Source organism: Chiroxiphia lanceolata, chromosome Z (assembly GCF_009829145.1).
Source record: "Chiroxiphia lanceolata isolate bChiLan1 chromosome Z, bChiLan1.pri, whole genome shotgun sequence".
NCBI lineage: Eukaryota > Metazoa > Chordata > Aves > Passeriformes > Pipridae > Chiroxiphia > Chiroxiphia lanceolata.
In genome coordinates, this window is record NC_045671.1 from 171998 (window position 1) to 451815 (window position 279818).

The window sequence follows — 279818 nt, forward strand, 5'->3', positions numbered from 1 at the left end:
TTTTCCCCCTCATGTTTCCCACCATTTTTCTTTCAATTTAAGTCTCTCAAATGATGGAAAAAGGGGAATTTTACCTGAGTTTAAACCCTGGAATGGAGCTGAGGGCACAGGGATGGGAGTGGGATGCCCTGGAAGAGGAGACTGAGGGGAGAGCTCACTGCACTTCCATCTTCCTGGGCAGGGGCAGAGGAGGGGCAGGGACTGAGCTCTGCTCTGGGGGGACCAGGAACAGCAGCCAGGGAATGGCCAGAGCTGTGTCAGGGCAGGGTCAGGTTGGATCTCAGCAAAAGGTTCTTCCCCCAGAGGGTGGTTGGGCACTGACCAGGCTCCCCAGGGAGCACGAAGGCTGCCAGAGCTCAGGGAGTGTTTGGATGATCCTCTGGGGCACAGGGTGTGACTGCTGGGGATAGGCCTGTGCAGGGCTGAGGGTTAGACTGGATGGTCCCTGTGGGTCCCTCCCAGCTCAGCATGTTCTGAGACTCTGTGGTGAGAGACAGGAAGATTAAATCAAAAAGAGAAAGTAAAAGGGCCTTCCCTTGTCCCCATGCGCTGCCCAACCCGCTCAGGTGCTGCTGCCCCCTCCTGTGCTGCTCCCTGGCACAGGGTTGTCCCTCGGCAGTGCTCCCTCTCTGGGTGCACCAAGGGGCTGCCCCGGCCCGTGTGAGATGCTCTCGCTGTGGTGAGAGCCACTGGGGTCACCCCTGGCAGCTCCCCGTGGAAGGTGTGCCCGGGTGGCCCCGAAAGCAGCCCCCAACAGGGCCTGACTGGCCACATCTGCTGGACTCGGGGATCAACCACATTTGGCATATTAATTAGGACTATTTGTTACAAATGGAGTAATTTAACAGAGTAGCTGGTCCTCACTGGATCTGTTGGGCCAAGGTATGGCTCCGGGTAGGTAAATCTGGCATTCAGCCTTCAGCTATCGGGTGCGGGATGGTTCCCCAGAAGGAGACCCCAGCATTTTATGGTGACCTTTTCCATCTGAGGCTCATCCATTCCCAAATCCCTCGGTTCCCAGTGCTGCTGGATCGGCAGGGTGTCAGGCTGGGCAGCATGGGTGCCTTTCCATACCTCCTCTTTATTAATGGGAGTCATATGGCTAAATCCCAGCGTGCCGAGCCACGCGATTCCCACCGCAACTCCATCTGGTCCTGAGGACTCCAGTACACCGTGTGTCGGAAGGTACCGAGCGGCTTAATTAGAATATTAAATTGATTTACAGTTCCTAAATAATGGGTATCATTAAGCCAACTCTGCTCAAAAAGGGGTTGACACAGGGACCCTGCGAGGGATAACATATGGAGCCAAATCCTCCGCAGTCAGCAAAGAGGCGCAGCGGCAGCTTCCAGTCGGACATCCAAGATGGATGGATGCGGGAGAGCAGAGCGACCCAAGGTGAAGGGCATCTTCCAGAGCGCTCTGCCGCAGGTGCTCCTGCTGGAGCACTTTGTAAGGACAAGGGAAGGGCTGGATGCAGAGTGCGGGGTCCAGACCCCCTCACAGAATCATGGAATGGTTTTGGTTGTAAGGGACATTAAGGACCATCTCTTTCCACCTCCTGCCATGGGCAGGGACATGTCCCACTAGCCCAGGTTATTCCAATCTGGCCTTGGACACTTCCAGGGATCCAAGGGCAGCCACAGCTTCTCTGGGCAACCTGTGCCAGGGCCTCCCCACTCTCACAACCAAGAATTCCTTCCCCATATCCCATCTAACCCTGCCCTCTGGCAGTGGGAAGCCATTCCCTATGTCCTGTTCCCTTGTCCCCAGTCCCTCTCCAGCTCTCCTGGAGCCCCTTCAGGCCCTGGAGGGAGCTCCCAGCTCTCCCCGGAGCCTTCTCTTCTCCAGTGAACCCCCCCAGCTCTCCCAGCCTGGCTCCAGAGCAGAGGGGCTCCAGCCCTCGAAGCATCTCTGTGGCCTCCTCTCCAGCAGGACTCAGGGTCCTTTTGCCCTGGAACCCCCATTTTAATCCAAAATTTTAAAGTGAAACCTCTTTCCTTGCATGTTGCATCCCTTAAAACTGAGTGCTTCCACTGAAAAAAAAACCCAGAAAAAGTGAATTTTCAACTACAATTCAAGGATGTCTGAGGGCAGAGAGGGGGGTTAGGGCAGCATTTTCTTTGTGTGTATATAAAAACCATTCCAGATGGTGCCTTAGAGGAATTTACACCCAGACCAGCTGCAGGCGAGTTGGTCTGGACTTGTTTCGGCTGCGGAATAGACGCAAAAACTTGTTGCAGGAAAGAAACCCCCAAATTAAGGGGTTTATGACAAAAAGTTATTATCGGCTAAATTGTGAACGTGCTGCCTGGCTGGAAAAAAGTATTAAAACATATTTACACTTGAAAAGGAGTAATTAGTGTAGTTCAATCAATGTGCCAGGCCAAGACTGAGGGATGAGTGCAAATACATAGAGACAAGAGAGATTTATTATTAAATTAAAATCACTTAATTACTGCAAATGTTAAATATGCAGTTTTCTGGCATTTAAATGATATTTTTCACCCAAATTGAAATGAATTGTCCACTCTGAATTCCCCCTCCTCTGGCAGCGTGTAAATGTCAGTCCTAAATTAAAGTTAACTGGGATCGGTGTCTGCTCTACCTTTCAAAAAAAAGATTTAATTAGAATCAATAAACCACTTTTTATTGAAGTTTCCAGCGTGTTCTGTTATTCCAAACACACAAAGAGCCGCGAACCCGAAACCTTCAAAGATGTTAACAGGTTGGGGTCAAAGGGGAGCACCTGGATGAGGAACCCCTGGAATGCTGGCACCCAGTGCCGGGGCCCGGCCGCTCCCCCGGGAGCGGGGCCAGAGCCTGGGCGGGATGAAATCCATACCCCGCGCTGATTTAGCCCAGATGAGCGTCGCATCCCTGCTCCTTTTTTCTTGCTGGGTGTTTTTGGATGGGCTCCATTCAAGCTGTGAGGTAAAAACGCTGCCTTTCGCCTTTCAATTAACCCCCTATTTTTAACTCAAATCCACCCTCCTGACTCCTCCGAGTGTTGGAACCAAAAGAACTCAAAACGCATCTGCCCTTGCTGCAATGATGAGCAGCCCTCCAGTCCCTAAATATAGAAATTATCAGGGCTTGGATTAAACAGCATCCCCCTACCTCCTCCTTGGAAGTGTTCGAGGTCAGGTGGGATGGGGCTTGGAGGGACCTGGGATAGTGGAAGGTGTCCCTGCCCACTGGGATGGTCTTTAGGCCCCTCCCAACCCACCCCGTCCCAGGATCTGATGATTCCAGGACATTGAGACTCGGCAGTTGTTCATATTGCCAGTTTAATTTATTTTTTTTTTAAAAAACCCCTCTCTGAGCCACACGACTCCCGTGCTCATAATCAGCGCTGCGTGGAAGTGATTATATTAGAGGCCTTTTTCCAGTGCGTGCACTCGGATCAAGATGTAATATGCATTTCATATCCCCTGACTCCCTGTCCTAAAATAGAGACAAAACACTCTGTAATGTCAGATTGCTTTGAATTAGTTTTAATTTGATTAGAAATATCCCACAAGGCTCCCCGAGTACACAGAGATTATGGATAATTAATGCCGTGATCAATTAGATCTGAATTGTTCGTCCATCAAGAAGCAATAACATGGGCTCTGATTTTCAAAGAGTTTTTCCCTTAATCCTCTTGTTCTCGGGCGCTTTATGAGGAGATACAAAAGCTCCTAAATTAGGACAACACGATATTGTACATTCGGAAAAAAATCCCTCTGCGTATTATTTGTAAGTCTGGGAGGGGGATTCTCATCCAGCCCAGCCCAGGGGAGCTGAGCTGGTCCCAAATTCCTTCCAAAAGGAGGTGCATCCCCTCACAACCCCACGGAAACAGCTCCTCCACTCATAATTAATTGTCTGGCTCCATCCCCATGTGATTCCTGGGTATTTGTCAAGGAGTAAAACTCAATTAAGTTCCTGTGTTTGAGACATACTTTTTTTGAGTTTCAATAAATTTAAGTTGAAAATTCATAAATTAATAAGATTTGGCAATGTTTGGTGCTTAGATTCCAGGACAGCTTTGCCTGGTGCCACGTGAGGTCTCTGCTCTGCCACCCTATTGATGCCGGGCTGGATCCGCACTGGAGTTGTCCCCAGTCCCAACACCAGCCCCGTCCAACCCGGCCTTGGACACTTCCAGGGATCCAGGGGCAGCCACAGCTTCTCTGGGCAACCTGTGCCAGGGCCTCCCCACCCTCCCAGCCAGGAATTCCCTCCCAATGTCCCATCTAACCCTGCCCTCTGGCAGTGGGAAGCCATTCCCGTGTCCTGTCCCTCCCGGCCCTGAGACAATACCAGAATTCCTGGGCTGCCCCACAGCTGCTCAGGGACAGAGCTGGTGCCTCTTCTTGGAGCCAGAGGAATGGGAATGCCCAGTAGTGGCCAAGGCTCCCAAGGCACCACAGCTTGGCACAGGGAGCCAGCGGGTACCTGGACTCATACAATGTCCTGATTGGGAATGAATCCACAAGGATTCAAAGCTGGCCCCGCACAGGACAAGCCCAAAATCCCGCCGTGTCCCTCTAGGCCACTCAGATAACCTGGGAGATGATTTATAAACAGGAAAAGAGGATCAATTTGAACCCGTCTTCCTGTGATTAATTCCACCAGCTGCTCTCGCAGGGAATCATTGCGCCTTTCGCCGGGATTAATTGCACAAAATTCCCATTTCCAGGCACGCGCCTCCGAGGAGGACCGGGAGCGGGGTTAGGAGCTGGCCGAGCACCCCCGGCCGGGAGGGCCCGGCAGCACTGCCGGTGGCTGCAGCGGGGCAGGAGCGCTCCATCCCGGCCGCCCGGCCCCGCTCCCGCCGCGATTCCAGCCCCCGACCCCGCGAGCTGTGAGGAGAAGGCGCCGGCGCTTCCCAGGGCGAGGGGCAGGAGCGGCGCTAGGAACGCTCGGCAAGGTGGGAATTGTCTGCCAGTGTATTACATGAGAAAGCCCTGAATAATTCATGGAGATTTATTATTCCATGAGTAATCCCGGCCCGAGCCAAAAGCAGGCGGCTGAAGCCCCGAGGAATGTTTTCCTCCGAACTGCTACACATGTCAGTCTGGGAGCCCAGGGATGAATATTTTAAGGACAACAACCTCTTTTTCCCGTTTTCCCGGACTGTGCCACCGGAGGTTCCATCCAGGACTAGCCCAGACTGCTCACCTACACTTTGGGAAGCAGGAAAACACTGTGACACTTGCTCCCAGCTGGAGAAAAGTGTACCAATGTGTTCAAAATTCCTCAGGAAATGGGATTTCCCCTCCTCTTCCTATTTTTGGATTCTCTGATCTGGTTTTCCAAATTGCCTCTCAGATGTTTTGTATTTTCTGAGCTGATCCATATCATTCACCCCAGATTATTGATCCCAGGATGAGGAGAATTCAGTGTGTCAGCACTGGCTGTGGGAATGCTTCTCTCCATCCCTGGATTTGCAAACCCAGTGCTATATTTTTGGGAGAGTCTGGGCTTTTGGGAAGAGCAAATGAGACTGAGATCATGTGGAATCAATTGTGGAGTCTCAAATAAAGCTGTAAATTGGGGTTTCAAATCATTTTGCAATAAGGCAAAGTAGTTTGTTCTTGGGGGGATAAAATGTTGGGATTGGTAATTGCAAATTTCCTTAATGATTAATAAACAGGATGAAAGTAATTAATATTTCAGCGTGATATGTATCCCATTCTCACATAATAAGTGGAAATATGTTCGTTACCATAATAGAAACATAATGAAAACATCAGAAAATAATCAATTTCTTTTAAATTTATAATGAAAACTCTAAATGCACTTTTTGGTTCCAAAACCCTTTTCTGTGTAATTTCTCCTGGGCCAAGTGGGATTTTTTTCTTTTGACAAAATTGGGGGTTTCCAGCAGTGTTTTCCCATGAGGAAATGTTTCAGTGAACACATTCCCATGGTGATCTGGGATTGGGTAATGAGGTGTCAGGGAGTGCCCTGCACTGAAAATCATGGAATTAGGGAATGATTTGGTTGGAGGAGACTTTAAAGAACAACCAGTCCCACCCCTGCCATGGGTAGGGACACCTCCCACTAGCCCAGGTTGTTCCAACCTGGCCTTGGACACTTCCAGGGATCCAGGGGCAGCCACAACTTCTCTGGGCAACCTGTGCCAGGGCCTCCCCACCCTCCCAGCCAGGAATTCCTTCCCAGTATCCCATCTGCCCCTCCCTCTGGCAGTGGGAAGCCATTCCCTGTGTCCTGTCCCTCCAGGCCCTTCTCCAGCTCTCTGGAGCTGTAACAGGAGGTGGTGGATCCCCACCCCTGGAGGTGTCCAAGGAATGACTGGACGTGGCACTCACCGCGCGGGGCTGGGATCAGTCACAGCTTGGACTCCACGGATCCTGGAGGGCTTTTCCAGCCTCACTGATCCTGGGATTCTGTCATTCCGTGACGAAGAGGTTCCTCTAATTGCTTGGAATGAGTTCTGGTCAAAGCCACATGTGGGCAACGTCTGTGTGGGAGGAGGAGGCTGAGCCCCCTCTCAGTTCTCTGGTAATTCCCCGGGAGGGGGAAAAGAGGCCCTTGCAGGCACACCCGGAGCCACTTTTCATTATTTTGTGTCACTCGTTCCTCATTTGTTGCTCTGCATATTGTGCCATTATAACAGGAAATTACATTTGCATCTTGTGTGGCACAAGCATGTTGTGAATATCATAAAAACACATATGGTCATAAAGGGTTGGGAAAAAAAGGCGATAAAACTGACATTTAGGAAACAGCTTTGGAAAAGAGAAAACATGTTCGGGGAGCTTTTGTGCAGCTCTTCCCTGTGAAAAATTCTGGGCTCTCACTTTAGAAGCTTTTTCGGCAAACTTCTTAATTTTTTGACAAACTTCCTAATTTTTTTCGGTGCAAACTTCTTAATTCTTTTTTAAACACTTCCCAGCCCTTTTATAAATGTCTTCTTTTTTTTTTTTTTGCAAACTTCCTACTTTTTTTTAACAAGTTTCTTGATTTTTTTTGTATAAACTTCTTAATTTATGTATTAACCTATTAGTTTCAACCTTTAGAAACTTTCCTTTGTGTTTTGAGCTTGAACATCCTAAAATCTGGTGGAAGAAGCTCCCGAGCCCACCCAGCCTTCCTGTTTTCCACGTGCTTTCCTGTTGTGTGACTGATTTTGGTGGAAGCACATAAATTTGATGGCAGTTCTAAGTGCAGCTCTTAAGTTTTGAATAATTTTGGATAATGGATTAAGCAATAATATTTCGGGGAGCTTAGAAATGGGGTTTCAGCCACTTGGACATTGGGATGTTCGTGGTGGAGGCTGGGTTTGATGTGACTATCCCTGAATTCCACTGGATCTTGGCTGTGGAGTTGGAGGAGGACAACTTGACATCCCCATCCCTTTATACTGGAATTCTGGACTAGCAGAAGTCCGTGTGCATCATAAAATATTAACTTTAAATAAGCAGAAATAAATAACCAGGGCAAGATTTTCATTACAGGTCAGAGATCCTGGATGAAAAGCAGCAAGCAGATAAAAGTTCTCAATAAAACTGTCCCCTCCAAATACATTCCCTCTGTTTTTATCTCTCCCATTCCACTCCCTGACTCAAGTCAGGGTTAACAGCTCGCTGTCAGGGTCGTGTGTGCCCACGTGATCATTCTGGAGTTGCCAGGGAATGGTTCTGCACATCCAGGTACATCAGCATCCTCTCGGTGCTGCCCTTGGTCCAAGGGAATGTCTGGAGCAACATTCCCACCAGCCACTGCCGTGTGCTCCCAGCAGGGAAGTCATTCCAATTTTCCAGGGCTGTAAACTGCAAGCCTTTTATCTGGAGCCTCTAACACGGTCTGTGACAAGCAGATCCGACGTGAGCATGCTATGCCATAAATCCTCCGAATGTTCCTTTACACAGAAATTACAGGGCTGATTCATGATCCAAAGGCGGATTTTCGGCTCTTGCCAAGTCGCCATCGCTCCCTTCTGCTTGGAATGATCAGGAGAAGTGTCTACCAAGCAAAGGAGCTCTGCATCACAGCAGGAGGAGGAGGAAGTCTTACTAGCTGCACCAAATCTCCTGGTTTTCCAGAGGATTTCACTCCCATGCAGCTGTGGACTGTCTGGCAACTGCTGTGTGAGGACATCCAAGGAAGCCTGGATTTACATCCTGCTCAATGCAAAGGGGTTTCCATAGGGGTTGTGCAATTGGGTAGTGGGCACCTGTCCATCCCGTGTCACCTCCCTGCAGGCCCCTCCCTGTCCCCACTGTGTTTCCATGCAGGGATTCTCGCTGTGTTCCCGGGTTTGGCTCATGAGGGCACATGGTGTTATCCAGCCTAGAGAGGAGAAGGCTCCAGGGAGACCTCAGAGCCCCTTCCAGCCTAAAGGGGCTCCAGGAGAGCTGGAGAGGTACCTGGGACAAGGGACGGAGGGGCAGGACACAGGGAATGGCTTCCCACAGTCATCCAGCTCCATTTGGGGCAGCCATTCCCAGCCAGTGGACTTTACCCAGCTCTGCCGTGTTCAGCCGCTGGCCATGGGAAGAGCAGCGGCCGCCGCAGCCGAGGAAGAGCCGGCAGGGCCGCGGCCCCCTCCGCCCTCACACTTCCACAGGGCCCTCAGGAGGAGGGCGGGGCTCCCGCGCCTTCCCGCCATTTGCGCCGGAGCCACTTCCGGTTCACGGCCGGTCCCTCACGTACTGTCCCTCAGGGCCCGGCCCGTCACGGCCTGTCCCTCACAGCCTGTCCCTCACGGCCGCTCCTTCACAGCCAGTCCCTCACGGCCGGTCCCTCACGGCCCGCTTCATTTCTGGCTCGAGGTGAATCCCGCCGTTACCCCCACTTCTGCCTTCCCTGTCCCCCGGAACGCCGGGATGCGGGATGCTGTTCCCCCCCGCACTTCCCTGGCCCCCCGCCGAGCATCTGGGCTGGCGCGGCGCTGGTGGCGTAGCTGGGGAGAGGCACGGAAAAGAGGGGGAGCTTCGGGGATGCGGAGCCAGGCGCTGCCTCACAAAGTTGTGACTTGCAGAAGCGCAAGGTAATAGAAGGGAGAATTCCCCCTCCCTCTCCTGCCAGCTGCCGGTTTGTCGGCTGCTCCCATCCCGGTGTAATTCTTCCCCCTAGTTTTCAGTCATGGAATAGGTGCCGTTAAAGCAGGAGCTGCTGCAGAGCCTCGGAGGCAGCCCCTGGCCCCGGCTGGGCTGGTTTTGGGGTGCAGACGAGCTGGCGGAGGAGCCGGGGGAGCGGAGGGAGGCTGGAGGAGGCGGCGGGGCTGCCCGGCGTGCCCAGATGTCCTCGGCAGTACGTGCCCCCATCCACTGCTCCGTGACTCATTCCTTCGCTGCTGAATGCAGGCAATTGTCACATCTCCACGGAGCCAGTAAAATCAGGGAACACGCACCGAGCGGCTCCTCTCCGGGCGGTACAAGTCCTCCATCCCGCGGCCCTTCCCCAGGGCCTCGTCGGCTGAGGCAGCGGGAGGAAGAGAAGGAGTTCGGAGCTCCGGGGAACAGCTCAGGGGTCATTTCGTCCCTCAGGAGACAGAAAAGGCTTGCAAAGTGTGAATGGGGTGTGGGGCACAACTGAACCCCTTCCAGCCCCCCGCAGCAAGAGCAGTGTCAGGATTTACACCCCAGAGCGGTGCCACGCAGAGCCACTGGGATCCAGCACAGTCGGCTGGGCCTCCCCCTGCCAGCAGCCTCCACCACCGCCCCATTCCCACTGTTCGCTCCGATTCCTGCTTCCACGCTCTGTTTTCACACGGATGGGAACGTTCCATCCCTTCTGACTTTACACAGGTGTCATATTTGTTGCCGAGCACCCATAATTTTGGGAGGAGTGTTTGCACTGCAAATGGAAACCTGTCATTTCTCTACATCTCCCTTCCCCAGCTCATTCCATCAGCTAATTCCATCAGCCATTGCAGCTGGAGGTTTCACGTCTCCTCTGTTAAGTCAGGACAATGCTGCTCGGATTAAAACTGAAACGTGCATCAAAAATCCCATAACCACCTACAATTTCCCCCTTTCTCCCTAAAATCTCAGCAGGAGCCATCAAAAGGAGGTGAATGGTACAGAAAGTGGAATATTAAGCCTTTTCCCGTGCTGTGGCACCGTGGACACAAGCAGGACAAACAGAGCCTTCCCTGCTGCACAGCCACATCCATTTTTAAAAATGGGCCTTCTGTGCTTTCTTTTTTCAGCTCCATCTCCCCAAACCAAGGGAAAGATGTTCTCAGTTAGCGGGATTAAAAAGCAAAGTGTGGCACAAGTATCCTGGCAGCCTCGGCAGCGCTTCCCTAAAACTGTCTGCCACGGGCACAGCTGAAATGAAGTTGGATTTAATGGCAGAACAACACCAGAAAATGGAGCTGGGGAAAAAAAATACCAACCCAAACCCATCATTTTTGGAATGGATTGAATGAGAAAGGTCCCCACGGCCACATGGAGAGGCAGATGCAGATGAGGATGGAAGCTCTGCCTTCCAATGCTGGGAGAGGCAGGATGACCACGGGCAGGAGGAGGATGGAGATATCCCACTCCAAAGCTGTCGCTTGGCTGTTTGCACGCTCGGTAAGTTCCTCATAAGCAAAAGTCTCTCGATTGCTGTTCCAGCACTGGAAATTGGAATCAGGGAAAGAGAAATGGGATGAAAATGAGATGAGGGCAAAAAAAGAGAAATGATGCTTTGGAAGCCTGTTCAAGTCTATAATGTCCTGTGGTGTTTGTACTGAGAGAATAAATCCATGCTCTGTTCCAGGCTTGGGATAGCGGGGAGGGAAATATCCCCCTTTCCCTGGGCATGGAATCATTAAGGTTGGAAAAGCCCTCCAAGATTTCTCCCTGGCAAGGGCTGTCAGTCACTAGAAGGGGCTGCCCAGGGAGGTGGTGGAGTCCCTACCCCTGGAGGTGTCCAAGGAAGGATGTGACACTCAGTGCTCTGGGCTGGGGGACAAGGTGGCACTGGGCACAGGGTGGACTCCGTGGGCTGGGAGGGCTTTTCCAACCTGAATTATTCTGGGATTCTGGGATCCCCGTGTCCAGCCCTCAAGTGAGGAATGAGAGCCGTGCTCAGGCAGTTTGTGTGATCCTCGTGGAAGCCTCGAGCGCTTCCACTGCAGGCCCGTGGGTTCCTGTTGTGCATCTCTTTGTTTTGCTCTTCTCCAGAGCAATGTTGTTTTTATCCGATGTCTCAGGAACTTCTCCTGGCCATCTGCGCCGCCCCGCTCTCCCAGTTATCCGCCAGAGCCCTTTGGGTTGTTTTAGGCATGGCAGGAATCTCCTGCAGCAGCCACACGCTGACACCAGCTTGGCTTTCTGTTCCCCGGGAAAAGGCGGTGGGAGCAGCGCTCCCTGGGCCGGCCGGGGCTCGGGGAGGGGACGGAAGCGGAGGGAGCGGGGGCTCCATCCCAGCCCCGTGCTAACAATGCTCTTTCAGAGGCTCATAATGAACCCTTTGAGAACATGGAGTTATTTGGAAAAGTCCCGAACTGTGAGAAATATGCGCATGTTGCGGCTGAGTCACCAGTTGGCACGGGCCGCCCCGGCACACAGTTCTGGTTTTTAAGTGTACTTTTCTTCCTCGGATCCAGAGACAAGGGGCCATTATCAACTTTAATTTAATCTACGCCCCAGAATAGCTGCACCCGGCCCAGTCCTGCTGGAAAACTCTTCCAGGAGGATATCGGTCTTGATTTTGAGACTCGAAGCTTCCAGTGCCTGCATTCTCATCCCTCTTGGAAATTTGTCCCCAAACCTGCTTATCTCGAGCTTGAAATTATTTGGCTGCAACTTCCCCCCCAGATCTCAGTGCCTCCCTGCCTGCCGGATTAAGGGATCCATTCCAATCTCTCCTTTGGCAGGTGTGTGAAAGCCTCTGGTGTCTCACACCTTTTCCTGTTCTTTTGTTAAATTAGCAGGTTTTTCCAGAGCTGCTCTGGGCTTGTCCACTGTAGGAGACACTAACTAGTCCTTGAACATTTCCTTGGATACACGGTGTCCCCACTCAGGATCTGTCCAACCAGGATGTGTCCATCTGGACCAGATAGGAGGGGAAAAGGCTCTGCTCAGAGCACCTTCAGGCACTGGGTGATCCAGGCATCCTGCACCCCATGTTTTCTGGGTGGCCTGAGGCACCCCCCACCCCTAATCCACAGCTCCCTCCATCCTGTGTTATCCCACAGCGGCCCAAGCAAGGACACGATCCCAAACTGAACTGAAAAGTTCCTTTTTGCATTTTCCTTTCCTGTATGGAAATCTGGGAGCCACCAGCGTGGCAAACATGCCCCTGCCCTCTCGCTCAGCCTCGGAGGCTGGGCACGGAGCAGCAAATCCCACACTTCCCACAAGTGCCCAAACTTTGGCTGTGGAGGAGCCCCGGGCCGGGCGTGGGGAGCGCGTGACCTGCCAGTGCATTGTTGTGGAAGTGCTGATGGGATCAGGCACAGATGGGCGACACAGAGCTGTCAGAACCAGCCTGGATTTGAAAATGTTATAATTGGGATGGTAAACAAGTTCACAAGGACCCTATTGAGGCAAGGGATTGCCATGGTAACAGACCAGAAAAGTCTGGGAATGAGGAAGGATCGATAAGTGGGGGCAGTGGAGGGAACGGTGCTCCTGCCTTGCCGGTCCCTTCCCGGTGCTGGGAGCAAGGGAATGTGGGCTCCAGCCTTGCGCCGCTCTCCGGAGGGACACCGTTGATCCAAGCACTGAGCTTTCCTGGGCTGAACCCACTGGGATTTCATCCCAGCTTGGGAGCAGCCTGCTCAGTGTATTGGAAGTCCTCTGCTCCTGGACCAACCACTGGAATATCCCATTTTTGCAGCAAGGTCCTTTTCCAGCAGCCACTTGGCTCCATTTTCCCAATCTGAGCAGGACTTGAGCTCCCTGGCTTGCATCCCTGGGATGCACCAGGGCAGGAGTCTCACCCCACCCAATTCCTGGGAAGTGGTCACAGCTCCAACCCTGCCAGGGCTCAGGGAGCGTTTGGACAATGCTCTGAGGCACATGGGGGGATCTTGGGGTGTCCTGTGCAGGGTCAGGAATTGGAGTCACGATCCAGGTGTGTCCTTTCCAACTCAGGATATTCTGTGATCTTTCCACCAGGGAACAGCATGGAGAGCAATCCCCACCACGCTGCTCCAGCCTTTCCCACAGTTTTAGGGTGAGAAGTTGGAGGCAGAGAAGCAAGAATCTAAAAAATTCTGTAACAAAACTACCCTTAGCAACTTATTTACTCCAAAACAGTATTTTTTTAAAGCCCTATTTTATTAATCAGTTATTTGTCTTTATTAGGACAACACTTCACATTCCGAGACGGGTGCAGCAATTTTCCTCACTGTAATAAACCAATAAAATTAGTTTATAGGCAAAAAGAAATGTTAAGGGCCTGGTGGCACTGCAACCCCCTGAACAAATCTTTTTTAAGTGGCATTTACCCTGCAACTCTTGTGCCCGGGTAAACGGGCACAAGAAAGAGTTTATCTTCAAATAATCAGGACTTGAACTTGGCATCAGTCTGTTGATTTGGGGTGGGCTGGGTCTGCCTTCCTTTCATGGCTAAATGAGGGAAAAAATAGGATTTTGCTCCCTGGGGTTACTTTGGAGAACAAAGGTTTGGTTGGGAAACAAATCCTGCATTAGGAAAAGGCCTCCAAGACTATTAGGTGCAGCCTGTGACCAATCCCCACTTGGAACTCTTTTCCATTATCTAACATTCCCAACTGAAAAAAGGTTTTTGGAAGTGCTTGGAGCCTTAAGGAAGTGCCCAGATGCTGTGCTCATTTGGTGGCACCGAGGAAGGGAGGGCCTGGCTCCCGGGCTGCCCTGCCCGGGCTGGAACAGCCCCAGAGCTCATCAGCGCTCCCAGATTCCTCACCCTCTGGGATGAGATGTCTCCCGGGACTCACTCAGCTTATTGGGAAGAGGTCCTTGAAATACATCTGCATTCATGCTGGAATCAGTGGATTTGAAGTTGGAAGGGCTGGACTTTCCAAGAGTGGAGAGTGAACACATGTTCAGCAAAGGACCCAGATTTTTCCATCCCTCTCCGAGCTGCACAGCAGCTCTATCCATCATTTTTCCAGTTGCTGCATTCCGTTCCAATCCCAACAAACTGCTGGGAAAGATCTTTGATAATAACTAGCCACCAAGACCTGGGAGACTTCATTTATTACGGCATAATACCCACGTTCCCCAGCTCGTGCTGGACCATATGGAGCACTCTCTGCTGGGTTTGGCGGAGTTACTGGGGTGAAACAGGGATGGATTTTGTTCCTCATCCTCTTCAATTATGCCATAGATTGGATCATGCAGCAAACTCCAGCAGATCATCTGGGCATAGCAATCAGCCCCGAGGAGCACATCACTGAGCTCATCTGTGCCAATAAACACAGCGCTCAGTGTGGAGACTCCAGCGGGAGCTGATCCCGGGAGCAAATCAATAGGGCTTAGCACTCACCGAAAGCTAAAAATGGGAACACACACCTCAGTCTGTCACTTGCAGGCAGGAAAAGGCAGAGGGAAGAATTTTTTCCAAGGTCAGTTTCTTTGGATATTCCACTAACCATCACTAACCTGGGAAATCAGGAAGCCTGGTCCTGCCTGGTGCCCAGAATTCCTGTGGAGGTGGTTCTCTTCAAGCCCAGCATCACCCAGTACTCTGCAGTGACCGGGATGGAACCATAATGGTCCCAGTGCCCAGATGCTGTGGCCACATTTCCTTGGAATCTGGAACGGTTTGGGATGGAAGGGACCTTAAAGCTCATCCAGTGCCACCCCTGCCATGGGCAGGGACACCTTCCACTAGCCCAGGTTATTCCAACCTGGCCTTGGATGCTTCCAGGGGTGGGGACTCCCCAACCTCTCTGGGCACCCTACACCCAAACTTCTGTGCCTGCGTTTAGCTGTCCCCCAAAATCTCCCTGATAAATAGACCATAATTTAACAGAAGTCCCCTTTTTGGTGCATAAGGACTAATAGAACATGACATTTATTATTCAAAAGAGGTGGCAAACGAATCAAGACGTTGATTCAATGTGAACAGGCAGAATGTGATCCCTGCTCCTGCCTCTGCGAGCCATAAATAATAGAACGGTTCCCATTCCCATTCCATTATCGCTAATAATGAGTTATGGGTAAAGCCACCACGTCCCTCGCAAAAAGCAAGATATAGCTCTGCTTATGGTTGATTATTAGAGGCTAAAATAAAGAGATTGATGCCCAAAAAAAAGTCTAATTAGCATTAGTCTATTGGAGAGGAAGCTGAGCATGCTGCTCTAGCACTGCCAAATGAAATTAAGGCCCAATTATTGATAAATGAAGAGTGGTTTGTGCTGGAGCCTGGCCTGGAGTCGAGGAAATACATCTGTCATTTGGCCTGCACAGGAGTCATTCATGTGTGACACGGCATCCTGTGCATTTATCATGCATCTGTAGATTTTTGGTTTAATTCACTTAGCTGTCTAACGAGATTCGGGGCCGGTGCCTCGCACCGCGGCAGGATTTGGGCTGACAGATGCGGCTGGGGGCTGAGATGGTGTGTGACACCACGAGCCATCCTGCGTGTTAATTATTAGTGAAACCACGGTGCCCCTCCGCTAATGGGCTGGTTTATCTGCCTCCGTGGCTTTTCCAGCCAGCAATTACCCGGTGGCTGTGAGGCAGGTGGGACACAGGCCGGATCAAGGGACCATTGTTGCTCGGTGCCCTCGCTGCCGCTGTACCATTTCCATAAAAATTGGTGGCAGAGGTGTTTGAAGGAACCCCGCACCTCCCCACTCTCTCACACCCACAGACTCCAGGAATGAGATAAACGGGGTCAGAACTGCCCGCTCTTCGTACAGCTCAAAGTGGTGCAATAGTTTATTAGGCCCATTGTCAAAGGCAAATGGAAAGCACACGTCTGTGGGCATGATAAAGCTGCAGCAGCACTGTTGTGGTGCCAGCGCAGCGCAGGGCCGGGAGGCAGATTTATCCTGTCTCACTACAGTTGGATTGGAAGTTCGTGGGGTTCCGTCATCATCTTGAGGGGAGAACTGAAAATAAATGTCACCTCCAGGCGCCGAGACAAGGGAGAGTTTGTCGGGAGTTCTGAGGCAACGTGAGGCCAGGGGTGGCAGAAACCTCCTGAAGTGAAAAAGAGGGGGTTTAGGTTGGACATTGGGAAGAGATTCCTGGCTGAGAGGCCCTGGCACAGGTTTCCCAGAGAAGCTGTGGCTACCCCACCCCTGGAAGTGTCCAAGGCCAGGTTGGAATAACCTGGGCTATGGAAGGTGTCCCTGCCCATGGCAGGGGGTGGAACAGGATGATCCTCAAAATCCCTTCCAACACAAAGCACTCTGTGATTCCACAGGGATTCAAACCCCCCTGGCCAGAGCTCTTGGCTTCAGAGGTACCAAAATACCTGCCGAGGATCTGGGGCTTGGTGTTATGTCCCCGGCACTGTGACACATGGGATCACGCCTCGGGAAGTGCCTTTTCTCAGCAGGCACCTGATAACATGGCTGGGAAGTGGGTTGGAGCTGTCACAGGTGTCAGAGCTTCGCCGCTTCCAAAGGACCCCGTGAGAGCTCCACCGTGTCTTTTAATACCCAAACGTTTTTGGAAATCTGCCCCAGTTTTAAGTAGGGCAGGAAAAGTCTCATCATCCGAAAGAGCTGCAAATCATTTCTCTAGACAAGGAGTCAGCTTCCCAAAGGCACTGCCTGATTCCTGCTCCTCAGGCCCATTGAAAGGAGGCTGTGCTGTGGATCCCAGCTTTCCCCAGGGGTTGTCCCTGCTCACCACTGACCACCACCAGGCTCCACTCCGGCACCGGCCGTGGCTGCCGTGGAGAAACCTGGGCGTAGGGAGGTGCCAGTACACAGGTTGCCCAGAGAGGTGGTGGAAACCCCATCCCTGGAAGTGTCTGAGGCCAGGCTGGACAGGGCTTGGAGCAACCTGGGCTAGTAGAACGTGTCCCTGCCCTGAATGAGATGATCCTTAAAATCCCTTCCAATCCAAACCATTCACAAGGTGTCCATCAGTATTAGAGACACTGAAAACCCCAAATAATCTAAACCAAATCCTTTCTGGAAGGTGTTTCTCCTTGTGACATTCCTCCAGGTCCCTCCAAAGTGGAGGAATTGTCCCTGGCTGCTGTTCCATGGATATTTCTCCCACTGAGCAGCTCCGGGCCTCCAATGTGAGCTGCATTTCAAATATTAAAAACAACAATGCGGTGTAATTCCCCTTACTCACCCTGACTCGATTTGGGGCCGCCGCTGTAAGCCGGCTGCCATATGGAGATATGCTGGCCCCTTGTGCTGGGTGGGGGCACGCCGGGAGAACTGCTGCTTGGCCACTCCTGTGGCCACGGGGACCAGGCCCCAGCTCGCCCCTTCCCGCTGCCTCCAACAGCCTGGGACAGTTTTACTGGTGTTATGGATTTTTATCAGTTTTTGTATGTTTTATTGGTTTCATCCTCTCTGCCTCCTCAGGGCACCCCTGGCCATCTCCTCTGAGGTGCCATCCACTCAGAGGTGCAGGGTCTGTTCCCACCCCCAGACCCCGGTGTGATCCCAGCCCTGGTCCCTCGCTGTGTCCCACGGTGGCGCAGGGAAGGAGCAGGATCTGTCCCGGCCCTGTGGATGCACCTGGCTCACCTTGTCTGTGCCCAGCTCACCTTGTCTGTGCCCGGCTCACCTTGTGTGTGCCCGGCTCACCTTGTGTGTGCCCAGCTCACCTTGTGTGTGCCCAGCTCACCTTGTCTGTGCTCAGCTCACCTTGTGTGTGCCCAGCTCACCTTGTGTGTGCCCAGCTCACCTTGTCTGTGCCCACCCGCGCTGTGACCCCACCGCTCGCTCACAAAAGCGAGTTTTTGCTGCCAAGCACAGTTTTGTGTTTACAAAAGAACATGCAAAGCAGTGCTAAGTAGAGAATGACTTTTTCCCCCTCACAAGGAGCCAGATTTCCCTGCGCTCCCGGAATGCACAGCTCCATCCCCGCAGTGTCCCTCGTGCCCGGGGGGACTCGGCACCACCTTGAATGGGGCTGGAGCAACCTGGGCTGGGGAGGGTGTCCCTGCCCCTGGCAGAGCGTGGAACTGAATGGGCTCTGAGCTCCCTTCCCACCCAAACCATTCCAGCATTCCCTGGTTCTCTGAAAACGCAGCTCCGTGCGTTGTGGAGAGGTTGCCACAGTCTCTTTCAAAGGGACCTAAGGCACAACATGGAATAAAAAGAGGAAATTGTCTTTTTCTTTCGGAAAAAAAAAGGCACTTCAATAAAGTTCTTGCTGAAAAAAAAACAGAGCACGAGGAAAATAGGCTCAAACAAGCTGAGCTACAGGGACTCAACAATAGCTGCAGGGCTGAGACCTTGGAAAGAAGCTTGTGCTCGGGGAAGGGTTTTACAGGGAGTTTTAAACCACTTTCAAATGTCAAGTTGGGTTTTTTGACGTGGTTACGTTTGCCCCATAAAAATAAAGTGATCTGAAGACCCTTTGGGGGCCCTGGAACAGCTCCCGCTCTTGCTATGGAGACTGTGCTTCACATGTTGGTTTAAGCTGCTTATTGCCTTTTATGACACTCTGGTTATTAGGTTAAATCAGCAGCACTTGCATTCAGAAGCTCTATTGATCACATGCAGTACATAGATGGGTGGGAGCTCTTCTGTGAGGAGAATAAATGACCTCCGTGTTTCCCCCGTCAAACCCAGGGGTTATCAGGGGACCCTGAATGGGAACTGCCCAAAATCCAGCCTTTATTTTGGCAGGAGCGGCGCTCGGTAGCGGTGAGGTGTAGTGACCCAGTAATCTGCTCTTTGCCACAGAGCTGCAAAGGGGAATATTTGCACCTTGTCAACTAAAAAGGGCTTTTAAATACACTGAATCCTCTGCCTTCCCTTTGTGCCTCTGCCACTAGGCCGAGCCCCGGCATCCCTTGGAGATGGGCAACCCAGGCTGCTGGAAGGTGTCCCTGCCCGGGGCAGGGGGCTGGGGCTGGAGGGTCTGTTGGATCCTGTCCAGCCCAACCATTGCAGGGCTCTCTGGGCTCCCCATCCCCTCCGCAGGGCCAGGGGGAGGCTGGAGCTGCGGCTGCCGAGGGACACTCTGCACGAGGATTGCTAAACCGCCGCGCGCTGTAATGTGTTATGACATAGATCAGCTGTTGTTTTCCAGTCTCAAAGGAAACCTTGTGGAATCTCATTCCTTTGACTGTATTAAATTAGCTGCAAATGTTGTCCTTTAAACACAAACTCAAGGCCCTTTCGCTGGAAAATTGAACGTGGATGGCGAGGCCAGTGAAATCTCTTTAAAGCTATTGTTTCTTTGGAGATGTGGTTTACCTTTAGTGTTATAACAAAGTAAATTAATAAATGAAGGGGTAGGAGAATTGTTACTATAGCAATCCCCATGGAAACATCAAAAATGCCACAAACACTCATCCTCAGCCTCCAGCTCCTGGGAGAGCACGACTCAAGGTAGAACACGGGGACGGCTCCTCTGAATTCAGCCAAATCTGTTCTCTTGAAACTGTGCTCAGGGACAGGTAGTGCTCTCTAATAAAGGGGAATCACAGGAGCAGTTCCGTTGGAAAAGCCCTCCCAGCCCATGGAGCCCACCCTGTACCTGATGCCCACCTTGTCCCCCAGCCCAGAGCACTGAGTGCCACGGCCAGGCCTTCCTGGGACACCTCCAGGGCTGGGCACTCTACCACCTCCCGGGCAGTTCCAGTGCCTGACAGCCCTTTCCATTCAATGTTGTGGGTATTCACAGATCCCCAAAAATAAAGGACTCTTTTCCTACCAGACCTAGCGAGCACGTTGCTTTGGGAAGTGTCTGTGTTGCCCCCGGCTCTGCCCCCCGTGGGGACCCTCCCCAGGGTTTCCCAAGCCTCCTGTTGGGAAACAGCTCCACAGACAGTGGCACAAGGCCTTGCACGGGTGTTGGCACCGAGTTTGCATTTTTCCTCCATCTCCTCATGTCTCTGCAACATGAGAAGGCTCTGGAGCCGCTCAGCTCTTACCATGGTCACCCTTCCAAAGAGGGAGGAGGGAGCAGGACCAGCGGCCACGGTTTGACTGAAAGAAAAAGGCACCTGTTAAAAGAGTTACTGGGGGTTAAATCCTGACATTTTCCTCCCAAATTGATCTTGCTTTAGAACTTCCCAGTGAATTGAATGCCATCAGCCTGAGAGAGGTGGAACGATGGTCCCACACCTCTGGTCATCCTGCTGTGGCTTCCGAAGAGGGACACATGGAATTCTTGGCTGTGAGGGGGATGAGGGGATGGCACAGGCTGCCCAGAGAAGCTGTGGCTGCCCCATCCCGGGAAGTGTCCAAGACCAAGTTGGAGCAACCTGGTCTATGGAAGGTGTCCCTGCCCATGGCAAGGGGTAGAATGAGATGAGCTTTCAGGCCCCTTCCAACCCTGGAACTGAAGTGCTCAAGGAGCAAAGGCAGGAGCGAGGTCAGGGCTGGAAAACAGCCACGTTCCGTGCTCAGCATCCGTCCGGGGATGAGTTTGGCTCCTAATCAGGGCTGACAATTAGGCCGTACAGTTAATATTTTTACAGCTGTTTTATTAATAACACATACAGAGCATCCAGCCAGGATTTGTTGGAGACACCTCAGGAAAACGAATGATGTAAATAACAGATGGATGCGGAATAGTCTCACAAACAGGCATCAAGATATTCCCATCTTGTTTAGAAGGAATTTAAACAGACAGATTGGAGATAAACAGGCAAACTGAGAAGAGGAGAGGGTGGGAATGGGGCTGGATAAACCTCCAGGGTGCCTGGGGAGTCCCTCAAGTCCTCAGGATCGTGCCATCCATACGGATGCGGATGTGCCCACCTGGAGCAGCCAGTGGGAGCACAGAGGAGACCTTCCCATGTGTCTCCCACCCCAGCCAGCCTGGGTTAACCCTTGCAGGATCTCACTCCCAGCTCTCCAGCCTGGAAATGGTTAATTAGGACAATTTCAACACCCCTGAAATGGTTTTGCCTTTAAATCTTAACTCTGCTATTCCATGGTTTCGCTTCTCTGAATGTCTCGGGATTTTGGGGCAGAGCAATATGAAGGGAGAAGGGGGATGTGACCCGGGAAAGGACTGGTTAGTGCATTTTTGGGGCAAACAGCTGCCAACTGTGTGCACAGCGTGAGCTGATAAACATCCCCCGTGGGTGACACACTAATGCTTTGTGTATGGAGGGTAAACCAAAATCATCTGGCGCCAGTAGCCGGTGAATCATAGAGATTTGCACTTGGATTTGTACCTTGGGATTTTCTCTGGAGCTTGGAGAGCTCGGAGACCCGGTGGTTAACAGCTGGAACTGGAAGTCCAAGTTCTGGGGTGTGTAATGGGAGGAGGGCACGGGGATGGACAGAGGGGTCTGGCCTGGAGCAGAGAAGGGCCTGGGGAGACCCGAGAGCCCCTTCCAGGGCCTAAAGGGGCTCTGGGCGAGCAGCCTGTTCCTGGCACAGGCACAGTGAGAGCTGCTCTGGGGACTCACTGCCTTTCTGCACAGCACTGGGGCACGTGGGATATCGGGAAAACTCCTGCATGGAGAGGGTTGGCCAGGCCTGGCATCCCTGGTCATCCCGGGAGGGATTGAAAACCGTGTGGATGTGGCACTTGGGGATGTGGGGCAGTGAAGGCCTTGGCACCTCTGGGGGGCTCAAGGGCTATTCCAACCCCAGTGATTCCATGGTTCTGTGATTCGAAAGGATTCTATGATTATATCCTGACAATGTAACTGAATTTTTATAACTTTAGGCCACAGGCATGGAAACTCCTGGGAGCCCCTTCCCGGGTCCAACAGGCAGGGATGGAGCCGCACACTGGAGCTCCCACCAGCAGCCTCTCCGCTGGATAACGGGATAATCAGGCATTTCAGTGGAGATAGTTAAAGGATAAAGAGTAGAGGCAGGAAGTCTATGGAGCTTGGTTTGCAGAGCTCTACAGTACAGACGCCTTAACACATAAATTTAACAATTATTATTGTGTTGCCCTTTTCCAAGAAAGGGTAAAGGAGATTTGTAGGAGCACTTAACACATGTAAATCCCCACCTCCTTAAAGCAAAGCACTGTGCTAAATGGGACCGTAAATATCAGGAGTATTCTGTCCTTTTGGAAATCATACCTTTCTTCCCCCTCCTTTCAATGCAATTAAATTGTGCCTTATTATAACACAGCTCTTGGGAGCCAGGCATTTAAAAAACTCCAAACAGGTGTTTACGGAGACAGACAACAATCTTCCTTGGGTTAGACGGAAGTGGAAGGCGAAGGCAAGAGGCAGTTTGTGGAAAACAGGGCCTGAATCACAACTTGCTGTTGCTTTGCCAAAAATAAGATCAAATCTCCACCCGCCGCATCTCCTGCCCACGAGCTGGAGCTGAAACATTCACCTGGGGCTTCTCCTGAGTCCCTCAAAGAGCTGTGGCAGCAGAATCACTGAGGTTGGAAAAGGCCTCGGGGATCGTGTAGTGACCCCGCCCCACCTTGTCCCCAGCCCAGAGCACTGAGTGCCATGTCCAGACATTCCTTGGACACCTCCAGGGATAGGAACAATTCCAGTGCCTGGCCACCCCTTCCAGTCTCTCCATCCCAGAGCACCCGCAGTGGGGGCTGCTTCCTGAGGGAGACGCTGACCCTTCCCGGGGCCGGAGAGCTCCCTGCAGAGCCCTGTGATCCCACAGTGCCCCCCCAGCCCACAGGCCACAGGAGGATTCCAGGTGGGCCGTTTGCAGAGCTCCTGGCAGAACCTCTCCAGCGCGTTTCTGACGCTGGAAAGGTGCCTCGTGTGTAAGTTATATGTTATGATTAGCACACAAAGCCCCAGCTGTAAACTAACGAGGTTGGACGGTCCTTAAATCCCGACTGCTGGAGTTCAGGCCGCCGGGCTGGCCCGCTCCGCTCTGGTTCCTGCCGTAACTCCGCGCTGTCGCGGCGCTGCCAGTGGAGCTGCACTTCTCCCGGGACGGCGGCAGCGGCAAAGGGAAGAACGAGGATCACGTTTGGCACATTTAATCAGATAATTATTTCTTAAGGAACGAGCAGGAATGTTAAATGCATTTCTCCACTTTTTTCCATCTGTCGGGGCTGACGTGCAAGACTGGAGCTGTGCTAAGGAGGCCGCTCTCCCGAGCCGCCGCCTGATTAATATTTCAGGATTATTCGGGCCCCGCTCTCGGCGCGGTGTCTGTTTGCAGGACATCTGGCTGCAACATGTGCCTCGTTAAGTTACACCTGTACCGCCGAGGTCAGCCTGGCAGGGAGGGGGAGAGGGCCGGGAGAAGGGGTTGTTAACGGTGCCAGGTGCGGGCACAGGCCGGTGAGCCCGCCTGGGGTGGGGTGTCAGGAAGCAGGGCTGGTGTTAATCACCCAAAACCACTCCTGCACCGAGTGGGGGTCTCACTGCGTCAGCCAGCGGCTCAAAGAACCCTCTGCACGGCACCCTGGAATGCCTCCCTGTGTGTGTGTGTGCTCACACACGCTGTGTGACCCAGCCTGGGTGCTGGGGAGGGTTCAAAGCCAGCTCAAATCGGTTTTATTCTGGATGAAAACCTCGCTGGGTTTTCCTTGGCCACACTGAATCGATCCATCTCGCAATGGAGCAAAGAGCAGGGGCTGGTGCTGGGGCCTCCGCGGCCCTCAGGACCAACCAGGAGAGGCCGTGTCCTCTCTGGGAGGGACTTTCTCACAGCCAGCCAGGAGAAAAGTCCAGGAAAAAGGTCACTGGTGGTAGCAGGCAGCGTGTGCCAGAGCCAACCCAGACTGGGAGTGCAGCTCTGCTGTAAGGACAGACCTCAGGAGAGAAGCAGAGCTCCTGGACACGGGAAAAACCATCCCAGATGTTCACCTAAAGGGGAGGTTTTCAGGGACATCGGGATACCTGCTCTCCTGGACCCCACTGAGCCGAAGGGAGCTGTTTTCTCCAGCTGGGAATGGCAGCACAGGGATTTGTTGTTTCACTTCTTTGTTTGTTTAAGAAAACCCCTTCTGGAAAATCAGTTTCCTTGTTCATTTTCCCCTTTCTCCCCCTGTTCAGAGGCAGAATTAACAAATAGTTCATAAGGCATTTTCTGCCCTCCAGAGACAGGAGCTGTGGGATGGCCATGTGTTGGGAAGTTGTGGATGCCTAAAGGTTTGTTCCACTGAACAGGGGAACAGGGAAGGAGGGTTTGGACTGGAATCCCCCTTGGATTTAAGAAGCACCAGCGCCAGCAGCTTTTTGGGGGCTCCAGTTTTCCAGCAACTCGGTTTGTGCCACCCCATTTCTTTCCGCCTTTCCCAGAGGGTGGGTGATGGATTTCCCAGGGCCTTGCTCCTCCCAGACCTGGCTTCCAGGAGGTCAGGCCCAACCACACGGATAAGCTTCCGAAAAGACTGGTTTTCCAAAAGTTTTTAAGTCTGCTTTTCCACCAGCCAGAGGAACAAGTACAACCCACCGGATTTGGAAGAGGGGACGTCTCCTGTTTAATTTTACCGTTGCCATAGTGATTGATTAAATAAAATAAAATAAAAAAACCCCTCAACTTGTAAATTCCAAATCCTAATTGTACTGACAACAATCTAAATGTGGCTGGAACAGTGAGTCACACTCCAGATTATGTGTCTCAAATAGGTTTTAATTTCAATCTAACAAGGCAATTATTGTACAGTATGTTAATTCCGTATCATTTGATTAACACAAACGTGCTGCTGGAGCTTTAGCACCTCTGGTATTTAGTGAGATCTATATCTGTGGCAGAGATAAACCCCTCTGCCTCGCTTGGTGCTCATAATTAACATGTAATATGCAGATGTGTCAGTGCACCCTCCCAGAGCCCAAAACGGAGATCCCAGGGTTCAGCCCCGGGGAAACCACTGCCAGGGAAACCAGGGAAATACCCACCCCAAAAATGTTGATGTCAAAGGAAAGGAAACCCAGCTATTCCTGAGAGTCCTCCAGCATCCCAGGCTCCTGATGGATGCTGGCTCTTCCCGGTGCTGGGAGTGCCGCAGCCTCCCGGACAGCCTGTTCCTCTCTCCGTGCTCACTGTGACCGCCCCGGCACTTCCTTTCCTGCCGGGAGACTGCTCTGGAAACTCAGAAAGATGGGAATTCACAGCGAAAATATATCGTTTAATCCTGTAGTGCAGAGAGGCCTGTGCGGCCTTGGGTTATTCATTTTCACGTGTAATCCCATAAAAGCTTCTGTTCCTTAATCTTGGAGGCTGCCAAGGAATTCGAGGGCTCCTTCCAGCAGTGAGGTCAGCGCCCGGAGCCTCGATAACGAGTCGGTGGGGACTCGGCCCTGGGACGCTTCCCAACCTGGCCCTGCTCCTTCCTGCCCGAGATCCCAGAGTGTCCCCGGCCCAGCTGCAGAGCCCCAGAGCCCAGGGTGAGCTGTGAGGCTCCCTCTGCCCCTGGGAACTGCTGGACGAGAAGGAAAAGCACAGGAGGAGACCGGGAGCCGTGGTGGAGCCGAGGCATCGTCCCCATGGCCATTTGGGACAGAACCCCAGAGGAAAAGTGGGCCCATTCCCCCCGAAAAGCTCCGAGATCAGGGTGATTCCATGGCAAACAGTGTCTGGATGAGTGGAGCAGCACCAGGACACGGGACCAGGCCTCATTTCCCCCTGTGGAGCAATACAACAATTTAGTGTAGGCAGGAGCTCCTTTTAAACCACCAACTGCTTTCAAGTCATTTTGGATGGATATTTAGCTCTGAACAAATGGCATTTCCTTGTAAATCCATATTCCCAAGCCTGTGTACAAATACAGTTGAGCACCAAATCCCTTTGAGGTTTTGCCGCCAACACACGTTTCAAAACTGAGGCACTTTGGGGTTTGACACTGGAAAAAGGGGAAAAACAGCTAAAAAACCTGAGTTCTGATGGTTTGCAGCACCAGTGCTGGTGCTAAAGTTGTTTTCCTATGAATATAGATTACATTTTTTTACATGGCAAATAAACAAATGCATAAAGATGCGTTATTTTGTAAGCATAAAAAAAAACCTGCTGCAAGTATAGTGGTTTTAATTTGTTTTTATGATTACTTGTAATTAATTAGCATCAAAAGGAGATTATCAACACAGCTAAAAATTGAAATTGTACCAGCTAGCACAGGAGTGATTTCGCTTGTTTATCTTCGTATTAAGGTGGAAAAAAAGAAATTATCCTGTTTTTTATTTTATTTTGTAACTCTACTTAGATTGAAGTGTCAAAAACTAGTGGCAACACAGCCTAAAAATGAACAAAAATGCCTCAAAAGAGAAATAATATCGATAATTAGGAGCTGTGCAGAGCCCACAGCACGCACATAAATATTTGGGGCGGTTTGACTGATTGTTAAAGTTTCCAAAAGGCTTTTTAGAAACCATGTTTACACTTTATGGAGCAATTTATGAGGTCATAGGGATGTTCTCCCGGGGAAGCTGCTGTTCCTCATGTGAAGCCAAAGCAAGGACAAGTTTTGGGAGACATTATGGAAGGAGCCCAGGGATCCACGAGGGAAAACTCCAAGGTGCCAATTGTCTGACTTTGTGGGAGGGTTGGAGGAGGTTCTGCTCCACAGACAGGCTTTAATTAAATCAGAACAACCCCAAAGCAGATGATGCCTCCCAAACCTTCTCAGGGATTTCCTGCCCTTCCACCACCTTCTACCCTCCTGTTCCACCACTCCAGGGCCCTCTGGCACTTGGATGCTCTTTGGCATCCTGGTGTTTCAGGGAAAGGAGGTCCTGCACCAAAGGCCTGCTGGAATCCCTCCTGGGAGTCTCCAAAGCACCCCCAGCACATGAGCCCCGTTTCAGGAGCACAACAGGAGCACCAGGGCTCCCAGTGGGAGAGCTTTTGGCCTTCCACACCCAGCAAACCCTTGGGAAGGAGCAGCTTCTCCTGGAGGCACATCCGTAACTCTGTGAGTGCATCTCCCACACTTCTCACCCTGGAAAACTCCTGGCAGCCACCAGGGCTGCCAACCCTCTTCCCAAGGAGAACGATCCCCCAGAAGCTGCTTTTAAACGCCACTTTTTCCTGTAAATGCCAAATCCGGCACTGCCTCATTAGTTATTAATGAAGCAACATATTTGTTCAAAATTGATGATTGTTGATCTGCTCCCATCGTTGTATGAAATATTAACGCAGCGTTTGTACTTGCAACCATTTTGCAGACATTAGGCTGTGGATTTGCATATTCATGAGTGCTCATAAATGTTTAAGGAGACAGCCCAGAAAGCATGTGAGCTGTCAGCCAGCCAGTAAAAAGGCATATTTACTGGCTTAATAAGGACTGCAGTTTATAGGACAAAACCCAAGAAAACAAATGCAGTGGCTCTTGGGTTCCCCGGCACAACCAGCTCCAGAAGCTTTTCCTGCTCTTGGTGTCCCGGAGCTGAGGGACAGCTCAAAGCTGGCTGTGGGACTGGCCACGGGGCAGCTCCTGGTGCAGCTGGGACACCCTGTTCTCCTGCAGCATTCCAGGGGCTGCCTGGCCTTGTCACTGGGATATCTGTCCCTCCATCCCTTGTCCCCAGTCCCTCTCCAGTTCTCCTGGAGCCCCTTTAGGCCCTGGAAGGGGCTCTCAGGTCTCCCTGGATTGTTCCCTTCTCCCAGGGAACACCCCCAGCTCTCCTAGCCTGTTGCTCCAGGTTAGTCCCAAACACCTTCTTTGGAAGCTCTTTGTATTTACACAGTGGTGACACAGGTGCTGATGCTCCAGAGGGCTCAGATCCCACACCCATGGAACTGAGGGAGGGGGGGAAGGAAGAGCAGGGCTCCCATGGTAGGGCTGGGGGCTCCTGCCTCAGGAAATGAGTGCAGATTTTGGAAACTGAGGCAGCTTTGCTGCCCTGATTAGAGCTCTGAAGGTACTACCACAGGCAGGAGAAATGGTCTGTATTTACCACAGCTATACAGATAATGAAATGCTACATTAATGTTATTAAATAATATTTTCCTGCCTGTTAACTGTGTCTAAAGCAGGACAGTGATTCACTGGCAAGACAATAAAACTTCCTTTTCTGCTTACTGGGATTTTTCCCCTCTGCAGAGCATAAATCACATTTTGTGTGGAGCGCATCCTTGCTCTGAGCGCCCCGTGCTGCAATGGCACAGCCAAGCCAGTTATTTTAATCTCTGCTACTTTATAATAAATGCTTTTTATTGATTTTTGTTGTGCACCGCCACGAATTGAATAAACTATGTGCACAAGCAGCCGAGAGGGAAAGGCTGAAGGAGAAAATGTGATCAGCATGTTTCAAAGTTAAAGGTGGAAACACATGGTTGGCACTTTCCTTGGTCAGCAGCTCCCCGGGAGCACCAGCAAAGGGAGCGAACGTGCTGTACGTGTGATTCTTTCCTCTTACGGTCCCAGATCTGGGAGGATTCTGCAGGAAGGATGAATGTGATACACAGAATCATCAAATCCCAGATGGATTGGGTTGGAAGGGATCTTAAAGCTCACCTCGTGCCACCCCCCAGGGGCAGGAACACCTTCCACTAGCCCAGGTCACACATTGCAGGGATATTATTTGAAATCTAATTTAAAAAAAAAAAAAAAGAAAAGGAAACATTTTCCTTGAAAACCAGAGGATGAGGTTGTGCTTTGCCATTTGCTGCTGGGAAGGAGCTCAGGACTGTCCTGTGAGCTGGGGCCCTGTCCCATGGAAGGGGGCGAGGCAGTGGGTGCCGTGGGCAGCGACCCTCGCAGGGGAGCTTTGGGGGCCCTGCTGTGGGGTCTTCACTCCCTGTCTCAGCCAGCTCCTGGCAAACCGGGATTGTCCAGCTGGACAGTGCCCTGCAGGGGTAAATGCACCGCCACAGCCGGCAGGGGCTGCTCGGGGGCCCTGTGGGAGCCGGCGCTGCCCATCATCCCTTACCCACCCCAGCCTGCTGCCCAGGCGCCTCTGCCCTCGTGCAGAGCTGCCATCCCGCTGCCTGACGCTTGGCCAAGGCGTCCGGGACACAGCAATAACCATCTCCTTGGCCACGTGGCCTTTGCCAGCCCCTACCTGCCCCGGGTCCGGCACAGAGCCCCGGCAGCCCCGCGACGCCGGTCCTTGTTTCACGGAGCCCCGGCCCTGCCGGTGAGCCCCGGAATGGTTTGTCGCGGGGCCGCCGGAGTTCCCAGCACTTCCCTGCGCTCCGCAGGCTCGTTTCTTGGGGGTGTTATAACTCGGAGCTGCTCCATTAGGTAGCAAACAAAGTACAGCTGGATCCGGCAGGCTCAGCTTGAGGCTGGGCTTTCACACAACCTGCTGGATCGGGAAGAATGCCGTGCCCTTGTCACACGGCTCCGACTGGCGCCTGGAAAGACAGGAATCCATCGATTCCTGCATAATATGGACTCACGCTGCCTTTGCACAACAGCAGGTTTCACACCCCAAAATAACCTGGCAAAAAACCCACAGCAGTTTTCCTGCTGGTTTAGCCGGGAAATGTGTTACTACTCCAGGTAATGTGGTGCTTATTACACAATTACCTCAAGTGCTTGACAATGCATTAATTGCTGCTTGATTCAAACATTTCCCGGGGAGGAACCAAACTCTGTCATTGTGACAAATTACGAGTCAATAACCGGGTTCTGAGGGAGAGAAGAAGCTGGAGATCCCTTTGTTGAGGGGACCAGACCGTGGCTAAGTGAGACCCTGAGCGGCAGTTTTGGGATGCACGAGCCCAAATTCCAGGGGTGGAGACGAACACAAGGTAGAGCTGATCCTCCTTAGCACTCAGAATGTTCATCACGGGCTCACAGAGTCATTTAGGTTGAAAAGCACCTCCACAAGGTCATCTCCAGCCCAGGAGATTCTGTGATTCCATGATTTGATGGCATTATTTCAGTATTATTTACAAAATATGTATTGATATGATTAGAGTTAATTATTCCATAGTCACAAACTGCATCCGGAGCTTCAGCTCCAAGTCTTCCTCTGGCAGAGCTCTGGGAAAGCGCCACCTCTGCTGCTTTTGTAACCCCCATTCAGGCTGACTCAGGACCTTGGGCACAGCCATCAAAGCATTCACTTGTGAAACCCAACTGGAACAGATACAGTTTTCCCGGGAGAAAAATCCCCCCGGTAAAACAACAGGGCAGGGAAAACTGCAGACCTCCAGCCCTCCTCCTGCAGCGTTTCATCCCTTTTCCTCGCTGCTCCCAGCCCCGGGCCCTGCCCAGCCCTGAAGCTGCCCATGGCGGGGCAGGGGTGGTACTGGGACACCCCCGGGGTGACACCCCAGGAGTGACACCCCAGGAGTGACACCCCAGGAGTGACACCCCCGGCCGGAGCCATGGCCGCTCCGGGGTCAGCTGCCGACGTTCCGTTGGGCTCCGGAGGGAGAGCATTTTGCCCGAGGTGGCTGCAGATGTTCAGGGAGATGCCCCAAGGCCCTGCAGATCACTGTGGCTTCACTTCCCACCTTCAGCTCTTCCTTCTACCTCGCTGCCCTGCAGGCAGTGCCGGGCAATCCTGGTGGGCGGGTGGCCCCTGGCTGCTGGGCAGGGATACAAGGGCGGCTCTGGCATGGGTTGAAAAGCACCTCCACAAGGTGGACAAGGAGGGATACACCTGTCCCTCCTCTCTCCTCTTGTCCCGCTCTGTCCCTCAGTGTCCAAGTGTCCAGAATCCTGGAATCATGATTTCCCCATTCTGGAAGTTCCCCGACAGCCGCAGCCTCATCCCTCCGGCTTTAATCCCACGCTGTCAGCCGGTGCCTGGGTCTGCATCCTGCCCTTCAGGGAGGAATATATTTGGGATAAAACCCTTTGCACCGAAATGTGAACCAGCAGGTTGCAAAGTAATTCCCAGCACTGGTGTTTCAGTGCCACGCCGGTAAAATGGCTGGTGGGGAAACAGCTCCGAGGGGATGGAGCCTGGAATTCCCAGGGCTCGTACACACGGAAAGGAACTGTCAGAGGGAGCGGCTCCCGAGGAATCCTCCCCATCCAGACTTTCTCTAATAAGCAGGAGGCATTAATCAGGAGTTGAGGTCTGCAAATATTTGCCTGTTTCCATAGCGATGGGGGAGCCCACACACACAATAATACCTTTTCCCACATGCGTTATCATCGCTTCCTAATAATATAATCACAAAGCCACTGCTCAGGCGGGGCCAGGGGGAGAATAAACACCATTAATTAACAGACTTATAAACTAGAGGAGGAGGAGGAGGTGGCAAATGAGGAATCGAGTGTAAAATGCGTGTTGGAGCAGAAGACGGTGGTTTGGGCCTGTCTCGTTTTGCAAGGAAACTTCACAAACTCTTAATTATCTCCCAAATACTCCCTGTCTTCTTCCAAAAATAAAACTTCTGACAACTGTTCAAACCACGCCACGCTCTCACCCACCAAACACACATTTCTGTAAAAATATAAAGCCATGGCTGGGAAGTGTCAGAGTAATTTATTTGAAGGAGAAAAAGTGAGACTTTTGGCATCGCTCACGAAATCAGACGCCGAGTTGTCTCCCAAAGAGGACACGGATTGTCTGGAGCTGCAGGGAATGTGGCACATGACAGGAGAGTGACACTTGGCCAGGCTCTGAATGAGTGATGTCACTGCACAGCGCGCACAGAGCCGCAATTGTCTGCGGGGATCGCTCCCGGCGTTTCCAAAGCCCTGCCACCAAGGTGGGAAGTGCAGCCTGCCCAAGGGCTTTCACGGGAATGGAGCATCCAAAGCCAAAGGGATTTCTGGAATCCAACCTGGCTTTGCTCATTCCTTACTTCTGAATCCAAAGTTCTTAACAGAGACGTGGACTTTGGTCTGTAAAGCAGCAAAGTTTTAGGGCTGGCTTTGGTTTCTGAGGACCAGCAGCACCCACAGGAGTCAGCTCTGAGTTTCCAGGGTGAGAGGAGTGTCCCTGTCCCAGAATGCCCATGGCAGCTGGATAGCTGGATAACTGGATAACTGGATAGCTGGATAATTAGATGACTGGATGGCTGGATAGCTGGGTAACTGGATAACTGGATGGCTGGGTAACTGGATAACTGGATGGCTGGGTAACTGGATGGCTGGATAGCTGGGTAACTGGATAGCTGGATGGCTGGATAGCTGGATAATTGGATGACTGGATATCTGGATAACTGGATATCTGAATAACTGGATGGCTGGATAGCTGGGTAACTGGATAATTGGATGGCTGGATAGCTGGGTAACTGGATAGCTGGGTAACTGGATAACTGGATGGCTGGATAGCTGGATAACTGGATAGCTGGATAGCTGGATAGTTAGATAACTGGATAGCTGGATAACTGGATAGCTGGATAGCTGGATAGTTGGGAGCAGCCATCCCTGCTTTCTAACACAGTCCCATGCCCAGAAGGATGGTGCAGGAGAGGGGCTGCACCACTCCCCAGTGCTGCTGCCATCTGAGGAATGTAGATTTGGTTGATGACAACCTCATTATGGCCCATAATTGCGACGCCATCTCCTCGTAAACACTGGGTTAAAAACTCCTGGAAGATGCTCGTTCCCCTCATTATTAATTAGCACGTGTCCACTCCGCCAGATCCGCAGCCCAAACTTCATTTGTTATGTGCAGCCAAATGCATGAGTAGCTTTTGAGTAATTATTTTCCAACATCATCTAATACCTCTCTGCACATCAATTAAAAATCCTCTTAACAAGGAACTGCATTTTGTTGGAGATCAAATGCCTCGTCCAAAGCTGTATCAATCATGTAGAGCTAATTAGTGGGTCTGCTTTATATCATTTGTTTTACTTTATTATTCTATTATACACTTCCTAATGAAACCAATTGAACAATTTTGAAATCTTTGTTCAATTAATTGAAGGCTTAGAGGCCAGATACTGGGGTTTTTTGCTTTAAAAAGCACGGATGAAAAAGGAAGTAAAAATCCCTATGTGTTTTATATCTATTTATTTTATGTGGTAGAGGGTTTAGCACTATTTTTATATCACTTGCAAGTAACTCATGGCTCAGCAGACCCTGGGAGCCCTTTGGTCAGTCAGGTGATGTCAAAGGGCTGAAAGGATGGGAGAAAGATCTACGGGAGCTGATCCTGAGTGCACATTCCCTACACTATTGCCAGTGGGCACTGACGTTTTCTGAGGCAGTCACACTTTTCAAACAGGAAAGGATGGTCAGGGTGAGTGTCTGCTGTGGGAACAGTGGATGAGATGGGAAGTGAGGCCCCAAGGAGTTGCTGTCCCCTCGCTCCTCGAGCAACGCTCTGCTGGTGTCACTGCTTGGGAGCAGCACGGGCTCCTCATCCGGGTTTTTAGGAGGAAGACTAGCCAAGCCTGGCTTAGCCAAGCCTGGAGGAGCCCAGCTGTCTCCTGGAGGACCAGCAGCTGCTCAGGGAGCTGAGCAGTGCTAGAAACTTCCAAGGCACAGCACAGCTCTGTTCTCCAGGCACCGGGAGCGGGGAGACCCTGTCCAAGGGCAGAGCTGTTCTGATGGACAAGCAGTGGCTGAGCATCCCAGAACCATGGCTCAGCTTGGAGCAGAGCTGTGCTGTGAGGAAGGGGAGAAATGGGAAAGGTGGAAGGTCGATGAATGATGATCCCAGAAGGGCAGTGGCCCCTGGGTGGTGCCCGTGGCAGCAGGATGTGGACGTGCCTGTCCCCTGTGCCAGCCCTGCTGAGGCACCTCCAGTGCTGGGGGCACTTTGGGGCCCCTCAGGCGAGAGAGACCTTGACCCAAATGATCCCAGGATCCTCCAAGTGTAGCAGTGGTTCCTCCTTTTACCCCTTTCCACACTAATTTTCCACTGTCCAAACGGCCCAACTCGCCCGGTATCTCTAGGAGGACACATCATATGTGGCAAAGCATATCTTAATTAATGTACAATCAGAGTAGTTCATGCTGGTAAAGTAGAACTAATTTTCTCCAGCCAGGCTGTCTGAGCGGCCCCTCTGCAGCAAAGTGAATGCTTTTTAGCTAAATAAAACTGACAAATCAGCAGATGCTTAGGGGCTTGCAGCAAATGGACTGTGTTTCCTTTTTCATATGGATAAGGAGGGTAAAAATAAGAATGACTTTCACATGCCGTCAGATTGCGCCGGAGAAATCAAGGGATATTATAGAAGCATTGGAGCAGAGGGAATTCAGATTTAGACCTCTAGAAATCTGGGTTTGGAGCTGAGTTTCTACTTCTTGTTAATATGAAAAAATACTGCTTACATTTGCTACAGGCTGGATTTAAAGGCACAGGTCTGTCACAAAGGCTGCTCTGACACCCGGGAGCAGGAGCCACCTGTGCTTCCACCCCTCTGGGATACACAGGTATCCCGTGGGATGTCTCCCCCGTCCCCAGTAGTGCTGGGACAGGCTGGACGTGTGCTGAGCTCGGGGAGGGATGGATGGTAGGATCCCAGAGCTGACTCCGGGCTCCAGACTCGCTGTGAATCACAGAATCATGGAATGGGTTGGGCTGGAAGGGACCTTAAATCTCCTCCAGTCCAACCATTTTCTGGGCAGGGACACCTTCCACAGCCCAGGCTGCTCCAAGGCTTGGTCTCTGAACATAAAGAGACCCCCAGAGGAGCGGCAGAAAATGACTGGGAATATTTCTGGATTCCCAGTGAATAATCAGGGAATTTAGTCTCTGTTTTACTGTGCGAGCAGGTCCCACTGAGCTCCATCTGTAGCAGATGCGGTGGAACTGCCCCCAGGGGCATCCTGCTCTCCCTGGACACTGGTGGTCACACCTCTGATGTCCAGTGCCCAGGTGGGAAGGGCCTCTGGAGTGGGGACATTTGGGAGCCATTAAGATTCCTCGCTCCTTCACGGCTTGTTTCCCGTTTCTCCGTCCGAGGGGAGTGGGGGACACATCCTTTTCGGATTATCCCGGCATCCTGTTTGGGAAGTTTGTGCCAGAAAGAGCAGCTCCATTTCACATCCAGCCACGAAGCAAAACCAGACACACACAGACCCCGGGACCTCTTGGTGTCACAGGAGAGCTGCTGCTCCCTTGGCTTTGGGGCCTCGGCCGTTTCGGAGCTTAGGAAGAGTCACAGGGAAAAAATTCCCTATAATTAGTGGAGTGCTAAACTGATGTGAGTGGGAGGAAAAGCAGGGAACAGCGGTTAAGAGCGGTTTGGAATTCTGCAGAGTTTAATTATCTTTGGGGGTGATGGAAACAGCCCTCGTGAGGGTGTAAATCCCTCTCACACCTGGATTTGAGCCGGAGCAGCACCAGCTCCCAGACTGCCTCTCATGGAAAACAAGGGCAGAGCAGGAAGGTCGTGGAGACCCGGGCAGCCTGGGCTGGGGAAGGGTCTCTGCTGGGGCAGGCGCTGGAAGGACGTGGCCATCCCACACCCCACACTCCTGTCCAGCTGTAGCCTGGCCTCGGGAGCACTGGAGCCTTCCTGGAGTTATGTTTTCCCTGGGAATGCTGTGGCAGTTAAATTTCCTCTGCTGGGGAGCCACCAAAGCCTTTGGGAATCTTGGGTGGTGCAGCTGGAGCTCCTGTCCCTCAACTGAGTTCCTTCCTCTTTGTGTGAGGGTGTCTGCGAAGCAGCGCCGTGCAGACACTGCACTTGGAGCTTTGCACTTCCCCTAAGGATTGGAGCTGGATCCATCTCTTACAGCAGGGATTGGGTTGGCACCCAAGACTTCAGTTTCCCAAGGGAAAAATGCAGCACATTTTCATTTAAACAAGCAATGCTCCAGTTTATTAACACGAGGACAAGCCCTGGGCTGCGGGTGCTGAGCAGAGTCTCAATTCCCTGCCTGGATCTCTGCACCTGAGCAGGGACAGACTTTAAAAAGAAGCCTGAAAAATAGATCTAACACACCCAGAGCCATGAATCGAAGCTCACCTGTGTCCTGAGGGCTCTTACTCAGCCCGCAGAGCATCGGAGCCACATTTCCAGTCCCAAAATAGGGCTTAAGTAGGACAGGAGTGTTGGTAACCTTGTGCTGGCCACAGCGCGGGCATGTTTTCAGCTCAAGTGAACATTGAATTCTTGCTGAAATCCTCTTGGCACCGAGCCTGGCTCAGGGCTTGGTGAGGGGACACTGGGTACAACATCCAGGAGCCGGAGTGTGCCCTGGATGAACCACACGGAGCACACGAGCTCCATCCCAGGTGAGAGATCCAGGCACGTCTCAGGGCATGGCTAGAAAAAAGGCTCTCTATTTTCTCATGTTCCCTCTCTGAAAATTTAATGTATTGCAAAGCAAATGCACCCCTGTCCTCATTTTTTTTTTTAGGGGCACCAGCTTGTGATGTCCTGACAATCAATCCAGACAAACACGGAGCGACGGTTCCCCTCCCGCCCCGCTCCTGGTCCGCACAGCCCGGGATCTTCTCCTGCCCCTCAGCTGGAGCACGAGAGAACAGCCATCTGGAAATTAATTTGGAACAAAGTGTAAGGAGAGAATATTTTTGTGATCTAATCCTTTCGGTGCCATTATTTAATTTGTGCGCACAAAGCGAGGAGCGCGGGGACAGATGCGCGGGAGCTCGAGAGGCAGGAGGACATTGTTCTGCTCTCCTCCTCTAAAGAGCCAATTATTCTCCTCTAAGTCCTTTAGTTTTGGGGGCTGACGGAGTAGTTTAAGGGATAAAAGTATTAGCCTTTCATCTGGAGGATTCAAGTGCCAGTCCTCCAGGCAGACCAAAGCAAAATGAAGTGGGTTGGCTTATTTTCCCTCCTTAATGCATTATTATATAATGGCATTATTAAACATTAGTGAATAGAGAATTTAAATTTGCAGCATTGACAGCTGATTAATTTTTTTTTTAAGCAAAAAAATTTCACTCATCATCAGAAATATAAATTAAATCTTTGAGAACTGTGCAAGGAAAAGCACAATAGTTGCTGTTTTCTATGAGTCTAATGTTCCTTTCTGTAATTCTGTATCAGGGGGGAGTTTTCTTTTGGCTGCTGAATAAAATACAGGTTTGGGGCTTTGCAATAAGGTAATTGGAGGTGTCCTGACCTGTGAGTCCATCACAGCAGGTGCCAAGGAGCTCCTGAACACCTGGAAACACCAGTTTTCCACAGTAGTGCCCAGCACCAAGCCCCAGCCTCTGGTACATCCATACTTATCCACACTCTTCCATACTCATCCACACTTATCTACACTGCCAGGTGATGGGCAGCCTCAGGAATAACAAAGAAGAAAGAGTACAGAGATCCAAACAGCAGCAAAATTGTGGGAATGTGCTTTGTGAAGTGGTAATGTCCCAAAGCACAGTGTTTGCTGGAGGGAGTGTCTGACCACATCCCTGCTCAACATGAGAATGGCTTTCAGTCACTTTAACCCTCAGAACAAACATCGAGTTATTTCCCACTAATGCCACTGATGTCAGTACATTTGCTTACATTAAATGGAACTGTTTCTACAATGGCTTCATTTAACTGACTCATTCTAAATTCCCACCTTCTACTCATCCCTCCTAACTTTCCCACAGGACCTGGTGGAGAAGGTCTCACCATCGAGTCACAGAAAGGTTTGGGTTAGAAAAGGCTTGAGAACTGTCATCAAATATAAAGCTTCCCTTCAGCTCCCGAGTAACAGATTTATTAAGCAGTGCCCTTGGTTTTCCTGCAGCTCCTGGTCCGCGTTCCCCGCCGGAGGGACCGTCAGCAGCTCCCGCGGCAGCGGCGTCGTTGTGCTGACTACACACAGTGTAATGATTTCCATCCATCTCGGGAGCCCGGGCAGCGTTCCTGGCACACCACACCTGTGCCTGGGACGGGGACTGCAGTAATTGCCGCGTCCTTCCCGCTCCCTCCCAGCCGGCAGGACGGCCCTAATCAAGATGCATGGCCCGCTGGCATCCAGCTGCTCCCGCATCCCTGCTCCGGCCCACGCACCTTAACCCCTCCTGCTGCGCTTCCAGCCCGAACCAGCGGCACAACTCCCTCGGGAGCGAGGGCAGGGAATTGTGTTGTTTGTTACTGTTGCTGGATCGGGAATGTGTTACACTCCCCCCACCGGGAGTGAGGCACGTGGGGCTTTAACCAGTTGTAGTTCCCTCATTCCTGGATCAGGGATGGGCTCAGGCCAGAGAGCCACAGAATCCCAGAGTGGTTTGGGCTGGACAGGATTTTAAGGATCAGCTCATTCCCACCCTCTGCCATGGGCAGGGGTACCTTCCACAGGATCGAGTTGCTCCAAGGCCCGTGCAGCCTGGCCTGGAACACTTCCAGAGATGTCCCTGCCCACGGCAGGGCGATGGAAGAGATGATGTGTAAAGGGCCCTTCCAACCCAGACCATTCTGGGATTCACTTGGATTCTTTGGAAATGCTCCCACAGGGAAAAATTCCCTGAGGCAGAAACAAGGGATGGTAATTCAAGACATCCAGAACTCAGCAGGATCCTTCTCAGAAACTAATTTGACCCCAAACCCCTAATTTTTGATCGAATTGGACCCTCCTGTGCCTCCCCGGGAGACCCTAAGTGCTCCCAGCCACCATCCAGGGAAATACAATATCCCACAGAAATTGTACTTCTGGGAGAAAAATAGAGAGACTCCTGCAGCACCTTCCAGCTCTTTACATGGACTCGGGAATCCGAGGGATTAGGGGTGGTTTAGCCCTATAAGCCCAGCACAGGCTGCTACAAACAGCACTTCAAACTCCTAATTTCCCAAAATCTCCATATTACCCGGTCAAGATCTTTAAGCAACCAGCAGATTTCCCCAGATTGTTGCCCAGAGCTGTTAATCCCACGTTTCATCCTCTCCTGGGGGTTTTGCAGAGGCTGAGAAATGTAATCCTAATTTAATCCTGACTCTGGAAAGCAGTGGGGAAGGTGGAGGGGCAGATCTGGAGTGGGAAGATCCCCACGGGTGAGGGGGCACAGCCGTGGGGTTCAGTGTGAAAGGCTCCCCAGAAACCCCCTTTGTATTCCCAAGGTATTCCCAGGGACCCCACAGCCCTGCCAGGGGGAAAGGCCACAGGAGATCTGAGAGACACTGAGGGATTTACCCCCAGGGCACCCCATGGGGAGGTGGGATGAGAGATGCCAGGGAAGCTGGAGGGTGAGTGGACAGCCTGGGTGTCCCTGAGGACAGTCTTTGAGGCAACACAAGTCGTTCAGTCACCGATCTGAGCTGATGCCAATGTAAATATTATCAGGTCCCCACGGGCCTGACATACCCTGAATATTCCAAGAACTTTTATTCTCCTTGTGACCCACCACATCTGTCCTTTGCACTGAAAATTCGTCCTTTCTGGGAGTGGGAAGAATGGATCAGGATGGAGAAAGTAATCCATCACTTTGCTGATCCTGGTGTGCCCCTCCCAGCTCAGGATATTCTGTGATCCTGTGACCTTCCCTCATTCATGTGGAGAAAAATTCCTCGGCAGCAGTTGCGTCCATGCAAATTGCACTGAAAAATTCCTCAGCAGCAGTTGTGTCCATGCAAATTCCACTGAAAAATTCCTCAGCAGCAGTTGTGTCCATGCAAATTCCACTGAAAAATTCCTCAGCAGCAGTTGTGTCCATGCAAATTGCACTGCTGGTTGCTGCTCTCTGCACGGAGTAACCCCAGTGCTCCACATTCCCCTCCATGCCCTCCCTCCGGAGCCAGCCCAGCTCCTGCCTGTCCCTGGCTGCCTCTGGTTCCACTGGGAGCAGGGATCCCAAATCCCAGCTCCTGCTGTCCCTGTCCAGCTGCAGCAGCCAGGACAATGCACTGCAAAGCCTTTGTCCTGTTGATTTTCTATTGAAAGGGGGAAAAAGCTTATTTAGGCTGCAAGTTCCGAATGTTTGACTATTGCTGCTGCTCATTTCAGCTGCTTCAGGTGTTGATAATGGGATAAGAGTGATCAGCTGTTGATGAGGTGTTTCTGGGTTTGTGGGGTGTTTTTTAGCCAAGAAAAAGCAGTAAGTGGGAATGTGACATCCCAAAAAGCAAGTGGAGAGAGGAACCCAAAGGCCTGAGCCTCCAACCCACTTACTAGAACCAGGATTTACTGTGACTTTGTGCAGTGGGGGATTAGTGGAATGAATCACCTTACTTCCCCTTAAGATTTGCCTGGGCCTGTGATTTGTGCCTGCTAAGCCGGTATAATGATGAACAATCCTTTTTATTAATGTGGCTAAAAATAGCAAGTGCAGCAAGACCTTACATAAACCAGGGGTAACACGTGCCAACTCCTGCCCAAATCCCCGGCGAGCTGTCTCGGTCTGGGAGATGTTGGCATCACACAAGTTGACTATTTTGAGAAAAGAGGGAAACACAGGATAAAGCTACTCTGGTGCTGCACTTGAAGCACAAGGTCATGACTTCCCTTGGCATGTTTTTCCCACAAGATAACGTGCTGGGTTTGGGGCTGTGTGGGTGGAGGAGCAGCACATGCACGTGGGCACTGATAGACCCCCACAAACACAACCCCAAAAACACAGCCCCCAAAAATACACCCCCACAAATTCACACAAGTACATCCCCACAAATACAACCCCAACCCCCCCCCCCACAAATTCACACAAATACATCCCACAAATACAACCCCAAAAACACCCCCCCCAAATACACACACACAAATACACACACAAATATACACACTCACAAATACCCCCACACAAATGCACCCCCAAATACCCCCCATAAATACACACACACACAAACACTCCTGTCAGGAGGAGAGGTGGGGATACCCCACATCCCACCACCAGAACTCCACTCCCCTCTTTTACTCCGGTATTGTGATTTCATCCCAGTTTTACTCCTCAACCTCTGAGTCTCCCTCTTCCCCTCTCATCCAGTGATGACAACTCCCAACACTCCAGTGGCTGCTTCCTCCCCTTTTTCCATGAGTTTTAAGGGGACATGAGCCACCCTGGAGCCCCATTTGCATGTGGCCTTGGAGTTCACCTCTCTGAAACACCAAGTTGTCCCCTTCCACACGAGAGGCCCCCTCCCTCACCAGCTCTGCCCGGAATAGAACAGGTGGATAAACACAGGAGGGGCTTGTGCCATTCCTAAGAGAAACAGTGCAGATTAACAGCACGGAGAACTCCCAGCAGCAGGGAAATCCTTCCTGGGAGAGCTGTGGGAGCTGCTGGTGAGCTCTGCCCGCCTGCCCTGGCTCCGGCCACTCCAGACTCACAGCCCCTGCCCTGCCTGCCCTGGCTCTGCCCACTCCAAACCCACAGCCCCTGCCCTGGCTCCGGCCACTCCAAACCCACAGCCCCTGCCCCGGCCGTGCCCGCCCTCGCTGTGCCGGAGCCCAAATTAGCAGCAATCAGGAGACAGAGAGCGGGAGCCTCCTCCAAGCTGTCAAGTGCGTTTTGCTGGATGATTAATTGGCAGAGCCGTGGCCAAGCCCCGGGTCCTGCTAAAGGCCAGGCCCCTTGAACTGCACCTGCTGCGCTGATTGCGGAGGATGGATGGGTGGGTGGGTGGGTGGGGTGGATGGATGGATGGGGGGATGGATGGATGGGTGGATGGATGGATGGATGGGTGGATGGGGGGATGGATGGATGGATGGGTGGATGGCTCCACCCGTGCTCCTCTCCTGGCCCTCACTGCAGCTGCTGAGCCGCTCTGAGATCACAGTTAGCTCGGCCAGGAACTTGAGCTGCTCCTCTGATCTCCGGAGGCTGAGCTGGATGTGACTCTGCCTCAGCCTGGCTCGTGGAAGCCATATTTTGGGGTCTGCAGGCAAGCTGTGAGAGTTGGACGTGGTTCTGTGTTCCTGGTGTTCGTTCGCCTGCCAGGCCTCTCGCAGCCCCTGTGAGGGGCCTGGGACAGCAGAGAGTGGGATCTGTCCTCTCGGGGCCCTGCCAGGGGCTGAGTGCAGCAGAGAGGGGGGAAACCAAAATAAATTGGATTTTTGCCTATTGGATGCAGCAGGAGCAGAGAAGGAAATGAAACTTTCATTTTGCTGTTTAATTTTTAGACAGAGACCACGGTTAGAGGGGCAAACCCACTGGCAGGAAATTCCAGGATATTTGGTGTTACAGGGAGTGATTCAGCAATGGGGAAAAATGTGGAGAAATGTCACACAGAGCTCCCCAAGGAAAGGCAGCAGTTCCAGAACTGGCCAAGAGACACTCACAGAAACGTTCTGCATGTGCAAACTGAGTTCAGAGCTGATGTTCAGTGGGAGGTGTCCCTGCACATGGCAGGCGTTGGGATGAGATGGGCTTTAAGGTCCCTTCCAGCCCAAAGCATCCCATGAGTCCAGCATTCCAAGTCCCAGCTGCCACAAAGCCAGGGGTGACTCCTTTGGTCACAGTTCCCTGTCTCCCACCTGTGAGCAGGGAAGAGGGAAGGCTCATCCACTGCACTCCCAGGAAATGTTTTGCAGCCTTTCCCTGCTCCCAGGAGGCTCAGACAGTCCTGATTCCCCCGAGAACCCTTGGATTCTCCCGGCACACACGGGAGCTGGGACTTTAAGAGCTGTTCCTAATATTGTGAGTCTTGCAATCAAGTTGGAAGGGTTGGAAACACTTGTGCTCTATAAATAGCTGCTCTGTGGAGCCATATGCAGCTCCTGTGTTTGAAACCTCGGGAGACACGGAGAAGGCAGTCCTGGGAAGTGTGAGCTGCTCATTAGTGTGGGAGCTGAGGGGAATCAGAATTCCTTGTGCATTCCCCACCCAGCCGCTCTGCTCCCACCTGGAGGCTCCTCCCCTGCTGTGGGGACACCAGGTACCTGCGGCAGCTTCCAGTGGGAAAAGCAGTGGGAAAACACAACCCTTTCTCCCTGCTTTGTGTATTTAATGAGAAGAAAACACTCCAAAATGCCTTGCAAAGCCAGAAGGCAAAGGTGGGCCCCTCTGACCATCCCAGGTATAAATTGGCCTTTGTCCTTATTTGTCCTTAACAGGGATTTTCTTTCAAAGTGGGGAGTGTTCTGCCTCAGAAAAGAGTGATGGAATTGAATAACATGGATGAGCACAGGGCATGTTGGCTCCCCAGGGTCAGAGCATCTCTGACTGTCTCTGGAGCTGCAGCAGAAAGAGCTGGGCCCAGAGGACATCGGCCCTCTGTGGACAAGGAGAAAATACGATCCAAAGGTTGCTTAGTGCTGCTGTTCTGGTTAGGACGTGGGTGGAATCACAGAATCATAAACTCACGGGATGGAGCAGCCACAGCTTCTCTGGGAAACCTGTGCCAGGGCCTCACCACCTTCCCAGCCAGGAATTCCTTCCCAACATCCCGTCTGGCAGTGGGAAGCCATTCCCTGTGTCCTGTCACTCCCAGGCCCTTGTCCCAACTCCCTCCCCAGTGCTCCTGGAGCTGCTTTGGGCCCTGGAAGGGGCTCTGAGTCCCCCTGGAGCCTCCTCCTCTGCAGCTGAACCCCCCCAGCTCCCCCAGCCTGTGTGTCTGGGTAACATCATTCCTGCAGACATCTCCAAACCTCTTCCCTTTGGAAGCTGCTTGGAGCTCCTTGGGGAGAGCTGCCCTGGGAGCTGTGTGAGAGCCCAGCTCACCCCGTGGAGCAGAACGTGCTCCGGGATGACCTAGAAATGCCTCCTGCTGGTGAGGAGCACGTCCTCGTGTGTGCCCTCGGTTACATCTCACTGGTGCAGCGAGCAGAGAATCCCAGAATGGAGAAGTTGGGCCTTTAAAAGCCAATTTCTGCGTGCGTTTAACCATAAAAGCAACATCTGCTCTGCTAAATGCAGGTGTTTTATATCCCTGTCATTAATTGGAGGGGACATTATGTCAGCCTACATCAACAGGGAAAGTTGGGGAAAGTGCCACTTATCTCTGGTGCTGTCATTAATCAGCTCCTTTCATCGGGGTGCCCCCGCTGCCGCCGTCTGGGGCTCTGACAGACCCTCTTGGTGCTTTCCTTCTCTTTTTTGGGCACTCTGGGATTACAGGTGTGGAATTCTGACACACACAATGGTCACCGAGGGGGGGGGGGCTCACCAGGCAAACCCCCCTCAGTTTGTGGAATACGGATTGTGGGATCCAGCCAGGAACTCCACAGGAGCAATCTGGGACATGGAGACCATGGAACGGTTTGGGTTGGAAGGGATTTTAGAGATCATCTCAGTCCAGCCCTCTGCCATGGGCAGGGATACCTGCCATAGCCCAGGTTATTCCAGCCTGGCCTTGGACACCCCAGGGATGGGGCAGCCACAGCTTCTCTGGGCAGCCCGTGCCCCCCTGGAAGAGGCTGTGCCTTGGCACCTCGTGGGGTGCCCAGGGAACCCCTCATTTCCCTGGACATTGGAGCAGGAGGAGGAGGAGCAGCCGTGCCCAGGGAGAGTCCCCCCTGCACCGGGGCCAACCCCAACAGGCCCCGGGCAAACAGCCCTGAGCTGATGGGAACTGTGAGTCAAACAAATTGAGTGTGACAGAAAAAAAGTGACGTCTTCAATGGATTTGCTTCCCGAGAATTACACCAAGTCAAGTATCTTATTAAGTTCAAGAGAATTACATTTTCCATGCTCCAGCGAGAGACAGGGGCCCTTTAGAAAATAATAATGAACCGCTCTTTTCCCCGCCTTCATTTACATACCTTTGATAAATTACTGTAACCAGATTAGGGAGATAAAATAACTAGTCTATTAATTACAATGATTATTATTTAATAGAAAATGGGATTGTGGGCACTGCGGATGGGAAAAGGGAAGCTTAGCAATGCATTATATGGATGTGGTGGTTTATCTTTAAGAGTAAGATAAGTGTCCAGCTCTTTCTGCAATCTAAAGAATATGTTCATTACCTGGGCAAGATTTATAAGTATAATTGAGTGTAAGTATAGCGTAAATCAGTCTGTGGACAGTGTAAGTCAGTGTAAGTGTAAGTGTAGTGTAAGTCAGTGTGTGTACAGTGTAAGTACAGTGTAAGTGTTAAGTATAGTGTAAGGCAGTGTAAATACAGTGTAAGTCAGTGTGTGTACAGTGTAAGTATAGTAAGTCAGTGTAAGTACAGGGTAAGGTGTCCCAGGAAGGCCTGGCCGTGGCACTCAGTGCTCTGGGCTGGGGGACAAGATGGGCCTCGGGCACAGGGTGGACTCCATGACCTGGGGGTCTTTTCCAACCTCAGTGATCCTGGAATTCCATGATCCTGTGATTCTGTGCTCTCCCATCCATGGGCTGCACGTCCCTTCTTCCCCCCCTCCTGTTGTTCCACCAGCAGCAGGACGGGCTTGTTTAAAAGAACTTCTCCCAAATAAGATTTGCCTGGAGCAGAAGGAAAACAATAAAACAGGGAGCAGGAGGTAGCAGTATGTTCTGCGGGGTGCCTGGGCCCCTGGGGCCAAGGAGGGACTCAGGGATGGATGTGGGCACGGGGAGGGATGTGGGGAGGGATGTGGGCACGGGGAGGGATGTGGGGAGGGATGTGGGCACGGGGAGGGGTCGCTGCCGCAGCCGCGGCTCAGGGAGCGTCTCCCGCTCTCGGGCAGAGCCTTTACCTGCCACTGGAAAAGGGAATGAAAGATAAATGGCAACATCTGCGCCCGCACATGCGGTGGTGGCAGGGGAGGCTAAATGCTAAGTAGAGCACGAGACGTGTCTGGCAGAGGCACCTATGCATAAAATGAGCCTCCCCGCGGTGCCCGGGAGCCGTGTCCATCCCCGGCCTCCCGCAGCGCCCGCCCGCTCCCCCGGGAGCCTCCCGGGCCTCCCCACCCCGCGGCCGGCCCGGGTCCCGCTCTCCTGCCCCCCTGCCTGCTGCCAGGGAGCTGTTGTCACCTCTCCCGGAGCGGGGCTCGTGTCTCACATCTCCCGTTCACACTCCCGGCATCCATCATCCTCCGCAGCCCCGCGGCCGGAGCTTCTCCCGGCATCTGTCGGGTCACTGGTGATGTCTCGGCTTTCTTTTTTCTCTTTTTTGGGCAGAACGTGCCCCACGCTGGGAGCGGGGCCTCTGATTTATGACCCCCCGCCGCCCTCGGTGTCTCTCTCTCCAGCAGGTCGGGAAGTTGCTCCCCCAGCCCTTGGGTGAGCTGACGCGGGTGTTCTCAGCTTATCTGTCACATCTGCTTTCGCTCACACATCTGGCAGCAGCAGACAGCCATTCCATCCATTTTCCCAAGTGCTCCTGCCTTGCCTGCCGCCGGAGGAAGGGGGAGGTCAGGCAGGAGCAGCTCCCTGACAGCCCCCGAAGGCTCAGTGCAGCCGCCTCACAACATTCATCAGAACTGCCACTAATTAACCCTCTGGCCGCTCTGCCCTGCAGCCCGTGCTGGGACCGGGAGCACAGCGCCGGGCTGCTGGGATAACCATAGCTGGATGGCTGCTGGGATAACCACAGCTGGATGGCTGCTGGGATAACCACAGCTGGATGGCTGCTGGATCAGTGCTGCCCCCAACACGGGGCTGGTCCTCACAGGAATGCCGAGCTCCCAGCCTGGACACCTTGAGCAGCCCCAGCTCTCCCATTCCAAGCACTGGGGAATGAACACAAGCACCTGTCAACTCTGGTTACCTGGTATTTCCCGCCAGAGACTGGATTCCCTATTAAAGGGAATTCCCTACATCAGGTAATGGAATCACAATTAAATGCTCTGTAGATTATTAAAATACTCTCGTGGCAATGGGGGGAAATAAAGGGTAACCCCAGACAGCCCCATCACAGAATGAGCTCATGAGCAGAGTTTTGCTTTGGCTTGTCATTAATTGGAATAACTCCTCTCTCCAGCACTCACCTGCTCTCCCTCTGCCTGGCTGGAGCTGGGCACACTCCAGCTGGGCGCTTGCTTCCATCCTCATCCAGGAAGAGGCTGCAGAAAGGAAAGGATAGTGGCAGGACGGGGCTCCTGATTCTTTTCAGCCTGGAAAAATAAAATTACATTTTATTATTTATTTAAAACCGCAGAAATAATATCTATGGACTGAATGAGCTCGGAGTCTGAATTTTCCCTTCCTTACTCATCCCTACATATGTGGAGAGACAGGCAGGATAAACTGGAAAACCATGTGAGAAAGAGCAGAGTAGTCCCTAAGCCCAGCAAGGTTTAATAAGGATGAAGTTAATGCACTTAATAGGTTCTGCAATAGCTGAGCTGAACCCCTGTAATGCGCCATCCCTGCTTATGGATCAACCCGGGAGCCCTGACCCTCTTTCCCACTAAATACATTTCACACACAACTTCCAACCCCAGAAATTCCTTCAAGGAATTGCTGATCAGCGCGACGCCACCAGAAATCAAGAGTAGTGGTGGTTAATAATAAACCAGGCAGCGTGGAAAGAACAGATTGCCTCGGAATTACTGTTTTCCCTGAGATTTGGGGGCTGGGGGGCTGGTTTGGGTTCGTCGCTGTTGTTTTTAGCTGATGGATCCCAGCTGGGACTATAAATTGGTGTGTGTGGAGCTATTTTCCTGCCTGGCTGTGCATCCTTGGGGATGCTTTAGCAGATAACAGCGTTGCTCACAGTCACAGAGTCACACACACAGGAAGTCCTGGCAAAAAGCTTTGTCCGTGTCCTGCTCCCGTGTTAAGGAGAGGTTTTCCACTGGAAAAGTGACACCGGGATGAGCTCTGCTGGCTCCCCACAATCAGGTTAGAGCAGCTGCATGGGAACCACATCTTTTGCTACCCACAGGGACCCCCCTCCCTGGCTGGGCCCTTTTCCATGGATGTCTCCCAAGCACAGGACATGACCAGGGCATGGAGGCACCACCTCGGGAATTATGTCACCAAGAAAACCTCCTAATGGCAGAATCCCAGACTGGTTTGGGTGGGAAGAGACCTTAAACCTCCCACTGTCCCAGGCTGCTCCAACCTGGCCCTGGGCACTTCCAGGGGTGGGGAATCCATCACCAAATTCCAACTGCCCAGGGGTGACGGGACTCCTGCAGAGCTCCCAGCAGCCCAGGGCCAGCACCAGCAACAGGAATTCGAGAACTCCAAAAATAGGGATGCAAACTGAGGGCATCCAGGATTTCCTGAGGGTTCAATAAGATAGTTCATCATATAAATCAAATATAAAGACAGAATTGCCAGTTCCAGCATTTCCTTGTGGGCAGTAACAGGGTTACTCTCAGGGGGATGTGATGTAAGAACATCCAGGGACCTCTGGGTTTAAAACAAACAGGAAAAGGGTGGAAATACAGAGGGACAGTGCTGGGAGAGGAGTGTGTGTGTGTGTTAGTTTATACCCCACTTTAACTAACAAGCCATGATCTTCTCCAGAACAGTAGATAAAACAGCAAATGAAATATGGGGCAATAATTGTGACACGGAGGCGAAGTCGCTGCGTTTAATATATTCCTCTTTGTGAGCAGATAGGCCATAACATGACAATAATGAAATATAAATGACCGACATAAAAAAAAAGATAAAATCAGGTAATTACCGAAGCGTCAGTTCTTTACAAAATAATTGGTAATGACCTTTGATAAAGAAATCACTTCTGTGATATTGCTGACAGCACCGTTTCCAGCTCCGGGAGCACACAGCAGCTGGTTCGGGACCGGGGAAGGGGCTGCTGGGATGAGCTGGCACTGGGGCATGGGGCATTGGCCACCCCACGCCTGTTTGTGGGGTGAGTGCAGTGGGACCCGAACCCAGCAGGTGCCGGGGATGAGGCTCAGCTCCCTGTGGAGCCTGTGCCAGGGGAGGCTTGGGTTCACTAGGAAAAGGCTCTTCCTGGGCACTGACCAGGCTCCCAGGCTGGCCCCGAGTCCTCCATCCCCACTGCTGGGGCTCAGCCCTGCCTCCACAGCACCATGCCAAGGGGTGGGATGGCACTGGCACATCCCTGCCCTCCCGGATGATCCCTGGCAGCAGGAGCTCCTGCGGGACCCCCGCTCGCTCCGGGTAGGCTGGAGCACGAGCTCAGATGGAAATGACTTGTGATTGCTCCCAATCTGGCTGAGGCTGCAAACAACAGGCTGCAAATGTCTCAGGCACGCTCCCCCTGTGGATGCTCCCCCCGGAAAAACTTGGGAGAAGTGCAGGCGTGGGGAGGAGATGGCAGGAGCATCCCAAAGGAGCTGCCCGGCACGCAGGAGAGACAGGGCCCTGCTGCAGGCAGCCCCCAGCTGCAGAGCTTCTCCCCAGGCCTCATTCCTTCCTGATCGTCTCCATGGGAAAACAAGGGAATAGCTGGAGTGCTCAAGAGGATCCAGAATAGCTCCATCTCAGGAGGAACAAACCATGGAGAGCCCACGTTCCTGTGGCACAGCGAGGGCAGGGGTGAGGCTCAGGGGCCGGGTGATGGGGATCCCTCGGAGGAGCAGCGTGGGGATCACACCCCTCACACAGGGGGAGAGCCACATGAGTATCAGAAAAATCAGGCTCCAACGGGGATATTTCAGATTTCCCCAGACTAGGAAATGAACCAAAACGACATTACGAAAAGTTTATGCCCAACCTGTGTCCTCTGCCCTGTGCCTCCTCACAGGGATGCCCAGGAGGGCCAGGCTGGGTGGTGAGGCTACGCTTCCCACCGGGAATCCCAGCAGAGCCGGTTCAGGAGATGGAATTGTGCCACAAGGCTGAGGAACAGCTGCCGAGCGAAGCAGCATGACAAGATCAGCACATTTCCTGGAACAGGGAGGGGGAGCACAAAGAACCCTCCGAATATCCCGGCCTCTGCCGGAGCCGCGTTCCCAGCACCGCATCGTGCGGCTCGACGTGACAAACCTTGCAGCACTCCCACTCCCCTTCCCTTCCCCCAGCCCCAAGGAGGAAGAAAGGATCTTCACACTTTCCCTAATACCAGCTGGTTCATTTATATTGCAGAAGTTTCCCAAGACAGTAAGTGACAGTGATATCCCAAACACGGGCTGAACCCGCCGCGCTCCTGCCACGCTGGGAAGCGGAACGTTGGCACAGAAGCACCACAGCGGCCCCAGATCCCTGCAGGAACCCTGGAAAACCCACCTGGGCCCCCCCAACCAGAGGCCACAAGACCCCTGTGGAAGCAGAAGGAGATGAGCTTTAAGGTCCTCTCCACCCCAAACCACTCCACGATTCTCCAGTTTTGGCACCGTAATTACCCCGGAATTCCCTATCCACAGAGAGGGGCTTTGCCACCTCCGGAGTTTGGGTGGGACCTGCAGCACCCGTGAGCAGCAGAGCGGTGACACCTTGCTGGCACAACAGGACTCCTGGTCCCTCTGTCTCTCCTCTGCCATTTCCATTCCCACATGGATTGCCAGCCTCTGACACCCACAGATAACCAAAACCAGGGGCTGTTTGAGGAAAATTCAGTCTTGGATTCCATGAACAAACAAGCTCCAAGTGCAAAAAGGTGCCCAGACCCATGGGAGGGACCTCAGGAGAGGATGGACACTTTAGTGGAAAAAAATCCTGCTGCTAAAAAGATGTGGGGAAAAAATTTCTCTTTCTTTCTTGGAGGGAAGCACCAACCTGCCTTTGGCCCCCTGCAACTCCTCGGCAGGGAAGCTCCCTACAGAGGATCCCTATGGAGCAGTGCCTGCTTTGTGTCACAGTCTGTGCCTTCCAGAACCAGGCAGGAAAAAGCTCCAGGAAAGTCAGGCTTGCAGATGTTTGTGCTCTTCATTTGGTACTCAGAGCTGCTCCCAGCTCTCCACTTCTCCAGGTGAAAGAGAGGGAGCTCAGCTGCTCCAGCAGCTTTTCCTGCACTGATCCGTGGTTATTAATTTCCAAGCTTTACACACAGAGCCATCCCAGAATGTGGCAATTTCCTGGCTAATCTGGAATTGGGTGCAGGTTTGGAGCTGCTGCAGCTGGAGCAGAGTCTGAGCACCAAGCTGGGGCTCTGTGGAGCAGCAGCTCCGGCTTTGCTGGCACCGGGAAGCGCATCCCGGGGACATCGGCACCGGGACCTGTCAGGGAGGGTCTGGAGTGTCATCAGCTGCCTCCATCACCATTCCAATTGTTTTCCCTGCCCCTTGGAAGCCCAGCTGGTTACCACGATGTGCTAATTGCTTTTGTGCAAGTGCTGTCAGGGCTGGGACTGGACTTCCCAGTGCCAGACACGGCGTGCGGGCACGTTCCTGAGGTGGGAGTCAGTCCGGATCTGTTGGCACACTGGATGCACAGATCCAGGGCTGCCACTGGACTCTGGGAATGGCTTTGGAGTGGGTGTTGGGTGCGACCTTACCAGGTGTCGTGCCAAGGGTGCCCACATCCCATGGTCCGGATACTGGCCCCATTCCCGGGGAATCCCTTCTGGGCAGCAGCACCTCTGGCTCTTGATCCAGGGAAAGGAGAAGATCTGAGTCCTGCATCACCAGAAAACAAAGGAAAACGGGCAAATTAGAGATGCACAAAAACTGTTGTTGGAAAAAACACTTTCTTTAAATACCTTTTTTTTGGTGCAATTTTCAGGATTACGTGGGGGTTTTTAGAGATTTAGGAACATTCCAGCCTTGCACTTCTGCAAACACCCCTGGAAAAACAATCCATCTCCAGAGGGATTAAATGCCCAAACATCACTGCCCATTTTCCCATCCAAAGAATTAATTTTTAATTCTTTTCAGACTTTAAATTTAATTTTTAATTCTTTTCCAACTAAATGCATATTTTTAAGTCTAAAATGCCTTGCTCCAATTCCTACTCGAGCTCTGTCTGGAAATCAGGAAGCTCATGACTTTGTGATCCTCCACTCTGAGTGCCTAAAACAGGGAAGGGGAGGAAGGATGGCTCCCATTTCCTTGTTAAAGCGGGGGGAAAAAAGGGAAAACCAGGTGCTTAAAAATTTCCAAGGCGCAAAGCAAATGACAAAACACAGGAGCGTTTCGTTGTTGGAGTTTGGAATAAAAGGCAGATAATTAGGAAATTGGGAGTCTATTAATTTCCCAAATTTACTCAGGCACGAAGCACTGAGCTATGGTGATATTTGCTTACCTCGTCATTATGCAAAAATATATTAGCTAATTATTTTGACTAATGCAATTAAGATATGCATATTTAGCATAAACTCCACAATAGAAACGTTCCAGTCAGCAGTTGCTGGGTTGCACTCATGGGCAGCGGAGAGGGAAAAGGGAAAAGGCTCTGTGTGGCTCCGATGGCAGACGGGAATATCACTCCTGCCCTGCCGGGCGGTGGGTCTGGCACAGGGATTGACTCTCCAGCACAGCGAGGTGGCACCGTGGGCACGGGTGTCACCTGTGGAGACAAGGCACTCCAGGGTATCAGCTTCCTTGCACAGAGTCCCAGGATGGTTTGGGTTGGAAGGGATTTTGAGGATCATCCCATTCCACCCCCTGCCATGGGCAGGGACACCTCCCACTATCCCAGGTTATTCCAACCTGCCTTGGACACTTCCAGGGATCCAGGGGCAGCCATAGCTTCTCTGGGCAGCCTGTGCCAGGGCCTCACCACACTCAAAGCCAAGAATTTCTTCCCAATAACCCATCTAACCCTGCCCTCTGGCAGTGGGAAGCCATTCCCTGTGTCCTGTCCCTCCATCCCTTGTCCTAAATCCCTCTCCAGCTCTCCCTCTGTGCCTGCTTCCCTTCCCTCTTCCAGCTCTGCCAACCTTGGGAGGGAGCCAAGAGCAATCCAGGGATTTTTCAGTACCCAGTGGTCCAGATGTGATGGGTGGGACTGGGGAGTGGGTGTCACGGGCCGTCCCTGAGCCCCGTCCCGAGTGCTGCGGGCAGGAAGGAGGGCTGGGAATGCCGGGAGAGCGCCCACTGGAAGCCGGGGATGTTTGGGTGCGTCCCCGCGCCGCAGCTCCAGCTCCGGCGGGCACTGGCTGTGCTTCCAGCGGGGCTTGGCGGCTCCCGGGGAGCCATGTGGGCTGTCAAATGGCTTCTGCTGTATTTTGTTGCCCTTTCAAATATTTCTCCGAGAGTGGGATGTACCATCTGGTGGCCAATCTGGCTGTGTCTGGAACAGTGCGGCACCAGCGCGGCGCCCATGGGTGCTCAGCACCAGCCAGCACCCACCACAGCACCCAGCCAGCACCCACTCAGCACCCACAGCACCCACTCAGCACCCACCACAGCACCCAGCCAGCACCCACTCAGCACCCACTCAGCACTCACCACAGTGCCCAGCCAGCACCCACTCAGCACTCACTCAGCACGCACCTCCAGCACCCAGACAGCACCCACACCCAGCCCCCTGCAGCACTCACCCAGCCCCCTGCAGCCCCTGCAGCAGCGGGCCCAGCGGCGTTGGCAGCAGGTCAGTCCCAGCAGATGCCCTCCTCTCCAGTCTCCATGCTGGGGAACAGGATGGTTCTGTGCTCTGATCCCCTGCAGCAGCTCCAGCTCAGGGCTCCAGGACACTCCGGTCTGGCAGGTCCGTGGGCAGCTGTGGAGGCTGAGAGAGGGCAGTGGTTGGAATGGCTGACCTTTGAAGGCCCCTTCGGACCCAAAGTATTCCATGGATGCGGATGCCACATCCCTGGAAGTGCCCAAGGCCAGTTGGGTGGGGCCCTGAGCACCTGCACTGGGGGATGGCATCCCTGCCCAAGGCAGGGCAGTGGAACTGGGTGATCTTTAGGTCCCTTCCAACCCAAACCATTCCGTGATTCTATGATTCTACACCCGCAGGACAGCAAGTCCTTCCACTGCAAACCTGGAGGCCTCCCAGTGTTCCCTCCATCCTCACCCTGCACAGGAAACACAGAGTGAGGATTTCCCCGAGCAAAGAACAATTCTGGAGCCACATCATCAAGTTTTAAAGCCCTTTCTCTGCCCCTTTATTGGTTTCTTTTAACATCTTGCACATTCAGAGTTCCTGCTGACTCCACACTCTGCTCCCTGTTCCCAGCACGCTCCGAGAGGAGCTGCCAGACAGGTTGGAGAGGGCGGATTAGACGCTGCTGACGGTACCGAGAAATCCTCATTTATACCTTGCCATGGCAAGAACAGGATGGTCTCAGGGAAATCACTCCAATAATTCCTTGGGGATTGCTCTGAGCTTTGTTATCCAAAGCAAAAGGCCACCTTAGGTGCAATTTTGTGCCTTGGGAATAGCCAATACTGGGACTGTCTTTGCCAGGCAGAGTTTATGGAAATAGGGAATGGACTTGCAGGTGGGATTCCCTGCACGGCAGCTCCACAACTTGAGGCAGAAATACTGGATCTAGGAATAGGAATTGTCTGATGGCTGCAGGGTTTGGCCCTGCTGGGTTAGATTTTCATCTTATCTGGATTTGGGGAATTTCTGTGACATAAAATTTTAAAAAGAAAGGGGGAGTTGGAAATATCCAGGTGTGCTCCAGGGAACGTGCTGGGAGGGCTCCTGGGTGCCAGTGATCCCAGAACATCCCAGGCAGGGTCGCTGCTCCCAAGGAAGGCAGTGACCGTGTCCCACCCTCTGGCAATTTCTCTTTATTCCTCGTCATTTTATAAATGCTTAACGTGCAATTTGTCTTTATTCCTTATTATTTCCTATATGATTAATACGTGTGAGCAGAGCAGCTTTGGGGGCCGGATTATTCCGGCAATCACTGGAAAGCAAATCCCATTAGGTTCCCCCGAGTTGTGCCACACATCTGACAGGGCTATCTGGCAGCACATCTCCCTCCTAGGAGGGATCTCTGCTCCCCTGGAAGCTGGAGCGAAACTTAATCGGGAATTACACCCTCTAAATACCCACGGAGGAGAGAGTGGACTTTTCAAACCAGGCTGGCGTCCCAAAGCCCTTAATCTTCTTAGGTAGTGAGGGAAAGCCGTGGAGATGAGGGGGTAGCTCACCAAGGGGGAACGAGGCTGGAGGAAAACTCCGGCTCTTTCCCTGCTTATCCCATTCTCCACTTAATTCCTCTTCCCAAGGATTTTTTAGCCCCCCATTCTCCATTGACAGCCTGCTGGAAAGAGCAAAGCAGCTCCCAGCAGCCGGCAGAGGAGGCCCTTCCTTTCCTTTTTCGCATTTAATTAATTCCACGAGGACAGGAGGCAGCCCTGGGAGTGTCAGTGCAGGGCAGCAGGTGGATCATGAGGCAGAGCAGGAATGTGGTGGGAGATCCCACGGGAGATCCCAGCAGTGCTCTGGGTTAAGGAGTGAGTGGCACTTCCCACAGGGCCTGGCAGGTCTGAGCCCGTGGATGAGGAGCAGCGTGTGGAGATGCCCCCGGAGCCCTGGGTACCTCATCCTCCCCTGCACAGTCTCTCCTGGATGCTGATAATTCCACCGTGGATGGATTTAGCAGGAAAACTGCAGAACAGCTACATCTGCTTGGCAGCTGTGGCAGCCTGGGATAGGCACAGAAATCCCACCTTCCACCTTGATTTTCAGTCAGAGGAGCTGGAATCAACATAAAAATCCCAGTGGGATAAATCTGAAGGGGGTATGGAACAGCTTGGGTTGGAAGGGACCATAAAGATCACCCGATTCCAGCCCCTGCCATGGGCAGGGACACCCTCCACTAGCCCAGGTTGCTCCAAGTGCCATCCAGCCTGGCCTTGCACACTTCCAGGGATGGGGAATCCACAACCTCTCTGGGCAATGACTATGGAGGGTGAGGAAAAATGTTAAAAGCTGGGAAAAAAAGGAAAAGAAAACTCCAGCTGTGCCTTGCTGGGAAAACTAGAAAGGACACAGCTTCAAGTACTGATTATTTTTATTTAGGAAAACATTATCCAAGGGCCCCTTTCCAAGGAAAGCAATCTGGGTTGTGTCTGGGCTGAGCACACAATGTCATCCCGCTGCAAAAAAAGCAAACATGGTACCAGGATGTCTAAACAGGAATGTCATGTGGGACACACATGAAGTAATGCCTCGCTCCAGGATGGGCTCAGCTGGAGAACTGTCCCTGGCCTGGCTACAGCCCTTGGAGAAGCTGTGCAGCCACTGGAGCCGGGCCAGGGAGAGCAGCAAGAACCATCCAAGGGTGAAAAATAAGGACCTGAGAGGGGAGATGGAGCCAGTTGGGCTTGTTCAGCCTGGGAAAGGTGGGAGAAGGAAATGTGCTCTCCAGCAGAGGCAGAGGGAGGCGGTGGATGCTCCCAGTGCCCACTACACACAGGGGAGGTCGTGGCCAGCTGAGCACACCCAAACTGGGCATACTGCAAATGAACCCAGAGGATTTATTACCCAACCAAAGAAGAAATGCTGTTCCCTGAGTTTTCCCCTCGTTGTATCCCCATGGCAGAGCGAGGGAGGCCGGAGAGCACTGTGGGATGAGCCCAGCGTGGAGTTGCCCGATCCCTCCTCCCTGCACTGCCAGGAATGAGCAGGAATGCACCGTGTCCCGGCTCCCTGCGGAAGGTTGGATCCCAGGACAGCTGCCCCGGGGAGGAGGGAGCTGGTGCCCTTGCCTGGCTGGACCAGCACTGGAGCTGGCACAGCAGAGCCACCGTAAGCACTTCCAGCCCAGCTGGGAGGAGGTCGGGCAGGCGGGATACCTGCCCAGCCGGGGGCTCTCCATGGAGCTCCAAGGAGCGGGAAAGGCCAGGACGAGGCAGTGGGAATCAAAGCACTTGTGAGCACTCACAAAGGAGAGAGGGGAGCTGCTCATGGTCACTGTAAAGCTGGGAAATTACTCCCACCATCAACAGCCTTAATCCTAAGGAAGCCAACTCCAGGGTCACACGGGGGGGAGTTTGACGCTCCGAGTGCTCCCGGAACACCTGGAGGGACAAAGGAATGAACAGGAAGGATGCAGAGAGGAGTTTGGGGTTTGGGAGACCCGCTTTCACAAGGGTTTCCATTGCAATTTTGCCTAATTAGTCTCCAATAATTAATGCTGTGAGTGCAACAGAGATGGAATCAGACAAAATGCCGGTGAGGAAACCCCATGGAAGCCATCCGTCTTTGGGTAGTAATGATTATGTTCTTTTTTATTATTAAAGATCCCATTAGAAAGAATTTATGATTTTTCCCCTTTGTGAGAGAAATAATCAACATTCCGTTGGCTGCTCCCGGTTTTGGTGCCGAGCAGCCGCGGATCCGTAATTAGCCACAGTTAAAAAGAAATTTTGCCTGATTGGCTTTTGGGGAACATTATTTCCAAATTACAGCCCCGCCGATTTATTTCCAGGGAAAATACACTCCCAATAAATAACTCAAATACAGTTGGTCTGAAAAAACATTTGGATCCAGAAGAAAACACGCAGGGAAGGGAAATGACAGCGCTGAGGGTGAGGGAGGGCTGTGCCAGGGGCTGGGTGCAGATTCTATCCGCGTTTCCATTCGGGATGTGACCGGGATGAGCCGCTGTGTGTTTGTTCACATAAGTGATCCCACAAGAGTTTGGGCCGCTTTTGAGAGCCCCAAAAGCCACCAGGAGGGACACGAGCAAGGTGTGCTCTTGGCCACCTGGCAGGAGGTGTTCCACCTGGGAATGCCGTGGATCACACCATGGAACAGGGACACCTGTCCTGACCGGCAGGACCTGCCCCCTCCTGCACAGAGCTGCTGCTGAGGCTCAGCCACACACCCCGAAAGCACAGCACTGAAACTCCTGCTGAGGAAAGGAATGAGACAGGGGGATGAGGTAGGGAATGAGCCGGGGACGATGAGGAAGGGAATGAGATGGGGGATGATGAGGAAAGCCTGGGAACAGGTCCGTGAGCAAGCTCTGGAATTTAACAGAACACAAGCGGAGCCACAGCCAGGGAAACCTCAGGCCAACTCAGCAATGGGCTCCTGTGTTCTGGACCAGCTCCAAGCTGGGAGAGGACATGGATGGCTCCCACTGCTCCCAGGCATGGAGGAAAGTCACATCAAGGGACTCTCCATGGATCACAAAAAAAGCAGTGGCTCCAAACTCCCATCCTGTCAGCACTGGGAAACAGGAAAGAGGAACAACGTGGTGATAACAGTGACCTCTCCCAGAGCCAGACCTGCGTTCCCAGGGTGGGGAGGGGATGTTCCAGCAGAAGCAAAGCCAGTGTCTCCCAGGCATTCCCATATCCACCACTGCCCCGGGCCTGCCCTGAGCGGGCAGAGCTGCACCATTCCCCATGGAATGAGGTGGGCTTTGAGGTCCCTTCCCTCAACCCCCAGCATTCCACGGTTGCAAGGCCAGCAGCAGTGAGCAGCACAGCTCTGTGAGCTCCACGGCTCCTCCACCTGCCTGTTTGCCAAGACACAGCGCTGGCATTCCCGAGCCTGTTGTTGATCCGGTTCTGTCCGGATATAAATAGGATATTTTCCTGTGACTGTGCCGTTCCAGCTCAAGGTGCAGCTTCATCCCTTCCATGGGTACCATCTCCACAGCTGCACTTGGAAGTGCCTTTAATGGGCAGCCATTACAGGAGAAGCCATTTGGAGATCATTCCCATGCTGGGAAATTTTGTTTCCGGAGCCATCGAATGCAAATTTCGGTCTTTGCTTGTTGGGAGTTGATAAATTCCAACGGCGCCCGCCTCGAGTGAAAACATCCGAGAGTTTAATGCCGCCGGATTCGCCGTGGATCTTAAAGACAATGGCTGCACAAGTGCCATTTAATGTGGGAATTCAGCCTTTCATTCCCAGCCCTCGGCTGCGGAGCGACGCAATTGGCTCCGCTCCGCATCCGGGAAGGATGGAGCGGGGAGCTGTTCCCTCGGAATCAAATGGAACTGGTGATTTGCATGCACCTTTGGAGTCAAAATCAAACGTTTGCCCTGGCTCGGCCCTGGCTTAATTAAACTGATGAGAAGGCGCGATAGGCTTTTGGTCTGAGGCAGAAAGGATGCACAGAGCTGGAATTTGGAACAAACATAAAAAAACCTGCGCAAGGCATGGCTGGAAGTGATAAGAAATGCCAAGACTATGCATTACATGGGATCACGGGATGAAAATAGAAAATATCCTTAAAAAAATCCCGGCGTGCTGTGCAAGTGTTGTCGGAAGGGCTGGATTGGATTACAGGCTTTATGGATAATGTCCTGCAGCAGCACGGCCGGGGGCTGGCACCCGGGCCCAGGGGATGTCGTGGGGCTGAGCAGCCAGAGGCAGACAAGGGAACGGGAATTTTCCCTTGGATATGGGCCGGAGGAACCGGCGGGTTCCTGTTGGCAGAGACACGTTTGTGTGCGCAGATTCATTTCTGTAATGGAAGGTTTAATGTATTTTAAATGAGTTTAAATGTAAGTTCTAGAAAACAACTGCTCATTTCTGGTGAGCATCATCAGTTCAGGGAGCCCAGGGTTCTCTCCCTGTTATTCCTGTTGCTCCTGTCTCCATGCAGGGTGGCATTTGGGAATTTTGGGCACCAATACTTCGAGATCTTGGTAAACTGGCTTTTGTGACCTTAAAGCACAAACTTTCCTTTTGCCTTTCAAACCATCAAGTCCAGAAATGAGGAATATGGGCGTGTCCTCCTACCCCAGGTTGGCCAGAACCCCATTCCAGTGTGTGAACTGAGGGATGAAGAACTGAATCCCACTTCCCAGTCACCACCTGCACCCCTGCCTGCTTCACCCAGCCCATCCAGACTTGCTTTCCTCCTCTTGCTCAGGTTGCAGGTACCCAAAAGCAGGGAAGGGGTGCAGTGTTTTAAGAACACATTTTCCCCACCAAAAAAAAAAAAAAAAAAGAGGTTCTTTTTAAAAAAAAATGTAATTTCAGAAGGCTGTTAAAAAGAGCTGATTGAAATAGATTTTGTTTTCACAAGACCGATCGCCGGTGGAGCAGCTGAGCTATTTATAGCCCAGAGCTTTGCACTTTTAAGTTGCTTGTTTGATACCAGTAAAATAAAGAACAAAGGAGGAACACGTCTGACCTGGTTTAACCCTCCCAAACCTGGTCTCTGCTTTGCCCTGGTCACTTGGGCTGCTTCTGGGGCCATGGGAAAGCTCCTCCAGGATTTTCACCCCACCTGGACATAAACCCTGAGGTGTCTCGATGCTGATGTTTAAAGGGTCATTTTTATAACCACCATCAAAATTCAGTGTCAGCTGCACACAGCAGCTCCAAGGATAAAATTCCATCCCATATTATTTTCCTCTTAGGAAGAGCCCCACACTGGGTCTCCACCAGCCCACCCCCTTTCCTACAGCACCACAAGAGTCAAATTTATTTTAATTTTAAATACTTTGATGTCTGGGGACTTGGCTCTTGTACAGTCCTGAACTTCCAGCAGGAGGGAACAGTTTCCAGGACTTTTAACTTGCCTTGGTTTCCCACTGTTCTCTGGGATTTGCATTCATCTCAAGGGGGAGCTATTCATTTCCAAGTGGGATTTTCTCCCGCTCTTGGGCTCGCTGCTATTCCAGGAGTCACGCGAGGCTCTGCTCCTGCAAACCAACCCCTGCATCTGGTTTGGGAAGGACTGGTGGGAATGGGAATGGAGGGGCCAGGCAGCACAACTCCAGCTGATTTGGGAAGGGGAGAGGAGGAAGGAGGTCCCTGGAGACTCGTTTTCCCATCCCCTGTAATATCCCAGGGTGTCACCTTGGAACCAAGCCAGGCCACAGGAGGGCTTCTCCCATCCCAGTTTTGATCCAGGAGCCACCAGGGTGGGGCTTAAATCCAAGCATCAGCTAACGAGGTTAAACCCATGTGAGCACAAAGCCCAGCTCAGCCTAAACCCTGTGAGCACAAAGCCCAGCTCAGCCTAAACCCTGTGAGCACAAAGCCCAGCTCAGCTCCTGTCACAGCGTGCCCAGGCACTGGGAGACACGTGGAACTGGGGGTGAGAGGAGATGTCCTGTCCCCGGGGCAGCTCCAGCCAGGATGGGAGGGAAACCGTGTGATCCCCTCGGATCCCAGACCAGCACGAAGCCCCTCCCGAGCCCCCTGGATGCGGCACATCCATGAGATGTGCGCGGCCATCCCGCCTCGTGTGGCTCTCCTGGCTTTTAGGGCTGTCAGTGTCCTGTCCCTGAGGGACAGGGCCTCGGGTACCCTGGGGTGCCCAGCACAGCTTCTTGCCAGGGGTCAGATGGAGCCAGGGATGCACAAACATCCCAGGGCTGAGGAAGGCGCCGGCTGCAGCCTCCAGGCTACTCCCGGTCTGCGCCAATCCCGGGATTTAATGCGCTTTCCGAGGAGACGCGGCCCCCCCCTCGCGCTGTTCTGGTTTGGTGCCCAGAACATCTGGTCACCCTATAGCCTTTTTTTAATCCAATCGCTCCCCTCCCTCGGCACACTCTCGACCGTAGGCGGCTGAGCGGGCACCGGGAGCCAGCGGGGCCCCCTCCCCGGCTCGGGGGCTGCCGGGGGCATCCCAAATTCCGCCTCTGCCTGCACGGGGCACGGTCCTTCCCGGCTCAGACACGGGATTCGGCTCCAGCCCAAGGAAAGGCAGTTCGTAGGGTGTTTTTGGGGCCACATGGCACTGAGGTTTCGGTGCCCGGGGCAGCATCCCTGCATCCCGCTGGGCCTGGATGGGCACCGGGAACGGCCCCGGCAGGGGCTGGAATGGCCCCCCCCACCGCAGGTGCAGCCCCTGCACAGCCCCAACACCGCTCCCAGCCAGGGTACCCACAGGCCTGACGGGCTCAGGGGGACACCCCGAGGGAGCAGCACCCCAGGATCACCCCAAGGAACCACCATGGCCACCGTGACCCCGCCAAGGGGGAGCGAGGCACCAAAAACCAGCCGAAATCAGAATGTTTAAAACCCCACACCGAGTCAGCCTGGTCCCCCTTCCCTCAGCCACGACATAAGTGTTCCAAGATGCTCACCCAAGGATTACACACCAGTGTGGGCCCTCAGCCTGGCACAGAACAGCACAGGCTCTGCTTTTTGGGAGTGATATTTGAAATCCTACCCCCCAAGGAAAGCGTCAGGCAATAACATCCTGTTTTCCACGGAGAGCGTTCCCCGGGCCCAGCAGTGGGAAAAGGCTCCTTATTCCTTAGCAAAGCATGTAATGCAAAGCCTGAGCACTAAACCCTCCTGCTTCACACCGCACACGGACTGGGAAGCAAATATTTCTCCAACAACATCACCACATGGAAAGTGTTTGGTTAATCTCCAGCCTTCCCACAATATTGTTTTGGGAAAAAACAATCCAACCTGGTGGATCAGCATCGAGCTGGGAGGGAGAGCAGCCACTGCTGGCAGCTTAGCTGGTGCTTTTCAATGGAAAAGGGGAGATTTAGGGGGGATATTGGGAAGAAATTTTCCCTGTGAGGGTGGGGCAGCCCTGGCACAAGTTTCCCAGAGAAGCTGTGGCTGTCCCTGGATCCCTGGAAGTGTCCAAGGCCAGGCTGGAATAACCTGGGATAGTGGAAGGTGTCCCTGCCCATGGCAGGGGGTTGGAATGAGATGGACTTTAAAGTCCCTTCCAGTACAAACCGTTCTGTGATTCAGAGTGTGATTCCATGAAGAATTCCCCACAAGATGGCACTGCTCCATCTGCTTTTCCCAGCGCAGAGGGCTGGGATCCCACACGGCTGGAGAGACACAGCCACAGGATCCTGGGAGAATCACAGAATGCTTTCTGTGGGAAGGGACTTCAAGGATCATCTGGTTCTACTCCCTGCCATGGGCACAGACAGCTTCCACAGCCCAGGTTATTCCAACCTGGCCTTGGACACTTCCAGGGATCCAGGGGCAGCCACAGCTTCTCTGGGCAACCTGTGCCAGGGCCTCCCCACCCTCACAGCCAGGAATTCCTTCCCAGTATCCCATCTATCCCTGCCCTCTGGCAGTGGGAAGCCATTCCCGTGTCCTGTCCCTCCATTCCTTGTCCCAAGTCCCTCTCCAGCTCTCCTGGAGCCCCTTTAGGCCCTGGAAGGGGTCCCAAAGCCTCACCTGGGAGCTGCCACCCTCCCACCCCAGGTGCTCCGGGAACATCATCCCTCCGAGGCTGGAATGGAAAATCTGACAGATGGCTTAAAGAAACCCAAAAAAGCAATTATCAAAGGGGATGATTTTGGAACATTTCCTTTGAAATCCAAGTTTGTTTAGCATTTTTAGCAGCTGAAATAATTCTCCGAGCATCTGACGGGAGCTCCGAGTGCTTCCTTCCCTCCTCCCGGCACCAAACCTTGCTCTCCCAGGCTGGCGCTGGCACAGCGAGGCCCCTGCTCCACTGCCACTGGCAGTTTTCATTGGATAAAGGTTTTCCAGTCTTCCCACATGACCCAAACACAGATGAGGGGCAACTTCCCTGTTACACCTTCTATACACAATAAAATATTCACTAATAAATAATAACAGGGAGGAACTTTTCCCTAAATTCAGGTGCCATGGAGACAACAGCGCCAAAATCCAACACGAGATCCCAGTTCCTGTGGATTTCCTGCCTGTACCTGGTGCCCACCTTCCCCAAGGAATCCACCTGAGCCCCACACCTCAGGTGCTGCCCATGGGATGAATCTGGATGCGGCATCAGCAGCTCAGGGGATGGACCTCTCCCACAGGAGTTGCCAATGCAGGCAAAGGACACTCCAATTTCCCGTGTTAAAAACCTCTGGAGACACTACACATCCAATGGGATGAGTCTCAGAAAAGAGGATAACAAGGCCCTGAAGGAGATTAAAGTTCGCTCCTCGTGGTGCGAATCCGGAGGAGGAACCGGCTCTAATCCCGCTCCAGAGGGAGATCCAAGGCCTGTCAGTCTCCTAAGCCGTGTTCATTTGGGCTCAGCTGGGAACCCTCCGGCTCTGCAGCTCCTTCCCAGTGCCATCCAGGGGGACAGAGAGGGCTCCGTGCCAGGAGGACACTGCCAGGGCTGGAGCATCCCTTGGGAAGGAGCTGCTGCCTCTCTGGAGCACCAGGACCCGGAGTGCTCAGGGCTCCTGCCACTGCCTCAAACAGCAATCCCGGGGGTGTCCAGGGAATTCCCACCTACACAAGGGGCAGAAAGAGAGGGAGGAAAAAAGAGCTTTGAACCACAGCCCCATCCCTGGGTGGTTGATGCAAAAGATTATCTTCCCATGGAAAAAGGAAGGATAACTGAACCCTCCAGCTAAATAGGGGGAAAGAAGAAGAGGCATTTTGGGTTTTCAGTGGGGTTATATCCAGGTTGGAGCATTTTTATTACTATTACTATTATTATTATTATTATTATTATTATTATTATTATTATTATTTTTAGCATAGACCCAAGTTAGAAAAACCCCAAATGTCCTGGAGTGGATCTAAGCCCTGTGGAAATTAAAGCAGAATCCGATGGGATCACAAACTCTCAGCTTTTGGGGAGTCTTTTGGGAACCAGCCAGGTTTGGTGAGGAATGTGCAGTGTGTTCCAAGGTTTGCTCCAGGAGGAGCAGAGGTGCTGCCAGTGGCTTTGGAATCCACAATCTGTGTCCATCCCACACTGACCCAAAGGAGGGAATCACACCCGGAGCTCCCACTCCAGCACATGCGAGAGGAATTCAGCTCCAAGCATGAGAAAAACAGTTTCCCTGAGCTCCTGGTGGATCCCTGGGCAGATCCCAGGGCGGGTGGTGGGGCAGGACACGGGGGATCCCACAGGAAGCTGCTCCCTGGCTTTCAGGGAAACCTGGAGCAAGTGCTTTCAGGGGAAAAGGGAGGAAACAGGATTGAGCAATAACTGAAATGCAGCCCCAGGGAGCTGGGGCCAGGTTTCATTCCCAGCTCCATAAAGGAAAGGGCTGGTTTTCCCAGGGGGATGTTGTGAGGGGATTTGGAAGGGTGGGGGGGTCAGTGCTGTGATGAGCAGAAATATCACAGGAAGGGGGAGCCCATAAAAGCCAAAAGTCCCAATTTTTCCCTGGTTTCAAGTGGAAGGGCAGCAAGGCCATCCACCTGCTTTAAGGGTCTGCCTAAATCCCCAGGGATTCCCAAACCAGTGCCCAGACCAGGATCCACGTCAGCACCTGGGATCCAGCACCATCCCTAGAAAAACTTAATACAGTCTTGGAGCAACTTCCCAGGTGTGAGACTTGGTTTTTTATTTTATCAGGACTCTGATGGAGGTAAATCCATGATTTCCTAGGACTGAGCCATAAAATAAAGCTGATTTAATCAAGGAGACTCAATCAGGAATGCCCAGTGGCAAGGGGGGGGCGAGTTTAGGAGGACACTAAATCTTTATGGATTTTGGGGGATGACCAAATCAGGCAGAGATATGACAGAAATTCCACAATTTCCACTGGTTTTCCACCCACCCAAACTCCTGAGGCGCAGCGAGGGTCCCCCAGATAACCCTCGATATCCCAGTGGCTCCAATGCCTTCCGGAAATGCTCCCAGCCGGGCTGGAAAAGCAGCAGTTCCCTCATGTGAGAGGAAGCACCAGGCTGGAAATGGGGGCTCCCGGCGAGAGGCTGGAAGGTGGTGCCAGGTGTGTGGGACACGGCGCCGGGACACGCCGGGAAGGAGCCGCCGGATGGGCGCCGGCAGCGAGCGGGGCTGAGTGAGCCGGGGAGCCGGAGCGAGGGTAATGTAATTACACAGCACGGGCAGGCCAAGCAGCACTAATCCCAAACGGATACCTGCAGGGAGCACGAGCGGGAACAGCTGTCGGACAACACGGCAGGAGCCACACGCACGCCCGGCTCCGCAGGCTCCGGATCGCCGTGCGCCGTCCCGGAACATGGGATGCACCAGGAGAACAACACCCATCCGTCATGTAAACCGGGATGCTCCAGGAGAACAACACCCATCCATCATGTAAACCGGGATGCTCCAGGAGAACAACACCCATCCATCATGTAAACCGGGATGCTCCAGGAGAACAACACCCATCCGTTGCACAGACCATGCTGCCAACTCGGCCAGTGCTGGGACAGCCTGCAGAGGTGCCACGCTGGAGAGGACTCCTCCGTGATTCCCTGAACTCCCCCATATTCCCAGTTCAGCTCCCGGGCTCGGGGGGCACAAACGCCTCGTGCCCAGGGAGTGCTGTTGGTGTTTGGGGTGTGTCCTTTGGGTATTTGGGAGTCACTAAATAAGACAGAACCACGGAGCAGTGTCTCTGCCCTTGGATGGCTCCGGGAACCTCCGGCTCTGTGACCAGGATGGATCCATCTGAGAGTGGATCCAGCACCGCCAGAGCACATCTGACTACAGAACCCATAAGATCTTTGGTTCATGTTGCTGAGTTTTAGTAACCTGGGTTTTATGTACACCTGATTCCCAAGGCTGTTCCACTCATCCCCACATTTCAGGGAATGACCAGGGTGACTCCAGGGATGTCTCAGCACACACACTGGCTGAGGGGCTGTCCCGTGGCCCAGGGTGGGGTGTTTGCTCTCACTGCCAGGAGGGAAACAAGAAAAGCACAATATTTCCATGTATCCACCCACATATTTGTAGAAATCAGCCCCCAAAGACACAGGGCCCCTGAGACTGAATCCAGGCGCCACATCCAGCTTTGCCAAAGGCACTGGGATTTTTGCACCAGGAGGGCCATGGCTATAGGTCAGGACCCATCAGAGGGGGCAGAAATCTGAGAGGAGATGGGTTTTTGGGAGGGATCCGAGGGGTTCAGCTGAGCTCCACATGGAGCCACAGCACCATAAACAACTCTGGCGGAATTCTTTGGAAACTATTGGCCCATGTACATGCTGCCATGTGTGTCCTGCTTTCAAGAATTAATGTCTTTTCCTCCTGAGCTACCTACTGCTGTTTATTAATGACATTCTGGTCATCATTCCTGAGGGCAGGAAGGCAGAGCTAAATCTGGCTCCATCTTCATGGCAATGATTCCCACTCTCCGGCCCCAATTTCCACTCAGGCTGCACCAAACAGGGGTGAAAATAAAGAGAAAGAGTGTTTACTGCTGATAAGGAAACATGGCAGGCTCTGTTTTCATGGAATCATGGAATGCCAGCATGGTTTGGGTCAGAAGGGACCTTAAAGCCCATCCAGTGCCACCCCCTGCCACGGGCAGGGACACCTTCCACTATCCCGGGTTGCTCCAACCTGGCCTTGGACACTTCCAGGGCTGGGGCAGCCTGTGCCCGGAGCAGATCCCATCAGATCCAGGGCTGGGCACCCTCTGGAAACAGGAACCACACTTTGACTTTCCCCAAGGGGCCCCAGCGTGACTCCCCAGCCCAAACACTGCGGCTCCAGCAACGATTCCCACTAAAGGAACGCCGGCACTGCTGGATAATGTGTGGAGGGTAAAGGAGGCATTTAGAGGTTGGAAAACTAATTGGTTTAGGAATCAAATTTGAAAAATGCAGCATCTTCCCAGAGCAGTGGGAGTACAAAGCCTCGGATCTTAATGAGCTGCCTCCGAAGGAGGCGGATGTGTCATATTCCTCCGCACGAGTTTGCATTAGGAAGCTGCTGGGATGGGAATAGTCATTACCTGCTTCCCACAAAAACATTGGCTCCTCCCGAGCGCGGCGGCGCGATTACCCGAGGATGGGGCCGGAGCAGCCGCCGGGGTGTGCAGGTGCACGGCGGAATTTCTGCGGAGCTGCAGCGGCTCCGAGGAGCGGCCCACGATGGATATTAAAGGAGTCTGGGACACTCCGAGTCCTGATGGCTCAGATCACAATCCTAATGAGCTAGTTTATACCTCTGCAAACATCTTTTCCTCATAATTCCTCTGGAATTGTGAGTGCAGCAGCTTCGAGGGGAGTGAAGGTGTGGAAGTGACATCCGCTGGCCAGGACACCCTGGATCAGCGGCCGTCCAATCCCTCGGGAAGGGAGCCGGGACAGCCATTTTAGTGCCAAACGATGAAACAACAAGCATGGGCTCCTGCTCTTCCAAATCCATAGGCCAAACTGGATGGAAATGAGGAAAACCCCAGCTGGATGTTGTGTGTGTCCGTGCCCCTGTCCCAGTAAATCCTGGGAACCCCCTTCCCAACCTTCGCTCCCCCAGCTCGCACCACACTGGGCTTTACAGACGTTTCCCCTTCTTGTTATTTAAGATTAAAAGCCCTTTCATGGCAAATCACATCCATTTCCCCAAGTACAATTCCAGGACTTTTTCCCACCTTATGTCCCCGGTGTTCCCAGAGCCATTAACGAACTTGTTGACTTGCATTAGTGCCGGTGTTGGTTTGTCTGAAGCCAGACTTGGCAGCTGCCTTCTTAAAACCAGCAGCAGGAAAAGATCCCCACTTCGGCCTGGATGCTTTGGTAATAATGTTGTTTTCATGCCTCTGTTTATTTTTGTCTCCAGTTTGCTTTTATAAATGTGGAAAACCACAGAGAAATGGGACTTCTGGGCTCCTTCAGCCAGGGGAATCCTTCAGGCTCTGTGTGGCACCATGAGAGCTATTTATAAACCATAATAACCAGGGAATTGATAGGGAATGTTTCCAAAGGAGACACTGCTCTTTACATGAATGTGGAGCTGGGAATCCAGAAAAACTGCCTGCAAATAACAGGAAAACTCTCTGGAAACATGGAAAGAGTGGTGTTGCCACCCCTGGACAGGAGACCGATGCCCCAGGGCTGTCAGTGTTCCAGAGGCACATGGAAAATGTCCTTAACAACACACTTTAGCTCCTGGCCAGCCCTGAAGGGGTCGGGCAGTCGGGCTGGATGGTTGCTGTAGGTCCCTTCCAGCTGAAATATTCCACTCCATCCCATTCCCTCTGGCAGCCGTGGCCACAAAAGGCCAGGCAGCTCCTGCCAGGTGGTTTGGAGCATTTCAGGAGCCGCTCCTTCCCTTCCCTCCCCGGTCAGGGAGACGGGAGCTCCAATTCCCAAGCAGGGCAAAGCCAGGACTCGTGTCCCTGGCGGCCTGGCAGATGCAGAGCTTGGAAAAGCACTTGGAAAGGTCAGGAGAATACATTAAACCTGTCTCCTGGCCACCTCAGCAGATGCTGGTGGGTCTTTGTGCCTGGGAACCTCGGGCAAAACGGCCCCTGCAGCCCCTGGGCTCATGCCATGTGCCTGTGGAGCGGGGCCGGGCGGGACAGCGGCACCTTCCCCAGGAACAGGGAAAACCAGGCATCCTGCTGGCTGGATGTCAGGGACAGAGGTGGGAACCACAGAGATGGGAGTCGGTGCTGAGGGTGGATTACTGGAGAGCACCCAGACACGGCACTGCCTGGGCGGTTTATCGGGGTAAAACTCCAGTTTGGGAGTTTGAATCCCACCCTTTGGATTTATTTTTTAACTATTGGTATCTTGGGGTTTGAGCCTCAGTGGTTCAGCCCCAGAGTCCCGCTGGTCATTCCCAGCACGGAGCAGATCCCGTGCTCGGGGGGCACCATGTCCTGCCCCTCCCCGTGCTGGGATTCCCAAAAAGCACCAGCAGCCTGAGGAGGGGGCAGAGGCCCTTCCTGGGACACCCCAATCCTGCCCTGTGGGGGAGCTGAGGGTGGCAGTGGTGGAGGGAGCCCCTCACACCACTGCCGGTGCCGGGAATGGGAGGGGGGCAGAAGGGCAGCTCTGGAAACGGAAAATATTCCTTTAATTAAGAAATAAAAGCTCCCCATCCTGCTCCCAGCTCTGAGTGCACAGCCCCGCTGGATTCACGGAGAGGCGAGGGAGAGCAGGATGTGGCCAGTGGCTGGAAGAGATAAGCCATATGTCTGCACGCTCGGGAATGTGGAACAGGGATAATTACGTGACATTCCCGCCGATAACAAACCTCCCCCGTGACGGGCGGCGGCGGCAGCTTTTCACAGGGTTGGTGTTTGCAGGGAAACACGGGCGTGAAAACGGAGAGTACGGGGAGCTGTTGTTCCAGACGGAGCATGGAGGTGCAGCTCCTCGGCCCTGGGGAGCTGGGAACTGGGCGGGCCGGGGGTTCTGAGGGTGTTTCCAGAGCCATGGAATGGTTTGGGCCGGAAGGGAGCGCAGGGATCGTTCCAGGCACTATCCGCCGGCACAGGCTGCTCTGAGCACGTGCTGAGCACAACGTGAACACCCACCCGGGGTCGGGTTGGAGCCAAACAGCGGGAAAAAGGCTCCCGGGACCATCCTCCCCCCCATGTCCAGGCCCTCCCGGGGCGTGGGGCCATCCCCACGTGCCCTTAGCTCTGCCCAGCTCCACGTGTTTACATTCCTTCTGCTTAATATCTCTGTAATCTTCCCTGGCATCATCCACTCGGAATTCTTCTCCTCCCACTTCACACTTTGGAGGAGCCTTCTGGTCCCGCAGCAGATGCATTGTGAAGCCTCTCCTTCCCCGGCGCCTGCATATGCTTCATTAAAAGTGTTTGTTTCCTTGAGCAGCTCCAAGTTGGGATGTGACAAAAAAAAAAAAAAACACCACGATCCCAACTTTTTTGGACTTTGCCTGGCAGCCCCCGGGCCCGGGCTCCAGGCTCCCGGGGTGCCCGTGTCACCCGCTCGCTCCGTGCCAGCGTCTCCCTGTCCTGCCGGGAGCGGCTCCGACGTGCTCCCACACCCAAAGATAGAAATTGGGCTTTTTTATCCCCTGCACATGAAAGAACATGGTGGGAGGTGCCAACTGGGAGCAGCAGAAATCGGGATGGATTTCACTGCCGTTGCCTAGTGATGGGAATGCGGCAGGCTGGCAATTCCCAGCCTCCCCGGCACGGGAAAGGGTGGTCCGAGGGGACAGGGCACACGTGGGACCCCAGAGCCCGGGGGTCACCCTCAGGGTGAGCTGAGGCAGGGCCAGGTAGGGATCCCAGCTCTCCTCAGGGGTGCCCTCAGCGCTCCCGGGGGCTCCGCGGGTTCCTGCAGGGATACGCTGGGAAAACATTCCCCCTAAACATTCCCGCCAGGGGCTGTCGGGAAACCCTGCCCGGCTCTGGTGAGACTCTGCTCCAGACCTCCTGCACAGAGTCAGAATTCCTGCCTGGATTAACAGCCCCGTGCACAGGTTTTTATGGAATGGCTCTGGACACAGCTGCCATTCATAAAATACCCCAGCCTGGACTTTTATTCCTCTTGGAAAAGGGATTTGGTTACAATTCCTACAAATGTGGGGATGTTAAAAACAACAGAGTCCTGCAAGCCCTGACACATGTGGGATGTTAACTTCCATAAAGCATGTAAGAGTATCCCAGATTGTGGAATTCCACATCCTTTATAACAGCAGGATTACCCCACATTTCAGGATGCTTCCCACTGGGAAGCAATGCCTTTGTCCTGTCTTTGTCATGGACAGGGATGCTGAGGGAGAGGTGTCCTGTCCTGGGTGCCTTTGGGTAGCAATTCACTTTTCCCATTTAGAACTGGAATTGCACCTGGGAAAACTCTGCCCTTCTCCCAGCCCCTGCAAAACCGGTGGGGAGAGCCCTGGCTGGCTGGTGGGAGCTCTGGGCTGAAGAGGGGGCTGCACCCACCATCCCACCCTTCCCAGGCTGCCGGCCCTTCCTTCCATCCACCCCATCCCACCTTGGCTTCCCGACAGCGGGAAGCGAGGCAGGAGCTCCATCCCTGGCATTCCATCACCGTGGCTCTGGCGGGGAGGAACAGATGCTGCTCCTGCTCCCGCTGTCCTGGAACCTGCTGAACAATTTGGGGGTGATGGATGAGACGCTCCGAGATGATTCCCAGCCATGCTGTGGGTGGTCCCGGGAAAGAGCCCCCCACCCTTCCCACAGGGAGAGCTCCGGAGGGCACCCACCGTGGTCCCAGCCCAGCTCTGGAGCCCGTGGCTGCTCCGGGCTGGGAAGAGCCTGGTCTGCCTCGAGCTCTGGGAGACACTGAGCCCATCCAGCAGCATGTCCAGCGGGATCTGCAGCTGCTCCAGAGGGGTCTGCCCTGCCCCTTCCCAGCCCCAGGCCAGCTGGAAATGACCCTTTTTGATAAGATTCACTCAACAGTTCAAAAAATCCCCAAACATTTGTCCTTATTTCACTTACAACAGTATGAGCCAGTGCAATTCTCAAGCTGAAATCTAATTAATTGCAGTTATTTGTCCTGAAGTTGATGGATTTACTCCTATCCCTAAGCACAGGATGGAATCCTGTCAAGGTTGTGCAACCCTTTTCCCTGTCACTGGTTTTCCAGTGCCCAGTTTTCCCCGTGCCTGGGGCAGCCACAGGTGGTTTTGGCAGCGAAGCATCACCTGCCTGTGGCTTCCAAAGCTCAAAACTCCAAGGAAAAGGCAGGAGCCGCAGTTTGACACTCGCCAACTGCTCGGATCCTCCCTGTCACTGGAAGTCGCCGTGCCCCCGACTGTTCCCGAGCTCCACATCCCATTTTTCTGCTGTCTGGAATGAAAAATGCCGGCACACGGTTCCTTCCCCCGGCAGGTACCGCTGTCGAACATGTTGCCTTTCCGACATGACACAGAGCCTAAAAACTCACAGAGAGACTAATTACTGCAGAAAATTCCAGCAGAGCCCCTTTCCTGGAGCTGGATCTGACAGCCCCCAGCCCGGCCCCCTGCCCGGGAGAGCTGTCACTGTGTCCTGCTCTGGGATCCAATGGGAATCCTGTGGATCCCACTGGGATGGGGGCTCACAAACACGAGGATTCAGCCCCCCGGGGCCGCCTGTGAGACAGATCCAGCAGCAGCCAACCACCCAAACCAAGCCTAAAATACTTATAATTAAAACCTGCCACACCTTTCTGCTTCCCATCCTTCCCAGGAATAATGTTGACAAATACAGACATATAAGAATAATAAACTCTTGTATAAAACCCCAACTAAATTAATGCCACAATAGCTACAAATAAACCTCTGACTGGAAGATCTGATATAAAAGCAAAGTGCCAGGAGATAATTGATCTGGAGGCTGAGGAATTAGCCCCCATTTACCTAGATGAGGTATAATAAATGTAATGTAGATCAGTCACATCCGTGTAGCTCTAATTTCCTCGAAATCGGGAAATAATGCCACATGAATTCCTTTAAAAAGCCATTTTGCCCAGGAAAATTGAACTGGGAGAGTGTATTGTTTCTGTGAAATATTGAGCTGTGCAATAGAGCCACTGTGTGCTCTGAGCAGAGCTGGGGGGGACCCATCTTCCCTCCCCTCGGAGCTGCCGTGGAGGGGTGTGAAAGCTTCCATTTCCCACGGCCAGAAACAGGGGGAATTCCACCAAAACACCCCCAACGTCTGTCTCCCTCTTTATCCTTCCACACTAAAATGGGATAAGCAGAGAAGCCACCCCGAATGCCCTGTTCCTTTTGGGATGAGCTGCTTGGGGACCCGATCCTGTCTGTTAATAAAACACCGGTGTTAAAAGCCACTGATAATTCCCAGGAATTGCTTCTGTGGGATCAAATCCCAGCACACTGCCTGGCAGTGGAACCACCTGAGGGACTGTGTCGCTGGGGTTTCTCCACCTTTCCTGGCTCAAGGAGCAGCTCCAAGGCTAAACCAGGCTTTTCCCATCATCAGTTTGGCACGGAAGGAATCAGAGCCCGGGATGTGTGGAAAGCCAGGCTGGACAACCACAGGGCTGGGATTATTGCTTAGATTTGGGTTAATGTTTGGTGACCGAAATGTCATTTTTGCAGGACAAAAGGTGTTTTGGTGCCTGATCCACGATCAGAGGATGATCCCATGCCTGTGCTTCCCTCGAAACCTCCATCCCCACACAGGACTTTGCGCATACGGAGATATAAACCAGGAAAAATGAAAGAGAAACACTTTTAAAAAGGGAGAAAAAAAATTAATATTTCCTAGAAGTTCATTTAAGGGGAAAAAAAGGCATTTTCCCAGGGAATGGTGTGTTTGTGGTGTGTTTCTGCGCCTGAGCCCGTGCAGGGAGAAAAATACACATTTGAAAGGGGAGGAAAACTGCCAGAGCCATTTTTATTGTCTGGTTTTTGGCAAGATGCTGCAAGTTGGAGACTTCCCCCAGTGTTAATAACACAGTGTTAGTGACACACGGCTGCTTTCCCGCAGTTCAACCTCCATGACTCGGGGAATTTGGGACATTCAGGTCTGGTGGGGGAGAATTTGGGAAAACAAAAGCCTTCAGAAAAATCCAAACACTGAAAATATTCATGCCATGGAAAGTCCCAAATATTTCAGTTTCAAAGCATTGATGTGACCTGATGGAACTGAAGCATTTTGGCCATTAAATGTTATTTTAGATAGGGAAAAATGCAATCCTGAAATTAAGTGGAAAAGCACTTTTTTTCCAGTTTGTTTGTGAATCCGTTCAGAATTCTTTCACTGAAAATTTTAGGGGGGAAAAAAGTGTGAAATGCTCTGGAAGTTCTGTGTCTGCTGTCAAGCATTTGGAATTCAGGGAATAACTCAGATTTGGGGGGACACAAGGAGGGAGCCCAAATCTGGCCGGCCTGTGTGCTCAGGAAAGCCCTGGAAGGTGATCTTTAGTGCCTGGAGAAATTGGGAAGCTCCACAAATCCCTGCTCCTCAATTTTCAACTGGATTTTTCAACTGGAGGCTTTTCCACATGGGACACACCAAGGGAAAAACAACACTTGGAGTTAGAACTGAGGTACTCCCGGAGACAAATGTGATTAATGGGATAACGGTGGAGATTTCAGGCAGTTCCTGCCATTTCCCACTCTCCAGGGGCTGGTTCTGCTCCCATCCAACACCAGCTGCAGATTCCTCAGCACCATTAGTATCCAATCCAGGAATATGACATTTGAAACCCTCTGTAATTATGGAATGAGTCGCATTAATTTAATCTTAAATAGCCTTGTTTCTTGATTGAGGGAATTTTGGTGGAGCAAGTTGTGTACAGGCTCACCTTTCCCTAAATATATTCCCTACATGTATTCCCTAAATATATTCCCTAAATATATATGCACTCACACAGCGCTCCCAAGAACATCCTCAAGTTAATCATGTCCTAATTAATCAATGATCAAGTCTTATTAAAGGGGGTCACAGAGCTCCTGATTCCCCCCTGCATTCCCATCCAAGCTGCTGCAGGACACACGTGAGGAATTAAGGGACAAATTCCTTAATCTGTACAAAGGGAAGGATTAAAATTAATCAATTAAAATCCAGATTACAGCTAAATTATATGTGAGGGAAAAAAACCAGGAAAAACCACGTTTCTTTGGGAAACCTGCCCCAGTGCCCCACAGACAGGTTCTCCTGGATTTAACACAGTTTTCAAGCGACTGAGATATACTTTTCCCGTTCTCCTACCGTTTTCCAGCCGGGAACAGCGAGGGCGTTGCGGTCGCACTTCCCAGCTCCAGGCGAAGCTCCAGGACGGGGGGTTTTGGGATCTCCCACCCCAGAGGTTCGCGACGAGGCTCCGTGACCCGTGGGGGGGGGTGACACACGGGTGTCCCCGAGCGCATTCCCGGCCATTCCCAGCTATTCCCGGCCCTTCCCGGCCCTTCCCGCGCGGCTCCGCAGCGCCACCTCCCGGCCGTGCCCGAGACTTGCAGGGGCGGGAAAATCGGGCGGGAAAACGGGGCGGGAAAGCGCCATTGCCGCGGCCGCGCTGAGGGCAGGGGCTGTGAGGGACCCCCCGACCCGCCGCCACACACCACGGGCAGCTCCGGCCTGAGGCGAACCCAGCCCGAAATGAACCGAAACCCACCGAACGAACACAAAACCCCCAAATAAACCACAGACCCCTCCAAGTTTGGTGGTCAGGGTGACCCAGAGGCAGGAGGGCAGCTGACCCCGGGCAGGCGACAAGCCCGCCCGGAAACATCCAGGAAATCCAGGAGCACGGCGGCAGCAGGGCAGGGATGCACTGTAAGTAATAAACATTACACATTTCATTCATTTATAACACCAGAATCACTGAACCTGGCACGTAACTCAGGCAGGAGCGAGGGAGGCAAATAGGCGTCCCCAAGAATGCAAAGGGGATGAGTGCACAAAGTCAGGAACGGGAAGTTATTCGTATTAAAAATGGTTTATTTCTATTTACAATTCCACGTCTTACATCCCTCGAAACAAAAGAGTGAGGAATTAGGAGAGGAGTCAAGCTGTCATCACATGCCATTGACTAACACAGCTCCACGAGGATCCTGGAATATGCAGTGAGAGTGGGAACAAACCAGTGCCTCTCAGAAAATTAGGTTTTATAGAGAATTCCCAGTTTTCTTTGGAAAAAGAAATATCTCTGTTTTAACAGGAAATTCACTTGGGATGAACATCCAAATGTGCCAAGGCAGAAGAGAACCACCCCACTGTGCCCAAGGAACAGCAATTAGGCCAGGATTTAAGTTTTAATGGGATTTGTGTAATTAAAAATGCAGTAAATTTAACTGAACAAAGAGATTAATTATGGCAATTAAACACTTAGTAAGTTTTCCTGGGAATTCAGAGAATTCTATGGATATGGTGCTGATCGATGCCTGATTTATTAACATTAGTTTGGTAAGTTTTCTTGGAAGTATGCCCTAAGTAATAAAAAAATTCCAATTAAGATGGAAAATTAATATTTGTAATAAATATTTCCTTATTGAGATCCAGAGAGAGGGAAAACATCCAATAAAATAAATCAGGAACAACATCTAAATCCCAGCCTGCCTGGGAAACAAGGGCAGGAATTTCTAATTTAAAAACCCACTTTTGGAAGACTCAGGAATTCCTTGGAAGCCAAGATTTTAAATCTGCTTCCTCTGCTCTGATTTGGTAGGGAAATGGGAATTAAACAGGTGAAGTTCCTCCTATCCAAGAATTATCTCTATTTAGTGGCAATAATGATCCAGAGTAACTCAGGTTTCTCTTGTATTTGACATCAGAAACTCTGAGCACACATTTTCTGTGGAGCTTTTCAGTGGAGTCAGGAAGTTTCAATGGAATAAAAGAGCCACAACTGTTGGAATTACAAAATTCAACTCAGCAAAAATCAGGAATTTTACTTACAAATCCATGGAGGAGGAGGAGGACACCAGAAACACACTCCAGCTCAAAGCAATGATTTATTGGAAATGGCAGTAAATCAAACTGACAGTCTCTGGTTATGGTCAAGCAATTATCCAGGAGTCAGAGAGAAAAGGGGGAATCTTGGACTGGGATAAGGCCTTCCAGTGGCTTTGCTTCCTAGTGGCTCTCTCCTTTTTTGCCAACTACCTGGAAGAGGGGAAAAAAACAGGAATAATGTTTCACAGCTCCTGGGCAGGACTCTTTTGGTTCCGGTAAATCCAAGTGCAACTCAATTCCCAGCGAGGGAACCCAGGAGCGTTACGGGAGCACCTGGAGGGATGGGAATCCCTTCCCGGGGTTAGGAGGGATGGGAAACACACACAAACCCTTCTGTTTAGTGTTGAACACAGCAAGGCTATTTTGGGAGGAGTTAGGAGACGGGAACTGCCAGAGAACACTCCAAAATCCAGGTCACACGTCAAGCATTACACCTTAACACACTCCATAAAAAAGTCAAGTGGGAAAAAAACCCCTGGATGCTCAGTTTGAGGTTGCTCCTTTCCTTGGCATCCTTTCCATGGGCTTCCCCAGAAATACTGACCTTATAATGCAGCTCAAACCCGTACAATAATCCAGGAATTCACAGATATTCCAAAAAAAGCCCAAACCCCCTCAGTCCTGAATCCATGGACCCACTGGAAGCATTTTTCCTGCTCCTTCCCTTTTTTAATTCCTTGTCAAACTGCAACAGGGAGGAATTCTCTCCCACTTTCACCTCAAGGAATCCCTAATCAGGAGCATTTCCAACTGGAAATTCAACCTAATGCTCAAAGGCAGGAAAATTCCAACCTGGCAATGTGGGGGAAGAAGAACAAAATCAGATAATTAATCCAGTTAAAAAAATACAGTTAAACTTGTCACAGAGCAAAATTTATCCCCGCTGTGCTTCCAAACTGTGTCCACACACAGATTAGGCAAAGAAATCAGGAAAAGAAAAAGGAAAACCAGAGTTAAAAGATTAGGGATTAGGTGTTAGGAAGTATGGAATACCAAAAAAAAGTTGGATACCAGTCAGAGGCAGAGAGGGACAAGTGGCCCATGTGAATTATCTGGAAAACCCAGCACATGGATATGGATATTTTGGCATCTCAGCTCAAACCTCACCTGTTTTCTGCCCATCCCACCCCACAATCCCACAGGAAATGTTTATTAAACCCCCAGGTAGGTGGGTTTGATTCCATTTTCCTTCCTTTCCATTAAGATATTACAAAGGAGTCTTGGCAGAGCATCTCCACCAGCCCCACAAAATTCAGCTGGGAAAGGACTCTTTGGTGTGACCTTAAAATGGCACGTTCAGGGTAAAAACGGGGCAAGTGAAGTGTTTAAGGAATGATTTGGAGCAGGGAGAGGAGGGAGAAGCTGAGCTGGTGAGTCGGGAGTGCAGAAGGTGCTGGGACTGTGGGAAGGGCAGGAGCTGAGCAGAGGGAGGGAGGGAAGGAGTGCGAGGCCACACCGATCCCATCATTACTTTTTAATTTCTTCTGCCCTTTTAGTTCTTTGGGAATGGGGAGTTAAGCTGGAAAACAAACAGAAGGAGCGTTACAAGAACCAAAGCAGCAGCAAAAGGTGTAAAAACGTTCAGTGCAAACAGGCAGGTCTGAGGAGAACCAAGGAATTTACTCCAGAGGGGGCAAAACATATCCCCCACCCTGTCAGGATTTATCTGTGGCTCTTCCCACTACTCTCCATGGGCTTAAACAGCAATTTTTTCCTTGGTGTCCCTCTTTTCCACCACTCTGAAGACTTCCCTCCTCCTCAAATTCTACCTTCGGGAAGGAAAATAGGAATGTTACAGGTAGTGTTGATGAGGATCCGACTGGGACACATCAGCCAGTTCCTCATCCAGCCCTGCTCCTCTATTTGAGAGCACTTCGCTCCCATCCTGACCTGCCCAGCACAACTCCAGGAGTACTGTGTCCACAGACATTGTCTCCTTTCAAATTTCAAAAGCCACAGAAACCAAAAAATATGAGAAGATCACCAAGATTTGTAGTTTGAGAAGAACAGGGAAGGTCTGCAATCTGAATTAAGTTAATTTTAGTCCATTAGAACAACTTTTTAATGACTTTGAGCCGCAGTGAAAGGCAGCAAAGCCTGTTAAACCTATTTATTAACTTATTACCTGCAAAGAAATTCAGTTTTATGTTAAGGTCAAATTTTGGTGTTATAAATTAAGTAGGTGCCACGTTGCTGTTAGTGCTTTAACCTTCTGAGATGAAAGGTTATTTGTAACATCAGTTGTGGTGCTCTCAGTGTTACTGGTCACCTCCCCAGGAGTTTGCAACAGCATTTTACAAAGGCTGCTAATTTTTAAAGCAGTTGATTTTAAAATAAGACTCTTTACGTTAAAAGGTTCAAAAAAGGGAGTCCCAAAACCAAGATATAAGTCTCAGCTGTTAAAAAATAACATTGCTGTCAGTGTTTAGAACTTGCCAGCCCCTCAAATTTTCACCTATACATTCTTACAAAGTTGGTGACCAAAACCTTGTAAAAAGTGGGTTTAGGAACAGGACTCACTCGTTTGAAGTCGTTCATGTTCGTGGCTTGCACTGGAGTGCCAATAAATGTGAAATATGTGATTCGTGTTGTCTCTTCATCACCATGATTGGACTGGACAAACAACTGAACAGGAAAGAAAGCCAAAAACAAATGGAGTTAAACTCTCCATCTCTCACTTAATACATAAAACATGAGGTGCTCGAGAAAATTAACCAAATCAACACTTTTGTCCCAATTATAAAGATCTCTAACACTCAGAGGAGCTCCTGTCCTCCTAATTTAAGTAATTATATATAGAATGCTGGTGTCTTCCTGGTAGTTTGTTAAACCCCCACCCAGCTGGGATTTTCCCAGCTTCCACTTCCCCCCTCCCGAGGCCACAATGAGGAAGCCAAAGCAGATTCTAAGAAGTCCCAGCTCAGCATCCACTGGAATGTTTGTGCAGCCCCGAGTTACCCGGGGGGTTTCCCCTCCAGGTGCCCTCAGGGCAGGGCACTCACAGTGACACTGTTGACGTTCTGGAATTTGACGTAGCGGAGCTGGATGATCCCATCCTCCCTGATGTCCTCGGGGCCCAGCTCCAGGGCCTGGGTGGGCTCGCTGCGCTCCGCCTCCTCGAAATCCATCGACCGCGGCAGGTTGATGAAGATCTTGATGTATTTTGGCCCTTGCCCTGGGTTAAAAGAGAGGGGTGGGATTCCATTTGGGTGTTACATCCCAAAATCACATCTAATTATGAATTTTACGTGTTTTCATGATGTAAACTATAAACTATCAAAAAGGTTCATCTCTCAGTTGCTCTCACCTCGGATTAAATCCAAGAGTCTCTCTGCAGTGCATCAAATATTAATACTTTTATTTGTGTATCAAACATTAAGAAACACTTATATTTGTGTATATAACTATAGTAATTATACTTGCACATAAAAGTATTACAATTCCTTATATCTGCACCCCATCCAACACCCAGACCCTTCACTCACCGTTGTCTGGCCCCTGAAGTTTCATAGAGTAAAGCTTGACAGGCTGACTAAAAGCTACAGTGATAAGTAGCTGTGGAGGGAAACAGAACAAAAACTCCAGTATTAAACACTGTTTTCTTCACTTAAAAACCAACTTAGCACACGAAAGAGGGATAAGGGAGCTTTGGAGTAAAACTCTGTGGTTACCTCCCACATTCCCTTTAAATATCAGCGAACACTTTTCTGACTGGAACTTTTTCGCTTTGTATCCTGATTCTTCTGCATCCCCCTGCAGCAACCCCAGGATAACCCTGGACCCTGTGCCCCTGTGTGCCCCCCGTGCCTGTGTGTGCCCCCCGTGCTGCACCTGCTCGTCGCAGTCGGACTCCAGGTAGGAGGGGTCCTTGCGCAGGCAGTTCTCGAAGCCGTGCTCGTCGCTCTCGTTGAGACACTCACACCCAGCCTTGTTGATGAAGGGCAGCAGATCCATCTGGGAACAGAGGCAAGAGCACACTGAGAGCGGGACGAGGCTCCACGGGCTCGGGGAAGTCACACACGGCGCAGGGGTTGGTGACAGGAGGTGTGACAAACACAAAACACGGGTATCACACTGCTCAGGTGGGATTTATCCCTTAAATCCTGCATCCCTGGAACCACCTGCCATCCCGAGAACCAGAAACTTGGCACAGGGAGAACTTCCAAATATATTTTTGCTAAACAAGACCACAAGTCACACACAAACATCAGCCTGGAGTTAGAATCGATTTAATTAAAAACCACCCCAAATCAGTCCTATGTTCCCAGCTCTCCAAGCTCCAAGCCATTTAAAAGGGGGTGTTACTGATTAATTATCAATAATTTGATTATCAATAAACTATTAAGATATCAGTAATTAATTGTTGATTAATTATCAGTCAGCAGGAAGGGATTCCTGTGTGCCACTCAGGGCAGGCACATCACCTTTTCCAGCTGTTCCTGTGCCATCTTTTTTATTTTATATATTTTATACCCTTGTCATCTTTGTTCTTCTTTGACGGGCAACAAGAAACCTAAAGTGAACACTTTTACTACCGTGCCCTTTGGCAAACATTAGAAAAATAAAATATGACACATTTTTACACTTTTAAAGAAACGTTTGGAGGAAGACAGGTTGGGATGGGTGAGAAAAGCAGGAAAAACCTTTCATGCTTATTAAATGTGCGCTTGTCAATATTTAATTTTTTTTCCGGAAAAGGAAGCCCAGATAAGTGGTTTTCTGAGGCAGCTTTGCCTAAAATCCTATTATTTGACTTGGAGTGTGTTTAAAAAACGAAGATTTTTTTTGGTCTCCAGGCATTCCAACAAAACCCCCAGGAGATACACACGTATCCTTTGGGGATGTCTGTGTCCTCGCTGTTCCCAGGGTCGTTCTCCAGGTGCTGTTTGATTTTGTCCTCCAAACCCACAGCATCTGCTCCCTGATATTGGTCGATCCGCACTTTGTTCCGGAAGAACAGGAACGTGGGGGTTGCTGAGATGTTGTTGGTGGCAGCTGTGCCCTGGGAGGCAGAAACCAGTCCCCATTCATTGTCTGAATGACCCTTAAGTCAATCACCACTGGTCCCACTCCTAATATTGATTTATCGCGTTTTTGCTTTTTCCCCCTCAATAATTACACCAATATTCGGCTGGAAAGACTCCTTTTAACTCCCACTGGTGCTAGATTCTATATTTAAAGTATTATCTTAATAATACAGGCAGCAGGAACTGATAACCTCTCTGTACACTGCTCAAATGAAGGGCAGCAGAGTGGGCACTGCAAGAAAACTTTGCTAAATAGGGGGTTTGTTCTCCTGATTTGGGAGAATTTCATATTAGGGTTATTTGCGATGCCCCAAACATGGCAACAGCCAAAGGACACCCCTTTTAGCATCAAGCCTGAAGGGTTTGCCTTCAAATTCCCCATTCTCTGCTCTTTGTCTTCCAACCGAAAGTGGTTTTTTTTCATACTAACCTGGCATTGATGCACATCCACTTCCAAAAACGTTGCCTGGGGGTATTTGTTACTCAGGGCATTGAAGGCTGGAGCTATCCTTAAGCAAGGGCCACATCTGTGAAAACAACACTTCCACTTAATTCCACTTTTATTTTCTTTTTTAAATGCCTGCCCCAAACGGAATCAGCACATTCCTGCTCTTCCCAATATCCTGGTGCAAAAATAACCTCCCTACCTGGCTGCCAGCTGCTGATACAATTAAGGATGAGGAGTTAATTCCCAGCTTCCATGTCACGTGAGTGGCTTCACCTATTAATTAAACTAACTCATATCTGCAACTTAACTGCAGCATTTTTAACTGCTCAATGAAGTGATATAAAGGAGGGCAAAAGCAGAAAAAACCCCACTGTTAATAGAAAAATCGTATCGTTACTCCGCATCACATCCCATGGAAAAACAGCACTTACATATGACTTAAATATTTAATGGTGATAATGTATCAAAGCTTCAGGGATCATAAAATTCTTACAACAATAAACCTCATTTACACCTGTAACCGGCTATCCCCATATTAATTTACGGGAATAACTGGTTATTAACATTGTTATTAACATGGCCCTGTTTTCTGCTGATTTAACTACATCACCTTGGCTGAAAATATGTCATTTTTAATTATTCTGTGCCAGCAAAAGTGTGGGAAGTGTCCAACTGCAACTATTCCTGCAAAGGGATATTCTCACTGGGAAAGAAGAAATTAAAATCAACACCCCCCCAAAAAAAAAGTAGAAAATTAGCTAAAAAAAACCCCCAGAATTCAGCAGCAGCAACTGGACAATAACGAGGTGCGCTCTGAAGCCCCAAACCCCCCGAGATTATCACCATTCACAGATTAACGAGAATAATTCAATCGCTGAGGTTTCTTTGGTCACGAATTCATCCAGATCTCACCGCGGTTGTACCTCAAAGCCCTGCCGAGGAGGGGGAGAATCTCTGCCTTTCCTGGGCAAACAGCGCGAGGACAGAGCGAACTTTGGCGAGGGCAGAAGATGTTTTTAGAAGTTTGGGATGTTTCATTGCTGTCCGTGCCCCGCTTACAGCAGCTCCCTGGGGTTTTAAAGCAGCGCAGCGCCCGATCCCCTCCCGGATCCGAGGGCTGGCGGGGTAAGGGCTCGGCGGGAAAGGGGGGTTTAATCCCAGGAATAGGAAAGCGGTGCTGATGCTGTGCCTACATCCGTGTGGTACAGAGTGCCGGCAAGGGCCCAAACGGGCCGGCCCCGCGCCGGGTAACGGCAATAACCCACACAAACACGGGCACAGCGGAGCGCGGCGGGAGCGCGGGGCCGCCCTCACTCACCCCCTCATGGTGAACTTCACCACGGCCAGGCGGGAGCCGGCGGCGCTCAGCTCGGGCTGGAACTCGGTGTCGTTGGCGATCACCTTCACGCCCGCCATGGCGGCGGCCCCGGTGGCGGTGCGGCCCCGGTGGCGGCGCCGGGTGCGATGTGCAGCGTCACGGCGGGCAGGGCGCCCGGCATGCACCGCTGGCGCTGGGCTGGCACGGCCACGGCCACGGGCGCAGGCGCGGCCGCTCCGCGCCGCTCCGCCCGGCCGCCGCCCGCCGCCGCCATCTTGGGGCGTGCCGGGGCGGCAGCGCCGCCATCTTGGGGCAGGGCAGAGAGGGGCGGGCGATGCCGCCGGCCGCCATTTTGGGTAGGGGCGGCGCCGCCATCTTGGGGCAGGGCAGAGAGGGCGGGCGATGCTGCCGGCCGCCATTTTGGGTAGGGGCGGTGCCGCCATCTTGGGGCAGGGCAGAGAGGGCGGGCGATACCACCGGCCGCCATTCCCCGCTCCTTGGAAGTGCTGAGGGCGGCCCGGCGGTTCCCATGGTGACCCGGCTGCCGTCAGGCGCGGCGGCCGCGCTTTGCGGCGATGCGTCCCGGCTCCGGGACAAGGAGCAGGGAGCTGGTGAGAGCGGGATAGCGGGATAGAACGGGGCGGGCACAGCGGGAGCGGCCGGGCGAGCCCCCGGCGGGGATGCTTCGGGGGCCGCCGGGGGCACTGCGGTACCGGGCAGTGCCGGGACACGGGGATACCGGGAACGGCACGCGTGGGAGCCCGGGGACAGGGATACACGGATATCCAGCTATCCATGTGCCCGGGGACAGGGAGACACGGATATCCAGCTATCCAGGTGCCCGGGGATACAGAGACTCAGGTATCCAGGTGCCCAGGGAGCCGGGCAATGCAGGACCCAGGTACTCGGATGCCCAGCCTGAGTGCCCGGGGAACTGGGTGTCCAAGTGCCCAGGGACACAGTTCTCCAGGTATCCGAGTGCCCAGTTATCCAGGGGTACAGTTCTCCAGGTGCCCATGGCCCCAGGTACCCAGGTATCCAGGGGTACAGTTCTCCAGGTGCCCATGGCCCCAGGTATCCAGGTATCCAGGGGTACAGTTCTCCAGGTGCCCATGGCCCCAGGTATCCAGGTATCCAGGGGTACAGGTATCCAGGTGCCCAGTTATCCAGGGGTACAGTTCTCCAGGTGCCCATGGCCCCAGGTATCCAGGGACACAGGTATCCAGGTGCCCAGTTATCCAGGGCTGCAGTTCTCCAGGTGCCCAGGATTGGAGTCCAGATTTCAGCAAGTTTCACCCCAAAACAAGCCCCAGGTTCTTAATGGATGGGGGTCTCTGCCCCTGTTAACGGATCATGACCTAAGGAGAGGCTGCTTGTAGGGAATTAATGCTCTCTGGAGACTGAAATTCCTTTCAGTTCCAGTTTGTTGTGCCCTCGCAGCCTCACTGGTTTTGTTTCCCTTTCCTGTGCCAGCCCTGTTGGCAGCCAGGGGTGGGATTTGGGGTTATCCAGCTGCTCAGGATAACTGTCCTTCCTGACAGTTTGAAACAGGAAAAGCCTCTGTGGGTTTGATGTGTCATCACGTGAAGCACCAGGAAAACCTTGGAGCAGCTTCCAAGGGGTCAATTAACTGCAGTTTGGAGTCCAAGATTATTATTATCTCGTCCTCTGCCTTGCTTTGGAACCTCCTGCATATCCAGGGAAATGTTTTAATTGTCTTCCCCCTGTTAGTCCTTTTTCTCTGTGCCCAAGTAATAAATAGAAAGTGTAATTTGTAATTAAATTCAGAATAATCAGATTTTTATAAAATGCATAAAGAGCCCATTCATAGCTGGTTTATACTATTCAATGCTATTTTGCAGTATTTCGGAAGCAGATTATTTTTGTGTACATCCGTATCCTAATGTTAATTCCTTATTTAATGGCAATAAAAGTGTTTGGGAAGAGCAGGTCTTAGCTGTTGCCCTGCTCTGGTGTGACAAAGGTGGATTTATGTTTTACCTCTTCCTCCCATAGATTTATTCTGTTTGGGGGATTTTCTGGCTGTAAAAATCATTATTATGGGTTTCAACATAAACAGCTTGGCTTGATAAAGGTGTTTAGGTGAGTCTTGCATTCAGTATTTAATATCTTGCACTTAAAAAATCAGTTTAATGGGTTTACTCAAATAGGAACTGATCCCAGACTATTAAAATCGGGGAAAAAAACTGCCTCTGAGGACAGAGAGCCTGTGGGCTGAGGTGAGATTGCTGGGAGTGTTGGGATGAGCAACGCAGGGAACGGGGAGCTCAGATCAGTCCTTGGGCTGGAATTGAACTTGGGAGATCAGCTGGCCTGGCCCCAGAGAGCACCATTGAAATCAGAATAATGACCTGGCCTGTGCCCACTGCCAGTTATTCACCCGACAAAATTCCAAAGCACATGTTGGTTCTCTTTCAAGAACTTAAAATATCTATAAAAGAAATAAATCACCATTTCCTTTTTCTTTTTCCCTTTCAGGTGGTGGAATTGCCTCTCTGTCCGTGTGCTGAGCTCCGGCTGCAGGGACTGTCAGGCATTGTTGGCTGTGAGTTCGTGGGGTTCTCCCTGGGTAGTTTATAGGGTAGAGATTGAACATACTTAGATCTAAATGAGGTGATCAGATGTGGAGAGGTAGGGAAAGTTTGGGGGTTAAACTCTGGGGCAATCTGTAGCAGAGAGCATGAAAATGTTGTGTTAAAACAGAGGTAATCAGGAGTGGGCTGGAAGGGAAAGTTGTGGGAGTGAGACAGGAGAGAGTTTCCATGGCAGAGCCACCCTGGGGACATTCCCTGCAGTTCAGGGAAGCTCTGCTTGCAGCACCTCCAAGTCCTGTGTGCTCAGCACCTCTTCCCGTGGGTTTGGATGCCCTTGGAAAGAGATTTCAGGATATGCCAGTGAATTCAGTGAGTTGTGCCAGCCAGAGAGCTTTTGGCTGCCCTAAACGGAGCTTTTAAGCCTCAGCCCCCCAGGGTTTGTTGTGGGGGTGAGATAGGAGAGAGTTTCCATGGCAGAGAACGACTATTTGGAGGGGAAACTGAGGGAATCAGCAGTGGACAGGGAGGGAAAAATGTGCGGTAAACTCTGGGGCAGTGTGTAGCAGAGAGAAGGAAGATTTTGGGTTCAAGTGAGGCAGTCAGGAGTGGGCAGGTAAGGAAAGTTCTGGGGGTAAAACTTGAGAAAACCTCCAGGGTAGAAAACGAGCCTTTGGAGGTAAAAAAGAGGTTCCTGAGTGGTGTGCAGGTGGAGAAAACTGTGGGGGTTAAATGTGAGGTGATCTGTGGGGGAGAGAAGGAAGATCTTGTGTTAAAAACGAGGTGAGCAGTTGTGGGCTGGAAGGGCAGGTTTTGGGGCTTCAAAAGGAGGTTGATTCTCTGCGGGGAGGGAATGAAGTGAAGGAAATAAAATAAAGGAAAAGAAAAAATAAAACTAAAAGAAATAAAAAGAAATAAAATGAAGTGAAATAAAATGAAAATAAAATAAAAAGAAAGAAAATAAAATGACAGTAAAATAAAATGAAACTTAAAAAAAGAAATGAAAGGAAAATTAAAAGAAAGAAAATAAAATGAAATAAAATGAAATTAAAGAAAGAAGTGAAGTAAAAGGAAAATAAAATAAAATAATAAAAATGCAATAAAATAAACAAAAATAAGAAGAAAAAATAAAATGAAAATGAAAATAAAATTAATAAAAAGAAATAAAATAAAATAAAAAGAAAAAATAAAATGAAAATAAAATAAAAAGAAAGAAAAAATAAAATAAAATTAAGTTAAAAGAAAGAAACGAAATAAAAGGAAAATAAAATTAAATAATTTCAAAATGAACTCAAATAAACGAAAAAAAATAAAATAAAAAGAAATAAAATAGAATAAAATAAAATAAAAAGAAAGAAAATAAGGTGTTTTCTTTGAGGTAAATTGAGGTCAACTGAGGTGATGAGTGGTGGAGAGGTCTGGAAAACGTGGGGTGTTAAAGTCGGGGTGATGTGGTGGGCAGAGAAGGAGTGTTTGGAGGTGGGTTGAGGTTGTGAGCAGTGGGCAGGAGGGGCTAATTTTGGGGTGTCCCTGGAGCGGGTGCTTTGCCCCGCGGGTGCAGCGAGTCCTCGCCCCGTGGGCGCTTTGTGAGGCAGGTGCCGGGTTTGGGGCTGTGTGTCAGGGAGGGCAGGGGGGCTGCGGATGGGGCGCGGGGGGCGCGGGGGGTCCTTTGCGGCGCCGGCGGTGTCGGGGCTGCAGTACCGGCCGTGTCCGCCAGGCGGAGACTGCGGGGCACAAGCCGAGGGTGCCCCGGGCACGGGCCAGAGCCGGGCAGGGCCGGGAGGGTTTGGGAGTCCCGGCGGGGAGAGGAACGAGGGCTCGGGGCACGTTGGAACCCCCGCCGACCGTCCCCGCAGCGCTGCCCTCGGCCGGGAGCGTCCGATCCCGCCGGGAATGCGGGAGCGGGGAACGGGCGGGGCATTCCCACCGGGAATGAGCGGGACCGGGATGAGCGACAGCGGGAGGGGCGGGGCGGGGACCGTGAGAGGAGTGTGGGGCGGTGACCGAGGTGACGGACATTCGGGGGGGACGGGGCCATAGAAGGGGTGTGGGGTGGGGCTGTGTCCATAAAAGGGGTGTGGGGTGGGGCTGTGTCCATAGAAGGGGTGTGGGGTGGGGCTGTGTCCATAAAAGGGGTGTGGGGTGGGGCTGTGTCCATAAAGGGAGTTGGCAAGGAGGGGCAATGCCCATAAAAAGAGCTTGTGGGGCGGGGCGATGCCCATAAAAAGAACCTTTGGGGCGGGGCTACTCCCATATAAGGTTGTGTAGGGTGGGTTATGTCCATAAAAGGGGTGTGTGGGGCTGGGCGATGCCCATGTAGGGTTGTGTAGGGCGGGTTATGTCCATAAAAGGATCCTGTGGGGCGGGGCGATGCCCATGTAGGGTTGTGTAGGGCGGGTTATGTCCATAAAAGGATCCTGTGGGGCGGGGCGGTGCCCATCCAAGGGGTGCCGGGGCGGGACGAGATCCATACTGGGCTGTCCGGGTCCCTTCCCCGCGGGGTCGCAGCCGAGGCTGGCGGGGAGGGCCCGGCCCGTGCGGGGGGCGATGGGCGATGGGGTTCGTTCCCGGGGCTCGGGGGGCAGCGGGAGCGGCGCTGCGGGGCGGGACGGGCGGGAGGGGCCGGGGGACGGCGGGGAAGCCGCGGCGAGGGTGACAAAGGGCCGGGGCAGCCCCAGGTGTGGCCGGTGAGGATGACGAGGGGCCGGCCCTGCCGGGGGGCTTCCTGGGAGCACTTTTTGTTGGGAGCTTCTGCAGGGGAGCCGTGGATCCCGGGGAGTCTCTCCAGCCAGGAATTTCCCCTGATATTTTAGCTCCTAAAACCAGTGAGTTTTATTTCCTCTGGGCACAAAACCTGATGGTATTTGTTAAACTCACTTGCTAAGTTATGCATGGCTTGATGAACCCTTGCCTCTTTCCCTTTTCCTGGAGGGATGATCGGTCCTGCCTTGGAAGCAAGAGAACGTCCTGGTGTCTGGGAATATTTTGGGCATAAAATTGGAGGTAAACTGTAGGGGACAGAGTGTGTATTTGGAGTGTAATAGCTCAGCGAGTCAGTAGGGGAGCGATTCAAGTCATAAACAGGAAATCAATATTTTGGGGCTGCCTTTCTGAGAGGGAATAACAATTGTTTTCCGTGGGAAGGCAAGCACGTGGCCCCCATGATTTAAGGTGTAGATGGCAGCCTGCCCAGGGGAGGTAAAGGACAGCAAGACTTTGTGTCCTGACCCTTGATGGACAAATTGGTGGAAAGGTGAAGCTTTCACTCAGCATCTGGGTGAGCTGATGAGTCGTTTTTTTGTGAGGGGCTCCAGCCACATCCCTGGGGGGAAGGGAGGGATGGATGGGCTGGATGGAGCCACAGGCACGTGCTCGTGGGAACACACTTGTCCAGGGCACTGGGATCCGGGTCGGGCTCCAGTTCCCCTGGTGTCCAGGGATGCAGGGTCTGAGGGGTTGGATCTCCCTGGGGCTTTGCAGGAGTGAGAAGAAACGTGGTGCCAGAGCTGTGTCCCAGCGGGCTGTGTTTGCCTCTGAGGACAGAGAGCCTGTGGGCTGAGGTGAGATTGCTGGGAGTGTTGGGATGAGCAATGCAGGGAACGGGGAGCTCAGATCAGTCCTTGGGCTGGAATTGAACTTGGGAGATCAGCTGGTCTGGCCCCAGAGAGCACCACTGAAATCAGAATAATGACCTGGCCTGTGCCCACTGCCAGTTATTCACCCGACAGAATTCCAAAGCGCATGTTGGTTCTCTTTCAAGAACTTAAAATATCTATAAAAGAAATAAATCACCATTTCCTTTTTCTTTTTCCCTTTTAGGTGGTGGAATTGCCTCTCTGTCCGTGTGCTGAGCTCTGGCTGCAGGGACTGTCAGGCGTTGTTGGTTGTGAGTTCGTGGGGTTCTCCCTGGGTAGTTTATAGGGTAGAGATTGAACATACTTAGATCTAAATGAGGTGATCAGATGTGGAGAGGTAGGGAAAGTTTGGGGATTAAACTCTGGGGCAATCTGTAGCAGAGAGCATGAAAATGTTGTGTTAAAACAGAGGTAATCAGGAGTGGGCTGGAAGGGAAAGTTGTGGGGGTGAGACAGGAGAGAGTTTCCATGGCAGAGCCACCCTGGGGACATTCCCTGCAGTTCAGGGAAGCTCTGCTTGCAGCACCTCCAAGTCCTGTGTGCTCAGCACCTCTTCCCGTGGCAGAGAACGACTATTTGGAGGGGAAACTGAGGGAATCAGCAGTGGACAGGGAGGGAAAAATGTGCGGTAAACTCTGGGGCAGTGTGTAGCAGAGAGAAGGAAGATTTTGGGTTCAAGTGAGGCAGTCAGGAGTGGGCAGGTAAGGAAAGTTCTGGGGGTAAAACTTGAGAAAACCTCCAGGGTAGAAAACGAGCCTTTGGAGGTAAAAACGAGTTCCTGAGTGGTGTGCAGGTGGAGAAAACTGTGGGGGTTAAATGTGAGGTGATCTGTGGGGGGAGAGAAGGAAGATCTTGTGTTAAAAACGAGGTGAGCAGTTGTGGGCTGGAAGGACAGGTTTTGGGGCTTCAAAAGGAGGTTGATTCTCTGCAGGGAGGGAATGAAGCCCTTGAGGTAACCTGAGGTGATGAGTGGTGGAGGGGTCTGGAAAATGTGGGGTGTTAAAGTCGGGGTGATGTGGTGGGCAGAGAAGGAATGTTTGGAGGTGGGTTGAGGTTGTGAGCAGTGGGCAGGAGGGGTTAATTTTGGGGTGTCCCTGGAGCGGGTGCTTTGCCCCGCGGGTGCAGCGAGTCCTCGCCCCGTGGGCGCTTTGTGAGGCAGGTGCCGGGTTTGGGGCTGTGTGTCAGGGAGGGCAGGGGGGCTGCGGATGGGGCGCGGGGGGCGCGGGGGGTCCTTTGCGGCGCCGGCGGTGTCGGGGCTGCAGTACCGGCCGTGTCCGCCAGGCGGAGACTGCGGGGCACAAGCCGAGGGTGCCCCGGGCACGGGCCAGAGCCGGGCAGGGCCGGGAGGGTTTGGGAGTCCCGGCGGGGAAAGGACGGAGGCACAGACCGGTCTCACTGAGTTCCTTGGTGCTGCATTAATGCTTTTGGCTCCTTTTCTGTCCAGTTGTGCCCTCGCTGGGGCTCAGCTCTGTTCAGTGCCCAGCGGCTGGTGGAGTGTGGCGAGTTGTGCTTCCTGCCGGGCGGGAGCTGCCTTGGGGAGCTGCTCTGTACCCAGGGCTGTGCCGAGCCCGGGAGCTTGGACAGGTAAGGGCAGGGCCCATCCTGCCAGTGAGGATGGGTTTGGCTGTGGGAGGATGGAATGGATTGTGTGCCTGTTAACTCCAAGGAGAGCCAAAAGCTGGAAGGGACCCCAAGCAGGTTTGGTGCCATGAGAGCAGCTTCCAAAGCCCTTGAGTGTTGGAGAAATGTCCAGGAGAAGTGGTTCCTTTCTTGCAGGGAGGCAGTTTGCAAGGCCAGGGGGGGTTGCTGTGCTCTCCAGCAAAAATACTCCCCTTGGGATGTCCAGGATGAGGAAATCTTGGCCACGTGTTTGCTGGAGAAAAGGTGTGTGGGTGCCTGTGTGTGCCACCTGTGTGTGCAGGAAGGGGGTTCTGGTGGCACTGGAGGTGCCAGGGAGCCAAAAAGGGCACAGTTGTGTGAAAAAGGCCAAAGCTCTGTTGACCTCTGTCGACACCTGCACCAAAGGAGATGCAAATTTCCCCCCCTTGGTCGCAGGCTGCCCAAAGCTCCCAGGAAAGGAAGCTTTAGATTCCTCCCCAGCTTTGTGCTCAAGGTTTCCTTGCTCCTCTCTCAGCAGGATGTCAAGTGCCACCGTGTACCTGAGGTGCCCCTTTCTCCTGCTGGGAGAGCAGGAGGTGGATGGAAAGGATCCCCAGGCATCTGCAGGCACGAGGGACTCGTCCAACTGGGATTTGCCTCCAGCCCATGGTAAGATGGACTTTCAGGGTCCCACGGGCCACGGGCCAGCTCTCCTGCTGGAGTTTTTGGGTGCTGGATTGGAACCCAAAGTCAGGTCTGTTCTGGAGTGTGTTACACGTCTGCAAAGCTCCTTCCCTCTGTTTCTTTTCTGTTCTGGAAAGCACAGTCTGGGGGTCCCGGGCCCTTCCTATGAAATGGTGCCACGGAAATCATTTTGTACTGAGAGGGGAAAGGAGCTGTCTGTGGGAGGTCAGATGTCCACGATAAAAGCTCGATGTTTTTTCAGTCAGTGAACTCTTAAAATCTCTTAGTGTGTGGGAATGCCTGGCTTCTAAAACTCACCAGCTGAGTCTGAGAGGTTTCTTTGCAGAGCTGATTTCAGGCAGCAGAATTGGCCCCCAGGAGGGACTCTGTGCCTGCTCTCCCGTGGCTCCAAGGGATCTCTGGGCCTTCACGCCGGCACCGAGATTTTCTCGGGAAGGGCCTCAGATTCCCGGACCGCTCTGGGACACAGGCAAGATCCCCCTGCCTTTAGAAATGAGGCCTTCTTGTGGCTTCCTGCCCGTCCACGTTGGTGGGTTCCAAAGAAGGCCTCTTGAAATCCCTTTTGGGCTGTGCATTGAAGCCTTGGCACCAAATTGGGCCCCCTGGAGGGACAGTGCTGTTGGTGCCCCCCGGGCTGGGGCACCCCGAGGACTCCAGCGCGCACCGAAAGGATTATTCGGGGAGATCCTCGGGGTGCCCGGCCCTGGGGAGCTCAAAGCAAGGTCCCTGCAATGGATTCAGGCATTGCTGAGAGTATCCCAGGGGTACCTGTCCCTGCTAGACATGGAGCTCTCTAATGGGCTGTAATTGGGTGATAAAAGTGGTGCTCCAAGTGCCAAAGAAGGGTGGGATTGGGATTAAGAAAGGAGCAGTGATGGTACAATTGGCTGTTTTCTCTTGAATATAACTGTGAGAGCTGCAGGAGTGCAAGGTGTGTGTTCCAGTCCCCAGCATTTGGTTTGCACGTGTCCTGGTCAGACACAGGTCCAACTTCCTCAGTCCTTAACACAGTAGAGGGAGAATTAAGGGCTGGCACTGTTAAGGTGATTGGTGTGACAGGGGTCAAACTGGGAAAACATTGGGTGGTTCCTCAGTTTGTCTATTTGCCAAACTCACCCAAACCTCTGCTAGGAAGAGATGGAGTAGAAAAGTTGAGGCAGAAATGAAATGGAAAACTGGGGATATTGACACTGTAATTGCTGAAAGGAAATGTGTCCAAGCAGCAGCTCTTGTTGTGCAGGGAATAACTCCTGTCAGCAGCAAGGTCCCGACTGAAGTGGCAGCTGCAGTTGTTCCTGTGGTGTGGGCCAGTGGAATTGCAGGAGAGTGGAAGAGGGCAGAACCTGTAGGTGTTACCCCTACTGTGGGATCTGTCTGGATTCTCTATGGAATGTGATCTGTGTGTAAGAGCTTCCCGTGGCTGTCTGTGCAGGTGGGGCAGTGCCCGAGTGTCCCGTGGGATCCCGAGGTTGGAAAAGCCCTCTGAGCCCCCGGGGTGCGAGTGCTACCCCAGCCCTGCCCAGGCCAGCCCAGCCCATGTCCCCAAGGGCCACAGGAGGAGCATCCCCTGAGGGACAGGCCTGGGGTGAGGGCTGTGGGCACTGCCAGTGTCCTTGCTCCTGGAGCGGGGCTGGGGGTTCCCAGAGAGGCTCCAAGAGCCCTTCCCTTGTCCCTGGCCTTGGCAGGAAGGATGGCTGGTGTGAGAGCACAGTGTGCAGGGCCAGCAACCCAAAGCCACCCTGGGGACATTTCCCTGCAGTTCAGGGAAGCTCTGCTTGCAGCACCTCCAAGTCCTGCGTGCTCAGCACCTCTTCCCGTGGGTTTGGATGCCCTTGGAAAGAGATTTCAGGATATGCCAGTGAATTCAGTGAGTTGTGCCAGCCAGAGAGCTTTTGGCTGCCCTAAATGGAGCTTTTACGCCTCAGCCCCCCAGGGTTTGCAGGGTTTGACCAGGACAGAGTGAGCCAGGGTGGATTCTCCTGGTCAGCCGGGCCAGCACTGTCCGTTGTGAGTTCTCCTCTCTCAGAGGAGGAACCCCCACTTTGCTGTCCCTCGTAGGGCTGAGTGAGGCTGTGGGTTGCACTGCAGAGCATCTGCAGGCTCCTGGTGCTTGGGGCCGTGGTGTTTGGGGTGCAGGAAACATCCCTGACTGTCTGACCCGGGGCTGGATGTGCCTTTGCAGGAGTAACTCGGGCTGGGAATCCCACCCACCCAGCGCTGCTGTTGACGGAGACCCAGGGCCAGCCAGTTCCTGCAGCTCGAGGAAGAGAAGAAAGGAGTTCAGAAGGAAGGACAGGTAACACACCTTGACTGAAGGAATCCTTTTCTGCCCAGAGCTGTTACTGGGAGGGGAAAAGCCTTTGCCTGCATGTGAACTGAGCTGTCAAACAGCCCAGAGAGGTTTGGTTTCCCAGTGGAAGGTAAACCTGGGGCTCAGTCCTTGTCTGGTGGCAGCTCTGCTCTGTGCAGCTGCAGCACCAGCTTGGCCACGAGATGTCTGCCCTGAACAGCCACAAAATGCAGCCTGAGACAAACCTTCCCAAGCTGGAAAGAAAAGTCCCAGAGGGTGGTGGCAAGGGCTTTCTGCCAGGCGTGGGCACTGCTGAGGCTGGAATGATTTCAGTGTGTTTGTTATCACTCTGCTTGCCAGCCCGGAGCAGAGTCAGTGTTCCCTGAATTGGATGTGGAGTGTGGAGGTGTCTGTTGGAGAGGAGAGAAATGTCCCTGCTGGGTGGTGTGTCCTTGGTGGGCAGAGAGCTCTGCCCTTGGCACTGTGAGTCTGTGGATATGGACTCCATGCAGGGGTGGCAGTGGCTCAGGGCAGAGGGAGCAGGGTCTGACAGACGGTGGCACTGGATGTTTGGTTGTGGTTGGGAAGGAGCAGCTTGAGGTCCCCAGGGTTGTCTGTGCTGGGGGTGGGTTTGGGTCCTGTGGGAGCAGAGGTGTCATGGATGAGAAGTTCCCTGAGAATGGAGCCCCGGGGCTGCTGCCCCTGAGGAGCAGGGTAAGGGCTGTGTGTGCCCAGGGGCCCTGGCTGAAGGCTGCAGGTGCTGGGAGTGTGTGCTGGGCAGAGGCAGCCAAGGTGTGTGCGGCTGTTCCCTGCCCTCCACCCTCGGCCCCGCCGGGCGCCTGCCCAGCGCTCCAGGGGTGGCCAAGGGGGAGCTCCCGGAACCTGCCCGTGCCCACGGCCCCACAGTGCCAGGCCTGGCCTAAAGCCGGCTTTGTTGGGCAGAGCCGGGCCAGCGGGACCCCCTTGGAACCGCCCCGCAGCCTCCCCTGGGCTGGAGGCACCCGCAGGAATTGTCCCAGGGCTGGAGCTGCGGGCTCGGCTGCCCCGGGGCTGCCGTGTGGGCTGGGGGGGAGCGGGAGGGGCTGTGGGGAGGGATTACTGCTGAGCCACAGTTCTGGCTCTGGGGCACTCAGGAGGTGAGACCTTGCTCGTTTCCTCTTGTGTCCCCTAAATCTCTATCCCATGTGTTGGATTGGGTTTGTTTAGTAAACGAAATGGCTTTTTTTTTAAGTAAAGGAAAATGTTGCTGAGACAGGTGTAGAAGTGGATACTCCCAGCTGGGAAGAGTCCCCTTATGGTATTTTGGCCCCTGAGTGGTCGTGTCATGGTTGATGTGAGGACTGGACTCCTGTTTGAAGGAGGCAGAAGCCCTTGATGTAGTGCAATGTTTCCAAAAGGCTTCAGGAGAGAAAGGAAAGGAGGTGTGTTGTCCTTGCAGCCCTTCCCAGCTCCAGTCACAAGCTCCAGCTGTGCCTCTGTGTGTCTGGGAGCGTTTGCTGGGACTGTGCTTCCAGTGCATCGTCCCTGGGAAGATCCTGTTGTTCCAGAGCACTGGGCACAGTTTGGGGCTTGTTCAACTTCAGAGCTGGATTGGAGCAGTCCCTGAAAAGAATGAGGAGAGTGGAGTTTTGTCCCAGTGGTGCTTGGGCTTGACTGGACTTGACAGTCTGGGCTTTGTGTTTGAGGTTGTCCTGTGTTTGCTCTGCAGATAATGTGCCCTTACCAGTTCAGCCCAGCAGATCCCAAGGGCTCTGACAGGAATATTTGTTCTTTCCTTCCCTTTGGGAGAACTTCATCTCCAAACTGCTACGAGCAATTCCTCCCTTTCTCTTGGAGCAAACCAAGTGTCAGAGTGAGTTTGCCAAGGAGCCCAGAAGTGTCCTTGGGGCAGAGAGTGCTGCCAGCTGCGTGTGCCTGTCCCCAGCCTGGCACTGCCCACAGGGACACACTGGGCACTGACCATTAGAGGGGACAAAACCACTGCCTGCCACAGGGTTTGTCCTGTGCCAGTCAGGCCTTGGGCAGGAATTGGACTGGGGAACTCAGTCAGCTGCTCTTCCCCCACAAAGCATCATCCCCCTGGGCATTAATGATGTGCCCTGTGCCCAGCGCTCACTGTTCACCCAGCTGAAACCAACGCAAGGCTTGCTTTGCTTGGAACAACTTCAAATAACTGTAAAACAGAATAAATCACCTCTTCTTTTTTGCCTTTTAGATGCTGGAATTGCCTCTCTGGGTGTGTGCTGAGCTCTGGCTGCAGGGGACTGTCAGGCCTTGGTGGCTGTGAGTTCCTGTTCTTCTCCCTGGGAAACTGGAAATGGTTATGAATTAGATTGCAGAAATGTTTTCTGAAACCTGCCCCCTTCTTTCTGCCTTTTGCTGACTGATCTTCTCTTTCTGCCTTTGAATGTGCAGCCTCCTTGCAGCTCCCATCTAAGACAACCTGGGGTGACTCAGTGGGGACAGAGGAGATGTTTTTATCTGCAAACTTGGGGTAATTTCTAGGGGATCCAGCAACTGTTTCTTTAGGAAATGTGTTTAACCACATTGGCCCAAGTTGTGTTTGCACCAGCTGGGGCCAGAGGTGCAAGGCAATCCAAAGCAAACCCTGCTCAGCCCCTAAATCCCAGGGTAAGTTCTCCAAGCTGCTCCTTGAGGGACTAAAGACCCATTAAAATGGAACCAAGAGCACTAATAAGGTTCCTGGGAATCCCAGTATTGCTGTCCTGGAATTTTTAACAGCTTTTTATGACAATAATGGCTTTCTTCCTTTGGACGAGTCCCTTGGTAGGATTTGGGGTTTCTTTGGATTTTGTATCCCTCCCAGTGGCTGAGGGAAGAGCTGAGGGGTTTTGTCGGGAAGAGAATGCCCAGTTTTGGGGTAACAAAGATCAAATCAATTCTGTAGAGGAAGGAGAAAAGTGGGGGTGAAACTGGATGTTATTTGTAGTGGAGAGAATGAGCACCGAGAGGTGAACTGGGGCAGTCAGCAGTGGGCATGCAGGGAAAGTTCTGAGAGTAAACTTGCAATAGTCTCTAGGGTAGAGATTGAACATACTTAGATCTAAATGAGGTGATCAGATGTGGAGAGGTAGGGAAATTTTGGAGGATAAATGTGGGACAACCTGTAGCAGAGAGCATGAAAATGTTGTGTTAAAACAGAGGTAATCAGGAGTGGGCTGGAAGGGAAAGTTGTGGGAGTGAGACAGGAGAGAGTTTCCATGGCAGAGCCACCCTGGGGACATTCCCTGCAGTTCAGGGAAGCTCTGCTTGCAGCACCTCCAAGTCCTGTGTGCTCAGCACCTCTTCCCGTGGGTTTGGATGCCCTTGGAAAGAGATTTCAGGATATGCCAGTGAATTCAGTGAGTTGTGCCAGCCAGAGAGCTTTTGGCTGCCCTAAACGGAGCTTTTAAGCCTCAGCCCCCCAGGGTTTGTTGTGGAGGTGAGACAGGAGAGAGTTTCCATGGCAGAGAACGACTATTTGGAGGGGAAACTGAGGGAATCAGCAGTGGACAGGGAGGGAAAAATGTGGGGTAAACTCTGGGGCAGTGTGTAGCAGAGAGAAGGAAGATTTTGGGTTCAAGTGAGGCAGTCAGGAGTGGGCAGGTAAGGAAAGTTCTGGGGGTAAAACTTGAGAAAACCTCCAGGGTAGAAAACGAGCCTTTGGAGGTTAAAAAGAGGTTCCTGAGTGGTGTGCAGGTGGAGAAAACTGTGGGGGTTAAATGTGAGGTGATCTGTGGGGGGAGAGAATGAAGATCTTGTGTTAAAAACGAGGTGAGCAGTTGTGGGCTGGAAGGGCAGGTTTTGGGGCTTCAAAAGGAGGTTGATTCTCTGCGGGGAGGGAATGAAGTGAAGGAAATAAAATAAAGGAAAAGAAAAAATAAACCAAAAAGAAATAAAAAGAAATGAAATGAAATAAAATGAAAATGAAAATAAAATAAAATAAAATGAAAGAAAATAAAATGAAAATAAAATAAAATGAAATTTAAAAAAAGAAATGAAATAAAAGGAAAGTAAAACTAAATAAAATAATAAAAAATGAAAGAAAATAAAAATAAAAAGAAAGAAAATAAAATGAAAATGAAATGAAATGAAATTAAAGTGAAATAAAAGGAAAATAAAATAAAATAATAAAAAATGCAATAAAATAAACAAAAATAAGAAGAAAAAATAAAATGAAAATGAAAATAGAATGAATAAAAAGAACTAAAATAAAATAAAAAGAAAGAAAATAAAAGGAAAATAAAATTAAATAAAATAATAAATAATGCAATAAAATAAACAAAAAAAAGAAAGGAAATAAAATGAAAAGGAAGTAAAAAGAACTAAAATAAAATAAAATAAAATGAAAATAAAATACAATAAAATAAAAAGAAAGAAAAAATGAAAATAAAATTAAATTAAATTAAAAGAAAGAAATGAAATAAAAGGAAAATAAAATTAAATAATTTCAAAAATGAAATAAAATAAAATGAAATAAAATAAAAAGAAATAAAATAAAATAGAATAAAGTAAAATAAAAAGAAAGAAAATAAGGTGTTTTCTTTGAGGTAAATTGAGGCAAAGTGAGGTGATGAGTGGTGGAGAGGTCTGGAAAATGTGGGGTGTTAAAGTCGGGGTGATGTGGTGGGCAGAGAAGGAGTGTTTGGAGGTGGGTTGAGGTTGTGAGCAGTGGGCAGGAGGGGCTAATTTTGGGGTGTCCCTGGAGCGGGTGCTTTGCCCCGCGGGTGCAGCGAGTCCTCGCCCCGTGGGCGCTTTGTGAGGCAGGTGCCGGGTTTGGGGCTGTGTGTCAGGGAGGGCAGGGGGGCTGCGGATGGGGCGCGGGGGGCGCGGGGGGTCCTTTGCGGCGCCGGCGGTGTCGGGCTGCAGTACCGGCCGTGTCCGCCAGGCGGAGACTGCGGGGCACAAGCCGAGGGTGCCCCGGGCACGGGCCAGAGCCGGGCAGGGCCGGGAGGGTTTGGGAGTCCCGGCGGGGAGAGGAACGAGGGCTCGGGGCACGGTGCTGGGAGTGTTGGGATGAGCGATCCGGGGAACGGGGAGCTCGGATCAGTCCTTGGGCAGGAATTGAACTCGGGAGATCAGCTGGTCTGGCCCCAGAGAGCCCCAGTGAAATCGGGATTAGTGACATGCCCTGTGCCCAACACTCATTGTGTACCCAACAAAATTCCAAACAAGTCTTTGTTCTGTTTCAAGAACTTAAAATAACTTTAAAACCAATAAATCATCATTTCCTTCTTTTTTCTCCCTTTCAGGTGGTGGAATTGCCTCTCTGTCCATGTGCTGAGCTCCAGCTGCAGGGACTGTCAGACATTGTTGGCTGTGAGTTCGTGGGGTTCTCCCTGGGAAACTGGAAATAATTAGCAGTCAGGTTGCAGCAATGTTTTCTGAAGCCTTTGCCTTTTCTGTGCCTTTGGCTGACAGCTCTCCTCTGTGTGCCTTTGCAGCTGTTGCCTGGTGTCATTTCCCTGCCTGAGCTGGCTGTGGGTTGGTGTGGGACGCGAGGCCGGAGAGAGCGAGCGGAGGAGCCTCGGGCTGGAGAGGGGCAGGAGAAAGGCCCTGTGGGCAAAGGGACGTCCCTGTGTGCCCAGGGCCCTGCAGGGGACAGGATGGACACTCTGGGGTCACTCTGAGGGGTGAGTGGAGAGCCTGGGGGCAGCATGTGAGTTCACCTCCGGGGAAGAAAGAGGGCATGTTTGTGAGGGAAGAGCTGAGGTCACGTGTTTAACCACATTGGCCAAAGTTGTGTTTGCACAAATTGGGGCCAGAAGTGAAGGTCAATCCAAAGGAAGCCCTGCTCAACCTCCAAATCCCAGGGTAAGTTCTACAGGCTGCTAATTGAGGGGCTAAAACTACACATAAATGGAACCAAGAGCACTAATAAGGTCCCTGGGAATCCCATTACATTGTCGTCATAGAGTTTTTAACAGATTTTGAAGTTTTTTATGACAGCAATATGTTTCTTCCTATGGATTTTTTCCCTCTGCAGGATTTGGGGTTTGTTTAGGTTTTGAATCCCTCCCAGTGGCCCTGACACTGCTCAGGAGCTGGCAGGACAACCAGAGTCAGAGCCCCTGGCAGGCGCAGGGGGTTTTCCCTGCCAGTGGATCCAGCCTGGCCAGGTGGGATCCGCTTTGGCTCCCGGCTTCTGCCAGAGACAGAATGTGTTCCGTTGATTGGAATGAGAATCCAGGAGCTTCATGTCCTGGAGGTTCCCTGGGCAGCTGATCCACTCTGCCCCGTGTCCTGCTCTCAGTTCCTGCCCAGCCAGAGCCAACTGCGCCGAGGGCACGAGCACTCCCAGCCTGGATAGGGAATGGGGGACTGGCTTGTGTAGAATTCACCTGAAAAGTAAGTAAAAAGGATGATGGGAATATCTGGGTCCTCATGGAACCTGCTGGAAGTAGAGAAGCACAGCCCCAGATCTCCAACTCTGAGTGGAGTTGTGGAATCTAAACCAGCAGGAACGGATACCCCAAAGTGAACACTGAGAGAACAGGACCACGTAAGGGTCGCTGTCACTGTGGAAAGGCAGAAGGCAGGTGTTGGCCCAGGAGAAGGCGGGGGCCGGACGCGCTCCCGGCCCGGGGCGAGGCAGCCCCTGAGCACGGGCGAGGACGTCTCTGCGGGCGGGAAGGCGCTGCCCCTTCGGAGCCTCGGGAGCGGCCCCGGGGAGTTCTTTTCCCCGAGGAAAGGGATGCACATCCCTGCCCTCGGGGCACCCCGGGTCTGACCCGCCTGTTCAAGCTGTCCCTGGGCTCTGCAGTTCTGGTTGGGTCCCCGAAAAACTGTGAATTGCATCCACCCCAACTTTCTCCAAGGCTACCCTTTTGTTTTCAGGCATCTCCGAGGGCTCTTGCTTTAGGGCCACTGAGGGAAGATTGCCCCGGCTTCAACAGTGCTGCTGGCTGCCGGCCTCCGGCTGGAAGGGCAGGGATTTGGGGTGGGCGGGACACACGTGGGGGGCACGTGGCAGCTCTAGGAGGTGGGCCCTGGGAATGGCTGCCCGTGCTGGTCCACAAACACAAGGTGCCTGCATTCCCAAGTGCCAGCAGCGTCAGCATAAAAGAGGAGATTCATTTTCCGGGAATTACATCGCTGGCCCTCAGAAGGGGTTTGGGGTGTTTTGGGCAGCATCAGCGCGGGGCTCAGTTCTGAACTGGGGCAAACCCTGTCCACGCTGCGGGTGCCGTCCTGGGCCCAGGCCAGAGGGGCTGCGGTTGCCAGCTGCTCCCCGTGTCCGTGCCGAGCCAGCGTCCCAGGGGCACAACAGGCGGCGCCGACACTTCCGAGGGAAGAGTTTTCTCTCTGTGGGAAGCCGGGATTTCGAGGAGCGAGAGACGTTCCTTTCCAGCGTGGTTCACCTCCCGCCCTCCCCGAGCACGGCGCGTGCGACTGCAAGGAAGGATTCATTTCTGCCCGTCCCCAGCCGGTCCCAGCCCAGCGGGCCGTGCTCCCTGCGGCCCGTTGGGGCAGAGGAGGGAGAGCTGCGGAGATTTATTAAGAGGGGATTTCCTGACAGTATTTGTCTGCAGTCTTGCCCTCCTTTGACTCACCTGGCAGCGTCCGGTAGCTGTTTGCATCATAGGCAGGACCTGCCTCCTCTGGAAATAAAGATTAAATATTTTAAGTGGGTTTTTAAAACCAGAGGGGTTGCCAGTGGAGGGTGCGAGTTGCAGAGACGTGGGGGGGGAGAAGAAGGAGAGCATCAGGTGTCGGATGAGCTGCACCTTCCTGAGTGCGGGGAAAAAGTGGCTGTTGGAAATTGCCGAAGTTGCGAAGGCGGGAGGGGAACGCGGAAAGCAGAGCCGGGAGCGGGCTGTGCCTGAGCCGCGGCACGGTCAGTGCCAGCTCCGGGGCCGGCTGCGCTGCCGGGGCTGCCCGAGCGCGGCCACGGGGACAGACGGACGGCTGCGCTCCGGCTCCCCGACCGCGGGGCTCGGCCCCTCCTGCCCGCCGATCGCCGGGGCAGCGGGACCGACGGACCCTGCCCGGGGCAGCGGGACCGACCGACGGACCGATCCCGCCCGGGGCAGCGGGACCGACCGACGGACCGATCCCGCCCGGGGCAGCGGGACCGACCGATCCTGCCCGGGGCAGCGGGACCGACCGACGGACCGATCCCACCCGGGGCACCGGGACTGACGGACCCGGCCCAGGGGGTGACGTGTCCGCCAGGGGGCGCCGCGGGCGCAAGGGGGGGCCCGGCCCCGCCCTCGGGGGAGGAGCGAGGCGGGGAGCGGGGCCTCGAGGGGCGGGGCCGGTGCAGGTGCGCGAGGCCGCAGCGCGCGTGCGCGGGGCACAGGTGCGCGAGGCCGCAGGGCGCGTGCGCGGGGCACAGGTGCGCGAGGCCGCAGGGCGCGTGCGCGGGGCACAGGTGCGCGAGGCCGCAGGGCGCGTGCGCGGGGCACAGGTGCGCGAGGCCGCAGGGCGCGTGCGCGGGGCACAGGTGCGCGAGGCGGGGCCGAGGTGATTTAAGGCCCCGTGAGGAGCCGCCGGCGCCATTTTGCAGGTGTTCGGCGGAGGAGGCGGCAGCGGCCGCGCCGGGCTCCCCCGGCGGGACCCGGGGATGGCCGAGGCCACCCACCCCTACCCCTCTCCACCTCTCCTTCCCCCCCTCCTTCCCCCGTACCTCCCTCTTCCCTCCTCCTCTTTTCCCCCGAGCCGCTCTCCCCCCACCCCCGCTCCGCGCCCCCTCCGCTCCCCGGCTCCCCTCAGCCCTCCTTCCTCCCTCTCCTCCCACCACCCTGCCCGCTCCCCCTGCCCCGGCTCCCTCTCCGCCCTCTCCCTTCTCTCCTGCACACCCCGATCCCCTCCGGACCCCTCCTCCTTTCCCTCCCCCGGCCTCCCTCTGCCCTCGCCTCGCCCCGCTCCGCACCCCGAACCCCGGAACCCGCTCCGTGCCCGTCCCCCCGCCCCAGCCTTCCTTCCTCCCCTCCTGCCTCCCCGGCCCTTGCCCGCTGCCCAACCCGAACCCCCCTCTCTTCCCTCTCTATTGCCCCTCTCTTCCCTCTCAATTCCTCCTCTCAGTTTCCCTCTATTCCCTCTCAGTTCCCCCTCGATTTCCCATCTTCTCCCTCTCACTTCTCCCTCTATTCCCTCTCAGTTCTTCTTCTATTCCCTCTCAATTCTCCCTCGATTTCCCATCTTTTCCTGCTCACTTCTCCTTCTATTCCCTCTGAGTTCTCTCTCGATTTCCCGTCTTTTCTCTCTCAGTTCTCCTATTCCCTGTCAGTTCCCCCTCGATTTCCCATCTTTCCCCTCTCACTTTTCCCTCTATTCCCTCTCAGTTCTCCTTCTGTTCCCTCTCAGTTCTCAGTCTATTCCCTGTCAGTTCCCCCTCGATTTCCCATTTTTTCCCTCTCATTTCGCCATCTATTCCCTCTCAGTTCTCCTTCTATTCCCTGTCAATTCCCCATCTATTTCCCATCTTTTCCCTCTCAGTTCTCCTTCTATTCCCTCTCAATTCCCCCTCGATTTCCCATGTTTTCCCTCTCACTTCTCCCTCTATTCCCTCTCAGTTCTCTCTCGATTTCCCATCTTTTCCCTCTCACTTCTCCCTCTATTCCATCTCAGTTTCCCTCTATTCCCTCTCAATTCCCCCTCTATTTCCCATCTTTTCCCTCTCAATTCCCCCTCTATTTCCCATCTTTTCCCTCTCAATTCCCCCTCGATTTCCCATCTTCTCCCTCTCACTTCTCCCTCTATTCCCTTTCAATTCCCCCTCGATTCCCCCTGTTTTCCCTCTCAGTTCCCCCAATTCCCTCTCAATTCCCCCTCGATTTCCCATCTTTTCCCTCTCAGATCTCCCTCTATTCCCTCTCAGTTCCCCCTCTATTTCCCATCTTTTCCCTCTCAATTCCCCCTCTATTTCCCATCTTTTCCCTCTCAGTTCCCCCTCTGTTTCCCATCCCAGTGTCCCTCGATGTCCCCTCTGTCCCCCCTGTCCCCCGTTCCGTGTCCCCGCAGCCGCGGGCTTGGGGGCGCCGGTTTTAATAAAGCCGCGCAGGCCGGAGCCGGCGCCCCCCCTGGATCCCCCCCACGGGGCCGGGCCCGCTCGGCGGGTCCCCCCCTGCAGTTGCCAAGCACCGCCCGACACCGCCGGGGCTCCGGCCCGTCCCGACATCACACTTGGGGCTCCGCGGGCGGGGGCGGGGGGGCAAAGGCGGCGGCTTCGCTCTCGGCAATGGACGGCAAGAGAGGGCCATGGATTGCCGGGAGCGAAGCCGGGGCCGTTTGGGGCGGGGGGAGGCGGGGGGGCAGGGGATGGGCTGGGGGCCCCCTCCGGAGGAGGGGGTCGGGGAGGGGGGGGAGGAGGGCGGGGGGACCCCCCTCCGGAGGAGAGGGGTCCCGGGGTGGGAGGGGAGGAGGGCGGGGGGTGGGGGGACCCCCCTCCAGAGGAGGGGGTCCCGGGGTGGGAGGGGACGAGGGGGGAGTTCCCCCCTCTTCCTCTCCCGCCTCTGGATCCCCTTCTCCAGGGGGGCGGTCGGGGGGACCCCCCTCCAGGGGAGGGGATCCCGGGGTGGGGGGGGACGAGGGGGGAGTTCCCCCCTCTTCCTCTCCCACCTCTGGACTCTCTTCTCCCGGGGGGCGGTCGGGGGACCCCCCTCCAGAGGAGCGAGGTCCCGGGGTGGGAGGGGAGGAGGGGGGAGTTCCCCCCTCCGACCCGTCCCACCTCGGGACTCCCTCCTCCGGGGGGCGGTCGGGGGCGGGGCCCCCTCCGGAGGAGGGGGTCCCGGGGGGGGGGGTTGGGGAGGGCCCCCCCCGGAGGGGGGGGTCCGGGGAGGGGGGGGGGTGGAGGGGAGGGGGGGCAATCCCCCCCTCCTCTCTTCCTCCTCCCCTCTCCCCGGGCCCCTCCCTCCAGGGCGGGCTCCCCCCGACCCCCCTTCCCGGGACCCCCTCCTCCGGACAGGGGCCCCGCGGGGGGGGGGGGGGGGTCAGAAGGGGGAGTGCGCTGCTTTGTGTTCTCATCACGCCGCAGAGTGACGTGACCCCTCTTGCTGCCCCCCCCCCCCCCCCCCCCTTCCCCCCCGGCGGGGCCCCTGTCCGGAGCAGGGGGTCCCGGGAAGGGGGGTCAGGGGGAGCCCGCCCCGGAGGGAGGGGCCCGGGGAGAGGGGAGGAGGAGGAGAGGAAGGGGGGGATTGCCCCCCCTCCCCTCCACCCCCCCCCCCCCCCCCCCCCGGACCCCCCCCTCCGGGGGGGGCCCTCCCCAATCCCCCCCCCCCGGGACCCCCTCCTCCGGAGGGGGCCCCGCCCCCGACCGCCCCCCGGAGGAGGGAGTCCCGTGGTGGGACGGGTCGGAGGGGGGAACTCCCCCCTCCTCCCCTCCCACCCCCGGGACCCCGCTCCTCTGGAGGGGGGTCCCCCGACCGACCCCCGGAGAAGAGAGTCCAGAGGTGGGAGGGAAAGAGGGGGGAACTGCCCCCACCTCCCCTCCCACCCCGGGACCCCCTCCCCTGGAGGGTGGTCCCCCCGACCGCCCCCCGGAGAAGGGGGTCCCGGGCTGACAGGGATCGGAGGGGGGAACTGCCCCCTCCGTCCCTCCCACCCCGGGATCCCCGCCCCTGGAGGGGGGTCCCCCCGACCGCCCCCCTGGAGAAGGGGATCCAGAGGTGGGAGAGGAAGAGGGGGGAACTCCCCCCTCGTCCCCTCCCACCCCGGGACCCCCTCTTCTGGAGGGGGGTCCCCCCACCCCCCGCCCTCCTCCCCTCCCACCCCGGGACCCCTCTCCTCCGGAGGGGGGTCCCCCCGCCCTCCTCCCCCCCCTCCCCGACCCCCTCCTCCGGAGGGGGCCCCCAGCCCATCCCCTGCCCCCCCGCCTCCCCCCGCCCCAAACGGCCCCGGCTTCGCTCCCGGCAATCCATGGCCCTCTCTTGCCGTCCATTGCCGAGAGCGAAGCCGCCGCCTTTGCCCCCCCGCCCCCGCCCGCGGAGCCCCAAGTGTGATGTCGGGACGGGCCGGAGCCCCGGCGGTGTCGGGCGGTGCTTGGCAACTGCAGGGGGGGACCCGCCGAGCGGGCCCGGCCCCGTGGGGGGGATCCAGGGGGGGCGCCGGCTCCGGCCTGCGCGGCTTTATTAAAACCGGCGCCCCCAAGCCCGCGGCTGCGGGGACACGGAACGGGGGACAGGGGGACGGGGCGGGACAGGGGGGACATCGAGGGACACTGGGATGGGAAATCGAGGGGGAACTGAGAGGGAAAAGATGGGAAATAGAGGGGGAATTGACAGGGAATAGAAGAAGAACTGAGAGGGAATAGAGGGAGAAGTGAGAGGGAAAAGGTTGGAAATAGAGAGGGAATTGAGAGGGAATAGAAGGAGAACTGAGAGGGAATAGAAGGAGAACTCAAAGGAATAGAGAGTGAATTGAGAGAGAAAGATGGGAAATCGAGGGGCAATTGAGAGGGAATAGAAGGAGAACTGAGAGGGAATAGAGGGAGATCTGAGAGGGAAAAGATGGGAAATCGAGGGGGAATTGAGAGGGAATAGAAGGAGAACTGAGAGGGAAAAGATGGGAAATAGAGGGGGAATTGAGAGGGAATAGAAGGAGAACTGAGAGGGAATAGATGGAGAAGTGAGAGGGAAAAGATGGGAAATCGAGGGAATTGAGAGGGAACAGAAGGAGAACTGAGAGGGAATAGAGGGAGAAGTGAGAGGGGAAAGATGGGAAATCGAGGGGGAACTGACAGGGAATAGGAGAACTGAGAGAGAAAAGATGGGAAATCGAGAGAGAATTGAGAGGAAACAGAAGGAGAAGTGAGCAGGAAAAGATGGGAAATCGAGGGGGAACTGACAGGGAATAGGAGAACTGAGAGAGAAAAGACGGGAAATCGAGAGAGAACTCAGAGGGAATAGAAGGAGAAGTGAGCAGGAAAAGATGGGAAATCGAGGGAGAATTGAGAGGGAATAGAAGAAGAACTGAGAGGGAATAGAGGGAGAAGTGAGAGGGAGAAGATGGGAAATCGAGGGGGAACTGAGAGGGAATAGAGGGAAACTGAGAGGAGGAATTGAGAGGGAAGAGAGGGGCAATAGAGAGGGAAGAGAGGGGGGTTCGGGTTGGGCAGCGGGCAAGGGCCGGGGAGGCAGGAGGGGAGGAAGGAAGGCTGGGGCGGGGGGACGGGCACGGAGCGGGTTCCGGGGTTCGGGGTGCGGAGCGGGGCGAGGCGAGGGCAGAGGGAGGCCGGGGGAGGGAAGGGAGGAGGGGTCCGGAGGGGATCGGGGTGTGCAGGAGAGAAGGGAGAGGGCGGAGAGGGAGCCGGGGCAGGGGGAGCGGGCAGGGTGGTGGGAGGAGAGGGAGGAAGGAGGGCTGAGGGGAGCCGGGGAGCGGAGGGGGCGCGGAGCGGGGGTGGGGGGAGAGCGGCTCGGGGGAAAAGAGGAGGAGGGAAGAGGGAGGTACGGGGGAAGGAGGGGGGGACGGAGAGGGGGAGAGGGGTCGGGGTGGGTGGCCTCGGCCATCCCCGGGTCCCGCCGGGGGAGCCCGGCGCGGCCGCTGCCGCCTCCTCCGCCGAACACCTGCAAAATGGCGCCGGCGGCTCCTCACGGGGCCTTAAATCACCTCGGCCCCGCCTCGCGCACCTGTGCCCCGCGCACGCGCCCTGCGGCCTCGCGCACCTGTGCCCCGCGCACGCGCCCTGCGGCCTCGCGCACCTGTGCCCCGCGCACGCGCCCTGCGGCCTCGCGCACCTGTGCCCCGCGCACGCGCCCTGCGGCCTCGCGCACCTGTGCCCCGCGCACGCGCCCTGCGGCCTCGCGCACCTGTGCCCCGCGCACGCGCGCTGCGGCCTCGCGCACCTGCACCGGCCCCGCCCCTCGAGGCCCCGCTCCCCGCCTCGCTCCTCCCCCGAGGGCGGGGCCGGGCCCCCCCTTGCGCCCGCGGCGCCCCCTGGCGGACACGTCACCCCCTGGGCCGGGTCCGTCAGTTCCGGTGCCCCGGGTGGGATCGGTCCGTCGGTCGGTCCCGCTGCCCCGGGCAGGATCGGTCGGTCCCGCTGCCCCGGGCGGGATCGGTCCGTCGGTCGGTCCCGCTGCCCCGGGCAGGATCGGTCGGTCCCGCTGCCCCGGGCGGGATCGGTCCGTCGGTCGGTCCCGCTGCCCCGGGCAGGGTCCGTCGGTCCCGCTGCCCCGGCGATCGGCGGGCAGGAGGGGCCGAGCCCCGCGGTCGGGGAGCCGGAGCGCAGCCGTCCGTCTGTCCCCGTGGCCGCGCTCGGGCAGCCCCGGCAGCGCAGCCGGCCCCGGAGCTGGCACTGACCGTGCCGCGGCTCAGGCACAGCCCGCTCCCGGCTCTGCTTTCCGCGTTCCCCTCCCGCCTTCGCAACTTCGGCAATTTCCAACAGCCACTTTTTCCCCGCACTCAGGAAGGTGCAGCTCATCCGACACCTGATGCTCTCCTTCTTCTCCCCCCCCACGTCTCTGCAACTCGCACCCTCCACTGGCAACCCCTCTGGTTTTAAAAACCCACTTAAAATATTTAATCTTTATTTCCAGAGGAGGCAGGTCCTGCCTATGATGCAAACAGCTACCGGACGCTGCCAGGTGAGTCAAAGGAGGGCAAGACTGCAGACAAATACTGTCAGGAAATCCCCTCTTAATAAATCTCCGCAGCTCTCCCTCCTCTGCCCCAACGGGCCGCAGGGAGCACGGCCCGCTGGGCTGGGACCGGCTGGGGACGGGCAGAAATGAATCCTTCCTTGCAGTCGCACGCGCCGTGCTCGGGGAGGGCGGGAGGTGAACCACGCTGGAAAGGAACGTCTCTCGCTCCTCGAAATCCCGGCTTCCCACAGAGAGAAAACTCTTCCCTCGGAAGTGTCGGCGCCGCCTGTTGTGCCCCTGGGACGCTGGCTCGGCACGGACACGGGGAGCAGCTGGCAACCGCAGCCCCTCTGGCCTGGGCCCAGGACGGCACCCGCAGCGTGGACAGGGTTTGCCCCAGTTCAGAACTGAGCCCCGCGCTGATGCTGCCCAAAACACCCCAAACCCCTTCTGAGGGCCAGCGATGTAATTCCCGGAAAATGAATCTCCTCTTTTATGCTGACGCTGCTGGCACTTGGGAATGCAGGCACCTTGTGTTTGTGGACCAGCACGGGCAGCCATTCCCAGGGCCCACCTCCTAGAGCTGCCACGTGCCCCCCACGTGTGTCCCGCCCACCCCAAATCCCTGCCCTTCCAGCCGGAGGCCGGCAGCCAGCAGCACTGTTGAAGCCGGGGCAATCTTCCCTCAGTGGCCCTAAAGCAAGAGCCCTCGGAGATGCCTGAAAACAAAAGGGTAGCCTTGGAGAAAGTTGGGGTGGATGCAATTCACAGTTTTTCGGGGACCCAACCAGAACTGCAGAGCCCAGGGACAGCTTGAACAGGCGGGTCAGACCCGGGGTGCCCCGAGGGCAGGGATGTGCATCCCTTTCCTCGGGGAAAAGAACTCCCCGGGGCCGCTCCCGAGGCTCCGAAGGGGCAGCGCCTTCCCGCCCGCAGAGACGTCCTCGCCCGTGCTCAGGGGCTGCCTCGCCCCGGGCCGGGAGCGCGTCCGGCCCCCGCCTTCTCCTGGGCCAACACCTGCCTTCTGCCTTTCCACAGTGACAGCGACCCTTACGTGGTCCTGTTCTCTCAGTGTTCACTTTGGGGTATCCGTTCCTGCTGGTTTAGATTCCACAACTCCACTCAGAGTTGGAGATCTGGGGCTGTGCTTCTCTACTTCCAGCAGGTTCCATGAGGACCCAGATATTCCCATCATCCTTTTTACTTACTTTTCAGGTGAATTCTACACAAGCCAGTCCCCCATTCCCTATCCAGGCTGGGAGTGCTCGTGCCCTCGGCGCAGTTGGCTCTGGCTGGGCAGGAACTGAGAGCAGGACACGGGGCAGAGTGGATCAGCTGCCCAGGGAACCTCCAGGACATGAAGCTCCTGGATTCTCATTCCAATCAACGGAACACATTCTGTCTCTGGCAGAAGCCGGGAGCCAAAGCGGATCCCACCTGGCCAGGCTGGATCCACTGGCAGGGAAAACCCCCTGCGCCTGCCAGGGGCTCTGACTCTGGTTGTCCTGCCAGCTCCTGAGCAGTGTCAGGGCCACTGGGAGGGATTCAAAACCTAAACAAACCCCAAATCCTGCAGAGGGAAAAAATCCATAGGAAGAAACATATTGCTGTCATAAAAAACTTCAAAATCTGTTAAAAACTCTATGACGACAATGTAATGGGATTCCCAGGGACCTTATTAGTGCTCTTGGTTCCATTTATGTGTAGTTTTAGCCCCTCAATTAGCAGCCTGTAGAACTTACCCTGGGATTTGGAGGTTGAGCAGGGCTTCCTTTGGATTGACCTTCACTTCTGGCCCCAATTTGTGCAAACACAACTTTGGCCAATGTGGTTAAACACGTGACCTCAGCTCTTCCCTCACAAACATGCCCTCTTTCTTCCCCGGAGGTGAACTCACATGCTGCCCCCAGGCTCTCCACTCACCCCTCAGAGTGACCCCAGAGTGTCCATCCTGTCCCCTGCAGGGCCCTGGGCACACAGGGACGTCCCTTTGCCCACAGGGCCTTTCTCCTGCCCCTCTCCAGCCCGAGGCTCCTCCGCTCGCTCTCTCCGGCCTCGCGTCCCACACCAACCCACAGCCAGCTCAGGCAGGGAAATGACACCAGGCAACAGCTGCAAAGGCACACAGAGGAGAGCTGTCAGCCAAAGGCACAGAAAAGGCAAAGGCTTCAGAAAACATTGCTGCAACCTGACTGCTAATTATTTCCAGTTTCCCAGGGAGAACCCCACGAACTCACAGCCAACAATGTCTGACAGTCCCTGCAGCTGGAGCTCAGCACATGGACAGAGAGGCAATTCCACCACCTGAAAGGGAGAAAAAAGAAGGAAATGATGATTTATTGGTTTTAAAGTTATTTTAAGTTCTTGAAACAGAACAAAGACTTGTTTGGAATTTTGTTGGGTACACAATGAGTGTTGGGCACAGGGCATGTCACTAATCCCGATTTCACTGGGGCTCTCTGGGGCCAGACCAGCTGATCTCCCGAGTTCAATTCCTGCCCAAGGACTGATCCGAGCTCCCCGTTCCCCGGATCGCTCATCCCAACACTCCCAGCACCGTGCCCCGAGCCCTCGTTCCTCTCCCCGCCGGGACTCCCAAACCCTCCCGGCCCTGCCCGGCTCTGGCCCGTGCCCGGGGCACCCTCGGCTTGTGCCCCGCAGTCTCCGCCTGGCGGACACGGCCGGTACTGCAGCCCCGACACCGCCGGCGCCGCAAAGGACCCCCCGCGCCCCCCGCGCCCCATCCGCAGCCCCCCTGCCCTCCCTGACACACAGCCCCAAACCCGGCACCTGCCTCACAAAGCGCCCACGGGGCGAGGACTCGCTGCACCCGCGGGGCAAAGCACCCGCTCCAGGGACACCCCAAAATTAGCCCCTCCTGCCCACTGCTCACAACCTCAACCCACCTCCAAACACTCCTTCTCTGCCCACCACATCACCCCGACTTTAACACCCCACATTTTCCAGACCCCTCCACCACTCATCACCTCAGGTTACCTCAAGGGCTTCATTCCCTCCCTGCAGAGAATCAACCTCCTTTTGAAGCCCCAAAACCTGCCCTTCCAGCCCACAACTGCTCACCTCGTTTTTAACACAAGATCTTCCTTCTCTCCCCCACAGATCACCTCACATTTAACCCCCACAGTTTTCTCCACCTGCACACCACTCAGGAACTTTTTTACCTCCAAAGGCTCGTTTTCTACCCTGGAGGTTTTCTCAAGTTTTACCCCCAGAACTTTCCTTACCTGCCCACTCCTGACTGCCTCACTTGAACCCAAAATCTTCCTTCTCTCTGCTACACACTGCCCCAGAGTTTACCGCACATTTTTCCCTCCCTGTCCACTGCTGATTCCCTCAGTTTCCCCTCCAAATAGTCATTCTCTGCCATGGAAACTCTCTCCTGTCTCACCCCCACAACCTTCCCTTCCAGCCCACTCCTGATTACCTCTGTTTTAACACAACATTTTCATTCTCTCTGCTACAGGTTGCCCCAGAGTTTAACCCCCAAACTTTCCCTACCTCTCCACATCTGATCACCTCATTTAGATCTAAGTATGTTCAATCTCTACCCTATAAACTACCCAGGGAGAACCCCACGAGCTCACAGCCAACAATGCCTGACAGTCCCTGCAGCCGGAGCTCAGCACACGGACAGAGAGGCAATTCCACCACCTAAAAGGGAAAAAGAAGGAGGAAATGGTGATTTATTGGTTTTAAAGTTATTTTATGATCTTAGAACAAAGACTTGTTTGGAATTTTGTTGGTACACAATAAGTGTTGGGCACAGGGCACGTCACTATTCCAGATTTCAGTGGTGCTCTCTGGCGCCAGACCAGCTGATCTCCCAAGTTCAATTCCAGCCCAAGGACTGATCTGAGCTCCCCGTTCCCTGCATTGCTCATCCCAACACTCCCAGCAATCTCACCTCAGCCCACAGGCTCTCTGTCCTCAGAGGCAAACACAGCCCGCTGGGACACAGCTCTGGCACCACGTTTCTTCTCACTCCTGCAAAGCCCCAGGGAGATCCAACCCCTCAGACCCTGCATCCCTGGACACCAGAGGAACTGGAGCCCGACCCGGATCCCAGTGCCCTGGACAAGTGTGTTCCCACGAGCACGTGCCTGTGGCTCCATCCAGCCCATCCATCCCTCCCTTCCCCCCAGGGATGTGGTTGGAGCCCCTCACAAAAAAACGACTCATCAGCTCACCCAGATGCTGAGTGAAAGCTTCACCTTTCCACCAATTTGTCCATCAAGGGTCAGGACACAAAGTCTTGCTGTCCTTTACCTCCCCTGGGCAGGCTGCCATCTATACCTTAAATCATGGGGGCCACGTGCTTGCCTTCCCACGGAAAACAATTGTTATTCCCTCTCAGAAAGGCAGCCCCAAAATATTGATTTCCTGTTTATGACTTGAATCGCTCCCCTACTGACTCGCTGAGCTATTACACTCCAAATACACACTCTGTCCCCTACAGTTTACCTCCAATTTTATGCCCAAAATATTCCCAGACACCAGGACGTTCTCTTGCTTCCAAGGCAGGACCGATCATCCCTCTAGGAAAAGGGAAAGAGGCAAGGGTTCATCAAGCCATGCATAACTTAGCAAGTGAGTTTAACAAATACCATCAGGTTTTGTGCCCAGAGGAGATAAAACTCACTGGTTTTAGGAGCTAAAATATCAGGGGAAATTCCTGGCTGGAGAGACTCCCCGGGATCCACGGCTCCCCTGCAGAAGCTCCCAACAAAAAGTGCTCCCAGGAAGCCCCCCGGCAGGGCCGGCCCCTCGTCATCCTCACCGGCCACACCTGGGGCTGCCCCGGCCCTTTGTCACCCTCGCCGCGGCTTCCCCGCCGTCCCCCGGCCCCTCCCGCCCGTCCCGCCCCGCAGCGCCGCTCCCGCTGCCCCCCGAGCCCCGGGAACGAACCCCATCGCCCATCGCCCCCCGCACGGGCCGGGCCCTCCCCGCCAGCCTCGGCTGCGACCCCGCGGGGAAGGGACCCGGACAGCCCAGTATGGATCTCGTCCCGCCCCGGCACCCCTTGGACGGGCACCGCCCCGCCCCACAGGATCCTTTTATGGACATAACCCGCCCTACACAACCCTACATGGGCATCGCCCCGCCCCACAGGATCCTTTTATGGACATAACCCGCCCTACACAACCCTACATGGGCATCGCCCCGCCCCACAGGATCCTTTTATGGACATAACCCGCCCTACACAACCCTACATGGCAATCGCCCCGCCTCATTACTCCTTTTATGGACATAACCCGCCCTACACAACCCTACATGGGCACCGCCCCGCCCCACAGGATCCTTTTATGGACATAACCCGCCCTACAAAACCCTACATGGGCATCGCCCCGCCCCACAGGATCCTTTTATGGACATAACCCGCCCCACACAACCCTACATGGGCATCGCCCCGCCCCACGCGCCCCTTTTATAGACATAACCCCGCCCCACACAACCCTATATGGGCATCTCCCCGCCCCACAAGCTCTTTTTATGGGCAGTGCCCCGCCTTGCCAACTCCCTTTATGGACACAGCCCCACCCCACACCCCTTTTATGGACACAGCCCCACCCCACACCCCTTCTATGGCCCCGTCCCCCCCGAATGTCCGTCACCTCGGTCACCGCCCCACACTCCTCTCACGGTCCCCGCCCCGCCCCTCCCGCTGTCGCTCATCCCGGTCCCGCTCATTCCCGGTGGGAATGCCCCGCCCGTTCCCCGCTCCCGCATTCCCGGCGGGATCGGACGCTCCCGGCCGAGGGCAGCGCTGCGGGGACGGTCGGCGGGGGTTCGAACGTGCCCCGAGCCCTCGTTCCTCTCCCCGCCGGGACTCCCAAACCCTCCCGGCCCTGCCCGGCTCTGGCCCGTGCCCGGGGCACCCTCGGCTTGTGCCCCGCAGTCTCCGCCTGGCGGACACGGCCGGTACTGCAGCCCCGACACCGCCGGCGCCGCAAAGGACCCCCCGCGCCCCCCGCGCCCCATCCGCAGCCCCCCTGCCCTCCCTGACACACAGCCCCAAACCCGGCACCTGCCTCACAAAGCGCCCACGGGGCGAGGACTCGCTGCACCCGCGGGGCAAAGCACCCGCTCCAGGGACACCCCAAAATTAACCCCTCCTGCCCACTGCTCACAACCTCAACCCACCTCCAAACACTCCTTCTCTGCCCACCACATGACCTCGACTTTAACACCCCACATTTTCCAGACCTCTCCACCACTCATCACCTCACTTTGCCTCAATTTACCTCAGGTTACCTCGAAGAAAACACCTTATTTTCTTTCTTTTTATTTTATTTTATTCTATTTTATTTCTTTTTATTTTATTTCATTTTATTTTATTTCATTTTTTTCTTTTCGTTTATTTGAGTTCATTTTTGAAATTATTTAATTTTATTTTCCTTTTATTTAGTTTCTTTCTTTTAATTTAATTTAATTTTATTTTTTTTTCTTTTTATTTTATTTTATTTTCATTTAATTTTATTTTAGTTCTTTTTACTTCATTTTCATTTTATTTTCTTTCTTTTTATTTTTGTTTATTTTATTGCATTATTTATTATTTTATTTAATTTTATTTTCCTTTTATTTAATTTCTTTTTTTAAATTTCATATTTTATTTTCTTTTTTTTAATTTTATTTTCATTTTATTTCACTTCATTTTATTTCTTTTTATTTATTTTCATTTTATTTTTTCTTTTCCTTTATTTTATTTCCTTTGCTTCATTCTCTCCCCGCAGAGAATCAACCTCCTTTTGAAGCCTACAAACCTGTCCTTCCAGCCCACAACTGCTCACCTCGTTTTTAACACAAGATCTTCCTTCTCTCCCCCACAGACCACCTCACATTTAACCCCCCCAGTTTTCTCCACCTGCACACCACTCAGGAACCTCTTTTTAACCTCCAAAGGCTCGTTTTCTACCCTGGAGGTTTTCTCAAGTTTTACCCCCAGAACTTTCCTTACCTGCCCACTCCTGACTGCCTCACTTGAACCCAAAATCTTCCTTCTCTCTGCTACACACTGCCCCAGAGTTTACCCCACATTTTTCCCTCTCTGTCCACTGCTGATTCCCTTAGTTTCCCCTCCAAACAGTCATTCTCTGTCATGGAAACTCTCTCCTATCTCACCCCCACAACCTTCCCTTCCAGCCCACTCCTGATTACCTCTGTTTTAACACAACATTTTCATGCTCTCTGCTACAGGTTACCCCAGACTTTACCCTGAAATTTTCCCTACCTTTCCACATCTGATCACCTTGATACCTAAATATGTTCAGTCTCTACCCTATAAACTATTGCAAGCTTACCCTCAGAACTTGCTCGGGCCTCCCCCAGCTCTCCATTTCTCTTCTCCAGAGTGCAGCTGGACTCCTGGGGAGTCATTCCAGCCTGGCTGGTGCCGGGCTCCTTGTGCTCCATCAGGCAGCTCTTCAGGCCAAGGAGCTGCTCTGGATTTGTGCAAATAACTGGAGCTAAAAAAGGAAAGTTAACCGTGTATTCCAGGCTGGCAGGAATTAAAGGAGATTATGCTGGCCGTAACATTCTGGCCGGGAATTTAATGCAACAACATCAGGAAGATGAGATACTCACTGCGGCGATGTGCACATGCATCATCCAGCCACGAGAGGGCAGTGAGAGACCGCGGTAGAAATTACTCAAAGTTCCCAGGACCTCGCTCCGCTGCGGAACAAATAAATAGAAGGGTTTGCTCCTGCTCGTGCTGGGAGGAGAAATGAGTCCAAAACCAAGACACTTTTACAGCAGAGATGGGAAAGATTACTAAGATAAGCAACACTGCCCTTTGTTTTGCTTGTCACTGCAATCATAATAGATGTATAATATACTGCACGTGTATCCTGTGTAACATGTACTAAATATGTCAAACACTTAGAATAAATATATGCAATACATTATAATAAACTTATAATTCATGTTATTTTTAAAATATTATCAATTCAAGTTATCCTATCACATGTAATGACTGCATTGAAAAGATAATAATTTCCTTACAATTACTAAAGGAAAACATCACTGTGCAGGTGGGTAACCACTGGAACAGAAGCCCAGAGGGGTTGTGGGATCTCCATCCTTGGAGATGCTCAAAACTGGAAGGCCCCGGGCCATGGGACAAGGCTGTGACACACTGCTGTGACTGGCTGCTTTGCACAGGGGTTACACAGAGTCCTACAGAGCTCCTGGCCCAAGGATGTGACTCTGACTTTTGACCTCTGGTAGCACTGCAGCCACACAATAAACTATAATTAGTTAATAATAAACTGCATGTGCCAAGCAGACTACAGGCTGCTTAAGTCTTCTGACATGCACGTTTCTCTGACACATCTCGGGTATCTTGTGACATGAGTTGCAAAGGAAAGGAGGGAGAAGAGAGACAACTAAAGATCAAGGATCAGATGTTAACTCCTGCCCCTTCAGTTGCTGGTACCAAGACAGTCTGTAACTGTGCATGCCCCACAAATCATAGACACGCTTCGTGCCACTGTGCTCCATAAGCAAATTATCAGTGTAGTCAAATGCAGGTGGTTCCTGCTTGACAACATTTAGAACTCTCTAGTTCCTGCAAATAAAGGTCTGGCCGTAGGTAGGCAAGTCTCCAGTTAGACTTTGCAAGAGTGTGGAGTACAGGAGGAGACCCTGTGTTAGCAGTACTAACCAAGCAATGAGGTCAGTATAGGATAATGGGGAAAACTGAACTCTGCTACAACTAAATGTCATGTTGATAAATGCAACTTCACCGTTTTTTATAAACAAAATTAAACAATTTGCTTCACAGTAGCTAATGCGCCGTTAATTCAAACCCCACAGAATAACTCACTGGACACAGTTAATAGTCAGCAGACCACATAGGCCAGGCTTTGAAAGCATTTAATATTCACTGAAGTGCTGCTTGTATCCAATTATAACTCACTACTTGCCATCTTAATAATTTAAATCTGTCCACTCTTTAGAGAGAAAAAAATGCACTAATCAAAGACATGAATGCACCTTTTGCTTTTGACAGCATTAAATTAAAACTAAATGGTAGATCTTGAATGAGTTACTCTGCAAGAATAAAGGCATTAATGAGGTAATTTCATTATAGAGGCTCATCCAAGCCTATGTGAAAACAAGGGAAGTAAATGGAGAGGAAAGCCGCTGAGGAAATTAGGGTTCCTTCCACACTAATTAATGTTTTGGGGCATTTAGTACAGGCACCAAATTAACTGCTCCAAAGAACTCCATTAGAAAAAAAAATACATTGTTGCCCTGCCATGTAATTAGAAGACAGTACAAGCAGAACACTTAATGAGTATAAAGCCAGCCTTTAACTTATTCTGCCCAGCTTCTGAAAACATGCCATTGTGGAGGCCTAAGTTTAAGGAAGCACTAGGCGTACAATATAGGATTGTTTAGGTCCTTCTGTTCGGTGAGCTGTAAACAGGTAGCCCTGAATGAGAGACTCTGAGACTCCTGGGAGGCCCGGCTTCCCAGAAAAAAAAAAAAAAAAAAAAAAGAAGAAGAAGAAAAAAAGAAGGGGGAAAAAAAAAGGGGTCTTAAACGCATCCAGAAAGAAGAAAAAAAAGGTGAATAGGCCCGGCAGAGCCAGCACAGTGAATGTTCACCGCTGTCTTAAGCGATTACATGATGTTGTGCCACCCCCTCTCATTGAGTTATCTTTACACTGCTTTTGTCTCCTATAATTGAAGCTGATGAGGTGCTAATTGGTTGCTTTTTTAAAAAAGCACTACTTAAGCAGTGGCAAACAGAGTAAGACAGCGTGAGTGGAGTTAATGAGGGCTTAGAAAAAAAAAACCAACAAAACCCAACAAATAAAAACCCCACCAAGACCAACCAACCTACCTGAAAAACCCCAAACCAAAACAAGTCCCATAAGAATGCGTGCACAAACACATACATGCCTTCGTGTTGGTATAAAAGCAGCCGAGAAGGGAAATGACTGAATTTAGTAACTGGCTGTAAGGATTTCAGTTCGGTGAGAGAAGGGGCAATACCAGGAATAAATTAACGCCCAGCACTTCGCCTGGCATCCTTGGCACCTCAGGATGTGCCAGTGCACACCAGTACCTGGAGGGATGACTTACAGACTCCTGCCATGCCACACGGTTGCGCTGGATGGGCATCACCAGCACCCACTGCAGGCTGCACCCTGCCAAACTAAAGCCCTGCAGATTAGACTAGGCTCGACAGTTTTCTAGTCCGAAGTAATTTAATACCTTTGCTTTTAAACTGAGGCAGAAGCAGGTTAGAAATCCCCCGGAGCCCTGTGTCGTGTGTAACAGTTCCTACCCGAAGTCAGATCGCTGCTTTAGCAGGAGAAAGGCTGCTGCCCCGGGGCGAGCTGCCCTGTGGCAGGAGATGCCTGTTCTGTGGCAGCAGATGCCTGTCCTGTGGCAGCAGATGCCTGTCCTGTGGCAGCAGATGCCTGTTCTGTGGCAGCAGATGCCTGTCCTGTGGCAGCAGATGCCTGTTCTGTGGCAGCAGATGCCTGTCCTGTGGCAGCAGATGCCTGTTCTGTGGCAGCAGATGCCTGTTCTGTGGCAGGAGATGCCTGTTCTGTGGCAGCAGATGCCTGTTCTGTGGCAGGAGATGCCTGTTCTGTGGCAGGAGATGCCTGTTCTGTGGCAGCAGATGCCTGTTCTGTGGCAGGAGATGCCTGTTCTGTGGCAGGAGATGCCTGTTCTGTGGCAGGAGATGCCTGTTCTGTGGCAGCAGATGCCTGTTCTGTGGCAGATGCCTGTCCTGTGGCAGGAGATGCCTGTTCTGTGGCAGCAGATGCCTGTTCTGTGGCAGGAGATGCCTGTTCTGTGGCAGCAGATGCCTGCCCTGTGGCAGCAGATGCCTGCCCTGTGCTCATGTCCCACACGTTCACGGTTTTGGAAGCACACTGGTTTGAACAGCGCGGCCCTGAGCGCTTTCCCACCGCTGCCTGGAATTCACCTTCCCCACCGTAACACGCAGCCTTGATTCCCGGGAAAGCAGGAACAGCTACTCAGGGGGACACTCCTGAATCAGCCTATTGTTAACAAATGGGCTTGCATTAAAAAATAGATCTCTAAAGCGTTACCTTTAAAAATGTTTAAATGCTCGGTCTGTTGACAATTTTGTGTTTTGAAAATATTCTTAATATACTCAATTTGGGTGCGTAATTAATAGCTTTGACAACATTTTTAATAACAACACGGATATGGAAATATCCTGAATGTTTCGAACCCCAGGAAGAAAAGCGTGGGTTTACTTTTTTTATTTTGCTATCTTATTCAAAGTACTGTCATCAGAGTACACAGCGTTAAACCTGTTGCTGCTACAGCTGGACCCAGAGCTCCCAGCTTCGCCATACCCAAGTGCAGTTCCTAAAAAAGGTTTTGCATAACGTCAAATACTCTGCATTTCACACGCATTCCGTAGGTGGGCTGATACCGGCTCCCCCATTGCTAGACCCATTCTGAAGTTCTCCACTACGGAAAGTGTTAGAGCCCTAAAGGAGAGTACCAAAAGTACCTGCTCTGTTGCTGATGTCACCTCGCAAGACACAGAAATAATCCTGCAAGCTTTCTGAAAGTGATGCTGCAAATACCTAAACACAGTCTCCTGCCGTTTCTGAATTTGTTTATGTATAGTCTAGGCAGACATGTAGACACAGAATGCTTTTTCGGCAGCCGTAAGCCTCTGTTTTCACAAGTAAGAGATATACCTTTGGGGCTCCAGGAAGAGGCTGGCCAAGCAGTACCACCAAGCAATTCTCTAAATCTTTCAAAATGCCTCAGCTAAGCAGTTTCCTATCGGACAAAAAGAGGAAAGTGGAGCTCAAACTCCTGCAGTCAGCTCAAAACACAGTGTACTTATCACTGCAACTCCTATGATCTATTTATGTAGAAGAGCAATAAAGTACCAGGGCTCCCCATTTCTTCTGATTTTTTTGTTTGTTTGTTTGTTTTGGGGGGGTTTTGTGGTTTTTTGTTGTTTTGGTTTGGTTTGGTTTGGTGGTTTGGTTTGTTTGTGGTTTTTGGCTTTTGTTTTGTTTTCCGTTCTTTTTTTTTTTTTGCCTGTGTATAACCACAGTTAGAAAAACCAGCTAGTTTATAAACAGCCAGTTCCTTGGGTATGTGCTTATGCCTGGTAATTTGTAGCTCTATTCACATTCTAAATGGGATTCTTTTCACTTTAATGCATGGTCACTTGTTTTTGTTTTGGTTGTCATGAAAACGAGGGATTTCTTGCTGGCTGGCAGAAAGAAACCTCCTAGTGAACAAAGTTACAACTAATTCCTCCAAACGTGTTCCCAGAGCCATCCATCTGTGACATGGGCAACGGAGTTCCTTGCTTTGAGGAGTCCAAAAAGATGCAAAGCTGAAAAAAACTTGGACCCCTCAAGGCTAATTGAGCAAGTATCTTTTTTTTTTCTTTTGCCATTCGTGCATTTGAAAATGTTCCTGTGTTTTCCACGGCAGGTACGATGGTGCCTGCAGAGACCTGTGCTCTTGTCCCTGTGGCCTGCTGTGTCCTCCCAGAACGCTTGCAGGAGGGAGTCCCTCGGTTTCCTTTGTGTCCCATGGCATTAACAGTTTCTGGTTTACCGCAGACCGGTGTGACATGAGTCGGGAAAATGCACGCTGTGCATGCCAAGATGTAATCCTTAAACGTGTTCTACCCCCTTTTCACTTCCTGCTCCCGTTTCTTTTTTGCCTTGCCGTTGTTGAGAAAGGTACTTCCCAGCCCCTCTCCCTTCCTAATGACCATGGCCAATTGTGCAGTGATTTAAATAGGAATGACCTTCATTTTCTGAAGGTGATGGTGATCCTGTTCTTAAGGAACAGAAGCAGGAGGGCTGGGATCCTTCCTCAGTTCCCAGTCTTGGTGAGTGATGGCTTCAATGCCTGGTTGCTGCTCCATCAGCTGCAGTTTGGGGGCATATGCAGCACATGAATGCAGCCCTACCAAGCTGAGGAGTGCGAAAGGTGGGAACCACTTACCCGGCCCACGGGATAGCAGATCTCATCAGATGCTGCTAATGAGAGGACCAAAGGTGCCTTAAATCACTTGCTCCTATCGACAGGTTTGGATCTGGAAATCCCACCTTCTCCTGCAGAGGTGGTGAGTAGTTTAATGGTTGCAAAGTACACGGAGTAGCTGTCATGTGCCAAAGGCAAAATCACATCTGTAATTAGTGTTGCACATTGTTAGAGCAGAAGCATCTTTTGGGTCTGCTGGGAGTTGTTCCTGAATGCATTTTCAGGCCATCTCACCTGTGAGCCTGAGTGAGTGGCTCCTACCATCAGTGGATGATAAATGTCATCTTTGATTCCAGAAGGAATTTGGCACCTATCCCTGCATGAGAGGTAGCAGATGGCAGCGTATCCTCTGTGGTGCAGCAACTTGTGTGGAAAGTGGGAAGCACCAAAGCCACTCAACCACCACTACTGGCACCAATAATGTCCTCAGAGAAAGCAGGCAGCAGAAGAGAGACTGGTAAGCAAAACTTCCATGCCTTTTTCCCTGTCCTGCTTCCTGCTGCTTTGTCTCATAGAGTCTGAAAATGGCTCTTCCTCAATATCGATCACTCTGGAAATGTTAGTTCAGCAAAAAATGACTCGAGGCATTGTTTAATAGGTAAGCCCTTTTAGAAACTTCATGTGAAGAGAAAAAGCACAAGGGGTGACAGCAAAGGACTCTAGCATATACCAGGTGATCTTTGAAAGAGAAAACCCACTGTTTCCAAAGGAAATAACCTTAAAAATAACACAGAAGGCTCTGAAAATTCACAAAGGTTGGAAAGAATTCTTCCGAGGGAAGAGTGGGCAGGTTTTTACTCCTGTGCCTTCAGCCCCCTCCCCTGTTGAGGCTGCTCAGGACAGAGGCTACATGCAGTGTGCTGTGGTGGATGAATTGGGTTACCTGAAACTGAGGAGAGAACAAGAGTTCCCTTGTAATGGCAGTAAAGTGCACAAAGCACGGGCCACCTGATTTTTCTGGCTCCATCTGCTGTTCATACCTGTTGGCTATTCCCACTGGAATACACGTACCTGCCCCATATGATGAAGAGCTCCCACATGCACTGCTGCCTTTTCCAAAGCTGTAACTCTGTGCAGCATCAGGCAGAGCACCCCTATGGTTTGTGTGACTGGAAACTACTGGGGGTACCAGTAGTGAGGAATGCCCTTGCCAGCCCAGGGACCTGATCCTCTGGGGAACTGCATGCATCAACAGTCACTGGCACTTCAGAAAAAGCAACTGGTATCTCAGGGAAAGGAGGGAAGTGGCTCCTGTGATGCATGATCCCTTGTGAGATGATTCTTGTCTCAGAGAGTAAAAGAGCAATGTTGGGAAATGCACAGCACCTCTTTTTTTAATGCTGAAAGACCTAAGAAATCTCTCCACCCTTCAGGTAATACTGGATGCTAAAAATAAGCATTGTCTGAACCCACACTGGAATAGTTGCCATGCAGGCTGAAACTGGGCCTGTAGTTCTTGGTGTGACTGAAGCTCGATGAGAGCCGTGTAGCCAAGGACAGTGGGAACTGGCTGCAAGGAAGATGTCAGCTCTGAACGTGAGCAGGAGAAACACAGCCTGAACCCAGGCAGGCTCAGCTAAGGATGTACAAGTGTGTCTGGCCAAGGAGAGGTGGGAATGGGCTCTGGAATCCTGCCACAGGGACTCAGGCAGCAATCCAGAGCAGCAATGGGCAAGGCTGGGGCAGCCCTGTGGGCTGTGCTCTGTGGATGCTGGTGCTGGGAGCCCCGACATCCCATGGCCTGGGAGCTGGTCAGTCAGCTGACCAGGATCGTGTGGGTCTGCCCGTGGGTGTGTCTGTTTTCCCAGGAGTTCTACACATTCCTTCCTTGTATTTCAGAGTGCTATTCTCAATAAAACTAAATTGAAGGGGACTTTTATCCGACTAGTTATTCCTCTGGGTACCAGGATCACTGGGAACTTCTTCCTGCTTGCACACCAACACTAAAGCAGAAAGGTGTGCAGTGCCTGTGCTTGCACTGAAAATGATCTGGAAGGTTCTCTGTTCATTGACTGATGCTTTAGGGATCGTTCCCTATATTGTCCTCCCCATTGAGACTGGGACTTGTATCGCATTAAAGAAACAATGAAGAACCTGGAAACACGTGCAGCTGTTGAGGGAAGGCCTATTGTCAGCAGAGAAATATATTTACCAGAGAAAGCAAATAAATAAATGGAGGGAGGGGAGGTAAAACAAGTGAGAGAACAGAAGTGTAGCAGAGGCAAGGCTCAAAGTCTGGGGAAGACATCTGACGGTGAAAGGGACTTGTCATGTAGTCAGAAGAGAGGCAGCAGTGAAAAAATGGGGCAGTTCAAGCTGTGCTGTGTGAGGATCACATGAGCAGCTCACCCAGAGGCTGCACTCAAGAAGCCAAAGTTCAAAGGTAGGGATGCTTCCATGTTTTTCATGGTTCACTTCCGGGTCATTTGATTGAAAAGATCCTAAATTTGACAATTCCTAATGTTCAAAGAGGTTTAGATGTTTTTAAATCCACTCAGCTCATCCCTGCTCGAAATAAACATGAATGGGTCAATTGTTCCTTTTGATAAAATTCAACTAAAAAACAGCCATTCAGTGCCACAGAAGGCCATGTTGTCTCACACTGAAGAGGACAGTGAGGATGTTCAATTCTTAAAACGCTTGATAAAATCAGGGAAGAGCTGTCTGAATGTTGTCACTGCAGCCCTAGAGCTGAGTAAAGCATAAAAGGAGGTAAGTAGGAGACAGAGAATATCTCAAGTTGTAAGGGACACATATGGATCATTGAGTCTCCCTGCTCCTCAAAGGACTATTCTAACTAAACTATATGGCTAAGAGTGTCATCCAGATGCTCCTTGAACTCCGGCAGGCTTGGAGCTGTGACCACTTCCCTGCAGAGCTTGGTTCAGTGACCTACTAGCCTTCCAGTGAAGAATCTTTTACTAACATCCCATCTGAACTTCCCCTGGTGCAGCTTCATTCCATCTCCTCATGTCCTGTCTCTGGTCATGAGAGAGAAGAGACATTTATGAAAAATGAAACTATCAAAATAGTAATTGCTACCATGAGGCTTCCACAGGCCATATTTGGATTATGTCATTTGATTCTCCCAAGCATGTTAAGTTCTCAGCAGTTCATTTAGTGGATTTAGCTACACAATTTATGCATCCATTTGAAATCTAGCCTCTTGTACTAAGGGAGCTGTAGAAAGCACAATGCCCTTTATTAACTGATGACCACTCATTATTTCTAAGATTTTAGTCTTGATCCAGGAATAAGTAGCAAGTTGTTTCTCCCAAAAAATATTTATCTGTGATGGCATCCATGAATCAGTGTCAGAGAGAGATGTGTTTATCTCATATTCCTGTCATTTGTTTAACTACCCTGCTATTTATCTGGGGAATGGAGCACATATGAACATAATGTTGTCTGCACAGTGAAAAGCATTTACTTCCTTTACTGTGGAATGTCACTTAAGAAAAGTGAAAAAACCAAGGTAGCTGGAATCATTTAAGAAGTCAAGAGCTTGCTGAATACCAAGCAATAGCTGTATGGAAGCTACAAAGCTTCAGCATAACCAGCTGGTGCATTTCCCACCACTTAATTTGTGGAGTGTCTGAATTAATCCCAGGGTTTATTTGTTACCCTCAGTAACATTTTGGCTGGTACATCTGCCAGACCAAATGCTGAATAAAACCAGGTTCAGCTAAATCAGGTTAAGCTAAATGCTTTCTCTATGTCTAAATTTTCCAGTGGTGTTGGGATTCTGAGACTGCATAAACACACCAGTATGACTTAGAGCAGATAACTACCAAAATTCCTTTAAAGATTAAGTTCTGTTAAGTCAGGCAGGGTATTTCCATTTGTTCTATACCAAGATAAATTCATATCACAGAACTCAGCAGGTGTCTGCACTGCAGTAACACACCCCAGCCTAGAGGGAGGCCATGGGATGTGTTCTGCAGCAGAACAGCCTCGCTGTGCTGTTTGAAGCAGGACACTTCACTCTCAAAACTTTGCTGTTAGCCAGACTGGGGAAACCACAGACCCAGCATGACTGTTGGATTTTCCAAGCTCCAGATAAACTTTTTAGTTACTTTAGGCTTTTAGTCATTTTTGATTCTTTGCACTGAACTAACCAGAAAAATTCTGCTCTTTGTCCCTCTCTGTACAGCATTTTCACAGGCAGACAAATCACTGCTCCCAACACTACTCAAGTCCTTTAACCGTAGTGCTAAAACCACCTGGGGATTTAAACACTATTTAGATTTCTGTAGGCTGGGAGTGGGAAATATGAAGAATAAAGCAGAGCAATGGCTGTCATGGGAAGCAGGTGGGAAGGAAAGAAGAAATTGTCTGAGATGATCTGACCTGCCCAGTACCACACCAACACAGCAGCACAGGAGCTGCTCCTCAAAACTCCTGTGGAGAGATGCTATGGCCTTGTGGCACTTTCTCCAGGCACTTTCTTCCAGGTACTCAGTACTTGGAACAAAAGCAAAAGATCGCTAATATGTTGCATAAATTCTCTTTGTCACTGTTTAAAGCCCTTTTCTTTTTTTTTTTCCCCAGCTACCTGTGGGCACAGAAGGTAATTTCCCTTCCTGGGGCTGTGGGGGTTGGTTTGTTTGTTTGCTTAGTTTGTTGTTTTAGGTTGGTGTCTTTGTTTGTTGCTTGGTTTTCAGTTTTGTGATGGGCTTAATTTTCACATTTGATTGGCTGTGTTGTGCTTTCCTTAATCTGATCTCTGCCAATGGAGGAAGCCTGCCTTTCCTGTCAGGTTGTTCCACATCTCTCCTCATTCCATTTTAGTCACACTTCTCTGTGAGCAAGAGTACACCTAACACTCATTGCAGACTCCTTTGGTCCAGCTGCTGTCTCAATCTGTCCCAGACAGCTGTCAGCTCACCTCCAGCACAGTCTGATTTCATATTCAAAGTCCTACAGTGCATTTTTGAGAGAGCAGACCATTTAAAGTTCCTCAGTGCAAGCAGGTAGTCTAACACAAAATCACCTGCTTTTATGCCAAGGCTGCACATAAGGAAAACAGACATAAGGTGGCATCTAAAATGGTCCTAATTTATATATCCACAAGGGACACCTACTTCCAAAAAGCACAGCACCAAGTTAGAGGTGCCTGTATTCCTGAGGCAAGAATGACCCAACTGCTACAGAATATTCTGTGACACCAATGTCATCTGACTGTGACAAAAAGCAGAGAATGCTTGTTTGTCTTAAAGAAAGCTTTGAAAAATGCCTGTGCAATTCTTTCTCTCACAGAACACAAAGGATAGCTAAGGTACAAGTGAACTGAGAAAGCATTAGATATCTAATGGGTCTTTCCTACTCTTTGTACTCTATAATATTCTGTTCTGCTGCCTTATAGCACAGTAATCTGATTCCCAAACGTTCCTTACATCATACAAAAAAAATAATAATGTAAGATTCCGGTTTTTTAAATATTACCATGTTTTAATAAATCCATCTCTGTTTGCTGCAGATGAGCTCCTTGGACATTTTATGCACGTCCATGGTATTTGTGTGTTTGCCCTGTCAAATCTCCCATGAGATTAGCTCCCAGAGCCTAAAGCCCTAGGAGAGGGTGTGTTACATCCTGAGCTCCTGGAAGCCTCATATCTTGCTTTTCTGTGTGCTAAATCCACCCGGCCGATTTCAGTCTGACATTGCTACACAGGTAGTGACCTCGGGCAGGACTAACTCAGACAGAAGCCAACGCCCAGCACAAGGGTGCGTGTGTTAGCGCCGGCAGCTTACGCAAACATTGACAGCTTCTCACTGGGGAGCCGTGAAAGCCCTGAATGATGACTAAAGTATTTTTGGTTTGTCAGGCGTCATTGTTTTGGACTTCTCATGACCTCACTTAGCAGAACGGTCCCACTGCCTGTAACCTTTGTCTCCAGTATTTTCAGTGATAACTAGCTCTGTAGGCATTTGTTTTCTATCATCAAATCATTAAATGGTAATGCAATTGTTAGTTTCATTTCCCCAGCTCTAATACATTTTGCAGCCAGTAACCATTCCCAGTTCATTAACTGACTGACCTCAGCATTAACACCCCCTCTGCTAGGGTTGCCTTGGAAACAAAGCTTCCTGTGCGTAATCCAAGCTTATCTAGCTCTTTATCCTACATGTGACCCTTAATTACTTGCTAAATTAGAATGGTTTTCTGAAAATCACAAGAGGAGGTTAATATGTTCTTCCAGAGCTGGTCAAGCTAAGATGACACTAAATTCACAGGGAATTCAAATTACATGATCCCTGAAGGCGTCTCTTTCAGAAGGAAGATGAACTTTCCCAATGGGAGGCAGTGTGCCGTGATAATGCTCCTGTCACTCACTTTCCTTGCCCTGCTTGTCCAGCTACAGCTTAATCCAGTATGAACAATGCAGTAAGTAAATATCAGGTTGATTAATTATGGTGCAAGATTCAGTAACCACTTGTCTTCTGTAATTAACATTGTAATTGAAATTAAGTAATACACTTCATACAGAGATTTCTGGACTAGGAGGAGGAACAAGGGAGAATCCTCAAGGCTGCAACAGGGAAATTTAAAAAATAAAAACTGGGGTCAGAATATTAATTGTCTCTTTAAAACTGTGGTACATTTTAAGAAATTCTTTAGTCCAAGAAATAAGGTTTTTTAAAGGTTGGACTTGATGATCTTGGAGGTCTTTTCCAACCTTAATGATTCTATTACTCTAAAAAGAAAAATTATTACTTCCAGATGTCTTGGACTAGAGATGAAAGGGGGTTGGTTTGTTGAAATGTTGCTCACAATGTCTCAAAATACACCTTCCCTTCATCGATTTGATAAATACAAATCATGAGAAAAGATGATGCTCTGTAGGATACACTTTGGAGAAGGGTCAGTTCAGAAACGTGAGCCAGACCCTCACATTCACTGAGGAAACCTCATGACTATCACAAGAAATTAGACCAGAAATATTAGAAGGGTGCTGAAAAGACAGAGAGAAATGGTGATCATGGTGCCTGGTGGCCAGAGAGGGGCCTGACACAGATTCCCCAGAGGAAGTCAACAATGATCTTTATCTCTCAGTCTAGTGATGTGTCCTCTACTCTTCCTTTGTGTACCTAGGCAAGAGGAGAAGAGCAGCAGAGAGAGAATACTTTGCCATCTAAAAGAATGCTAAGCTACTGGATTGTAGTAGCTGTGATTTGTTTCTCTCACCCAACAGGAGAACAAAGGTATCTGAATGAGAGAAGTCTTCTAAAAACACTGATTTTGTTGTACCACTAGACTGACATTGTTAGTTACATGGAATAAAGCTGATCAGTCTGAAAACAAATTCTAGAGATCCCAAACACTTGAGATTTGTCTCTAGCTGCTCCCGAGCTACCTCACCTTTGTCCCTGGTTAGATGCTTGTCAGGTCCCTAGAAGTTATCACAGAGGGATGACAGAGATCTTGACAGCAGGCATTGCAACCAACATGGGCTTTAAGGAAGACTTTTGGTGCAGTAGGCACTGCTGGGGGGCTTCCTAGAACAGCTACATGGTTACACAGATGCTCACATGTATGGGTCAAACTTCCTGGCATTAATCAAGCCTCCTTGGCACCAAGGGGCATGAGAGCTAAACAGTCCAAGTGGAAGGTCCACAAAGGGAAGAGCTGAAGAAAACATCATTCGCTGATTTTTAAATCAAATATTTTGAAGTTTGATATCCCTAGACTTTCTGCCACTTAGTCAAAGTATGTTTAAAATATATATTTATACGTGTGCAAGTTCACATGTGCATAAACATATGCACAAACAGTTTGATTACTTCACTTTCTTCTTCAGCTGGGGGAAATGAGTAGCTGAACTGGGATAGTTATTGCAGTGTACAGGAACCATTCAGTACAGGGTGATAATACAAACTAAGTGGAGTTTTCCAGTAATTAAGAAAGAAGCATATGGTGATCTGGGAAATCCTGTTCCTTCACTATGGCCTGCTGTCAAGTATTCTGGAGCTTTGCATGCTCTGTGACAATCATGAAACAACTATGAAGTATTACATCAAACAAAGGGGAGATACACAGCCAAAATGATGTGTGCAAAAGTTGTTCTGTGCAACTGCCTGATGTTCTATTTTACACACTAATAAGTTGAGACAATGTAATACAACCTCATAAAGTTATGCAGTTTAACATCTGTTCTCTTAAACTGTGCATTGCTTCTATGCTAGTGCCTCTAAGTGGCAGAATTTCAGACCTGCTTTCGTGTGTGGGTAAGAGGGTAAGAGAGGTGTTTGTTTCAAGGTGAGTGCTTCTGGTTTTCTAGACTCTTTCAGTGTGGTTCTGTTGTTTCATTGGCATACATTCCAGGATTACTGCCAAACTTATGAAGCAGACAGGATAGGGCCTCATGCTGTTCTGTTTGGATCTTTGACGCATACAGCGCTTTATCCTCCTGAATAACTGCAGCACGCTGAATTGCTCCAGGGTTCCAGAATTTTACCTCAGAAATTACTTTCTAGGTCTTTAAAGAACAGAAAAACAGCTGAGGTTTCTGCGTCTAGATAGCTGCCAAAAGGAGACAGAATTACACCCCAATTCCCTTAACATCTCTCACATATGTCCCCTAAAAAACCAAAACAGATTCATGAATTAGGAATATTTTAGAATATTGCTGGATGGAACGCACTATGCAAAACAAAACATCAAGTACTTCTTTCTGTATAGAAATAAATGTTAACTTATCAAGAGTACTCAATAAACTTATATGCAAAAGTTCTTCTAAAATTTATCTCAGATATACTTTGCTTGCATGTCTCATCTGGTCAATATATTTGCTTACTCCTCTGTGTAGCCGAAAAAGAGAATATACTTTTCACAGTGACTATGTACAGTTTTACTTTCATCAATGCTGAAGATGTGTGCCATTTTAAAAAAAGAACTTAATCTCTCCTGAATGCCTCTAAGATCATCCTCTTCTTTAGCAGGCTCTGAACCTACTTACTGAGTCTTAAATTGCTCATACTCACAGATTAAGTAAGAGGAAAAAAAGGGATGTCAGAATCAAATGGGTAGGAAAAAGTAGAACAAAACACAAGGCTGTAAAGAAACTGAAAAAAAACCATTACTGTTTTCTGCGACGAGGCTGAAAGTCAGGGTGCTAAATGAAAATGGAAAGAATGAAAAAGGAAGTTCTAACTGCTGGTTCGGTCATCAGTTTAACCGGGGAACACTCTGCTCAAGTGGCCTCCCCCCGCCCCGCTGCAGTGAGACCTGCCCCCGCTCTGTGATGCTGCACACTGCGGGCACATCCCACAGCTTCTCACCTGCGGGCACATCCCACAGCTTCTCACCTGCGTGCAACATCTGTGTTTCTCACCTTTACGAGCCTGACCCTCTCCGGGCACTGTTGGGATCCCTCCCCACGAGTCACCACCGCCAGCTGGCACGGTCGAGGCGTACCTGGGGTTTGCTTTGCTCACGCGAGAAAGTGTTGTTTTTCCTGTGGGATTTCCCGACTGCTCTGAAAATGGACTGAAAAAGAGCCCGTGTAAGTGGCGTCTTTACTAAGAAAGTAATATTGAGGGGAAGGAAGAGCTTATTTAACCTTCGGACACTCTGCACACTGCTGATCCCTGCGGGAGGCCGCAGTGCAGGAGGCCGCAGGACGGCAGCAGGGCTCGGCGGGGCCGCAGCTGCCCGCGGGGCACGCGCCGGGCCCGCACGGCCCCTCACAGCGCGCGGCCCGAGGGGCCGGGACGGGGCCGCCCCCCCGGCAGCTCCCCCGCACCCGGGGCTGCTCGAAACCGCCGGCAGGCCGGCTGCCCCGCCGCCGGGAGGGACAGGGACCGGGACCGGGACACGGACAGGGACCGCGACGGGAACACTGCCGTGCCCTGGGAGCGCGAGCGGGAGGAGCCCAGCCCTGGCCCGGCCCTCAGCGACGCCCTCACTCCGCCCCCTCACACCGAACCCCTCTCACCGAACCCCTCACTCCACCCCCTCACACCGAACTCCTCACACCGAACTCCTCTCACCGAACCCCTCTCTCCGCCCCCTCACACCGAACTCCTCACACCGAACCCCTCACTCCGCCTCCTCTCTCCGCCCCCTCACACCGAACTCCGCCGCTCGGCCCCGCCCCTCGGTCCCGCGCGCCGGCCCCGCCCCCTGGGCCGTGGGCTGTGGCGAGGCCCCGCCCCGCCTCGTGCCCGCCCCCGCGTTCGGCCAATCAGGCGGCGCCCCGCTGGCCGTGCCCGGCGTCCCGTACGGTCAAGATGGCGGCGCGGCTCCCCCTGCTCGCCATCCTTCTGTTCCTGCTCGCCCTCGCCCGCCCGGCGCTCGCCGCCGCGCAGGAGGCGGAGGGCGCGGCGGCTGCGCCGCATCGCCGCTTTGAGTACAAGTACAGCTTCAAGGGGCCGCACCTGGTGCAGGCGGACGGGACGGTGCCGTTCTGGGTGCACACGGGCAGTAAGTGGCGGGCGGGGGGCGGCGGGGCCGGGCCGGTCGCGCTCCTGCGGCGGAGGCGGCGGCGGCCGCCCGGGGGAACGTGCGAAGGTGGCCGGGGCCGGCGGGCCGAGCTCCGGCCGTGCCCCCGGGCCCCGCGTGGCACCAGCGGCGCAGAGCGGGCGCGGCGGCGGCGGCGAAGTGCCCGCGGGCCCCCCGGCACCTGCGCCCTTGTGCGGCGGTGGCCCCGGCCGTGGGGAGGGGACTCCCAGCAGTGATGATGTGTCACTGCCGCCGCGCTGCACCGCGGACAGGCCGCCCGCGCCTCGGCACGGCCAGAAATAGTGCGGAGTTTCATCATGTAAGAGCTGGAAATGAAAATTCTGCTTTCGCAAATACGACTTAATTGAACAACGTTTATACCCGCTATGTGTTCTCTGCAGTACAGGTTAAGGGTTCATTTGTACTCAGAAAGGTTTTTCTCCTTAGTGGCCCCCTCATGTAGAAGGTATTGACATTTACAGCACAGAAGGTTCTGCCTTCCTATAGTTTCTCTGCGGTAACTTCTGCTGTGCTTTTCAGTTTTTTGATTTGACTTTAATTTTGGGTTCCCCTGGCCCCCAAGTGGCTGAGTACTCGCCTAAAAAGTTGTTTTGAAAACTGTTCTCTAGTTGAGGAGACCAGAAAATTTTCTGAGTTTGGAATATTTGTTTATTGTCTAGTTAAGCACTTGCAATATTTTCTATTTTGTACATAAAGTGTTTGTTCCTTTCCTTTCTAGATGCCATACCGAGTGCAGATCAGATTCGTATAACAACATCTTTGAAAAGCCAAAAAGGGTCAGTGTGGACGAAAAACAAGTCAATATTTGAATATTGGGAAGTCGAAGTGACCTTTCGAGTTACAGGAAGAGGCCGCATTGGAGCTGATGGGCTGGTATGAACACCCTGATCCCCCGGAGAGAAACAGCCGTGCTTTAAAAGGGAATCTTCACTTACGACTCTTCTTGCTTTCCTGATAGGCAGTCTGGTTTACAGAAGAGCAAGGCTTGGAAGGTCCTGTTTTTGGGGCAGCTGATAAATGGAACGGTGTTGGAATTTTCTTTGATTCTTTTGACAATGATGGAAAGGTTAGTTGGAAGTAAACTCTCCTAGTAAAGACTATAAACTAATTTCTGGTCTGTTTCATACATGTAATGTTGTGGAAAAAATAGGATGTTATTTTCCTACTCTTCCTGCCTTTCACTTCAAAGGGATAAAATAAAATAGACAAGTTTCCCTTACAGAAGTTTTGCTAGACTTTTTCACACTTGCTTTTTAAGCTTGCAAGTTGAAGCATAACGCATCATGAATCTCCACTGAACATTGGTGCATGTGTCAGGTTTGGAGGGAAGATACCATGTACAAATGTATAATCCGAAATTTGGAATGTCTGTGCACAGTTTGATGTTGATACATCTGGAGGTGTGTGCTTTGGAAGAGGGGTATTGTACCAAAATACGACACTGCGGGAACACCAGTTTCTGTGTCTGTCTCCAGAGATGCTCTTTTTCTGGAACAGCAGCAAAAATTCTATAGCAGATGGGAGTGACAGTTGTTGTTTTCAATTCCCAGTGTTCCAGCCCAGAATGATCCTGGGAAACTTTAATAATACATAGTGGGCCTGCTTTGCATTTTTTGCTTTCCCTGCAGACTTTGGCTTGCTTTTAGACATTTTAGATATATTTTAGTAGGTGTATGTGCCTTTTTTCCCCCCCTACAGATGGCTTTTGATACACAGCAAACTTTATCGTATATAAAAAATTGAAAGACTGAAGGTGATGTTTATATTTCTGATCTTCAAAGACAAGACATAGAATCAGAGTATTGTTCAACTTGCTACGAATTTTTAGATCCTTTTTCCTCTTCCCTTTTTTTTTTCCTGACTTCTGGCATAAACATGGACACTGGCATGGTTTAGTTGGCTGAGGATGCCATCTGCCACAAGTTTCCCATGGACAGCACTGCTTGCCAGAACTCTGATAGCACTGGGACTCTGACCACGACAAGTTCAGTCAGTGTGGTGTAAAACCCTTTGTCTAAAGTGATGATGTGTCACTTCTAATGGAAATAGAAGTCTTGGTCATGCCTGTAATGGTCTGACATGTCTTAAGTACTGGAGTGTCTAAGACTTTTTTAAATTACAGTCTCTGACTTTCTACAGTCCCAGTATGGAGAAATTCTTCTGCAGTTTTTTTGCCATTATCATTTAGTTCATTTTCATCCTCTAGCAATTCAAATAACTGGGGATGTGTTCAACAGCCTTTGTTTAGTCTCTGACAGAAAGCTCCTAAGGTTTTTCTAATGACTGTGTCAAGGTCAGTAGGATGTCAACATAGTGTCTGTTTGGCTACATAACACTGGGAAAAACATCCAAAGTTGGATGTACTAAGTCATCTGTTACTTTCAAAGACTGTGTCTTCACTACATTTGAATTTCTCCAAACTGTGGCTTCTGTGTTTCTGCATTTGCCCAGTTATGGTAGTTGGTAGTATACCCAGGAACTTAACTTGTAGGTATTTTTCCCACCTCTAACTGTGCAAAGAACATGTCAAGTCTCTTGCAAAGCATGCAGCTTGCTAGTGTAATTTAGAAATTCCAAAAGAATAAAATATTTGAGGTGTAATGACTTAAGGTGCTCTATCACAGAAAGGCTGTCAATGATGTTACTTATATTTCACTTCAAATTAAACTATTCCATTTGTTTGCCATTTCTTTTTCTAGAAAAACAACCCTGGAGTGATTGTTGTAGGCAACAATGGAAAGCTTCTGTATGACCATCAGAAGTAAGTTTATTTTCAGTGTTATTGATGAATGCTTGCTTTTGAATGATGAAATTTTGCATGAAAGCCTTTGAGAAACAAGGCTTTGTTCATAGGAAACCTTGTTGTTTTCTTTATATTTGAGGTTTTCTATTTATTAAAATACTGCTTTGGCAGTAACAGCACAGAAATTGGCAACTGATGGATATTTAAATGGCCTATGTCCTTTGGGATGGGTGAACTCAGATAGAGGTGCAGACTTTTTACCTCTTCATTGCTCATAGGTATCTTCCACACACAGCCTATAACTGACAGAAGTGACTGACTGAAAGCTAATTGCCTGTTGCTAAAACTAATTGGATTAATTTTGATTTCTGATTGTTTGTTGTGAACAACACAACTGACACCTTTTTGGATTCTCTGAGGAGAGAGGTGTCTAGCTTAGTTGGTGCTGTCTGGTCTACAGCTTGTTTCCACCTCTGTTCCCAGATGCAGGAATGTGTCTCAGGAGCACAGAGGTTTCCCCATTCCTGCACTCCATCTGTACTGTCCTGTGCAAAGCATCTGGTACTGCAGACTGCAGACGCAGAAAAGCTCAGTGCAGCTACGGGGACAGGCTTTGACAAACTTGCATACTGAAACACTGTCCTGATGTTGCTGAGCGATAGGTTGATGCTTTCTTGTCTTAGCTGGTAAATCCTAAGGTGTGGTTGTTTCTGTGTGCAGTGACGGTGCCACACAAGCCTTGGCCTCCTGTCTGAGGGACTTCAGGAACAAGCCCTACCCCGTGCGAGTGAAGATCGCCTACTACAAAAAAACCCTGACTGTGAGTGCTCTGAGACAGGGGAACTGCTCGTGTTCCTCAGCTTCCTCAGTGTGAGATTGCTGAACAGTGTGAAAACCCAAAGGCCCCCGTGTTAATTGCAGCATTTATCCCTTTAGGTGTCAGTGAACAATGGCTTTACTCCGGACAAAGACGACTACGAACTGTGTGCAAAAGTGGAAAACATGGAGCTGCCATCACAAGGCTATTTTGGAATATCTGCAGCAACGGGGGGACTCGCAGGTAGTAAATGTTTAAAATGGGGACAAATGGTGTGGGGACCTGCAGGGCTTGCAAGAGAAGTTGGGGTTTTTTTCTACTGCTAGTGTTGATCCATTATACCAATTCTTGACCACAATGATGTAATTAATCCTCTCCCATTCCCAAATTACTGATATGCTTAGGCCTTTTCCTGGCTACAGCAGAAGAATTTTCAGTTTGTCCTGACAGACAGTCTCATTGTACAGTCACTGTACAGTCTCATTCCCCACTGCACAGACTCTTGGGAGGACTTTGGGAGGGTGCTGTTCCTTGAAGATCCTTTGCAGGTGGAAAGTTGACTTGGGAAGTAGTGGGATTTGTAACATATTTTTGTTTTGTTTGTTGAATACAGATGATCACGATGTCCTGTCATTTCTGACCTTCCAGTTGACTGAGCCTGGGAAGGAAGTAGTAAGCATTTTTATGCATAATTAATAAAGTATTGTATATGTTTTATGTGCAGCACCAGATTATGGCATTCCCTCTGAAGTCACACTTGGCATCCCTGTTTTGGCATCCCTGTTTTGGGATTTTGGCATGCAGCTGTGACATCATCTGTTTTAGAAAAATGAAACTGGTACTGTTATGTTTTGGTAGTATTGTAATTAATGTTTTTAAGACCAGAATTCTGGAAACATCAACGAAGCAACAAAAATCCTGATGTTAAATCAAAACATGAAATAACTTGTTTGGAAAGTGGGCAAATATCTGTTCTTGCTTTCAACTTGCCCTACCTCTAGAACGGTTCTGTTCTGCTAAACAGCATCTGTGCTTGTAAAACTTGATTACATTTTAATAGTAGAAAGTAGGTGTCTGTTGGGGAAAAGCTGTGGGTCTCCATGGGAATGTGTGGTTTCTCACTTCAGCTTAATGTGCTCCAGTGCTTGTGTTACATGTTCACATCTGAAATCTGAACAGCCTTGCTGGAGAGTAAGTTACACAGGAGTGGTGGAGAACATGACAAAAAAACTCACCCGTGCCCCCTTCCCCCGATAATGTTTTAAAGCCAACACCAGATGCAGAAATTCCTCAAAAAGATAAAGAGAAGTATCAAGAAGAGTTTGAACACTTTCAACAAGAATTGGATAAAAAGAAGGAAGAATTTCAAAAGGAACATCCTGATGTGCAAGGACAGCCAGGCAAGTTACCTGAGCCATTTTTCAGTTGTCAAGGGAAATGTTCGTTTTCCAGGATGATCAGAACTAGGGCCTGATACTCTGACTGATCTTACTAAACTCCCACTGTCGTTAATTACATTATTTGAGACTCTTTGGTTATTTCTTTGTCAAGTGTTTCCTGAAATAGAAAGTTCTTTTGGTCATGCCTGGATTGAAAGCAAAACAAATGACTGGAAACATGGTGGGAATTACGAGGATCTGCATGTAACAACAGAAGGGAGAGAAGGTCATGCATCCCTCTGTAAAGTGGTGATTAAGCAAGCATGACCTTTTTTTTTTTTTTTTTGTTATTTGAAATGGCATCTTTTGGTCTGTTTCTGCACATTCATAGAAAACTTTTTTTTCCCATCTGTTAAAGATGGGTTAGTGAATATGTTGGAACGTGTGCTTACATGGAAAAGCTTTTTAATGCTTGCCTAATGCTGGGCAAACAAGAATCTGATTATTTGAAAGTATATTGGAAGCCATTTCTTACTTCTGTGGATTGTATTAGCTGTATATGAATGCATATATACCAGCAATGTATATATATGCATGTTTAGCCATCTAAACCTGAAATTTCAGGTTGTCATTTTTATTGCACAGTGATAAGTTATCCTTGGATGGGTGTTCAGATCCCATCTGGGTGTCCTTTGCCATGTCAGTGGTGAAAAACAGACACCAAATACATCAAATGATGGGGGAAGGTATATCCACTGGGATACATTAAGGGAGCAAGGAAAATGAGGAATGCATGTTTGTAAGAACCACCTGTGCTTTTCTCTCATCAGCGGATGATGTTTTCGAAACTGTGAGCGATCGTGAATTGAGGCAAATCTTTGAGGGGCAGAATCGAATTCATCTGGAGATCAAACAGCTTAATAGGCAGTTGGACATGATTCTGGATGAGCAGAGGAGATACGTCTCTGCAGTCACAGATGAGATTGCTAAGAGAGGAGCTGGTTTGCCAGGTCAACAAGGACAGGTAAATAAAACCCCTGGTGGTTCCCAGCCCAGCCTCATTTTGGCAGTGTGACTGATTTGCTTTTTCTAAGATATGTTGATCTTTTTCCTCCCCCTGCCCCACACCAGGTTTCCCAGCAAGAGATTGAGACAGTTGTGAAAACTCAGGAAGAGGTCATTAGACAAGTAAATGAAATAAGGTAAATGCCTTCTAAACATTAAGGGTGTGTTTTGAATTTTGTATGATTTTCCACCTTTTAAATCCTGTTTATTATTTCAGTGGGAGAATATTGACAAACTTGAAGTTTCTGTGTCAGTTCCTTAGTGGTGACTCTCTGCATACATTTAATTTCTATAATAAAGTAAGTTTGTGTCCCTAAGATGGCTAAACCCCTAATTTGCCTTTTTTTAATCACGAGATTCCACTTCAACAGGTAAGTCAGTTCCCTTTAAACACAATGAAGAAAAGCTTTATCTTGCAGGTGCTATACTGCTGGAATGGATTTGAGAAAATGCCTGTGTTTGATGGGCATGCCGGTGTACTTCTTTTAAGATGTTTTACTGTCGCTGTCTTAATCAGGAATGGCTTTAAGCCGGTTTAGCCCTTCATTTATGGTAGCTACAACATTCCCTACCTTGTGTTTAAAAACAGAAGGAAAAAAAGGAGAAAAACAAGTTGTGGCTTTTTCTCCTGTATTAGTTCAAGGGCAGCTCTTGTGATTTATCTAAGTAGGTCAGTTTTTTGTAGAATGAAGATTAGAGTACTTCCATTTTTGCACTTGTTCTTCCACGAAAGCTTTTATGTTAATATTCTTGACAAATCTTTATACCTTGCAAGCAAATTAGATTTTCTTGTTAACGTTGGCAGTCTGCCCTTTTAGTGACTACTTATCAGATAAGAGTTTGCGTAACATCATCTTAATATTTTCCTTAGATTAAAGAAATGCTTTATTTCTGGATAGAAATGAACAGCCCGTTGTTGCTTGGACTTACAGTCCAAGTAATTTTCTTGTCAAGATTTGTGGATTTCTGAACCATCTGATTACAGAAGAATTTTGCACGTTCATACCATGGAAACTATCAGCATGGTATTGTTAATGCAGAACTAAATATAAACCCTTAGGGAAGTTATTTGGCTCTTACCAAAGAGTGGCTCAGTCTGGGGGAAGGTGGGTGTGCCAGTTTAATTACACAGAGATGGTGCTACCAGGAGGGAGAAGAACAAAGGGAGTGTTCCACTTGTGTCCTAGCACTGAAAATAGTGGGGCAAGCTAAACAGTGTGAGGGACGTGGAGAAACAGAAGTACCATCAGCATTTATTAGGCAGTGGGCACGATGGTGGTCGCATGGGTTTGCATGGGTTATTTAAGAAAAAAATCTTCCAGTGAGAAACTCAGTTCTAAAATATATTATTAGAACATTATTTGAAAGTACAGGTAAACAATAATCAGTTTACTTACTGTTTTCACAATGAATAAGACCTATTTCAAACACAGTAGTACAGTTCTGTGTAACACTACAAATGTGATGATCATACCTTGTTTCCAGTTTCCTCAATGAACACTGTTCCAGCCAGTGGGGGAGCTTTTTTTATTTCCTAATGTGAGACAGTTGAAGGCCAGGTTGGACGGGGCTTAGAGCAACCTGGGCTAGTGGAAGGTGTCCCTGCCCATGGCAGGGGGTGGAATGAGATGATCTTTAAAGTTCCCTCCCAAAACAAATCATTCTGAGATACTGTGAAAAATTGCTGAGCACTGTACAAAGAGTGAGGAGTGCACTGGGAAGGCACTGAAGGAAGCTCTCATCTGAACGAAATGTCAAGTTTTAAGTAAATTAAAAAGAAATCCAAAGACATACATTTTGATTGTCTATTCTGTTAATAATGAAGAGATTAACAATCACATGATAAATATTTTAGCTGTAGAATAATCCTCTTTGCAACTCGAAAGAAACAGCACAGTAGGGGAAAATTATATAAACATATTGATTAGAGATTACGTTTTTTTCTCTCATTGACTAGTTTACCTAAAACAAAATTAGTTATGGAACCTCAACTTTTCATGGATTTAATTTTGTTTGTTGTAGAAGCAAAATGAATTCCCATGAAGACAATATTAAGTATTATGACAATGCATATGGGAAATGAGTTTCTCATATAAATGATAATCATGAAACAAGGATGTATCTAAATCTTTTCTTATCCCTAAAGCCTCTTCGTTATTTTTATTTCTTACATGACTGCTTTTATTTATTTATTTCTCAAACAGCTTTTGGTTTCCTTCAAAGATTGCATTAAACTCTGCTTATCCTAAAGCCTCAGCAAGAGCCTCAGATGAAACTCTTGTTTCAGACAGTCAGGCAAAGCAGATGTGTAGCAACAGAACATTTGCCAGCCCTTGTTCTCAGCGTGACTCTGGGAGATGGTGCACTGTGCAAATGGAAACTGGCTGTGGAATTCACTAAAATCAGAGTTTGATTAAGGGATTATTTCTTGACAGGTATTCTTGAAAGCTAGAAAAAATGCTTTCTGCCTTTTGGGGCAACTATGTGTTACAAACTACTTTTACTGAACTGATGGGAGTCCAGAACAACTGCTGTTTGTAGGAAAGCTATTCTGTGTTGAAAGATGTTTTCTTGTTTGTTTTGTGTCAGAAATTCCGTGGCTGATACTCTGAGATCCATCAGTGGAGCTCAACACCCCGGCTCTGCAGGAGTCTATGAGACAACTCAGCACTTCAATGACATCAAAGAACACCTTCATCTAGTGAAGAGGGACATTGAGCATTTAGCACAACGAAATATGGTAATTTCTGTGCTGCTAGTGCAAAGCATGACTGTAATACTTCTTTCTTTGGCTGTTAGTGAAAAGCAGGATGAGCCAGCATGCAATTTACGGAGCAATTAATCCTTCATTAAGCTGCCTCGCTAAAACTGCAGTGCCTTGACCTAACTGCATGATCTGTGTCTTGATGAGAAGTTTTGCACAAAGAGCATGATTTTTAGTCTAATTTCCTGTGGAAACAAGGTCAAGCAATTAGGTTTTCTGGGTGCTTTTTTTTTTGTGTTTGTCCCCCTACTTAACAGCTCTCCACAGAGGAGATTCTGTATTGCTTCTGCACAGAAGGGAGAGCTTTAATCAGGGCAAACTTGGGCAGGTTCTGCTTAAAGTTTTAAGTGTGAAAGATGACTGTGCTCATCACCTTAGGCTAGCCTACGTAGCAATTAAGTTGAATTAGTTTATGATCCCATAGAAGGTTCTTGATTAATTTACCAAATTTATGGGGGTTTTCTTCTCTTATTCTTTCCCCTATAACCCTCATACATCAGTTTATCTGAGAAACATAAAGGTGAAAAGGGAAAGTTAGATGAGTAAGATTTTGATTTTTCAGAGTAATGTCATTTCTGTCCTTTTTCTGCTTGTGTTCTCATTTTTAGATCACGTCGCAAAGACCTTGTTTTTTTTCTTACATGTAAGTCTTTTGATGGTATGTCTTGTTTGCTCTTTTCTCAGATATTGTCTTTCTTGTTTTGCAGCCATCCAGTGACAAACTGAAGTGCCCAGAGTTGCCACCATTTCCCTCGTGCTTATCTACAATGCATTTCATCATATTCATGGCAGTGCAAACAGTGTTATTCATTGGCTATGTCATGTATAGGTGAGTGTGTTTGTACTTCAGGACAGCAGGGCAAAGGATTTTAGAGCTTGTGACTGACCAAGTCACAAGCTAAACTAATTAGGATGGTTCTTCTGTTCTCTTCCTCCTCCTCGTGAAGCCATAATGTTGAAATGAAATTTGCATTGATGGAAGGGATAATCTACCATTGCTTGGGAGTCCTCCCTCCTGCTTCTCACACACTCATCAGAATGAGGAGTAGGGGCCAGAATAGCTGTGCTGCCCTGCAGAGAACAAATGCTGTTTTCTACCCCTGGGGAAGGATGAGCAGTATTGCTATCAGAGCAGTGCTGTATCAGAGCAGTGCTGCTGACAGCACCAGCCTTTGTGATGTGTCTGCTGCTCTGCAGAGTGCAGAGGGGGTGTTCCTGATATGTGTAATGTTTGCCCATCAGCTGGAGCGATGGATTCCAGGACAAACGAGGGGCTGGGCCCCTCCAGTTCTTTGGGATGCCCTTGTGATTCCAGCAGCTGTGTGTGGTTGATCCTCAGTGTCTCTATCCACTAAGAAAATAAATATGTTCTGTGCCAGAGAAAAAAGGAAATCCTATTTCAAGTAAATTCTTTCCCTGCTTAATTGCATGTGTTTCCTTTTCTGAGATGATCTGTAGGCCAGTCAGATACCGAGAAGCTTTTAAAAAATGCTAAAAGGTTTTTAAAAATTAGTTTGTATGTTCTTTCACAGTTTCTGGCTTCTGTCCAGAACGTGGAGGGTTTTTTTCCTTCTGCGCCTGATGCAAAATTGAAACAATAGTGATGCTACCATTGTCTTTGTAAATAGAAAACATGATATCCTGGTTTTGGGATATGACTTATATTTGATTTCCTTAAGTCTCTGTTGATAAGGAATGGAATCTTTTAATCCTCAAATAAATGAAAATTTAAACCATTTAGCTAGTTTTATGCTATAAGTACTTGAATTCTTTTCTGCATTTTTTTCAGGAGCCAACAAGAAGCAGCAGCCAAAAAGTTCTTTTGATGACCTGTTCCTTTTGTGTGTACATAAGAGCAGTATGTATGCACAGAAAATTCTACACTTCTGTAAATGAGGGAAATTCTAGTGTTCGATACACGTCAATATTGTAAATTATTGAATTTTGTTAAACAAAATGAGTTCTTATTTAAATGGTTGATGCTAAAGCTAAAAACAGACTGTGGAGCAGTAGAGCAAATGCTGGATGGGGGAAGACTGCAGACCCTGTGTAGGTCTGTGTTTTCAGCCAACTTTCTCATAAATACTGAAAGGCAAATGCCCAATTCCTCTGCTTTTGTTAAGATTCCAGAGGAGGGAATTGAAGGTTTGGTGATTGTTCACAGTGTGATTTGCAGATGGATGATTCATGCAGACAATTTGCTACTAAGTGTTCTGACATACCAGTTAAAAAAAAAAAAAAGGGGGGAAAAAGAAGACAACCCCCCCTGTTCTTCTGTAATTTTTTTGGCAAGTAAAAATTTATTATAAGCATTTTATTTGTTTACCACTTGGATTTAAAACTATAAGAATATTTTTGTTAATTCTAACTCTTTATGAAATACAGATTTAAACACTTTTTAATATGTGAACACAAAGACTCTGACTGTTGATATAAAAAAACAAATTATACAGAACAAGCAAAGAAAGCCTTATGTTCTTATTTTGGCTTTTGGTTTTAGGCAGTGAGAGAAAATGTGATAAAGTAGTTTCTTCAAGTATACTGTGGGTCTGATTTCTTTTTTTTGTAGTTTCAAGTCTGTCTGTAATTTTGTTTGGAGATTTGCGGAACTTTTCCAGCAAAGATTATTGCTTTATACCTCTTCAAATCTGATTTTATTAAGGATATGTTTAGTGTATGAGTATGTCTTTACTTTTATAAAGCTGTCTTTTGTCTTTCATGTATCAAATACAAATGCTTTGATTTAAATCTGGACATGGCAAGTGTTCTAAAGTACAGGTATTAGGTGTTAAACCATTTCTTCACAAGGTGTTGCTTCAGACATGTTTGTTAATCCAGGACCTATTGTAGAACCAGTATTTTGTGTCAATTCCTGCTTTAATATCAAAAGCATAAGACTGAACATGTGGTTTAGATACTGCTTATCAAATGAACATTTGCTTCGGGAAAGGAAAAAGCAGAGAGCCAAATGTAGGAATGTGAAATTAAATCATTTTGCCTTGTTTACATATCTGTGGTAACTTTGTCCTTGAGTTTTGTGTGTAGAGTTAGAATAGGTATTTTTGTGGATTTTAAAAATTCTATAAAATACACAAATGCATCAGAATATTTCACTTTTAACTATTAATTTGTTTGTCTGAATCTGCAAAAATTATCTGTTCTCTAACATACTACTACTGCATTTCTATAATCTGCTTACTCCCTTGGAGTGCAACACATGCTGCCAAGTTCACTGTAATGAAGAACACTTCAGTATTGTGCCTGTCAGTTTGGAGGGATGATATATCTATGCAATATATTTTGCTACTTAAAATACAGAGTCCAGAAAACAATCCTACCTACACACCAGTTAACACATCTGCAGTATGTAGTATTCTGTAAGTGGGGTAGCTTTAGAGATTCATTTCGAAATTGGAGAAGATTTTACTATACTAATTGGAGAAACTACTGCCTCAGGCTAGTCTTGTGGGATAGATGGGTAAGTCAAAGAAGAAAACCTTTCAGAGAAACCAGAATAACACATCAGAATTTGTCTGTTCAGTTCTTTCAACACCAGCAGATATTTACAGGTGCCTTGAGTCTAAGCTAAGCTATTACAACCCTGACTCTTCTAACTAAATCTATTTTCTTAACTTTTTCTGAAACTGTACAGTGTTGTTCCTTTCAATCACAGGCCTTCTCCCACCAGTGCAACATCCCAGCAGAGCTGCTCCTCTCACAGCAGGCTTTGCAAGGCCCTTGGACAGAAGGGCTGGCCAGTGTGTTTTGTAAGTGGGTGCGTGTGTGTGGGGCAATGAGGAGCAGCTCTGATGTATCCACTGGGAAAAGCCTGTATTTTTGTTACTGTGAATTTATCCAACCATAACTCTGTTTTAAAGCTGGAGCAGCCCATCCTTCTGTTTCTTCTGTCAGACAGAAGAGAAGGCTGGGCATGTCTAGGGGAAACTTGAAGCCTACAGTTGTACCTTCAGTAGGAGGCTCAGCTCATGTGTTTGTGCTGCTGCTGGATCGGACACGTCTCCCACGGGCAGCTGGGAAACTTCTGCTTTAGGGAGCAAGTGGTCCAGAGCAGAACACCAGAAAACTGATAACTTTGCTTCATGCTTCATTTCACAGTTGCCTCTCCTTGGGACTCCCATAGTTGCCTCAGCACTCACTGGATCTAAAGAAAGCTCCCAGTTGCCCAGCTCCAATTTCGTCCTGCCTGTTCTCGAAGTGAAAGCAACAAATTTGGACTTTAGGAATATTTGTCAGTCAAGCTGGCTACCAGAAGTTTCTTTCAACACTGGTAGTGTGGTTCTTTTCTTATCAAGTAAGATTTCACAACTAGGAGGAGAAGACAACTTGGAATCCAGTTTGACAGTATGAGGGAGAACAAGTCTAATAATTATAATTGAATTGTGGATGATAAGTAGCAAATATTTGGCAGTGACAAGAGAATCTGATTGTCCTGGTCAGGGTATATTAACTACATGGTCACATCTGAATCTTTCAAAAGTGAAATGCACAATACGGTTTGTAAATCACCTGTTTTACAGTTTGTAGTTTACCTGCTATGGTTTGTAACTTGCTATTTGAAGAAAATTTGACATTTCTCAATGGATCAATTACTGTAACAGAAGAATTGTCTACTGGTTTGTTTTTTTTATTTTAAATTCAAACGGCTGACATTTTCATATATTTGTTTCTGACTAATGTAAATTGACACTTGGAGTTCAGATATAACCTTATTTGAATAAAGATGCATATTTTTAGTAAGCCTTTTTCTTTTAATTTGGTGCATGTCCACGAAATCCAAGCAAGTGCCTTTGAAGCATTCCTTACCCTCTGTTCAGAGCCTGACTGCTCAGAGATCTGGGGTCAGTCCTGCCTCACACTAGTGGCATTCCAAGGCTGAATTCCCTCTCTGTCATTTTTCCCCCAGCCAGGAGCAATTTTTTAATAAGTGGAGGAGAGGAATCTTGAATTGAATCTGCCCAGGTTAGGGAAGGTTCTTTTCAGTGAGCACCAACAGCACAGAGTTTAAGAGGTAACACTCCCCATCCCCTTGGAGAAGACTGAGCCCTAACCCTGAAGTGTTTGCAGAGTGCCCAGCACAGCACCCTGCTGCTCCCTGTTCCTGGGGGGAGGATTTTCAATAAAGGTGAACCAGCCACTGCCAGGGGACTCAACAGGCATTTGGCACTAAGTAATGGTGCTGTGGGACAGCATTTGAACATTTAGTCGTGCCTGGGACAGCATTTGAACATTTAGTCGTGCCTGTCACAGCACAGGGAAAATGCTAACTATATTTATCTCAAACTTCTCTCAGAGTGTGCTCACTTTGTAATCATGTGTCAAAAGTTTATTCTGCCCACAAAGTCTTGCAACTTATGCATAATTCTGAAAGGGCACAGTTACTATAAAATTGCATTTTGCTTTAAGAAAAATGCTTTCGAGGTATTTGTAGTATATCAAAGTAGTTTCATTGTTATTTGGAATTCATGCTTCTGAGTAATACTCAATTTCAAAAAGAAACTTCAAGTTTCTTGTTTAATCACTAATAATCCAGCATTAGAGAACATCCTGCCTTTTTCCTTTTTTTTTTTTTTAATAGTAATAGGTCTGCTTTAATTAGAAAGGCTGTAATATAGATTAAAGCATTAAGCAAACTGGAATCCTCCCATCTCTCAGTTCTCAGTGAAATTATGAGAGTGCATTGAGAACCATTTAGATAATCAAAATTACAGAATGTTTCATTAAGGCATGTGCAATCAGTCATAGTAGGATGTTCAAAACCCCAAATCGTGACCTTTTGTGACCTAGCAGGTGATTTTCTTTCCCCAAATAGTCTGTGACCTAGGGAGCAGATCCTGCAAAGCTTCACATGAATAGACCTGCCCAGTCTAATAATGGGAAGAAAAGTTTGGAAGCTGAGGACCTACAGAAAGAACCCCAAGCAAAAGGCATCTGGGCTGTATTACAGCACACAGAATCATCAGATAAACTGCTCCTGTACCCACAGTGCTGATCCACGTGGAGACAGCCTGGGGAAGAGCTGACAGAAACCCAAGGGAAACAAAATTAGGAAGATCTGATCTGCTTTTTTGGGGGATGACATTCTTGGAAAAAAAGGCATCGTAGCAGTCATGCCCCATTCATCTGTGAGACAAACCAACACACGAAAAGTGGATGAAGAAAAACCACTCAATGTACTTTCTGTCCACTGGGATAAAATTTTAATGGATAAAAAGCATCAGGTTTTTTGCTTAATGAAGAATCTCAGTTTTCAAATCCCATTTATTGTGTAAATACAAAAGCATTTCCACTCAGTAGCCTGAATTTTATGATCTTACTATGGCCTTTTAGTCAAGTGGGTCTGTAATTCAGAGGTGGTGTGTTCCAGGGAATGTTTTGGTCTCTGTGAAAGTGAGAGAGAGCTTCAAGACTGAAGACATCAAAATGCTATTGCACACTATCATTGATTTTTGTGTGTGTGTGTGTGTGTGTGTACAATTAGCTTATGGTATTAATATAAAAAGTAGGTAGCTGCATCTAATGATTTTTTTGGAGTAATCTGAACCATCTGCCTCTAGATATTAAGGAGTTCACTCTTTAATCCAGATTATGGCTGACAAACTGGTTTTGGCATTCACGTTTCACTAGCACTGTGCCCTTGAAGAGCTGATGTGGCTGTAGAAACTCTCTTGCTTACAACTGTTGGTTTTAAAAGCATTTTTGGTTTGGCTTTCTCATAGTTGTTTGCTTATAGCTCTTTTTTTTTTTTGAGAAGATGGCCTTTCTAATGAAAAGTATGTTGAGCAACCAGGTAAAGAATTTGGGACTTGGAGGTGGAGGGGAAGAAAGCAAAGAAGAAAGCACTCCTTCTGACCCAGCAGCAGCTGCAGGAATGACCAGAGAGGAGTATGAGGAATATCAAAAGCAAATGGTTGAGGAGAAGTGAGTACCTGTTCCCTTATTATCAGTATGGGGCTGATTCTTGGTAACTTTGTGCAGATAAAAATAACCCAAGAAAAAGGCAAACGTTCAGCTCTTCACTCTTTTTTAAAGCAGATGAATCTTTGCTAAAAGGACTTTCCAAAATAAAAGTTCACCTACTGGAAATGAAAAAATATTATTTCCCCCTCCCTGCCCCCCCGTCCCCATCCTGCAACTGCCTCCCTGTGCTTCCCTGCTATCTCCACAGCTTGATGTGCTGAACTCATTTCAAGTTAGTGTTACTTTATCTCTACAAATTTTCCAAGCTCTTTGTAGTGCAGGATTTAATTCTAAAATGCACTTGATTTCTTCTCCTAGAACTCCATGTGGAGTACACTTTCAATACATAATATTTCTTTGTCTACATTTATTATGGCAGACATGAAAAAGTACTGAGTGCTATGTTAAATGGATTATATTTATCTAGAGCAGAGTTTTAATATGGTTATGTCTTCTAAAACCTGCTAAATAAAGCAGAATTAATTAAATCTCAGTTTTGTCTGTAAATGCAATCTTTACCATTTGTGTGGTATTTAAAAATGAAAACAGAAGTAAAATGAGGACTTGGCTTGTAGGAGTTCAAATCATGCATAATTATAAATAAAACGATTGACTTTTAAAGCTCAAATGCATCTGTTCCTCTAATGGTCAATTACATAATGGTTGTGTAAATCCCCCTTGTAAGATGATTATAGGTGACAGGTTAATGACTGACGGAATTCGAGGTATCCAGGTCTGTATTTAGCATCAGACATTTCCATCGTGGAACCCTGAACAGGTGTCATTTGGCTTGGAATAAAACACAGAATGTTTGAGTATGCCTTCTGTCGAGGGATATTTAAACAAGAAACAACCACCTACTGGCAGGAAGATGCTTTATGGAAACTGAGAAGCAACACAGGATTCCTGGGATAGGGAAATGCCTGGAATAAGCATTATTTCTATAATATTTTCCAGTGGTGTGTGTGTCCTTTACATGCTGAACTGTACTGAGGAATTGGGGCAGGAGAACTCCTGACAGTACGTTAGGAACTGGAATAGGAACATTTGAAACATTTTAAAGAGCCCAAATCCCCTCAGGACAGTGCCCACTGGTGTGGTTCTGTGCCAGAGATCTCTGGCATGGGCAGGGGATGTTTCTGTTTCAGGGCTCGCTGGGTTTTGCAGTGTTCAGCTGTGCAGGAGTGCAGATCAGAGAAGTGCCTTGCTGAAGTTATACTCAGGCAGATTGTTGAACCCATAACCAAACTGGCTTTGGGTTCTTCTCATATTTTAGGTTTGGGGAGGGGTGGGTTTTTTTGTTTGGGGGGGTTATTTTATTTTTAGAGATAGAGAAATCCAAAAACTCATTTTGGAAGCAGGGGAAGAGTAATATTTCATCTTGCAAGTAGCTTTTATGTGACAAAGTACCTATACTGAAACAAGACCAATTTTGCAATAGAATTTCCATGAAAATGCTACTGGGGGGAAAAGAATTAAAGGGAGAGGTGGAAAGGTGAATGTTATCAAAAGTTACTAAAAATCTTCAAGGAGACAATATTTTGCAAATAAATACATAATTAATCTAACAAAAAATTGTGCAGACCAGTTCTTAAATCCAGTGAAAACATTTTATAAAATCACGAATGAAGTAAGTCCTCTTCCATACAGGGAAGCTTTTGAATTCATTGCCATAGGAAATTATTGCCATTGTGAAACAGTGAGTGGACAAAGAAAAGACCAGGGAAATTCCCAGGTGACAGAGGCCACCCAGGGCTGTTACAGCCAAGGATGTAGAGCCAGTGGCCATCTCCAGGACTCTGCACCACTGACTCTGGGAGCTGGGCAGTTTTGATGCAGGATGCTTATACTCCTCCTAAATCCTTTCTCTACACGTCCACTCCTGTTTCCTGTTGGAGAAGGGACTCCAGGATGGCTGAACTTTTGTTCTGACCCAGAAAGACTCCCCTGCCCTTCTGTGTGGTGTCATACTAAGAGTGTCATGTTTGTAGAGCATGAGCACTGGCAGGCAGCCACGGCTCTGAGTGCCCCAGTGGAATTACCAAGGAATAAGGGCAATTTTTATGTTCTGCTCATTGGAATTTTTCGTTCTTATAGTCAGCAATAACAGGTAGTACAGGTACAAACTCCAGACAAAGAGTATTAGCTCGTCCTTCCTTATTCACAGGACTCAAGGGAACTGTTCTGAGGACAAGCTTGGAGCACTGCAAGTCTGACCCCTTTGCATCACTTTACTGGCATTGCTCCTCCTGTGCCTTTGGACAAGTTACATAACTTTGGGGAATAACTCCTGTGTGCAGCTTTTTGCAGCCAAGCACCTTGTTCAGTGTAACAGACTGTATTTTATTAGCATCCTGAAGGAACATTTTTTCTGGTTTCCAGGATGGAAAGAGATGCAGCATTTGCACAGAAAAAAGCAGAGCGAGCCTGTCTGAGGGTTCACCTGAGAGAGAAGTACAGACTCCCTAAGGTAAGCCTGGAGCTCGTGAGCTCAGCTCCCTCAGTGGCCAGCTTGAAACCACGCTCACTGCCCATGCATTACCCTGAAAATGGCAGAACTGCTGCATTCCTGGGATCCCCACTGCAGCCCAGGGCAGAAGTGGAGAAGGCCAGAACCATGGATTTCCCTAGGGAGTGCTTCATTTAGACCTTTTTTCTATCAGATGAATCTAATAGAAAGGTTCTTGTAATCCCTCTCCATCCCTTCAGATCTGAAACAGGTGACTAGGCAAGTGGAGGATCTGGTCTGACCTCTCCTCACCATTAGTATATGCTCTTAACTTGGCAGCATTCAAGAGCTGAAAAAAACCCCTATAAACACATAAGCAAAGCCCCTGAAAACTCCTGTACAAGGTCTACATTTGAGTTCTGCTAAACTTCTACATTTGAGTTCTGCTAAACTTCTGAAGGTTCACTTGTACTTTCTCCCAAGAAGCGCAAAAGCAAACTGCCCACTCCTTTTTCTTTAGTGCTCCTGTTTGCCAAATGTTCCCAGGAAAAGCAAAATACAGAAAGCAACAGAGAACTATGGAGGTTTGTTAAAAGCAGGCAGCAGCTGCAATGGCTTCTGGATCGTGGCAGAAGCCACAGACAGCATTTAGATTGCTAGCTCTTTCCTGACATAAAAACACTTGGATACAAACAAGGATCACTCTCTACTAAAGAATCCATCTCATGTAAATTTTACTGCTAAAAAATTTGGTGCTTAACCCAAGCAAGTCATTTAGGGACTCTGTCATCAACAGAAAGAGACCAGCACTTCTAGCCTCACCTATCCCAACTTTCAAATCAGCATTTCAGGTGGAGCTGGGCCACCTCCCAGTGTCATCTGCCTCTTGTAGAGGGAGGCCAGGTGACAGCTAAAATCAGGTAAAACGTATTCCACCCTTAAGAGCCCATTTCTTCCAATGCTGTAGCTGGAAAACATCCTGAGGGTGAGTTTAATTACAGAAAGATTAATTATGCAAAAAAAAAATTAAGTACAAGATTTTAAGTGGTTGATTGGATTGCAGGCCTAAATCTCTAAACACCAGTATTTTAATTAGCAGCTGAGTAGTAAAATATCATTAGGCTTTGTTGTCCTTTTGGAGGCATATGCTGGGATGGCTATTGGACAGCACTTACCTGTCGCCTCGCCACAGTTTTCAAATCCAAGAGGGGCCTGTTTGGAAAGCTTTGGGATCCTGAAGTGCTCAGCTCTCAACTGAACATCAGCAGAGCTGAGTGTGATTTTGAAAGGCTCCCACCTGTGGTGCTTTCTTCAGCTGAGATGGTGTTGAGGTGTCCACAGACCCCCTGGGCTGACCCCCTGCTAAACCCAGAGCACGCAGTGGTGATCTGCCCCAGCTCCAGCAGGATCTTGGCTTTGCTAGGAACTGAGTGCTCCTTGGGGACAAATTCCAGTAATAACACCAGAAGACTTGCCTCCAAGGTAGAAGAGTAGCTCTAAGCCAGCAAATAATATTGCAGGATGTGCTGGTTTTGCATTTGTTTCTGCCCATATAGCATTTCTTGGTTTTTATCAGCCCTTATGAAAACGTACATTATATCAGGAAGAAAATGAAATTATTACATGGACGCTATATGCCCCTGGAAAAAAATTCAACTATGTGATACAACATTCTGGCAGCACAATGCTCTCAGACTTATGATAATGCATTAGTTATTTTGAAAACTGAAAGTCATTTCAGATAGCCTAGTATGGGCTAGAAACCCTGAATATTACCAGTATCGATCATTAGCACACATTGGAAATGAATGCATGAAATTCAGGACTAAGCAGGGCCCCCTTTGCAGTGTAAAATCTAAAGCTTCATGCTATCTGGGCCAGATTTATAAGAGAAAGTAGACCCTTAATGAACCTAATCCTATTAACAGAGTTGTCAACTTAGATTTGTCATCACAAAGATGTTTTTAGCCATGAGACATTTGATCTGTGGGCAACTTTTTCATCTTTGGAGTATTCAACGCGTGACATTCATAACAAACCACATTTTTTAAAAAATTATAGAAATACAGAAATTAATATTTTTATTTAAAACCCAAGCAAGCAAACAAACAAACAAACCCACCAAACTCTCTCGTGCACTTACTGCCTTTTTCCTGCACTGGGGTTCGACCCAGAGCCACGAGCTGCTGGTGAGCTGTGGACAAACGCAGTCCCAACGCCGATGGCAGGAGGCAGCAGTCCCCTCACACCATCTCTGCTCCAGATTGTCCCTGTGTGGGGATGGCACAAGAGAGTGTTTGTGAGGGATAAGGCTGCTGGTTCCACCTGTGGCTTCCTATACCTACTTGTCTCATTTCCTTATACATGCAATGTTACAAAATAAAGTCGGTATTGTTGAACTGGCATTTGCACCTTAATTTGGACAGAGGACTTGAAAACCAAATTGTAATAAAGCAGCTATTTAGACTGTTTTCCCCTCACACCTACCTGTGTATCATGTATATGTGAAGAACTCTGCATCTATAACAAGACAAAATCTGAGACTAACTACATCAGATGCATAATCAGGGTCAAAAAATATTACCATGCACTAGGACTCTATCGCCTATGCTGTTGAACTGTCAGAATAATGTCTGACCCAGTTTTGGCCTGGGCACTCTCCCAAGCAGTTCCCAGGGCCAGTTTGGGAGTTAGGACAGGCATTCCCACTCGGCAGTTAGATGGGACCACCCTGTTTGGGAGGGTGAGAGAGTTCAATAGCATCTCAGGGGGTTTTCCAGTCCAGCTGGCCTTGGGGCAAGACACCAGTGCCAGGCACATTTAATTTCCTAGAACAGATATTGCACCTCTGTTCTCAAAGATCCTATAAGGGTGGCTGAACACCTGCAGAGACCTGGAGCCTGTGAAGATTAAAGGCATCAGGAGAGACACCATCCAGTCCAGTGCAGTTTGCTGGGCCCCCCAGGGCTTGTCTGGATGGGCTCACTAGAGCCCATGGCCCCAGCTCTCTGCCCAGGAGCTCCCCCTGTTTTGGGTGCTCTCTGTGTATTCTGATGCAGGGCAGTGTCTCTATCACTGTCAGAGCCATGTCTGGCCTTGGGAAAATCTCTCCCTATGAGAAAGCAAGCTTTAACTTTTTTTCATAAGACTCGAAACCCCCCCCCAAAGATAAAATCAGAAACTTAATCCTACGTGTCCATTTCAAATCAAAGGAAACAATAATCAAATCTGTCCAATTTTAGAAGAAAGACCATACACGTATTAATGTGCTTCTTTGCTTCTTGTTGAGTAACCCCACTCTGCTGAAGCTCATTCTAGGACTGCTCAAGGACAAGCTCAGTGCCAAGTGGGTAGAGGCAGGTGACTCGGGCAGAACTGTACTGCTTTAGACCATATCTGAGTATGTTCTTCTTTGGTCAGGGAACACCTTGAACCTCCAAGCTGCTGTGCGTCACATCTCAGACTTAAGTAGGACAGTGGGCTTTGGTGCAAAAACATGCCAGACAACTGTTCACATTGCCAAAGATGTGAAATCACTACAGTAATGTGCAGTGATGATGTCTTAAATTATAAATAGTTCTAAAGAAAAGAACATGTGTGATTGTCTGCTTAGGGGCACTTCTCAGTAATTAGAACTGTATCTTTTTTATCATCCTCTGCTGCTACTTGGGAGGATTTCCAAAGGGCTAACTCTTCTCATAGCCAGCACTTGCTGATTAAAAGCTTAACACATTTTTTCCTGCTACACAATCAATAAAGGAAAACTCTGCTGATTGGGATATTGTTTCTTGCTCCCACAGATCTGACAGCAGCAACCCTTATCCAAAGGGGTGAAGAGATGGCCTCACCCATTTTAGCCACATAGGAGTTAACAATCCTGATAGAGCTCTCCATAATTTCATAGGAGATGTGGGGAGAAATCAGGTTACAGGGAAGTACAGTTATTGCAAACATAAAGCTGGACAAACACATAACAGTAAATAGTGTCTGTGCAGTCGATCACCCCCGTCTGCTTGTCCTGGCTGAGGCCTGAACTGACACATTGCTCATGTACGTCCTTCCATTCATTCTTGCACTCATTCATGCAAACCCCAGACCCCTCACTCTCAAAAACACCTCCTGCTGATAGCATTGCTGCTTATTCATATCAGGCCTTTGCTGCTGTCATGCTTCATTTTGGAGATGTAATGAGGCATTAATGCTTATCTTTGATGTGTGAACTGTGTCAAAATATCCTGTTTTTCTGAGCACTGGATCCATCAGAATCCACCACAAAATGTGAACAAAATCACCATTGTCTGAAAAATTGCCATAGCCCCACTGATGGAGCGTTTCAGGGGGCAGGCAGGAAGCAAGTGTGTGTAGTGCTTACTGCATCTCAGCCCTTTTAATTGCTTAACAAGTTCCTTCTCCTGTCTCCTTTTGCTTTCTCAGACTCACACCCAACCTCCATCCTCTCTTTTGTTGTCCAAGTCCTCCTATTACCCCACTTACCAGCACTGCAACACTGCTTTGATTATGTGCCAGGCAGCCCCTGCCCTTCATCACAACTCAGAGAGGCCAACCAAAGACCTAGACAGAGTTTAGACATGGTTCGGGAAGATGAGGACCCTTTTACCTTTAATTACCTTTAATTCTTTCCTAAGTTTCATGCATCTTTCCTCTGGAAGGCTTCAGTTTAGTGCTGATACCTAAAACTCCCCACCACCCCCAGGGAAATGGTAGCCACCCAGTTTTTCTAGAGCCATTGCTTTGCTGACCAGAAGCTGCCAGGCCCAGCACAGCAGCTGCCAGGCTCAGCAGTTACTGCAGCAGGATTTGGGTGGACACAACTAAGTTGGAATGGAATTCCTGCAGGATCAGCAGGTTACCACGGCCAACACATATGTCAAAGATTTCTAAAATGGCAAGTGACACTGAGGGCTTCAGTTTTTACTGTGCTGAAGCCCTTCAAAAAAATACAGTAGACATGGTCTGAAAAATCTTAGGACTTGCATGGAGGCTGATTGAGCCCCTGAATTCACAAGTTGCACCCAAACACTTTGACTGAAAAATCTGTGCTATCTATTTTGGTTCTCCCTAAAAAAACAAACAAATGAACAAAAAAGAGACTCATCCGTAGATCCTGGGAGAGCAGAAATACTCTCATGTGCTGTTTTTATTTTCTGCTTTTTGTATCAGAGTGAATTGGATGAGAATCAAATACAGATGGCTGGAGATGACGTGGGTTTGCCAGAAGACCTGCAGAAGATGGTGGCACAAGATCAGGAGGAGGAAGAGGACAAGGACTCCATCCTGGGACAGCTGCAGAACATCCAGAACATGGACATGGATCAGATCAAAGAAAAGGCACAAGCCACCTTTACTGAAATGAAGCAGGCGGCCGAGCAGAAATGTTCTGTCATGTAGAAGAGCCACCACCACCCACGGGCTGTGACTTCAGTCTTGTCTCACCAGGACTGCAGAGTGAGGGCAGGCAGAGGGATGCACATAGCTCTAGAGCATAAATATAGAAAAGAGACAAGAGAGAGACTTAAAACCCTGAGGGGAGGGGGAAAAGTTACGTGTTGTGACTGCCTAGGACAAAGTTAGAAGTGATCCTAATTTTTAACATAACATTTTTCCCCATGGAAAAAATGGCTCAAAAGAAGTTAATATTGGGGAAAAAATGTGCCTTTTTCCATGCTATTAAATGCGTATTTTTTAGCAAAATTGTAATTCTGATACATCACATATAGGTAATCACTCATTTAATAGTGCTTTCAGAAATAAAAGCATATATTTCTTATAACAACACGTCTGTTTCAAACATTTTGAAACAAACACAGTATTCAAATACTGCTGCAAAAACTTGAAAGATTTTTTTTTTTTTACCATCTCTGCACTAAATGTAGGGAAATGCAAAAAGTGAAGCGTGTAACTCAATAGCTTGGGACAAAAGTGTTGTCACATGTAACACTGAGTGGGGACTTGTAGGAAACCAAGGCTTGGGAGCTGTCAGTGAGCCCTGCTCTGTAGCAGTGCAGGCTCCTCCAGCCTGCTTTCATTCCCAGTCTCTCAGTCTTCCAAGGTCGAGGGACAGCAGTGACTCTGCTTGGCTGCTCCGTGTGCCAAATTCTGGGGCCTGAGGTACCAGCACCAAACTTGCACAGGTTCAAACGAGCTCACCACGTTGATTCTGGGAGTCACCTCCATCAAAGGCTGAACACAAATCCAGCCCACGGTAGGGCACCTAAACCCTGAGGAAAAGCTTGGCTTTCACTTGTGCTAAATCTGACTGAGGCTGTCGGACAGGCAGGACACTGCTCCTGAGGGGCTCGGGTATTCTATGAAAGGAAGGACTTTGTAACCTCTCCAAGAGCTAGCCTGTGAAATAAATTTGGAAATGAATATATGTAGCACCTTCCTACAGGTTTATAAGTCTCTTTCTGTCTCTCTCTGTCTCCACCTAACCAAGTAAAAATATTAATTTTAAATTAACAAATGCAGTAAGTATGGTTTGTGTCCTTCCTTTCTCTTTCCCTTCCTGCCTGCCTTCCTTCCTTCCTTCCTTCCTTCCTTTCTTCCTTCCTTCCTTCCTTCCTTCTTTCACTCCCTTTTCTCTTTGTCTTTTCTCTCTTTCTTTTTACCCCTTTGTCCACACTTGGGCAGGAGGAAAAATTCTCCCTTTTGGCCAAGTCACCTCTGCAGTGAGGCAGAGAGGAGGGTGAGGGAGAGAGGTTCACCTCCTGCTCCAGCAGGTGCTGGGTGCCAGGATGGCCAGGGAGGGCCACTCTACCACCTTCTGCTGCAGCACTGGCACAGACAGCATGACATGGGAAAAGGCCAGAGAAAATCAGCTACTTTTAAAAAGCTCATTATCATCGATGGTTACAATGGTATCACCTCCATGTCTGCAAAAGGACAGAGAGGGCACTGTGCAGCTTTATGTGTTCATCACACATGGACTGTGTTTTATTAATCTAGGCAAATATATTTCTTTGTATGTCTTTTACCTATTTGCTACTAGAATCCTTTCTAGCATTTCAAGCTGATCATCATTTTTTTCCCTGATGTTACTGGTGAGCACACAGGCACTTTCTAAAAACACTCCTCCCAAACATATGTTGAACTGCTCTTGGTTGGTAGTTCCTAGTTTCCCTGAATGCAGCCAGTTTGCGAACACCAAAAGGAGGATGAGATTCCCTCCTACAAACAGAGCAAGATATAAACCGAACTGGTGCCTCTATTTCGCTTGCCAGTGAGCAAATTTCTCTCATGTGACCGTGTGAGGCCACTTCTGCCACCTTCCCCGTCCGGCAGCTCCTTGGCCGGATGCCTCATCCCGCAGCGGCACAGAGCCTCAGCCCGCACAGCCCCGGGCTCGGCCCTGCCCTGCCGCTGCGTCCCGCACAGCCCCGGGCTCGGCCCTGCCCTGCTGCTGTGCCCCGCACAGCCCCGGCCCTCCAGGAGCCACCGCCCGCGGCACCCGGCAGCGACATTGGGGCTGCCGGCGTAGGGAAAGGGAGGGGTGACAGGTATTCCCTCCGCACTGGTACAAATCTGGCTGCTGTGTCCGCGTGGTTCTGCTCCTTTACAGGCTGAATTGTCTTATCTATAAGACATCAAGCCTGAGGCTTTCAACTTTTCAATTAAAATGTGCCTGGGGCATCCTGAAAATTTTACTGAAGGCATCTGGTGGTTTAAGGGATCTAATTAAATTCGTCAGCAGATATAGGATCAGCACTTTCATGGTTTAAAGGGTCAGAGAAGAAAGTACAGTCAGAATCACCAAACAAGCGATTAATGGGATTCCAAAAAAATGTCAGGGCTGGCAGAGGCAAGCAGGAGTGAGAAGGTGGCTGGGGGCTGTGTGGGATGGGAGCCCTGTGCAGCCCCAGTGAAGTGCTGCTGTCAGGGGAGTGGGCTGCCCTAGGCACCACTGTTAGACCACAGACTCACACCCCCTCAGTCTGCAGTGGCAGAGCGGGGCTGCTTCGCAGAAGGTACCACTTTCTGATCCCACACTCAGATGGCACTTCCTTGGGGTGCTGGGGCCAGGGCTTGCACCTGCCCTGGGGTGGCATAGGGCTGGGCACTGGAGCAGTGGGGCACACTGGGTACAGTGGGGCCTGGCTCCAGAGGCAGGGGATGACCCATCACCGTTGGCCCAGATCTCCCTGAGAACCCTCGTGCAGGGTGTTATGATGGCCAGGGCAGAGCAGCAAATCTGCCCTCAGCAGGAGCCTGATCCTCACCCTGCCGGAGGCAGCTGCCTGCTCCCTGCCAGCACCTGCAGGGCTCATCCCTCAGCACCAGCTCTCCCTGTCCTCAGACAAAAGAGCAGGCTGGGGAGGCGCGGGGGCAGGAGGTGGCAGGGCCACACTGGGAACACGGCACTGGGCACGCAGCTCTCCAGGTGTTTATCCCTGGGGACAGGTCCCAGGGGAGCCTGGAGCAGGGTGTGCAGGCAGGCAGGCTGCACACTCACTCTGCTCCAGCTGGCAAGAAAAGGGAAAGAAGGTCTTCCTCCAATGTCTTTCTCCAACGTCCTTCTCCAATGTCTCGCACTAAACCTTTCTCCTAAGGCTGCTGGAGCCTTAAGGCACAGCCACTGCATGTGTGTGCATGTGCACATGTGTGTGTTTGGGCATGTGCTTGTGTCCCTACGCGTGCACAAACGCACGTGTACATGTGAGCACACACCTATGCACGTGTGAGCGTGGACATGGACATGTCTGTGTGTCTGTGTGTGTGCTGGACAGAAGAGGAGCAGATTAAATTGTTAGGTCACATGGGAGCTACTGCTGGATGGACCCTACCTGGGATTTGGGTTCTTATAGTTAATAGGATCGCTGGAGCTCAAGGCCGTCATCCCATCAAGATAAATGTCTCTAGTGCCCACTTTTAAGCAATCTGAATTCAATTAGGCTAATTGGAAAACAAGTAAAGAAGGATTGCATTAATATAGCCTTATAGCATGAACCTCCACTCCCTCCCTCTGGAGGGATGGCTAAGCATGGCGAGCCTGAGTGTGGGAGCCCTCGCACCCAGCCCATGGTGCTCCCACCAGAAAAGGCTGCCCACTCCCAGAGCAGCTACAGCCTATTCCATACCCACAGCAAAGCCTTTTTTTCCAGTTTTGAACAATCTGTTGGATTATACAGAGCACGCAAACTGCAGGAGGACTTCTGGATGAGTATTTCTCCCTTTACCTTGCTTCCCCCCTGTTGATTTGCTGTCTGACCCTGGAAGCCCCATTTATCTTTCAGGGATGTGTCCCTGCTGCACACCTCTGGTCTAGAGAGTGATGTCCCACTGGCAGTGTGACTTCAGCTTCAAATATCTGCCCTGTCGAGGCAGTAATTATTTCAGCTTGATATAAGGAAAAGGCAGGAGCAAAGGAAGAATCTGTGGCATGTTATGGTGCTGATTTCATTGTGTGAAGCCACGTCCCATACATATGTCTCAACAGCACCAACAGGATGAAAACTGTTCCCATTTAGTCTTTATATGCATGTGCAGGAAGGAGGTACAGCAGACAGCTGCACTTTAGAGACTGTCCATCTTGAGAACTTTTGCTAGTTTCCAAGCATAATTGCAGCAGTAATTGTAATAATATATTGCCAAAAAATAAAAAAGCTGATGGAATGGGGAGTATACCTTGGAAAGGCAAGTAACAAATCCTGTCCCTTTCAGCCTCTAACGAATACTCAAATTTGATTCTGATTGCCCCTGTAAACATCCAAAAGTATACTTGCAAAGCTGTGAGGTACCATAGATAAGTTTCTGAGGCTTCATACTAACATGACACAGGTCCCAGGGGACTCTGTGGCAGCAAGGGATTCAACTGACAGCCAGGACGTTATACCCAAAGGGAAATGTTCAGTTACCTTTCTTCATCATTCTAAATTCTGTTACCAGAGAACCATTAGACTTCCTCCCTCCCCGCAGCACTGTGATGCCTCACATGCCTGCCTGTGCCTCAAGTGTGGCAAGAGAGAAAAGAGATTTGGAGCTGGGAGAGTCAGAGCTCTCTCTGCTCTGCTACAGGGTTATGGGGGTTTTTTCAGGCGTTTTTTTCAAATTGGGACCAAGGGAGTTGCTTCCTCTTTCAACAGCTCCACTCCCCTGCAAGAAGGATGCTCCTGTGACAAATGTAGCTTCGTATGGAAAATACAGCTGTAGTTACTGCTGAGGAAACGGGATCCTTCTCTGTTAGAGAGGAAGATCTCTTGTGTCCCGTGTGGGACTCACACACCCTGCTTCAAGGGCGGAAGGTTCTTTTGCTGAACATTCACACTGTGATTAACAGCAAAAAAATTGAGCCTTGCCCCTGTAACTGCCGATTTTGACAGACACCCTAACAGCAGCATCTGTGCCAGAATCCAGTGCCCTTCATGGCACTGACTAGAGGGTTTTGCACCTTCATCTCACCTTGCTATCCTTCTTCTACAAGCAAAAATTATTCCCAAATTTGCCCAGGGCTTCTGGAAGGACGGGCATGTTTTGTGCCGGTTGTGACTGCTGTAAAACCCCAGCTCCAAATTAGAAGAAATTAGGGACATTGCACAGTTCATTCATCTTCACTAATAGAGTTCTTGGGAAATACACATGTAGATTACGGGAACACAATGGCCCCTGACTGATTGCTTTGAGTACCCTCCAATGCCCCTACAATGGTATTGACTTGCTTTTTATATTGTGCACAAAAGCCACACTAACCTTTTCTTGTCTCTTCTGTTGGCCTCTTCCCTCTTTGAAAACGGATGGCTGAGTTCTTTCGGCCCCAAACCACTCCCCCACTCCCAAGCAGTCAGTGAAGGCAAACCTCACCTGGAGCTAGAAAAAGCCATGCCCTTCTAAAAGTAATTAACTTTGGGACACAAGACCATAAACCTGCAAAACGTGTCGGCACTGGCAGAAGCAACCACTGCCAATCTTTGAAGTGATTCCTCTGGAAAAACCTACACAAAATGCAGCCTGTTTTGGTAGGAGAGGAAGCAAAAATGAGGATTTATTGAGTGAGGTCATGCCTTTTATTAGACTAGCAAATATATCTGGAGAAAGCAGCACCAACAATGGTGGTTTTCATTCACACACACTCTCCTCAGGCTTCAAATGGAAGCATCTTCAAAGCTAAGTGGAGGCTGAAAACCACTCTGGATGTGACTGTGTTTGTCACTTAAACCACCTGGGACAAAAGACATCTGGTGCCTCAGAGGAACTGGGAAGTGCTAGCGTAAAAAGCGATAAAGTGACGGAAAAAGAAAAGCAGCAAAAACATTGATGCGGGAGACGTGACGCCGTTGCCGGGTTAGTGCTGCGTCCACGTCTTCCACCAAGCCAAGTACCAAGTGATGTGCGGGATCTGGCTCTCTGCCTCACCTCCACAAACATTTGTACATCCCCCATGAAACCATGCCCCGGCCGCTCCCCCCCCGCCTCCCTCGCGTCGTGGAGGACAGGGTCACAGAATCGGTTCTTCTCACAGGCTCTGTTCTATACCAGCGTCTTGGAAAATTTCCTCACAAATATCGCCTACCACATGCCCCGGGCTTGTGAAGTCTTAAAGGCCGAGTCCACCTCCTTCAGGTGTCTCCTGCGTCCCTCTTGCCCACAAGCACCCAGTCTGTAAAGCGCCTTTGGAGGCAGCCGGGCGCAGAGCGAGCGTCCCGCAGGGCACCAGCGCAGCGCCGTTTACCCCAGTGCCCCTGACCCAGCCCGGTGCAGCGGATCCTCCCGCGGGGCAGCTTTCGGGCCCAAACCGATGCACGTCAAATCCGTCCGGGAGGGATGTGTGCTGGAGCCGTCGGGCAAGAGAAACGCTCCGAGAGGCGCCGCACAACGCGGAGCCGCGCCGGGCACCGGCTGCCCCCCGGCCCGGGAGCCCCGGGCTCCCGCCCTTCCCCGGCCACTCCGCTGAGCCCCTTTTACCGGGCCCGGCCGCCGCGCCCCCGGCAGCGGCTCCCGCGACTCCCGCCGTCCCGGGTCGGTCCCGGCGCGCCCGGCGCGCCGCTCGTCGCCCGTCCCACCGCGGTTTCCGAGAGCGCTGCCCCTGTCCCGCGGCTCCGGCTGCGGGGCTCGGCGGGGAGCCCTGTCCGGGCCAGCCACCGGCTGCGGCGGGGGCCGGCCCGCCCCTCCTCGAGGGCCCCGGATGGCATCGCCCGGCGCCGTCCGGGGCCGGGGCCGGGGCCGGCGGGGCGGGGCGGGGCGGCCGGCGGGGGCCGGGGGATGCCCTGCCTCCCCCTCCACGCCGGAGGGGCGCGGGGGCCTCGCCTTCCTTCTCTCCCACCGCCCCCCGGCACTCCTCCCCCGCCCAAGGAGGCCAGCCCGCCCGGCGGCGCCGTGCCAGAGCTGCCCGCGCCGCCCCGGGGCCGGGCGGGACCGCAGCGCCGCGCCGGGGCCCCGGGCCGGCCGCCTCATGCACCCGCCCGGCGCCCCGCTCGCCATGGCCGAGGGCGCCTTCTCGCTGTCCGCCCCGGCGGCGCGGAGCCCCGGGGGGAACCCGTCGAGGCTGCACAGCATCGAGGCCATCCTGGGGTTCACCAAGGAGGACGGGTTGCTGGGCGCCTTCCCGCCCGACGGCACCGCCAAGGAGGCGGACCGGCGGGGGCCCCGGCACTGCCTTCCCAAGATGCCCGGAGAGCCGCCGCCGGCCGAGCCCCAGGGCCGCGCCGAGCGCTTCCAAGGTGAGCGCGGTGGGGCAAGGCTGGGCGCCGGGGGCGGGCGGGAGGGCGAGCGCCGCTCCTCCGCGCCCTCGGGCGGGCCCCGCGGGCAGATCCCGCCGGTGACCCGTCTGTCTCCCCCTCGTAGAGCCGTACTGCCCCGGCAGCGCCAGCCCCGAGCTGCCCGCCGGCAGCAGCGGCGAGGGGAAGCCGTCGGACGAGGAGCAGCCCAAGAAAAAACACCGGCGGAACCGCACCACCTTCACCACGTACCAGCTCCACGAGTTGGAGCGCGCCTTCGAGAAGTCCCACTACCCCGACGTGTATAGCCGAGAGGAGCTGGCCATGAAGGTCAACCTACCCGAGGTCCGCGTCCAGGTAACGCCCGGCCCGGCCCCCGCGACGGCCCGGCCCTGCCGGCCCCCGGCATCGGGCAGCCACACATGGCACGGCCTGGCGCGGTTCGACGCGTTCGCGGCGGCCGGAGCAGCACCGATCGGGCGCTCGGGCCCGTGAGCGCAGCACGACCCCGACCCCGGCCCCCTCGCTCCGGGCGGTGCGCGGTTGAGCGGCCCCGCAGGGCCCCGCCGGAGCGCCGGGCGCGGCAGCCGCACGGCCCCGGTCCGGCCCGGCCGGCGGGACAGCGCGGGTCTCGGGGCCGGTTTGCGCCCGGCAGCTGCTTCGTCAGTGCCGCTGCCCTTTGAGTGGCGCGTCCCAGCCCGGGGCCGCCGAAGCCCCTATGCTACGGGGTGGCGGCGGGTGGACAGGCGGGCCAGCTCTGCCGCGGGGCTGTTTTCCACAGAGTGCGAGGCACGGGGAAACGCCCGAAGCCCCCAAACCCTTCTGCCCTGGCTCGGCACGGTGCAGCACATCGCCTGCTGCGTGCTTCCCTCGCTCTGTTTCAAGTGCATCGCCGCACCCAGGGGCGAGCCTCTGCCCGGGGCCCGACTGATACGGTTGTGCTTGCAGGTGTGGTTTCAGAACAGACGGGCCAAGTGGAGGCGGCAGGAGAAGTTGGAGGTGACCTCCATGAAACTGCAGGACTCGCCAATCCTCTCCTTCAACCGGTCGCCACAGGCAACACCCATGGGTCCTCTCAGCAGCAACCTCCCCCTGGAGACGTGGCTCAGCCCGCCGGTGCCCAGCAGCACGGCCCTGCAGACCCTGCCTGGCTTCGTGGCCTCACCGCAGAGCCTGCCCGGCAGCTACACACCACCGCCCTTCCTGAACTCTCCGGCAGTGACCCACGCGCTGCAGCCCCTGGGGGCCATGGGGCCGCCGCCGCCTTACCAGTGTGGGGCCACCTTTGTGGACAAGTTCCCCTTGGACGAGGCAGACCCGCGCAATACGAGCATTGCCGCCCTGCGGCTGAAGGCCAAGGAGCACATCCAGTCCATCGGCAAGCCCTGGCAGACAATCTGAACTCCCTCTCAGCACCTGGGAGAAACCCATGGGGAAGGCCCGTCCCAGGATGATTGAGGGACACCCTTGCCCTGCCTCGGCTGCCCCGGATGGCTGGGCACAGAAGGGCTGTCCCTTGCACCAGCCTTTCCCCCACGCCTTGACTTGCTTTGTATTTTGTGGTCCCTTTAATTCCCTTTTCCACATGCCCTGAAGAGTTAGGGGCCCAATCATAGCTTAGGAAAAACAATCTCTTTTGTTCTGTCTCCTTGGTTGGATCCTTTAGTCACAATAAAAGCTGCAGTAGGGCAAAGAGCTGTGTAAGGTGCCTGGGAGCCCAGGTATCCTGCCATACCTGGGGAGGGGTTTCTGCTTTTGCACCATTAAATGGCAACATCTGCATGGAGGCTGCATCGTGTTTCTGCACTCAAACGGGCTGCTCGGGCTGGACCCTCCGCTGCCTGTGATGCGTGGAGGGGTGGGAGATGCCTGGCTGTGGACTCTTCTCCCTCCTCCTCCAGCAGCAGGAGCTGGCTGTGGCCCTGGAGTCTGCAGCCCCACAACAGGGAGTGTGGCCAGATGAGGGTCCCCCCAGGGCACAGAGGCGCCAGGGCCCTGGCAGTCCGTGGGCCAGGCACAGCACTCCCACAGCTGCTCTTGCAGGGCAGCCCTAGGTTCAGGTGGGCTTTGCCTGCCCCCTGCCCAGGCAGACCGGGGGCAGTGCCAGTCCCCAGCCTTTGCTGCCTCTGCAGAGGAGGGGAATGGCAGGGGTCCCGGTTCCCTGCAGCCCAGCTGCTGCGGCGGGAGACAGACGGTCACTTCCTGGGCACTGGACACCCGGCTGGGGCCTGGCGGGTGCATTCTGCCTGGTCTGGCTGCCCAGCACAGCCCCCGGAGGCTGGCACAGCTCTAGGCCGTGCCTGCTCCCCTGCCCACCCAGTGCCCATCGCCCGCCTGCCGAAACTAAAACTGCGGCATCTTTATTTTTCATTATCTCCGTTACTGCCTGTAATGGGGCTGAGAAGCTGTAATGAAACACCCCTTCTCCTCCACTGGGCATGGGGTGCTCTACACACTCGGGAGGTTGTGGCAATTAACGTTTCTCATTAGGGAAGAGAGAAAGATGCACAAGTGCCCTCATTGTGTTCTGGGGATGATTCAATGCAGACTTGGGAGACCTCTCCTTTCACCATTTCCCACTCGTTGTGGCCAGACAAAGGCTGGCGTCTAATTATATTTTCACAATCTGTGCGTATCTTTTAAGAGTCCTGTCAGAAACAAGTATGTCAACTTTGTTCAGCTTCACTTCGGAGAGCTTTTTAACCTTAGACAGCAGTTTCTAAACATCCCTTCACAGCCTTCTCCACAGCAGCCCCCATCTATTGTCTGGAGAGCTTCTTTTAAAGATAATAATAGGAATCCTTCTGTTTCCAAACGCCTTTTCCTCTCTCCCCAGCCTCCCTGCAGATCCAACCTACCTCTCTGGACCAGAGCACACACAGTGCCCAGGCCCCCTGGCCTGCCATCCCTGAGCCATGCTGGTTCAGGGCATGCAGGGAGGCCCCGTGAATGTCCCCCCTGAATTCAGGGGAACGAAGCCCTGCTGGGGCAGACCCTCCTGCTGGGCTCTGGACTTGGCAGTGCTACTGTGTGTGCGTCCGTGGAGGTGCCCAGCTTGCCCAGCACACCTCTCTTTGCTCCCTTGCAAAGAGGTGGAAGCGCTGTCAGGAAAAGAAGCGCCATCGCTATGGGGACCGGGGGGGTATTTTGCTAACTTCTAGTAAGGAGACCTGAGTGAACTTCTGGGGTGAGGAGAGGAGAACAAAAACCCTATTGCTTCAGGTTTTAGGTCTTACTCCAATGGTCCTTTCACAGGTGAGCCTTGCTTGCACCACCAAGGATGCTGGGGTTGCAAGAAGGTACATCTCTTCTGGTGGCTACGAGGGAAGGCTTTCTCTTGGTGTGCTTGAGAAGTGCCCCCACAGCCTGGGCTGTGTCAGCCACAGACACACACTAAGGAGTGACTGCACAGGCTCTGCACACTCTTCCTCCTTGGGGGAGGAACAATCCCACTTGTCATTACTTGGGAATGAGTCGACTCCCCAAGACTGCAGTGGTGCTTTTCCACATTTTGACACTGCTGCCCTCCCTCCCTCCCTGTTGCTTCCAGTTCTCCTGTATCCTGTAAAGCCATTCCAAAGACCCCCCTGACTTCCTCATCAGCTGTCAGCACTGTAATGGATCGACTGTGTGCCATCATGTCCTTCAAGGAAAGCTATGAGTTTACTGCTAAAAATAAATATTTTACCAGCTAAACATAACTGGGCAAATAAAGGGACGGGCCTATGCAAACTCACAACTTTCTTCTACCCTATCTAGTTTTCCATGTTCCTACACTTTCTTTTAAATTGTCCCTTTCCTTTTTAAAAGCTCATTTGTTCATTTTGTTGTAAATATCTTCTCCTTCTTAATTGGGTGCTGAGTCTAATAATCCTGCCTCGGCTTGTTAACTGTACAATAGCAGTCAGAGTTAATGACCCATTAGTGATTAATTCCTTAAACAGCATCTAATTGCTCACTGTAAAACCTTTTCTTAAAACTGGATTAAATCATCTAGATCCTTAACCACTTCTTTACTCTAACTTTGCTAAGGCTATTAGCATGGCCTTTACTGAGTGGTCTGTTTCTTCTTTTGCTTAAACTGTATTAGCAAGATAGTATTTTTAGTGTCTATACTTATTTGCAACATCTGACGTTCTAAGGAAGAATAATATTGATAAAAGACTGCCAGTGAATGAATAATTATGAGGAAAACACCATAATGCAACTTGGTCTCAATAGCACCATTTCTCAGCAGAAAGCGTACTCTGATCTCCCTTCCCATCCTTGTTGAAAATCCTGACAGTATTCAAGAAAAGTAGCAAAGACACCAGACCTGTTTAAGCCCAGGAGAGTCTGGAGGTGAGATTCGGCTCAGTGGTTTCCCAGTGGAGCAGGACTGGCTCTCTGTCCAGGATGGCCCCTCAGTTGCTGCCGGATGGGTCAGAAGCTGTCATCCCCTCTGGAGCAGCAGGCCGGTTGTCGTGTGTGCTCCACTGCCACGACAGGTCACAGCCCCTGGGAGATGAAAACACACAGAGCTCAGCCACAGTTTGGATTTCTGTTACCAACTGTTGCAGCTGAGGGCAATACTGTTCCCTTCTGCTGAGGACATGTCAATGCAGGGAGTTGAAGGACCATGTTTCCATCTGCCCTGGCTACATCTGACAGCCATTTCAATTAAGAACATTTAGTTTCTTACTAAAAATCTCAAGTATCTATTCAAAGCTCCTGGTTACATATTTCCTCCGTCTCCCGGGACATACTGTGAAGTCCAACAGGTATTAATTCAAGGGGTTTCCCTTCAGCTACAGTGGTTTTGGGCTGGACGCTGAGGTTTTCTCTTCTGCGCAATCAGCGTCCTCCTGTGTCAGTGTTGTAAACCTTGGGACTTTATCAACTCCCTTCAGTCGTTTGTCAGCCACAGAGTACCCACCTATGAAATGTTATCATAGGAGAAAATAGTGGAATAAAACAAACAAAAGAGGGCAGAACGAGAAGCTGGTTATACGAGGACACTGGTCACTCTGACAACATTACCAGTTTCTCTGGTAGAATCAATATTGCGTCTCCTCTCAGCATCTCTGTGCTCTGCCAAGGCATGATGTGAAAACTGGCTGACATTTGGCAGTCATCCCTCTGTCATATGACATTTCTGCCCCACTAAGATTGGGATTGCAGAGCCGGGCTCAGTGGAGCGGCTGAGGGACTGCAAACAGCCGCGGCCCCGGGGCTCACCCGGCACCCGAGCGCACAGGGGCTGCCCGGGCCCGGGGCTCCCGGTCGGCTCTCCCTTGTCCCGGGGCTCCCCTCACGGTCGAGGCTTCTCTGTCCCCGGGATTCACCGGGGCTCACCGGGACTCACCTATCTCCGGGGTTCACGGGAACTCCCCGCACGGCCGGGCTCCTTGGGGCTCACTGGCTTCCCCCGCACTCGCCTCACGGTCGGGTCTCCCCTGTCCCCACAGTCCCCTCACGGCCGGGTCTCCCCTGTCCCCACTGCCCCCTCACGGCCGGGTCTCCCCTGTCCCCACAGTCCCCTCACGGCCGGGTCTCCCCTGTCCCCACAGTCCCCTCACGGCCGGGTCTCCCCTGTCCCCACACATCCCTCACGGCCGGGTCTCCCTTGTCCCCACAGCCCCCTCACGGCCGGGTCTCCCCTCACGGCCGGGTCTCCCTTGTCCCCACAGTCCCCTCACGGCCGGGTCTCCACTCACGGCCGGGTCTCCCCTGTCCCCACAGTCCCCTCACGGCCGGGTCTCCCCTGTCCCCACAGTCCCCTCACGGCCGGGTCTCCCCTGTCCCCACAGTCCCCTCACGGCCGGGTCTTCCCTCACGGCCGGGTCTCCCCTGTCCCCACAGTCCCCTCAGGCCGCGGCCGGACTCGTGCACGCGGAACGGGGTCTCCCGCGCCTGCCCTGTGGGCGGCGCGAGGGCGCCGCCTGGCGGCTGCGGCGGGCGCTCGCGATGCGCAGCCGCCGGTGCCGGGCCGGGGGAGCGGCGGGGAGGGCGCGGGGCTGAGGGGAGGGCGCGGGGCTGAGTAGATCTGCTGCGGGGAGAGCGCGGGGCAAAGGGGCTGCCGGGGCTGAGGGGCTACCAGGGCTGAGGGGCTCCCGGGGCTGAGGGGCTGCCGGAGCTGAGGGGCTCCCGGAGCTGAGGGGCTGCCGGAGCTGAGGGGCTGAGGGGCTGAGGGGCTCCAGGAGCAGAGGGGCTGAGGGGCTGCCGGGGCTGAGGGGCTCCCGGCAGAGCTCCCCGCGGGGGAAGCGCAGCACGCTGGGCTTAGCCCATCTTTGGGAAGGCAGCGGCAGCGTCCCTTTATTGAAAAGGAACGAGACCAGGGAGCAATTCAAGGAGAAGAGCTTCGGTGGACAATGAATCATTCTCTTGTGCCTTTGTTACTAGCTGTGACACTGCCCCTTCCATTGATTGACTCAAATAAAAGCTTGAACTCAGCCTTTCTGTCAGTACTATTTATTGCGAATGTCGAAATGGCATGTAATTTTGAACTAAGATATGAACTGATCGGATAGGTAAGTCATGTAGTTAATTGGAAGACCCTTCCGTGACAATCATATATGTGTGTGTGTATATATATATCAAAGCCATTCAAGTGTGAAAATACAACCTTGAAAATGAAGTAGAGAGAGTTTAGTCATTGCTGAAACATACAAGAATATGTGTATTTAGGTATTTTACACAAAGGAATTCTTGTGTACAGAAAAGAGACCTTGTTGATTATCTGATACAATCAAGTGCTTGTGAAATATAGTCTCTTACAGCAAATATTCAATTTCTTCATGATTTAGAGACCTTCTTTCAGCTTGGAGTGCTCTCTTTCATATTCACAACTTGAAGCAGATAGTCCATCATCTAATAAAAAAAAAGAGATATATTATTTATAGACCAGTCCTGCAAAGAGTAATTCACTAAGTTAATAAACCTAATATAAGTTAATAAGCCTAATATATAACTGCTCTGGGTATTCACATAACAAGCACATTCCTAATAATCTTTCCAAAACAGACCCCATTTGTCTTGGTTAGTGTAACAACCGACTGCCAAAGTACGAGGAAAGTCATTCTCCCAAATAATTCTGTCTGCCATCTCATTTATATACTGTCTCATCAGTGTTAAAAAGCCAAGTCATGGAAACAATTTAAAGTTTATTTTCCAACTTACTTTTACAGTTAGTCCAACTTGGAGGAGAGATTTTCCTTCTGACCCGTAACTACATTAACTTAATTTATTCACAGAATAAAGAGCAGGCAAGATATTAACTGAAAACAAGAAAAAAATGCAGGTACACCATCCTAAGCCAACCTCCCAGAACTATTGTGCTCATCTCTTCCACTTTTTTCACTATTTGTGTGTCGCAGCCATTATCCCTACTCTGGGTGAGTCCTTTAGTAAGAACTTTTTTATTCTTAAGAGATGTACAGCCCACTGTGAGTATCAGTGGTGACTAATGCACTGGATGATGTCGAGCAAGGCCCTGAATTGAGTTACTGTATTTACTCCTGCAAACTTTAGCTCTGGAGATTCCTGATCTTCAACTTAAAATTCGAAATTTAAATTAAATCAGCTAAATTCGAAAGTGTCCATGAAACAAAGTTCTCGTAGCACATTTCCTCCCAGCACTGCCGGCCTTTGCTGTGCGCAGCAGGTGGGAACAGAGGGTTGCACACCCGGAGACAGACTCCTCCTGGCTGGCACCTCTGCGAGTGCAGCCTCGGTCCCTGGGAAGTGCAGCCGTCAGTGGTGCCGTGCTCTGGGCCAGCTATTCCCTCAGCTGGCAGCAGGGTTCACGATTGCCCTTCTCTTGCTCACGTTTCCACACCTCAGTCCAACAGGCCACTGCGCTTCAGGGCAGAGTAACCTGCTGCAAATACGGTCTCTAGTTCCTCCTAGAGCTGGTTTCTGCTCCAAACTCACACATAATGTGGCTGGAAAAGTATTTAATGCCAAGTACAAGCTTTTTGTATGCCCTGTGCCGTCATTCTCAGCTTACTGTCCGTGGTCACCCACCCCCAAGGCAGGCAGCCCCATGCACCCATCCCTTCTGTGCGAGGACAGCTTTGTTAGCTGTGCTACAGCAGCACCTGTCTAACCACAGCCAGACAGAGTTTGTAACCTGGAACCCCTCACACCCAGACAAATCTACAGAACCAAAACCCAAAGGTCATTTATGCTCTTGCATCCCTGTGCTCACGTGTGACTGAATTTCACATGCATATCAGAATTCCACCTTTATAGATAAGGTCTCTTTATAAAAAAATAACTTTTAAATTAAAAATAATAATTATTATTTAAATGGTTAGGAAACTATCACAGCCCTCAAAAAAGTAAAGCACATTCCTTCCAATCTTCATGTTCTTTTCATCTGGAAAGATTTCAGAAACACCTTGACTTTCAGGTGCTGGGTTTTTACTTCCTGAAGCCGAAGGAAAAGCAGTACATCGTACCCTGCCTGGGCTGTGTATCAGCAGGTATTTGTGTCCAACAGCAGGAAAGCTCAGCTACTACTACTTTCATGATTATGTTTTACTTCAGGATGGAGACAAAGTAACAGTTGAATGATGGAAATTAAAGGTTCTATGGCCACATGAGGTTCTGCGAGTTGTCCTATGTCTTAGCCACAGGAAAAACATGACCTTTTTTACTAATCATTTCAGAGATCTGGATGTTTAAGGCAATAATCTCATTATTCCACATACATGTTCAATGCCTGACCACAAAAATGTTGATATTAATTTAGGGTCATAGTACACACATATGGATATGATTCAACTTACTGGAGGCAACTTCCAGCCTTCATAAGTATGATTTATTGCCAGACACTTTTAGAAGCTAAAATATTTCCCTCTTTACATAGAATAATGGAATTTGTTAATCTAATTTGATTACAAAGCTGCACACTGTGGAGCTGAAGATGGAATGATTTCCTTTTTGGACAGTATTAATCACAGTTAATATAAGCATTGCTGTCATAAAGCCATAGCCAGAAAGAAACCTATGCACAGCGTCCAAACCAGTGGTGAGAGACCTAAATCACGGCTTAATTTAATGGGGAAATTTTTACCTGCATTCAAATAAAAGCCTAAGTATTCATGGATTTCACTGTACCAGGATTTCAGGAGAGAGACTGGGCCAAAGTTAACCCAGGAATATTAATTACATCATATTGCAGTAGAATATGAGAAGGAAAGAATCTTCACATTAATATCTTCAAGAGGGCATATTAATCTTTTTATTCTATTTCAATGTCACCCAAAAGAATTCTGCAGCTTTATCATTATGTCTGTGCCTGAGGCATTAGAAAGAAAGGAGTCTTCTCGTAAATTCTGTGATTTACATTAGACCCCAATTACTTTCTGTAAAACTTCAGTTATCCCTCACAATGTATTTTATAGGATTTTCCAAGAGAATAGGGGTAAATCTGTTCCACTGCCTTATTGTCTTGTAAAATAGTGCTAATCAGAACATTATCTTGAGGGATGAGGAGGTGGGTCCCAGGCACATATTACAGCTCACCAGTAGCCACAGACTGATTTAGCAAGACCACAAATAACCGCGGTAGTAGCCAGCACCGTCAGCTGGGGAAGGCAAAAGAGACAAGGACAGAGGTGGGAACGGAGGGAACTCTGCGGCCCGGTGGCTTTACCCACGGACTGGCCGTTCCCCCCCGAGCCAAGGAACAACATCCCGAACAGCGACAGAGCGAGAGAGTCAGTGGGATGGCAACGCCTCTGCCTTCCTCTGCCCTCACATCTGTCTGTCACACCAGCTGGGCTTTGCCGGGTAACACAGAATGGTGCTGATGTGGTCACCTCAGCATGAGGAAAAGAATGGTTCAACCGAGCAGCTTGAAGGGAACCCAGACACTAAAATCTGTTTAATGCTTGCTGGTTTCATGCCCAATAACAAATTGATTCATCCAAAATAAAATCTGTGAGTGGTAATCTGTAATCAAGAGCAAAGTCTTACTGTACTGAATGTCTAATGCATGAAATGCATTTCTGCTGCTTTTCTGGACAATCCTCAAGTTAGAGGAAGCTGATATGTTACTGTAAAGCAAAAATTGAACACCGTGAGTGTCTTTGCAGGTGTTATCTTACTTACATCTTTCCAGCTGCTATTGTCATCTGTCTCCCAGGTGTTCCTGGCATACCAGGGAAGCCCTCCTTTTAAAAAGTGAGAGCTTTTATTTTCGTTCCTTTCCAGCAGCCGTAGCAAATATTTTGAGATTTCTTCCCACTGCAGATAGTCTTCCAGCTGCTTGACATTGTCAGGTAATGCTGAAAATGGTGTTTTGCTTTCTTCTTCAAAACCATAAGGAAAATCTCCAGTGCTCTTTTTTCCCATTAAATGTCCTGTAACAACAATGACAGTAGCACAAAATTAACCAAAACGGGTAAAGATTTGATTGTTCAAATATCGGCTGGACTGTGCTACTGATTGATGGAAGGGAAGGGCAGGAGCTAGAAGATGTCAAAACTGAAGCACTACTGGGACTGCAGATTTTATCACGGTGTCGCACGCAATTAATTTCTTCTGTCTCTTGTGCTGCCTTGTCAGAGAAAACGTCGCCGAGAACGGGGCAGCGACAACCAAGCACTTTGCTCGGAGCTACGGAGAAGCCCTCGGTAACATTTGCTGGAATAAGAAGCGGACTGAGAAGCTGTAGGTTTTAGACTTACCCTACCTTGACACCGGACGCGGGAACTCAGCGTTCCGGTGCCTTCCTAGGAGTCAGACCGGACTTACCCACAGCCCAGTGGCTGCCGCGGGGGTAGATCTTGGTGAGCGCGGGGGTCCCGCCGGGCTGCAGAGGCGCCGCTCCGCCCTGCGCCGCCAGCAGCGCCAGCGCCAGCAGCGGGAGCGCCCCGGGCCGCCGCGGGCCGCCCCCCATCCTGCCCTGCCGCCGCCGGTGATGCTACCGGTGATGCTGCCGGTCGTGCCGCCGGTGGTGCCGCCCGGCTGCGGCTCCGTCCGGGCGAGGCGCTGCCGCCGCCGCCGCCGCCGCCGCCCATTTATACGGAGCCGGGACGGGCACGAGCGGAGCTCCCGCGCCTGACGCCTCCTCAGGGGGCCGCGGCAGCCCCGGCCCCCGCCCGCTCCCGGCCCCCGCCCGCTCCCCGCCCGCTCCCCGCCCCGGCCGCTCCCGCGGGGGTGCGAGGCCGGCCCGGCCCGGGAGCCGCTCCCCGGGCGCTGACGGGGCGGGCGCTGCCCCGGGGGCTTCCCCTCGGCCGCGCTCGGAACACGGACGCGGACCGCGAGTTGGTGCCCCCGCTCCGGCCGTCGGGGATCGGGGCGGCGGGCCCGGGGCACCTCGGGGCGGCGGGACGGTGCCAACGGCAGCGTCAACGGGGACCCGGGGGCTGCGACGGGCACGGGACAGCGGGCGAGGGACCGCGGCGGGGTCACCCTCCGCACCGCGCGGGCCTCGGTTCGCCTGCACTTGGTGCAGAGCGTCTTACTGTCCCTCACTGAAACAGAAAACCTCGCGCCAAAAGCTTATTTTAGTTCCCAGTCTCAGGTAAATTTCCTGTCACAAGTGCCAGTAAAGTGGACACAGCCTTGCAAGACTTTCTGCTTTCCTTGGACAGGGACCTGTAAACTTTCCAGCCCCCTGAGGCACCTGGAACTGGCCAACCCTGTAGTAGTTAATGGATGAAAAGGTTTCCATCCTGAAGAGGCAGTGCAGAGAAAGGATGGACGAATCATGGAAGGAGACAGTTATATCCCTGTAAGAGCCATAAAGCTGAACACTTAAATACACACTCGGCCCCGGGCACGTCAGTGGTTCCACTGGAGTGAAGGTGGGTGAGTAGTGATGGGATATCAAATCCTGATGTGCTGTTTGTCCCTCAGGAGAACGACAGGGACAGGATGGAGTCATGTGGAATGGGCGCAGTTTATGTGATGATTTTGCTCTCTGGAGAACTATGCCAGAAGCTGGGATACCCAGAGAACAGAGCTGCCTGCAAGGAACCTGCCAGATCCTTTGGCTAACCCCACATGGCTGGAACTGAACTACACCCAACGGTAGCTCCCATGGATGTGAATTACCATAATTTCCGGGCAAACTCTAGTACAATCCCTTTTGAAGTCAATTGTGTATCCTCTTGTATGAGCTAATTTGTTCCCTTGTTTAGTCACAGTTTATTGCATCTTCTTTTACTGATTAATGTGATTCATTCTTTTATTTTGGTTATTAATTATGCATTCCTGCTTAATTTACAATAGTATTCTCATGCCTCAATCACGAGTTTTGCTGTGCAGTACAGCTACAGACATGTGCTCTGTGCTGAGTGACAGCTGATCAAATAAAATATTGCTGTCCATGGGAAGTTCGGTGCAACTCAAGGCAGGAAATCCAAAAATTCAGGAGACTGTCCATTTTCAGAAACCAAAACCAAACCCAAGCAAACATGAATTCTTATTCAGTTCCGTATTGCCCAGTAGTGCCAAGTCTCTTTTACTGCAAACACTATGCAAACAAATAAACCTTCCTCATATGTTGTGTATGTGCCTTCATACATTTCATGCGTTACAGGCTATGCCTTCACATTCATTCTCATTTTGCACTGCTTTGAGCTCCCTTCATTAGCAGAGGCTGCCAAGGCTCCATGGTTTGGACCCCTCAAAGGCTGATGAATGCCTGGTCTGTGGTTATCAGGTTATCTGGGTGCTGGGCAGTCACGTCTGGACAGGCAGGACAGCAGGGACGTGCCCAAAGAACGTGCTTTCTCCTTGGACTGGGTACCTCTCCCTCAGCCCAGCTGGGGATCTAGCCCACCCTCTGAATCAGCATTTCTTTACTCACTTGTTCATAAGGATAAAAAAACATAATATGGATTTATTCTAATTATTATTTTTATTAATCTTTTCAGAAAAATAATAATTTGATAACATAGAGAAACAGTATTCTGGACACTGCAACAGAAAAGGATTCAGGTACAATAAAAGGATGTTATCAGCTGAGACTGATTCACTCATTTGAGACAATCTTTCTCAAAAAAAGAAGCCTGCTAACATAAATTTGTGTTTGAACACCAAGAAACAGCTCTCTCCATTTTGAAATACCTTTCTGCTTTTCATACATCCCACAGCAAAGCGAACTGTTGTGCTCCAAGGCAGGAAAACACTAATGGTGTTTAAATGCTATTACCACAAGAGCACTTTAATTTGCTTCCTTTACATTTCAGACAACTTATCATTGTTCTATCAGCAAAGCAGATTCTATGGAAATGAAAAGGGCTAAAAGAAAAATGGTGTGCCTTTCATCGTCTCCTTTGTAGCGACGCTGGAGTTAGACACAGCCAGGATATACGGGCAGAACAAACACTGGTTTGAGCGTATCAGCCACGTAATAACAGGGCACAATCACTGAGGAATACTCTGTAAATGTTGAAGATGCTGAATAGACTAATCTCCAGCACTTCCAGCCCCCACCCAGGGCAGACGTTCTGCAAACAACCTGAAAATCAACTCACTGCAGCAACAGCTCCCTGAAGAACTGAAGACATTTTTCAGAAAAGAGCTCCACAGCTTTACAGAGGCTGAATAATATGAAATAATAAACATTTATTTAATAAGGCCCAGTGTAAGACAGTTGATACTGTTTGTGCTGCATTTTGGGAAGCCCTAGACAGCTGAAGCTGAAGCAAAGGGATTGCTCAGTGCATATTTAACGTGTGCCAGTGTGCTGTGCCAGCCAGCCGTTCTGGTTTTACAGTTTCTGTGGTGGAGGGGTTCAGTAACTGGAGAATTAAAATGGGAAGTGTTTATGGACACGCCTGTGGAGCAGAACAGCCTAGAGTGACCACCAGCCCCACTGCCTGAGCCCCTCCACGCTGACCAGAAGTTCCAGGGCATTGTCCAAACGCCTCTGGAACACTGAGCAGGGCATCAGCCTCCTCTGCAGGGAGCCTGTGCCAGTCTGACCACCCTCCCAGCAAGGAAATGCTCCCTAGGGTGCAGGCTGACCCTCCCCTGGCACAGGGGGCCTGCCCTGGACTCCCGTGCTCCATCTGCCACTCTCCCAGTCAGAGCTGACTGTGCTCACACTGGGGCAGGTGGACAGAATAAATTCCTATTTCAGCAATACCAGGGGGAAAAAAAATCTTACTATACATTCACTGTCCCAAAAATTACATTATTTTTCCTTAACTGTGATGATACACTTCCAGGAAGACTGCATTAAGGATACCTACATTATTCTGACATGCCATTTACTATACTCAATTTTATTTCTACACAATTTGACACAAAAAAAGTAATTTTTATAATACAGTTGGACATGAAAACTGCTTAGTGGGACACAAAAGAAGTAATATTACTTGAAAAAATTCAGCAGTTGTCTGCTGAGCATGAGCTGTTACAACAGAAAAGGTGCCATTATTGTATAATAGAGTATTTTTGTAGAGATAAGGCATTACAGAAGAAACAAAACTCCAGAGGAAAAGAGCATCACGCTGTTCCTTATCAAAGCTACAAAAACAAAGCCAGGGAGGAAAACAAGTTCTGCTTTGTTGAAGGTACAACACCGACAATTGAAGAGAAAAATATAGAATTTCACAAAACGACAGTTTCAGGTAGATTTTTAAATGAAAAATCAATTTTATTTTAATTTTATTTATTTAACACTGTTCAGGTGTTACATGATAGGAGAGAGTAACACGTTCTCCAAACTGGCACAGGAGTTATGGTTTACCCTTACTGCCAATACCCCTGGAGTGTACTACTGTGCTGCTCATTCAGTAATTTACAAGTGCTATTAAAGCCCCATAAAACCTTTTGGTTGGGTTTGTTTAACACCTAGGAACACAAAAGGCATAATGGTCAACAGCCTGAATTCTAGAAACTTACACAGTCCCTAAATAACAGGCCTCTAGAAATCAGGCCATCAGGGTTTCTGTCCCTACTCCACGAAGAAGGTCTGAAATTCAGGGGAAGAGCTCCAAGTCCCCGTTGCTCAGTTCCTAATCAGAGTGAAAGCCCCTTCCTTGGCTGTTTTTGTCACCACATCCAACTTTCCTTAGTCTGACCAAACCCCTACAACTCACCACCTCTTCTGACCCAGATGCCACGTCCTCACAGGTACTGATAAATCCAGTTTGTGTGGTGGAGAAAAGAGGGCACTGACAGATTAAAAATAATCAAGGAAAAAGCCCCAAACAAAAAGGATGGAGAAAGTGGGTTCAGATGCAGGAGCATTCAAGGAAAAATGACCAGGCACATCAGGGAGAGCCCATGGCTGCTTTAGAACATGACAGTGTCTTCCAGCCCAGGGCCAGGCTGACTGAGAGCAGTGTCTGTTGAAGGCAGGAAATATGCCATTGCATAATTAACCAACAGCCAACAGCTTCACTCATTAGTCCTAGTTTATTTAGACAAGACAAAAGCTTGCACAGCTTTGGAACTGTATACAGAAATGAAACCATCTGAAATATATATTAGTTTTTTCCCCTGTACATTTAGCTTTGTCCTTGGAAAGCTGCCTGGTTCTAGGACTCCCGTTTCAGCAGTACATAGGCTCCCATCACTGCCAGGAGAGCATACTGCAAGAAACCAGAGAACACACACTCGTTACACTCGCTCTTCACAGGAGCTCCGACAGCACAAATTGTTCCAAGTGTGCCCTCTCCAACACCACAGCTCCTTCAGGAGCCCACAGTCACAGAGCTCTGGTCCTCCAAAACTGCACGGATATTTTAAAGGGATCCAATTCATCACAAACGGGTGTCGCAACTGTGCGCACTTAACGAACCAAATTCTTATAAATGACGTGTTTTCAGCTCATCACAAATACCAAGTTCTAGGGGGTAACAGCCAGGCCAAAGCACACGTGGAAACACAGCTCATAGGACATTAGGGACCAAAGCACAGAAACAAATTTATTAACGTGGATGCTTAGAGGTAACATTCTTATCGTCTTTACTTGTTATTTTACCAGTGCAAGTATTCAAAATGTCAGTACACATACCTTAAATTTTGGATAGTCATTCATGATTATAGTTACCATTCCAACATAGGGCAAAAACCTAGAATTGACAAAAGGTAAAATTAGCCCTCAAATATTACATGGAAATGTTTCAGTGTTACTCAGCCTGGAATATTTCAGTGTAAGCCCATCATTTACACCTGGGACTAATGCATACCTGAACAGGAAATTAAATTCATCAGTTTTCCTTAGGTAAAACTTCAATCAAGTTATCTCTGAAAAATCTGAAGAAATTTTATCTTAAGTGAGGAAGGGGACAAAGTCCAAAGCTCAAACCTTGCATAGAACTCCTGTGGAATGCTGTAACAATTTCCCAAGAATTTCCAGCGATTACAAAGATAAGTTGGTTAATTTTGTATTTAGAGAAGAACCATTTGTTAGATGTGCCTTTTTCCCCCCCAGATATTAATTTCCACTCCCACATGAGGGAGAGGACTACAGGAAGGAACTTTTTCAGTGTGGGGGTATTTTTAATTACATTTTTTTTAAGAAATTAAAAAAAATACCACACCAGATCTAGTTTGTATTACATTGAAACTAATTCAAGAAGTAAATTTTTTTTCTATTTGATTATAAAGTACATTTTAAATCACTTACCCTCTTGCTCTTCCAACAACATCTTTCTTCTCTAACCAGTTCTGACCTTCTTTGTACAAGCCTCTATCATCAACTTCGTTATTATCACCTTTAGTCAGAAATTTGATGTTCCCATTTCCTCTAGAAGGCAATGAGGTGATAAACTAAATACCACTTAATTCAAAAAGCTCAATTAACATCTACAAAGCACAATAAGGATGAAAAGTACTACAAGATTAGATAACAATGTTTGCTTTCAGTCCTGCTTATTGAACAAACACCATTAAACCATTAACATTACAGATTTTATTGACTATATCTATCAAGAGGTATTAACAAGAAATGGTTTTAAAACACTCCCAGATTGTCATTTGATATAAGCAGCTACACAATGGATATGAAAGGGATGTTGTCCACCCAGGCACAAAACTTCCTCAACAAAAGCCTATGTGTCTGCATTTTCAACAGAACACAAACTGAAACCAAGTTATGAAGTTCACAATCTTCAAAATGGTTTTGCTGAAGCACTAATATCAAGAAACAAGGAGTTTTCATGATGATAAATTAGGTAATAAATAGATAAAACAGAAAATTCTTGGATATACATATTTGTTTCAAAAAATAACTGAAGAACAGATGTTACTCAAGAAATAAACACCTTCAGTTCATTTCCTGAGGAGCAAATATGTCAGTGCTTAGCTTTTCTCTGTGCAGAACTAGAAGCAAAATTGCCTCTGTTGTGCTTCAGAAGGAACAGTTTATCATTGTAGGCATATGCAATAAAGGCAAACCCCAGAACTCTCTCTGCTGCTCTTCAGCCTGAATTGTTGCTGGCAGTGTGACTAACAGACACAAGAAGAATAAGAATCTATTTTTTTTTCTAGTCAAATCTGGAAAACTTCAGTTAGCAAAGATTATAAACTCATCAGGCTGCACCTCCAGTTCTGACTCTGAATCCTCACCTTCTTTCAGAGATTTGCTCTTAGAAGCAGCTGTTTCTCACAACCAAAATCCCACTCCTACAACTGCCAGTACAGAAGTGGGTCCTGCTGCCATACACATTCCTGCTGCCAACAATAACTCCTATGGCTTGTGCCACAGGGTTCCTCTGAATTTCCTCTTAGTTTCTCATAAACTACTATCAAACTTATAGTGTAACTGAAAATCCCAGGGAAAGAAAGTATCTTTAGAAACAAGGAAAAGGACAAGTTGCATTACTTTTCGTGTACTTTGATTACTCTGTGAACTATTGGAATGTCTCTGCCTTCAACTTTAAAAACAACTATTTCACCAGCTCTGATTGGGTCATCGTGGAAATTTGTTAAGAACAGCAGGTCTCCCCTGTGAAAAGCTGGTTCCATGCTGCCACTACAAACAACAAGAAAGAAAGAGTTTATTGGTATTATGGTAAACGAAAGAAGAACCATAAAATCAAAGAACATTTAATTCTTACAGACAAACTCACAATTTAAATTGAAATCTGTAGCTTCACCGATTCAGTAACACTACTCAGCCATGTAACACAACCCAAATCCCAGCAAGCAATCTGTAGTAGTTTATCCATCAAGTGAAGGAACCTGGACATTTCAAAGATCTCACACAGTTACTGCTCCTACAAACCTCAGCTGAAACTGAGCCATGGTTACAGCAGGGGCCTTTGCTCAGGGTCCAAAACAGAGTTAGAAGACAGTAACTATTCAAGTACTTCTTTAAGTGGGTGGAATTTAAAATTCCAAATGTATCCAAGGGGAAAGGGGAAGAGGCAAAGGGCAAAACGACACCTGGACTTGAACCAGAAAGCCTGTACAGTGACTCACCTGAGCACCACGACAATGGGGCTCTCGCTGCCAGTGACGACGATGAGCCCTTTCCAGATCATAAGGGCAGAAGACACTATCATAGCAAAATTTAGGACTTGGTAATACAGCTGTGCGAAACAAGAAAATTGTTTTTTAGTTACTGTATTGAATTTAGAAGAACAACATAGAAACTCAGCCCACAGAGTCCAGGCGCGTGGGCTTCACAGTAAAATCCTACTCTAACGCGAGTCTCATGGCACAGATTGCCATGTCAGAATTCATCATACTGCAGCATAAACCCTGAATCCACCGTGTGCCTCAATCCTGGCTCATTCTACCCGGGAGCTGCCCGTCCCCATTCCTCCCTGGAGTAAAACACGGAGCCAGAAATGCCAGACCGGCGTTCCCGCCTGCGAACCGCCGCTGGCCGCTGAGGTGCGTGCCCGGCGGGCTGCCCGGCCCCGCCGGTACCTGCCGCTTGTTCATGCGCCGCAGGTCCCCGAACAGATCCATGGCGGGCCCCGGCGGCTCCCCGGCGGACAGACCCGCGCCCCAACCGCGGCGCCGCGCCGGGTCCCGCGCTGCTCCCTGGGATCTGTAGTCTCCTTCCCCTCCCGCCTCGCTGACGCTCAGCGGGTCTCCTACCGCGTGAACTACAACTCCCAGCATGCACCGCGGCGAGGGGCCCTGAGGGCGAGCCCTCTCGCCTGCTGCCCTTGGAGATGCCTGAGCAGCTGGCTGTCCCAAGGGGCTCCCGGTGGGCGCTCAGACCCCCCCCCCCGAACGGCGGGACGAGCCGCGCGGCCCCGCGGAGAACCGGAACGGCGGCGCTGCCTCCCGGGGACAGCGCTTTGGGTCAGGCGTTTGCCGCGGGCACCCCTGGGGCCACCGCGGCGTGTGCGTAGCTCATTGGCGGGACGGGGGCTGCGCGGGGCGGGCGGCAGGGGGCGCTGTGAGGGGCGAGCGAGGTGTGAGGGGAGAGCCGCGTGAGGGCAGAGCACGGCGAGGGCCGAGCGGGGTGTGAGGGCAGAGCAGTGTGAGGGCAGAGCCGTGTGAGGGGAGCGGGATGTGAGTACAGAGCAGCGTGAGGGCAGAGCAGTGTGAGGAGAGCGCAGTGTGAGGGCAGAGCAACGTGAGGGCAGAGCAACGTGAGGGCAGAGCAGCGTGAGGGGAGCGCAGCGTGAGGGGAGCGCAGCGTGAGGGGAGCGCAGCGTGAGGGGAGCGGACTGTGAGTACAGAGCAGTGTGAGGGGAGCGGCCCCGGTGGACTGTGAGGGGACAGCGAGGTGTGAGGGTGGAGCGGCCCTGCCGTGGTTCCTTGCCAAGCCCTCGAGCCCGCAGTGGGAGCGGGCGCAGTGCCCGCAGCGGGCTGTGCCTCGGAAGCCCGCAGGCTGGCACACCGCAGTCTCCTCCTCACCAGCTGTGGGCAGAGCCATCTCGTCTCAGCAGCCAGCGGTACCCTCAGTGTTTTTTCAGCACAGAGGCCCAGAAAAGCCCCAGCTGTGAGTGGCAGCCCCTCAGTGCCCTCTGCCAGCCTGGCTGCCCTCAGGATGGGCCGGGGCTGCTGCGAGTGGGGCTGGCAGGGTGTCAGGCCCCCCGGGCAGCGCAGAAAGACTTCACACCCATTTCCAGTTCGGCATCTGAATGATTGCGTGAGTCTGGAGCAGCAACTACCACATGGGTACAGATCCTTGCCCAGAGCCTGATTTCCTGAGAATTAAATGAACCAAACCCAATGAGGTTTTCACCGTTCAGAATTAGCCCCTGAAGACTGGGGATGACAATGGGAGAACAAAGAACACAAGGAGATGCTGCTAAGATCAGTGGAAGGAAACAGTTTGTGGAGGACTGGAAAGGTGTTTCTGTAATTTGCCAGAAATTGAGCGAGACTTTCTGTTGGCAAACAGTTGGACAAGAGGAATCATCTTCAGTGATGTGTCGAGGCCTTTTGCAAAGTGTACAGAGGTGTCCATGGAAGAGAGAAAAGGAATGATAAAGGTAACAGTTCAGTGAAGCTTTAGGGAAGGTCTAAATACCTGTGGGTTACCCTGATGAATAAACTGTTGTTTGTGTCGGTGGTGTTGTTAGATGCACACTGTGATGATGATTTAGGATCCACGCCCACTTTGGAGCCTGTAAACCTTGCCAGTGCTTGGAAAATCCTGCTTTTCCATGGCTGGCTGCTCCCATAAACACATTTCCCATGTGTGCGATACCTATACAACTGGGAGGTAATGATCACAAAACTGCTAATTAAAGCATATGACACATAAGCTACCCACTGTCTAATTACATTTCTCTTGCAGAAAGTAAAAAAAAGAGGCCAAATTCTCATTCACTGCAGAAATAGTTGTACCTGGAATACACCTAAAAACATTTGAACATACCAGTAATTTACACTAGGACTCAGACCAGTAACTCATAGTCAATTAGCAACAATCTGACAAAGACATCTCTGTTAAATTTACTTGCTATTGGAAGGAAATATTTATGTTATTTCTTGTGGCTATAGCTGCACATTTCACCTTAGCTATTGATTCATTATATTAGTGCAGAATATCATATGTATGTTAATACAAAAAACCCCACAACAAACCAGCTTTTGTTCCAAAACACACTATGTCACCCCCAAATTGCTACCGAAATAGAGTAGATTTAACACTTTGCATTTGTGACGTGTTTACATTTAACAGTCAATGTTTGACACTTTTCTGTTGCCCGCTTCTCCCAGGCAAGCGTATAAGTTGTGTGCAAGGTTCTTTTGCAGTGGTTGTCGTGTTTGCAATGGTTCAGGTTGGCTGACATTATCCTCTAATAAACTTTTTCAGACTTTCCCTGGTCCAACACGTGAGCTGGCAGCGCTGTGACGTGTGACTGTGATGTGACCCTGCCGTGGCCCGCTCCAAACCCTCAGGTACTGCTCTGCCTGGGGCTGGGACACCCAGATGGCTGTGAGGAAAATGATCTCTGAGTGTTATTTGTGGGTGCTGCTTTAATTTACAAAACGGGCAGAAAATGACTCTTGCCTGTTGTGAAGTAGGAATGTATCAATTGTGGAGCTAAAAGATGAGCCACTCGGCAGGGAAAGGGCAGGAGCTGAGAGAAAGTAAATGACAAAGACTGGGTGGTGTTAGAACAGTTCCTTCTGTCGTTCCTGATGGAGAGAATTAAAAGTGGAAGTTCAGGTGATAGAATCTAATTCTGTGACAAGTAGAGAGAAGAGGCAGAGCTGGCATGTGGAGAATGTAGAGAGGCAAGAAGGCAGCTTTCCGTTGAGACCTGGTAGGATTGAAGCTGCTTATTTTTTTGTTCACAGAGGTGGGGCATTCTTTTGTCCAAGGCACGAACCCACACTTAATTCTGAGACCACAGTATCTTTGCCTCTCAGTTTGATTGTGATTGGTGTTTGATAGCTCCAAAAATACTTGAACTCCCCCAGTTTTCATGGGGAGGCAAGGGAAACACGTTAGGAAGCTGCTTTTCTTCCTTTTCCACAGGTGCGAGGAGTCACCTACACTTCTATTGGTGGCTTTGTTATTTTACCAGCTGCATGATTTAGATTATTAAAGGTTACATGTATTTTGAAATCTTCCCATACTCTGGATGTTTGACTTCAATATTTGTACAGTAGATCTTTTGGAGCTCTGCAGCTAGAAAATTATGCTAGTTTTTTAGTACACAGAAAAAAATGTAGCTCTTGGCATTCTGGCAGATTTGCCAGACCTTTGCAAACAGCCTGTACATATAATATTGAATTACAGCTCTTTGATTTCTGAGAGATTGGTCATGGGCACATAACTGGCACCTTGCCCCCGGGCTGAAAAGAGTGGGTTAATAGGGAGAGCCATAGCAGTCCTTTTGCAGCCCCTCAGCAAAGCACAGCAGCAGCACAGTAACTGCCTTCCCTGGTGAGCACTCTGTGTGTCCAAATCCATTGGGAGCTATTTGCTTCCCGTTCCTGTTGCTCAACAGGCTGTTAGAGCAGCCCGTGGTGCACACAGGGCTCTCCAAAAGCAATGGGATGCCACTTGCACCAATAGCACACTGTTCTGGATTCTTCTAATACTTGCATTTCATTGCACTGCGTTTCATTGCAGTTTTGTAATGGTACAAAGAATATTTTCTTCCTGCACACCCCTGGATTTGCAGAGGCCACTGCTTTGGAGCATGTGTGGCTTGTCTCGTGTCACTTCTCTCATGGGTCTTGTCCTCTGCCCTGGGAGCTGGCAAGGACCTGTTCACAGGCACGGTTGGCAACCCTGGGGCGCTTTGCATGCTCGTGTTTTTAAGTGTATGAGTCAACAGTTTTAGTCTGCTCTGCAACCCAGTGTCTGGAGAGATAATTGGATTTCAGCTGAGTTGGATCTGTTTCAGGGAATGGTTTATTTGTGAAAATAATGTATTTTTCTGGGGAAAAAGGGGAAGGAGAGGGAGGGATCCAGCTATCCGAATATTCAGTTGAATTTAGCAAATAATGTTCTCTTTTCCTTCCCCTCCCCCCATGGAACAGAAAAAAAAATCAGAAACAACCTGACAAAATGTTTAGGCTTTTCCAAGTGAAAAACAAGTTTAATTTGTAAAACTGCCCAAGAATAAATGAGGGAAGGCAAAAAGGTTTTAAAAAAATTCTAAAAAAAAGGAAGTATTTAACCCTTACTCAAGAACAATCTCTTAGTAGACTAAAAATGCTTGTAATGTGTTAGGTTTTGCTTTGTACTGGGGAAGGGGAATAATGATATTCACTGTCTATTGGCTATTTGCTTAACCTGCACTGCAGAGCTGAGGCTAAAACACTGCCTAGGAAAACACCAGAGAAATGATTTATGTGATGGCACTTGGAGGCCTCTGTCACAGAGCATGTAAGACAGTCTGGTCACTGAGTTCAGGGGAGTCCAGTGTGCCCTCTGGCCGTAGAGTCTCCTGTCTGATGCTCGTGCCCTGACTTTCCCGAGCCTTTGGAAGGGGCTTGGCATGACGTGAACGGGGCACATGGTGTGTGGGAACCAGCTCAGGGAGGTGAAGCAGTGCTGGAGCTGCTCCACGAGGGGACATTTCTCTGCACAGAAAGGGCTCATTTTGCCAGGAGCAACAGTATGTAAATGTAATGACCAAGGGATATTTTGAGACCGTAGCTCCTCCACCCTGCATTCAGGGCCTGCTCTCCATTTTAACTGAGACAGTGACAGTCACTTAGGCCAGGAAATATTGTTGTGCTTGACCTGCAATATTAATCTGGCCCGTGGAGCTATGGCAGTGTCAGCCAAGTGTGGCCTGACTCGGCAGGAGCAATACTCATAATGCTCTGCATCCATATTCCACCATCACATTAGAGTCATTGAATGCAAAATAGCAGCATTTGAGAATAGGAAATAAATGGACTGCATAAAGTCTTTTGCCAAATCATATTAGGGGACATATCTGGGAAGGATACAACGCTCAGCTTATTTTACTAATAGTCCCATTACTGCGCCAAATACATTTCTGCCTTCAACGTGGAAACCTGGGGGTCAGAGAAGAAAGCTGCAGTGCCTCCAGTTCATTTTCCAGGTGAATCTGGGTCATTCCCAGTGCAGTGTCTCACTGTGATGCCCTCAAATGGGCCCTTTGGTCCCCAGGAAGGCAACCTGTCCTTTTTCCCCAGCTGTGAAAGAAATAACACTAAAACCAGTTTTTGTACAGTCACTGTTGAGGAGCAAATACAATTTTTTTTCAAAGGGAAGGAGTGCTCAGGGAGGGGACAAGAAGTGGCTCCTTCTTTTGCACTCCTTCTGCGTCTGCTCCTGGCTGTAGAACCCAGTTTGTACTCAAAGCCCAGGGCTGTGGGTCGGGACTGCTCGTGCCTTCTGTGTTTGCCATGTTCTGTACTTATTTCTCTTGTCACTCCAATCCCCACCCTAGTTGCCCTTCAGGGAGCCTAGACAGATAACCTTTTAGTAATAATCTGAAATTCAAATACAAAGAATTGACTACTGAACTGCCCTAATATTTGAGAAAGGTTTTAAACTAAAATAGGTTATTCTGTGTCCCATTATTGGCCTGGCAGCTGCGTGTGTGTGATAGATGTACTGAGAAAGGTTATATTAACAGAATGAGAAGGTCAGAGTTATATAAAAATCCTTTTAAAAGTAAATAGGCTCGCCGTACTGATTTCCCCACAGGTACCCAGAGGTTAAGAACTGGGAACATTTGGGCTTTTGGCAGGTCAAGTTGTGCATCTGTAAGTGCCCTGCAGAAATAAAAAAACCAGACAAGTCTAAAAATACAGTGGCTGTGGTAAGATTTACCTCTGTACCTGCGTGCAAGCAGGCCAAGGCAAGGCTAAACACCCCCCTGAGTGTGAAAAATCAGTTTTATTGAAGCTGTGTTGGCTGAGCCTTGGTGCAGTCCTGGCTGGGCAGTTTTCTCTGCAGCTGGATACTTGGGCAGAGGTTTCGGTGTGCTTCCTGCCTCCCTGGAGAAGGGATGGGATGGGAAGGTACACAAGAGGACATATACATATATAGGTACACATAGATACCTGTCAGGCACTGCCTCCATGGAGATCAAACCCCTGCCCTTGTAGAGGGTAAATAGAGTGAACCCCAGACCTGACAGTGACACTTTGTTCTGCCCAAATGCTCCCTGAAGCCTTTGTTTGCATTCCAGTCTGGTGCTGCACTTGAGGTGCAACATTAAGCACCTCTGTTTCCAACAAGAGTGGCTGCAAAATGGCAGAGGCTGAAGGATCCCTTTCCTACCCCACAGAGAGGTATTATGAGGTTGAATCTGTTACTGTTAAATCCTCAGAGGAAAGATGTAGAAAAGAGGACTATTAATGTCATCATTGCAGTTGACTGTCAGTGGCACAATGTTAATTAAAAGCAAACAATTCAAATGTCAGATCTCAGGCAAAAATAAGTTTAAATATTTTCTTGATGGTTTACAAGAGGAGATAATTCCCCTAGGTATGCCTACTGAGATTTGTGCCTTTCCACTGTGTCTCTTGTTGCTTTCTGTTCAGTTCCCCTCCTGGTCTTCAGGACATTCCCCTCTGTTAGGCAGCGTGTAGGTTCTGACACAGAAATGTGTGTGGAGTTACAGGGCAGTTGAAGACCCTCTCCCTTAAGCCTTTCAAGAGATTACTGGCAGGAGAGTTCAACAGATCTGCATGGAGCCCCTGCCCAGCAGCTGGGATGTGCAGGGAGCTCCAGGGGCAGTGGCACTGCGGGACCCCGGGTCCTGGCTGGAACCACAGACCCGTTCACATTGTCAGGTTACTGGCCAGGAAATCGTTGTGGTTTGCATCTTGGGAGCACCAGCAATGGCACAAACTAGTAGTTCACAGCATCCCCTGCAGGGACAAGGCAGTGAAGAGGGAAAATAAACAAAGGTATTAGTAATGGCTGTGAAAATTTAACTTTTATTATCTGTTCACTGTATACAAAACACCATTCTGCATAGTGATAACTCATTTGTTGTACAGTTGACAGTGCACATCAACAAACAAGTGTTCAGAGGTATCCACTGAATGGAAGGGCAGTGGTGGCAGTGTACATCACACACTGAGATCCTGTGCCCGCTGAGAGCTGTAGGATGGAGAGGTACCTCATAACCACTCAGTATGCCAGTAATAGAACTGGCCTCACAAGCATTTACTGATGAGCCAAATTAAGAATGAGGATGGAGAGAGCAGAACTAATGTACCCGATACACAATTTCCAGAGTGACTGAGAAGTTTTACAGAGCTGGCTGAGAGGATCCGTATTTTTTTAAACACTTCAAACCTTAAAACTGTTAAAATCTCATGATAAATAAGAGAATCTCACAAATCTTTAGGGGCAAAATGCTCCACATTTATTTACATATGAAATGTGTTTAATACAGTTGTAACGGACGTAGTGTATAGTAACATCTGACAGCAGCAAGACTTTTAAGGAACCCAACAATTACTACTGTTCATCATGCACCTATCTATATATACACAATTCGCTTTAAAAAAAAGTACAAAATTTCTTCTCGTAGGGGTACGTACAAGGTATAAAATGCAAAAAGAAACCAAAAATATACTCTCACAGAGAACTCTGTCTGAAAGGGACAGGATGGTACCTTTCTGTACTTGTGCAAGCGGAACCGGTGGCGCTGGGCAGGTGCGCAGTGGCTCCCCAGCGCCGAGGGCCTGTGCTGGAGCTCCAGCCCCCATCACTGGCTGGGCCTTGGCTCCTTCACAGTTGTGGCTGTGTGTGACACTGAGCACCAGAACGTTTGGCATGAGCCTACAGAGCTGGCAAACACCAACCCCTGCAGCGAGGGTTAACTATTTGCTTTCAATAACCAAAAAGGAAAATACGTAATGCTGTGTACTCGCTTCTATATAATGTTTAATAAATTACATGACAAAAAACATCATCATTATAAACCTATTCCTCTAATTACATCTTATTTGTTAAATCCAGAGCAGCCCAGCCCTTTTGTAACAATTTGAGCTTTGATCATAAGCACCTGATGACCTAAACAAAATCACTTTATCATACATAGAGTTGTGCAATTATACTGTTCAAAAGTACTTTACCAGTCTGAGGAGTCTGCTCCTGTTCTGGTGTTGCCACCTAAAAGCCAGCACTGCATTTTACGCATGCAGTGCTACTTCTTTTTAATATATACTTTGTAACAGAAAGTTTAAAAGCTTCCACAGACATTTAGAAGCACAAGTTCTTAGAATTTAAAATCTTAGCTCGCTTCTCTTCCCTTCTCCCCTCCAAGCACTGCCTTCTGATGCACTTCCATTAGCTAAACTTTCTTTCAGGAGCATTCAAAAAAGAAACAGCTTAAGAGAACCTAAGGAACTGCCCCAGCATTCAGAACTCTGTTTCAAAGAAACTTACTACAAAAGAACAGAAACAAAACAGAAAAAAAACAAACTTTCCACTAGATACTGATACAAACACATAACAAAGAGTATAAAAATTATTAGTTTAAATATATACAAACTCTTTTCAACTCAAATACTGCTTCAATGGTTCTGAGGATATAGACAATGAGGTGAAGGGGACACTTTTATGCAGAATATATTGCAACACTATTATACCTTGAACTTTCTGTAGCAAAAATGTCCTTAGTATTCCAATGTGGAGAGAGATTTCCGCATCCCAAATAATCTGATCACTTTTCAGCTGAACTCATTCTTTTGGACTTAATGAAGGCCATGCCATGTGTTCTCATGTGAGTGTTTAAGGCCGCTTCAGTTTCAAAAGTCTTTGCACACACTTTGCATCTCCTGTCTGATGCTGCACTGTTGGATGATTCATCCTCATGATTGGGTTTGTTTTCTTGCTGATTATCCTCCCCAGACCCATTCTGTTTTGATACTGGCTGAGGCTCCTTCAGCTTATGTACAATGAAGAGGTGCCTGGAGAGGGACACGTGAGACGTGTAGCAGAGTCCACATTCCCTGCATTGGTATGAAGAGCCATCAGATTTATGTTGAGGAATATGTTCGTGAAACTGGAGAAGATTCTCTGTTGTAAAGCCACAAACTGCACACTTGTGAACTTTAAAAACATTTATCTTCAGCTTTTTTAATGGCTGAGTGATTGCACCTCGTGGAGGCCTGAACTCCAGTACAGGTTCTTCCAATTTACGCTTTGGACTGGGAACCTAAAAAGGGGACAGAAATGGGGGACCACGTAAGCATAAATAAGCAGTTCTTTTCATTACTGTTTGTGACTTGCAAACGTCAGAAACTTTCCCTTGGCAGATTCCAGTACAACTCTGATAAACACAATGCTTTTGGGGCTCTACTTCACTGAAGATGAGACCCTTAAGGCAACAAAATAAGCATATCTATTTAAAGATCCTGAATATATACCCCCAAAAAATCACTCTCCGTGAAGGTATGAATCTTGTAAGGGATTACCTTTGTGTCTTCTTTTACCTCCCTTTCTTCCATATTGGGAGCTTCAGTCATTTCTTTCACGTCAGGGTCTTTAATACCGTGCATCAACTGAATGTGTTTTTCCAACATCAACCTCTTGGTAAAAGTACGTCTCGAATCCGGGCAGTGCCTGCAGACACACAAACACACACACATTCAGTGTTATGCTTAACAAGTGCCTTCTGTAGATTAAAAAAGAGTGGCTGTGTGTTTGAGAGACTACTGAAAGCCAGGTTCAGCACAGTGGTGAGCCCAGCTGCCAGCCAAGCAAACTCTCAGCTCAGCCGAGTTTCAGATCTGCTCGCAGACCTTATGCCTTGTGCTCTCACGGCCCTGCTACGTCTGCAGGCAGGACAGGGGATTGGTTTGGCCTGTCTGCATCGAAATTCCTGACCCTCCGAATCCATGGGATGCTGGCTTTTATACAGGCGAGGAAAGAGTGTCAGCCAACAGTGGGTTTTCAAAGAGATAAAAGTAGAACTTACGAGCAGGTATAAACCTTCCTAATGCCTTTGTGTTTGATACGATTGTGACGACATAAACTATGGGAAGAACTGAAAGATTTGTCACATTGTCGACACGGATGTTTCTTCATTTGCTTTAAAAAAAGAAGAGAAAGACATTAGTTAAAAAAGCTCAGTAGAAGTAGTGCATGTGTCAAACCTTTTGATAATAGGAAAGACACATCACTTACCCTTTTTTTGTGCACACCCCTCCTTCAGCAACACCTCACAAGTCAGAGCTGGGCCTCTTTCAAAACAATGTGGCCAGAATGAGCTACACATATACCTGCCACCAGTTGTAAACTGGTGTCACGGACTGTGGGTGAAGCGAATTTCTTCCACCAAAGAAGCAAGGAAGATCAGTGGATAATTTCTGGATCAGTAAAGGCAGTAAGGTGAGAGATTTGCTTTCCCTTCCCACAGCCAAATTGTGTCTGCAGCTGCTGACTAGGAGCTCCTCAGCCACGTACAGGGAAGCACGAAGAGCACAGAAAGAAGACCAAAACTGAACCTCACAGACACTGAGACACTAACAGGGCTCAGAAAAGTCATGATGAAATGAGAAGTATTGTCCAATGCCAACTTGAGGACCATCTGTTTGGGGAATTTTGTGGGGTTTATATTTCAGTCTGTTAAGTGGAAGGAAAAAGAAAAGGAGGAAGCGAGAAGGATGGAGCAGGAACACGTCGAAGATGTGTCGGCACTGTGTAGATGCATCAAGCCCTTGGTCAGAAAAGCAGGACGAGGACAGTGCTCAGCAGGGCCTGGTCTCTCTCAGAGCACCGGGGGCACTACCTGGGATAGCCAGCTGTGACACCACATTCATTCTAAATGTCTTGGGGAGACTCCAGACAGAGACCAAACAGGATTTGGGATGCATTGGTTTCTGCAACGGCAGCCAATCCCAAAAACTCCTCAGGAAGGAGTGTAGCACCTGGTCTTTCCCATTTCTGAAAGACATGGAGTTGTATCTCTGTTCATTTGAATATCTATCTGCCTCCTGTGTTAGTCAAGGAACTGCTTGAAGAGGGATAAAAAACAGCACCTGAATGTAAGCAATAAAAGAGGCCTTTAGGCCAGTACTTGAGTGCAACAATTATCTAATATTGCATAGTAAGGGCTGTTCTTGAGATAACATAAACATCAGAGATGGATGATTCTCCTCCACTTAGACAAAATAAGCCTGTTATTCCTTCCAGTTCTGCTCTGTTGCTGCAGTGCAGCACAGTACATTGGTTTAATTCCCTGATTCCCAGCTGAGGGAAGAGTCAGAGTGTTTCAAGGCAAGGACTGGAGAGCAGACAGCTGCCATGGGTCAGCAGTGGGCTGGAGCTGGCACAGCCTGGCTCAGACACAGCTCAGCAGAGCCACTATTGCCTGCCTGTCTTTTTAATTTCATTTAACTGGAAGCTCTACTGAATGGAGAAGAACTGCAAACGGGGTCTCTGCTGACTTGAGGATGCAGCATTCCCATATTTCACTTTCAATCCATTTTAAAGTAAGATGTCTCAAATCCAGCTGCTTTAAATACAAAATGCAACTTGTTAACTCAGCTGAACCTACAAGTGTAAGATCAGGCTCAACCACAGAGTGGGTCTGCCTTGAAAATGAACCACTGCTTGACACTCACTGGACCAGCAAAACAAGACTGAGTCCCCACTCCCTGAGTCTGAGAGGCACTGAACTTCAGAACAGAATAGAATAATCAAATTGTTTCGGTGAGAAAAGACCATTAAGACCAAATCCAACTGTTCCCTCAGCACTGCCACATTCACACAACTTCCAAGAGTGAAAGGGAACTAAGAAGGCACAAAGAAGAAATAGGAACATGGATCAGATTAGATGACTTGGATGAAATAGTGCAACATCTTTCACTCTCCATCTTGAAAAAATTCTGGTACTGAAAGAACAAGCCTACAGTTGAGAAAGAGTGTGTATATTTTCTCAGTAGAACTATGTAGAACATGACAAAAACTAAGCAGCCAAAGAGAAAAATATGAAAGAGATATAAGAACAGAGAAGAATAATGATGAAACTTAAAGGAATTATTTGCAAAAACACAAATGGAATTTAGGGAAACATTACTTCACATTTCAGGTGTGATTAACTTTTTTGTAATTCAGTATATTCCTTTACCTTTCCATGTTCTTTCCTCATGTGGGAGATGTAAACGTCTCTCTGTGTGAAGAGCCTGTCACACTCCCAACATGTCCAGCCAGGATTAGCAATTTTTTTAGGCTCTGCTTTCTTTATGGGAGAAGGAGATTTCTTCTCCAGCTTTTCTGTTCCATTGACAGATTTTGTGTCCTCCTTGTTGTGACTGGCTGAGTTCTGCGTGGTGGGTTTAGTACTGAGAGGCAGATTTATCCCCAGGTTTGGTGGCCCCTCAACACTTTTCAGAGTTCCATGCATAGACTACAATAAAAGAGAAAAAAAAAGGACAAAACTAACATAGACATACACAGTTGTACTGACAAAATGCACTGACCCTTTGAACCAAAAGCCTTCACTTACTTCTTTGTCAAACTATTATCATCAAATCACATACTATTGTCATCAGATCACATTCTTAAAGAAACAGGGTTAAGTAAAGGCAAGGCCTAGCATGACACAGCCAACACCAGTAACAGACACCATCTGCAGGTATTTTCACACACACACATAAAAAATGAGACTTACTTAAGGTTAAATTGCTGTTTAACAGGGAGGAAAAAAGGGCTGAACAAACACTTATTGCTCAGTTTAATTTCTCGCTTTACTTACCTAACATACTAGTTGTGCATCCTCACTTCAGACTATGTGACTGATGCTTTCCAAGAAGGAAAGGCTTTTACTGACAAATTTTGACTTGCCACATTGGTAAATAAGACAACATCAGAAACATCAGACAGCTCTGTAGTTTAGGATATATTAATGTTTTCAGTTGAGGCTGAGGTTAAGCCCTGTCCTACTCCCCATTCAGCTGATGAGCACTGTCCCTTAGGGCTCTGTTAACAGCCTTTAGAATCCAGGCTGTGCAGGGCCCCAGAGGGCTCTGCCAAGCTGCTCTCCAGCCCCTGCAGCTCCTGGGCAGGAACCCTTCCTCTGCAGTTCCTGTCAGTGGGCAGTAAGGAGGGAAGAGCCCCTCCCTCCCCGTTTCTGAGCTGGTGTGCTGTGTGCTGGGGGACACCCACACGGTGCCTGGCTCAGGAAGAGCCGGGGGGCTTTGGCCACGTGTCCCAGGGGGCTTTGGCCACGTGTCCCAGCTCCACATGGATGTGGACACAGCAGGACTGAGTCTGCAGGGCTCTGGGACAACTGCAGTCCCTCCTGAACAGGGACCCAGGTCGAGGGCTCTCACATCTAAAAGGTTGGTTTGTCCTTTACCCTGATAGGGTTCTGATCCTCTCATCTACTGACCCTTAGGACAGCTCTCTTGGAGGATATGCTGAACCATCCCAAAGGGAACACTTTTCCTTCAGGTAACCTCAGACACAAAAACCCCATTCAATACATTCTCGATTCTGAGAATATAGGAACATCAATCTGATACTCTGGTAACAAGTTCTTTTGTAAATCCTGTGGCCCTAGAGCAAATATCAACCTCATCTGTAGAGCATTCTATTCTTCTGTTTAAGAGCTGTTAAACAGAAGGAAAACCAGTAATTAAAAACCCTAAAATGGTAATAAAAAAAGCAAAGCACACAGGCCCAACTGCCTGGCTCTAAAGCAAAGTGAAGGTGTGTAGTAAAGGAGGAGGCTGCCTTTAGTATCCCAGTGCACAGGGGAGGGAGAAGGGAGGTCCCTGTACTTCCAGGCAACTGAAGCTGACCTGGAGATTCCATCCCAGCCTAACTTGTCAGCGTGTAAAATGTTAGTGCTCAACTTTCTAAATGTCTTTTAAATTCAGTATTTGAAATTTAATTTCTTATTTGAAAATGCACAAAAAGCATTAAAGCACAGCACAGAGTGCCAGTGCTGGCAGCACGTGCCACCAGCCAGACGGGGAGTGTTACACCTCCAGTCCAGTCCAGTGCTCCAGCACCTGCTCTCACTGGCTGCTGGAAATTTTCTTGTAGTGAGTCATTGCAGGAAAAGGAGACATAGGTTTTACCATTAAGGAGCACTGACATCTGCAGGAATTATTCTGGGTTATTTTTTGTAGCTTTAAATAGCCTTCTCCTGAGCTTCCTTCTGTTCCTTTCTGTTCTGCTTTCATCCAGGTCTATCTCTGCCTTGATGGTTTATGTCTAGCCATACCAAACCATTACTTTCTGTGCAGCTGAGCTCTGCCTCTGCCGGGCACTCGTCCTCTCCCTGAGTCCTTTTCTGCTTTTATCTATAGCCTGCTACTGTTTTTTTCATTCCCCCTTGAGTGAACTCCAATTTATACTGCTTTGCTGCTGTCCATACTACTATACACACACCCTATCTGTAAAACCAGTAATACTGCTACTGCACGTGTATTCTCTAACCCTCTAACTTTAGTCTCAAAAATGTCTGAGTCATTTACAGTGAATCATGCTAAAACCCCACTGGTTGAAAGTACAAATACTGGCATGGAACACTAAAGAGTTAAACGGTGCCCAAATGCAAGTAACTTAGCTTAACTTTGAACTGTGAGATGCTGAACCACCCTGATTTGTGTGAGGGTAGCTTCTGACCCTAACTGCAGTCAGATCGAGCTCCTAAGATTCTCTCCAGCTCTTACAGAAATGGTTATGTACAGATGTAACAACGCTTTTCCAGTAATACCTGAGTCAGGAATAACTAATTCCCAAACAAGACATACACTGCAATATACAGAATTTGCCTATTTAGTTAAAAAAAAAGAACTATCTCCACTCTGAGTCCTGTTTTGCCCGTGAAGGTGATCAGTCACTGACCTCTCCCAGCTCTTATCTCTACTCATGAATTCTTAGCTGGTTTTTTTCCTCTCTCCTCTGTCCAGCTGCAGAGGGAGGGTGAGAGAGCAGTTTTAGTGGGTACCTGGTATCTGGCCAGGGTCAACCCCCTACAGACCATCCGAAATATAACATTTTAACATTTGAGAACAATATTCACAGATTACCCCCTTGGAATTAACAACATCTCCCTCATCAGTCTTCTTGTTATTCTGTGCCTTTTCACAGTATGTTCTCACAGCATATAATGCACAAAAAATGGTACCTATGAAGGAAACAAGAGAAGATGCCTACACACCTTGATATGATCCATCATAAGCTGTTTCTGTGCATATAGAAGAGAACAGTCTGGACACTTGAAAACAGACACCTTCTGGTTTTCAATGTGCTGATCAAAGTGGCGATAGAGTAAAGGTTGTAGAGTAAACACAGTGTCACACATAGAGCATTTATATATTATTCTAAAAACAGAAGTACAATAAACAATGTCAGTCATATAGATGATCTATTTGCAAGAATCACGATGTTAACTTTTTTCTCATCAGAGATAAGATCTGACATGTTTAAGCAATTGTTTCACACTGCCTGAAAAAAGTTAAAATTAAACTAATTCGAAATGTCCTCTAATGTCAAAATATGAGAGCACTAGAAGAAACACAAAAATAGAAAAAATTATTTAAAAAGTGCAAACAAGAAGCCAGAAAACAACAGCATATGCCAGTTACATACATAACATCAACATCTGCTCAGGATACTCTGAAAGTTCAACATCTTCAGTTTCTGAACTCATGCTGTAGCTAAAGGACAATACACTGGTCTCAGGTTGCAAAGGCAGTATGTTTTAAGGGAGCGATTGATTCAATCATAATTAGTAACATACTTCAAGATAAGTGTATTTTTGGCAATGTCTGTGGCTTTGAAGCTCCTGAATGCCAAGCCTAGACTCTGTTTATGCTCTGAAGCTCCAACAATGCAGGACAGTATTTCCTTGATCTACCATTACAAACCTTTATCAGTCTGTCTGTCAGAGCAATGTAGAGACACTGCCAAACCCACACCTTCCTCTCTTGGAGCACATGGGACTTTTGAACTCATCCCTCCAGTCCCCTCCTCTGACAGGCAGCATTCTAACCCCAGATCACCAGCCATGGCATTGGCAGTGCTGCAGGGACAGTCTGGTTGAAATCAAAGAAACCCAGCCACGGGTGCTCAGTACAGCAACAGGTGCTTCCCCTGCACAAGCAGGCTTCCTAATCCCATCTCTGTCCCACAGAGCACCTTTCATTAAAAAACACCCACAAAACCCCCTGCTGCTGGAATGCTGAATCTTCTCATTACCCATGTAAATATTCCATGTCCCTCTAGGCAATTATCATTGTTCCACAGCTCTAAGGATCACTCTGCACTGAGTTGTGAGGTGACAAGAACATGCTCATTTCTTCAATGTCCAAGCCATTCTGTAAGTCCAGATGAAAAACAGTACACTTAATATTAACTGGGAAAGATACTTATTTTTGTGGTATCAAGCAGTCCCAGTTTCTCACTAAGATAAATGCTCACTAAGAGAAATTCTCACTGAGATATGCTAAGATAAATGTATTATTTACACAGCATCCTCTGATGACCAATGTACTGTTGTCCTGCTTTCTCTGGTGAACCCTTCGTTGCAGATCTGTAGTGAATGTGCTACAAGAAAATCTGACACATTTCTGAATCTGTGTCATATAAATATTGTAACTCTCTAAGAACACCACGACTATATGTGTTTTCTATGGCAGCTAAAATACTTTACTCTGCTCTCACAGAAGAACTATCTGGTAAAGATCCAAATTTCAGACAAGTCTCTGGGCAAAGACCGTACTCACTCAAATTCATACCAACACACCTAACAGTGTCAGTTGTGACTATACACACCCAAGTATTTCTTTCAGACACAGCAAAAGTATGATTTTCAATCCTAAACAGATGCAGCCACGTATGGTGGTTTTGGGTTTTTTTTATTTAATTGCAGTAGTCGGTGTTTAACACGTAACTGCTCAGAACACTGTCTGGAGCCTGAAGGCAGCTGTGCTGAGACGGGACATTACACCAAGGCCACTGGAGTAAGGCAGGCAGCTCAAGGATCCCAGCACGGGGCTGGTTACTCAGCACCCACTCCTGCCCTGCAGCGACACCAACGCAGGCACGGCACACGCGCCTCCTCACCGCCCAGAACCCCGGGTCATCTCACAATAAACACACGGGTTGTCTCACAGGAAAATACTTCAATCACAGAAAAGACGTTTAGCGTTTTGGAAACTTCTGCACCAGAGGGTGGTATTTCTCCTTCCCACATTTTTTTTTCTCTAAAAAAATGGAACTTGTGGGATAACACGCTTAATACCAATACAGTAGATATCCACAATCGGGCTTGAGAAACAAGAATTTCTCCAGTATTCAAAAAGATATCAGCCATGATCAAGCTTAGAGTTACAGAGAGAGCTTTGTAGAGTTGAAAGACAAGCAGCCATCCCATTTCCCTATATTAAATAATCTCATTTCATCCCACTGAGAATCCCTGCACATAAACGTCATTTTTCATACACCAAATAGTTTTCTGCATCTGTTCTGAAACAACTGTTAGTAATGTAATTGTAAATCACACAGTTCCAGTAAATGCCAGAGGCGGGAAGCCAGATCCCTGCGAGCCCAGTTCCTGTAAACCCCAGAGTGTGCCCCTGGACAGGGTTGCTCGGGCCCAGACAGGAGCCTTAGGGCCACAGGGCCAGCACGGGGCCCTGCCCGACCTGCTGCAGCCGTGGGCAGTGCCCTGGCACTGTCCCACACCCCAGGGCAGGAGTGAGCCTGGCAAGCATTCAGTGGGGACCACGCACAGGCAGCCTGGGTGCTCCATAATGCAGCACAGAGAAACCAAATGGGACTGTACTGCCTGAAATACAACCTGTCAGCTCTGCTCAGCACTGGGCAGACCAAGGACTCCGAACACTGCAAGGGCTGGGAAAATCCTACCACTTACTCTGCAGGCATTTAAGACAGCATGTGGATTAAAACTGGCTAATTTAAAGAAAACACCACTTCATAAGAGGAGCACTCAGCTACGGAGTCTGTGACTTATTACAGTAGTACTTAATAAAATTTCATTTTAGTCTTTTTATAATCAAAAATAAATTCATAAAGGAATACAATAAGCATATCTATATTGAAAGAAAACTAATGCAAAATACTTAAGTCATGAAGCTGATCAGAAACAGATTGGCAGATCCAAGCACAATTCACTTTTCCTATGTGAAGCATCTTACACAAACAGTCATCTTAATCTTTTGGTCTGAAACAAGTTTCCAATGTTAGTATCTCATGTCCTCTCACCCAAGATACCATCCTGAATTAAAACAAGGTATCATTTACCACTGGGCAGAAATGCCTTCATCTGGTATCAGACACACATGCCTCTGGCATTTACTGGAACTGTGTGATTTACAATTACATTACTAACAAGTTTGTTGCCATTTTGCTTTGATGCAGGTTTAAACAATTTAAATATGTTAGAAGAAACAGTGATAAACTGAATTCTTCTGAACTCTGGTTATTGCATCACATGGTACCTTGTTTCTCTCCTCTGCCTTCTATTTTCTTGAGCCTGCGAGTTGTTACCGTGTGCTCTCTGCACACCACAGAAAAAAAATAGAGTTAATACCTGAATGTCTGCTCTCAAGAGTGCACTGTACCAGTGAGGAGGAAAAGGAAGAGAAGGGGTGCAGGGAGAGGCACCAGGCTCAGAGCTGAGGGCTGGAGTGGTCTGCACACACATCAGCACCTTCAGCGGAGTCCAGCAACGTTCAACACCTCTGCACAAACACCTTGTGCCCTGTGCCACCACCTTCAGCAAACCACCACATCACGCACAACTTTTCTAGCTACAGGAAAGAACCACTTCTGCTTTAAGCCAGAAAGAAAGAGATTACATATGGGGAAAAAAGCTTATATAAACAGATAAAATCGCTTTTTCCCAACTTTTCAACCAGATGTTCTGAAAATCACCATGTAAGTGCTGATGAGTCTTAGCAGCTCGTTTTGGAATCACATTATCTTAATTCACAGTAAAAATGCAGATGAGCTAAGCAGATTAAAACATGAGAACGAGCAACACTCCAGCCACCTGTGCGAATCATTTGTGTAATTACATTTTGTAATCACTCTTTTCTAGCGCACAGCGCTTAAAGACCTACTGCTGCAGGTTCAGGGAAATGCAACCTTCGCCCAACAAACTGCCAGCTGAAAACTCCTGACAGCATTCCACGAACCCCAAACTGGCAGCTGTCAAGAGGTGATTTTAAGACTGCAAGCACAGGACAGAATGCAATTTCACAGGTCATTCAAAGGCAGGCAAGTGCAGTAGAAGGTGAATTTTGCTTACTTTGGTTCGCCTATCTTGATACCGGGGTGTTGTGTGTAGGCATGGGAGTGTGTGCTGGGAGCAGATTTAAATGCCATGGGACAGATAGGACACTTGTAAAAGACTTCACAGTGACAGCCTTGAATGTGAGACTTGAGAGCCGCCACGTCCGAGTACACGACGTTGCAGTGCACGCAGCTGCGGAGAGAGCAGAGAGTCAGGGCTGGGCCCGGCCCACAGGGACAAACCACACCTGCAGAAACTCCCTCATTCTGTCCATTCAAACAGCCCAGCACGAATCAACATAACCACTGATTTGCAGATCACAAAGCAAGGGATAAGAAATTTCACACATCTTAATTTGAGAACCTAAGAGATGTGAGGTCAGAACATGTTTTTGTGTTATTACAGTAAAACAGGAAGAGGGGTTGACAGAGGAATATTCTATTGATTGCAGAAAGAGTGCTTAAATCCTCTGCACATTTGTAAAGAGATTTTACAAAATGAATTTTTATCACATGCAGTGGATTGTTTAAGGTGCACCACAGCAATTTAGAAATGACCACCAAACAGAAAACCAATAAGGAAAATATTTGCACCATTTCCCTTGTTTAGATTTAATGAAGACGTACTGGTAATGATTTTCTGTACATGTAATCAAATCAGCACTTGGATTTAAACTCGGGGAAACTAAACTGAATCTCTACAATCATATCAATACATCAGATTGGAATTCAGAAAATACTTTTCAAAAACATACTTCTGCTGTGTCGAATATTTGTGACCTTTCCGCATCTATTCTAAAATGAAACAATTAAAAAATTGAATTAATATTAGAACATAAGGATGTTTTTACACAACGGTCCCTTTTAGTGCCCTACATCTCCAGTAGTAAATGCTACCAAATCAGTCCAAGAACATACTGCAATCAGCAATTAAAAAATACCCTGTCAAATGAACCAATTTCGCACTGACCAGTACTTTGTACTAAGAGTTTTACAATTTAAACACAGAAGGCCTCTGCCCTTCCAGTACTTTGTCATCTGTTATGGCAGTATGATTGTTGTCAAATCAGTTTTTAGATGGTTTTAGTGTCCTGATGATAGCAATAAAGCAGGAAATACACATTGCATTCAAGGATCCCATTTTCCTCTTAAAATTTATCACCCTTGAATTTTATGAAGCATCATCCTTTCTTTTCTGGGCACTTAATTTACATTCTTAATAGTATTCCTCAAGTTTATACTCATCTAGTCTCTGCTTGCCAATGCATCCTCTCGAGTAGATTGTCCTGGTCTTTTGGGGGTCTGTTCAGATCTTCTCTGCTCGTGCAGAGCTGAGCCCTTCTCCCCAGCTGCACACAGTGTGATCCTCCCCATCCCACGGCTTGACTTTCTGCCCTAGTGCTGATCTAACTGATCCTCAGCATCCACCACTGTCTATTACAACACTTCTTAAGGCCCAAGCCTTCGCCTCGGGGACTGCTCTAACAGCTCGCTTGTTTTCACCTTGGCAGGATGCAGGTAAACTTTCAGGTTCAAGTTTTCCCCTGGTTTAGTCCAGACAACTGGCCTAAATCACTGGAATCAAGTGGAAGCCCGTGGCAGAGGCCCTTTGGAAAGGCAGGCCAGGGTGTGCTGCTCCTCAGGCAAACGCCCCACAGTGCTGAGGAGTCTGAGGAGGGAGACATTAACATTCCCAGATATTGCTTTTCTTTGCCTGGGTCACTTTGGTTTAGTCTCACCAGATCAAGAAATGCTGAACCAGTGTGACATGAGATGTTTATGAGACATCCTGGACAGTTTAGACTTAGTGAAGGATTTGTGAGCGTGCTGGTGTTACTGGGGCAGAGGAGTCCCTGGAGGCAATTGTGTGTACGAGCCCCAGAGACACAGGCCAGAGGGAAGGGTAGTGCAGTGCAGGGAGCAGAGGCAGGAAATGTAGGACAAGACAGTACTGCTTGGGAGAAAAGGGGAAAAGAGAATAACCCAAAGAAATGCAAAGAGCTTGGAGCTGTGTCAGGCCATGGATTCAAGCTGAAAACAGGCGCCTGATGCAGTAAAAGTGCTTTCTTCCCTTAGTGGAAGATTGCACAGCCACTCTGGAAAATGAACTGTGGCACCTTAAAGGGGAAAGGAGCTACCAGCTGTAAGATTTAAAATCCCCCTTTTCCAGTGAGACAGGATGAAATGGAAATGTTTTAGGAGTGCTGAGCAAAGCTCGGTGGTACAGGCGGCTCTTCTGATCACCTGCTGTGCTGCCTGCCATTCCCTGCAAGGAGAATTCTGAGATGAAATATTTTTTTCAAGTCTTTCAAAGTGTAACATCTATGAAATGCCTCTGCTCCCCATTTTCTCACTCAGTTGCCATTACAAGGAAATGTAAAAATAAAAGGGAAACTGAAGAGTAACAAAGGAGAACCAAAAGGCCAGGCTGTTTGAGTGAGAAAGGTAATTTGCACGTGATGTAAACCCATGGAATCTTGACTTCCCACAGAAATGAGAACAACCAGGCAGGTGCAGTATGCCCATCAACACCATGACAATACATTCTGGAAGTAAATACTGAAAATGACTGTTCTACCAGAGAGAACAATCTAGAATTCAATAATTTGAAAAAACTCAAAGTTTTTTTAAAAGCCTGAAATTAAGGCAATGCATCTGAATTCTCTAGACTTTATAAGAAGTGAGGTCCTGAATCTGTGTGACACTAGCTAATAGTCTGATTTAATCATATACAAAAGTGGATGCCCAAACAAAGCAGAATCCTAATGTATTTATTCCAAAATCTGTAACACTAACAATACTGTTGCCATGACAACCTTAAGCCCATGAAGCTGTATTCTCCAAACAGTACTTACAAAAATGGAAATCTACTTTTAAAAGCATAAACTGTACATAAATTGACAACAAAAGCAATCATTATACTGACCGAAACCCAACTCTTCGGGTATAATGCAGGCAGTTCTTAGTGACATGGGTCTGGAAGTGGACAGATCTGCAGATTGCTCCACATTCAGGGCACGTGTATGGAGATTTATGCTGATGAATTCTCTGGTGTGATGCAAAACTGCACTGGTTAGGAAGCAGCATCTGGCAGATATTGCATGTCTTCTAAACGATAAACCAGAATAGATGAGACAATAGGTTTGGTTGAGCTCTACGTACCGTCTGTGTCAAACACTGCAATACAGCAAATAAAGGTTAAACGGCATGGCTGGGACGGGCCCCAAGGAAGCAGCAAGCACCAACACAGGCCCTGCTGACAGAGCTGGCAGGTGCTGGCTGCCAGACCCACTGGTGTTCTGGGCCATCCTGACACCACAGAGCTCCTTCATTTCACCACTGACCACAGGAGATGCACGTGGGTTTACAGAAATATTACTCAAGTGCCTCCCAAGATTACCTTGATAGCACAAAGGGCCTACATACAACCCGAGAATCAAATTATTCTATTATTTCTTATGACTTGGGACTTGTGAATCTCACCAGTGACTTACAAAGAATTAAAATCAAACCCAAGACTCTTTCCTGACATGGGTATTTATAGGAATGTTCTCTGCAAGAGTCTGGCAGATGTACTGATGTGCACTCTCTGCAAGAATACAGACCAGAGCAAGAACTCCAGAGCTGCATTATAAATCATTTACTAACATATGCCTGAAGAAATCCCAAAATAAATGCTCTGTGAGCATGATGGCCTGGTGTGTTTGAACACAGTCTCCATCCAGAGGTCTCCAACAGCTACAGCTACAAGTGGGGGACTCACACCCCCAGGCTGACTAGAACTGGTTTGGGGTCTTCAGTTCAGCTTAAAGGCAAAATCCTGACTGGCCATGACTCTGCCACATTTACTGGGCTTCAGTATCATTCCCCAAATCCATCTTTGGCCACGTCTGTGTTAACAAGCTGCAATACAGTACTGGGGAATCCGCAGCATTATTTCATTATGTAAGAAAACAGCAAACCAGAACTTCTTATTCCAGCAACAAAAACGTCTGAGTGTTTCACAGTCCTTCCAAAGCCTCTGGCCTGCAGCACTAGCGAAGGGAACTGGGATGTGATGCCACAGAAGAGCTGTACAGCATTCCAGCCCCAGCTCAGTGACCTCTCTGAGCCTGCAGAAAGCCGCCTGCCAGACTCGTCTGCTGACCCAACATGCCAGTAATGCTCTTGGTTAAGGCCCCTGCTCTGCTATTTCGATGAGTACAGAAAATGTTTAATTGTAACTGATTACAGTAGAACAAGAAGCATCTACTGTGAAATTCTGACATTCAGCACATTTGCTTACCATTTTATTTTGGGCTTATGGTGGCATTAACTTCAGTTCTCTCATTCCAACCCACACCAAAATAAAACAGTTTGTGAAAATCATCACCTGCCTGCATTTAAAGTCAAAGTTTCAGAAAAAAAAAAAGGGTTAGAAGGAAAAATGGTGGAGGTGGAAAATAAAGATACACAAGAACGCTGAGCATGAAGGAAAATGAGCTATGTAGTTTCCATGGGAGCTATACACTCCTATCTGTAACCAGGATAAATATTAACACTCATTAGCCTAGATCTGCTACCTTCTTCTCCCTAGTAAGTAGATGGGGGTTTCATTTAGCCAGAAAATCTGTCAGCGAGTGGCCCCATTCCCTTTAACAAGAATATTAATGGAAATAAAACATTACAGAAAGGTAACAACTTTATAGGGAACATATTTTCATTGCTAGGGCTGTTCTACCATTGTTTATTTTAAATGAAACATTCTACCTTCATAACAGGAGTTTCAGGAGAACGACAACACTTACTTACTGCTTAGACTCATTGAAAACACATTTTCCTTTCAAGAGCATTTTTCTTTCAGGGGACATTTTCCTTTCAACAGCAATTAGATGGGCAAAAGCACCAGACAGAGGGAGAAAGGGAAGGGCAAAAGGTTTAGTTTACCTGTCCGTAAAGACAAGGGCCCCCCAAAAGTGAGTACATCACTTTATCTTCCTTCTTCTCTTTTTTTTTTTTTTTTCCATTTTAGCCTCATCCTCCCTATTCTCAGAATATCGCTCTGTCTCTCATCCACTTGCTTTATCTTGGGGCCTTCTTACTTGCTTGATTTTTCCAATACCAAGAACAACAGGGTTTTTGCAAGGACTACTGATCTTAGATGGGATGCTACCTAACAGATCTACTATGGGAAAGAATCCATCTGCCACCAACAAGCACCAGCAAAGCAGTCAGGTAAAAATCCAAAGTACTGAGTGTATTAAGTAACTTGAGCTGGTGCAGAATATACTTATGGTCAGCCATTAGATACTGTTTAGAACTGCAGCAAGGTGTAAGGATGGAACACATCCTGCTACCAAACTCAGGCAGGCACCCCTGTAGTACCTTCCAAAGAGTTCCCTGGAATGGCATTCCGCTGGGAATGCAGGCTCTCAGTCCAACTCTGCTAGCCAGTCAGGAAAGGGGCTGAGGCAGAGCCACAGCACCCACAGTCAAGGCTGTTCCACACGCAAATCTCTGTACATGCCTGCCTGCAGAGGTGGGAGCTGCTCCGTGGTACAGAACAGGTCCTAAGTGCAGCAAATAGATCCTGACAGGACCCTGCCTGTGCTCCTGTGACTACCTGCATTTCTTCCTAACTGCAGGACCTAAAGTCTATCCTGTACACTGCTGTGTGATTCCCAGGAATATTCCCAGGGCATTACTGTCTTGAGCACGCATGCAGGTTTTCAGCTTCCCCCATAGCAAGAAGCTGGATCACCAAGCTCAACTGAATGCTTTGAAACACAGCAGAATCCCTTTTAATTGGCACGCCCCAACAGAGATCCAACGGTATTGTTTAATTAACCACCCTGGCTCCTACAGGATTATAAAATACATCGCACACTGATTAACAGTAAGTTTTATTGAATGACGGATTTCTTTCAGGTTAGGCCACATACATTAGCAGAGAATTTTAAAATGGTTTGTAAGTTTAACTCATTAGCACTCGTAAGAGGAAAGGAAACCCAACTAACTAAACCAGTGGTCACACCACAGCAAGGAATGGTGCCAGTGAACAGGGCTTTGCACTTTTTAAGGAAGACCTGAGGCAAACAGCAGGCATTGCTGTCAGTAGTCAGTGTGCCATTTGTCACTGCCTGAGTCCCTGCAGGTGAGAGGAATGCCTCGCTCACTTAGGGGCTAGATGAGAACTCTCAAAGCTGAGGACCAATCAAGAACAAATCACTTAAAGCTACCGTTCAGGTTGAACAGACGGGCTGTTAATGAGGGTGCCAATTAAGTGGATTCCACAGGCTAGTCAAATTCCAAAGCACAGAAAGAATCATTAAAGTATTATTAGTAAAACCTATTATTACTTTCAGGATTAAAATGTTCAGCTGTAAGAAAGCTAATGCTAAATTTTAGCAAAAATATAGTGTCGATTTCAGACTTCAGGGCCTAAAAAGATTCTAAGAGAAGTCTTATTTAAAAAGTGTTGGCATTGACTATGTAAGTGCTTGCAAGACTTTTTGTGGTTTTCGTTTATCATTTTAATCACGGAGGTTCAGATAATTAACAGCTAAATGGAAGTAAAAACATATCCAAAGTCTCCTAGGCTTATAGATGAAACATTGGAATGTAAACATAGGATACTCTACTTGTCCACTCGTGTCTGCAGCCTGCTGGAAATGAGTTGCAAGGGATGTCTCATCTTGGAAAACTTCATTGCACTCCAAACACTTTAGACTATGCCTACAGAGTTTCGATGGATCTTCGTCTAGCGGCATAGCTGGAATGACAGGAGAGCTCGCCGGGGCTGAGATCACTGTCCCAGTTAAGCCAGACTGCATCTTTGTTACGGAGTGCGTGCCAGCTCCCACCGCGCTCTGGAGCAGGGATGCAGCAGTATTGCTGGAAGGAGATGCTATCATTTGATCTGCTGGGACTGGTTTTAGGATCAGGTGGGAACACTGCATCACAACGCCCTTCTCCTTGTGTCCACGAGCGTGTGACAGGAGACTGCATTTATTGTAGAAAACTAAATTCTTTGTGCAATGATTGCAAGTCACTTCAATTCGCACGCTCCTCCTGTCATAGTGCTGGGTCAGGCTCTTCTCGAGAGCAAACGAGTCACCGCACTCCAAACACTTGTAACCTCGTGTAGGTAGCGTGATTCCGGCATTGGCAGGGGGACTGAGGTTTGGGATGTAAACTGGTACGGGATTGACGCTGCTCAGCACCTTATTGAACGCTTCCACTACAGAACTCTGTAGGGATGACACCACCTGCACTCGAGACACTTTTTTCGAAGGCTGTGAGGCTGCTGCAGAAATTATTGCCTGCTTGATTTGCTGCTGGGGTTTTGTTAGCACTTGGCGCAGTTCAGAGGTGGTTTGAGCACCCTGAGGCAGAAGGTTAAGGTTGGCGAGATGGACCGTCTTTGGCACGAGTTTGGCACTGGCGAGGCTCGATGCCGGCACCACCACCGTCTGCTGCTGGATGGCGTTGGCAGCTTTGATGATGGCGCTGCTGGCGCTCTGCACAGACGCGGCAGAGATGACAGTGGCCTTCACTGTGGTGTTGTTAGCGAGCTTCAGGTTGATCACCTGGGAGCCCGCTGTCTTCACTGCGGACACGGGCAGGAAGGCAGTAGCCACGGGTTTGATAGTGACCTGTTTGGGGGCAAGCTCTGTAGATCCAACTGCATTGGTGACAACTGAGGACTGGAGAGGAGCTCTGGGAGGAGAGGAGAGAACAGCAGCAGAAGTTGGCGAGGACAGCAGAGATGTCATGGAAGTTACCATGGAAGCACTCTGCTCTGGCTTTTTACCAGAGTCCAAATCAACTTCTGGCAACACTCTAGTAACAGTTCTCTTGATCTCCCCAGAAGAAGTCTTGATGGTTTTTATACGAACCTTAGGAATTGCTGGTGTCGACCCTGCAGGGGAAGACGGAGACCCTTTGCTGCTGTTCTCACTCGATATGCTCCTGGGACTGTCAGGTGGTTTGACAGATGGCTTCTTGGCACCATCAATGAGGCTCTGAGACTCAGGTGACTTTTCAATAGCCCGGGGACTTTCACTTATGTCTTTTGGTAACGGAGAAGACTCTCCTGAGTTAGACTGTAAATCCTTACTGCTATCTGTAGCTGCCTTTTTAGCACTCAGGGCTGCAATTGCAGCAATGCAGGAAGAAAGCTTTGCTGATGACTTTGCTTTGGACTGGGAAATGCTGGCAAGATTTGTGTCACTTTTTTCAGTACTCAGTTTTCCATCAAGTACTCTGTTTTCAATAAGCTTGTCAGAATTGTCTTTTAGCAATTTGTCCTCTGTTTTTCGAGCTTTAAAAGGCTCAAAGACGCTTAAATTTACAGAGTTTGTCTCCGTCTCTCGTTTAGCAACTTTATTTTTATCTATACTACTTGAAACCGGGATTCCAGGTTTAATCAAGTTCTCCCCTCCAAGTGCCTTTAGTTTGTCATATTCCTGCTGAGATAGAGATCCTGCCAAGACGTTTGCTCTGAAATTTGCACGCATGTCCTCTTTATCTGGGGGGTCATCCACCTCAATCCTTTCATCATCATCAAATTCTTCAGCACTCGATATTGGGCTGAACTGGTTGAAAGCTGAATCCTTCAGCGTAGTCTCAGAAGCTGACCCATCATCTTTAAGTGACTTCCCTTCCTCTTTACTGTAGCTCTCAAGAGCTGATGATGTTAGAAAGCCATTGTGCAAGCCATTGCCTGTGGAATGGTGGCCATCCTTGTCCACGCCTTCGGAGGAATCGATGGTACGCACGTTTTTCACAATGACGCTCACGCCAACATCAGATGATGACGGGGCATGAGAATCTTCCTCGGGGTGAGCGTTTTGTTTTATGTGGCTGTCGTGGTCATCATGTCCAGATTCAATAGCTGCTTTGGGATCAACCATGTCTGGTATGTCAAAGGCTGCAAGAAGATCATCGAAATCTGGGGTCTTCATATCCCCCATGGTCACGTATTTGATTGGAAGCAAATCTGTAAAATAAGCAGATGGTCATTACTTTAAGCTCTAGTCTTACACCAAGAGCTATAGTAATTCATCAACTCCACACACAGTAACCTGGCCATTTCATTCTGGGCCCAAATTTCAGTGACTTTCTTCCTGTCCCCTCTCCTACACTCCCTCCTATCCTGGCCAACATACACTGTGATTACAGCAAGATACCTGGATGTTCATGAAAATAAGGGGAGGAGGCACTTGCAATTTCTCCTGTCTTGATTTTCCTTAACATTTGCACTATCAACCTGATGAGTCTTCTTGATAATGGTAACAATCTGTAACACTCAGGTATCAATCAATTCATCAGCATTGGCTACCTGGAAGTCATTATGAACTTTAAGAAGGCAGAGGAGGAAAATTTTTCCAGGATACTGAAATACACACAGACATTTCAGGCAACACCTTCACAGAAATACAGAAGGGTTCTGAAATTTGTTGACATGGTTCACTTAATAGTTTTGTGGCTTTGTCTAACTTATTAAGTCCTAAACGCAAAAATAAACACATACATAATATCAAAATTACAAAGCAAGTTTCTATAAGAATTAAATGGAAGAGATTCCAGAGACCAGAGCATATAAAATCCATGTAAATCCACACAAAGCCTTGATGCAGTTACTCTTGATCTGAGGTACTAATTATTTGCATTCTGGTTGTGCATCTGTCATACGTGTCTTTCTGCAGTTGTTGTAAATACTCAAAAAGAACTAGAAAGTCACCCTAGTCTGAAACCTCCTCTAATTACATATCCTGGAGTTTAATTAACATTTATCAATAGCAATGAATCAAGGCCCGCTTACCCACTATTTCCTCCAAGTATGTTTAAGATCAGAACTGCCCAGCGGAGGAGACCCATCTGTCCTTTCCTGAGGAACTCCTTCAGTTGGGCTCATTCCAAACCAGGAAAGTATCTCCAAAGAATTCCAGGCTCTCCTGAGCTGAACTCCCAAATGCCCCCCACTGCACAGAGCTGCAGGGCTCTGCAGGAGGGACCCCCGGGCTCTGACAGAGCTGCAACCAACACAAAGGGCTTCTGCTCCCTGGGGGACCCAAAATTACTGCTGCCCTTAGCAAGAGCTCCTCTCGTTCTTCAAAATGTAAAGCAATCCAAGTTAAACAAAAAGGGACAGAGGACACGGCCAGTCATGACAGGCAAAGAGGTGAAGTTCTAACCTGGCCGCTTTATTCATCTCTTCCTCACTGCTCTAGTGCACCCATCTTAAGGTTCAGGATTTAAACCACAGCTGCCAGGACTCTGCAGCCACATTCCTCCCTATTTTTTTCTCCTCTCTCCAAAAACCTTTCAGTAACTCCTTCTTTTAAGGAGATAACTCTGCCTTTTATTCAAGATCAAAATCAACTGACACCTTGGCTGCCAGACAGGCTGTCAGCCTATTCCTTCTCTGGGCCAACATGATGCCTGTAAGTACTTCAGAACAGGAAATGAAGCAAGCTCCTGGTTCCCCAGGAAATCAGGATTTTCCAGAAACTGGAATTTCTTTGAGAAGGGCTCTGAGAATGCTTGAAAAAAGTTAAACAGAAAACCAGTTTCTTTAAAAATTGAAGCATTACTTTGCTTACTTATTATTCAGTGATAAAAGTAACAAGGAAAAAAAATCTGCATATGGAATTCCAATAGGAATTACACAGCTAGGGAGTCATGGAGCAGTGAGGTGAAATGCTTCTGGGTTCTGCTTTTTTGATGGTGGCTGAGAGGACTTCTGGGAAGACACCACCAAGTCTTACAAACTTAAGATAACGGATCTGAATGTACCTTTCTCCATGACTTCCAAGAATCTCATAGGTTTTAGCCAAAGGAAGGTACTTGGCTGTTCCACTGCCTTACTTCTCCCAGTTCACGTGTGCTAACACATTCCAGCGAAGCACTCACTTGGAGAGTTATGTCAAAACAAGAACCAGCCCATGAGAACTCTTCTGACCGTGGAAGAAGCAAGCAGGACAAGCAGGGCTTAGAAGTAAACATCTGCTTCTGAAGGACTGATAAAGGCAGATAAAGGCTTTTTGTTTTCCTGCATGGAATTGCTGTCACTCCTCCTCAAGCCCTGTATCTGTACCCGTTTCAGATGGAAGGACTCCAGACACATGAGGGAAAACAAACCTACCCTTTCATGTGCTCTGCCGAGGTGGGGGGGACCAGAGAAACACACAGACTTTTTTTACTTTCTAAATAAGATTTATCTTGTAACTCTGGCTTTAGGACACCTGCAGCCGGGGCACAGCATTTTCCACAGAAAGACCAAGCTGCCTAGAAATCCTTGCTGTAATGAAAGGATACTTTTTGGAGTAAAGCTGAGCAATTGTAAACACTCAAACCAGAGTCATTTTGGGGAAGCTGAACAGCCTAATGATGGCAAAAAACCAGAATACTCTGGGGCAGCTCCAAGACAGGTCCTATCTCCAGACCACTCAAACCCCTAATTTTTGTCAGGTACAAGAACAACTTAAAGCTTTCCAGCCTAGCAAGGACAAATAATCCTCCTCCCTTTCCAATACTTTTCCAATTAATATTCTCTGTGCATGAAGTTTTCTCTTGTTTCTGGATCATAAGTATGGTCTTACATGCTCAATTTTTATTCTTTTATTTAATTGTTAACCTTTGAAGAACCACCCAACTTTTCCTCTTTGACACCTACCCTCCCATTCATCCAGTTCTTCCAAATTGCTGAACCACAAGTCCAACGACTTTATACACTTGCTTTAGCTGTATCAGCCCTGTCTTTTCTGCTTTATTAAATTCCTACCCTTTGCCTTCAAATCCCATGTAATTGCCTATACTTACAATATCTAACTCCTTGCTTTTGGTCAAACAACTACTCAACTTCAGCTTCCCTCAGCAGCGAATCTATTGAAGGAAACAGGAAACCCCCCAGCTCTAATTTTCATCTCCCTATGGCATTCATGTTCTTGGGACCACAGTCCTTTACCTTCCCTAAACTCTTTGTATTGTTTTTCCCTCAGTTTGTGGTTGTGGACTCTTTAGGGGTGAGACCTTTTCTTTTGTATGTTCCTCTGAGCAAACCAGTGTTCTTTTCAGTCCTGTGAAGCCAGAGACACAGCTTCTCAGGGTCTGGCACACGGCAGTGTCTTGGTTCTGGTACAGCCATACACAGCTATTATTACAGTTACACTACTCCAAAGCAAAATTCCAAAAGTCTGGAATAATTACTCTATGTCCAAACAAGAGTAATGATGCCTAAATTAGATCAGGCTCATTCTGGAACAAAATGCCTACACAGGGAGCAATACCAGCCTAACTAGCATAAAAGCATACTTTTCCTTTAAAGTTTCTGTATTGTTATGCCAAGAAACTTCATCAGGTAGAGAAGACTTAAGTGATTCAATCAGAATTACAATAACATATATCCTAACATTGGGCAAACTTCAGCCTAATAGGCAGAATATGAGCAGTTCATGAGCTATTCAACAAATATTAGTAGTTATGACTGACTTACACTTCCAATCATTTACCCTGAAAGCCAAGCACTGTAAAGACAGGCAGAGCAATGTGCTAACCTAACCACAAACCCTTCTTCAGGAAACAGGAACCACATCTCAAATCACAGCCTCGCCTGCTCTGACACCCTCAGCAGGCGAGGGGCACGAGCAAGAGGCCACTTCACCCGCAGCCCCCGATGGCTCTGGCACTCCTAAGTGTGAGCTTCCTTTGCCCTAGGGAAGGGCACACGGCTTGCTACTGCTGCAAAACCCAAACACCTGCTTCCAGAAATCACAGAAATTCCTTTCATAATAGGCATAGTAATTCTCATCCTAAGAATTTTTGATTTCTTAGGATAAAGGTCTCATTTACCATCCATAGCATCAATAAGGTCATGCCAGGCCTAATGTGTCTCCACATCTTTGTGAAGTATGGGGTGTTTCACGGTGAAAATTTATACAAAGCAACTTACTCTTTCAATATTATACACCAAATCTATCTGCCTTCAAAAAAAGAGGAAAATCCAATTTGCTTCCATGCACAAGACTCAGTGAGTAAAGACTTAATCCAAAATTTTGACAGCCAAAATAGTACTACTGTAGTTTATGACTCCTTAGGAGCCTCATCTTGTAGTCCAACCCATCAATGAACTGGGTATCTCAAGTTCTCTTTGGGTAGGAGAAAACAGGCAGGGAAAGAGAAGGGGAAGCCTCTGGAGTCTAAACCACCTCTAGCACAGCTTGGAAAAGAACCACACACAGCTGGTTCAAAGTTCAGGATGTTCAGCCTTTGGCTGGAAAAAAGACCAGGGATGTTTCAGCCCATGAGCTCCCTCCCCAGAGCATGGAGCTGAACAGGCCATGCCCAGCTCAGCTGGCCACAGGGAAACTACCTGGATGTATCCAGAGATCCAGGTTAGGGGCTGGGCCTAGACACTTCCCCAGTTCCTCCTAAAATGGAATTGAATTCCTGAAAAACAAGGAAATCCACACACCATTCTTTTTGCACTCTACTTAAATTATAAACATGCCTTAATTTTGTACTTCCGTATGTAAAACAGGCTGTGACAATAACACGGGAATAATTCAGATGTACAGCCACAATGGACAGAATTGTAAGATTCCAGAATTAATGCAGATTTGAATCCCATTCTCAGTGGCACAGCCTTCCCGCCCCTTTGCTGTAAGGTGTTTCTTTGTGAAGGGGGTGGCAACTGTGGCAGCTGCAGCCAGTCTGAGCCACAGCTCTCCCAGCCAGGCAGTGCCCAACAGGGCAACAACAAGACCCCAAAACGTCAGGGTCAAGTTTGGGTTTTTCTGAACACGCATTCCTGGCTCTCTGTGTGCATATTTATATTTTAACACACAGTCATATGATTAAGAAAACAACAGTTAGTTAATTCACTCCAAAGGGGCTTGGAATGTGATAAATCCTTACCCTCCTTCTGGAGATCAGATACCTGAGACCAGCCTCAACGCAAAATGAGATCCTGGGTGCTGATACAGAGGACCAGCCCTCCAGCATCAGCAGCATTTTCTGCTGGAAAGCTGGCCTGCGTGCAAAATCCCAATCTCCTGGTGAAGAGCATTTACAGAGATTATTAGACTGAAAAAATTCAACTCACCAAGAACACTGCAGACTCCAGCATCTAGTCAGGTTTCTCATCTTACAGCCTACAAAAATCCCTGCAAATTCAAAATCTTCGTTGCTAAAAATAAAAATTTGTAGTACAGATAGCGTTCAAAAACCCAAACAAAACAGATCCATAGAATGTTGTATCAATTCAAGAACTCACAATTTTAAAGCTGCTTACTATTCTGCTAGAGAGAAAAAACCCTAAAAGGTGCTCTCATGTAACAGATGAGTTTTAGCTGACACTTGGAAAAGAACACACGTCCTATCATCAAGAGATACCGCTCCTCTCATGCAACAAGAACTCCTGTTTGCCAGCACCGCTCTGCAACAGACGTCCACAGTCAAATACAGACCCTCTGCATCCCAGTGCTGAAGGACAGAAGCAGAAATCAGCACAGTGATCTGCCAGGCATTTTGCTCCATCACAGGCTGTTCACTGCCCTACCAAACCTGAGAAACAACACACCACAACTGCAGGAAAACCCACAAACCCAGAATTTCAGGCTAAACGTTAGCACGTTATTTTCGCTTTTCTACAATTAATAGCTCAACACCTTATGTAATGTACTGCAGTCAGGAACAAAAAGGTTTCCTTGTATTGTCACTGGGATGCAGGCACCCTGCCTATCATCAGCCAGCTCACAACTTACCCAATATCCACAACCTCTCAAGGCTTTTAGGACTGTCTATCTGCTGAGCACAGAGGAGAGGACACTCATTTCACACCACAACAGAGTACTTTCAATGTTCTGCCTCCATATTATCTTGATTGTAGACTACCCAACCAGCTAACACAGCTAGGACTGGGTAGATTTTTTAAAAATCACACTGGTTATGATTCTAGAGTTGCTGATTTCCTGTTATAGGAAGTAACAGTTCTAGCAAAGAATCCCCAAGGCAAAATGTTCAGTGATCCACTGTGTAAGCTCTAACAGCCTTTGTTCTTCCCTTTGCTAGATTCATTACTGCTTCCTCCTCTCTCCCCCTCTCCCTCTCTCTGAATCCTTCCGCTTTCACTGTAAGATACAAATGCCAGCTCGAATCTAAGTACACATTTATTTTTCAGATGAGAAAAAAACCCCACAGACCCCTGTCCATTATCCATTGCTTTGAGTTAAAAGCAGTCACCCCTCAGGAGCTGATGCACTGCCCATCCGGTTTCCTCTTCTGATTTCATTACTGCACAGTATTATAATTCATGCCACTGATAATGCGCTGGAGCTCCATCCAACCCCCCAAAATACATCTTTCCACTTGGCTGCTGCAAAATCCTCCCCGGGTTACAACAGTCTAAGAAAAGCCACCCATACTATTTATTTTTGTACGGCTTTTTTCTCTCTAGGAGATATTAAGTACATGCTTAACACTGAAGACCTTAATTCAAAACCAAGTGTTGGGTCACTCGGATGTGGCCAAACAATAACCTGTAAATAATCAGACAGCAAATTCTGCATGTGAGTCTGTAACACAGCACAGAACAGCTCGCTGCCACAATTGGTCCACAATTTATGATTGTCACTCAGAGGCCTATTCCATATCACTGCATTGTGAAAAAAAATGTATATCTGGATATATTTCAATGAAAATAGTGTATTTAGCCACGATATCAGTAAGTCTTTAAAAATAAGAGCTTTAATCCTATTAAAGCTGGAGGACCTTAATAGCATTTCTTCAGTAACACTTAAACAATTGTCTCCTTCCTAATGTGCCAAGTGTGCAATGAGGAGTCAGATTTACTTCTCACACACATGTACCTACACGCTATTGTTATAATCAGCACAAACCACCACGTCTCACCTTGTGAACCTTGACCTTTTGAAAGATTTTTTTAGCCGGTGCTCAGTTACTGCCACAGCCGCATTACCTCTGCAAACACCAAAGGGTTAAAGGCAGCCCCAATCAATAGGCCTACAAGGAAAAAAAAAGGGAAAACCAGTATGCCTTACAGCATCTTTGCAATGCTTTTATGCACAATTCTACAACAATACTGTTTCCTTTTGGCCTTACAGAAAGGCACAGCAACCCCCCCCTTAACGTCCCCTAAAGAAGCAAACCACAAGACAGCACCCTGTAAATAAAACCGCATGCAAAGCAGCATCCTCAGTCACAAGCATAACTACAATTACAAATCATTCAATCCATTTTATGTAGTTTAGTTTTAAAATAGACTGCATAACCAGTGTCCCACCCTTGCAAAGCAAAAATATTTTAATAAGGGTCATAAATCTCAGCTCTTGCCCATTCCTTAAGCATAAAAAGGCACGAAAAGCCAAAGTAATCTCAGTTACTGCAAATATGTACATTTACATACAGAACCCTTTATGACTACGTTAGCCACATACCAGTGCTGTGTGTCTAAAGTGTGCATTCACATACTGTTTTGGGATGGTATCTTTCTGCAAGCTCCTCTGCTTTTGGCTGCCATGAAGGGAGGAAGCTCTCCCAGTGTAGTAGCTCAGTGACTGCATTGTGTTCAGGAGCTGATCTGCCTCAAACCAGTTCCAGCCGGTTCTGGTCACCCTACATAAAAAGCTATGGCAACCCTCGCTGAGTTGCCAACAAGTCCCTGAAAATCGCAGGGGCTGTTTTTTGTGTGGCGTGGGGCCGGCGCAGCCCTGTGCCCCGGCTCCCCTCCTGCCCGGCCCACGCAGCCCCTGCTCCCCAGAGCCCCCCGCACGCTCCCTTCCTCGCCTCCCCCACTTACCTCCCACAACCTGGCTGAGAGCTGGGAGTGTGTGCGTGCCTGTCTGTAGCTAACAAAGAGACCGCAATAAAAATCCTCATAGGATCTCTCTTGCAGCACCAGGCAGGCTCGGCCACAGCCCTGGGAGACAGGCTGCTAACCCGGGCTGCTCCCCCTCTGCTCCCACAGCACGAGGGGTGGCTGCTCACACACGTCACATCTGCCCCCTCATGCCCACGGCCGAGGGGTGCCTGAGCGAGGGCTTCTCCCGTCCGCCCTCCCCACTCCTCGCTGCATCTGGGGCCGCCCGAGTGGCATTTTCTGAGCTCTGGGCAGCATCACTAGACAGAGTACCCGCACGCGCGCCTCCCTCCCCTCAAGAAATCCATTTCCGCAGCAGCAAGATGCCTGCAAAATAGTTCCTTTGCCCCCTCCTCGCAGTACCGAGTCGGCCGCTGCGCTGATTTTTTTTTTTTCTTTTGCTATTCGAGTATGCTAGAGGCCCTAAGAACCAGCGAGCTGCAGCCCCGCGGCTGGGCAGCCCCCCCGGCCGGCACCCCCCGGCTGGGGAGGCCCGGGCAGGCTCTGCGCGGCTCCCACCCCGCAGAGACCGTGCGGACCGAGCCGCCTGCTCGGCCCTGCGCCTCTGGGGCGATGCCCGGCCAGGGGCTCGGCTCCCCGCGGTGCCCAGGCCGCTCCGGGGGTCCGCACCCACCTGTGCCCGTGGCCGCTCTGCTCCTGCCCGCTCCCCTTCACCTCGGCCACGCTGGGCCTTCCTCCTGCATGGCTGACAGGCACACAGACCGAGACAGCAGCCACCCCGCTCCTCCTGGCTACTCACCCTTGCTCTGGGAACACCAGTAACCACCTCCGCCTACGCGCCGAGCCCCCTCCTCTCGGGGGCTGCGGGAGATGCTGCTCTGCAGGGCTCCCTCCGGGCGGGTGGGCAACCCCGGCCAGCCCCTCTGCCCTGGGCTGCACCTGCAACTGAGCAGAGGTCTCGGGCACAACCCTGCACACCTTCTCCGCATCCCTCATCCCCACCCCGTTCTGGGGAGAACCACCATGTTCTTCCGCTGCCTCGGCCCGTCTTCCCCGCACAGGCGGCCGCGGCCGGCCCTCCCTCGGCCCCTCGGCCCGGGGGGCCGCTCCCTCCTCCGGGCCGCCGCGGCCACGGGCACCTCCCCGCGGGCCCGCTCGCTCCCGGCCCCTGCCCGAGCGGGTCCTGCGAGCCCCGGGGACGCTCGGGGAGAGGAGGCCGCGGCCCCTCCGGCGACGGGGAGAGCGATCCGCCCCCGCCCGGCCGGCCCGGAGCCGCCGGCCCGGGCAGCCCCGGCGCGGGTGCCCGCGGGGCTGCGGCCGCCGCCGGGCCGGGAGGAAGCGACCCCACCGCATGCAACCTCCGGTCCCCATGCGACACACCTGCTGCGGCCGGAGCCGGCGGGCTCGGGCAGGGCTACGGCCCGCGGCGCGGCCCGGCCCCGCGACGGAGGAACATAATGGCAGGAGGCTGCGGGGCTGGGCGGTGGGGGTGGGGGTGCTCGGCGGCACAGATGGGGAGACGCTCCCGTGTGATTCCGTGTGGAACGGCTCCCTGGAGAGTGCCGGGGGCGGGGAGGCTGCGGGGCCGCCGGGCGCCGCGGGGCCGGGGCCGGGTCGCGGCCTCCCGCAGCCCGGGCAGGTCGGGGGTCCCGCCCGGAGCGGGACCGAGCGGTGCCGGCGGGCAGGGCCGATCTCCCCGGGGCCGGGGCAGCCCCGGGAGGCGCTGCCCGGAGCCCTCCGGGCGCTCCCGGGGCCAGAGCGCCTCAGGCCTCGAAGGGCAGCGGGGGAAGACACTCGGCCGCTGCTCCGCTTCCAGGCCAACAAAGGACGGGAGGAGCCACACGCTGCCACCTCCGCCGGCGCTGCGGCCGCTGTGCCCGGGCCCGGCCGGGGTCACCCTGCGGGCCCGGGGCGAGGCCGGGAACCGTGTCCCGGAGCAGCGCTGCCCTGCCTCACACACCCCGTCACCGGGTGCTGCCTGCGGAGCGCCTGCGGCCCGTGCGCCGCCTCCGAGCAGCCGCCTTTGTTGGCAGCGGAGCATCCTGGCGGCATCGCCATTGCTCGGAACGGCAGGACGGGATCCTTTCTTCTCTCTCTTACCGCTGTGCAGCACCATTTCCAGAATGTAAACCTTGGCGTGCGAATCGCTTTATTGGATCACATTAATGGCTTTAAACACATAACACCGGTCTCAAATTTATACTCTGAGCATATAGCACAGTACATATTCTGGTTGAAATAATGCCGGTTTATGAACATCTCTTACGAGCCTCTTGGCGAGGCACCGAGTCCCAAAGGCCTTCTGCACGAGCACAGCTCCTGCTGGCAGGCTGCCCCTGAAGCTGTGCCCGCAGGTATCAGTCGGGCAGGGAATTATCCATCGGGCTGGCCCATGCCCTGGCGGCCCCACCCCAGCCCAAGGGACTTCCCCACGTACAAATTCTAACTTGTCCAATGAACCAAAACAGCAGCAAACTGCTCTGTTGCAAACTCTGGCAATCAGTGAGTCTGACAAGTTGATAGAATGTGAATTTAATAAATCGATTTGGGGATTTATATAAAAAACCCAAGTGGATTTGTGTTCTGCACTAGTTTTAACATTCAAGAAGGGCCAGGAAATTCAGCTTGCACAAGCTCATCCTGCAAGGGACTTGCAGAATTAAGCTATAGTATTTATAGCACCCTATTTCTTCCCAATTAACCAGGAAACTGATTTGATTAAAGTGAAAACCAAATTCTGTTTACTTACATTGCATTTCTGTGGTTGGCTTGCATAACAGCATAAAGAAGATGGCAGCTGTTACTACCACTCTGGTATTAATATCTGAACTGTTAATCGATTTCACAGTTTATACGTGGCACAAAGGTCCTTGTGCATGCTGCCTTTCACACAGATTTATTTGTTTTCCTCCCAGCAAGGTGTCCTTGACATGGCAGAAAACGTCCGTCGCCCTTAGTATTTGATTTTAAAAATAAAATGAAGAGAATTTTAAGTATGATTTACAAGCAGTGCCAGGCTGATGGCTCTTCTCCAGTGGCTTTTTAATTCAGGCACACAAAGTAACAGGCAATTGCACAGTGAGTGTTCCTACAAGCATCACTTCTGCGTTGGGAGGCTTTGGGGGTTTTTTAGCAGGTTGACCTTACATCTTATCTCTAGGTCTTAGACCAGAGGTCCTGTTCACCCCACCAGACACTGTGCCACATGATCCTGGGAAGCTGTGGTGGAAGAAGTTCTGTTTGTTTAGGTTATCCCGTTTTCTCCCTTGGCTTTGCAGTGACCGGGATCAAAGCCCCTGACACCACTGTCCTCGTGTGCAGTCCCTGTCCTGACCAGTGAAACCATCACCAGGGAGTCCTTCCACCTGGACTGCAGCCCTGAGATGGGACCTCCTGCTCACCTGCCCTGACAGAGCCGTGCAGTCCCTAGTCCCACACCACGTATTTCATTCTCCAGGAAGCAGGTACATCTTGAACCCCCCCTTTTCTTTTTCCTGAAGAAATGTCTCCAGTGTAGCCCGCTGTTACTTCTCAGCAGTCAGCAAGGAGTGCTGCCAACTCAGAACACTTTCCCTTTGATGCTGTAGTGAATGCTGAACTTGTGTGCAATAATAACTTTTTAATTATTTAACTTCTAAGGATTTTAAGGCTCTTGAAATTCAGAACTCTAAACCATGGTGTATTCATCGTCAGCTTTCTGTACAGAGATCAGTTTTAACTGCATCACACACAGCTACAAACAGAGCTTCTGCGCATTAAAGATGTGCTGGGGCCAAAGAAGACTGTGCAGGTGGACTGACACAATAAAAACCAAAGTTGATTTACATTTAGGGTTTTTTATGTCAGAATAAAGGCTGCCCTTTTTGTCCTTCCCCACTTCTAGGAAGGACAATAACAAAACGAAACAGTTCCTTCCTGGCTAGTGAAACACGCTTAGCTTAAGCAGGAAGTGTAACATACACATTCCGTATTTCAAACCCTGAATTCAGACTAATAACTTTACAGCTTCTGGCAAATACTTAATACTGCCTGCTCCTGCAGTTGCTTTTTAAGGTTTTCACCTTAAATGTTCTGGTAATATATGATCTACAAGAGCAGAGGCTTGCATTTCTTGTTTTAGAATACTTATGTTTTTCTTTCTATCACTGTTTAGAATGCAATGGTACTTTATATTTAAACATTCAATATTAAAAACCAGCTTACAACTAAACTTCCCCTTTTCAGATGCTCCTATCGCTAATCTCTATGTATTTTCTTGGAAAAAAAATAATTTCCTTTCCTGGTTATTAAAATAAATCTCCTATTATATTTTGGACTAAAACCTCTAGGATTGCTTTTGGAAAGATGAGATTTATTAAAAGAAAGGGATCTCATAGGAGATAACCAATACTCCAGCCAGACCAGCAGCTCTGGGGGTGTGGGCAGGAGCTGCTGGGGGACAGCACCCCCCTGATCTGCCCAGCAGCACAGAGCAGCACAGCCCAAGGCCAGCCAAGACCTGGGTTTTCCCAGCCATCTCCCCCCCGTGTCACCAGCCAGTTACACAACCCAAGCACAGGCATATTTCCAACTGCAATGCTGATGGATTTTCCCATGAGCACCGCGGTCTTTTCCGCTCGCCAGCACCTTCGAGTGCTGGGCCAGCAGCCCTCAGTCAGCTCTGTCAGGCATTAGCCACCTGCACGATTAACATCCCGTACCACAGCGCTCAGCAGCCGGGGACAGTGAAGAATGCCTGTTTTGTTCTCTTAGTGTGCCATATGTATGGGCCTTTTTCCTTCCTTCTCCTGATATTTATTCAAGTATACGAGGATTATTTCTGAATTATTCATCATACAGTATCTGATTAGACTGTGGCAGTGCCGGCTCCCACTGCTTAATGAATGAGCCATTAGGCTTTTGCAGATGGTGCCATCAACAGCTCCTCTCGCTGTGTGTTCACCTGCATTTACACAGCAAAAGGAGAGTGCTGAACCTGAACAGGGGCTCCCGCTGGTCCCTGGGGAGCTGGGCACTGGAGGAGGTGCCATGTGACACGAGGGCTGCTGCCCCTCCAGGAACACACCCAGGCACTCCGTACCAGCAGCAGCTGGGCTCCGACTTCTGCCTTCCCACAGCCCACCCATAAAATGGAATAATCACCTACTAAAATAAGGATAAAGGGGAATCCAAAACATCCAGGGCTGGACTCTGAGCAAGTCAGAGGAACATAGTGAAAGCTGCTGGCAGCCAATTAAGAAACCTCTGCAGCCGGAAGCAGCTCAATTAAATGCAGCATTGTTTCCAGCAAGAGCCGTTTTTCTGCTGTCTTTCCTCTCTTTACCTCGGGAAACACTGTCCTCATGGACAAGGGTGGCAGCAGCAACTGGGCCTGGCAGTGGCTGCTGATTCCAAGCTGCCTGTGATGATCTTCCTACAATGGAAGCAAAGTTAAAATCAAGGCACCTTGCTGGTTTGTGGCCTGGGAGTCTTTCAAGCACTCAGACTTTCCATGCTGGTCCTTGGCATCTCCTGCTGGAGGAAGGACATCTGATTCATCCCCACCTACCGAAGATGAGTCAGGATTATACAAATTCCATTTAGTTTGTGTAACAACACTACTTCCCGTGTTGCAAACTTCCCTCTCTGCTGCCATAAAAGTCTCTACTGAACAAACCCCTAAAAGCACAATGATGAGCAAGAGATGCCCCCAGCTGAGGCTGGTGGCTGGCATGACCTGGTTTTTGGTCCTTCCCTGGGACAGACTGGGGCTATCCCCACCATTGCCATTTCTTTCAAATTGCAAATACTGCTGCCTCTACAGTGATTCTTCCAACCAAACAGGATTTAATAACAACTGAGCTCACTATCAGCTGCAGCTTAAACAACAGCTTGTTGGCTGCTTCCCTCCACTGCCAACCTGATCCCAAGGTCTGCTGCAGGCAGTCCTCTAACTCAAGGTGAATCTCCAGTCCTTACCAGTTAACTAAATCAGTTCTGGGCTTTGGCATTACCCACTTCTGCACCCTCTGCCTGACATGACTTTGCCCATGTTAGCATGATGAGAGAGAGGGAAGCTGCTCTGCTCCTTGCCCAGTGAGCGCTCTACTACCCTACAAAAGTGTTAAAAATACTCAACAACCCTGTTACCCCATAAACTGAGCGTGGTGGCCACCATTAGCCACTGGCAGGGCACCTGCTGCTGTCACTGGGGGCAGTGCTGGGGCTGCCTGCACCCGCTCCCCCGGTGAGGCTGTGCTTCATGGCCGGCTGCTCACACTGCCTGGGGCAGCTCATCCGCCCTTCCAGCCCTGGGGGATCTCTTCTCTTCGTCCCTTCACGTCCCAAACCTCTGCCTCAGAAGTTATGCTCCCACACACCCACCGTGCAAGAACTGGCTCAGCTTCAGATCAGGCAAAAATCTACATCTTGTGCTGCATGCAAATAATAACACAGGCTGCAAAGGCAACTGCTGAGCATCATCTCACCACTCATGGTATTTTTTATTACTTAGAGCTGGCCAAAAATGTCCATCTTACATAATTAAACCCACAGCAGTTTTTGATACATCAGAATTCTAATTATACCTTTTGTACCTTATATACACACCATGGTTGGAACATCTTAGAGCTGGCAGGCAGATGGAGTTTAACAGGAACTATTCCATCAACAGATGCTACTACCGAGCTCTCTTTGCTCAGTCTGGGAATGAACTGAGGGGCAAGGCAAGAAAACATGTTTTCTTACAGAGCCACCATCTGCCAATTTGAGAAGCTGCTTTCATTAGTCTGTTCAGTAGGAAATCTTTGTGTTTGAGTTTACCCTTACATGAGATAGGAATGAACAAGGTGACGTGGAGGATTCATCCAGAGTAAGTATATTTAAAACCACAGTAGGGGAGACTTACGGGATGTCTGCCCCCTGGGACAGTGTCCCAGGAGTTTGTGTGTCTAACAATGACACTTCTAAGACATCATCAATCTCATTCTGAAGTCATCACCTAAAATAGGCAAACAAACTGGATGGTAAGTGTGCCTGAGATGAAAAGGAATTTTTCAACATATACAACTCTCTGCAAAGTGAACGAGTCCCACCTCTGATTTACGTGCTGGAATACAGTGAGAGTGCAAAGAGCTGCAGTTTTCTACCTGCCAGCACAGGTAAATGACTTGGCATCAAACACAGCTATTTTCTGATTAAAATGAACCCGCTATTTCCACTAAAAGCAGAACTGATAATCTAAGGGTTGTTTCAAACAAAGTGTTCTCTTTGCAGCTGCAACCAGAGTGCAGCAGATTCTGCATATCCCTAAGGCAGGCGTGCAGCAAAACCTACAAAGCTTTGAGAATCTGCAAACCAATGTTTTATAGCAACTGTACTTTCTTAAAAGATTGTTATGCTTCCTACAGACAAAAAAGAATATCAGATTGGGTACATTCCCAATATTTCAAAGCAGTTCTCAAAAACTGCTGGACCAATCCTCAGCTGGTCCTGAGGGGCAGGTACCACAGATACTACTGGCACTCAGCAGAAGGGAAAAGAGAGGAAAAGAGCTGACAGGCACAGACAGGATGTGAACAGAGAAGAATCCTGGGACCACTTTAAACACCTACAGCACCGGCAAACTGCCCATTTAGAGGGGAATAATCTGAGCACGTTGTGACAGAGGCTGCTCTAGGACTCCAGGCTGCCTGCTGGTAACCCACAGGAGAGACTGGTGCTGTCCTGCCATGCACACTCAGCATCCCTCTCTGACAGGATGGCAGGAAGCTGCCTCAGGAAGCAGAACTAGCTCATGTATAGAGAGGTGAAATAAATCATAACCATCACGTTAAGGCATCAGAGAGCCCAGGAAGCATCTGAGAGCTGCTTGATCCTATGTGTAGTGAAGTCATTTGCATACCAGGTTGAAGGCTTTCCATCCCCGTTGCAGTGACTTGGAAACCCGCAGGCAGGTGCCAGCAGGGGCTGTGGGAAGGGCACATGGAAAGTCCTGGCTGCTTCCCCCTGCATCCGCTGCAGATGTGGGTGTGGAGGCTGGTTGCTGTGGTAACACACACCCACAGGGATCCTGGGCTCGTGCTCACTGCATGCCAACAAGGATGGGAGAACACATTTTTTCTCATTAGCTCTTAAAATAAACCTGGAATGACTAAATTGCTGCAATGGTACCTTAGAAATTAATAACTGCCTAATTTCCACAACATGGAGGGGTCCTCACTGCATTCCTAGACTGCTGCAATTATTAAACTAAGAGGGTGATCAATCTTTTTTTTAAAAAAATAAACCCAACTCCCTCAAATTGCCAACCTGTCCTCCCCCACACCTGACACTTTAAACTATCTCCAGTTCACTGCAAACACCTTGGTGCTCAAAATGCTGCACTCTAAAAAGCGAGCGGATCTTACTCCGCCCGAATTAAAATTCTGTGCAAGGCAGGAGCAATACTGAAACCATCATCCCTGCAGCAGTCAGGAATTTATGTCAAGGTGAACATGGCCCAGAAACTTAATGTATGTGAGCTGCCAAAGCTCCTAATTAGCTGACAGAATGAGGAGAAGTAGCTGATGCATGAACCAAAGCTGTAACTACAGAGACAGCAACAGCAGCCCTGAAATCTCCTAGTGGAGAGTCCTGCAGGGCAGATGCTCTTCTGGAGCCAAGGAGGCAGTTGCAGGACTCTCAGGATAACAGGTTATTTTTACTCAGGAGGCATCCTGCAGAGCTCTGTGGAGGTCTGTTCCAAACACATCCCAGCTACTGCTGTTCAGAGAAGCTGAGGCTGTCAGAGAGAAGGAATTCCAGTTCAACAGTATCATCAGTGGTCTCTACTGGTACATTACTCTTTTCCACAGTGGGTGAGTAATTCCATACTTCATGTCTTGAAGCCAGTATCCTGGAAGTCCCATTGCAAGAACACACCTCTGATTGTGTGATGCTGGCTGAGCAAGTACAGTTTGGATGGTAAACACCTGGACAGGAATTTGGTTGGCAGTGACTGGAGTTGTAGTATTCAGCTGCCTCTCTAAGACTCGATTCCATTGAATTATGAAAAGGATAACCAGTCATGCAACAGGTATGGGGACAGTTATTGGTTTTGAATCCATGATGAAGGCCTAATTTAGCAATAAGGGGCTTCCCAACATTAACTTCCTTTCTTTCATCCATTGTATCTTCTATTCCTGAATACTCATAGTGCAAGCAAACAGTGAAGATCAAGTGTTCCTGTAAAAGAGGAAAGGTGGGGGAGAGAACAAGTTATACTTCCAGTCCAAATAAACACTGTAGGAAACCCTTTGAGAGGTCTGGCCTCCTGGAGAAGAGCAACCTTTTTAGGAGCTGAGGACACACACTGGGCAAGACTTGTTTACTGAGGACCTCTTTTGGTCAGTACTTGCTCACAGGACAGTCTGTAATTCTAGAAGCACTTATGTTACCTCAGCTGCCAAAAGCACTGAAGAAGAGATGGCAGGTGCTCATGACACAAAGATACAGAGAGACACTTCACAGTGCCCCAGTCTGCTGAAGGGAGAACCTTCCAAAAACTGCATGCCCAGGAGCACTGGCCGATGATACACAACACTTTCATCTGCTACTAATGACTCTGTAAGAGGTAGCTCTGCTTCAGGTCATGTTCTTCCTGAACTGCAGTGCAGAAGAACACCCTCAGTGTGCTATAGATCATCCTCACAAAAACAACCACCTTGGCCAAGAAAATACATGCTGGTTTCAGGATTGCATATTCATCAATTCTCTGGCTTTTACTTTTCAGCTACAGAACTAAAGTCACTAAACTGTGCTATTAGCCATTGGTTCCCTCCAAAGAACTTACTGTGCAGACAATACACAGATGCTTCAACAGAACTGCGAAGCAACATGATTAGTGTCAGTTATCTGAACAAACATGAGGAGGAATATATATTAACCCTTAGTTTTTGCAGTGAACTCAGCCTGGTGTAGAGGCAGTGTTTGGGAAGGTCCTTTGATACTAAATAGCTTCCAGTTTCCTCAGGAGTTCCTTTATTAGCCAATTTAGGATCCACATCCAGGTCCTGTTGCAAGAAAGAAACGAGAACTTAACTGAAGGTATAGAATTTGTAGATCATAAACGATTACTTATTTCAGTTTTAGAAGTTTCAACAGTTTGGACCCATTTAATTACAAAAGATGCAGTTTGACATGGATGGAACAGGAAATTTTCAACTTCAGTGGAGCAAGATGATGAGACACCAAGAGGAAGCACTTACGAGCGCGAAGTCTGTGACGTGGGCTCTGCAAGCGGCCATTTCGGGGGGGTTCTGCACTATCCTCGTGTAGATTATCATGACGTTGGAGAACTCGGCTGCAAACCCCAGCTGGATCTGAACACCACATTTAAAATCAAGGTACCTGCTTTCTGGAAGCTCTGCGAAGAACACATCGTTACAGTCTAAATATAACTCAGCACATGCATTTTGTATTTTTCTAAAATAGTTTCTGTGTTTTTTCAATCATTTAACAAACAAGAATTAAGGGCGTAATTTCACAAATAAATACCTGCATCTGTGGAAGAGCTGTCTCAGAAATGCCACCCCGACCCTCTGCCCAATCTATCAAAGCAATTTGAAGATGTACCCCAACAACTTTAGGTAAATAAAGTGAAAGATCTTAAACTGCACTGCCCTTGTTAAAAGAAGCCTAGAAAGCCTCCAACTCATCCTTATTTTACTTAGTTGTATGCACTGAAAACTCCTTTTCATCTCATGCACACTTACCATCCAGTTTGCCTGCCTATTTTAGGTGATGACTTTTGAATGAGATTAATGATGTCTTAGAAGAAGTGTCACTGTTAGACACATAAACTACTGTCCCAGGGGGCAGACATCCCCTAAGTCTCCCCTACTGTGGTTTTAAATATACTTACTCTGGATGAATTCTCCATGTCACCTTGTTCATTCCTATCTCATGTAAGGGTAAACCCAAACACCAAGATTTCCTACTGAACAGACTAATGAAAATTCAGATATAAATCTGAATGTCTTCCATTTCCATTCAATACTACATGTTCTCACTTCTCCATTTCCATTCAATACTACATGCTCTCACTTCTCCATTTCCATTCAATACTACATGCTCTCACTTCTCCACCATGGCAGCAGGATCCTGTAAGAGCAGAGTGTGCCATACCATGAGCCTTGGCCCACTGCAGGTTCCGTGCCAGCGACTCTGCCGAGGCTGTGCTTTGCCGCACGGGGTCGGTCAGTGCCCTCCTCTCCGACAAGCTGCTGCGGATCTCCAGGGCTTGCCTGCCCTTGGTCAGGGGACACTTGCCCATATCTAAAAGTAAGGTGCATACAGGTTCTTTCAAAATCAATGCTGCTGCAATGCCAACTGAATTAAGTCCCCTCACTGCAGTGCTGTGTGGTTGCTGTGGTTATGCCAGCGCCAGCACATCCATCAAAAGCTGTAGTTTCACAGGTATGCCTTGCTCACCTCTTCCTTCCCTGAAGGCCAAGGCAGCATTCCTGCTGCTGCAGGGCCCTGAGGGTTCACATGGGGCCTGGCCAACACCCTCCCCTGTTCCTCAAAGCCAGCTCAAGCAGTATCACAGCTCTGAGTGGGGAAGGGCCTAATTAGAGTGACTGATTTCGAGCATATGAATAATTCCAGTCAGAGATTTCTAAAGGACCGGGAGGCAAGGGGAGTATTTTAAGCATTGATAAAGGGCCCAATATTATTTATTTAACAGCATTACTAATGATCCATATGACAGGACAGAGTGCAAAGAGTGGTTAAAAACTGAGAGGAGTGACTGATATCCCACAGGACTGTGCTGCCCTTCCGAGGGCCCTGGACAGGCTGTGGAACTGGGCAGAGAGGAATCTCATGGAGTCCAACAGCAGGGAACAGCGAGTCCTGCACCCAGGCAGGAATGATGCCCTGCATGGGTGCAGGAAGAGGCCTGGCTCCCTGGGACAGAGCTCTGCAGGGAAGCACCTCAGGGGCCTGGGGGCCACCAAGCTGAGCACGAGCCAGCACTGCACTCTGGTGGCAAAGGCAGCCAGCAGGAAGCACAGTGCCAGCAGGGCCTTTTCCATGGGGGCTATTTACATGGAACACTGGCAATGGGAGCACTCCTCTGGCACATTTACAAGTGTCTTCAATTCACCTGTGTGGTCCCTGACACTCAAGACCTGGGAATACTGACAGCAGTGCCTGTCACACTGCCCAACAGGTCACTCCTTCTCTCCATTCTTGAACAAAAGACAGACTGGGCAAAGCTCTGTGACCTGCAGCTGATGAGAGACATCCCCCACAGAGCCAGTCTCACACTGGCTGATCCTGGCCAAAATGGCTGGCCTGTTCTTCTGTACCTGGGGCAGATGTTTGCACAGAAGCAGCACGTGTTCCCTCGACATTTTTCACTTTAGCACTTTTCCCATTAAATCTAAAATACAATTACTGAACCAGGCATTTGAAAGCAGTGCATTGCCCTATTTAATGCACTTAAGAGAACTTACTGTTCTCAATAGAGAACAAATCATTATCATCACTATAGCACTATGGGGCAGGTAGGACTCCATTAATTGTTTAAATGAACTTGCAAATGACTGGACTACCACAAGCAGCTGGAACCACAGGACAGAAGAGCATTTTTGTCAATGGGCAATTCAAAGCTCCATGAGGAAAGATACTCAGAACAAAAAAGGTTCACTAAAGTATAAAACTGCACACTGTTAAAGAAGCTCAGATCCCTTTATAACACCAAGAACGTTGTTAATGTGCTGCCCAGTAGCAGCTGCTTCTTGATAAAAGCTGCTATTTGATAAAACGCAACAAGAAAGAGCTTTAAGTAGTGTAACACATTCACCATGGGAGGAAGAACATGTAAGCAAAGTTGTTTTCAGCAATGCAGGCTGAGGAGACTGTTAGTGCAGTAAGCTGGAGTTCACCTTCTGCAACCTCATCAAGCAGAACAGTGATCTTCTTGTCCTCTAACAAACGCTCCTTCAGGAACTTCATGAAGATGCCATTGGCCAACCCCGACTGCTGAATTTCAAAAGCTTCTGCTCCTTGGCACCTGTGAGATCACCAGCATGAGACAAGGAAAAAAACACTGAAACATCTGCATGGTAAGGAGTAAAGCTGTGAAGGGGAAGGGGGGAAGGAATTTCCTACAATTTGAAAACCAGGTTGTGTCCAAGGCCAACCTGCTCTTTGTGTTCCCTTGCAAACAGCTCACGGAAGGTTTCCCTTCCAATGGCATCACACACCACAGCTGTTTATCAAACTGCTTATATGAGGAGCTTCAATTTATCACTGCAGATTTTATCAAAGCTCTTGACTACTTCTATTCAGCAGCTTTTGCACTTAACTTGCAAACTGCCCGAGGTTACTGGTCCTTTAACACCACAGTACTGTTCTGGAAAAGGGCAGCTGTACAATTTCAGTGCTCACTTCTGTGGCACACAAGAAGAAAAATTTCCTTACGTTGCATATCCAAAAACAATATTGGCTGTAACCTTCAGAGCATCCAAGATAAGAACTGTGTCATCATATTCATTTCTGCAATAAGTGGAAACACAAGAAAGTCAATAAAGGTAACACATTCAAAATACCAGAAAAGCAGAGTTCAGAACCAGGAATTTGTTTCACTCCTACAATTCTGGAACGAATCCTGACTGCTAAAAGACAAAACTCAGCACCATCATGTTACAGTAACTAGCAGAGTTGGTCTACAATCTCTGCAAAACCCATTTCTGATAACTGCCCATTTTAGGTTATACCAAAAGCTATGATTTTTTTCTAACTTTCCCACACACACACGGTGTCTGCATAGTTAGCACAAGGCTTACGTAGATGGATTTTCTATTTGGACAGCAGATTGTGAACCTGAATTGGGTCACAGGCATTTCATTAGCACTGAAGTTTAGAGGCTCCACAGACACTAAGGCACCAGCATTTTTCTGTTATGAAACATTCCTGAGAGACCAATTGCCAGAAGTGCTGACTGAAGAGCTGATTTCAAGTGCAAGTTTAATTGGGCATCGTAGTTTCTCAACATGGGAAGAACACAGTACTTTGTTTAGAAAAACCCCATAAATCAATTGGTTTTTAAGCTCTAAATAAAGATACAACACCCCCAGCATAAAAGCAAAATCCATGGCTCTGAAGAGTTCTAAAATAAGCACTTCACTTGAGCCCTTCTGCCAAATTAACATGCCTTTGATCACAGGGATTCTCCTTCCTCCTGTAATGAAGACGGATAATGGTGCAAGGGGAAAGGGTCACGTTTCTCCTTTAAGATGCCCAATTTCACTTTTATCTACTCAGACTAATGGTCTATAACTTTTAAGCAACAACAAAAAAGAAGAAATAACTGTCGTTGGAATCAGGAGGCAGGTATCCACCCATGGGGACAGAAAGCCAACCTCACAGTCGGTCCCCCACCCTTGAGTCATTATTCCCTCTCCTGTGAAGCAAAGCCATCCCCGAGCCCCTGCTGTCAGCTCTCCCCCCACGAAGAGAGGCGATACCTTTTCCGACACATGTCCAGCAGGAACACGTTGAGCCCCGTCTCCTTCTGCTGCATGCGCCGCAGGACGTCCTGCACGCACAGGCAGTCTGCTGACCGGTAGGGACTGGGAGCATCCACGGGAACCATGAAACTGTTCCCGTAGTTTTCGTAGCCGTGACCAGCGTAGTACAACAAACCTGGGTTCAAAACAGGTGTGACTGAGAGCCCGGGGAGCACACGGGAGCACTGCTGCACACCTTAGCGAGTCAAACCCCTCGTGCACGGCGGGACTGAGATCGTTCGAGCCACTCCAAGCTGGGTTTGTAATATCAATATGCTTTTGTTAGCACAGGAGGGGAGGGGAGGCAGGGGCGAGCCACATTAACATCCACTCCACAACACACAGACACAATGAACTTAAAAAAAAGCAAATACCACACATGCAAGAGAATCAATCAGATATTTGCATCAAATACACCGAGTTAAACACTCTTAAATGCTTTAAGTAGTTATGACCTCTAACAGAAATAGTCTGTTATGTATGATGTGTAACTCACAGATGGGAACAAGGAAATGTGCCAACTGTAAAACATCTTCTCCACGTGTGCAATTACAAAGCTCTGAGCAGCAGTAACTCTGCAGATTTTGTAGACAGAAAAAAACCCTGCTGAACAGTTTGGTAGGACTCCAGAGCACATCCCCATTACCAAACTACCAGCAGCTCATGTTCAGTTGATTGCAGCTACATCTCTTAGTTACAGACTGGGTTACTTCTGGGTCTACTAAACAAATAAATTCTTTGCATGCTTTCCTAGCCAGAAACGATTATCCTGCCATCATCTCCCTCACTTGCCAGTACACAACAGTCTACAGCATTTTAAGATTTAAAATCTTCAATAAAACGTGAAATATTTTTGTAGGAAAAAAAACCCCAAACATGTAATGGAATTAAAGACAGCTTTTCTGAACCCTGAAAAAGGAAACTGCAAGCCAGGGCTTAGATTTTACTTATATGAATAAAGATGTCCAGTATTAGACATATCAATTTGCAGTAAGATTAGATGTTCTTAGAATGAATAACCTCCACTGCCAAAAAATGCAGTTAAGAGAAGCTTGTATGATTAAATTTGATTTTCCTATTGCTTGTTCCCAGTGCTGGTTTTCCTTAATGATGCAAATTCCATCTTTTAAAAAGACTTTTTATTTATCTATACAGAGCAGTCTACGGGCCAGCTCTGCAATATATATAGTATATAGTGTGCAGCTGAACAAAGTTAACAGAAATGTGACAATTTAGGCTGCCTGGAAATCTATCTGAGTGTATACTCTGTAAGTCACTGCACTGACTACACCCCTTTGCTATCCTTGGCAGATGCCTGTGCTGTGGCACCAGTACCTGCAGCACTGACCGTGCTGAGCTCAAGATCAGAAATACATCTGTGCATACCCGGGGTAAGTGGAGTAAACATGTTCAGAGGGTCTCAACAGAGACTAAGGCACAACAATTTTAAGTAGGCTCAAGTTCCTCAGAGACGTCAGCATTTAAGTGGTATCTGCCTCTCTCTCTCTCTCTTTTAAAAAGAAAGCAGCCTAAATATTTTTAGCCTTTCAAACATCCGGGGCTGTGCTTTTACCCTGTGTGGAATACAATGTTAATTGCACCCTACATTTAGAACAGCACAAACTAAGACATCAGAGGAGGCAATCATCATCACTTTGTTTACCACTCCTGCCCTTAAGGACCGGTATCTGAAATGCCACTTTCCTGGCAGTTGGCCAGAATTACACAACTTAGCAGGCATCAGGAGCACATGTAACAGGGACCAGACAGCGGCAGCCACTGGGCCTCTTCTATTTGAACCTATGCCCACTAGAAATGCTATAAATCATTACCTATTTGTGCACTGACAGCACCTTTTATTGGCTTTAAGCTGTTAATAGCCACTATGCAGAAAGGATAAAGTGACCATTTCAATTGAAGTAGTTATTGCCAAACACCACTGAAAAACTGCTCCGCTTGCCTTTTATACCAAGTGGCTGGAAATGTATGACTGCAAAAATATGTTGTGTAAGAGCTTTCATGTGGTGCTGCTGAGAAACCCATTAAAGCCTTTCTGTGCTTTATTTTCTACATTCATGACAACAATTACAGAAAAAAATTGAGAAGGTGCAAGAGTCCCAAATGTACCAGCACATCTATTTCCCAGGGGGTAAAAAAGCAGACTGCTCTCAGAAAGCCTCGATACTCCTGCCAGGCTGAGGCTTCGGGTCAGGCAGCTTTTGGCTCAGACATAAATGCCCAAATGTCAGAGCAGCCAGTGCTGCTCAGACAGAGCATCAGGTAACACATCCGTAAAAAAGTCATGATAGCAAATAATCTGACCTTGTGTTCCAAAAAAGGATCAAATCATGTTTTCGTGAATGGGCTCTACTACAGGAATTCTGCAATTTAAATAGGAACACTGGCAAAACTTTTTGCTCTGTTCTAAGTCACTTCTCAAGGAGTTTATACAACCTTAGCCTTTAGAAAAATGACAAAATAGTGGCAGTCAGCTGAAAACTCAAAGCCCACAGAAGAACTTGTCTTAGCTCCCAACCAGATCGTTCCTGGCCTTTTCCATGCAAGACACGAAGGCTTTTGCTCTGTGCATCAATTCCACTGTGCCCTCCCCCAGAGCTTGCACTGCAGTTTTAGGGGTGGTTAAAGAAAAGAGTTCAAACCTTTGATCTGTTCTAAAAGTAAAGAAACAAAAACATTTTAAGCCAAGTCAAAGGCTATGCTGGTGGGTGCTTTTCACTTACTCTTCCCATTCTGCACACATCCTATTTACCAGGAAGGCTGTTTGGCCATCATGTGTAGAGAGCTGGCAGAGGTAAATACCAGCTGTTTGTGTACTTGATACATACCACACTGACCTACTTCAGAAGGGACTTTGACTGTTCTTACCATATACTCCTTTGTCCAGGAGAAGTAAAAATTCATCCACTGCGTTTCGCATCTCAGATTCAGTAAGATCCAGTAAAGAAACGACTTTGAAATCCAGCTGCCTTAGCAAACTAGTCAATTCATAGACATCAACCATGGGAGCCTTGAGCTGGGGATGATTCCAGTAGCTCATGTTTCCTATTAACAGAGCCACCTTGTCTGTGGCTGCCAAGACACAGGGAGAAAAAAAACACGTCATGTTTATATATTCCAGGGGTCACTACCTTTAAAAGTAAGGTCTTCCAAAGAGAAAAGAGTATCCAGGCACAATATTTCCAGGCACAATATTTGATGTGATTTCAAAAGCCATCCTACATCAATAATACAGCTCAACTCTCTTCTTATCTCAAAAAAACCCCAACCTTACCAGCTTGGGGGGGAGCACCTAAACTCCCCTCAGAGGCACTAAAAATACTGCTGCCCTCAGCACAGTTTACTCCTGAAAGGGCAGGCAAGCATTGTAAGGGACTGTACAAATGCCCACAGGTCTCCCTCCCTGCAGTTCTCTATGTGCCCCCAGGTCTTGCATTGGCAGTGTCAGAAGCAGCAAAATCTGTTTCCAAGATGGGAAACACACATTCCAGCTACAAGTCTACTCACCAACAGGTCTGTGACTCGACAGTTCTTGCGGGTCTGCTTGAAAGAGATGAAAAGAGCACTGTCAGTGGCTACAGCTGGAGCTGCAACACCAGAAAATGAACTGCGTGTTCCCCACAGCTGTGGTGTAGAGACTCTGCTTTGCCTAACACCTCACTAATTCAGCACAAAAAAAGGGCTTTTTTTTGGTTTGGTGGCTTTGGAGGTGTTTTGCTGACGTTGTGTTGTTTACAGCCAGACACCTTACATCATCTGAGAAAGCAGCAATGTACTAAAACTGAGAGTCCAGAGAAACTACAGACAAGAAAGCAAAGATAATTCCCTTTGTATAAGTGCACGTGCAGTGCAGTAAGACCAGCCCTGGGTGATTTTACAAAGATAATAGCACCCCTGTAATTCACTATATGCTTCAAGTCAACCTTTTGGAACCAGGAAGCTGTGCTGCTCTTAACATGATACCTGCCCCTATTCAATTCCTAGTTACAGACACATGCAAATACTGTAAAGTATATATTGTAACCCAGCTAGGCTTCAGTGACTTGTAACATAAAAATGAGATGCAAAACTAAAGTTTTTCAAAACTTATCACTGACCTGATTCTTGAAGATCATAAAAATCTTCTGCGAAGAAACACACCAATAAGATCATCATTTAAACAATAAGCAAAAGTAACATTTTTATTAGTAAAAATATAAGTGTCATGCCACTAATAATCAAAGCTGACCACAAGCTACTTTTCTAAAATACTTTTGGCTTTGCATTTCTGCACATGTAATCTTTTGTGTCTATTCCACACAGAGAAGAGAAAATCCAGCAATGTATGAAGCCATGCTAGACCAGCATTACAGTACAGGAGAGCTAAAAACCAAGGGAGGGACACTCCCTACACTTCAATCCCACAGGCATGCAGGCAGCTTGAAGGAGCAAGGAACAAGGTGTCAGAATCACCCCTTTCAAGAGGATATGCTTGAAAGACTGCTGAGAAAGCAACATCCTGAGCAAGAAATCTTACTTTGGGAAGCCACATGTATTCAGAAAGACTTCAGACACAATTTTCAAATATTCTGAGCTACCACAGGTTTCACCTCTTTAATCTGAGAGCACTGGAAACCACGGAAAAGAAAACCACCATGTCTGAAGCCCCAGGGATGTCTCAGAGCAGGCCTGCTGTGAGCAGCCTTACACTGTTCTACGTGATCCCCTGATGGTGTTGCAGACTCTGAGGAGCTCAGCCATCAAGGGATGGTGCAAACAGCAAAGGTCATAATACACTTCTTCCTCCCCGTGGCAGCAGTGCAGAGGAGAACAGAAATCATCCTCATGAGGTGGCTGGAAACACCTCTTGCAGACAGAGTGCTGACACTGGAGCTCTCTAAGATTACCCAGGTTCCTAAACACCTCCAGATTTTCTTGGATAGGATGTTGCCTCCTGAGCCCAGCCAAAAACCTCTCCAGATCTTTACATTCATTTTGAATACCATAGGAGAAAGTAGCCTGTTTTATTCTCCTGTACTCTAGATCATGGCATCTGGGCAAAGAAGAGAAAAGCACATGCAAAAGGAACACTGCATCATGCATCAGTGCCTTAAACTAGACCAAAGATCTTAACCCACACATGCTTTTCAGCAACACACCTGACAACCCATCGTCCCCTCACTGACTTTTTAAAATTGATTCACAACTAAAGGTTTACTTTACCTTCTGTGCACTCCACTGCCATTGCTTTCCTTCCTTGTGTTTTAAGGAGGGGGAAAATTGGAAGACAAGTGCTCTCAGTTATTAGTGTTAGCATATGAGGTGGCAGACAAAGGTCACTGTCAAGCTGCTCTGCAGTCTGGCTCATTTTACAGCAGTACAAATCTGCACTGACCACTGTACAGCACTAATGACTGAAACCTGGGAGTACTACACTAGGATATTCCTTAGGTTAGGAAAGAACTTGTGAGGTACATAGTAGTATTCCCAGATAGATCTGGAAGCTATACAGAGATCTGCTCCTCTTCAGTTCCCTGAAAATACGTGCACACACACTGAAACATGTTCTATTCATTCATTCTGCTTGCAATGAACAACCTCACCTGTCCTGTATCAAACACAAAAACTCCTCACCTATAATGACTTCTACCTTCTTGCTGTCTTCACCCTCGTGGTCATTGAATATGTGACACCAGTATGTCCCTTGATGTTCCACGTCCACAGAAGTTACCTGTGCAAGTATCATCCCAGTCATCCCGACAGACCCCAAGACAACACCTGTATCAGGTATTCAAGCCTTGCATTTAAGCCCCCGTGCAAGAAAAAGTAAAAACTAAAGAAGCACTTGGAGCGAGCACTTCTGTCAGAGGTTAATCAAGACTATGGAGAAATTGTTTTCTTCAAGAAGGCTTTCTGTGATAAGTTCAAGGTCGTTGCACATCGGCCCCCAAGGCTGGCCCATTGCAGTAACTTACTGTGTAGACATTTTTGCTCCCATTTGCCAAGAGAAATCCATTTCTGAACCACTGGTAATGAGGAATTGGGTTTCCAACAGCTCCACATTCTAGTACCAAAGCATCCCCCACTGTCAGGTTTTGTGGCTGAGGCTGAACACAAATGCACAATTTGTTTTGAGGCAAACCCACCAAGCTCCCTTAAAAGAAACAAAAAGGAAGAAAACAGAAAGGGTGAGACAACCTAAGCACAGCAACAGAGGCCCAAGTTCCTCTAGCAAGCAGGAGGACAGAGTTTCAGAAGACAGTGGTTCTGCCACTCACCATGAGATGTGCCCCGGAGCTCCCAGACCTCCAGGCGTGCCCACCGACTGAACACGAAAGAACAGTCACTGTTCACCCGACAGATGTAAAAGCCAGAATCCTTTACACTCACTGGATTCAAAACCAGCTCTGGAGAGTCACCATGGGGAACCTGAATCGCAGGTGAACCAAAAACACTTAAATTTAGATTGGTTTAATCTAAACCAGCATCAAGCACTACAATAGTTATTTCCATGTCCGTAAGACCAACCTCAACTCCTTCACTTACTTGGAACTTATTGCTAAGCTGAGAGACAACTAAACTTACAGCTTCCTTTCTGTCCCATTCCAAAATTAGCCCCCAGGGATGAAGTGGTTTGAATATAAGGAATCACCACAATGTTTTAGCAGATTCCTAGGGTCACTATCCAGCAATCTTCTCTCATTGTAAATAAGGGGAAGAGTCTTAGAAAGAAAAAGGTATCATCCAAAATCATTATCTATTATTTTCACTATTGCAAAAACCTGCACTGTTTATCAACTATTACCTCTTTTTCCTGCTTGAACCACTGGTAGTGCACAAATGGGTGTCCTGCTGCCCAGCAACACAGCTTGACCACCTGACCAGAGAGCACTGCTTGAGAGTCTGGCTGTACAACAATCTTTATACCTTTAAAACAGAATTTACACATAGCAAAGTTAGGAACAAATACAAGTCCACCCTGCATGTCCATGCAGCCAAGTTCAAGTCCACAACAACACTGTACAAAGGCTGTTTATCTACTTGGCTTACTTTTAATCTCAGAATCAGATGAGCCAATTACCTCGATAATCATATGGATACCAATTATCGGAATTCAAGCACTAAAGATGTTTTTAGCTACTGCAGAAAACAAGCTACTTGAGTGTTTCCAGTGTAAAACGCAGAAAGCACAGGCCCAGCACTGACCTGCATGGCTGAGACACCGGAGAGCCTCTGTGTGCTCCAGGGCCTGCAAGGACTCCACCAGCTCCACCACAGTGCACCCACGATCTCCCAGCAGCTTCAGGAGACTCCAGCTGGGACTGCCTTCTGGCTCCAGCACTTGGAGGGAACACTGCTCCAAATCCAAAGGGCTACGGAGGAACAAAAGAAGGACATGGCACAGACCACCTTCTTAACACGTTTTGCTCAGAAAGGAGCTGGGTTAACAATCAATTGTAGACAAACAAAAAGATTTAAAAAAATAGAGACAGAAATTCCTTGCTGATTTGGACATATTTGCGGTATTTCCTTCAAGTTTCATGAGTTCAGAAATTATACAGTGACAGAAACTGGTATTAGTTATTTGTGTGCTACAAGGTAAGAGATGTGTGTACCTCACAAGTCTAACCCAATGTATTGAGAAACCTTCTAATTTTCACTTCTTAAGGTATCAGCAGAAAAGCTAGTACAGTACCCTTCATTTCCATGTGCCTAATTCAGAAGCAGTAAAGAGCAACTCAGTGTCTAACTTCAAAGTGCAGGAAGACTCATTTTAGAGGAGTTTTTAAAACAAGGGAGTGGTGCAGCCCAGCCAACCATACATCACTGCAGCGCAGTTAACTGCCTCTGAAGTTCTTGGTTTAAACTTTAGTGTGAAGTCTTCACGCACTTCCAACCACAGCGGATTCAAAGAACTCAGATGATAAGGACACGAAGACAGCTACAGAAAGGGAATGCAAGTTTACGTATCCCCACTAAAGAGATTCGAAACGTTTCTTTCATTAAGTCGCAGTGCCACGCCAACCTAGGGGCGAGATACCGTCACTTATCAAATGGACCTTCACAGTGTTTCACAGGAAAATACAAACATCCAACTCCTGGACCGCGCAGTGGCACCGCGGCTTCCGCGGGGCAGCGCTCCCCGCGCCCCCCTACCTCAGCCGCACAGTGCCTCGGCTCCCCGCTCGCTGCGCCAGCTCCCGCCAGCCCTTGCCGGGCGCCGCCCGGTCCAGCAGCTCGCTGAGCCTGCGAAGCAGCGGCTCGGCCAAGCGGCCGAGGGGCAGCGGCCCCGCCGCACCGCGATCCATCGCTGCCGGCAGCGCCACAGCGGCCCCGGAAGGAAGCGCCGCGCGGGGCAGCCGGGGCGGGGCGGGCGGGTCCGCTGAGGGGAGCGGGGCAGCCGGGGCGGGGCGGGATGGGCGGGTCCGCTGAGGGGAGCGGGGGAGCGGGGCAGCCGGGGCGGGGCGGGCGGGTTTGCTGAGGGGAGCGGGGCAGCCGGGGCGGGGCGGGATGGGCGGGTCCGCTGAGGGGAGCGGGGCAGCCGAGGCGGGGCGGGTGGGTCCGTTGAGGGGAGCGAGGCAGCCGAGGCGGCCCGGGCGGGTCTGGCTGAGGGGAGGGGGGCAGCCGGGGCGGCCCGGACGGGTCTGGCTGAGGGGAGCGGGGCTGAGGGGAGCGGGACAGCCGGGGCGGCCCGTAGGGGTCTGGCTGAGGGGAGTGCGGCCGCCCCGTCCTGAGGGGACCCCGCCATGGCGGGGCAGGAGACGGTTCCCCCTCGCCCCGGCCCTGCGGACACTGTGAGGGAACCGAGCGGGTTTTGTTTTGTTTCCCCCATTTTGAAACGGGAACGTTATGTATCTGACTCAGGGCGAGACCTCCTGCAGCGTCCGCAGCTGGCCCTGAGGAGGCCGGACGTGGTTGGAGAGGCGGGAGCTGGGCCCTAAAGCGGGCAAAAAGCACACAGCGCTGAGGGCAGGGGTCGCGCTCTGAGGAGAAACAGCCTTATCCACCTGCAGCCGGCACGGCCATGGATTCTTCTCCGTGCCACAGCTTCCTCCCACCCTGCTGCCAGTGCCCACACAGGCAGGTGTGCAGCTTAAGGCTCAGGCCCCTTGTGGGAGAGGAGGGACGGCTTGGGAAGAGCCTCCCAAAGAGATGTTCCCGTGGCTGCTCTCCATCACTGCTAATAGAGAGATGAGTGGGGCAATGATCTGAAGGGAATTCTTATCTCTCTGGAATTGCAAGTTGCTCAAAGTGGACTGAAAGTGCCTTAGAAAGTAACTTTATTACAATTTTAATCGGTGATCAAGCATTCAAGTTGCTCGGGGAGGTGCTAGGTGCCCCATCCCTGGAAGTGTTCCAGGTTGGACGGGGCTTGGTGCAATCTGGTCTAGTGGAAGGTGTCCCTGCCAATGGCAGGGGGGTGGAATATAGGACCCTTAAAGGTCTCTTCCAACCCACACTATTTTGTGATACAAATGTTGCTGCCTCTTGTTTCTTTGGGGGTTATTTTGGCTATTAGACTGTTACATAAAACAGATATCCCGGTTGCTATTCCTGAATGATGGTGATTGGAGGTGCTATATTTATTGCTGAACACACCAGTTTCCTATCTGGGTCTAGATAACACTTGGAGCAAGAAGTATTTAGCACGGTAGTATCTCATAACCAGTTTTAGCTGCCATTATTGCAAAATGCTTAAAAAAATTTCTGGCACAAAACTTGCTTTTCAGCCTTTTCCAGATCGCTTGAGCTCAGAGCAGTTTGTGCAATTCATTGAAGTTCCTCCTGTGTGAGACTTGGCTCCTTAGGTAACAGGAGTGGGAATACTTCCTTACTTCAGGATTCGCCTTCTTGCCTTTGAGGGATGTGAGTCACGGGTGAATTTCTGTGAAGTGATTGTTAAAAGTCCACTGTCCACCTTTGATCTCCTCAGCCTGCTTGTTAGGCACTGTGGATTTTCTCATGCTCAGCAGAACTTTTGTGTGCTTAACCTGCAGCAAGTAAGAAGTTCCCGAGGTGCCTAGCAGAGCAGTTAGGCACGCTCTCCAAAAAACAATCCAGTGCTTTAGTACGAAAAGCTAAGGCCAACACTTCCTCTCTCTCTCAGCCACGAGGAAATTCCTGTGGACTTCTATGGCAGTAGGATGTGCCCTCTCCTCACTGCCAACTCCCTGTCTGGTGGAGGTTTTCTCAGGAAGGGCCATCTGCTGCATGTAATGAAATCGTCTCTCTTAAAAGTCAACCTGTTGAGGGATCAGACTCCCTGCCCCGAGGTCACAGCAGCAGAACACCCCCGAAGCCTCGGCTGCTTCCCAGCTCCCAACAACATGCACGAATGCAGCGTCCTTTGTCCTGCAGCACCAGGTCCCAGCCCGGGCCCAGCCTGCTGCTAGGATGGCCAGGAAGGGTCCTGTGGGTAAGTGTGTGTCTGGGGGCTCAGGGGCAGGGGGATTGTACTGCAAACGTTACTCGGCTGCTTTTTTCTCCTGGGAATCGTAAAAGACGAGTAAAGGAATGAGGGCACGTTACGTTATTCTTAAGGCATTACATTACTGTAGTGATTTGTAGTGTTACTGAACAGGAAATAGGATTTGTTATTTGCTTCTGCTAAAGAATAGTAATTTTTCCATATCTTGATAGATTTATTTTTTTTTAAATGCATTGCATTTAGAATTCTGCTCATTGTTTCTAAAATTACACTATTTCCACCGAGTCTCAGCAATATAAACTTGCAAAAATCATATGAAAACAAGCTTCCTTCTCTGAAAAATGTGTAAGTGATACCAGGTATCCTGAAAAATGAATTTTATTTGTTCTAAATATATATTGCATGTTCTAGTACTCAGTAGGTAAAAATTTCTTCTATTCCTGAGAAAAAAATCTGGTCACTTAGCAGAAATAGATGATTCTCAGGCTGCATGAATTGCTCAATCTGACAGGGTCAGATGCTTGGCAGATGTTAAAAATAGATTAAGACAGATCACAGTGTGAAGAGTTGTGCTGTGATTGCTTATTTTAATTACTCCATGTTAAGGTCTTTGTTAGAGGCATGCAGAGCCAGTCATTTATTATTGCATTTAGCCAGTGAATTATAGCTGAGGTGTTTTTATACCGTGGGGCTGTTCACGGTGGGTGGGGCACTAAAACAGGAAAGTTGTCAAAAAGTCTGGGATGCTGGCAGTTGAAGAACCACAACATATCACAGCGTTTTTGGCAAAGACATATTTTGGTGATAGTTGGCTTAGGTAATGCAGTGGTTTTTCTAGTTTGATTTCTGACAGTGTGCACTCCTTGACAAATATGCTGCTCCAAGTGTTCAATTTGATTGAAGGATTCATAGAAGAATACTGTGGTTATAGTTACTGTTTGGGTTTCAGGCAGAAGTGAGTCAGGTGCAGCTCCCGTGAGGTGCAGAAACAAGTAGAAAATGCATCCCTGTGTATCCTGGGGTGCAGAGGTTCTCACTGCTCCTACCCCATCAAATGTTCCTCTCTGCAGTAGGCACACTGCTGTGTGAGTCCTCACCATAGCTCTATTGTGAGTTCACAAAGTTATAGCTGAACCCTGGAATTCTGGTTTCTGCTCTCTTGGAGATTTTAACTTTTACAAGGTACTATAACCATTGCCAAGAATGTAACCATGATCACAATACTTGGAAAATGGTTCTATGGCGTTCTGGCACAATCACTTTGGAAAGCTTGTATAGGCTGGGAATGCAGGGTCAGAAATTTCATGTGGAATGTGATTCCATCAGTACTTGTGGATGCACTGAACTGAGAAAATTCACAGAAACATGCCAATGTTGACAAAACTTTTAACTGAAAACTTTTTATAAAATCTTTGATTTCTTTTAAAGAAAAAGCTTAAAGAGAGAACGTGAGAATAAGCATTTAAATACAGCAAAACATTAATGGGAAGCTTTTTTTTTAAAGTAAAGTTGTATGTTTCTGATCATAAATATATTGTATGTGTTTCCATACGGGGAATATAATACCTCACTTAAGAAATGCAAATGGGTGTGTAATGTCTGTGTTTATTGCATAACTGGAAAAGTCTATGTTTTGTTCTGCTTTGGAAGAAGAAAAATGCTAAACGTAAAAAAATCTCTTTTGAGAGGTGCCCTGTATGAGGAAGTAAAAAAAATGTGTGTATTCCCAAATATAAAATGGTTGGTGGGGTGGGAATGTGGATTGGATGGAATTACAGCTGTTGGTTTCTTAGAGGAGTGTTGCAGCTATACAAACCATATGCAGACACTTTGCAGGAGAGTTAAGGCATATTTGAGAAATATTTCCAGGGAGAATGGCAAGGGAATTAGCATTAACCTTGGAATATAATGGCACTGGAGCACGACACTGAGATTTCCCAGGTGGCAGGGTGTGTGTTATACACACGGTGCTGTAGTTGGTCATTTTGGGAAGGATCTGTGAGGTCGCTGCAGTGATTTCTGTGAAGGATCCATAAGGTTATTGGAGTGATTTCTGTAAAGGAGCTGTGAGGTTGTTGGAGTGATTTTTGGGAAGGATCTGTAAGGTTTTCAGAGTGATTAGGACTATGGCATCTTTATTTCTCAGCAAACCAAGAGTCAGAGTCATAAAACACGAGCAACCCAGGAGCTGGGGTGCCAAAAGCACCAGCTTTGTTAGCAGTAATATTCCATTTAAGCTGTGTTTGCCACGCCAGGTAATTTAGTTCTCATGGTTCTCACAGACACGTGCTCTGACTTTCTCCTGTGGTCTCTGGCTTCTCGTGTTGAACAGTGTTGAACAGTGCAGTGTGTTTGCTGACAGAGACGGTGCAGAGCCCTGCCCCTGGAGCACTGCGAGCCTGTCTGTGCCGGGCTCCTGTCTGTGTGCAGAGCGAGTCACCTCCGCGTCCTCAGCCCATGGTGGCACAGCGCGGGGACCTGGCCCAGACCGTCACACCCCACGTGTGTTCCGGGCCTGTGCCAGGCTCGGGCTGAGGGAGGGGCAGCGTCCCGCGGCACTCGGGCTGAGGGAGGGGCAGTGTCCTGCAGCGCTCCTGCCAGCACGAGCTGGGCCGTGGATACACACCCAGGCATCTCGTCCCACCTTTTAGACACTACCTGTTTGAGACTTCTCCTGGGATCCTGTGGCTAGTGGAGATTCCTTTCTGCTTTTTTTTCTTTTTGTGGGTTCTGTTCTGCTTTTGCTGCTTTCTGTCCCTTTAATCAATATTTCCAAAATCCTGCTGTCCATACCAGCGAGCTTTCTGGTTGGATCTGCATAATATATGGCCATTTCTGCTCATCTTAAAGAAAGGTGCTGTGGTTATTAGTGGTTTGGTTTGGAGATTTTTCATGTTTATCTTATGTGAAGTCTAATTGTACCCACCAGCTTTCTTTGTGGCTTAGCTACCTGTCAGTGTAACACTTCTCTAAAGGGAGGTATGGAAATGTGTATAATATGCCAGGCACGTGAAGAAGCAGCTGTCGCTAAATCTAACATTTAGTAGGATAGTCTAGGGGATAATAATTGTTTTGCAAAAGAACAAATCCAGATCCCAAAGTTTAGCCTGTGGAGTGGAAGTGATAGTAGGAAACTGTGCTGGCAGTTGGGGAGTTAAATTGTCTCAGACCAAGAAGCTCTAAATAAAAAACAAAGCACACGCTCCAAATACTCCACTGCCTTTCTAACCAGGATCTGTCTGCTGGAGAAGTGCTACAGGAAGAGGGGAGCAGACTGCATTACACTCACATCCCCATCCTCCTCATGGGCACGTGTGTACAGAGAAGAGAGACTGGGCTTCTGAGTGCCAGAGTTTGGTGAAAGGGAATCCTTGCCAGTTAAGGCCAAGGGATCTGCCAGACTTGGTGTGGCCGGGGCAGAGCAGTTCCTGCAGACACGACCCGTGTGCTCTGAGGCACAGGGGGTTTATGGGGCTCTCCCTTTGGGTTGTGTTCAGGTACCCCTGGCCCCCTGTCAGCTCGGTATAAACACACCAAAGTGTCAGCTGATGAAAGGGTGTTTCTGAATGTGAAACACTGTGGAATTATCAGTGTCATTGCCTGGGGTGTTCTGCCGAGATATCTGTGTGTGGGCTCCCCCAGGCTCCCCCTTCCCACTCCTTTGTGCTGCCGTGGGTGTGAGGCGGGTCCGAGGGGGCCTTTGGGGGTCATGGCGCGTTTCCATCCGGGGTGGGCACAGATCAGGTGCCCATTGTGCCGTGGGAATGCGCGGGAGGGCCCTGGAGAGCTGGAGGTGGTGATAAGGGGAGCCAGTTCTTGGGGGTGGACAGACAGATCCTGGGAAGGGCAGGGAGGAGCAAGTGCAGCTGAGAGATAGGAAGGAATCCTATTGAATCAGGTGTGGGCTGAGTAGGGCTGCACAGAGAACTGAGATTGCATGATGAATAGACAGCAAATAACAGAAGAAACTGCTGAGAGGCCATAAAGGGGATTCTTTCCACCCACTCTGGAGGACATGAACCTCACAGAAAGACACAAATTCACTACTGGACTGGTAAAATCCACAAGCCTTCTGTAGAAATAATTTCTGTGAATATAAAATTGCCTACAAAGGAAGATTTGTGTTTTGGTTATAACTAAATAAATTAGGGGAAAATGTGATGCGAGAGAGGAAAATTAATAACCATTTCTTACATTTAATCAAATTTGTATAGTTTTGTCAGTAATTTTTTTTCTCTTTGGTGACATTGGGATTAAACCTGCAGCTCCTTCTGAAATCAATAGAAGTGACTTTGTGCCTGAAAGTACATGCAAAATGGCTATTACTAAAAAAAAACCCCTTATTTAAGTGTTGTTCCTTCCATGTTAAACTGTGATTCTTCAAAAATATTTTGTTCTCAATTGGAATAAATGATAAAATATTGAACCTTTTTAATAACATATAAAAATAAGTTTCAAATTGGGAAAAACGTTGGCATTTTAATGAAAGTAAGTTTGAGCAGTCAAATTTTATATTTAGAGTTGGAATTTCAGACAATATTTTCATATGAGTAGCGAACAGGTTTTCCACAACCAGTGTGGAATTATGATGAAGCATGACTTTTGAATGAACAATCATGTTCTCCCTTATCCTCGGTTCCAGGGCGTTGAGCTCAGGCTGCAGCAGAGCCTGGTGAGCACACACGTGTGTTTGATTTGCCTCAAGGGGTACCATAAAAATTCCCTGACATGTGCCATGGTTCTGATCAGTAAGAGATGGAAAATATATTTACAGACTATTAGAGATCCAAAATAGGCATCTTTCCTACCATGACCTGCTAAACCCTGATGTTTTAATTCCTCCTGCAAAGCTGTGCTTCACTGTCTCCTGTCATGAGCCAGGCCTCAATTCAGCAAATAACATCACTGGTGTCCAGAGCAAGACTTGAGACAAGCAGCTGCAACACCCTTATGTGTTTCCCTGCGGAGCTGAGAGGCTGTCATACTAGCAGTTCTCTTTTCAGTCTCTATCTGAATTCAGTAATCGAATTTTTAAAAATCTAATATCTTCTATCTGCTCCCCAGATTTAAAAAAAAAAAAATCTCTTTGTCTTGGATGGAAAACCATCACTTACTGCAGCTTTCCTCATGGAACGTTATTTTGCTTTCATTTCTGTGGTTGGATCTGACAGTGTGTGACAATCCAATCCAGTTGTCATCTGGAGAAATCTGCCAGCTCTTTTCCCCTCCATGTCAAAGAGCAGCTGAACTGAGACAGTGATAACTGTGTAGTACAATGGCTTTAGTAAAGGCCCTTCATGAGTCAATCTGTAGTAATAACATGTTGCCATAGCTCTTTTCAGCTGGGGAAATTACCACGCTTTTAAAATAACTTAGACCCTCCGAAAAAGAGGAAAGAGACATCTGGTCTTCTGCAAAGCAAAGATGAGAGCGGAGTTAAAAGAGTGCAACAGGGAACATTAGGCAAATGCATGTTTAAGAGGAGATGGCTGAATGCTGGAGGGTAATTCCATGGCACTGTAATAAAACGGATGAGGAAAAGATTACTCCCTGCTGCTCCATTTTTGTTCTGTTAATTATTTATATTCCTTAGAGTTGAAATGGAAAGCAAAATGTGATCAGAGCTCTGAAAGGCTGGTCTGGTTGCCAGGTGCTGTTTGTCTGTGCTCCTTGGTGCACGTGGAGTCAAACTGTTTGTCACACAACCCAACGTTGTCCCTTCTCGTGTCCTTCCCCTTAACCACCTTTGCCTCCTGCTCTTCGCCACCCAGGTGACTGCCACGGCTGTTGGAGAGTCAGACTTGACAGGAGCAGAAGCTGAAGCCAACCAACCTCGTGACAAACCAAAATGACAAACATCCAGCCAAAGAGCAATAAAGTTGCTTAAGACAGAAATAGCCCTATAAAATCTAACCAGACTGATTGTTCTGTGTATTTCTACAAGCAGGGTTTGGAATTGATGTCCCTGTGATGCCAGTTCAAGGAACAGCCTCCTGTTGTGCCAGTGCCACAGGTCACTGCGGGCAGTTGCAATGTGTTGCCTTTAGTTGTCATTGCACAGACAGCTGGGTTAGGGTTACTGCTTTAATGTCTGGCCTTGGCTTTTAAATAATGGTTTCTGGTTTTGAAAATGCTTGCAAGTATGTGTCAATCGACCACCTTCTAGAAAAAAGCTATACCCATTTCAGAAGTAATTTTAAACTTCAGGTTTCTTTTATTTGCAGGTGCACAGAGCAAGATCTGCACTTTGTTGACAGCTAGAATGACGTTTGTTGAACTGCAACCAGATACAAAGAACAAAACTTCCCCAGAATTTGTTGTCGTCCTAAATGAGCGCGTGGGAGACCTCAGGGTAAAATGAGCAAGATGGGAAACATTTTACAAAACACAGGAGTTCACCCTGTGAGGGTGAGCCATGCTGACTTCACGAGGTTCTGACCCTCCTGAAATCATCCGTTTACTGCTCGAGGAGCTCTGCAAAGCAGAAGTCTTGTCCCCATTTGAGAAATCCCACAGACACGTGCCTAACACAGAGGACAACATGGATGTAAAAAATCCGATTAAATCCCAGGGAAATATTTCCTGCCTCAGGCGTTTGTCAGAGAATGGTGATGACCTGCTTCACTGGAACGGTCTGGTCGCTGTCACTGCTGCAAGAGCAGAGGAATACTGCAGCACACAGCTGCCTTCCCACCCTACAGATGTAACCACTTGTCACACAGACAACTGTTGCCTTGACACGGAACACCCTGGATCTGGTCAGTCTCTGGCAGATGTCCAGGTGTGTAAAAAGACTGGGTTGGACAGTCCTCTAACCATGAATTCCCTGCTCAGTGAGCAGGCAGATACTCCCATAGGAAATCCCACTTATTTTGTAAAAGATGATTCTGCAAATCCTGCCGCTGTTCTGGAGATTTATACAGAGAAAGCTCCAAGTGTAAGTGATGACTTTTCTGATGATGACCTGGAGTACTTTGAATGTTCAGATGTGCTGACAGCGCGCGAAGATGAAATCTGGAAAAAGAAATTACAATTTTTATTAGAAAGTGATGATGAAGATGATCTAAAACTGGGTAAGGATTGTGATGGGTGTGCTTACTTCCTCAGTGAAATGCCTTGTGTGTTCCAAGTGTCAGATAACACTACGCCTATGGATACCCCCATTGGCTTCTGTGGGCATCACTCAAAATTCAAAGGAGTAAATGTAAGGAGAGACCCCTCTTTGTACAGCCAGTCAACTCTGCAGACAGAGATGACTCTCACTGTTGGACACCACCGAGACAAAAGTACCAGTCTGAAAGACAAAGACAAGAGCGAAGTGCCTGTTGCATCTGCAGCCCCTGGAAATGAACCCCCCAGCAGTGAAGAAGAGACTAATGGAAGTGGTCACCTGGCTGCAGGTTCCTCAGCTGAGAAAGCAAAGCACACGGATCCTGCACCTGCCGAGGCAGACCCGGCTGCCAGTGGCACAGGACCTGCTGGGGCACATCAGGCTCCAGGGACAATGACAGAGCCTGGCATGGAGCGGGTCGTGCTGGGGCAAAGCTCCCTGCTGCTGCAGGAGGGGGGCAGGGACCTGCCCGAGGAGAACGCCCGGCACACTGTCTGCACCTTAACAGAAAGTCTGAGAAGAAACCTTTTCAAGTTGTTAAACCCTATAGAGCTTTGCAGGTATGTAAGTACTATAGGGCAATCTTTCCAGGCTGCAGCAGAGGGCAGGGAATCCAGCACTCCGTCTCCCAGGCAGGAAGGTGTGCTTTCAACACAGATTCCCAGGAAGACAGAAAGCCTGCAAGGGCAGGCTGGTCTGTGTCAGACAGAAGAGGCAGATAAAGACTGTCACTGGGAAAGGAGAAGGACTCGGGGCCTGTCTGAGCAAAATCAGATGCCAGATGAGAACGTCTCACTCGAGGTAAGTAACGTGTTTATCGTTTATCATTTAATGCAGAGAGCTGCTCTGCTGATTTAAATGCCATTTATTCCTGCTTGTCACAAAATAATGTAAAATTGAAATTACTTTGAAAGGTACTGTCCGTGTACTTCTGAATGACAGCTACGGCTGGGAGGGAAATCTGGGTTTGAAAAAGGCCCAAGTAAAGCCTAAGCTGTTCTAATTATAGAGTGAGCCTGATAATGGTGAGAGGCACTAATGGGCCTCTGGACAGCTGGATAGGGAAATCTGATATGGAGGCTACTGAACAGGTCTTAGCAAAGTAATGTTTCAACCCAAAAGGTTTCTCGAATACCTATTGTGAGCAGAGAATGTTTGGATTTACTTTCTTTTCAGTTTATACTCAACAAACAAAATTGTCCTCCATTTATGGTGCTGGAAACCTAAACCAAATCAACGGGGGTTTGCTCTGGATTTATAACAATGAGGGGAATTCAATGCAGAGAGTTCATGTTACAGAGGTGAATGGGGCTCTTTGCTTTTTAAGAACCAAACAGTGAAAGAAGCAGGTATTCCAGTTGAAATGTGCAACCCAGTTAAAAGATAAAAACCCCAAAGTGGTACTCCCCATGTGCTTGCATATTTGATGGTGTTGGTAGGAAACAGCTGGGTCAATCAGTACAGTTGGACAGACTGTATGTACAGGTATGATGCTCCACCAGTTTTCCTAAGTGGGAAAATGGGATCATCATTTTTATTTCACAAAGATTCAAGATACATAAATACCTATGCGTGAATATTAAACCACGATTAATCTTATTATCACCAACTTTTCTGATTCGAAGGTGTATAGTTAATTGCACAGAAAAAATATTTATGACAACACAAGCCTTTTCTAGTTGCTTTTCTTCGTCTGATTATTGGGGCAAAAACATTTCCCAGTTCTGGATGTAGAGTCACAGTACAGTGACTTTAATCTCACCACTGGGATGTCTTAAGCAGTCAAAAATTGCTGAATTCTTCTTCCTGAAAAATATCTGTAGGTTTCTCTGGTTTTACAGGACATACAATTTCAGTCCCATTTTAGGAGCACATTATGATGGGGAATACCCTCCCTTGGAATTAACCTCCGGAGAGCTTCCTGGCAGGGTACAGCCATGATCTGCCAGAGGCATTGTTTTATTTTTTTCCACAAGTGCAGTACAATAATTTAAATCCCAGGAGCCTCCTGGCCAAGAGCAGCTGTTATGTTCCAGTGAGTACCATGGCCAAATTTCAGATTGGCCAGTTACTCTTGGTACCTGCAGGCAGTGTGGATTCCTTCTGTCCACATTCCATGGCCAAAACTTTACATTAGATAAAAAAGAAGGATTGGTGTCCAGAAAAGGGCTAGAGCTGGGCACAAATCAAACCCCTGGTTTTAAACATGCATTAATGACAGTGAAATTTAGGTGTAGGTTCAAAATTACGTGGTCTTGAAAATGAGCCAAACAAAAGCATCCCACCTGGAAAGTGTTCTTTGTAACACAAGGAAAATGTGGACAGCTTCTCACAGCTCCCATAGAGTGAGCCAGAAACTCCTCAGGGTTCTGCCTGTATAACCTAAGAAAGGTGAGAAATCATCAGCTGCTGTTGCTGCACACAGGTTGAGGTAAAGTGCCCCTGGGGTGTTTGCTGGAGCCTGTTGTGTGAGAGAGCTGTGCCAGGAGCAAGGTGAGGGGCTCACAGCAAACCCCACAGCCGACCACTTTGGAAGGGCCTTGTATTTTCCCTCTCCGTGTGGGAATCATCTGCTGACCTCGGGTCTGCTGAGGGTACAGAGCAGCCACGGGACTGCAGCACTAATGACCCCAGGATTTACACTTCCCCTTAGTGCCAGATTGCCTCGAACTGGAACAACCCTTGCACTGTGTCTCGTGCAGCAGCTGCTGTGCTGGGGGACATCTTCCATTGGATGGTCAAGGTGGGAGGCTCCTCACTCCTTTCATGACCTCGTGGTCTAACCAGCGTGAAATTCTTTATTTACCTGGTGCTTCAAAGCAGCTCAATTAATAGTAGGTCCTAAAAGCCAACTGTGCCAGCTGTATGATGTTACAGAGTGTACAGAGAGCCAGGAGGCTTTGCAGTGTCATTGAGGAGCTGGGCTCTGTTAGCAGTCAACCAGCACCCTGTCCCTGGCAGTGTTCAGCACCCTGTCCCTGTCAGTGTTCAGTGTTCAGCCAGCAGCACCCTGTCCCTGTCAGTGTTCAGTTCCCTGTCCCTGTCAGTGTTCAGTTCCCTGTCAGTGTTCAGGGTTCAACCCCCTGTCCCTGTCAGTGTTCAGGGTTCAGGGTTCAGCCCCCTGTGCCTGGCAGTGTTCAGGGTTCAGCCCCCTGTCCCTGTCCCTGTCAGTGTTCAACCCCTGTCCCTGTCAGTGTTCAGCCCCCTGTCCCTGTCAGTGTTCAGGGTTCAGCCCCCTGTCCCTGGCAGTGTTCAGGGATACCCAGATGCCAGCATAGACAGTCCCACGGGTTAGACAGACAGTAGGGTTCTTTGAATGACGTGCCCCCTTTCCCACGGGTATGAGGGCTCTCTGTGTCCAGTGCCACACCAAGAGCAGGCAGGGATGGATTGACCATGTCTCTAACACGTTTAGCAGGAATTCCACAGGTCCTAGTAAAAGCTGTGATTGAGGCTGCTGTGCCTGTAAGGAAAAGAAAATAAAGGCTGCTTTCCAGAGGTTTGAGAGGGAAGTGGAAGTGGCAGAAGGAGCACTAGGCTCGGTCCAGATGCTCAGAACTGAGAAGAGAGCTGGAACTGACTGCAGAGGCACATCTAGGCTCACACGCCCCTTGACTCAGGAGAAAGTGTGTGTCTAAATTGCAAGACCTAGAGACTGGCACCTTCTGAGAGCAGAGCTGAGCAGGAGAGCAGGGCACTGGGGGTCAGAGGGCACTGGGGTGTGGAGCTGAGGCTCCTGGGCTCAGGATTTCTGGGTGAGTATGCACTGGCTGAGGAGTTTTGAAGGCAGTGTGGTGACAGCTGCGTGGAGCTTGTGGTGGGAACAGCAGTTAAAGTCATTGACAACAATTTTCTATATCTCTTCCTTCCCCATTGTCCACAGCATGTGGTCAGCTCCACATTCTACCCAAGCTGAATGGAGAAACAGAAAGGATGAAAGGAGTTGCAGCTGAAGTGGGTGGCTTTTGCAGCAAAGGAAAGCAATATTTGCTACAGCCAGTAATCCTTTGGCCATGAACTTATGGAGACTAAAAAGTCTGAGCAGCCCCTGCCTCTCCTGAGCACACTGTAGCCCATGGGAGATGCTTCACTACAAATCCTTCTCTAAGGAACAACACGTGCTTCCTTTCAGACTCATGCCCAGATTGATTTCAATCCATTAGATTGATAGTACAAGTCAGAAACTTGGCTGTTGAAAAATATATAAAAAAAAAACAAAACAAAAAACTAAAAAAAAAGTACATTTCAAGCCAGGACTCTAGTTCAGGCCCATGTCAAGCTGCATTTTTAATATTTAATTTTTAATTACATTTCTCTGTTTTTCTTCTCTGTAGAATCAAGGTGCTAATCTTAAAAGTGTTACCCAGAATTGTGAGAACCTCTGTATGGAGCCCAAAACAGAAGGCATCGTCAGGGCTTGTGAGAGTGTAGGAACCAGCCAGCCAGCTGCAGACATGCTCTCTACTGAAAACACACCGCAAGCAAAGAATGCAGATTTACAGACTTCTTCTCTACACTGTGCTCCTTGGGATAAGAAGGAAGGTTGTCACCAAGAAGTCTTCTCTGGACAAGAAATTATTAGTAATGGCAACAGATCAAAGAATGACATTTCAGCTTTTCCTTTTTGGGGTACAGACTCTATTCCTGATAAACAGGAACGCTTGTGTGCTGTTCTCTCTTCTGCAAAGCTGTGTGATGAGCCAAGAGAGGGAGAGCAAAGGTCTGGGTTTGACATACATGGTAGCAGTGACCCAGATATTCTCTGCAGCCTATCAGGTGATGAGCTTGCGTTCGAAGCTAATCCCAAGTCAGTCCTGGAATCTGGAGAACCTGGGTGCAAAGGAGATGCTGATATATCTGCAGTGCATGACAAGCTGTGGAAACTTCTTCATGAAGATGACTCAGACTGTCAAATCCCATTTGCAGACAGGGGGATCACAAGCTTAGAAACGAGGCCGACAGATATCGAAGTTAGAGAACTGAACTTTGTGCAGGAGACCTGTTCCGGTGATCCTTTGCCAATGGATCTGATGGAAGAGCAGGAACCCAGCACAGAACCAGCCAGCAACCTCAGCACTGGGAAAGCTGACTGCAGTGTTTCTGATACCCTCCTTCAGAGAGCTGGAGAACGCGAGGGTGCATCCATAGGAAACATTTGTCTGGCACAAGTGGTGGGAACAGAGGGTGCATGTGTAGATTCTGGTGCTGGAAATGAGATGGAGACACCGTCCATTTGTACCTCAGCAAACAGCATCCTCTTAAGCCCAGGGGAGTGCTTGAAGCCAAGGCCAACGGGAACGGACAGGAGTGGATCCACTGTGGCTTGGGAAGGAAAGCTTACTGTTAATAATGCTTCCCAAACATGTGAAGCACATTCTCCCCAAAGGCTACAAAGTGCTCAGAGTGGTAATTTAGCACATCCCCAAGCAAACCCAGCTGATGTGTCAGATACATTGTATGGGACAGCTGGACAGTTACTTCATACTGAACACCACATACCCTGGATAAATGAGTCTGTACCTGGAGAAGGCTGTCATTTTAGGGACTGTTATCCAGCAAGAGGAGGACTGGCTTATTTCCCTGAAGAAAAAGACATTTTCCCCAGTGAAAATACCTGTCAGCTTACACATGCAGAACACTCTTCTGTTAACACCATACATAAAAGTTATGAAGTGAATTTACGAGAAGAAGGAAATCACTCAGACTTGAATGCACAAAATGCCACTAATTCTGATAGTTGCCATCTTTCAAAAATTAATGGCTGTCAGGATTTTCAGGTTGTTTCTAATGCACAGAAATACCGTTCTGTAATGCAATTGCCTCCTTTAATTAAGACTCCTGAAACCGTAACACATAAGAATCTACCCCAAAATACAGACCAACTAACAGAAATAGCAAAACAAGAAGGAGCATTCACTCCCTCTTCCAAGGATCTGCTTTTAAGCGATTTTTATCTAGAAGTGCCCAACTGTGAACCAGGTAAACCAGGAGGAGAACAGAGAGAGATTTACACAGCTGATGAACACAGGGCTGAAACTTCCTGTGACTCAGGAGTTAGTCAGGTTTCAGGGACTCAGACTGCAGTGTCCCCTCATTATAGAGCAGAACAACATGTATTTTTTGTTGACAGCACCTTCGAGCCTGATGAAGAGTTAAAAATAGATTCTTCAGAATATCCCACCTGTGCCTCCCAAAGTGTAATGTCAGCCAGTACCCTGCTGGCCTGGAAGGCTCCAAGTGAGCACCACAGCACAGCAGAAGAGGATCAAGGTATGGGAGATCAGTTAGATTCCCAGCCACTGACTGGGACAGAAACACTGCTGTTCCTCACACCTACCAGCCACTCAGAGGGCCTTCTGCCCAGTTCAGCAGCAGTGGCGTGTCCTGGCACAGGAAATCAGGTGAAAACTGGATCCACACCCACTGGAGTCAAAGGAAACAGAAACTTGAGTATGCTGGAAACTGGCTGCAAAGCGTCGCAGGATCTGTTCCAGAGGGGACCTGGAGAGACTGAGGGGGAAGCAGCCTTGTGTGAAAATGCACACGAGAGTCCAAGGGCTGTTGAATGTAACCCAGATGAAGCTGAAACAAAGTCTCCTTTGCACACTTTAATTAGCTCCCAGGCTCAGAGACAGATTATGAATACTAGCACAGAGAAGTCCTGCCCTGACTTGATCCCCTCCAGCAAGGTGACTGAGGCTGATTATTCAATTAAGTCCACTGAACACGATAAAGAGGAAGAAGTCAGGACAGCAGAGAGTGTAGTAAGTGGTTTAGTTAATTTACCACCAGTAGGTTCGGGGAGCAACCAGTGTTTTCGAGAGCAAACCCCCTGCAGCAGAACTCAGCCATTCTCCTTGGCGTTGACCACGTGTGATCCATTCCCAGTCAACACAGAAAGGCAAAGAAATCAGGAAGGGTCCAAGTCCTGCCAGACACCACCAGCTGCTGCAGAGCCTGAGCCCATCAAATGTAAACAGGACACAACCAAGTGTGGGCATTTAGCTGCTGGAGCTAAGAAGAAATTACCATCAGCAACTCTGTCCAAAAAGCCCCGACTGGAGGAGAAGGGAAGTGTCAGCAAGGATCCCAGCTGTGTTAAAAAGTCTGGGAAGAGTGAGGCAGGCGTGACTCGTAAAGAAGATCGAAAAGAGCAAAGGAAACTCATTTTGAAAAAGGATAGCAAAGGTAAGAGAAAACTGATTTTCTTTTCTGTCCTTTCCTACCGTTCTGGCTGCAGTGTGAAATTCAGATTCTTGAAATGCACTGCAAGCCTCCTGAAGTCTGAGTCAGCTGAAGGTGTCCTGCCCTCCTGGAGTCCTGTTGCCAGGTTTGTGCACTTAGTAACGGGTGCTGTGCCCATGCCACAGGGCTGAACCCTCCTGAACATCCTTTTTCCAGCTGGCAAATATATTCAGTTTATGAACTTTGTAACCTGTTTGAAATAGTCACTGCCTCATTGGTCTCTTGGAGTGACTTTTCAGGGATGTACAGTGTGATGGTACCATATAATTACACACGTGTAGGAGCTGCAAGCCCAGTACTTGTTCTGTTCCCTCAGGGCTGTGTTCCCAGTTATGCTCCTACACTGTGGCTCCCAGTGTAGGAGCAGAACTGCAACTGCCCCCTCTTGGTTACCACAGGATTTATTACTATCAAAGTATTATTGTTGTTAGCAGTAGGGTGCCCTTGATGAACATAATTCTTTGCAGTCCTCACCTGCTGATTGCTGGCTGGTTCTGCATTCCTGTTACCACTGCTCAGAAATGACACCAAGGAAATAAGCAATATTAAACTGATATAGGAAACATGTCATTGAAAGGAGATGCAGGTTGCTGTCAGTGCCTGGGAGGTTGCTAACAGGTAAAACACCATGCAGACAGGAGTAGCAGCAGCGTGACAGCTGGGCAGATGAGGGATTTGTTGTTTCTATGGATACTTTGCAAGGACCAAGATGTTATTTTTACCTTCTTGCATATTTCTTGTTCACATCATAAAATGATTTAATAGATCAGAGCAAGACTGAACAGTGGCTAAAGGTAAGTTACACAGGTGTGAAGCTTTTCAGACACTCGAATTACAGTGAGTCTGGGGAGACTTCTGCTTTTCTAATCACAGTTTAAAAACCAAATGTGTGGGAGGAGAGACAGGTTCCTTCAAAACAATGGTGACTGAGCAATGCCTGACCTGTTTCCCTTACCTGAGGCTATGCTTGAACAATGTTTTAAACTTTCAGGCTGCATCAGATAAGACTGGCTTGGGGTCGGAATCTGGGGAAACCCAAACTGGATCGTGGCCAGAATTGGGAAGAGGGGGGAAACCTGGACTGGACTCTGCCAAGGATCTGGAGTGGGGGAACTCCTAGACTGGATTGGGGCTGGAATTGGGAATGGGGGGAAACCATAGCGTTGAATTCCAGGTGCCTGAGCCTTTGAGCTGGCTCCAGCATTCCTTCAGTATTACTGCAGGGCCGGGATCCCCGGGGGCCATGTGCCGTGGCAGCTCACTCAGGGCTCAGCAGCTCAGAACTCTCACAGCAGGAAACAGAACGTCTTGCATTTTGCATCTCTTACATCGAGCAGGGATGTGTCACTTGAGCACAGGGATGTGTCATGATCCCAAAACCTTTCCCTATGATGTCGATTCCCTTTCTTCCCAAGTCCCCTCCCTCCTCCTGCTCAGCCGTGCCCACGTGCAAAGACGCTGGAGCAGTGTGTGAGGCAGTGAAAGGTCCGAGCAGAGATCCAGGCTGGCAGGACCCTTCCAGACGGGGCAGAGTGCTCCGAGTGCTCTGAGGGATTCTTGGATTAGTGCTGTTGGATGGTCAGTGTTTAGCTAAAGAGCCATGCCCTGTGGCTGCAAAGGTAGGGAACTGATTCTTTGAAAGTAAAGAGGGGAGCAAAGACCACTGACACTGCCAGATGCAAATATTCAGCCACTGTGGGCTCTCCACAGGGCTGTGTTTTACAGGAAATGGGGCCATCCTTGCATCTGACAGAGTCCCAGCCTGGCAGGGTATTAGGTATGTTCCACGAACACCTTGGAGACTCCTCACCTCCTGGGACTTTAAGTCTTTTCTCTCAAAGGCTGTGGTCAGCTAAAAGAATCTACTAGTTACAAGTATTCAGGCACAAGCAGTCCCAATTATTTACTAGGGTTGTCAGTGTTCATATTCTTAACATGAAATGTTAAAATGCCAGAACAATGTCATTATCTTCTGATCCTTAATTGTGGGTCTTCTGTTTCCAGCTCCCAGGCTGCTGAAGAAGATCCAAGCAGAGCTGTTCCCTGAATGCTCTGGAACTGTGAAGCTGTGCTGTCAGTTTGGTGACATTCATGGTGACTCCACCATTACATGGAGTAAAGATTCCAAGATACTGGCTCAGCTGCAGAGAAGGTGAGTGAATGTTTCTGAAGGACTGGGAGTTCCTGAATAGCTTTTGGGAAGATGTGCCAGGGACTCACTCTTGTACCTGTTGAGAGGATTAGTGCAGTAGGTGCAAACCCCAAGTTTAAGCAGGGTAATTAAGAAGCAGATCTTCTCCCAGTGCACTCATATTGGTCATACTTTGCATTCCATCACCTCTCAGCCTGTTCCCATCCAGTCTCATCCAAATTTCAAGTACTTTAAAATATCAAATTCAGTTTGAAACTCATTTAATCTAGAGGAGGATGGCCATTATCAGGATCCAGCTTTTAAAATTCAGTTTTAATGAAACTAGTTATTTTCCTCCATAGTAGTAATGACAATCTGATCACATAGCTCTTAAAATCTGTTCATAATGTTTCAAAAATACAAAATTAACATTACCCAAAGCAAAAAAAAAATAATATATATTTCCTTTTGTAGAAAGGTGTCTCCTCAGAGGTTCTTTTAAGTGGAGAGAAAAAGTTGCCTGAATTGGTTAAACTTCCCATGTCATTCTGATTCTGTTTTAACTATTGTGATTTTGATTGTTGTACTGCAATATCTGTTGTAGTGTTAATACATGTCATTATCTGCTAAATAATTTGGCTGTGTTTTAACAAACAAACAGTGCAGAGAGATCAAATTTACCAGTTTTTCCAGAGATAACAAGTAACGTGTGATAACATGAAATACTCTGTTGCAGTGCTCAGGATGACTCTCCTGTCTCTCTGGAAATAGCTAAGGCCAGTAACCAAGACCAGGGAATGTATTATTGCTGCCTGAGTAACATGTATGGAAAGGTGACTGCTGAGTTTCATCTGACTGCTGCAGGTAAACCTCAGTTTTTCATTGGGATTACTAATAATGTCAGCTTCCATTCATAGTTTTTACTACAAAATGAATTTCTTTGTTTCCTTGTAGTGTTGGAGCGTCTCTCCAGTTTTCAGAGTTATGAAGGTAAGTGTGAAGTGTGTGTAATCACACAGACACACACACAGAGCCCTGGCAGCTCTGGGTCCTTGCAGGTCCCCTGCTGTGTAACTGTACTCCAGGAGAGAGCCAGCCATGAAGCTTTGGAATGCTTTCCCCATATGTTAGCTCATGTTCAGTGACAGCCAGCGTGTGTGCTGTGCTGCAGCTAAAGATAGTGCCTTGCCAATGGCTTTGTCATTCCTGAGCACCCTGCAGTGATCCTGGGCTCCAGCAGGCCCACTGAGTTTGCTTTCTGTTTCTCAAAGAATAAAATTAAACATTTATTTCCTTGTGCAAATAAAGGCAGGACTTTTCAGGTAACAGGACTGTATAACTTTTGATCAAGAGAGAATTTTAGGTGGAATTAAGGAGCATCCTGATTCTGGTCTTCTCTGTGCACTGTTTCCTCCGTGCTTCAAAGAGAGGCAGTAGCGTACAGAGCCTAAACCAGAGGTGACTGCAAGGGGCAGCTGGAAGGACTCCTTGTAGTTCTCCCATTTATCTTCTTCACTAATGTTTCCTGAAATGTTATGGTTAGAGACACTTGAAGTGCCATTAGAATTTTTTACTTTCTCTAAGTGCTTAACCTTGACCACTTTTTTTCCCCCTTATGAATATTTTTCCATTTGGATTCCAGTGATCATTTAAAGGGGTGAAATCCATAGTCTTCCTTGATTTCAACTGTAACAAACTCGTTTTCTACGCTGTATATTCTGTCTTTACGACCCTGAGCTGCCACCCTGCTCCACGCTGGGTTTAGATGGCAGTGAAGCAGTTGCCACTCGAGGAGCAGGGTCCCAGCCCCCAGTAACACAAGTTAGGCCCCGTGTTCTGCTTCCGTGGAGCATTTTTTAATGCCCTCTGGAGAGATGCATTCGCTCTCCCACGTCCCCCCTCTCCCCGTGCCTGCAGAACAAATTCCCGTTGTGTTTCAGGCGTGGAAGAAATCGAATTCATGCAGCTGCTGTTCCGAGAAGACTCCATCAGCGACAGCTACTTTGGCGGGAACCTGCGCGGGGTGATCGCCACGGAGGAGCTGCACTTCGGGGAGGGGATGCACCGGCGGGCGTTCCGCAGCCGCGTCAGGCAGGGGCTGGCGCCCGTGTTCGCGCCCGGCCACCCCTGCGTGCTCAAGGTGCACAGCGCCCTCAGCCACGGCACCGGCAGCAGGGAGGAGCTCGTGCAGAAGAACTACAACCTGGCCCTGCAGGTGAGCTGCCCCTGGCCTCGGGGAGCCCCGGGGGGGGGAAGAACTGTGCTCCAACATCTTCAAAGCGATGAGCTGTGAAGTGTTCTGAGCAATACTCCATTGGCGTATCTGTTTGTAACGCAGGAGTGCTGTGTCCAAAATGCTGCAAGAGAGTATGCCAAGTTGTATGCAGCTGAAGCTGAAACGTTGGAAGGCTTTGGGGAAGTACCAGAGTGAGTATATGTAGCTTTTTGTATACGTATATGCTTATATATAGTGTTCTGTGCCATGGCAGCCCACTGACTGCTAGGAGTGCTAAAGAAGAAACCTGGGAACAGTGTTACAGCTCTCTTGGCTTGTTTTAGACTGTTCATTCACTCTCTGAGATTACTGCACACTTTTGTCTGTTCCTTATTCCCTCACTGAAAGAATTCTCTGAATTTTACTAGTTTCTATCCCTTGATTTCAGGATCATTCCGATTTTTCTTATTCATCGCCCTGCTAATAACATCCCCTATGCCACAGTGGAGGAGGAGCTCGTTGGGGAGTTTGTGAAATACTCTGTCAAGGATGGCAAGGAAGTGAACTTCCTGAGAAGGGACTCTGAGGCTGGCCAGAAGTGTTGCACCTTCCAGCACTGGGTGTATGAGAAGACCAGCGGGAACTTGCTTGTCACTGACCTGCAAGGTGAGTTGCCTGAGGAGGAGCAATTTTTACCTACTTTACATTCTTGTAAGAAGACAGTTTTGAAGAGAAAAACAAATCTTATACTCTTAAGGGGAGAGTTGTTCTTCCATGTGTGCCCTTAGTGAATCAGGACACTCAATATGAGTCAAATCTGGATTTTTGGCTCACCACCCAGAGCTTAAGGAAATGGCTTGTGAGTGAAAGCCTTCAGGTGTTAATGACAACTCAGTCCTTTCCTTTTTCTTATATTTACTCACCAGCAATTGCTGACCAGTGGAATGCTCCACACTCAGGTCCTGACTAGGTTTGAAAAAACATGTTCCCTGAAAAAGAAACGCCCAGCTTGTGTTTGCTAAATCCTCCCTCAGCTCCTGTGGGTGTGCCCACCTGCACAGTGTGCACAGAAGTACTTGGGACTGGCCCTTCTTAACCAGAAAAACTTGGAATCTTAGAAAATATCCCGTATTCTTTTACAAGAGAAGGCAGGAAAATTAGCAGCAAGGCATCTAAACGAGATCCCTGAAGTAATTTAAAGGGAGAAGACAGAACAAAATCTTAGCACAGGAAACAAGCTGTGCTCTGTTTATCACCCTGACAGCCATAAAAGAGTGTATGAGCCTGACTTCTAGAAACTGCTGGTGACACAGAGCATAAGCATCCTGTTTTTAATTGGGGCACTTAAAATGCTTTGGAAAAAATGTGACAAATAATTAAAATGGAAAAGGTGAATCCATAAGTAATATTTGCTGCCTCCGTATCTGAAGCTATTCCCAGAAATTCCAGTGTAACCTGAGCTGTGTGTTTCCTTCTGCCCTGTAGGTGTGGGGATGAAGTTAACGGACGTTGGCATAGCAACCCTGGCCAAAGGGTGAGTGCAGTGGGAGTTCTCAGCATGGGGCTGTGCTTTACACACCTGTCTCTTCACAGGTAAACGGGGGTGTGGAGGGAGCAATGGAAATTTAGTCTTGTTTTAAACCTAGGAGAAAACAATCCTCATCTGGTCTTTAACTTCTTTTTGTTCATATTTATGGAGACCCACCTGTAATGGAAACACCTTTATTTTATGCTAAAAGGGTGGGGCTACGCTGTGGATTGGGCCTTGCTTTTTCTTCATGCCTCTCTTAAAACAGGCCATCAGAATGCATCACGGGGCATTTCACGGGTGACACGGAGGGCTCTGGGGACAGCAGGGGAGGCTGGGGTGGGCCTTCAGCTGGAGGAAGGTGGGGCTGAGCACACAGGGGCTGGGCACAAGGCAAGGCTGGTGCTTGTGCTGCCCAGCAGGAACAGCTCGTGCTGCTGGGGCCTGAGCTCAGCTGGGCTCACACTGCACAGCTCTTGCAAACACAAGTGCTTCCACCTCCACACCCTGGGGCTGCATCCTGCTGCCAGGGGCTGAGGCAACCACAGCGCTGCAGGAGCTTGGGAAGGAGCTGCCCCAAAGGGGGCCAAGGTTTGTGTTGCCCTTTTCGTGGGGAATTTAAAGAGATGATGCAAGGACTGCGTGAGAGAAGGGCTGGTCTGGCTCCTGTGGCAGGAGGGCCCATGGTCCTACTGAGACACAAAGGGAGTGTGGGACTGGTGTGGCTCGAGCTGTGCTGTTAGAGATGATACAGAACTGATTGGTTTTATACTCCTGGACAGTGTCAGGAATTAACACTCTTCAAACGAATTCTGATCGTTTGTCCTTACTATGTGTGTTCTCCCAGGGATCTGGAAACCAAAGGAGCCCAAAGCAGAGTCGTGTAGCCAATGCTCATGTCAGCAGAGGGCGAAGCAGAGCTAAGAACCGGAACGCCTGGGAAGCATTTTTAATGTGGCCACTGGGGTGCACCAGAGCCAGGCAGCCGAACCTTAAAATCAGCCATTCGGTGGCTTCTTTGGCGAACAGAAACAAAAATAACCCAGCAGAGTGCCTGGCTCTAAGTGCACGCGGTGAGCCAGATTAGAACTGTACACGAGTGCTCAGGGATTTATCCAGGAATGGTGCACACAAAGGAGGGAATCAGGAGCACAGTGACCCAAGCAGCAGTGCTGGTTGCCAGGTGTGGATCTGAAACTCTGCCTGCTTCTGGGTCACTGACAAGTTTAGCTTTACTGCACGTGGCAACAGAGGCATTTGTCCCCCAGAGCCTGGGAGCAAATACAACATTCCCCCTTCATATTTAGGGAAAATCTGGTTTGGGCCAAGCCCCAGCTGTCGAGTCTGGGAGCTGGACTTCTCTGGGGCTTTTGTTTCTGAGTCAGCTGTGGGTGATGAGAAGTGCTGTGCAAAGAACCCTGGTGGTGGTCAGGCTGGGAGTGGTCCGTGTTTGGTGTTCTGAGCATGAGCCCGCAGAGGGTGGGGCAGGCTGTGCAGTTCAGAAGCCATGGAGGCTCTCCAGGAGTGGATCTTCCCCAGTCACACCCCACAGGTATAACAGCACTGCCTGGTTTGAATGGAGCTCCCAGGCCCTGCCACACTGAGCAGAGCGAGGGTCACTGGAGCTGTGCAGAGCAAACACTGTCTGGGAGCACATGGGGCTGGGGGGAGCAGTGCCTAGCAAACAGCACAGAGGTGGACAACTCGTGCAAACCTGTGGTCTCACATCTGTAGCTTAGTTCTGCCATGGCCTGCTGTGAGCCCTGGGGCTGTCTGCACACTGCAGAGTGAAACCAGGCTTACCTGTGCCTCACAGGTCCCACACGGACAAGGAGCGTTACCTGGGGCACAGCAAACCAATTATTTTAGAGAAGGGAAATGAGGGTGGCTTGATTTAGGAGCAAAGCTAGTAAATCAAAATAATCATGTGATTTTAATGTAAATGTTCTGTCTCTTGTTTGCAAGATGCTCATGCTCTTACTTATACTGCAAATATTTTTGGCATTTGTTGAATTCTAAAGCTAAAGTTAGTTAGCAAACCATTCAATTATGCGTTTAAAGTGTCTGAGCAAGTGTTATTGTTTCTGCTCTTTGTGCAGATGTTCCTTCAAAGACACGCAGGAATTGACAAGTCTCAAACACAAATAGCAAAGCTGTTTAGACAGGCTTTTATTTACTTCATAAGAAAAGTGGATTTGTTGTTGCTCAACTTTCTCTTCAAGATATTTCCACAAAGAAATGAGTATTATCAGAATTATATAGCATGAGAAAAACATAAGAAGAAATTTTCTTAAGCCGCAACAAAATGGCTACTTAGGAAAAACAGAGAGGGAAAGTGTGGTAATTGTGTAGCCCCAAATGAACACAGTCACAGAGCACTGACACTCCTCACCTGATGGATAGTCCTGAAGGTCACTGCTCAGTAATATTCCTGCACAGCGCTGGAGGGATGAATCCTCTGGTCGGTCCTGCAGCAGACATGGAGGGTTTCAGGGAGCAGAGGGAGCAGATCTGCCCCAAGGCTGCACAGAGCCCTCAGCTGTGCTGCTGTGACCAGCAGTGACACTCCAGGGCAGGGCAAGGGGCTGGCACGGGCTGGAAAGGCCCAGTGGTTCACTGAACACTCATGGCAAATGAATAAAAGCCATTGCTCTCTGCTGGCAATGCCTGCTCTGCTCGGGCTGGTTCTGGAGCTGGGCTTGGTGCTGGATAGAAGAGATTGCCACGCTGAGGCTTGGCTCCTGGAGATCCTGCAGGCAGCCAGGGGAAGGGAGGAGCTTAGCTTGGAGGTTATGTACCTGTTTGGATGTAAATAGCTTCTGGTTCTGATAACACCTCGTGCAACAACCTTATCTCTTCATGGGGGTCAGCACAACTGTGCCCAGAGAATGATGTAGCATGGATTTCATGTGTGTGTTACTGAGACAAAAATAACCAGCAGACAATTGTATTCCCAACTAAATGTAATGAGGAACAGTAGCCAGGACCCGACCCAGAGAGCTTTGCCTCTGTAATGCTTTTCCCTCTTCTGTCACTGCTTGTAACCCAGTTCCCTTCACCTCTCACAGGCTCAGTTTGAGTTTTTGTGACAGTCAGTGCTTCTTGAGCCAGCTTGGGTGGAGGACACTTGCTTAAGGTTTTCAAGTTGCTTGTGAGTCAGAAACCATGCTCTGCCTCCCTGTGCTGAAAATGAATCTTGAAATCCCATTTGGCTGTTTTTTTCTTTGTTGCTACAGATACAAAGGGTTTAAAGGCAACTGCTCGTTTTCCTTCATTGAGCAGTTCAGAGCCCTGCACCAGTGCAATGAGTACTGTGAGATGCTGGGGCTGAAATCTCTCCGAACCACTCATCAAAAACAGAGGAAAGCAGCATCCACAAAAAGCAAAAACCTGCCCAACTCATCGACTGTAAAGAAAATGGTGCCCAAGAAGGCCAGAGAACACAGAGACTTCATTTCTTCAGAGCACTGAGTCACAGTGTCCCACCTTGTGAGACTGCTCTCGAGGACACGGAGCGGTGACAGGCACCAGTGACCTCAGGGGGTAACTCTGGTCTTTTGCCTTTTGACATTGCTTTGGAGTCATCCTGATGCTGATGTCAGCAACAAAGGAAGGAGCTGATTCTGTGCTCTTGGTTCCTGAGATTTAACACTGGGGCAAGATTTTGAAGACAAACTAGGCCATCTCTGGGTTATTTTAGAGCCGTTCTGTGGATTGGTATCTCCACATTCTGAGTGCAGCCCAGCTCACTGAAGAACATCTTCCCTTCTCTGTGTCTGTACCCGTGGCCCTGTGGGTTCAACTGCTAGGGAAACATCAATATATTTGAGATGCCACTTAGTACAAGTTTTGCACAGTATTATTGCTCAGGCTGCTATAGAAAAATTGTTTTCTTTCCCAGATTTTTGCATATTATAATCCTACTATGATTCTACTCTTGTAATTTTTTTCTCCCACTTACATGTCTTGTATTAAAAAACAAAGCCATTCATGATTGTCTTCTAATTCTGCTCCTGCCCCCTGAAATTAGCACCTTTATGGTCCTCACAAAGCCACATCATCAGCTTGAAGGTGGGCAACTTCTGTGATTCTCCACTGAATTCCTTGCTTACCATGCAAACTTCCTTGAGTCTACACCCCAGTGTTACAGTACTGTTGTGCTTGTACCTCTCTTGTTGTAGAACAGGTTTGGAGTCTGCATGTGGCCAAGCAGCTCCCCCTGCAATAACCATGCTTGTTTTGCAGTGGTGGCAGAGCAGTGTCTCTGGATAGTGTTGATGATTAGTGGCTCACAGGTGCCCAGTCTGGGCCAGAGTTTTTGGATCTGGCCCAGTGCATCAGTCTTTGCAATTTGTTTATCTGCTCCCTGCAGACAAGGGACAGGGCCTGGCCTTGTGCTGTGGGTCAGCCCAGCCCTCCCCTTCCACCTTCTCACTGAGGACCTGACGCCTTTTCCTTTTTGCACAGCTAAAAGCTCAGCACTGAGCCATGTTCCTGTTCCCCAAATGCACACTGGAGAGGCATTTGGTGCCTCCCATTGCAAATCAGAGCACAACAGCCTGTGAGCCTAAATCCTGGATTATTCAGTGGGATTTAGGCTCCTCAGTGCAATGCTGGTGCCTGGCTTTCATTAGGCCTTTGGAAGTTCCTACAGATAATCTCTATTCTTTATAACAGTTTTTAGAAGAATCTGTGGGGAAACAGTGGCCATTCCCAAAAGAGTGGGCCATTCCCAAAGGGCAGTGGGCTTGGGTGTGGTGCTCAAATCATTGTGACGTGGAAGGGAGCAAAGCTGAAAGCATGTGGAACCTGGATAAATGATGTTTCAAGTTAGAGGCAATAGATTTTAATCAGAATTTTGGAAAGTGTTTGAAGGTTGTCATGAGCACCTCAGTCAATATTCCAAACCTATGTTGTGATTTGGTACCAGAGTAAGAGCCGGAGTTTCACTTCATCAGCTAATTGGCTTCAGTTTTCTATTGTCCTGGTCAGTCCAGCAGGAAAAAGAAAACCTCAAGCTGTACATGCACCCAGGCTCTTTATTCCTCAGCACAGTGGGCAGATGCAGTGCCAGAGGTCCCAGACCTTCCTGACCTGATGCCTTGTCTGCCAGTAGCTATTTAGTGTGATAATGGCGTTTGATAGACTGGACACAAACACCATTGTCACACTCCACAGCTCTGGGAGCACGTCCTGAGCCCGTGGCAGGGGTGGTGGAGGCACTCTGCAGACTTCAGCAAGGGGGCTTTCAAAGATCTGCAAAACAGAGACAAGACCATGTTTATGCATATTTCTACGTGACACATCAGGATTCTGACAAGGAGTTGGGACCCAGGGTTCCAAATTGCTTCGAGGTGAATATTTTGCCTCAGCCAGCTGTAGCAATGTCAAAGTGGCTTTAAGAGTGCCCTCACAGGCAAGGGAGAGGGACAGGCACCTGGAGAAAGTAATCTCTGCTGTCCTAGACACAAATTTCTGAAGGAAGGGATGAGTCAGTCCTGCAAGGACCTGTGTCTTTCTCTTGATGGAGACAGCTCAGAATCAGCACCAGACTTTTATGGCTATGTCAGACCCGAAGAATCACACTGCTAGAGATTATATTTGATTTTCATATTCTTGTTTTTAGCAGCATTTTTGAGTAGCCCACATACGAGGCAGGGCTGGAGTCAATGGTAGTAGCCTTTGGTTTTGGTAGCTACTGAAATTTGAACTGTCTGATTCATCATGTGTGGACTGGTTGGAAGCCCCTTGCGAGGAGATTGAGTTGTCTTGTGCCAGGTGGTGAGGTTGGGATGTCTTTTCAACTGTCCCTCTCATTTACTTTTAACTCAGTAATGCATTCTCATTTTACATCCTGGGGAGAATTTGCTCCCCGTATGTGATAAACCCAGACTCTCCAATAGTCTTCTGGGTCCCACCAGTGTTGAAAGGTCAGTGCAAACTCATTAGGGCTCTGGATCAGTTTAACTCCTGATTTATGCCTGATCAAACCTCAGGGAAGGGTTTGTGATAACTCAGTGCCATGAGCTGGCAGTGTGAGCTGGGTCCTGAGTGCCCTGGGCTGGTGAACAGAACAGCAGAGAAATGGCCCTTCAGTGCCTGGTTACCAGGCCAGACTGTTTGGTTTCTCAAACATGATTATTCCAGCAGTGCTGGCATTGCCACCCCTGCCACGGAAACAAGCCTAGAAGTGCTTGGGCAGGGCTGACCCTTCTCTAAGAGATTGTCCTGTTCTGCTGATGTGTCTGTGCTTGGAGTCTGTGGTGCTGCAGTGGGGCAGAGCTGAGTGTTTGCACACACAGAGAACAGGCAGATGTGCAGATCCACAGCTCAGGCTCCAGTACCATCCCAGCTATGAAGGAGATGTCTCTGGAAGGAGGAGAGGCCTTGGAGCACACCCTGAGCATCACATGGCACCAAGTCTTTGCAGTTAATGAGGGCAAACACCTGGACATGTCCAGAACACTCTCTCAGGATGCAGCTGCAACCCTGAGGCCCACGGGGCTGTTTTTGGTAACTGTGCCTGTGCTGTAGCTGGTGGGAGTGAGAATTGAATGCCAGGAGGACAGAGGTGCTGTACCCAGCTTTCTAATTTATCTCAGTATTAGTGTTTTTCCCTCTTTCCTCATACACATTTTACTCAGCTTTCTCTCTGCAGCAGAGAGGGAAGGTCAGACAGGATTTTATTCTGCTGAAGCTCTCTGAGGAAAAGCCTGGCAGTCCTGGGCAGAGCAGGAGAGCCTGGTGGAAGGGCTCTAGGCTGCAGAATGTGTATGGCAGGAGAAAGCCAGGCAGCTGGGGCAGCTGCAAGCAGGCAGTTTGTAGTCCCACAGCTACATGGAAGCTTCCAGCAATTCAACATGAATATTTCCAAGACAAGAGGTAATGGAAGAAAGAGAAATGACCACTAGTTTTTAGTATTGCAAGGGAAGAAAAACCCCAAAGCCATGGGAAAGTTACAGGTCAGTACTGGGAGAAAGCAAAGTGTAGTCATTGGAGAAAAATAATCCCTTTTTTTGCTTTTCTTTTGCTGGACATCTGTGTAAAGAACATTATTAGAATCTTTCAGTTGAGAGGATCATTATGAAGAACAAGAGGCTTTTCAAGAGGGTTTTTTGAGGTGGATGACAGAACCTCTCCTTCCCGTATGTCCGGACCTGAAGCATTCCTGTTTCCCTGGGAAGTCTGTCAGCTTCCCCACCACCCCTTTTTTTTTTAAACAATAAACACTTGGGGTACCTTTTGCTGCCCTAATCAGTGCAGGCAGAGATCTCTGGGTCCAAGACATTGAATCCTGTTAAATTACCCAGGTGGGCCTCGGGCACGTGCAGATATTTTGCTGTGCTGAAATGCTCGGTGTTCAAAGCCACCTGCACTGGCTTAGTTGGTTAATATCTTTTAGCATTTCCTTTTCCTCACACAAGTTGAGCACAAGAGAAGGCACTTACCATCAGAGACAACTGCCAAAGGATCCTCTGGAGTGCTGACAGGGCTTGGCAGAACGGGGGTTCTCTTGCAGGACATTTTGCTGACTGTCAGCGTATTGGGATCATTGGGGTCTTGGTTTCCTTTCCCGAGTTCCCAGCAGTGGTCGGCTGTTGCAAGCCTCTGGGTCCAGTGGACAACTTTCCCTCTCCCTTTATGGGATCCTGAGGTCTTAAATAAACAACCCATTCTTGCTCTGATAAGCCATATTAAAATATTGATCTGGGGGAGGGAGATGGCCCTTGCTGCGCTGAGCCAGTCACCTTTAGTCAGACTAAGGCATGGAAAAAAAGCTCTGAGACCTCGATTTTCTCTGTTCCTTCACAGATGTGGGGAGGGAAAAATGCAAAATACAGGGGGTTCAGTTGCCTGTTTTGCTGAACCCTGAGATGAAGAGTGTTTACTCTGGCTGCATATTAATTGCTTACTTCTGCCAGCGAGACTGATTTGATGGGTTCTTCAGGTCACAGTGCCATCTTTTTTCTTTTTTTAATTTGGGTGTACTGTCTGCTCTGCACAGGAATTCTTCAGAACTGTCAAAAAGCCTGTCACATTTCTAAAGGATTTTACTTTCCAGCACACCTGGGAGGTGGGGGGAAGAGCCTGGCTCCAGCTGAGCCTGTCTGAACAAACTGGCAAACCCAGGAATTGCACACACCTCCCAGGACCTTGTCCAGATAGTACACAAGAGCATTGCACAAACCTCCACATTTAGAAACCCCTCAGTGAGCAGGGGCTGCTTTCAGCTGGTGTGGGTTGGGGTGGAATGTCCCTCTTTTGGGATGTGTAAAGATGACAGGTTTATGGGGAGGAGGAGGAGGAGGAGGAGTAGCAGTAGTAGTCATACTAACATGGAGTCTGCCCTAATAGTAGAAAAATACGAAAAATATGTATCTAAAAGTTACCTGTACAATTGATCAGGAAAGAGGGCAAAAGACCTCAAATTAAAAAAAAAACAAAACCCCAAACCAAACCCGAAACACCACATGTTGTCCAAAACCAGCACAGGAACACTAAAATGTGATACTTTTAATCACAGAGGAAACACCACTTACTTGATGTTTCTGGGGTTGTGTTTCTGGAAAAAAACCCCAGGTTTCCTCAAAATGGGGCTCTGCAGTTGTAGGTGAAGCACTGGCCACTACACACAGAGCCTGGGGAGGGGCTGGACCTGCATTGCAACATCCAGCACTGCTGCAGATTGCCTTGGGGCCAGTTCTTTGACATCAAATGCCAAAGTATTTGGAAATTCCTGGAAAAAAGAAAAGGTTTGTTTAAATGTTGCTGAAGGTGACACAGGGACAGATAATGCAACATGTCCCATGCACCCCAGAGCCAGATTCCTGCCTTGGAAATATGGAGATATAACCAGCAGCAAAACCATGGAACTTTAGAGTTCAGTCTAACTTTGAAGCTGGCACTGCTCAGAGCAGAGGGCCAAGTCCTGTGACAGCCAAAGCTCTCTTCCAGCCTAAATTATTCTTGGATTCCATTTGATGTGCAGAGCTCCTGCTGAGTAAGGTGTCACTAGACAAAGGACACAATTTGATCCATACAAAAGTTCTTTCCTCTCATTTTTCTTATGCAAAATGTGGAGGATATGGTGAGTTAAATAGAAATCTGAGGGATGATCTCTTTTCTGTGTGGAAACAGTGAAAGATCAGCTCCAAAACTGAAGGAAGAACTCACCACAGGGGCAAAAATCGGGCTGTGTTAGGAAGTTTTTCACACTGGGAAGATCTAACAAACAGGAAGGAGCTATGGTTTGGCTCTGCAAAACCTTCATTATGAAATTCTTTGGTTAGAAATATTTTGTGCATGAGCATCTCACTGCTCCACGAGGAGAACTGGTTTTGTCTCCAGGTGATAGGGACCTGCACAGATTTGGGAGTGGTACAGAATGAATCTCCTTTGGAGCTGGTTAATTCTGGCCATGAATACATTGCATGTTCAACAAAGCCCATTTAGAAAGCCTCTCTGAAGGGCTGTCACCTCCCAGTTATGGCATTTATTCAGATTTCCACAGGCAGTTTCACCAGTCAGTGCAAGCTAAGACTCCCAGGTCAGGGTTCTGTTACAGATCCTGAATCACTTCTCATTCTTTTCTTCCCCCTACACTAAAATCAGAATAGCCTGAACTTTATGTGTAAAGCAAAATGACACAGAGGAGGATCCTGGTGTGCCTGTAGGGTCAGTGGGGACAGGGGAGTGGAAGAAGCTGGTGTTTGTCAGTTTACCCCAGGTTGCTGCAGCATTCAAGGAGCACATTTCCCAGTGCTGTACCACAGTCTCATGGGCACAGGTGAGGGGTACGAGTGCTGGGCCAGCTCAGATCCCCTCAGGGGAGCGCTCTGACCCTTGTCAGTCGATGGCCAGTGGTTAAAGATTATCTGTGCTGGTCACTCCAACTGCTGGATGAAGAAAGATTAACTCAGAGCAGCAGAAAGTAGAGCAAAGGTCTTTAACCTGGAAGCCATGATCTCTTCTGATTTCTGCGGGGCTCAGCAAACAAAATCGATTTGCGTTTCCCAATCATTGAGCTCATTACATCAGTCCTGGACCATCCTGGCATTTCCCGTAACAGTTCACCCTCTGACACATCCCACACGGAGAATCCAGGCTGGGGATTGTCTTCAGATGGAGGGAGTGAGGTCTGACTGACAGTGCACCATCCGTGACATTGCTGCTTCCCAGCGAAACAGCGCTGGGCAGAATTTAGGCAATTCTGATGTAAGCAGAAGGCTAACAGATAAAACTTGTCCTTAGCAGTCCCCCAGGGAGCTGCTCCCTCTGCAGGCACGGTGGGCACACCGGGATGTGATGGATGCCCTGGGGTGGGTTTGAGGGCAGCACCCCCAGCCCCATTAGTGCCCTCTGAGCTGCACCTGAACCATGGGACAGGGCACAGCATGGGGGTCGGATGCAAACGAGGATAAGCAACTTCAGTCAGTTCTTGCATTTGCAAGTAAAAAACTGCTTTAAATCCTTGTCTCAGAACCTGAAGAGACTTCAGTGGCCTGAATTCTGTCTGTCCCCAGTGCCTGGGGCTGAGGGTGGCACTGCTGGGGGACCCTCACGGTCCATGTGGTCCGTGCCCAGGGCTGAGGGTGGCACTGCTGAGGGACCCGCTCCCTGTCCTTGTCCCTGCCACCCGCCCTGGGCAGCAGCTCCTGAAATGCCCATTCTGGGGGCACTGGTGACCAACTGAGGCAGAGTTTGGGGCAGGGTGGAGAGGGCACTCAGGGCCCTTGTCCCGCTGCAGCACCTGCAGTGGGTGGATGGCTCAGCTGCATTCCCGGGCTGCATTCCCGGGCTGCATTCCCGGGGCTGCATTCCCGGGCCTCGGGATGTGCCTGGCAGCTCCCCCCGGCGCAGGGACTCGGGTGGGCTCTCACACACACACTAGCTTCGCTCTTTGGAGAAAAGCTCCTGACTTGAAAACCAGTTTGGCCCCTTAAAAACTCATGGAGACAATGGTTTTATAATGGTTTTCTAACACCGTGCTGTGCCTGGAGGAGCTCCCTACAGCCGGCCTGACCACCCACGGGGCCCAAAGTCAGCACCCAGGGATGGGCAGGGTAAGGCCCAGCTTGGCACCGTCTGAGCCTGGCTTTCCTTTTCTGTACTCATCTGCAGCCCAAGTGTCCGTAGCACTTGTTAACTGGCCAGGGATAACTGGGAAGTTTCTCTGTTAGAACCAGGGAATCCCGGAATGATTTGGGTGGTGTTATAGGTTTACTTTTTATAAAAACACCAAATAGGAATTTTCTTTCCCCTGCCCCACTGTAAAAGAAAGACGTTGAATGGGGGAGGGCAGTTTTTGCCTTGGGTGATTGACCCACACAAAAGAGCTGGCTGGCAGAACTGCGTGCCAGGCTGATGGCCCTCTCTGAGGCTGGCGACTGGGGGGGAGCGGGGATGAGTTTTCTCCCAATACCGAGCACAGCAGGCTCTGCTTCTCCAGTGAACCAACAGTGATCCAACAGCGATCCAACAGCGATCCAACAGCGATCCAACAGTGATCCAACAGTGATCCAACAGTGCCTCCTGCTGACAATACAGAGCAGCTGCAGGCTCTGCTTTTCTAGTGAGCCAGCAGAGCCTCCAACAGTGATCCAACAGTGACCAACCCAGACCAACTGCAGGCTCTGCTCCTCCTGTGATCCGACAGTGATCCAACAGTGACCAACACCAAGCACTGCAGGCTCTGTGCCATCAGTGATCCAGCAGAGCCTCCAGCAGTGATCCAACAGTGACCAACCCAGACCAACTGCAGGCTTTGCTTTTCTAGTGATCCAACAGTGACCAACACAGACCAACTGCAGCCTCTGCTCCCCCAATGATCCGACAGTGATCCAACAGTGACCAACACCAAGTGCTGCAGGCTCTGCTCCTTCAGTGATCCAAAAGTGCTCCAACAGTGATCCAACAGTGCCTCCTGCTGACAACACAGAGCAGCTGCACGCTCTGCTCCTCCCGTGATCCGACAGTGATCCAACAGTGATCCAACAGTGACCAACACCAAGCACTGCAGGCTCGTACCATCAGTGATCCAACAGTGCCTCCTGCTGACAACACAGAGCAACTGCAGGCTCTGCTCCTCCCGTGATCCCACAGTGACCAACAGTGATCCAACAGTGACCAACAGTGACCAACACAGAGCAACTGCAGGCTCTGCTCCTCCCGTGATCCCACAGTGACCAACAGTGACCAACAGTGACCAACACAGAGCAACTGCAGGCTCTGCTCCTCCCGTGATCCGACAGTGATCCAACAGTGATCCAACAGTGACCAACACCAAGCACTGCAGGCTCTGTACCATCAGTGATTCAACAGTGCCTCCTGCTGACAACACAGAGCAACTGCAGGCTCTGTGCCTTCAGTGATCCAACAGTGACCAACAGTGACCAACAAAGAGCAACTGCAGGTTCTGTGCCATCAGTGATCCAACAGTGACCAGCAGTGGCCAACAGTGACCAACAGTGACCAACAGTGATCCAACAGTGACCAACAGTGATCCAACAGTGACCAACAGTGACCAACAGTGATCCATCAGTGATCCAACAGTGCCTCCTGCTGACAACACAGAGCAACTGCAGGCTCTGTGCCTTCAGTGATCCAACAGTGACCAACAGTGACCAACAGTGACCAACACAGACCAACTGCAGGCTCTGTGCCATCAGTGATCCAACAGTGATCCAACAGTGCCTCCAGCAGTGATCCAACAGTGACCAACACCAAGCACCGCAGGCTCTGTGCCATCCGTGATCCAACAGTGCCTCCTGCTGACAACACAGAGCAAGTGCAGGCTCTGTGCCTTCAGTGATCCAACAGCACCTCCTGCTGACAGGACAGAGCAGCTGCAGGCTCTGCCCCTCCAGAGCCCAACGGCGCCCTCTGCCAAAAATTATTGGAATTGCACCCGAGGACGGGAAGTACCGAATTGTTTCCTTTTTGAAGGGGACTTTTGGGGCCGGGATTATTGTTTAATTGGGTTTTTTGTGTTCTTTTGTTGTTCTGCCAATACACATATGCCCTTTAGTAAAGGGTTGTTATTTTTTTCTTTTTTCCATACTTCCCCGATTGGAGCCTCTCAATTTGGGATTTACAATTGCTGAGAGAGAGGAGTTTATTTATCAAAAGCACAGAAAGAGGAATTATTAATCTGCGGGCTGTAGAAACAGGACCGAGAGTTTCACAGGTGTTCAGGCCCCCCTGGAAGTTAACAGGCCTTAATTGAGATCAGCTGTGAGGGTGACTCAGGGACTTTTCTAACAGTTTTTCAGTCTAAAGTGGTTCTCTGTGGGGTGAGGTCCTCAGAACTGGCTCTGCTGAGTTGGACAAGCTTCCCCATTGCACTGGATATTAAATTTGCTGGATAGCAACAGTTCTGGAGTTCCTGCAACTGCTCTTCTGGACTTGGCTGGAGAAACTTCAAACTGACAAGTAAGTGGACTTCTAATTTTTGGTTGTAGTGGGATGACTCTGAGGTTCGTGTAGTTGGCAATTAAAACAGGAGGTGTCACTTGGCGTGTATTAGATGTGATGAACTTTATGAAATGGTTATCTGTGGATAATGTGCTGGATCAGGAAGAAATTGCCAGAAAACTTTCCCCTGCCTGCCCTCACCTTCATGCTCTCTGAAGGTAGATTAGAAATAGAAAACCAGAAATTAAAGAAGGTGTGGTTAGTGAATCAGAGGTGGCTTCGTGTTTCAGCCTCTGGATGGCCTGAGCAAGTGGGATAGTGTCTGGGTCCTGGACACTTGTGCCTGTTTTGTGTTCTAGGGCTTTTTCAAACTCAGCTCTTGCAAATGCTGGGTTTGCAGTGTGCTGACTGAGCAACGTGGCACAGAGCTCCCAAAAAGGTTTTGCTGACGTGTAATCCCAAAGTCTGTTGGTGGACTCAAGGTGTTCATGTCCCAGCAATTTAGAAGGTCTAGGCTGTATGAATCCCTGTCTGGTGTCTGTGCCAGCATCTGCAGCTTCAGTGGAGGGAAACAGGGTGTGGACTTTGCTGGTCAAACTAATTTTCTTCCTTTTTTTTTTAATTATTATTTCTTTTTTTGTTTGCTTGTTTTGTTTTGTTTTTTAATAATGGAGAAAAGAGATCCACCCATGAAAAGTAACCTTTTTTTAAAGAGAAGAAACCTAAAGTGAGGGAGAAGGGAGGAAACTTTTGTTTGGTTTGCCTACTTTATAGATCTATGTATGGATATTTCTTTGGAGATACTGCAAGGTGTTTCAGTAATTTTCTTTGGACCAAGGTACCTGCTGTGTCAGTCTGTGATAGTCCCTCCAGGGGTTATATGTCACAGCAACCCCAGAGCCCTGGAATGCAGTACAACACCCTCCTTTTGCTGAATCGTTGGTATCAGCTTGCTGCTGTTTGGGGGCATTTTTATTTTAAAAGCTAAAACTTTCTACTGCCACTAAAATAAAACAGCACTTCCCAACCTCTTGGTATTTTTCTGTTGTACTGGAAATCAATTCAACACGTGCAATTCTTGTTTTAGTAATCTTGGTGAATTAATTTTTATTTTTATTAAATAGAAGATAGGCTTGTGTTCATATAACGATCAAGAGAAAATTAGTTCATTTCATGTCCAAGTGAAGACTCTTAAACTATGCAATTTGCAGTCAGTTCAACATTATTTACTTTCAAGACTTACTCAGGGATTCAGAGATTATTCTCTCCAATTACCAAGAAAACCCCCAAGTTTTAATTAATGCTTGCAGGATTAATTCTGTATGAAATGAAATTTAGAACTCACCTGCTGTTCCTAGAATACTCCTGAAAACTTGGTTTTCTTCCTCAGAAGTTTATTATGACTGGAAAAAACCAAACGACCACATATACAAATCTGAATCTTTATGCCCAGTGGGAAGTGGGTCATTTCCTCCGGGTATCAGCTGATGTTTTCCCAACTTCCAGGAGGTTGTTGTCCCCCTGCCTGGGCCATGGAGCTGCGTTTGGCAGGGGCTGCTGGAGCCACAGCTGCATGTGGGACTCCGGGGCAGGACGGGCTGTTCTGGAGCTGGGCACTGGGAATGATCCCTGGCTGGGAGCTGGAGCCTCCCCCGCTGTGCTGTGCCGTGGGTGGTGACCCAGGACTGTCCCCTGGCCTGCTCTGTGCCCTGGCACCCCAGGACTGTCCCCTGGGACCCCAGGACTGTCCCCTGGGACCCCAGGACTGTCCCCTGGCCTGCTCTGTGCCCTGGGACCCCAGGACTGTCCCCTGGGACCCCAGGACTGTCCCCTGGCCTGCTCTGTCCCCTGGGACCCCAGGACTGTCCCTGGGACCCCAGGACTGTCTCTGGCCTGCTCTGTCCCTGGCACGGGGCTGTGCCCTGGGGCAGCTCCCAGGGGGTTCTGCAGGGGGGGCACCAGGAGCTGCTCTGTCACTGTTGGGGTTGCACACATGGAGCTGCTCCTGGGCCCTGGGTGAGGGAGGTTTGCCCCCAGGCTGACCTGGCTGTGCTGGCTGCAGTGTGGGGTGTGGGCAGAACACACGTGTTGGGGGGTGAAACGTGTCTCCTGCTGGGAAAGCTCCTGCAGTCCCTCTGTGGCTGGGGAGTGAGGGCACAATGTGCTCATGGGTGGCATGTTGGAGCTATTTCACATCCATGAACCTGGGCATGTGAAACATTAATGGTTTTTATCAGGCCTCTGTGGCCGTGGGCCAGAGCTCTGTTTTACCCAGCAGCACTCTGGGGCCATGCCTGAAACTAAGTGGTTGGTGTAGCAAGATACAGCGTGTTTCACAATCCCTAAATGCTGGTGGAACATTCCTAAGTGCCAGTGGAACAGAAAGTCCACTTTTAATTGAGGATTGGTGGCACAAGTGCCATACGGCCTGGGATCCTCACCAGTCCTTTGCTGTGCCAGGACCCTGCCAGGCTGGAGTCGTCACCGGGGCCTGTGCTCCGTGTGCTCCTGGCACAGAGCCACTGGGCCAGGAGCATCTGTCACATCTGGGCTGTTTCTGAGAAACTTGGATTTGTCTCGGGCTGCTTCCCTAGCATGTAACAGCCCTGCCTTTGTCCTGGGCATTTGTTCTCCCTGGAATTAGTGGCTGATGGGCAAAGTCTCGTGTTGGGCTCAGTGTCGCCGTTGCAAACCAAAGGCAAAAAGAAGTGACAGGGAGGTGTTTCCTGCCTCACTATCAAAGTCCTTTATAAAAGGGGGAAAAATTAATAATTTGGACTGCACACTCCTGTTTTTTCTTTTTTTCTTTTTCTTTTTTTTTTTTGCATCCAGGGGCACGGTTGTAACCAGCCATTGCTGGAACGTGTAAGCACATCAATATTATAGAACCAGAGACAGTGAATCAGCTGCAAGCTTAGTGAGGAGGAGGAACTGTTTCAAACTTCACACTTTTCTGTTGTTCACAGGAGCAAAGCACTGGAGCAAAGGAAATTCCTGGGCTGGTGGGGAAAATGCTGTCAGTTGTGGGAACAGGCAGCTCTCAATTCCCTGAACTCTAGTGGGGCTGCAGAGGAAGGAAAGGCCCAGACTCGCACACAATGTTACCCCACTTTGAAGCACTTAGGGGTTGTTTTGTGGTTGTGTTCTGTGTAAAGAGCCCCTTAAAACTAAAGGCCTGTTCTGCAGGAGCACACGTAGAGGTGCAGCAAAGAGGCATCTGCCCACGGCATGCGACTGATGTTTGCCAAGTATTGATCCGGTGTCCAGCTCTGAACCTCGCACTGAAGGTAAAAGATAACAAAGTTTACCTTTCGTTTAAAAACCGATTTCACAGAGAGGTCGTGTCCTTTAGCTAATCCAGCAGTGATAGAGGTCTGTAACATGAAAATTGAGTGTACCACAGCTTAGGGGAGAGCCCTGAGGCCCACACAGAAAGCTCCTGTGGCACAGACGTGTATCCACAGACACGGCAGTGCACAGGGAGCCTGGAAAAGTGACAGAGTGGAATGAGTCATTAGTCCAAATTAGTCCAAATTAGCAGACCAAGCAGCAGCCCCAGGTCTCTCCCAGCTGTTTCTGCCCATGGCAGCACAACTGAAGTTGTGGTTATAGCTTGTGC

At 49.3% G+C, this 279818-nt stretch overlaps 10 protein-coding genes and 10 long non-coding RNA genes across 38 annotated transcripts in view; 10 read left to right on the plus strand and 10 right to left on the minus strand.

Moving 5' to 3' along the window:
• The first annotated feature begins 8693 nt into the window (after positions 1-8693).
• On the plus strand, positions 8694-40290 carry LOC116780727. The gene is made up of 3 exons (XR_004354596.1): positions 8694-10541; positions 36124-36281; positions 37471-40290. It is a non-coding gene; the product is annotated as an uncharacterized LOC116780727 (long non-coding RNA).
• Positions 40291-44966: 4676 nt separating this feature from the next.
• LOC116780832 lies at positions 44967-75067 on the minus strand. Of its 3 annotated transcripts, XR_004354644.1 has the most exons (7): positions 74512-75067; positions 52866-53053; positions 51626-51889; positions 50880-51000; positions 46489-46614; positions 45533-45890; positions 44967-45019 (listed from the first exon to the last, which is right to left on the minus strand). XR_004354644.1 is itself a non-coding variant. In XM_032676197.1 (6 exons), exons 1-5 carry the CDS (start codon positions 74667-74669, stop codon positions 45830-45832), a joined length of 654 nt encoding a protein of 217 aa, XP_032532088.1. In that variant the 5' UTR covers positions 74670-75067; the 3' UTR covers positions 44967-45019; positions 45533-45829. The 3 variants fall into 3 exon arrangements, 1 of the variants encoding a protein (XP_032532088.1); XR_004354643.1 differs by having other exon boundaries at positions 50880-51889; XM_032676197.1 differs by lacking the exon at positions 51626-51889.
• A 155-nt stretch (positions 75068-75222) lies between these two features.
• TXNL1 (thioredoxin like 1) lies at positions 75223-83246 on the minus strand. Of its 2 annotated transcripts, XM_032676196.1 has the most exons (9): positions 83048-83224; positions 81712-81808; positions 81083-81256; positions 80086-80208; positions 79740-79809; positions 79257-79429; positions 78775-78879; positions 77726-77773; positions 75223-76404 (listed from the first exon to the last, which is right to left on the minus strand). In XM_032676196.1, the coding sequence occupies exons 1-8, from the start codon at positions 83143-83145 to the stop codon at positions 77747-77749; spliced, it is 867 nt and encodes a 288-aa protein (XP_032532087.1). In that variant the 5' UTR covers positions 83146-83224; the 3' UTR covers positions 75223-76404; positions 77726-77746. The 2 variants fall into 2 exon arrangements, with proteins under 2 accessions (XP_032532087.1, XP_032532086.1); XM_032676195.1 differs by lacking the exon at positions 77726-77773 and having other exon boundaries at positions 83048-83246.
• LOC116780837 lies at positions 82836-101153 on the plus strand. 7 transcript variants are annotated; one of them, XR_004354657.1, is made up of 6 exons: positions 83508-83658; positions 85547-85613; positions 89419-89521; positions 99081-99147; positions 99273-99461; positions 100666-101153. It is a non-coding gene; the product is annotated as an uncharacterized LOC116780837 (long non-coding RNA). The 7 variants fall into 7 exon arrangements; XR_004354656.1 differs by having other exon boundaries at positions 83511-83658; positions 89419-89485; XR_004354655.1 differs by lacking the exon at positions 99081-99147 and having other exon boundaries at positions 83518-83658; positions 89419-89485.
• On the plus strand, positions 89645-97691 carry LOC116780844. Its single transcript, XR_004354667.1, has 2 exons — positions 89645-89681; positions 97271-97691. It is a non-coding gene; the product is annotated as an uncharacterized LOC116780844 (long non-coding RNA).
• A 7428-nt stretch (positions 101154-108581) lies between the features above and the next one.
• On the minus strand, positions 108582-131484 carry LOC116780836. Of its 6 annotated transcripts, none has more exons than XR_004354646.1 (7): positions 131425-131484; positions 130726-130880; positions 115670-115834; positions 112833-112906; positions 111956-112022; positions 110274-110462; positions 108582-109069 (listed from the first exon to the last, which is right to left on the minus strand). It is a non-coding gene; the product is annotated as an uncharacterized LOC116780836 (long non-coding RNA). The 6 variants fall into 6 exon arrangements; XR_004354647.1 differs by having other exon boundaries at positions 115670-116082; XR_004354649.1 differs by lacking the exon at positions 131425-131484 and adding an exon at positions 131315-131357.
• Positions 113614-113905, minus strand: LOC116780846. The gene is made up of 2 exons (XR_004354669.1): positions 113825-113905; positions 113614-113731 (listed from the first exon to the last, which is right to left on the minus strand). It is a non-coding gene; the product is annotated as an uncharacterized LOC116780846 (long non-coding RNA).
• Positions 131485-131584: 100 nt separating the features above from the next.
• LMAN1 (lectin, mannose binding 1) lies at positions 131585-145381 on the plus strand. Of its 2 annotated transcripts, XM_032676192.1 has the most exons (14): positions 131585-131816; positions 132574-132728; positions 132814-132921; positions 134555-134616; positions 135319-135418; positions 135535-135658; positions 136029-136087; positions 136683-136815; positions 137625-137818; positions 137926-137996; positions 140449-140599; positions 141331-141452; positions 142413-142481; positions 144740-145381. In XM_032676192.1, the coding sequence occupies exons 1-13, from the start codon at positions 131624-131626 to the stop codon at positions 142447-142449; spliced, it is 1509 nt and encodes a 502-aa protein (XP_032532083.1). In that variant the 5' UTR covers positions 131585-131623; the 3' UTR covers positions 142450-142481; positions 144740-145381. The 2 variants fall into 2 exon arrangements, with proteins under 2 accessions (XP_032532083.1, XP_032532082.1); XM_032676191.1 differs by having other exon boundaries at positions 142413-145381.
• Positions 133987-155855, plus strand: CPLX4 (complexin 4). Its single transcript, XM_032676199.1, has 5 exons — positions 133987-133999; positions 137650-137654; positions 146523-147562; positions 149984-150071; positions 155232-155855. Exons 3-5 carry the CDS (start codon positions 147396-147398, stop codon positions 155457-155459), a joined length of 483 nt encoding a protein of 160 aa, XP_032532090.1. The 5' UTR covers positions 133987-133999; positions 137650-137654; positions 146523-147395; the 3' UTR covers positions 155460-155855.
• Positions 155169-168189, minus strand: LOC116780839. Its single transcript, XR_004354662.1, has 4 exons — positions 168063-168189; positions 167034-167215; positions 156219-156416; positions 155169-155546 (listed from the first exon to the last, which is right to left on the minus strand). It is a non-coding gene; the product is annotated as an uncharacterized LOC116780839 (long non-coding RNA).
• RAX (retina and anterior neural fold homeobox) lies at positions 162454-164504 on the plus strand. Its single transcript, XM_032676193.1, has 3 exons — positions 162454-162721; positions 162846-163075; positions 163667-164504. Exons 1-3 carry the CDS (start codon positions 162454-162456, stop codon positions 164117-164119), a joined length of 951 nt encoding a protein of 316 aa, XP_032532084.1. The 3' UTR covers positions 164120-164504.
• A 963-nt stretch (positions 168190-169152) lies between the features above and the next one.
• On the minus strand, positions 169153-173799 carry GRP (gastrin releasing peptide). The gene is made up of 3 exons (XM_032676200.1): positions 173462-173799; positions 172817-173067; positions 169153-169567 (listed from the first exon to the last, which is right to left on the minus strand). Exons 1-3 carry the CDS (start codon positions 173604-173606, stop codon positions 169514-169516), a joined length of 450 nt encoding a protein of 149 aa, XP_032532091.1. The 5' UTR covers positions 173607-173799; the 3' UTR covers positions 169153-169513.
• A 287-nt stretch (positions 173800-174086) lies between these two features.
• On the plus strand, positions 174087-176295 carry LOC116780842. Its single transcript, XR_004354665.1, has 2 exons — positions 174087-174516; positions 175591-176295. It is a non-coding gene; the product is annotated as an uncharacterized LOC116780842 (long non-coding RNA).
• A 1770-nt stretch (positions 176296-178065) lies between these two features.
• On the minus strand, positions 178066-181687 carry SEC11C (SEC11 homolog C, signal peptidase complex subunit). Its single transcript, XM_032676198.1, has 6 exons — positions 181550-181687; positions 181097-181206; positions 180498-180647; positions 179301-179420; positions 178686-178743; positions 178066-178260 (listed from the first exon to the last, which is right to left on the minus strand). The coding sequence occupies exons 1-6, from the start codon at positions 181589-181591 to the stop codon at positions 178207-178209; spliced, it is 534 nt and encodes a 177-aa protein (XP_032532089.1). The 5' UTR covers positions 181592-181687; the 3' UTR covers positions 178066-178206.
• Positions 181688-189700: 8013 nt separating this feature from the next.
• ZNF532 (zinc finger protein 532) lies at positions 189701-219049 on the minus strand. The gene is given in 13 exon segments (XM_032675513.1): positions 189701-190710; positions 190970-191117; positions 191473-191585; positions 193627-193905; positions 196672-196834; positions 200788-200964; positions 203698-203879; positions 207392-209751; positions 218393-218437; positions 218440-218574; positions 218577-218694; positions 218696-218973; positions 219040-219049. Coding segments are annotated over 13 exon segments (4503 nt in total). The 3' UTR covers positions 189701-190215.
• Positions 219050-219613: 564 nt separating this feature from the next.
• Positions 219614-240029, plus strand: LOC116780843. Its single transcript, XR_004354666.1, has 3 exons — positions 219614-221057; positions 233442-233521; positions 239274-240029. It is a non-coding gene; the product is annotated as an uncharacterized LOC116780843 (long non-coding RNA).
• On the minus strand, positions 224046-240468 carry MALT1 (MALT1 paracaspase). Of its 4 annotated transcripts, none has more exons than XM_032676188.1 (17): positions 240285-240468; positions 239334-239500; positions 238933-239054; positions 238406-238556; positions 238103-238281; positions 237762-237858; positions 237351-237383; positions 236246-236272; positions 235656-235688; positions 235017-235220; positions 232089-232266; positions 231043-231117; positions 230505-230632; positions 228739-228888; positions 227820-227977; positions 227499-227624; positions 224046-226797 (listed from the first exon to the last, which is right to left on the minus strand). In XM_032676188.1, the coding sequence occupies exons 1-17, from the start codon at positions 240434-240436 to the stop codon at positions 226330-226332; spliced, it is 2448 nt and encodes an 815-aa protein (XP_032532079.1). In that variant the 5' UTR covers positions 240437-240468; the 3' UTR covers positions 224046-226329. The 4 variants fall into 4 exon arrangements, with proteins under 4 accessions (XP_032532079.1, XP_032532078.1, XP_032532081.1 ...); XM_032676187.1 differs by having other exon boundaries at positions 235656-235691; XM_032676190.1 differs by lacking the exon at positions 237351-237383.
• Positions 240469-241535: 1067 nt separating this feature from the next.
• Positions 241536-266777, plus strand: ALPK2 (alpha kinase 2). The gene is made up of 11 exons (XM_032676182.1): positions 241536-242544; positions 248781-250468; positions 254002-256855; positions 258917-259064; positions 259780-259907; positions 259998-260033; positions 260984-261258; positions 261382-261470; positions 261707-261924; positions 262744-262792; positions 266023-266777. Exons 2-11 carry the CDS (start codon positions 248972-248974, stop codon positions 266255-266257), a joined length of 5529 nt encoding a protein of 1842 aa, XP_032532073.1. The 5' UTR covers positions 241536-242544; positions 248781-248971; the 3' UTR covers positions 266258-266777.
• Positions 266778-267609: 832 nt separating this feature from the next.
• LOC116780840 lies at positions 267610-270418 on the minus strand. Its single transcript, XR_004354663.1, has 2 exons — positions 270235-270418; positions 267610-268042 (listed from the first exon to the last, which is right to left on the minus strand). It is a non-coding gene; the product is annotated as an uncharacterized LOC116780840 (long non-coding RNA).
• Positions 270419-275357: 4939 nt separating this feature from the next.
• LOC116780845 overlaps positions 275358-279818 on the plus strand; it is a 6983-nt gene continuing 2522 nt past the window's right edge. Inside the window, exon 1 of the long non-coding RNA XR_004354668.1 lies at positions 275358-276217. This is a non-coding gene — a long non-coding RNA (uncharacterized LOC116780845). The remainder of the gene's footprint in view (positions 276218-279818) is intronic.

What these genes read in the sequence shown, in the direction of transcription:
- LOC116780832 (XM_032676197.1), bottom strand. Translation starts at nt 74,669, where the DNA reads ATGCGCTCGGGGACACCCGTGTGTCACCCCCCCCCACGGGTCACGGAG. An exon ending in CACCCTTGGCACGACACCTG is followed by an intron (nt 46,615 to 50,879) that starts GTAAGGTCGCAC and finishes TTATTTTTCCAG; the next exon opens with GCTGAAAAGAATCAGGAGCC. An exon ending in GCCAGGCAGAGGGAGAGCAG is followed by an intron (nt 45,891 to 46,488) that starts GTGAGTGCTGGA and finishes CTCCGGCGGCAG; the next exon opens with GCAAGGCAGGAGCACTTGGG.
- TXNL1 (XM_032676195.1), bottom strand. Translation starts at nt 83,145, where the DNA reads ATGGCGGGCGTGAAGGTGATCGCCAACGACACCGAGTTCCAGCCCGAG. An exon ending in GTGAAGTTCACCATGAGGGG is followed by an intron (nt 81,809 to 83,047) that starts GTGAGTGAGGGC and finishes TTGTTTTCACAG; the next exon opens with ATGTGGCCCTTGCTTAAGGA. An exon ending in AGAACGTCAACAGTGTCACT is followed by an intron (nt 78,880 to 79,256) that starts GTGAGTGCCCTG and finishes TTTCCTGTTCAG; the next exon opens with TTGTTTGTCCAGTCCAATCA.
- LMAN1 (XM_032676191.1), top strand. Translation starts at nt 131,624, where the DNA reads ATGGCGGCGCGGCTCCCCCTGCTCGCCATCCTTCTGTTCCTGCTCGCC. An exon ending in CTTTTGACAATGATGGAAAG is followed by an intron (nt 132,922 to 134,554) that starts GTTAGTTGGAAG and finishes TTCTTTTTCTAG; the next exon opens with AAAAACAACCCTGGAGTGAT. An exon ending in ACTACAAAAAAACCCTGACT is followed by an intron (nt 135,419 to 135,534) that starts GTGAGTGCTCTG and finishes TTATCCCTTTAG; the next exon opens with GTGTCAGTGAACAATGGCTT.
- CPLX4 (XM_032676199.1), top strand. Translation starts at nt 147,396, where the DNA reads ATGGCCTTTCTAATGAAAAGTATGTTGAGCAACCAGGTAAAGAATTTG. An exon ending in AAGCAAATGGTTGAGGAGAA is followed by an intron (nt 147,563 to 149,983) that starts GTGAGTACCTGT and finishes TCTGGTTTCCAG; the next exon opens with GATGGAAAGAGATGCAGCAT. An exon ending in AGAAGTACAGACTCCCTAAG is followed by an intron (nt 150,072 to 155,231) that starts GTAAGCCTGGAG and finishes TTTTTGTATCAG; the next exon opens with AGTGAATTGGATGAGAATCA.
- RAX (XM_032676193.1), top strand. Translation starts at nt 162,454, where the DNA reads ATGCACCCGCCCGGCGCCCCGCTCGCCATGGCCGAGGGCGCCTTCTCG. An exon ending in CCGCGCCGAGCGCTTCCAAG is followed by an intron (nt 162,722 to 162,845) that starts GTGAGCGCGGTG and finishes TCCCCCTCGTAG; the next exon opens with AGCCGTACTGCCCCGGCAGC. An exon ending in TACCCGAGGTCCGCGTCCAG is followed by an intron (nt 163,076 to 163,666) that starts GTAACGCCCGGC and finishes TTGTGCTTGCAG; the next exon opens with GTGTGGTTTCAGAACAGACG.
- GRP (XM_032676200.1), bottom strand. Translation starts at nt 173,606, where the DNA reads ATGGGGGGCGGCCCGCGGCGGCCCGGGGCGCTCCCGCTGCTGGCGCTG. An exon ending in CGGCAGCCACTGGGCTGTGG is followed by an intron (nt 173,068 to 173,461) that starts GTAAGTCCGGTC and finishes TTGTTGTTACAG; the next exon opens with GACATTTAATGGGAAAAAAG. An exon ending in ACAATAGCAGCTGGAAAGAT is followed by an intron (nt 169,568 to 172,816) that starts GTAAGTAAGATA and finishes TTTTTTTATTAG; the next exon opens with ATGATGGACTATCTGCTTCA.
- SEC11C (XM_032676198.1), bottom strand. Translation starts at nt 181,591, where the DNA reads ATGGATCTGTTCGGGGACCTGCGGCGCATGAACAAGCGGCAG. An exon ending in GTTGTTGGAAGAGCAAGAGG is followed by an intron (nt 178,744 to 179,300) that starts GTAAGTGATTTA and finishes TGTCAATTCTAG; the next exon opens with GTTTTTGCCCTATGTTGGAA. An exon ending in ATGACTATCCAAAATTTAAG is followed by an intron (nt 178,261 to 178,685) that starts GTATGTGTACTG and finishes GGTTTCTTGCAG; the next exon opens with TATGCTCTCCTGGCAGTGAT.
- MALT1 (XM_032676187.1), bottom strand. Translation starts at nt 240,436, where the DNA reads ATGGATCGCGGTGCGGCGGGGCCGCTGCCCCTCGGCCGCTTGGCCGAG. An exon ending in TTATGATCTTCAAGAATCAG is followed by an intron (nt 235,692 to 236,245) that starts GTCAGTGATAAG and finishes ATCTCTTTCAAG; the next exon opens with CAGACCCGCAAGAACTGTCG. An exon ending in ACGTCACAGACTTCGCGCTC is followed by an intron (nt 227,625 to 227,819) that starts GTAAGTGCTTCC and finishes TTCTTGCAACAG; the next exon opens with GACCTGGATGTGGATCCTAA.
- ALPK2 (XM_032676182.1), top strand. Translation starts at nt 248,972, where the DNA reads ATGCTGACTTCACGAGGTTCTGACCCTCCTGAAATCATCCGTTTACTG. An exon ending in TTTGAAAAAGGATAGCAAAG is followed by an intron (nt 256,856 to 258,916) that starts GTAAGAGAAAAC and finishes TTCTGTTTCCAG; the next exon opens with CTCCCAGGCTGCTGAAGAAG. An exon ending in GTTTCATCTGACTGCTGCAG is followed by an intron (nt 259,908 to 259,997) that starts GTAAACCTCAGT and finishes GTTTCCTTGTAG; the next exon opens with TGTTGGAGCGTCTCTCCAGT.